At 38.2% G+C, this 288,358-nt stretch overlaps 7 protein-coding genes across 17 annotated transcripts; 4 read left to right on the top strand and 3 right to left on the bottom strand.

Annotated features, from left to right (window-relative positions):
• Positions 1-2,660: 2,660 nt before the first annotated feature.
• Positions 2,661-16,264, bottom strand: LOC135472851 (AF4/FMR2 family member 4-like). The gene is made up of 10 exons (XM_064752557.1): positions 15,642-16,264; positions 11,231-11,390; positions 9,527-9,657; positions 9,002-9,065; positions 7,813-7,952; positions 6,049-6,129; positions 5,647-5,740; positions 4,591-4,722; positions 3,780-3,975; positions 2,661-3,208 (listed from the first exon to the last, which is right to left on the bottom strand). Exons 1-10 carry the CDS (start codon positions 16,118-16,120, stop codon positions 3,099-3,101), a joined length of 1,587 nt encoding a protein of 528 aa, XP_064608627.1. The 5' UTR covers positions 16,121-16,264; the 3' UTR covers positions 2,661-3,098.
• Positions 16,110-81,645, bottom strand: LOC135472850 (dentin sialophosphoprotein-like). Of its 3 annotated transcripts, none has more exons than XM_064752554.1 (11): positions 81,318-81,645; positions 65,886-66,000; positions 61,994-62,844; positions 60,939-60,986; positions 59,577-59,660; positions 57,515-57,545; positions 53,258-53,306; positions 41,133-41,181; positions 37,914-37,972; positions 19,044-19,251; positions 16,110-17,300 (listed from the first exon to the last, which is right to left on the bottom strand). In XM_064752554.1, the coding sequence occupies exons 3-11, from the start codon at positions 62,078-62,080 to the stop codon at positions 16,257-16,259; spliced, it is 1,659 nt and encodes a 552-aa protein (XP_064608624.1). In that variant the 5' UTR covers positions 62,081-62,844; positions 65,886-66,000; positions 81,318-81,645; the 3' UTR covers positions 16,110-16,256. The 3 variants fall into 3 exon arrangements, with proteins under 3 accessions (XP_064608624.1, XP_064608626.1, XP_064608625.1); XM_064752556.1 differs by having other exon boundaries at positions 16,110-17,297; XM_064752555.1 differs by lacking the exons at positions 65,886-66,000; positions 81,318-81,645 and having other exon boundaries at positions 61,994-63,737.
• Positions 81,646-98,953: 17,308 nt separating this feature from the next.
• LOC135473143 (putative methyltransferase NSUN7) lies at positions 98,954-128,191 on the top strand. Of its 2 annotated transcripts, XR_010444589.1 has the most exons (11): positions 98,954-99,126; positions 110,972-111,733; positions 115,770-115,828; positions 116,429-116,709; positions 117,111-117,294; positions 118,533-118,746; positions 121,380-121,523; positions 122,550-122,651; positions 123,399-123,649; positions 124,796-125,609; positions 125,645-128,191. XR_010444589.1 is itself a non-coding variant. In XM_064752977.1 (10 exons), exons 2-10 carry the CDS (start codon positions 111,304-111,306, stop codon positions 125,231-125,233), a joined length of 2,103 nt encoding a protein of 700 aa, XP_064609047.1. In that variant the 5' UTR covers positions 98,954-99,126; positions 110,972-111,303; the 3' UTR covers positions 125,234-128,191. The 2 variants fall into 2 exon arrangements, 1 of the variants encoding a protein (XP_064609047.1); XM_064752977.1 differs by having other exon boundaries at positions 124,796-128,191.
• A 3,134-nt stretch (positions 128,192-131,325) lies between these two features.
• On the bottom strand, positions 131,326-230,803 carry LOC135474130 (protein Fe65 homolog). 7 transcript variants are annotated; one of them, XM_064754150.1, is made up of 21 exons: positions 230,723-230,803; positions 214,357-214,538; positions 169,367-169,970; positions 167,797-167,971; positions 163,331-163,411; positions 161,892-161,972; positions 155,904-155,984; positions 155,572-155,652; positions 155,031-155,100; positions 154,442-154,566; positions 148,484-148,608; positions 146,171-146,390; positions 145,599-145,726; positions 141,108-141,355; positions 140,601-140,687; positions 140,114-140,229; positions 139,621-139,694; positions 139,072-139,180; positions 138,284-138,367; positions 137,057-137,213; positions 131,326-134,198 (listed from the first exon to the last, which is right to left on the bottom strand). In XM_064754150.1, the coding sequence occupies exons 2-20, from the start codon at positions 214,385-214,387 to the stop codon at positions 137,070-137,072; spliced, it is 2,664 nt and encodes an 887-aa protein (XP_064610220.1). In that variant the 5' UTR covers positions 214,388-214,538; positions 230,723-230,803; the 3' UTR covers positions 131,326-134,198; positions 137,057-137,069. The 7 variants fall into 7 exon arrangements, with proteins under 7 accessions (XP_064610220.1, XP_064610219.1, XP_064610221.1 ...); XM_064754149.1 differs by lacking the exon at positions 230,723-230,803 and adding an exon at positions 225,471-225,741; XM_064754151.1 differs by lacking the exon at positions 230,723-230,803 and adding an exon at positions 225,471-225,741 and having other exon boundaries at positions 138,299-138,367.
• Positions 230,804-231,398: 595 nt separating this feature from the next.
• On the top strand, positions 231,399-235,102 carry LOC135473346 (uncharacterized). Its single transcript, XM_064753196.1, has 5 exons — positions 231,399-231,432; positions 232,171-232,334; positions 232,848-232,953; positions 233,279-234,689; positions 235,027-235,102. Exons 2-5 carry the CDS (start codon positions 232,221-232,223, stop codon positions 235,100-235,102), a joined length of 1,707 nt encoding a protein of 568 aa, XP_064609266.1. The 5' UTR covers positions 231,399-231,432; positions 232,171-232,220.
• A 927-nt stretch (positions 235,103-236,029) lies between these two features.
• LOC135474003 (germ cell nuclear acidic protein-like) lies at positions 236,030-247,972 on the top strand. Its single transcript, XM_064753980.1, has 10 exons — positions 236,030-236,084; positions 236,639-236,702; positions 237,257-237,406; positions 238,443-238,591; positions 239,874-239,991; positions 240,312-240,396; positions 244,525-244,669; positions 245,061-245,157; positions 246,615-246,722; positions 247,449-247,972. The coding sequence occupies exons 3-10, from the start codon at positions 237,366-237,368 to the stop codon at positions 247,726-247,728; spliced, it is 1,023 nt and encodes a 340-aa protein (XP_064610050.1). The 5' UTR covers positions 236,030-236,084; positions 236,639-236,702; positions 237,257-237,365; the 3' UTR covers positions 247,729-247,972.
• A 5,274-nt stretch (positions 247,973-253,246) lies between these two features.
• On the top strand, positions 253,247-277,517 carry LOC135472829 (ubinuclein-2-like). 2 transcript variants are annotated; one of them, XM_064752521.1, is made up of 17 exons: positions 253,247-253,579; positions 256,238-256,348; positions 259,190-259,297; positions 260,744-260,893; positions 261,426-261,488; positions 261,819-261,928; positions 262,533-262,812; positions 263,106-263,173; positions 264,000-264,169; positions 266,305-266,374; positions 267,007-267,138; positions 268,391-268,534; positions 269,297-269,344; positions 270,189-272,050; positions 272,598-272,741; positions 274,355-274,432; positions 276,961-277,517. In XM_064752521.1, the coding sequence occupies exons 1-17, from the start codon at positions 253,415-253,417 to the stop codon at positions 276,987-276,989; spliced, it is 3,732 nt and encodes a 1,243-aa protein (XP_064608591.1). In that variant the 5' UTR covers positions 253,247-253,414; the 3' UTR covers positions 276,990-277,517. The 2 variants fall into 2 exon arrangements, with proteins under 2 accessions (XP_064608591.1, XP_064608592.1); XM_064752522.1 differs by lacking the exon at positions 274,355-274,432.
• The last annotated feature ends 10,841 nt before the right edge of the window (positions 277,518-288,358 follow it).

Genomic DNA, 288,358 nt, shown 5'->3' with positions numbered 1-288,358 from the left:
GTCTACCCACTGGAGATACAAATGAAGATTTAGAGGGAGGAGGGGGTGGGGTATATAACTAAAATGGGCTAGGCTGCCATATCGTATGGCTTTAAAAGTTTACGATAAATCCACCCAACAAATACCATCAGTCTCAGTCGTGTTTAGCCATCTTCAGCTGCACCATAGTTATGTGGATTGAAAAGAAAATTGGACTTCATGGATAACGATCTCAACTGTCTTTTTTTTACTTGAAAACTAAGTTATTCTTTCCTTAACAATACCGCTCTATCAAAGCATTTGGAATGCAAAAAGATCAAGAACAAAGAAATATACAACCCTTCTATGAAACTAATGCAGTTCTGAAGTTGGATCAGACATGTCAGATATCCCGAGTTAAATAAATTGTAACTATGATCTTGAAAGACCTGTTTAGAGTTGTGAGGCCTGGAAATATGAACACATGTATGTTGTACATCATGATGAATCAGGTTTTCATTTTCCAGCTGGTACATCTTTAGAACATACAAAGTCACACGTGCTTGGAGTGTTGTTGCTCACAAAAATAAAGATCTTCAAACCGGTAATACAATAGCAGTCTGTCAAGGTGACTGGTCAACTGTTTTAACTACATGTATAATTTCCAATAAAAATACAGTGGTGTACAGAAGTGAGGTAATGCCCAGCTTGGGAAAGCAAGAGCAACTGTCAAACTATCCACTTTCCAAAAACTTCAAAATTCCATTATCTGACAATCTTTGTTTTTTTTTTTTTTTCTCTTGCAGGAAATGGCTTCTAGATTTTAATGCCAAGAGATGATTGGTGTAAAAAGAACAAATCTGAAAAAAAAAAAATCCAAAAACCTCATGCACTTTGTTTCCTTGGGTGCAGGTTGGCAGTAAGCCATTAAGATAACTTTTTAACTACCTTAAGCCACTGATGATTAAATCATATCTTGCATTGCAAAAGCAGATATTCCAGGTTTGATCTAGGTTTTTGGAATGACAACGAATCATGACTTTAATGACTTTTGTTTTCCATATTTCAACAAAGTTTGCCAAAACTTAATGCCTTCTACATGGATCAATGGTCTTGCAATTGGAGTAATCCTTGAAAAAAACATACTACTTTGGATTCAATGGGCCTTGTTTATTCAAAATAAGAAACAAAATGGAAAAGAGGAGCAGAATAAAAAAAGCTATTCTCTAAATGAAATAGTTATCGCTGAGAATGGACCTGTTAGTCATTTTACTTAAGAACATTTAAACATATAAATTACCATCAGCGTACAGCATAGTCCAAGTCTGTAACTTAGTCACCATTTGAAGCATTTGTTTTGAACAGCTTTAAGCATCCCTCAGCAGACTGCATGAACCACTACCTTCACAACAGGTTTTTGGTTTTGTGTAAAAATTTATCCTTCTGTTATCATTGGGAGTATTAAAATGCAGAATCAACTTGTCCAAGGAATACTAAACAGCAAATTCTTAACAAATGCCAGGCACTGAATTCACACATCAGAAAAATGGTGAAGTTATAAATATACAGAGTATGCAAAAGTCTCATTTAGCAGCATCATGAGGTTTACGATCTAAAACAGACTGTTTGTTCAGTGCTACTTCTGTAAGCACAATATCAGTCCTGGAAAATTATATTACGCCTCACTAAAATGTTAGACCAGCGGTAGCACGACAAAGATTTTTGAGAAGAGTGCCAAACAGTCCTATATACCATCCACTGACTGTCGGTCTTCCACACCACCCCACCCGTCCCAATTCCCCTTTCAGCCCTCTCTTCAATACAACAAGTCAAGATACACATCATTCTTGTTCACGCAATAATTTCTCTGGTCCTTAGTTGATCAGAACACAAAGCTCTTCCTACCACCTTGAGGAAAATTTAAAAAAAAAACTACATATCACAGATGAGCACAGGATGTGCCACAAGGAGAACGTTACATTTCTGGGTACACATAAAGTAGCCATATCACAACACTGAAAATCCTGTCTGTCTACAGAGGAGGGACAGGGGCTTGTAGAATCCACATTCAGGCAGTACCACATATAAATCAGGCCAGCAGAGCAATGTCTGAATCCTAATGCAAAAACAATGCAGGCCCAATACGTAATAAAACCCAGAAGTATGCCACTGGCACCTTAAAAAAAAAATCACGTTCAAATTTTCCTAAAAGCATGGAAATAAAACCAATACGCTTGGTTTTCACTGCATGGCCCTTTTGTGGGGGAGGGGGAGAGGGAGGCACAAAATAACAAAATGTTCATACTTTGTAAAAAGACTTGTGGTTTTTTCAAGCATTAATAGCAAAACACATAAAACACACTTACCCATAGCACTTTACCCAAATTTTGAACAGAAGAAATCTATAAAAAAAGAAGGTATATTGGCGAGTTTGATGAAACACAGAGGGCAGCCAAGGCTTTGTGTATGTGTAAGGACATGAGAAATGGGCAGAGGCCACCATAAGAATAATGTACATCCTAAATAGTTCACGTCCATTTTAAGGGCCTAACATCGATAAATCTCTGGAGGGGGAAATATATATATATTTATATATATGTATATATATATATTTATATATACTTAAAAAAAATACAACAAAAAACTCAGGTGCTGTTCAAGGATTCTTTCTTTGAATCAAGCACTGTCTTGTAATTTCATTCACAAAATAATGTCCTTTTTTTTCCCTGTCTTCGCAGCACTTGGTTTGAACATTCGTCCTCTAGTAAAGATATCCGCTTGGCTACGCGCAGGATTCCATTTAAAACTGCACTGCTTACTGGTGCACCAATGGGATACAAAGTTCCCTTGTCAGGACTGCTGTCATTTTTACATTATGCCACATGTCAATGCTGAATCCACCTCAATGCTTCCTTGTAATTGGTACTATTTTTCAGCTCCTGCCACAATGACAGTTCAGTTTTTTTCATGAAGGCTTATATATAAAACAGGCAATGCCCTGGCGCAGACTGAGCGCTGCAGGCAGACTAGAGGGCCGTTCTTAGTGATGGAAGACTGATAGGCCAGAGAGCTGGTGAGTGGTGGTCTCAAGAGAAAGCCTGGTGCTGAGCATTGGTACAACTCCAGTCTGTCAACCAGTGTCATGTGTCCTTCAACCTAGCCAGTCCCCGCTGGACATAATGCACTAGCTCCCTTATACTGCTGTGGAGGCTCAGAACTTTTGTCTCCAACTCCAACCTTTCAAAGAAGTCTGAAATCAAAAGAGGGGGGAAAAAAAAGGACATTAGAGTTAACAAGACAGATTGTTCTTGTCAAAGTTACATAAAACATGAGGACTTCCGACAAGCACTGAGCAGAAGACTCACAAGTGACAATTCACGATGTGAAAAATACAAAGTATTCCTGGAAAAAGTGTGTTACTTTAAAGAGAGAAAAAAAGTTTTTCACCAAAAAATTATCCCCTGTGAATATTTACAAATTCCCTGAAGCACAACATTTAAAGGTTCTGGTTAACAATATCTCAAAATCCAATGAAAGTCCAGAAAGTATGATCATAAAATTTATTCCTTTTTTCGTAAACCTTAACCATAACACTTGAAAGGGCAAGGAACATTTTTGAAGGTATTACCACTCAGCACATTAGTTATGGCCTTTTAACATTGGCAACAGTTTGGAGTAAAAACAATGGATTGATAGTTCTGTGAAAACAAGCCTAACTTATTTGAAGTTATAGTACCGGTGATACTTGTGATCTGCGATTAGAGCCTTTATAGTCTTGAGGATTCCATTCCAGAAATGACGTGTGAGTGTGACTATCTTACCTCCACATTCTGCACTGGCGGCATCGCCCTGGTCCCACAGGTCCATAGCTTGTACCAGGTAACTGGTGTGACTTATGTACTGCGAGGTTATGGAATGTATCCTCTGTGGAACACTGACACAGCCGGGAGAGCTTAGCGTACCAGTACTCAAGTTGCCATTTGCTAGCTTGGACGGGTTCACATCACAGTTGCTGCTCTGTAAACACGGAAAAGATCTTACACTTGAACAGGGAGAGATAATATCCATGTCCATTTACGTCATCAGAAAGCGATATAACACAGATGCTTGTTAATACAGCAAATAAATGGAGATAACAAAATTGCTTCTGCACATTACATAGTGGACCATTCGTGCCGACGCTCAGGTTGCAGTGTTTGTGGCTTGGTCACTCAAATATTTGATGCCCTATTTTTTTTTTTCACTGAACCCTCCCTTAACGTTTGGCCTGACTACAAAACTTTTTGCAGAAAGTCACACATATTGTATAAATGCACAAGGTTAAAATGTCTTGCTCTTCGTTCTTTCCCTATGGCATGTCTGTGCCTAATGTACAACCCACACAATTAACCATAGCAGAAAGATAACTTGAGGTATGTTCCAGGTGGGGTATTTCCATTATGTTATCTTGCACTACAAACAATTAATCTGACGACTTAAGAAGCAATAAACAAAGTCATTTAGTAATAAACACATACCTACACATATTTACAAATAAGTACTATTTGAACCTTCAAGCTCATATGGCTGATAGATTTGGTTTTTTGATTTTTCAGCTGGAAAGATTAGCAGCTACGGTTTTGTTTTTCTTACCTGAGATCCGACAGAGCCTATACTACCAGCAGGGGAGGGTGTAGGAGACATGGGAGAGGGGGTGCCTGTCCCCCTGCTATTCCAACTAGTCTGATGGGGCGATGGTGCCGAGGCAGTGGGCTTTGAGGACATCTGAAATAAAAACAATACTTCAGTGAGAACATGGAGAACATGTGACAAACTTGGCATTATTTATTGACACGAGAGAAAGAGATGAAATGTAAATGACATGCACTGCCTTCAAATTCTGATTAACTCCATTAACACCTTCAAAGAAGAAACAACTCCTTTGTTTATTACACCTCAGAGTGAAAATGAGTACAAGAAATGGCTATAAAATCCTTTAATAACCGAAAGTAGGTGAGGAGAGTAAAAAACAGCTGTTAAAAGTGGATCAAAAGCGTTTTACATTACAATAGGCGTACAGGAAATGTGCTGTGCAAACCAGCAGTTGGTATATTCCCACCATTTTTGCAAACTGCATTCCCAAGTACATAATATAAATTATTACCAGGACAGTCAACTAAACTGTTTTTTCCTCTTTACCAACACTGAAAGTCAACAAGTAATTAAATCAGAAAGAAAAATAAGAAATAAGGTAGAGCATTATTCTGCGTTTTTTTTCTTTCCACACATCTATTTCAGCAAGGCTGAAGTATCATTATAGATGACTTCTTGTATTCCTTTTTTTTTTCAGGTTCTTTTGAAATTTCGAGAAACACATACAGTAATACATCAATGAGTACCTTACACTTGTGACATCATGGTATCAACAGCCTGTTATAGAATAAGATGGACACATGCTTCACATAGAGAAGTAATATAAGAGCAAACCAAAGCATCTAAGCCTGAATCTGAACAAGCAACCCATGAATACATTCCATCTTTAACAGCTTCCAATATCCCATATATAGAAGGGCCATTAAGTCAAGCTGACAGGCTGTTTGACAATACAGGATTTCTGAGGTTCTTGTTGAGAAATATTGATTGTGCATTTGTCAAGTTTTTAACATAACAGCATCTCCTATGGAGGGCAAGGAAAGAAAAATCAAATACCTTATTATGGTCATCAATCACTTTCTTTAACCGCAAGGTTTCAGCTTTTTTCAACTTAAACAGTTTGAGGCACAACAGGGACTGAATGCGGAGACTGCAAAAGGAGAAGAGCATGGCAATGTAACAGCTGCATTCAACAACACACAGTAGTGAGATTTCAGGAAGCAATTTGCTGTCATCTGTCAGTGAATGGTGAAGACTGGGAAATGAGATAAAATTGATAGAGTTCAATGGAGTCCAAAATGGCACTGAATGTGGAGGTTATGTGTAAATGAGCTCCATCAGATTGAAATTTTCTTGGTAAGCTTTAATGAATTTCTGGCAACGGTGAAATGGAATCTGCAAGGGGCTGTTTATAGTATGATTTGATTTACAATATACTGGTTTCTGAACCAGCCTTACCTTAATACTGTCAGCTGTTTCTCAACACCGGGTCCATCACTGTCATGGTGATTGTTGCGAAAACGGCCCATATGAGTGTACCTAAAATATCATATTCCTTCAAATTAATTTCTGAAAACAACATTAACTGTTCAAGATTACAAATCCTCATACATGTGGGTCTTATTATTTATTGTTTTGGCTAATGCATATATGCATGACTTGTAATATTACATTAGCAATGTACATGTCTTTATTTCATTGTTGTTGAACACCATCATTGTAAGTTCATACTATGGCAGTTAGTATAATGGATGGAGGAAACTGGAAAGCCTGGCATAAACCACCAGCATTTGGGAAGTTAAGGATAAGCTTTTCCACAAATGATGTACAGATATGCACACCATAATGGTGGAAAAGTGGTCTTTATAGAATGTTAAAATTCACAAATGTCCACTGAACTGATCAGCCTTTGTCAACAAGGCCTCACAAGCAGGAGCCCGAAAATGGACAAATTTCATGTCCAAACCAAGTCTGAACCTGCTCTTTGCATGTCCCAGCAATTAAAAAGGCAAGCGACCTATTCATTACACGTGAAAATATAAGGCAGCAAACAATGATGCAACCAGGGCATTAGGTCTGCCAAATGCAACAGCTGAAACTCGATCTAAGGTAATTTTTCCTTTTTTTCCTCCATACTTCCCAGTAGAGCTTTCAAAAAATACAGTGAAAAGTGGAAACCAAGCTGGAAACATGTCTAACCAATCTCTAAGCAGAAACATTAAACTGACGCATAACTGTAAGGGCGTTCAAAAATAACTGTATTGTGGATAAAAATAGGCAGGCTAATTTAAGACCGTGTAGGGTCTAACATTATGGAGGAAGTGCTGAAAGAAGTAGTAGCTGTGACTGATGTTATCTACACTTATGACACTGTCAAGGCTATACGGGTTATTCAGGGAGTGCTGGCAGATAGACAAAAGTTCACAGCTTCTGCTTGGCATGAGGAGTGAGTGGGGGTAGGACTTCTTAATTCTTTGATTAGTATTATGGAGTATTTTCATGAATATTTCAACTAAATGACATGAAAATGGAGACCTCAGCACCAAATGCCTCACACCAAATAAAACGGTTTTAAGCACAAATATAAAATTATATTTGATTTGTTCTATATAAAGTTTCATTTTACAATTAGGTAAAATTAAAAAAGATTTGTTTGTGAAAGGCTGGCAGCAGGGCATCAAAAAAAGGACTTCTCACTAAAAACTACGTTATGTGCAGTGTTCTCTGTCTCATGTACTTCCTGACACCTCTGTTACTTTGTGTCAGCTGTAACCTGTGTGAATTCTAAAATAGAAAATAACGCTAATAACCGACCTGTGGGTAGAACTTACATGAGCCATGCACGAATCTCTCTTTACTTTATTCTTGTATTACTGTACCATTTTGTCCAATATGTTGGTATCTGAGAGAAGATAACTACAATCTGCATCCTCACCGAAGGAAGAAATGTTTCAACCAATGATGAGGGGAGAGGGGTGGGAGGTGTGAGTTGAATTAAAAAGCATTTTATATTAGGGCTAAGGAACCAAAGCTCTAAGATGTCTGTGTTGTCTCCTAGAAAATTTGAGGGGATCCCACTTAATTGCATATCCAAAAGAGATAAATTAGACGTGTGGATGTATGTATACCTGGGGTTTTACATCAAACCTAAAAAAATTTTTCGGTCATACGATGATCGGTCATAACTAAATATTTTAAGCCACGATTTATAACGGAACTCACTTTAGCAGGGCCAGGGTGTCTGTGTACATCTTAAAATAACGTGTGGAGTCGCAGATCTGTTCCTGCTCCATGGCATAGCCACTGAGAATGAACGACAACACTGCCTCCAAGTAGATGAGGGAGCGGTGCTTCTTGTCACCCTGAAAGAAAATACAGGAAACAAGTCAGAAACCAGCACTCACAAACACACAAACACACAAAAAAGGTCTGTTATTATACAACTCACAAGTCAACCGGGACACATAAAAAAATCAGATTGCAAATGCCTACATCACTAAAATCTTTAAAATAAACCCCCTTCTGAAACCTAAGTTAATGTATTTTTCCGGTATATCATGAAAAGAATCAGATTTTTGATGTAGGATTCCTGAAAAGACTACAACTTTGTCATAATACAATCAGTGTGGGCACATCAACTTTTCAACCCGCATGGCTGGGCACAAGCTCCTACACAATATGTGATTATGTTCACATGAGCATGGCGAATAGCTTTCACCTCTTCTAATTTTTAAGACAGATATTGGTAGTGCTGAAAACAAAGAATTACATTCATATCCCAGTGTTTTTTTTCGAAAAGTAAAGATATGAATATGTTGCTCATTAGAAGGTCTAACCATGTGAAAGAAAAGAAACTATTATTCCTGCTACAATTACCTGTATATTGAATAAAAAGATACGACCAGGTGTCCCAAAAAATAAGAAGAATCAGGGTATACAATGTTCAAGCTGTAAAATTTTATACGGCTCTGCCTCTATCACTTAGGCCTACCTGTCTAGACCAGATAATTAATGTCAACGAAGCATATCAGACCTTATGATACGACCGTGGATCACATATCCTAATTGTTACAGCTATTTACATGACAAGATGAACATTGAGATAGCTCTTCCTGTTCCACAGACATATTGTACAAATCACCAGCACATCCCCCAAGTTCAATAGCCCATTGGTTTGGTTTTGCATGTTTAAATTATTAGACTTCAGTTTCATGTACAGCTGGGTTTTCTTTTAGGCACAAAAGTATCGATATACAAAATGGTGGATGAACCTAAATGGATATAAAGGAGTTCTGGAATATGCTAAATATCAACAAATTCACCATGAAATTGTAGATATCTTGTTTATGTATACAGGAATGCAGAAATCAGAGTGTGATATACTCTGATAATATCACAACATTGTACTTACCAAACTGTCGGCTTCGTGTTTGAGCCTCTTAGCTTCTACAAGATAATCTTCAGCAGGCAAAAGTCTGGGAATCAAACAACAAAAAAAATAAAGATACTAAAAATCTGTCTCTCTGCATATCAATGTAATGTCTTTCAACATAATAAAATGAATACTGTGTACTTTCTGTGATTAAATATAATTTTAGCCATGTAAAAGGATCAGAAATTGTGTACACAATAAACTATACCAATCTCTAAATGGTATTAGTCCAATGACATGATAAATGAGCAATGAAGAATGCTATTTATTTAAAACTGATAATGAACAATGTTAATTTAATTAACATTAGAACATAATTTTGCTTGTGATAATCTGGCCTATTTCTTAAAATGTAGAGCAAGAGTTAATCATGGCTCACTTGCACGCCGACAAGTCCGTTAACCAATGCCTATTTCCCTATGTGTAGGACATCGGGTCTATCAACTAACGTCCCATTTCACAGGTGCACTTGAAGTTGTATCTACCCGGCAAGTCATGACCTACCTGTGATTTGAGATCAAGCGACTGGCTCGCATGGTTCCTTTTGAGATGTCAAGGCATGGAGAAGCTGTCATGCGAAGTTCACTATCACCATTCTTCAGTTTACTTTCTACTACTTCCTCCTTAACTCTTTCCTGGAAACCAAATCAGTCAAGAACATCACAGCCACTTTTACTTGCAATTACACGTACATGCAGGTATCCAATAAAAACAGGTCAATTTCACACTGTACAGATGACTAGGGTACACTTTTTCGTAGAGATAATTCAATGAATAAACTATCTGTCTTGGGAAGAAATAGGGACAGAGAAAGGCATTATTTTATTACTACAGGGCACTAGTTTATGGACTGATGAAAATCGGAATGCCCAGAGGAAACCATCAGCCTTTGTGTGACTGGACAAACCTCTTGCCTGAATGCCGCAGGTGAAACAGCAAGAGCTGGATTTGAACATGCGAATGGGATTGACCCACAGATGTACAAATTACAAAGCGCAAGCACTAATCTCTACACCATTATATCTCGTGGTAAACCATTTATTGTACGTGAAATTTTCCTCAGACTACAAGTATGTAAAATAAATTTAATTGTATTAACAGTATTAACTTGATTGCAGCACTCTAGGTTATGCATTCCCTTGTCATATCTGCCTCCTCAACCAACAGCAGCACAGAATATTTCGTACACCAAATGAGGATGGTCTATCCTTCATGTATCACATTCACGACATTACAAACTGCTAGAGGACAACTACTATGTCACTGTCAATATGAAGCCTGTTGTGAACAAGTAAATCAATCTTGGCAGAAATGAGACCCAGCTGAGCCAGAGGCTGCCTAAGGTTGTGTTCATATGACTAAGGGAGTGGGGGGGGGGGGGGGGGGTGGCAAGTGGTTGGTCAGGCCTCAGAAGTGATCAGTTTATCCCTGGCCACTGAGGTCATAGACACCGTCAGGAAAAAGGGAGGGGGTCAGGTGGGGGAGGGTTAGGTGGATGTCAGTATGTCATGGCCAGGGAGTGCTAGCCTGGGGGCATTACTTAATCTCATCTGTATCTACAAACTGAGGAATCTCACTTCAGGTGTAGCTGATGCTCATGTTTCACATGCCACTGAGGGACAGATCCATTTTATAAAGCCCCCATAACCTAGACACTGTACATGTAACTGTACATGACTCTACTGCCAATCACCGTACCCACCGGACACCATGAGAGTATAATTTGAACCTCGCAATGTATGTTATTCTGGCCTTGATGAACTTAAGACCTAGAAATATTGTCACAGGCAGTTTACACATTAACTGATAGTTTCATAACATATCTCCAAAGGGGAAGCCTTATATATACATACAATTAATTCCTGGAGATGAATTCCTTCACTGTTTTTTTAATCGGTTCAGAATATCAACCACTACTAGGACTCAATAAGTATTATTTCTTCAGGCAAGGAAAAACAAGTAGGCAAGTATGCCTGAAGTGCAAGATGAACATTTTGAAGAGCCTTCCAACATTCACTATTTTCTTTTCTCAAGTACATCTCCAGCATTTATGTTTTGGAATGAATATTACACGGATCTAACTGCATTACTGACTCACATGGACTGTTCATACTGTAATACTTACAGTACCTATATAGACTGTCCAGCATAATCAACACACCTAGAAATTTGCATGCTCTGCAAGCATAAATATTCAGAAAAAATTACCACTTTGTCTTTATTCACAATGCTGTCCTTGTCACACTTTCGTCTCTTGGCCTTGTCTTTTTGACTTTGGTGACTAGAGGTAGAGCTTGTACTGCTACGACGCTTGCTTGTTTTACTTGGACTTTTCGTTTCCACTTCTGTGTCATCCCTGGATTTGCTACTGGAACCAAAACCAAATAACAAACTGAAATTTAACAGTTTTTCAGGATGGGAATTAAACTGTTTGCATATATACATGTACATGATGTATTTCTTAAACTTGCATTACAAGAACAGAAGAGACATAGCAAAGTGGATTATGTTTTCTATTTGGCCCTGAAATCTGAACTTTTCTCTGAGCTTTGTACTAGAATGTACATATGTTTATTCAAATCTGGAAAGAGGATAAGCACAAAATGCAATTTTAACTTCTCTTCCTTCACAAAGTTGGTACAATATTATTTTAGAAGAAAAGCATAATTGTTGCAAACGCACTCATTACCATCTACATTGTGAAAATGTTGAGCTTTTTACAATTATACTATACAGGAGACACTGATACATATGTATTCTGAAAAAAGTTTATATGCTCATTAAACATGTAATGAAATACATGTTAAAATAAGCAACTCAGAAAATCCAATTCTATATTAAGAATTCATTCACCACAAGTACATGTAACTGATTTTCTCTAAGTTAAAAACCAACAAAATACAGTGTGTATGTAAAGGTATCTATTTCATTGCTATTTTTTGGCTTTCAGTACCACACTCTTACTGCAAGTTTTGTTCAGAACCCACATGACAATACTACTGTTCACATGGAAATGCTGCAACTTTTCCTAATGAATAATTTGCAATTCTTTTTTCAAATCCATATGTACATCAAAGGCAACATCGAAATTTACAATGTACATGTACATATATATCTAATCATTTTATTCTGAAAACAAATAAGTACATTTCTAAATAGCTGAGACATTCACCAAAAAGATTGGATGAAAAAAAATCTGACTAACAGCCATGATGACCGATTTATAGAACTGTTTGTCACAGCTAAAACTTAACCTTCTGGTTGCAACTGGGTCCATTACAACAGATCTTCTAACAAGAATTACGTCACAGACGGTTATAAATCGCTATTACAAATTACATATTATAAGGCAATTAAACCAGCAAATATGTTATAAATAATTTTAGTTTTGAACAAAAGGAGTAACAAAGCTGAACAATTCAGGAATAACTGGAGGTACATGTACATGTAAGATGTTGACCTGTCTCTGCTGTGTGTTGTACTTAACATTATAAAATATGTTTAGGTACTTGTCTCCGGACATATCATGCATTTTTTACCAAAGCTGCCCTTATAGAAAAGCAAAATGCAATTCGTTGCATGTAACTGTAACAAGCAGTACCTACAAGTTATATACAAGTACGTTTTTGAGATGAAAGAGAATGGATGCATCGTTATACAAAACATCATCAAATATGAAATGCTCACTGTACAATAAAATAGATGTACTACATTCATGTACTAAAAAGGATGAAATGGAGCACAGCATCTTCATCACTAATTCATACATGTACATGTAGGCCACTCTGCTAGCACTTGGGGTGTTCTTTGAATAAAATATTGTGTACTTATTCTGACAAAATACTGCAATACAGGTTTAAAGTAGATGCACAATACAAGTTGGTCATTTTTCAGAAATGGGACAGCTTACATGTTTTTTAATGTACTTTAAGCTCCTGTCCAGGAATGGAAGTTCAAGAAAGCTACACATAAACATGCATATAAGCATAAGCAGATGTTCGTACATGTAATACAAAGAAACTCCATCCTGGCTTATAAATGTCTACAATTCTCTGTAAATAGAATTGTGTTACGTCAAGACTGTAAGAGTGATGAATGATGTATGTCTGCAGTTATTCTTCCTGTAAAATATGACTTATTTTTGAGGACTATTTTCACCTATGAAAGAGCGTATGTGACACCTTTTTGAGAGACACTGTTTATAATGAGTGTATTCTTCACATGTTCAGTATTGTGTCACAACTCAAATGTGTCACATTTTATACCAAAACACAAAAATTGTTTTCATAACACTAGCTTACACATACAGTTATGTGAAATTGATCTATCTTGTCTGGCTGGGCTGATATCAATGTTTCATTTCATGTAAAGTAAACATAAGCAGCCCAGGTATCCTGAACTTGTGCATATATATATATATATATATATATATATATACATACATATACATTATATATACATATCTAGGTATTCCGTGATTGTTTTCCGGGCAGACACAGACATATTAACTCCTAGATAATGAGCTAGGCATACTACAGGTGTAGTCTAGTCAGACTCCCTACTTCTGACAGGGAAGGCCAAAGCATCATATAAACTGGAACTGTTGTCAACAGAAAAACACTGAGGTATTTAAAAGATTAATAGGGAAGGCTAAAAGGAACGTGTGATAGTTTACTGCTTTTCTTGTCTCTCTCCTTCCGTATGTGTCAGGTGTTAAATTACTCTTGCAGCCCTGATGGATAAAGGCCCTTACACAGGTGTTTTTCGTGTTGAGGTTCAAACAATCCCCTAGTGTCCTGATCTAACCAGAAGTAGTCCTGGCCAATGCGGATAAATTGTAATGAATCAGGGCTACATTATAACAGCGTGTAAATGTACGCGTCATTGTTTACACATGTACTGCTGCGCTGTGCTGAATTTGTATAACCCATCTGTATAAAATCTGAACACTAAGGTACACGGGATACAAAGTGAACTGTTATGAACGATCTGCTTAGTATAAATTTTCAAATGACCTACTTTCACACTGTAGTAACAATTCTACATGACCTACTACTACGTGCACCACATGTACATGTAAATCATTTGTTGATTGCAGAACTTGGTCACGCCCCCCCCCCCTCGACAAGTGATACATCTGACTTGTAATATTAATGCAACATAACTCAATGTGTAGCCAAAATTGTTTCACATGAAAGCTGAAACTAATATTTTTTCCCCTTGTAAACACAAGTCTTCATGCATATAATTATCGGTGTTTAAAGGAAATTACTTGGGGTGTGGTTTATACATGTACATTATTCTACAATATTGAATCAGGCGTTCCTATCACACCATATGAAAGAAGGACATTACTGTGTGAAATTTCGCGCACCACCACCCCCTCAATGTTATCTTACGACAGACTTAAATTTCAACTTCCAACATCAAAACCTGAACACTGTAAAGAGTATTTAAATTTTAACGTAAGTCAGAAAATAGTTCTGTGGAATCTGCCCACGACAGTGTGTTATATTTTAGTGTAACAGAACAAATGTAATATAATTACTTGTATTTGCCGAAGTGGCCATAAACATGTGTGTACTCTTGAGTCGATCAAAATATATTATTAGCTCACATGTCCAGTAATAATTATAATATGAGAAGAAAAGTAATGACCAACTTGCTACTTGTAACTACTGAACAGTTACAGTACATGTACCCGAGTTTTCTTACATGTACCTGTACTTAACCTTTTATTAATCAGTGGAGTCTGTCCTTGTAATGTCAGATGTCTTACCTCTAGCGTCCACAAAGTATAGTAAATACACAAAACTGCATGTAAATATATACATGTGTACATGTATCACCCTGTAATTTCTTGTTTTTGCAATTCTCACAATGGCTTTCTTTTACAGGTGACTGAACACAATATAGTTTTGCAGTATATAACTGAATGCCATCGTAGTATGTGACCACTGGCTTTGCAATACTGTGTAGTATGTAACAATGACTCGTGCTGCAACTGACTTTGTTTAAACTGATGGCCATTGAACATTATATGGTGTTTTTACTATGCAACAACTGAATGGTTTTGCAATATGGGAATGAATGACTTACTGTTTAACTGAATGGCTTTAGGCTAAATGCGACATAATATCATCCTTCTGAAACACGTTTCATATCGCACTTCTTCAAATTATTTGCAAATGAAAAAAATGAAGTGACAGGCACTTGTATGAATCAATCTGATATTTTCACTCGGTCCAACATGGAAAACTTTTTTACCTCTACTGAAACAGGGCTTCAAATATAATAGAGACAGCATCTATATTTATGGCCTATGAGGTCTGACCTTGCATGACTATTTCAGAGTCTGCCAAAAACAGCCATCAATGAACTTGTCTTAAACATGTAATGGCAGTTACAGGCAGTGACATGTACAGTGATTTCTGAGCCATTAACTTCTTCTACAGAAAGAAACCCTGCATTCTCCTAACCAAAAATACATAATATAACAACCTGTGCATGATTCGCACACATGATTGAACGAAACACGAACTGACCAGTTTTCCAGAAATGTGGTCTATTTACACTAGTGCAGCTTTAAGAGTTATAATATAATAGAACTCATACTTACTCTCGCATAGGGGAGGGTTCACTTCGCTTAGTTGTCTTGGGACTTGGTTTTGGATGCTTTGACTCGCTGCCCCCATCTTTAGGGTATTTCCATTTGCGTACTGGTTGCACAGGTCTGCTGTCCCAGAGTTGGGTAATGATATCTTCACTTGGATCTGGTACACTACCTGTAGAGCCCACAGAGCCACCATTGCTCTCTTTTGTCACACAACTATTCCCTAACAAAGTGGTTGCCGTATTATCATTAGCACAGGTGTCTTTAGAACTTTCACATTTCACCTCCAATTTCACCTCACTTGACCTGCTGCTGTCATGTTTGGAGGACAGCCTAGGTGTGTCATCCTCCACAGCACTGTCATTGAAGGAATCGGTGAGCAGATCCTGGTGAGCATCGTCCTCACGGCTGTCTGTACTGTCCAGTGTGCCAGAGATTGGGTGCGACAATGCTGTGGTACACGTGTTAGAAGACATTGAGGACATGGTGGAAATACCACTTTCTGGACTTTTAAGATCTGTATCCTTTGTTATGTTTGGCGGGATTCTGTCTAGGAGTGAAAAATTGAGCCGAACGACTATGGAGGGTTTCCCGTCAAGGTAACTCACTCCTGGGATACTTTTAGGAGGGACACTTGGGATGGGGGGACTCACTCATGTCATTCATCAAAACATCAAAGTTACTCATGGTAATGTCTTTTTCTTGGTTTGAGAATTTAGAGTTTTCTTTATCAGATAAAGGACTGCTTTTTGGTTTCCGTTTGTCCTCGCTCTGTTTGTCATGTTTCTTTCTCTCTTTCTTGTCCTTTCTCTCAGAGTCTTTTCTCTTAGCCTTATCGGATGGCAAAGACGATAATGAAGTCTGTAATGGGGAAGTTTGTTTAATAGCGCTGTTTTTAGAAACCTCACTCTTTTCCGCGACATCTGCGTGATCCACAGAAATTTTCCGCGCCATTGGTGTATGCACTTTCTCCGGAGAAATAGACACAACATCAACATCCATCTCTTCCTCATCAGAGGAGTCTGATGATAACAACACAGGCGTTTTGGGTTTTGACCTTGGACGACCCCTGGGTCGACCTTCTGGTTTGGATGCCGCAGTACCTGCCTTTCTATTGGATTTGGCCAACACATTGGACAGTTTTTCATCGCATAAACCATTCTTACTCTTTGAAGATCTGTGGGTTTCACTTTTTGAAGATTTTTCTGAGGCAGTGGAATTTTTACGTGGCCCCTTTTTGGTGGCTGGTGATTTGGTAACTGTTGGAGTCTCCTGGAGAGCTGGGGCAGGGGATTTGGCTTGGGCCCTGCCCGGTGAGCGTGTCTCGCTGGCTCTCTTGTGTGAGCTAATAGCCTGTGATTCAGTACTGGAAGATGAGCGATCCTTGTGTTTTGTAGTTTTGTGATCTTTCTTGGTCTGGCGCACCTTAGTATGTGTCTCAAAGTCACTGTCATGACCAGGCAAGTCAATGTCAGCCCTTAGATCTGGTATTAACTCGTTTGATTTTCCTGTAGACTTGAGCAAACTATCGGTCAGATCACCCAGACCACTATCTGTAGTGTCCTTCAATGTGTCACACAGGCCTATATCACTGCCTATAATGCTAGTATTAGTCTTGGGCATTAAAAACGTGCTCAAACTCCATCTCAGTTTTGTATTTTGCTGCTGAAACATAAAAATAATATAGTGTTACTCCGCTTCAGGAATATTACCACACATGTACTTTAACACAATGAAATAAATTACACATCTATGTAAGCATTCAGAAAAATGGAACATCTACTTTCACAATTTCTTTGATTGGCATTCTGCCCCATACTCAACCATATTTGGTGGGTAGTTGGGAAACCAGGAAAACCCTCAACCATCCATGTCCTTCCACAATTACATATACTGCAATGAACACTGAAACTAAACGAGTATATTATTTGATACTCATACATGACAAATCTTATTTGATATTAAGAATAAACCTATGGTTTCTAGGAATGTTACAAACTCTCTAACACTGCTGATCCAAGAAAAGCTTGATTTCAACTGGATACTTGTAGATACCATTTGCTGATCCACTATGATCAACGACACCTGTATTTACACATCCCTTTGATAGGTGTTCTCAGACTCCAGAATCTTTCACATATAGACACACAAGAACATAAGACAAAAAATTGCTGGGAAACAAGCATGATTGGTTGGCACAATTTTAAAATGAAGATCCATCAAGTCAATGGTCTGAAATAAGGCAATATTGGTAGTCCTGACTAGTGAGAGCCTTAGGTGTAAGAGTGAGGGGGATGACGGATAATGATGCAAAACACAGTTTCAACAATAATTCACTTGTATTTTGGTGATTAAGTCAGCTTCAAATCTATTGGTATGGATTTATGGAACTCTAATCCCATTTTATTATTCAGCCCTTGTAATAATTTTGATTAGGCAGATATTATTGTGTAGACCTAACATGAATATACTTAGACTGCATACAAATTACAAATGAACTTATGGCATGGCAACCTGCTTAGGATTTCTAGTACCCTAATTCCTCAACTTCTCGTACATCACGCAGAAAGTTATGATATTGGAGAAGAATTACATTCGCTGGGTTACACAAGTATAACTTTACCAATTTACACACAAAAAATGCCCTAAGAATATGCTTGAGAAAACATTTTTCAAACAGTTACAGTACAACATGCGATATTCTTACAGGTTGTTTGAACACATGATACACATCATCATCATTACCTCCATCTGCAAACTGGTAGATAGCTTAATGGACCATTGATGGCATAATAGTCACACTGCAGCCCCAGCCACAAATACCAACACCAGTCCCGGGGAAAAGCGTTGAACAGATCCATCCTATGGCCATCACTCTGGATTGGCCAATTTTATCCTGTCTTTCAATCATGCCTAATCATCGACTTCCTAGACAGGTCTAGTAACGGTGTGCTTTACAAGTAGTTTTAGGCTAATCAAATGACACTATAATTCACAATAATTCTTTATGATATTCTCACTCAGTACCAAAAGTTACCAGAATAGCATGTTTTGAAATTATTTATGCAATCTGAAGCCAAGTGAACCGTTTGTTTGTTTATTTATATCCTGTGTATGGCTGCAGACTTCAGTTTTTAACTATGGTGTCAAAAGATGATGTAACCGTAATGTGCTTACAGCAGCACTGCATGTAAAGCCTTTGATACAGCTGACCCACACTCAGTCAGGATGAATGGTCTCTCTGAAATGTGCTACCAAATTATCCACTCAGTCACGGGAACGAATGGAATGTCTAACTTAGTTAAAGAGAACATGCAGGAAAGACTAAGAATGCCAAACATTTTATCCCTGGTATGAAGGAAATCAGCCTCTTGAGCTATCCAGATCATCATTCATCCAGCCACCTACCTCTGAGGTTTGTTCCACGGAAGGGTTAGAAGTTTCCACTGGCGAGACTTTTTCCTTGGGCTCCTCCTTGGGAGGAGCAGTCACAGATTCCTCCTCCCCATCTGAGGCGCTACTCTCGCTGTCTGAGCCACTGTCCGAGCTAGTCCCAGAGCTTTCCTCACTCTCGCTGTCACTGCTTGAGGACATCCTCACCTCGGGCTCTGGACTTCTGCAAGCAACAAAATATAATATTTCATTTATCTAATCCGCCTTACTTATGTGATATTACTCAAGAATTTTTCGCTTGTTCTTCTTTTCGATGGTCAGGTTTCACCAAGAATACTTCACTTACATGACACCCCCCGTTCATTACACGTATAGATGATGACCCTGAAGGAGGGTTATATGTACAATAATTCAGGGGCCACAGGGGCCATGGTTGATAGCACACCAGCTTAGCACAATGACCCAGGAGCCTCTCACCAATGCCCTCGTGGGAAGGTCTGTCCGCAACCTGCGGATGGTCGTGGGTTCCCCCCGGATTCTGCCTTGTTTCCTCCCACCATAATGCTGGCCTCCGTCGTATAAGTGAAATATTCTTAAGTACGACGTAAAACACCAATCAAATAAATGAATGAATACCATAATTCAAGACAATCTTAGCCCATGTGCACGTACATAACTGTGTACCTCCATGTACATCTACATCCCTCATATTATCTACAAACACAGCTATACTTTATGTGGGAGTCATGTTATATGGCGGGGACTAAAAGCTGGTCACAACAGATGTGTGCATAAGCCAAAAAAGTAGATCATCTTACCACGGAGACCAAAAGTAGCTCTCAAGTCACCATACAGAGATATATTATAGTAACATTTTATCACATATACATTTTAGCATATTTCTGCTTTATTGAGAAGTATTTTCACGGAATTATTCTGTTTATGATAGTCTTTAACTACTGAACAGCCCAAACGATTTTTTTTCGCAATGGAAAGTGTGGGTGCAAATAATAGTGGATTACAAATTTGGCAGGACTGACTTGCAAAAACTTAAAATTTAATTTGTCTGCTGAAAGTTACAGAACTTACACCACAAACACATGCAGAAAAATCAAACAAGGTGATATTACATGCAAACTATAAATAAGACACTTATTTAATACATGTACTTTTATTTGTAAATTTCCATTTTTAGGACATCAAAATGAAAATGTAACATTATGTATTGACGTGAATAGGCTAAGTGTACATGTAGCTAAAGGTTGTTCAAATATTCAACAGTTCTCACAAAATAATGGAATAGTCCGCTGCCAAAAAAGCTGTTATGCGAAGATTACAACCATAAAATCTCACCAAAAGCTGTGGAGAATAATTGTTGGAAAAGATATCGGAAAATTTTTTTTAAGAAGCATGTGCAACAGCCACTGTAAAAAAAAACCCCTAGTGTTCCGACAGTAAAGTGTCAGGGCCACCACTGGACAAATGGATAATAAGGTAGGTTAATCAGGAAACCTCTGGGGGTTCCTAGCTGATCCCAAAGGTCCTATATCATGTTCAGGAGTGGGGGTGCAAATCCTCCTGTCAGCAGGTCCCTTCTCTGCAACTGACACTCTGGCATTTGTAATCTTAAATCAACTCTAATAGATATGCCCACAGAGGTCTCTTTTACAGAGTGCCTGAAGCCCCTCAAAAATACAACATAGATATTTTTAAGTTGGTTGATAATATTATGGAGGCTCAGTTTCAAGCCTGCTTCAGGCAGTGGGACCAAACTGTTATTTACTCTACCAAAGCATAATAGGGTGAATTTTGAACTGTATGTGGACAGATGAAAGTTGATGGGGGTAGCTCTGGGGAGATCTGGGGCAAAGGGCTGTATGTTTCATTCTGCTGGCTATAACTAGTTGATGGCCAGGCCTATGCAGAGCCAGGACAATTCGCACCTATTCCACTCATGTCCAGGTTACACTGAAACCTAATTTCCTGACCAAATAATGACATTAGTACTTATAATAGGGGGGAAGATGAAGTGGTTTCCCTGTCCAGTGACCACCTCGGCCTCTGCAATACTACAGAACAGCATGCTTGGCTTGGCAAGCTTCAGGAAATGGCAGCCTACATCATTAAATCAATACAAGCAGTCAACAAAGCATAAAAAAACTGGCCTCATATTGCAACCAATAGCCAAAACAGAGAGGCAAGCCAGATGAAAGGGCAATAACAAATAGCACATGGCGCCGTACACTGCGCTCCCCCCCCCCCTCCCCGCAAGGTCAGGTAGTCTGTAGACAGCATACCGGATTGCACAACATCCCCATTCCACACTCAGCCAGACACGACTGCTAGTACAGTTTCCTCTTCCTTCCAATCTGATAGCAGCAATTCCACAAGCACCTAGCATGCATTTAGGCCTTACCGGATTGGGTTATTGTACATCATCAAACTGCAGAATTCATATCTTACTGATTTCTAGGTACTGGAGGCCTGACCAATGTACCGGTAACAAATGCAATGAGAGACCTGTCACCATTATTGACCATCATGTTGATTGTCTAGACGGCATGTTCTCTTGTCAATACAGCCCACTTACCATGCCCTTCCTTCCCAACTCCCCATCAATGGCAGTTAAGCCGTCTTTCAGTAGATGCCATTTGATGAGCCCTTTCTCCGATATTGCTAGTCCTTAGACAGTATCAAGCCGCCATGGGGCTGAACTAATGGCAATTTAGTGTAGTGAGACCACCCAGAGTTGGTCATGATAAACAGGTAGATCCATAGTTATCAAGCTCTCACACTCTCCAAGATCAGCCTGCCCAGACACAAGTTTCTGGGCCAGTATAAAACACAGCGCAGATCCCTCCAGAGTGGCTAAAAATAACCCGCTCACAACCCTTCTAGTGGCTGAGAGTAAATAGCAAGTGGACCTATGATTTGCTCTTTCAATGTGTGTTTAGTGTTTCTAGTTCAATCTGTGTAACCTGTCAAATACATGATCACTTTTCTCCAATTTCTGGACACCATGGACATTACCTGTACACAACCTATGTACCAGACATTCCTGAGGTCACCCAGTGCTGCACTTTAGTACAAAACTCCAATACCTTTCACCAGGAAAGTCAGTCAATTGTACAGACTGAAGATCAGGCTATTAGTTATGCAGAACTGTCAACATCACTAGCACAACCATGCTTCTCTTTTATAGTGACCCACTTACACATACAGTTAACGGCTCATCCAAAATCACTATCTTATAAAATGCTAGTGTTGCTTCTTGATGTACATTTATATTTTCATGGCCACGGTTTAGGAAATTTGTTGAAATGCAACAAAATCGAAAAGAATAAAACCATACAGCAATGTTTATTTTACTCACTTTATCATTGGAAAATTATATTTACAAAAATCTCAGTGTTTCTGGAGTTATTATTCCTTTTATCCTACTCATTAATGATAGCTACATCGGTGACCTGAGTACCAAATCCACATTAATCAACTGTTTGACAATAAAGTTAAGCAAAAACACCAAAGAATTAATTTAAGTGAAAGGTTTAAAACATTCAATAATCCAAGGATCCTTCACTTTTCAGACCGTAGCTAGAGTTCAAACAGCTTACTGCAATTTATAATTCCAGTAAATCGCTAGTTTTGAGCTGTTGTCATAAATAAGTTAATACAATCATATTTACACATATCAAAGTATATTTATGTGGTCCAACATATAGACAGTGAAGGTACTTAAAATGGCAGAGCAATCCGTAAAACATGATTAATATAATCCTCTAAAAAAACTTCAAATCCTCTGTACACAAGTATCAGCATCGTGTAATAAATTATCTAGAAACTATTGAAGGCCTTGTTCGTTTGATCATAATAAATATATCTTCATAAGTAAGACTTTGGATAGTGACTAGAATTTATTTTATTGTATTGCCCACTGTATGCTTTACCCTTCTCCAAAATTACAGTTCCTCTTTCATATACAGAGTGAAAAGTCATGGTGCTCTCCTTTCTTTGTCAAACTACACAAGAATACCTCACAGACTGCATCTATAGCTAGATGATATGAAGGTTAGCTTGGGGTTGAAAGGTCAGAAGAGTTGGGTCTGTAGCAGAAGGATTATCTCATTTACAAGCTGTAACTGCAGGTGATTTAGCATGCCAGAGACAAGCAATCTCTTAATGAGCGCAGGGTTTACATCTCTGTTTGAACACACTTCCCACACATAATCAAATTCATTTATGTAGCCGGCTCTTTAAACAACCCCAAGACAATGTCAACTGGCTACGCTGAAACAATTTGCCGGGTTAACCTCAAGACCTTAGCCTAAGCCAGGTCAGTTAAAAGTCCAACTGACACGAACTGTCCACACAAGCAAGTCCTTTATACCAACCTCAGTTCATCATCCAATCAATTAAGCCAGACAACGCATTCGCATAACTGTATGCAAGCCTGTCTATAGACACGTAGAAGCAGATGCTCTTTATAATATCACGTCACATAAGTATAATGCTGTACGCTACAACAATAACTGCCACACAAAAAAAAAAAAAAAGAAAAACACACATATCAAATTACTTCCAGACACTCACACCACTTAAAGCATATATACTCATCCATAAAGATGAGAGTAGGCTTAAATATTAATTTCTGACAACAAAATCCGAGGAGACTTCCCATTGCACAACGTTAGGAAATACAAGACTACAAATCTTTGAATTTTGTAACGAGTTAAAATAAGGTACAAAAACAGGCCTGAAATTCTCTCACTGCGATCCTGTGATCCTCATGACCTAAATACCATAGCTGAGATACTGAAGTGATTCAGTCTATGTACACACAGCACAGAAACTCTTCCTGACTTTTTTGGGGCCCCTGGGAAATACAATTCACGTTATAAACCCTCCAGCTATATGAACGCCTTTCCTTTTCACTTGATGACTTGCATAAGCAAATTAACCTGTGTCAAATCCCCTACCTAGGAAAACACTGCCAATGAAATGACACTGAGCAACTCGGTCATTCACAGTCACTATTTCATCACTCCCCTAAGCTTTCTCAAGCTTTACAAAGGTGTGAGAGCTTCGGGTAATTAATACCTTTCAAACCAAACTGGCAATGGATTTATATTAGTCCACTTTGCCACTCTAATAATATCACTAATATTATGCATGGACCGAACAAAGCAAACTCATTAACATATATCACATATAACATACATGTAATATTATGTATTTCTCCATTTATTTCCCACCCCATGTTTTGTGTTTTATGCCTCGTACAACTTGTGCAACGTCAATAATAAATATCAACATTATAAGGCATTAACTTTGATTTCATCAGACAAAAAAATTAAAAGCAAATATCTTAAAACAGATAACATTTAGAAAATGTGCCTAGAACAAAATGCTTAACTTTCAGGCCTCCTATAAACAATAACATGCAGAGTAAGGCTTAGTACAGCTGCCAGTTGACAGATGATTGCTTGCACAGCAAAGCAGTGCAAGACAGGAATGATCTATATTGCTAATGATCCTAGACAACAATCCTCAGGAACATTCATATCCATTTTGGGTGTACTTCATAGCCTATATACCTGTATCATAGGTGTAGGCATATTTGAAATACTGGGGCTAACACTATAATACTGCATGTGCCATCTACCAGGATATACACAACTTGTAGCATTGGTACCTTGTATAGTTAGGAGTGACTTATGTAGACTGTAGCTATGGCAGAACATTGATGGATGGAGTGTACGCAATGTTTCAAACTAATTCAAGATAAAAAAAACATTGGTTCTCATTACCCCTGCTTAATCCCCAGAGATAGTTACTCTGTGAGGAGATGTGATGAGCACAGACAGGCAGACATCATCACAGGCTTCATGGACGTATGCAGGAACAATGCCGTGATGAATGGTTGACCAGTGAGATACTTGATCCCGGAGATAGCTAATCTGTGAATGCTTGGATAAAAACAGACAGAAACCATCACAAGGTCCATTCACACAGACACAAACAATACACTGGCGGATGGATGACCAGCGAGCTACTAAGATGCATTTTGAAATAATTAACTTGGAACACTCTTTGTGGTTTACAAGTGGTATATGAATGTCAGACTTCAGGCTTAGACTTAATCCCGTAGATAGTTAATTTGTGATATGAGCGGATAAAGACAGACAGACACCATCACAGACATACATGTACATAGAGAAACAATACCCTGATGGAAGATGACCAGCAAGTTACATGTATGTAGACATTGGTACATGTCTTATCTAGGTGGCTTACTACACATGGTGATGAGCTCCCACTTCTCTTTAATTATTCAAAACTATACTGAGGACTGCTGGCAAGAATTTCTTTGGGGTTCGTAGCATGAATTATTTCTTACGTTTGATATGAGGAGCAGTGCATAAACCTAATTCCTCCACCTATTAGCAAATGAAAGAGCTACTTTCACCGCAATTCATGCACATTTGTAATTAGATATTGGAGAAAAAAACTACATTGGTTGGATTGACCAATGTCAGGCTTTCACAAAAGGTAAAATTTTATCAGTCTAAACACAATAATACCTTCACAATGTGCTTCAATAAACACCTTGCCAACATGCCAATAGGTTGAAGAATGGACATAAGTATCCAAATCAACCTTGCAAAAGAGAAAAGCTGTCTTTAATTTTTCAATTTAAAGTGGATCAATTTAACAATTTTGTTTCATTGCTATTTTCCATCACTTTCAAGAATATGTATGTACATGTATGTATGCAGTGAGAATCAGTTTTAAGGGTGGAGCAAATTCGACTAAATCCACAACAGCTCAGCAGGTCTCCAGCAAATCTGATGTTAAATCACAAACGAATCATGGGAAGTTGGAATCGGACATGACAGCTCATTGTTCAAAAAAGTTGAAAGTGAATTACACTGAAGGCTGCATTTCCAAGGAACGGTAAATGTACATCAATAACTGGTGCTAAAAAAAAGCTTGTGCATGATTTATTGACCTGTTTATTTCACTTACAAAGATATACATGTATATGAGCGAGAGCTTTGGGTTTAACATCGTACTTAACAATTTTTCAGTCATATGACGACACAAAAGTCCTCAGAGTGCATGTAATGTGCCTCCTTGTTGCAGAGCGGATTTCCAAAGTTTTTTTATCTACTGCTGCTTAACTGAGACGACATACTGAAGGCAAGTAAGCCACCCTGCCAGAGCCATTATACTGATATGGGTCAACCAGTCGTTGTACTATCCGCTTAATCTCGAACGCCAAGCGAGGAAGTTGTAAGGTTTTAGGTGTGACCCAACACATGATTGAACCTGGATCCACACCCTCCCAAAGTGGACGCTCTACCAAGTGTGCTATCGGGGCTAGTGTATATACATCTACAAATCCGGTAGTACATGTAGAGTTTTCAAACAGAGATAACTTAGGGCACCGTGATAGTTAGAATACACTAGATAAAAATAAAATTCAACTTTTTCATGCCTCCCAGGTTTATGTCATTATATTTGCATGAGATCATGCTTTTTTTTAAACCACGAAGCTAAGATAAATTACAAAAAAAAAAAATCATATGGTTTTCAACACACAGAATAACTGCATCAAATACTCAGTCAATACCACAATAGTTGTAAGACTAAATAATTAATGATCAGGTCTACCCGTTTTTATGTGAAATTTAAAAAACCAAGTTAAAAATAGAAGGCACAGTGACCAAACCTCTATGTCACATAAACACCTCAAAGTATACTTTTAATAGATTACCCTGTGTTAAATGACAAGTAATAAAGATGGGGTTGATTTAGTGGACTTGATAAAAATACCACTATTATAAACGTAACCCAACACTCCTCCTTAATGCACATAATGTCTTAGTTTGGTTACCATTATTCTGGTTGAGTATTGTATTTAATTTATTTATCTGATTTGTGTTTTACGCCGTACTCAAGAATATTTCACTTATACAACGGCGACCAGCATTATGGTGGGTGGAAACCGGGCACAGCCCGGGGGAAACCCAAGACCATCCGCATGTTGCTGCCAGACCTTCCCACTTGTTGCCGGAGAGGAAGCCAGCATGAGCTGGACTTGAACTCACAGGGACCGCATTGGTGAGAGGCTCCTGGGTCATTATGCTGCGCTAGCGCACTAACCAACTGAGCCACAGAGGCCCCCTGGTGGAGTATTGATCAGGGCTTATTTAATAATGGCTAATAATGACAGATCTACCCTAGATATACACTAAACGTGAAAGAACTAATACATCCATTATGATCAAATGTACTTCAAAGCCTAATGGTTCTTAAGCTATTATATAAGTTTCAAACTAAAATCACCTGCTACTGACCTGAGAAGTACAACCATGTAGTGCATATACAAGAATTCCTTGATAGATCCAAGCACTTGTCTAGAAAAAAATATGTTTAATTCAACTCTGGAAGATGGCCTTGTGTTTTAAGACCACGTGTAAGTTGATGTGTGTGCCCCATGCAACCATAAAAATGCACGTGCTTGTATATTTTCTCAAAAGGGTTTACTTTTGTGATTGTAGAAAACACTGAATGGCATAAAAAGACACTTTGGAAATAAATCTCCTTCTGATAATGGGAACATTTCAACAACAACCCAAACTGAAATACATGCATCTGGCATGTCATTATTTACCTGTGTTTACTTCAATTTCGTTATTAATAGATCCGAAAAAAAGCTAATGCACGACAAACTAAAAGGCTGCGTGATCGATACAATTAAAATACACAGAACTAAAACAGTTTTTGAGCCTACACTGCTTCAGAACTGACTATCACTATTATGCTTTTTGGCTGAAACACTGAGAAAACAGTGCAAGCTATGGGCCATGCACTAGATGCATAAGCTGTATTAAAATGACACCTTATGCAATGCCCCAATGAAGAATCCTGGTCCATGATTCATTACTATGGGCATGTTGCGACATTATACACCTATGTTTTTCATATTATAAGGTCCTAAATCAAACTGAATATATGGCCTAAAGGCTAATTAGTGAAATTTGGGCAAAACTTCTTCATAGACATACAGGATTTCACCTGACTTTTGTGTATACTCGATATTTTACAGTGGTACCATCTCACACATGTTAGTGTCAACATAATGTCAGCAGTATGTTATCAATATGTGATGTTGGAAATCCAGAGCTGTTTTTCCAGCAACAGTTAACACCATGATACAGCTCACGGTGGTGTCCTGTTCAGGTGGGATATAACCATGAATGTTGTTTTAACTGATCAGCCTATTTCCAGTTGGAAATCTAATCGGGCTATTGCCACAACTCTATCTCATTACAACCTGTGGGATGGGCTGAGAGGGTTCTTTAATAGGTTATTTGTAAACGCTGTGTCACTACTGGCTGGGGGTAATGATTTTGTACATGATATAACCAGGCAGATCTGAGCAGGGGCAGGAAGTGCTGGCGGTATTCAGTAAGATGACCATACGGCAGTGTGTGTATGCATGGTCACACTTGCCCAAGACCAGCATTTATAATGGCCGGGCTAGTTGCTCACAGCTCAATACACCAAAAACAATTAGATTACATTCCTCCAAACAGCTACAGCTATGGAGAAGCTACTCTGCGATTCACAAGTGAAGCTCCAAACACAGTGATTAATATCTACACACACATAAATGTATAAGCTAGGCGCCAACTGACACACATATGCCACAGCCAGCTTATATATATATATATATCCATTTTTTTTCCAAATACGGCTTGAGACAACGTCAGATTACACAGAAATGGCAGGCTGTGATTTCACCAGTAAACAAATAAACCAGCCTTAGATTCATGTAGGTCAAATCATCATTAAGAGAATCACACATGAAAATTACAGGAAAGGGCTCTGTGTTACTTGGGGTAGGTGTAATGGAAAATGTGACAATGTGGGAGGGAACAACCCACATGTGCACTTTAGGCCTGCTGGCCATACGAATCAGGGCAGGTCTGATAGAAAGAGAAAGAGAGAGAGAGAAGGGACAACAAAAAGGAGGTATTGAATGTTCTCACCTTAAAGCAGAGAACAGCTGGGGCGCTGGTGCGTAATTCCACAACAAGCTGTCCATCAAACAGAGCATTAGCCCTCAGTGAAGATGAGCTAAGGTGTGAATGGGTCCATGGCTAAACTGCTGCTTGTCTATGGTTGAGGCTAAGCACTTCACCATTCTGTATTCTACAGCCACTGTGTGACCTCACTAAACTGCAGCCAGTGTACAGGCAGGGAGTAGGGGAGCAGTGTTTTGGTTGCTATAGTAACTGTATCTCATTTCATCCCCCACTAGAAGCGGGCGGCCAGTGTCAGACATTTACTCTGATGTCTCCTGATATTATTACTCCATAACCCACACCCAAACAGCCAGGCCTATGCCCCCATTCCTCTCACCCTGTGCCCCTATAATCTCATCTATTCCTCTCAACCCAAACGAAACGCCAAATCACAGTCTATATCAAATATGCCCCTTGCTGATAATTGCAAGTTCATTGTTACACAATGAATATCTTTCATATTGATTAAGCCACCTTTTCTGGTAATCAATAACAGTGGCAACACCTCTTTCTTTTAACCATGGAAATCTCGACCACGCTGCACCCACTAAAAGCTTTCTTAATCCCAAGTGTTCTCTAATTCCTAAAAAACATTCCTCATAGCTGTTTTTTCCTATTCCATCTAATATCATCTCATTTCCTGGTATTTGTTTTCATGCGGTGCTGCCCATCAAGAGGCCTCACCCTATTGATGATTCAAGAGGAGGGGCCCTCTAGGGAAGAAGTTAAAAAAGCTTGTTTTCATTAAATAACTTGGTTTCTACAAATAATATCAATCACATATTTGATGTATTTATTTTTATTTGAATAAAAGTGATATGACAGACATACATGTACTTGAGTGGAAAAATGATCGAATACACACTTCTGCCTTATGTATGTATATGTGTAAATGCTTTAAATGAACAATCAAATTCAAAAATTACTATGTACATGTCTAAAGGTTTCCTAGTTGTGTGCACTTAAAATTTCTGAGAAAAATCTAGGTCAATGGGCCCTGGAGACATTTCCTCCCTAATTCAGAAAGCCACACTACAGCGCATTTAGAACCAACACATATACACCACACCTACAGTACCACTCACAACTGAAAAATTTCCCTGTCACAAGAAAGCATAATATTTAAATTCATCAGAAATTTTCATGACCTAAACAGCCACTTCAGTACACAGTTTAATTTTTCCTTTTTCACAAAGAACTTGAATTATTATTTATTTCATTGGTGTTTAAATATCTGTTTCGCTTATATGCCTTTGATCAGATTTATGGATGGCAAAAAACAAAAAGTGCTGGAGTAAACCACTGACCTTTGACTGGTACCTAACAATTCTCCTGAATTATGCTGTACATACATAAATGCATACACATGCATCTAATAAAAAAGACAAAGTCTAATCTTCTATAAGACAATATTGAAGTAATGTACAACCTATATGCAGAAGGTTGTCATTTCAGCTGAAATTTAAATAATCACATAACATGGTAATTTAACAAGCAATAAACTATCGCCGTGATCTCACATATAAAATTGAAGCCCAGAGCACTCTGATTTACTCTGGGCACTAATCAGTGTTGTTTACGCTTAACTTGGCCTTTTCCTTTATTCCAGGAAAATACAGTGACATTTATAGTCAAAGGAAAACCACATCTCATCATCAAACTTCCTGATAGAAATACACATGTCCTATGTCAAAATTGTGCAAAATATGTATTTCTCTACTATAATCTATATTTGAAACAAACTGTGGAAATGCATGAATTATGAGTACATAATCTAACTCTATTTTAATAAATGAAAATGCCTGTTTAAACAATATATCGGTAAAATACAAAACATCTTTATTCTACATGTATCCATTATCATTTCTACCCCAATTCTTCACCTAAAAAAACATATTATCTAAAAACTTCATGTCCATCCCTACAAGCTAACTCACTTGTTAACATATTTAAAATCTTATTTATTTGATTAATATTGATAATTTCATCAATGATAATCACAACATGTTCTTCTCTTACTCAGCAATCTATCCACAGTCAGCTACAAAACCAATTTTAATACACAACGGCTTTACTCTAAGGTAATGTAATTCGCACTAAACTAAATCTTGAACAATTCATCAATTTTTATCAATAAAAAAAAAAGAAAATGACTTCTGCAAAATGTCTTCCCATATGAAGTGGAAAAGCTCTTCCTACTATCTCAGCGTCAGATCAGGAGGCTCGAGATATCATGCCATTGCCTACAGCATCTAGTGAATGTCCAAGTAAGAACGAGGACTGCTGTCCAGGGGAGAGAACTGTATCTCCCAAGACTCAGTTGATGACCACACAGGAATGAGTTAAGGTCTGATTTAAATACCCTAAGGCAAAACAATGAAATTGAAGACAATAAATGCAAATCACTTCCTCTTTAAGTCAAATATTTTCAGAGTTATTCAGCAAATGTTTAACAAGGACAGTCATTTACTTTATCTCATTACTTGCAGAGAACCGTTTGTCATTATATTCATTCATACTTTGACAGATGTACAAGGTAGAATTAATTGCTGAATTAACAAGAGTGTCTGTAGTGGTGCAAATATACAAAACTAATCCCATTTTTCACAGTGGTTATAACTAGCCACAAATAACCCACACCACTTACATGTACAAACACAATTCAGATATTTCGCCCATATAAAGAAAATTTTCAGTGATCATTAGACAAAAAACTAATTCCGGTAACCCGATCTTTTTTATTCAATGTTTTGTCATGATGACACTACCTCTTGAAAAAAAAAAAAAATTGTTCAAAGCTAATTGTAGTTTGCTAGCATAAATTATTATTACTTTAGTGTGCTCAATGTGCCTTTAACAGATCCACATAATCTAGGTAAGAGTTAAGCAGTGAGAAACGTAATGTAATAACTGCATATTCAGAGAGAATTAAACAGTTTAATAAAGGTCGTAAAAAAATTCAAGTTATTCGCTGAAAAGTAATATACCTCATGGAGCCATTCTTGCAATCCACCGGTCAATACGCCATCATGTGATATTCCGAAAACATAATACACAACGATAATGTGCACAAAAAAATGATTTAATATCTCACGGTCATGGAAACCGGGCTCTCCACAGCATCAGCATTACCGGACAAACATTCAGATTTTAAATGCTAAGAAAGCTTGAGAGATAGATTCAAAATTGTGGCATACATGGTCATGGGCTAGTTGACTTTCACAAGCTGCCTGAACAGCTTTTGTTGATAACCCTCATTCTTCTAATTTTTAAGACAGATATGAAATGTGCTGAAAGCAAAAAATTATATTTTTCTCCTAAGTTTTGTTTAATAATGATATGAATATGTGGACTCACAATGTGAAAAAAATATAAAAAAGCCCCAAAAACTAAATATTCCTGTTACAATTTGATGTATATTGACTAAAAAAAGTAGACCAATTGTCCCAAAAATTAGAAGAATTAGGGTAGGCTATTTATAAATTACTGTCCTGTATTAATGACAACCGATCAAATTACCTTTTTAATTCGGAAAATATGTTCCTTTTTTGTAAAATATTCTGTTGCCCATGTTCTTAGATATGCACTAAATGTAGTGAATGTGATGGCAAAACTAGAGCACTTCCCAATGCATGTGCTGCTTTGAAAGGAGTACAACAACTTCAGAGATTTTTCTCTGATCACGATTACCGTAATGGACCTAAAACTTAGTCTATTACTGTTGTACATTTACCATGATTCTGAGAGTTCGACGTATATTAGAAAGGTTAGTAGGGTTTGAGGTTTGTTTCAAAGGTAAGCTTTCCGAAGAAATCCTCCTGAAGAAATACGTTTCAGCATCAAAAGCAATTGTTTACGACATATATTTGCCTCTATTAATATACCAGCAGAATTTTACATTATTTGCCTAACAGGTAGTTCACTTTTGCATGGATAGACTTATTGACGTCTGGAAAGGTGGACCTACACCTCATAAAAATGTCATAAATCTAGGAAGATTCACACTGCAGAATAACTTACTTCTAAGAAAATGTTATTTAATCCAAATGATACAAAAATTGTTATGTGCACACATCTCCTAATATCAATGACGGAAATTAATCAAAAAGAAAAAGAAAACCATTAACGATTTTATGTGTCACAATACTGCCAAATATTTGTTATCCTTTGAGCTACCAAACAGGGTCAAGCATCAATATTTAACCTGAGGTCAAACAAATGAAGGGGGCTCAGCGAGATGGATTTTCACACAGACCTAATAATTCTACAGAGACAAGAGCTACACATAAGTTTGGCTTCCAGATACATGGATTATTCCATAACATCAAGGCCAACAATGGCAGCTTAGGCCTTTGAGGGCTGTTTGGAAGAACAGGGGTATGCCAGTCCTCAAGCAAAACCCAGTACAAAAACCTCTTGGCTACATATATATCACACACACACATGTCCATTTAGCAGAAGTTATTCCATATACATGTATCAAATTCCAACGTTCACAGCACTACAATTCTAGGACTATGCATTAGTGTTAATTGACACACTGAACTGGATAATGCTTCTCTCCATGCTCAGTCCTGTCCATAAACCAGACCTGGCCCTAGCAGGAGTAAAGCTACACACATGTTTATGATGTAAGGTAGCAGTAACAGGCCTTGACGTAAAAGGAGCGCTCCAAGGGTGAATGATCTCACTCCTGGTTATGAAATCAAGTGTTCAGGAAACCTTGCACTACGATTATTCTACATGTATGTAAAGTCCATAATGTATCGATAACTGGGGCAGATTCTACAAAGCCAGTTCTGAATTTAGTCAAAATTTAAAAATTTGTCATATTGCCTTTATCTTTGGTAGGGAAAGTTTAAATTTTGACACATTTAATTTGAAATAGCATTTAGAAGTTTTAGCCTGGTTTCCTCCCATCATAATTAAAGCAAACAAATTGTTTATTTCTAAAAGTCTCAAATAAGGTTGTATTTCAAATTTTGACTCAAGTCAAAGATGCCCTGTAATTGTGAAACCGACCCATGTATATTAGCATGGTTAAATTGTTACATAAGAGAAGAAAATCTTATGGGCACCAAACTACTTCTTTCCAGCAATTCATGTTTGTCTCAGCTATTCAACAAGACTATTTCCTTTGCTAGCACACAGCTTGCTGGAGTGGTAGGGTTTGTTTACGGTTCATAGCTAACATCAACAAAATATTCTGCCAGCATGAGCCAAGCAAAATACTTCATATCCACAACATTCCTAATCAGCCTGTGGGGTGAGTTCCCAAGGCATGCAAACCACACAGGTGCTTGCAGTCTACCCTCAACAACAGTCAGCACCAAATCTTCCTAATACACCCACCACCCCTTGCCAAGAATTCTTTTCAACCACAAATAAACAGTTTTCCTTGCTGTAGATGACCAGCCAATTTCTAACCGTGCACTTCTCTTTCCGGTTAAAATACATATTTTGTGTTTACAATCCTTGCTTGAAACACACATAAATGTTTTTTTAACCAGATACTTCAAATAACTATTTTTATAGAGCAAATTTTCAAGAGAAAGGTCAGATTTTCTACAACATCAACTGCTAGTACTTTTTAGCCAATATCAAAATATCTGAAATTGACTCACTGCTGCATGTACATTGATTTGCTAAGCTATGAGATGTACAATCATTCCTGCACAAAATTCAATTCAACGAATTCTCTTGATACAAGTAAGCCAGCAGAATTCAGCCAAGCATATGATGGATCATTTTGTACATCTCCGGAAGACTGCGACACTACGCTAAACCAGCAGCCTTCACTTATCCACCGCAACTTTTTAAGCCCGACCCGACAGCAGGCAATCGAGCCAGTGAGGCGAGTCAAGAGAAATTGATAGGCGTCACGTCCCTGCTAAATAGGCTTCCAGATCAAAGATCTTGTCAGAATGGTTCTAGTCAGCACAGCATCTGGGTTATCCACCTTCCAAACATCTGACCAATGGCCATGAACTCGGCTCTACATGACAACAAAATCATCTCTTAATTGCTGACAAAGGTCATTAATTCACTGTTCTGAAGGATAATGTCACACAAGCACAGCAGCTAACGGTACTACGTAGATTACCTAATTGTGCCAATAATAAGCTCACGTACAAGCAGTTCAACACCCACATGTAACTACAAGGATTATTAAGTAACACAGTTACTTCAGTGGTGCAAACGTCATAAAAGAGGTTAATAAAGTACCAAAGTGCTGTGATATGTCTTTCTGCTCATGAATCACCAGAAAAGGTCAGAGCTGACAACAACAGTGCTGTATCAAATCTCTCTTGCTATTTTGCAAGTAACAACTGCTATAAATTTACAAGCAGCAGACACATTACTTGTAACACATTAGTATGCAATAATGTATATGTGTAATCATAGCATCAGTAAATGAATGAATGGTTGGCATTTACCCACACTGGTACATGAGGTATTCCAGCCATACATTGGCAAGACTGAGTTAGAAGAAAGCTCAAAGGGAACTGATAAAAAGCAAAAAATGATCTTACGAAGTGAACAAAAAAAGTATATGTTTCTGTGAAACAGTAATAAATACATTACATGAGCAGCCAAGGCAACCAATCTAATTTTTAATCACCAATAAACACATTTTTCTAACCTATGTTTGACATAAGTTTACTCACTATAAGACCGAATAAAATTTTAACGGATTCTTCAACATTTCTTACTTATTTAATAGCATAATCCATTTGTTCTTAAAATTTAAGACGTTTCCAGGAAGGCAATGTACAGGTAAGACAACTTGCCCAATTTGTATGTTCAAAACTGCAATGGGCAAACTTTTGAGTATGACCAACTGGATAATGACAAGCCTATACATATGAAGACCTAACTCAGGATGTTCTAATCCATGATCAAAGCCACAACATGGACCGCACTTTGTCTGCTACCTCAGCACCACATACCCATTACACCGAAAAATCAATCTAGCTTTCTTGGAAAAACGGGCTGCAGAAATAGGCAAACTACAGAGAATACCCAGAGGATGGAAGAGAATTGTCAAAACAATTTGTAGATCACGTCACTGCAAGCAATTCACTGGAAGTAACTGCCAAAGTCTAACCAAAGCCATACATATTAAAGTGACACAGACTGAAGACAATATTCAAATTTGCTTTAACTCATGGACATTTCTTGTTTGTGGTCGTAACCAGTAAGAAAGGATTCTTCCACGGTCAAAGAAAAAAACAAACTTACTGCATGCTCAATACTAAAATAGCCTCTACTCTGTTCTACACAGTAATTCTACATGTACTCGACATGAAGAAATTTATCAGCTGATACAATTGTAATATCTTTGCACACATACAATTTTTACAAACCCAGCAATGCTGATAAATTTAGCTAGTAGTTCACATGGTTGATTACAATTTAATTTAGAGGCAGTTCTATTTCTGGATTTCTAAAAATTTAATTTTTATCATCAATAAGCTGGTCTATGACCCTTTTACTCTTTATTATTGCTAACAGTCAACCTTTTACCAAAATACATCCTGTATGTTTCGTGTTTCAACCTTTTCAATACAGCTGTATAAACACAAGAAGCAGTGATTCAACCTATTCAATACAGCTGTATTACCACGAGAAGCAGTGATGCAACCTTTTCAATACAGCTGTATCACCACAAGAAGCAGTGATTCAACCTTTTCAATACAGCTGTATTACCACAAGAAGCAGTGATGCAACCTTTTCAATACAGCTGTATCACCACAAGAAGCAGTGATTCAACCTTTTCAATACAGCTGTATTACCACAAAAAGTTGTGATGCAACCTTTTCAATACAGCTGTATTACCACAAGAAGCAGTAATTCAACCTTTTCAATACAGCTGTATCACCACAAGAACCAGTGATTCAACCTTTTCAATACAGCTGTATTATCACAAGAAGCATGTGAATTCACAGGAAATTCATTTTTGTACATGTACATCTGGCAAGTTAATATTAGAGCCAACATTTATTGCTAATGTACTAATAATAGTCTTATGGAAAATGTTGACACTTAATATTGATGAATATGGAATTATTTACAACTAAACTTCAACAGATCCTGAAAATATGGAAGTCAAAAAAACGCAAAAGTATGGTGTTGAAAATTAACAAAACATAAATAAACATAAATAAACACAGAAAAAGTTAAAACCACAAGAAACCTTTTTCTGTAACACAGAACATACTTTTCTATCATACTAAATTACCCCACCAACTGATGGTAACACGTTTGCTTCATCCAAAGCTGCAGAGTAACTTGATGAGTACTGGCAAACATGTAAACACATGCCAGATGTGAGAAACTACACATTAGAGGGACTAGTGCCTAAATTTTTCACCCACAGCTACTCGATTTTCAGTATTTTATCTTGTATCTCTGTTCTTTTGTCTGGGAATAGTAAAGATTTATTTTTATTTATTTGATTGGTGTTTCACACCATGTGCAAGAATATTTCACTTAAGGTGGCCAGCATTATGGTGGGTGGAAACCTGGCAGAGCCTGGGTGAAACCCACGACCATCCGAGGGTTGCTGAAGACCTTCCCACGTACGGCATGAGAGGAAGCCAGCATGAGCTGGACTTGAATTCACAGTGCAGCGTTGGTGAGAGGCTCCTGGGTCATTACGCTGCATCAACCAACTGAGCCATGGAGGCCCCCAATAGAAAAGAAGATGGTAAAGAAGATATACATGTTCACCCAGTTGATTGACTTACTTTAGGATAACAATATGCACAAACAGTTCAGACTGACTCACCTATTTCCTTGGGTTTCGGCAACAGGTTTGTTAATGCTCTCATCACACTTAGTGCCATCCTGTAAGATGAAACAGAATTTATTTAATACATGAAAATATCTGCCAGTCATAAACAACTGTCGTTGATAAAATACTCTATAATGACCCAGGGGATAAAGACTGGGATAGGGAGGGGGAGGGGTGTAGGAGGGAGGTGTGAGGGTTAGCAGGAAGAACAGAGAGACAAATAGATTTGATCTTGTCATCATATTAATAGTGGTCTCGAGGAACACACTAATCAAGACTTGTCCTCCTGGGAGGGGACGGTAATGAAAACAATCAGATCATAATGAGGCTACATGGGTTTTGTTTGGGTGTCTGTCAAAATGTGAACAAACATGATGGACATTCATTCCCTATTTTCATTCATGATAAAGAAATTTATCAAATATGACTTATTTTTTGCTCATAAAAATGTTCAAAGACAGCAGGTGAAGAGGTAACCCACTAAATTTACCAGCAAAAACTTAAATATTAAAGAACATTAATAAGCTATTTTAAAAAGCGATTCAAAACAGTACGAACTAATAGAAACGATAAACAGGACAAGATTCTACATTATGAACAACTATGGAGAGAAATTAAATGCACTGAGCTGTTCACCAAAACCTTGTCCCCAAAGGACAAAATTCCACTCCATAATTCAATAAGTGCAGCCGCCTGTCTGACAATAGGACAGAGAACCCTGTAAATGAACATGGCCACCATCTAATTCCGTCCTCCCCCTAGGGGGTGATTCCTGCCAAACTAAAGCCTATGGCTGTCCCTGCACTCCCATGTCCAGCTGCACTCATCCCTTGTTCTGGCCACAGTTCTGTCTGACCCTAACTGCCATCTAAACCAATGTCACTACTCCATCAAATCTTGGGAGCGATGAAGAGGAACATCAAGTTATTAATTTTTTGACAGCAACTAACCCTATACAATACTAACATAAAAAGGATTATCAGTGTCTCAACGCACCACAAACACAATTTTGTTTTGAACACTGATCTCACCAGAAAACAATACTGAGGTAATGCAAAAAAGCTCTGGAGCATCATTCACGAAATATCAAAACTTGGACGGAAAAGGTGTCTGCATCAGTGTGACTATACAGGTGAAGAATCTTAGTACAAACTTAAGTTTCTAAAAATTCACATACATGAGTTTAAATAAAGAAATGTGTAGGCAAGGCAACAGTAAAACACACGTGCTCCAGCCATTTGCTTGACTGATAGTTTGTTATTACTAGTTGACAGCAAAACTCCTTTCACAATACAGGTGTTCCTGTCAAGGTGAAGTCGATGCTTGAGTAAAAGAACAGAGTTACACAATAGTTTCATACTTATGGCAAGGTTTGTTTTCTTTTCAGTTTGTATATAAGGGAGTCATGTAGTAGGGCAAGACTGCTACAGATGTGCATAATTAATCATAACAGAGCAGAACTAGATTTCACCACTCTCTTATATTGTCATTTAATTCAATGCTTTATAAAATTCACTAATGTTAAAGGCGTGTCTCTAGTTGGACACAGTTACAGTTCATTAAGGAGTCCTGTTAGCAATCAGCGAGGAATTAAATTACAGAAGATACGGAACCACACATGCAAGTATGTCATTACCTCCAACCAATTATTCCGAAGTCAATATATATTCTATAATGAGGAGAAAGCCTTTGATGCAAGAACTCTACATTTCATAATGGACAACTCTACATGTAACAACAGCTATCAAGCAGCTCTTTCCTCAATTGTGACTGAATGCCCTTTACGTGGATACAAATGGATCTGTACAGGGTATTCACGCAATGAAAGCCTTGTTGTTCATGTGGCCGAGCGGGATAGTCAGGATTGGGTCAGGGATATTCATATGTACTGATTACATGGAGACATAGCATCAGGGTGTTATATAGGGCAAGACTGTTACAGTTGTGCAGAGTAGACACTGAGGCCAAGAGGAGAGGCAATAAGAAATTCATGACATCGGCAAGTGCATCATGCTGATAATATCCCTCAGCCACTCCGACCTACAGGCAGTCAATGACAAGGCCCCAGTTTTGATTACAGTCAAGCTGTACCCCAGAAAACAACTCCTCTCCACCCAAACCTGGCCAAAAATGTTAACCACTACTGACCAAGACATATACAGAGATCATGTGAATGACTTGCTGTTCACGCTAACAGAACCTTTCAACACAACCTTTTAAACTAATGAAATCCCTAAAAAGTTGTGAATTTATTGTGGCTTGCTGAGCCCAGAGGCATGCTACATGAGACAGAATATCTGCTGTTTTGACTGGTGTTTGCTGAGACACCCTCCACAACTGCGGCAATTCGCCCAGTCAGAGGGAGGGCATAGAGGTCAGAGAAAGATCACGGAAAATCAATCACAACAGCTCTCCTGACCCCTGTAAGTTGAACTTCAGTTAACCCAATCACCTCTGTGCCTACTAATCAAAATGCTTCAACAACCCTGTAACACAATATCTACTTTGCAATATAAAACAGTTGAAAATACAGTAAATCACATATAGCTTTACGCCCAACTAAAAATTCCCCTGCTGTATGAACTGCACTAGAAAAAGGTGATTACTTGATTAAAAAAAAATCAGGTAATTTGTGAAATTTACCGTGAACCACATACAGTTTCATCTAACTTTTTCACCAACTTTGAACACGAGAGTGATTAGTTTCATGACATTATAAATGAGGAAGGAAGTCTGCAATGATTACCATCCACATTTGCAAAACAACACAGAGCAGCTACATGTACATTTATCTAACACATGCATACATCATTTTCAGGCCAGGATATTTTTGTCAACTAAAAAATTTCAAGAATACCACATGGAAATGTACTGAATGACATGTAATTATACTAATTCCACACTTTTGGGTACAAATATATTGATTTCATGTGAAATGTGCTGCAGGCCACACACATCATAACGGTATTGATTGGTCTATTAACTGAGGGTTTACAACCAATTTCGTCTCTGTTCCGTCACAAACAAGTAAAATCAACATCTCGAAATTATCCTGAGCAGTGACATGCATAATAGATTGGGTAGTATACTGATTACATTTGAAAGCAACATTTCACTGATAGACATGCAACAGACTGAGTCTGTATGCATCAATGGCACTACATTATATATATTGATGACTGTAATTTTCCTCTACCAGGCATGAACACTTACCTCCCCTTCATTTTCCGATTCACTAACTTCTAGCTCATTGGAAAGGTCTCTGGAAAAACACAAACAGAAAGAAGACATATTAAACTGACACATACACAAACTGACACCTCACTTGCACAGATGTAAGACATGTTACATAAAACGATATACATATCAGTCAGTCATGTCAGAGGAAAATTTTTTCTCTCTGAATTACATGCAGTCAAATTACATAGAATTCTCTGGTCTTCCCGAGGAGACACATCTGGTATCAATGAGATCAGTCTCCCACCCATCCCAACCCAGATTAGAGCCCCTTACTACAGACGGCAAAAAATTGTGTTGTTATTTTAGACATCATCTACATACAGTTGAGACTTCCAGACGTCTACTAACATGAATTTTGACTTTAAGTGAATAGTCAAATGTTCACTATTATCCAGGGTTTTCCTTCACCATCAACTCACTCACTCTGTTATATTTGAGACAGAGCTGAGCCCTGACTTCCTTGATTAGGTTACCTCCCCTTGTTTACACACATCCAGCCTACATGCAGTATTGTGTTGTAATTATGTGACCTGTCATGTAACTTCAGTTCAGCCATACGCACTTTTGGGAATTATGATTACTTTATAATATCTTAAGAATAAGAATGGAAAATGGTATTTATCTAATAGACTTATAATTTGCTTTCAATCTGTCATATTGTTTATATTCGGATCCAGAAGCGAACGTTGCAATGTGGGAATCTTTGCTCTTCCTCATTTGCAGGTTCTCTCATTGGGCTGACAGTTTACACCAGCGATGGATTTACCCTTACAATTCTCTTAAAGGAGAAGAAAACTTTAAAAAATGACACTACAGGCTAAAAAAGAGCACATTTTTTTTCTATCTGGTGGTGCCCGCTGCATAGTTCTGCGATTTTTCCTCTCCATACACGTAAAGCCTGAATACGGCAAAGATGGCATAAATCGCTGAGTCCATCATGTCCTCCATCTTTACCACCCTGTAATTTGCTGGGGGCGTGATGCCTCTCAGCCAATGAAAGAGTCATTAAAACTGCCGGATTGTTGGTGTAAACTTGGAACCTACTTCCTACATACCAGTTTCCCTATCGTCAAGTGGAAAACGAACTGTACTGTTCGCTACCTTCTGGGAAAAAGAGTTCTACCGGAAATGTATGAACTGCACTTCGGCAGTTTCCGATGGCAATTCTCCTCCTAACACAGAAGACTTCAGGACTACTTCTTTATCAACTTGAGGTACATATTAGAATTTTTTATGGTATGCACCTGCGAGGAAATGCATACTCTTTTCAATGGTATTTGATTGATATTTAAATTTTCTTCTCCTTTAATTAATATTTTTTGGAAAATACAAGCCCACAATGTTTAGTTTAGAGTCAGATACAACTCATTTAAGTATTTGGCTGAACCAACTAAAAAATTCTGAATTTCTTTTGGCGGAGTGGCCCTTTTCCAGAAGATCTATTCTGTGCACGAGTACACACTACAGCAGTATACAACACATATATTAATTCTGTGAAATAAATTCTTAAAAATATGTAAATGTAGGCCGATCTTCACTGATGCTGTTTCCTTTCTGTAAGCATGTGAACCAACATACTGGATGTGACGCAACCTCCAGGTTAAGATCAAAACATCTACTATGATTGTAGGAGACTTGTTTTACCTTCAAACAAGCAGTTCTGATATTTATATAGGAGTCAAAGCCTGTCAGACAAGGTTGAGTGCACTACAAAAAGGAATGGAGTAAAAGTGAAAGATCTGTCAAACACTGTTCATTACTCTACTGAACCATAAGTTAATGCCAACATCTGGCGCAAAATTGTATTCCACCCACTAAATATTGACCTAGTTAGGAAAAAAAAACATTACCATGACCCTCATTAAAATTTCTCCTTCAGCAACTTTGCAATATACTTGGCTATACAGAATTGCCACTTTGCAGTATCCTTAACTATACTGTATCCACGACTTTATACAGTATATACAACTTTACAGTACACTTGGCTATACAGAATCTACCACTTTGCAGTATCCTTAACTATACTGTATCCACGACTTCATACAGTATCCACAACTTTACAGTACACTTGGCTATACAGAATCTACCACTTTGCAGTATCCTTAACTATACTGTATCCACGACTTTATACAGCATCCACAACTTTACAGTACACTTGGCTATACAGAATCTACCACTTTGCAGTATCCTTAACTATACTGTATCCACCACTTTACAAAGGATCCACATCTTTGTAAAATATTCACGACTTAATACAGTGCACATGACTTTTTCTGGTATCAATGACTATATACAGTATCACGACTATTCATGAATATGGACGATTTCATACAATATCCAGAACTTTATACACTGTCCACAATATACATGACTTTTACCGTATCCTTGACTTTATTCAGCATCCTTGACTTTGCACAGTATCCACGACCTTATAATGTCCATTTTATTTACCAGACGCGTGAGAAAGTTCATCAATAATTTCTCAAAGTTCAGTGGTTTAACCCGAGCAAACGGTTTCTGCTACTATAACATTGACTGTTATCTTGATATGGCCTAAAGCAACTATCAATAAATCAATCAACCAACCAACCAATCAAACGAACAACTGTATATGTATTTGATAGTTGCTGTAAGGCTACAATCCAATTTTTACCAGTATATTGATGGTCGGTTATATATAGTGTAGATGTAACTTTTACAAAGTTCTTAACAAGCACAACTTTGCAATTGCTTTAAAATCCTGGAAAATTCAATGTCCTTGGATTCAGGCTCCTTGTTATGATAGATAGGATACCAAAACGTTCACCAACTGTTGACAGACAGACAGATTTGTCTTTTTATTTCATTAGTGTCTTATGCTGTAATCATGATTATTTCACTTATATAACCTGGCAGAAGAACATCACCTTACACAGTTTGCAGACAGACAGGAAAGGAAGTTAGCATAAGACACACAGACAGAGCAACATATACGTGTAAAGCTACTTGTCATGGCAAAAAGTTTGAACTTCATTCAAGAAGAAAAAAGAAAGTACACATGTTCATGTATATGTAGAATAAGGGAACTGGCCACTGTCTGTCCTTGCCCTGCTAGGCCACTTAATTTTTATTCAATAGCTGAGGAATATCAGCTGATAGCTTTAACCCGCTGACAGCATGCAGTGGAATATGAATGCTGAAAATTGCATGGCGAATCACCAACAAACACTTGATGAAGTGCCAGAGGCCTGATAAATGGTGAGATATGACCAGCCATCTTCCACAGCAGGCTGACCCACATAACAAGTGGCTGGATGAATGGTCACCATTTCACCTTTCTTCGACTTGCAGCAGCCCAGTCTCGCAGGAACTAGCCCAATATTTCTGATGACAGTAAATGCCCTCGAGGCACACATTATCTCCACCACAGCAGACTTCCTTCCTAATCATGCTGATTACATGGTAGCTACATGTACATATTGCAAATATTTGAACAATACATGCTGAAGTACTCACTTCAATACAACCACCCACCTATAGTAGTCATCACTCTGTTTGTCTTTGTCTACTTATTTGACTGGAGTTTTAATTCACACAGGACAAACACAATTCACATATGGCTGTGGTTCATTTGCCAGGTACTGGACTAAGCTCTTCAGTCATAGCTATACCTGAATTAGTGATACCGGTAGTTAGATTTGAGCTGATGACCTCACTGGTGATCGGATAATCAACTAGCCATGGAGTGAGCACTGCCATTATATCATAAATAAACAGCAAAGATATAATTCCCATGGGCACGTCTTGGTTTTGTCATTAATCCAAAACTGCACAGCACATGTATTTACACCGTTCACTGCATTCGGTGTGTTGTGTTTATGAGCATCAGAAAACAATGAGAAAGGTATCAATGCAGCAAAAAGAGAAAATAATGTGTCCAAAATATTGAGGGAAGAAACTTACCATCGAAAGCCCACTATGGCCACAAATCAGATCAATCATCTGGTTATGGTTGTTATTTTGCAATGATGCTATTAACTACAAGGATGCATCTCATTCACACAGTGCTGTACATGCAGATGCCAACTTCACCAAATACTAAACATTTTAACAAGACTGTTCAAAGTACACAAGTTTACACCAATTCATTCTTCAATAAACTCTTTATACTAACAGCTTAATGCATGTTTCATATTTACAACTCGTATGAATGATACACAAAGCTATTAAATACACAGGAAAGAGGGCAACAACATGTTAATCATTTATAATGCCAATATCTTTTTTTTTTCTGGCTCTTGTGGTTTGTAAATTATCTGATTAACAGCTCTCAGATATATATATTTAGAACTTGTTTATTATGGGTAGCTATAAAATATTTGAAGCTATCTAAATTACTAGTTATATTTATCAACAGACTGGTATAAAAAAATATATACTGTTGAGTGGATGTTTCTCACGGAAAGGGTGAATTTAACATAAAACCAGAAAATTATTACATCTGCCGTAAGTGCAATATCTATTGTGGTGATGTTTATTGCTTTCATGATAAGTTTACAGTAACCTTGAGGTTTTTAACCCCCCCCCCCCCCCTCTCCCCACTGTTTTTTTTTTTTTAATTATTATGTTTATTCATTTCCAGGTTAAATTTTTTTTCGGGGAAATTGAAGAACTTTCCAGAAGAACTTAAGTGTGTGCACACGTATGAAATAAACAAGAGCATACGTCATACGTCTTGTCACATTTAACCTGATCAATCTGATCATCTCGCTCAACCAAGTACTAATGTTATCATCTAGTGTCTCTATAAGTGTGTTGGTAGTGAGATGAAGTAATGCGATGAATCAAAATCCCTAGGTCCAGATGACGGAAGACTCGACCATTTGCAAACTGCTCCAATTCCCCCTTCCTAGCCTTCCCATTAGCAGTCTTGACAAGCCCTTGAGTGTCTAGCTAGGTACAAAGTGAAGGAAAACATAGCAGTGATCTCCCCAGCTTTCTGAGACAGCCGATACAATCACGTCAGATAAACAATCGATTTCATCTGTTTTCTGTTTGTAGCCGGCTATCAGCCAAATCCATAACGAATTCAGCCAGCCTACAATGTCAGTTATGAGAGCAGTCCAGACTGTGTCAATTTGTCTCCCATCAATACACCTGCCTTAGCACCAACAATCCTCTGCGCGACAGCTTCCTTCTTCAGCTCTTTTCTCAGCTAACCTCGACAACAACAAGCCAAAGCAGACAAGCGAAACCAAGAAAGGAATCCTGCAAAATCTACAACAATCCATACAAACCTGAGAGAAAAAAAAAATGAAATTAAATAAGTGCTCAGCACAAAGTAATGACTGAAAAGCAAAAAAAAATAAAACTTGTTAGATGAATATCTAACTGACACAAATTATTTTACTACTTCTATGAAGTTTATATGTTCTGCTACCTGCGCAATACATTTTAGTCTTTAAAATGTTATGAACTGATTCCTCATTTCAACTGAAGAGAAAAAAAAATCCTTTAGTCTGGCAAGACCTTTCTGTAAGTTGTTTAATAGTCAAAATGTGAAACTGAATCTGTCACACATTAATTTAATGTTTTCAACACTACTGTGGGTACTGTAGTGTCAGTCGATTGGTCCCTTGCTAGCACATGTAGATTTGTTCGCTCTGATCATATCTTGCAGCATACTATTGTTACGTGCTAATCTCCACAAATGACCTTCTTCCTTTATATTCAGTACTGCTTTCCAATCAATTTCATTTGAGTCTTCTCTGCCAAGATGTAATTCAGTAGTTCAGGTCAAAAAATATGAAGCAGATGTTCAGCCAGCCATTTCATTTGTGTTCTGAATGGTTAGGGAGAGTCCAAGATGTCTGTGTTTTTGCTTCTCCACCTGAAATCAGCATCTGCATTGAACCGCTGTTGACAGGTATTGATCAGATACCCGAGTGTCCTAATTCATATCTGCTGGAAGATCTGAGCCGGAATGTATAATGGAGAAAAGCTTAAGAGAATAAAAGAGCTTTCTACACAGCCCAGACATCATCTTATTGAGGACATATTAACAGGAAAAAGAAGGGGATTGCTGGATAAGCAGACAGATGAAATACTACCAGTGTACTGTACACTTACATAAGTGGGCTAATACAAAGGGTTAACACGCTTGATGTTGCTGACACAGAGAGAGACACATACTGAAAGCGCTGGTGCAGGCTGAAGAGGGCTCTGACATCAAGGACAGATTTCAGACTAATTCTGTTGCACTTTGCCACATCAGAGATTTTTTTTTTTTTTGGGGGTGAAGCAGTTTAGATTAACTTCATCTTCATCGATATCTTTTAATTTGTCATCAATACATTTGATCTCATCAATATCTCATCTGTGCATGCATCTTTGTGTCTTGTCTGTGTATTCATTCTACACATACACTGGTCCATAACACTACCTCCAAGCGCTTGTACTTCAATATTTAAACATCCACATATATTAATTATTCTCCAATGATAATGTAATTTTCCCCAACCTTTGTCTTAATGTGAACTGTAAATTCCTTTAGGGTGCAATGATAACAATTTCATGAGTCTGAAAGCTTGACAGACACGCTTGAGATATTCTTGGACACCCAACCACAACAAAAATGCTCAAATCAAATCAGGCAGCGAGATAAACTGAAGATATTTCTGAGGGATAAGTCTCACGTGAGCGTGCCTTTTTGTACACAGAACAGCACTGAACTAATGGTATCTACATGCACAAGTAGAAGATATGCCGTGCATATTGCACACGAGGCAGACCTGTCCAATACTTCAGATATCACGATATCCAGTGATTATTAATCAATAATGATGTTCAATCAGCCACAGATGCCAAGATCATTTTTCATTTCAGTCTTTGATGTAGTAACCAGACATCAAAGAGAATCCCTAGGAATCGTCCTGGAAACAAAACTAGATTGAAGTGGAGCCTACAGCTGTAACAAGCTCCGATACCAGGAATCAGTGAAACAAAACAAAACCTTAAAGGGCAGTGGTGTACATGTAATACAGTCTAGCTGACGGCGCGTAAAATCGACAGTGATAGGTACGCTATCATTACTGATCGATTGCCTAATGCTAAATGACTGCACTTTATAGCCATCCAGGCCAGCATGCTGGGCATCGCCACACAGGAAGCTGGCATGATGTACAATAGAGTACTACAAGCAGTCACACCATATTACCCAAACTCTCTTCTTCCGCAAATCACAAAACGCGCATGTATATAATATAGTTTGAAATACTTTCATAAATCTAATCACTGTTGTCAAGTACAAATTATTTGTATCGTTAACATTAGTAGACAACTGTCTTCAACAAAGTGCAGGATTGTCAGGCAAAATAAAATATAATACTGACAACACAACCAAAATATGTGTATTTTATTTATTTTACTTTAGGTTTCAGGCGTTGGCTTACAGGAATCTATTCACACATTTTTTCTTATAAGATTTCCTACTTTTATACAATACTGTATTTACAAGGTTTATATTTATTTGTACATGTCATTTAGCATTTTGACATCTTGCAATCAATATAGTATTTTTTTAAACAACTTGGAAATAACAACTCAAACTAACTTGGAAGCATTTTGTAACCAATGAAAGCCTTTCCTCACGGTCATGGACATGAAACCTGGTATTGGATTACGCATGTCGTTTATATGCACTTTTTAATTACCACTGAATTTTTCTTAACATTCATTTTATAGCTGTAAGAAAAATGGCAAAACACGTAAAGGTACAGACAGACAGACAGACATACATATACGCTAAATGACAGTTTCGCCCGATGTCTTGGAAACTGTATCCCATGATTCACTGCGTTGACTGTGGTTCTTACTAACTGGGTGCCGCAGGGGAGCATCAGGGGTGGTCAGGGGATTATATGGGCAGCTCAAAAATGTAATACACAAGCTCACGATTCACTGGGGAGTCTGTCCACGCTCCTACTATCAACAGTTGAAGTTTTCCTCAGTCTTAATCATCATGAATTTAGAACAAAAACAGGAGCACCACTGGGCAGAAAACTCTCTGGAGACTGAGTGCCACTACGTAATACCTTTGCAGATGTGGAGTGACATGTCAAATATCCCTGAAAATGCAGAGCTCTACTACACTCCGCAAATCCTTACTTGCAAATTACCAGCAGATCATGTCAAACTGCTATTAAAGCAACAACTTACAATCACAGGGCTAGAAATTTAAACTTGTCTATCATACCTGTTGATGATTTTTGCTGACCAAAGGCCAAAAAAATAATCTTACTTGTCACTGGTGACACATAACTCCCAACTGGGCAACTTTGCATAGTGATAATCATCAAAACACACACTTAATTTTGATATACAGCCAGCATATCTCCCTCTGTCAGTGTTGTGCGAACACCTTATGTGTCGGAGCCCATCCAACTCCCGATATGCCAGACTCTCACACTGTGTTACTGAAAATGGGTCAAAGTTAATCGAAGTACAAGTGGTTTTCGGAACCTTACTCGGAGTATGTTTTCTGTGTTTCATGGGAGGTTTGTGATTTCAGAACGAGGGAAGGTAACTTTTCTGCAATAGGAGGGCATTTCGAAATGTGCGGGAAGAGTGACAAACTTCATTCAAATTATACATGAGGTTATTGACAGATATTTCTCAGTGAAATCCATTTTTCCAGCAGCTCAAGGCCGGTGTCTAGGCCATTTCACAAAATGGTCTTTAATTTGCATAAAATTTGCCCAATAACTTTGTAGTCATGATATGAGATAAACCTGATCAACATGGTTTGCTCACATTTGTGGTTGCCATGGTAACCAAGGCTATCTTGCATTTTTCTGGACTTTTAACAATTGTACACAAGATGGTGCAAAATAGCCCATCAGAAATATATCAATTGGGAAGACGACTTCAATAAGAATCTTGTTGAATGTGTTGAAAGAAAAGTTAATCCTATTTGCATTTTTAAAAATTTTATTAAATGAGAGATTTTAGAAAATTTATAAAATGTGGTTTTGAAATGTCCAAAATTATTATCTCCTTGATTATTCTCATTATGGACTGATAATTTCAAAATGTTTAAACATTTCCCTAACAGTATGCAAAAGTTGAGGGCATAATCATTTGGATTCTGCTCGGCAAAATTGAAAGAAAAAAGATGCATATTTCCGTTCACTGTGACCATTAAATACAGAAGTTACTCCCCATTAAATGACTGTTGATAAGTAATGTACATGTAACGTGTGCCCTACTTACTTGTATGCTTGATGTATAAAATCACTATATTCCACCCACTAAAAATAATTAGCAAAACTCATTTAATCCGATATTTTACATGTGTGTAGCCTAAATATGCACTGTCGCAGCCCTTGGTTGTTGTTGTTTCAGTGAAATGACGATCATCACGAACGAGTGACAAACGCTCACATATTATTCCTTGTACTGTTTGTGGCAAACTGACTGCAAGGTAGGCTAAGCGGGAAGTGCGATCATTACAGAATGAAGATTTACTTACAATTTAACAAAGTAAAGCTTTTTCTTTTGACGTATTGACTCTGTTTTAAGGCTTGGGCTTGACCTTGCAGTGTCATGGCAACAGTGAGGATTCCCCAAAGCTATAGACATGGGTGACACCTGGTGGTCAAGTCAGGCTCCGCCTGCCTTGAGCTGCTGGAGTTGTAGTTGAAATACGTGTGTACACATATTTGGTACATAAAGTGGGCCCTGTATAGACAACAGGTCACAAGATGATGCTGAGACATGACTTCCACACTACTTGAATAATCGTTCGCTGCTTATATAGCTTGTTCATCATGGCCATGTATCAAGACAGTGACTGGAATTTTAATACAGGTTTGTAATAGACAAAGTAGTCCTAGTAAAAGCCTGACTTGATATTTTCCACAGTTCAATTCATCGGTATAATTAGGGAAGCACTGGGGCCAGTCTGGAGATCTACGCACCCCACTGTTAATAAGTTGACCCCAAATGGTGCAGATTGGAGACCATAGCTGCCATGCAGGGTAATGAAGCGGGCGGGGGGCTAATCACCATCTTCTGTTATCTTGGCGCCAACTCAGCCCGTGCGAAAGTAAAGGACAGTAACTGAACGGCGAAACTTTACGTCATTTCCCATACTCAAATACGTTGTCCAGAACTAGCCCTTGAGGTTATACGGTTACGCTCTAAAGCAACTTTACCCAAGATCAAATTCACTGCTCAGACAATATACATGTCCAGAAGGGTGCAAGTTCAAGGACAATGGGTAGGAGAGGAGCATTCTAAGCCTGTGAGCTACATTTTACATATATGAAACGACAAAATCAGGAAATGCAGAATAGAAATGGGTCTGATCAAAGTACTAAACACATTCTAGTCATTCACACTAAACAATGCCATTCTAAAAACAAAATTGGTTTTTACTTTAAATATCCAAGAGTAAAAGCTGTAGATTAATCAAATCAATTTTAGTCACAACAGTATTACAGTACACTCAACGCCTAATTTCACTGGCTGTTCGGCTGCAGTGAATCTGTGCATGGGCTGTGATCAAATTCACAGATTGTATGCCGACAAACAGTTACCATCTGTGATTTGCCCTGTACAATGTTTTGATACACAGATCGGCTGTGAGTCTCTGGCTTTACAACATCCCTGGAGTGTAATGAGATGTTTCTTCAATAACTGCCGCAGCTTTAGTAGCCATTAGAAAGGAATGGGCCACGCAGAGGTGAGTGTATTTCCCTAAACATGGTAACATGTTGTGGATCCATGAAAAATAATTGAAAAGTTTGAAAAAGGACTGAAAAGTTTACAACAGCCAGCAAACACACTTTCAGTCGAATCTTTCTGTTCGTTGCAGATTGTCAAAACAAAGCCAAACTGGCCAGTCAATCTGCTTCGGCTAATCTCAAATCAAAGTCTGAACAATTTAAGAACATTGCAACTAGGTGCATATCCACATCAAATACAAGTCGTGAACAAATTGCTGATCAGTTGCGGTTCCAGCATGACTTTGGTGTGGTCAATGTGTCCTTGATCGCAATCGATGTGTTGACTGACAAAGGAAGTTAGGTGTTAGGCGTACTGTAAATACAGCCAGGAAAAAAATATGTATAAAAGCTTGGGATTTAACATCATACTTAACAATTTTGGGGTCATATGATGACAAGGAGTCATTAGGTGTGTGTACAAATACTTCCTCTCAGGCACCACCAAAGTGCTCCAACCACTGAAGTATCATGCCCATGACACCAGGAGTGACACCCCACAAAGTCACATTATACCGATAACAGGTCAACCAGTCCTGTTTCCTTGCTATAACCTCTCAGTGCTGAACGCCAAGCGAAGCAGCAAACAAGTGCCATTTCTTTGAAGTCTTTGACATCACAAATTTAACTGTTGTCCTTGAACAATGAAACTATTTCATTGCTAATATAGTCAACAACATCATTTTTCATACAGCTGCATAACTAAAGTGTGAAGCCCTGTATTTCTTAAAAGCAAGGTTAAATGATCAGGATGAAGACAGTTTGAATTGCTCTCCTAAATTGTACAAGTATTATAATCACTGTCGTTAGTTTCCAGATTTCTGTTGTTTCTAATTCTGGCTGGTGTGACATCATGTAAGAACACTTGGCGTCACCAATCTCTGATGTATAGCAACAAATGATGTACTTTCAAACGAGATGACGTCATTCCTGCCGTACTCAACATAACACAAGGAATATTATCACGTCACATCAGGAATATTTTGGAGTATTTAGGAGTATTTTGTTGTTTAGGAGTCTTATTGGGATTAAACACTGTTATTTGTTGTAAATCTTTATGAACCGTGGTGTTAGATCTGTTCCATTTGAGTATTTCCACCTAGCTCCTCTCTGGATCAAAGCAGCGCTTTAAGACCATTTGTCAGGGTTTACAATTTCCACTGATTGTCTGATCTATAACACTGGAAAGTCTCCTCCATACTTCCTGGAACGTCACCCACTGCAGATTTATAATAAATCTTGTATCATATTTAAACAATTCAGTCTGTATTGAAAATGCTTACATGGAAAGAATTGTGGTGGTGCCTTGTCTAAAGGGAGATAAGAGGTACTTACCCGTGTGCTTTGTCATTCCCACTTCTGTGGACAGTGCTATCCATCAGTTCTGTAACAGCAAAAGGTCACATTACTCAGTGATCAGCCTGCTGAATCCTTGTTCGGCTAGCTTTCTCAGAGTCAACCAGATGACACTACTTATCAACAAACTCAAGTAACATTCTACACACACCTTCAGGTAAATCATCTGGATACCCCTCCTGCAGGCTCCACTAGGCTATTGCGCATTATTTGCACTATTCCTTGAAACAATTCTGCAGCAAATCAACAGAAGGTGGTTGGGAGCAAAAATTGGGGGTAGGTTCACCTCACATGACAAACATGGTTTGGGTGCAGACTGTAGCACTGCGAGCTATGCCTCTATATCATTCCACAAGAACACTGTATCAACATCACTTGTCTCTTTTGTGTTTGGCTTGCTAGAGACAGAGAGTTCACGAGCTTACTCCATGCCAGGCTGGTCAGGAAAACACAAGGCCACCGAGCGGCCCACTTACAGCTTCCCACATGCCATAATAAAGCCCTGGTCTTCAGACCAAGAGAGCCTCACACACACACACAGAAGTACAAACAGTTGTTTACAAATCATTGGCCACAGATTATAATAGTGGCCATGCTTCAATGGGAAAGACAATAGGAGCACAGGATAAGACTATGCACAGTGCAGTATTACAGGGTTTGTGAGGAAGAATCTGCAGGTTCATATCCCACAAATCACACACTATCCAGCCATCCATGGCCACTGGAAAGAAAAATCAATAAGTGGGCTTGCTGCATTCCAATCTCCCAACAACATTGGCCCACATTTTTTTCTTCCGGTCTTTCCTCTCTAACTTTACCATGTAACACTTATGGCATAAAGTGACTGTTACCCAACTGTTTGTCTTCTTTAATTCTGACAATTCAGCACCTAAATTTTTTCAAAACTGTATGATTCAGTCGACATTATGTTCTAAAATCCTCAGCTCTGCTTTCTGAAGCCTACACGTTAACTCTAAGTGCCGATGATCTACAGAGCATTTGATAGGTTTTGTCATTGTCAGAGTGGTCTGCAGATAATCCCGACAAACACACGGCGATATGTGTGGGGAGGTAAGCCCAGGTTTGAGCTGGAAACACAAGCTCTAATCCTCCCTGCAAACTTGAGTGGGTCTGTCTCTAACCTCACACACCCTCTGATATAACATTGATGTTGCTACACTCACTGCAGCCCCATGAACTGCAGGCCAGTCAAAACACAGAGGCCTATCGTCTCAAGAATCTCGCTCATTTTAACAATGTCCACGAGCAACCAGATAAAATAATCGGTAGCAGTTCTTAACAGACCCCTAAACTGTCCCATCAAGTCCTAAAGCAGATATCAACCCGAAAAGAACAGCACTGAAGTGTACAATTTACCTTGTAATTGCGCAACGCTTAAACTGTTCCATCAAATCCTGAAGCAACATGTTAATAAAGACATCAAACTGAAAAACAACTACACTACTTCTTAGTCTCAGTTTGGGAAACACTGAAAATCAAGACACCCAGAGGCAAAATGGCAAGCACGATATCAAACTAAGAAGAATTACACTGTATTCACTAAAATTTATCTTCCACACTGACACAGTTCTAATAGTTCTTCAGACATCCAAAGGCAAGACAAATATCAAATGAAATAGAAATAAACTGTCATCTCTGCAATTCATCTTCATCGTGTGAAATATGAAGTCCGCTTGGTACGAGAAGTCTGGGCAGTTCACTTAAAATCAAAGACTGCATATGTTGCATGTATACTACACCCACAGGCAAGAGAAAGAAGAAAGCTGCTAGAAAGTTCATCACAGAGGAGACTTAGACTGTTACATTATTCTAAACATGTTTTTAGGATTTGAAGTTCACCATCGGGACACTGTGTACATGGCTGGCTGAGGAGCAGCCGTCAGCAGCGGCTTCCCCCCCCCCCCCCATTTTCTTTTACTTTTGGACATAAATTCACTCTTACCTCATTACCTATGTCAACACAATCCTTAAACAGCAAGGAACACTCTAAATATTACATAAATCAACAATATATATATATTTATATTTATGCTATTTTGGAAACATTTGAGGCTATTTACAGTACGACAGCAGGTCAAACAATGACTCCGACATACCTACATGTTTCATGCTTTGTCTACTACATCTAAAAGGAACGAGACACTTTTGGCCACACACCAACAAAAACAAAATTAGCCTGACAAAATATGATAATCTCTTTAATTGTATAAATCTAACAAAGGGACAATACACAGCAGATATTAAAACAAAGCCATGAATACGAATGATAAGCTTGAACAAACACCAGCACACAGAGGCATGTACTTTGTTGTTTTCAATTCCACTCATGTCAGGTCAAATCAGTGTCACTGGCTAGGAAGAGATTATATTTACCTGCAGGGTGCATGAATACATGTACTTTCTACAAACTGGCAGTTCCTTTAATGAAAACCTAACGAGCTTGGCACTGAAACCCTTTCATACGTGTACATCCTGCATTTGACCTAATGTTTGGTATAGAACTTACTACATCATTTGTAGTCCCTACAGAAAATAAGCAGGGCAAACATGTTTTGGGATAAAGCCACACACTGACAGAAAACAATTTAAAAAACACCAAAATAAAACCAAAATTAATTTTTTGACCTATTCACTTTTTAAATTTGCAAGAGTAGTTCCAATAGCGAGAATGAATAAAACAGAATCAAGCAAAAGTCACTTGAAAAATGCTAAGTTTTAGGTGTAAGTTTTAGTAAACACTTTCTTACTGAAACCAGAACAGACTTTAGAAAGGTAACTATATATTCACTTATGTGATTAAATTACATGTACCTTGTTGGAAGAATCTGACATGTTAATGTGTGAATTCAATACAACAGCTGCAAAATATAATTAAATCTCTGGTTTATATTTTTGATTGGTCTTTTTAACCCAAACTAAGAGGTAATTCACTCATCTGATGATAGATTATTTTGTCAATAGATGAAACTGCAACAGTTTGCAAGAAACCTAAAGAACCTCTTACTGTGATCAAAAAAAAAAAGCCACCTTACCAGGCCAAAATGATCACTTGCATCAGGCTTCATGGAGTGTACAAAGCAATCAAAATATTTTCAAACAAATTAATTCTAGAACTGGATGACTGAGTTGTGACTTATGTTTATTCACTGAACACGCTGGTCAAGCCTATTTCACTTCTGTGACAACAGTCATGCTTGTACATGTAGGTGGAGAAAGCCAGGAGGAGATTATGGGAAAATTGTACACCTCATCAAGTTCTTGCCAAAGTTTGAGAGTCACTGTCAGTGGAAACTCATTGGTCAATGGTAAGTCCTTTTTCATGAGGGCTCATTGTACCCAACGTCTTAGCAAGCGACTCATGCCGGCTCCAACCCACCCACCAAAAGGCCCAAAAAGAAACAGGACAGAACCCAATAGCTTTTAGATGCCACCTCTACATATACTTATTCATCTGCATCAGTAACTGGTAAATGTAGTTATCTCTACTTCAGTTCAAGGGACATAACTCAGCCTTTCCAGTGTTGATCTGTATTGTAAACCACTTCGTCGTCAGCACTAAACAGGTCAACAACAGGTGAGAAGACCTTTTAAGATAACCCAGTTTACACTTCACCCAGAACAACATAGATACAACTGGTTACAACTCATATGAGATGTCCATTCTTCATGCACAGAAACTCTTCTTGAAAGGGTTACAGATCATGTAAAAATACCTGACAAATCATTTTCCTACCTAATAAATCAACATCAAACTACAAACCCTATTCAAGTTTGCAATGCTAATGCCACTGAATAAATAGCACCCACATTAAATGCGGACAAGAGCCTAGATATGTGTATAAACAAAAATTTTCACTGAAATGAACATCGACTGAGTTTTCCTCCATCTCTGGGAATACAAGGTTTTGTTTCATCACAACCAACTAAATATACATGTATCCATGTTATGTAAATTAGAAAAGTTGGCATAAATCAGGATTCAAAGACACACTATGTTCTGCAAAATGAATGAGGTAGTAAAATTTGTCGGATGCATAAAGTGCAAACTCTATACTTTAACTGAACTATCTCTTCCAAAAAGATAAAAAATATCATTCTAGGAAGAGGACATCACAACCCCTTAAAATGTAGAAATACTGCATTATTACTCTTATTAAATTACATTTCAATTGAATTACAAAAATGTACAAGAAAACATGAAAAACAAGTACTTACGTTTTGTAACCTGCAGACGTGAATGTGGATCCTAAAGAGAAATGGAAAACATGAATTGTGTTAAAACCAAAAAAAGTGAACATTCTAGGATGAGGTTTATCTTGCTATAACATCTAGAAAATAGAAACTACTAGAAATGAAAGATACAGTAATGAAATAGAACACAATTGATACTGGTACTCTTAAAACTTGATTTTCTCACAGAAGTCCCGTCAGGTGGCATAAAAGCTTGAATTAGTAAGAATATATTTGTATTAGTATTATGAAACATTTCAATGTGATTTTGACATTTCCTGCACAAAGCCGTTAGTTAAGCAGATACAGGATACAGAAAGGTACAAACATTCCACTGAAAACTATTTTCTGCCGACAATGTTTCATGTTTGGCACAGAACGAGGAGTATGGGTTGTAGGATACAACTGTCATTCTGGTAATGACTATAGTTTCCTCAGTCAATGAACATGTAGAGTGTTGGATCCAGGAATTTTTGTCCTTACTTGAATTTTTAGAAAAATTTTTGCCCACCACAGAGAAGTAAAATGAACCAAAATAGCTGGGGGCCACAGATTTTGTTCATGCTTGGAAATGCATTCTCAGCCATCTTATCCTATTTCTGTGCATATCATAAAATGTATATCAGAGACATCTAACAGGGTTAGTCCTACAATGAATTTAATAATACAAAGACACCAATTTTTAGAATAAAAAAAAAAAACATTTGATCATTTCAAATTTCTGCCCATCTGATTCGTTTAAAAGAGTACTCCTGACGGACACAAGAAGACCCTGTACCCATCCATGATGTACCACATACTAACTTAGGATTAAATAACTTCTATTATGCAATGTGTGGACTTGAAGTGGAATTGTAGCTTGTGTATCATGTCTTTTTATTCACTGCATTCAACATCTTTCTCAAACAGTTATTTATTTATTTACTTACTTGATTAGTATTTTACGCTGTACTCAAGAATATTTCACTCGTACGACGGCGACCAGCATTATAGTGGGAGGAAACCGGGCAGAGCCCGGGGGAAACCCAGGACCATCCGCAGGTTGCTGGTAGACCTTCCCACGTATGGCCAGAGAGGAAGATGAGCTGGACTTGAAATCACAGCGACCACATTGGTGAGATTATGGTGGGTTATTACGCTGCGCTAGCACGCTAACCAACTGAGCCACGAAGGCCCTCCCCCCCCAACTTCTCAAACAGAATTTGTTCACACCAACTTCTGGTGCATTTTACGTTGTATTCCATACCTACTAACATGCATACTATCGTCATTAAACAATTACAAAGAATCAGGGTAATCTAAATACCAGTAGGAACATGGAACACAGTTAATGTAATGCAAAATACAACCTGTCCTATGAATTTCTACATATAAATATTACCACAAGACTGAAATCTGTGACGTAAAGATTTTCATTTTAAATCCACTGACTTTATCACAGCCTAGAAATGTAAGTAGCAAAATTGAAGATCTTGTATGATGCTGTATTTCACCTTCAATTTTTGGTATGTAAAACACACACTTTCAGAAGCACATGAAGGCCTCAAAATGATTTGATTTTAATTTGTATGAAAAGAGATAAATCTTCACAAAAAACTTTTAAGTGGCCCTGTATGGTGGATGAATCAAGCAATATGTGTCACCTGAAATATACTAAACTTTAGGTGAAGTGCAGTAAATTGAAAGCCTACACATTCAGGGAATTATAACACGTTTCCGTCCTAATATATTTCATACATGACTATCTTTTCCTGAACTGAGAGTTATATTACAAAGATAAGATCATGTCTTACTAGACAAATGTGTCAGCACCAAAAGTAAAATTTTATGATCTTTACTTGCCTCTAAAATACCCCTAACTGGGCAATTTTAAGGGCAAATACATTCAGCTGAATCAGCACTTCCGAGAACCTTAACATCTCGTGAATAACTTTACACGTTTATCTTCTCTATAATACTGTGGAAAGATCAGCTCAATGATGTTGTCCATCATCATTCGCAGTTTGCACACACAGGTCATCTAGGCCTGGCAAATGTGATTACTTACTGGATGGCCTGAGGGGAAGGGGAAGTTTTTCTCTTTGTGAGGGGTACTGATGCCTGTCAGAGGGGGGTCTATTCGGGTCATCTCCTGAAGAAACAACAAATAAGGATACAGGTTATCACAGTGAAGTCTACCTTTACAACACCATAAAATACAGTTAAAAGTAGTTCTTGACAACTTGTACAACAAGCCAATGAAAGGGACATACATATTTTTTTTATATATTTATTAAGTATACAACAGTATCACTATCAATATCTTCACATGTCTGCAAGATGTTCATTCAAGTTGACTCTGAGGGCCTTACTCTGTCTCGCCGATAAAACTATACTTTTTTGTAAAGCCATCAAAATGGAATATGCAACCATAGCAGATGGTATAAATCACACTGAAGGTTGCCCTTTCATATGTATTATGGTTGAGGAATTAGTTATTTATTTATTTGATTGTTGTTTTACGCCGTACTCAAGAATATTTCACTTATATGACAGTGGCCAGCATTATGGTGGGTGGAAACCGGGCACAACCCGTGGGAAACCCATGACCATCTGCAGGTTGCTGCCAGACCTTCCCACTTACAGCCTGAGAGGAAGCCAGCATGAGCTGGACTTGAACTCACAGCGACTGCATTGGTGAGAGATTTGTGGGTCATTACGCTGGTTGAGGAATTAGGGTAAAAGACATCCAAACATTGTTAACAATGATGAACTCAATTTTATACATAATTGGTGGTTTAGTTATTGGGGCACTAAAAGTTTCAATTAATTTACATGCACGGTTCTAAATAATGTGTGCATACAAGCGCCACTGCCGAAAGAAAAAGTAGGCCAAACATGTGACTTGTCTCTTTTCCAATATAATCAGTCACCTGTTGACAGCATCAAAAGGAATGCTGCTTTTCTACTGGTCAATATTCCAGAGCTTATATATGTAAGATTATATTATGCTGTCTTAATTTACAACTGGAGTGCCATCAACAGCGACGTGCATGGTTGGCAACTCATCTTTCTAGCATCTCTCGATTAATCAGTAGGGTGATTGAACTGGACATTAAGTGTAATTCTTAACTCTCAAAATTGGTACACCATACAGCACAGTAGAATCCAATCGTTCATTCAAGTGAGCTGTAGATTTTACGTCAGGAAATTATCATCAAATTTGATATTTTCATGTTAATTGAGAGTTTTCACAGGAAATTGTTAGTTTGGAGCAGTGCTCTTCATAGGGGATTGTTAGTTCGGAACAGTGTTCCTGTTCTTTACTGTGGTGTGCATTTTGAAATGCATGCATCATCTTAACAACCATTCTAATCTAAATTCAAGATTTCATGAATTCATTGTCAAGTTTGAAAGTCGGTGTACCCACCTTGATTATATCATCAACACTGCTTGATGGATCACTGGGAGGTTTGCCCTTAAAGTAGAACCCGTATGAAAAGATGAACACAATGTACACAACATGAAATGATGTCGTACCACTACACGTAAAACGATCTTGTACTCCGTGTAAATTTACATATTCAGTACTGGTAAGCAATGTTACGACGACATCTTTAAAATTCTTTGTTGGGGGTAACTCAAACCTATAAAAAAAAAAAAAAAAGGGTACGGGCCTGAGGAAACTGTTATTCAGGCTAATGAAAGAGACGAGGGTTTTAAAGAAATAAACATGAAGAGAAAAAACAAAAACAAAAAAGAACTCCATCTGAAGCGCAAAAAAAAAAAAAAAAAAAAAAAAAAAAAGAGAGAAAAAAACCACAGCAGGCCCCCAACAAACTTAATTTTAACGATGATCTAATTTTCAACACTTTCCTATAAAACACCAATTTCCAGACAAACTCTAAATTCTCAAAAAAATTGACCAACATGTAGAGCATGTTTTACCACATTAGGATTGAGGATTGTTATCTGAGCTGGACTGGTTGCATGTATTTCATATACATGTATGTCAACAGCCCCCACTTTAATAATGATTTTTAGTATTCAAATTTTTAGGAACTATGATCTTAAATTGTATGGAATTTGTTTAAATTTGTTCAGGGTATAGTGTACATAAAACATTCTCAGCAGCTTTTAACAGCCTAACAATTAGCAAGTACGACTAATGAAAACCAGTGCCATGATTCAACAATTTCATGAAATCATATTTCAAATTCATTACTGACATGAAATGCATCCAGCTGTCTGAAAAATAATTAGAACATGCATAATCTTTTAAAAGTCATACATCTTTATTCTAATCAAGCACTGCACACTGAAGACTGAAACCACCACACATCACCTGGCACAGTTACCTCCTCCAGCCAAATTAGTCAAGAGCTGGATTTGAATCTCTCAGTCTGCTCGACAATCCGTCAGTAAACCGGGCAAAAAAGTGTGTATCTTACATGACACCAAAGCTTATAACCCAGGATCACTTACCTCCATATGAATATGGATCTTTGGAAGATTATGTCTGTGTTTTTTGGTTAAGCCATTCACAGGGATTGTACCATTTGGGGGTGCCATCTTGGGTTCTTCTACTTTCACTTTGCTGGGTGACTTAATAATGCTGGAAGAGATCTGGCAATCTTTGGCACCATGATCCTCATTCTCTGGGGAAGAGTGGATGGGTGACAAATGGGGAGAGAGGTGCTTCACCAATTCAGGGGGATCGTGTTGGAAAGTGTCCTTGACATGTTTGCTGTCATGTGCATGTAGACTTTTGTTGCCTGTATGCCGAGAACTAGCACTCGAAGGAGACTTGTGCGAGCTGGTTCGCCCATGACTTGACTTGGCTGTCGTTGCACCAGTGTGCCGAGAAGCATCGACTCTCTCCACTGATTTTTCTCTCACTTTCACAGTTCTATCTGGTGAACTTTCAGATTTGATAGGCCTACCAGAATTGTACTTAGTTCTATGTCTGTCAGTTCTTTTGTCTGTCGTTTCACTTTTCTGACACTAGTACAGGAAGGCCACTTTGTAGAGGTTTCACTTTGCCAACCAGAACTGCTAGCTGCTGCAGAGCTCCCAGCCTTCTGTGCATTATTTCCAAATCCAGTAGCATGTGCACGTAAACCAACTTTGTGACTCGCATCTTTGTGTGTCCCATTTGGGGAAGGTTTGACAAAAAAGGAAGGTGGAGCTGTGCCACTCTTAGATGGCTGTGGGGTGCCGGGCCCTCGGGCAACACCTAGAAGGGATGACTTGTGTAGATTTGGCTGAACTTGCTCGTAGTCTCCAAGTATATGTTTTATCCGTTCCGCTGTAAAATCATGGTTATTAGGATGGACCTGGAAAAACAAAATCAGTCAAGTAAAGATAATGCCAAGTCTTTATTGAAGTCCACCTTTAATTTACTTTTCATCGAGTCAGACTGCCCTTACATTAAAAGTATACAATGCCAATGCCAATAGCTGTAACATTCTGTCCAAAGTCCATCATGTACAGTTTGATTTCAGGATGTCTTGAAATCAGGGCCTTCATAAAGTGAATGGTGCGAGTTAAAAGATAGAATGTCAATAACAAAGTGACTCGATGCAGTGGTTGAGGTGAAGCCAGCATGTAATTTACTCCAGTGCTCACAAATGCTGAAGTTTCATTGAACATACATGAATATACTGGTGTGATAACAGAGCAACTGTTTGAGTACACTCTAACCCAATCCAACAGTAGGCCCGAGATATCCATCAACCACATGCTGAGACATTCTCATAGATAAACACCACAGTGTAAGTGTATGTCAGAATGTGAACAAATCATTACTACACACAGTTTGTGCCCTTGGCAGAAACATGACCTGCCATATCAAACATGGTTAGGGTGACAGTGAAAATGTGTGATGCTCTTAGCTGAGGTAGAGGCAACTGAGAGTCAACAGGCAGTGGGTCCCACCCAGGGCATGCAGAGTGTCAGACCTACTCTTTTGCTAACTCTTACTATAAATAGGATATGAAATGTCATGCTTTAATGACTCTGGTTTTGTGTAAGCAGATTTACAGGCCATAAACGATACATGTACATGTATAGCTGAATTTTAATACATGGTTGTAGCACACATATATGTATGCATGCATAAGTCTCCTAGGTTAACCAGGAGCCAGGTATGAAAGTAGTTCTGCAAAAACATAGGTTAAATGCAGGTGTACCTACCATCAAAAGCTAAACTAAGACAACCTTCTGCAACTATAAGTCATGCAAACCTTCATGTTTATAATTGTCACAAATCCTGTTCTGTGAATATGCCAGTCTACTCTTTCAAAACATATACAGGGCACAATGACATTTAAAGCTGCGCTTAAAAGAAAAAGAAAAAAAAAAAAAGAAAAGCAATGGGGTTACATTTTAGGTGCAATCTGCAATGCAGCAGAAACTCAATTCTCAGCAAGGGGGATGTAAAGTACAAGAGTGGCATTCTCTCTGGTGCATCCTCAGTGAAGGGTACTGTGCGGGCCTGGTGCCAAAGTGACTCCTATCCTGTGTCTCATAGAGCAAAATAATCTCAGAGTAAATAGCCAAGATTATAGGCTGAATATTTGCTATGATAGCCCCCGGAGAAAACTGACACACATATATCCAGCAAATACGAGAGAATTAAAACTGCAGGCGTATTATTTACTCTACGCTAGGCATTCTCTCTAGGATGAGGGAGATTGAGGATTTGACAGAATCATTTCCAGCTGGTGTTGCTTAGCTCAAGTTATGCAGTGGTTATCACAGTCTCTGTGAATCTCACAACACAATGTGGCTAGACATCAGGTCAGTCTGAAATATCAGGAAGCGAGGAACTTGAATGGTGCTTGATTGGCTCCCTACAGCCAAGGGAGGTTAAAAAAAAAAAAAAAAAATGTTGGTGCGTACAAACCCACTAGCCAATCAGACAACAGCCAAATGAAGCAAGTGTGTTTACTGCTGACACCTAAGGTGATGCCTAATAAACACAGCTAAGTTGGAGTCTCACCACACATGGAGGTCTCACCTGTCAATTTCATACCTAACTGAACACTGTTAAATGCTTATACATTGCATTTATGTGAAGGGAACATACTGCCTGAACATTATCATATACATGTCCAAAAAGGTGAATTTTGGACATAATTTAATTTCGTGGAAAAGATTTAGACATGAAATTCCTCTGGCTGTGGTGGCTCTCATCAGATCCTCACAACATTTTTGTGAAGAACAGTGGATTAACGGTAACTAGCTGATTTTTCAAAACTGATTGATGTCTGAAGCTGTGCTCCACTTCTCACTTTTAAAACACCAATAAAATGTTTGAGACCAGAGGAAACCACTGTAATTTTTCTAATCTATAGAAAACAGAGTAGTAGTGCTAAAACTTTTCTCAGTTTTCTTTAGAAAAGTAAAGATATGTGAGAGAAGAGAAACTGTGTATTCCTGTACCCACTACATGGGCATGTACCTTGTGTATAAAAGCAGATCAGATGTCCCCAAAATTAGAGATGTAGATACACACTTTGTATGTGGCCAGCTTTGTAAAATAAGACATTCCTAATAGGAGTAAACCCCTTTGTGGCATGTCAACACTTTCTGAATCATTTACACTAATAACAGCATTACATTTTATATCTTGTAGCCATAAAAATTCTGCCAGGGATTGAATCTCCCAATTATTAGTCTACCAGTGCCTTAAATGACATGCAAGTAGATACTCCAGGCCATGGAGTGGCACTGTCAGGCACATTATCATAATGCCTCATAAGTCAGCTGATCTAATGTTACAACGGGAGAATTGCATATTAAGGTTATTCCATCATGTGATATCATGCAAATCCTGGAAATCTGAAGGCAGCATGATTGAGAGTTGAGGTCTTAGACTTTGCATGTGTGCATCAGTCATATACCTGTACTAGTCTAATAAACTTTCATGAAAATCAGTGATGGTCACCCAAGTCACTAAATCCATGTGTCTTGAGAGAACTTAATATAAGTGTACCAAAACATTTGACTTTAGATAAGTACATATGCACTGTGCACATCATCGGATATGGAATCTTTACTAATGTACAGTACACACTTTACAATATTTACTTTGCACTCTGGCATTGGAATTTTTGTGCGTTAATTGAACTACAAAAGATGATCATATTTAGGGGGAGTGAATCAGACTGGGAAATGTTACACAATACATATATTACTACACTTAACTATACATCATATATGGTGAATCACACGATAATTATAACTATACTACAACATTTCAATTTCTGAAAAATTTGTGAGTAAGCCTTTCAGCAACAATCAAGTAAATTAATAAAATTTTAATTAATGTAAGACATGAACATATAAGAATAACAACTGTTTCAAAGCTTACCCTGATTGGCTGCGCAAATAGCTCTGGTGCAGCAGCATTCACCTCTGCCCTTTCCTGAGCCTGCGCCGCCCGCCGCTGCTGAGCTTGCACCCGCAATGCCTGCTTGTTGTCATGTCTGTGAAGTAGAGGAAATACACTGCTGTCACCACCGGATCCAGATATCAAAATCATGTCAGTTCTGAATGAATATACATCCAAAAAGCCAATGAATAGATTTCCTCAACCAAAAATGTCTGCTTAAAACATGTGACTGTAGCTGAAGCCAGTGCCGTCTCTATGGCCTTCGGGATTTGACAGCATAAAAGCATCAGGTGGAGCGTACAGACTTTCAGTTGTATTACTGCCAGTCTGTGATGAGCACAGAGAGTCACGTGGATGAACGTACTCTAGTGAAACATGTTCACCTCACCCCTTAAAAACCCCTGCTAATAACATCCCATAAAGAAACACTCAGAGTAATTCAACCTCCTGTTCTCTTGCTCATGTAGACATGAACTTCTTATCCTTAACTCAGAACTGGAACGTAACTAGATGATGAAATGATAATTCATGCAGCATAAATGTCTACCAATAATAGTTGTCTACACAATTTGGATTCAAAATAAAGCCTGTGCACACATGTACAAATATCATAGGTATGATCAGACTTTAAAAGCACATCTATCAATAACCCTCACAGCTGCACCTCTGTGCTTAGCTTCCAGGTACATGTATGTTAATGTTCACAGGATAGACAGATTCTCATGAGCAACATCCAACGCTGTAATAGATCAGTATTCCATAGATGGAGGCCTCTGGGTTAACAGGCTCTCTGCACAAAAGAAGGCCAATAAATCACAGTGCTAATCATCAATACGACAAGCAAATGAAACATCTGTCAGGCAACCTGAAGACATGTCTCCATGTGCAAGCCTCAGCAAGAGCCTTCTCACTCATCCCCATGTCTTTCTGAAGAATGTAACCAGGAAATTTTAACATGGAATCTGTAGCAAACAGGCAATGGGTACTCAACCCTTCAAAACATCACTATCTACATGTGTACATGGAATGCTCAGGACTGAAACACAGGTTATACATAACAAGCTACCTGTACTTTGTATGTTTGAGCACTGAAGAAACAACTATGGCTTAATGCCACTTCAGCAGCATTCCAGCCATAACAAGGGTTAACATAGGTGAAGATCTCCTTATAATGCCACAGAAGAGTGAAAACTGGAACAAGGTATTGGTAAATGAAAAAAAGATCACGTCTCTAAATTGGGTGTACATGTATGTGTGGTGGGACTTATTAAACATGTAGAAGGCCTTGCTTGAATGGAGTGGTCAATCTCGCTTCCTATGACTCTTAAATTACCTTATGAAATTCAGATCAATCCATGTATACATACATATATATGCATAAAATCTGCTTCAAACCTATTAACTACAGTATGAAAGTTTTGAAATACATGTACATCAAGTGAAAGCAGAAAACAAGCAATTAAGCTCAAGTAGCTCTCTTTATTCAACAGGCACTTCTGCAAATATCATGAGAATTATGCAATGCTGTGCTATGCCTGTATAAATATTTTTTAAACATAAAACATGAAGTCTGCTTTAGATCACGGCTAACAACTATTCTGTAATTATTTTTTTCATGATATAACACTTGATATGATATACCACTTAATATAACTAATTTGTATTTGATGTAGGCAGGCGAGAGAAAATGTTTTGATACATCTTGTGTTTACAAACATGAACAGCTGAGGCCTTCCCACCCTCCCCCCCCCGCCCCCCTTTGGTTAGTGATATGGTCTTTTGTGATACTTTACAGAACTAAATAAGAACCTATAAAAAGACTGAGTTCTGAGTGACTGATTGGGAGCTTTCAAACTGCTACTGTTGTGTTATGTATTACATTTACAGATGGGTGGCCATAACAAGAACAATGACACTAAATTAACATGTATGATGTTATCACTCTACATGTAGAGTACTTGCACATAGATTCATGTAGAGTCCACACAGATGCTCAGAGAATATTATTTTGATTGATATTAAAAAATCAGTACGGCAAAGGAAATGATTCCTGGAAAACTCCACAGTTTAACATTCTGACTGTCGCATCAGTTATCAACTGCACAATAAGCAGAATTCAAATGCAAAATGCAGTGTGAGAGCAACGATCAAATAAATAGGGGTTCAATATATCTGTATATTATCAATGAATGCTTAGGATCTTTACATGCCCCAAACAGCAGAACCCTCTAATGGGAGACTTTAGGGCGAGTTACACACAAGTTTCAAATGACAGTAGAACGCATTGTTTTCTTCTGTGAATGCTGCAATGTGCGTGTACTTCATATGTTTTTATGAGCACACATACACCGATAACTGTGATGCAATAAAGGAAAGAACAGGGGTTCACAGCTTGGACTGTCTTGATACAGATGGGAAGGAGTCTCAGAAACAAATGAAAACTGGTCTTGCAATGCATTCGTATACATTTTATAAACTTGTATGTGTGACACACTATACAACAATAACATGTAATGTTAAAGTGAACACAGTTTGATATTTTTATGAACCCTTTTGAAGTCATGAACAGTACAGTTACACAATCAAGCATTATTTAACCACTCCTGCTTCAATCACATTGCCTTTAACAACCTCTTTATCTTATTCACCAAAATAGAACTGTACAAGCAATATATATGACACAAATACCAAGCAAAAAGTTGATATTTCTGATGTGGAGAACAGGTCTAATAATACATATACACACATACACATCTGTTACATGTAGTTTTCATGTCAGCTTTAAGATATTGGAATAAAAAAAAAGCAACGCAAAAGAACATCCACATTTTATAACTTAAATATTATATACTGCTGATCATATTCTGAATGAATGATTATGGCTTAATCATTTATGTCACTTCCTGCAGAGCTGATTGTATATAAAAGCATGCATATTTATTTATTTATTTGATTGGTGTTGAATGCCATACCCAAAAATATTTCACTGATACGACAGTGGCCAACATTATGTCGAGAGGAAACCAGGCAGGGCCCTGGAGAAACGTACGAACCAAAACCATGAACATGTATCTGTATGTATGTACATACAGTACGTGCATATGTACCAGCAGTGTGGGTTTTTTTTTCCTGCTTTGTACGTTATTCAACACAGCATTGGGAGGGCAGCCCACTGCCTGGATGTAGATGATCTGCTGACCCCACCTATCAGCTTGTATGTTGGCGATGACATTTAAGACAGGGAACTTCTCATGACCCACATAAACATTAGCACACACACAGTGATAGCACAGACCTCTCTGTGTAAAACTCCAGATTGCATAGATAACCTAAATTACGTCTTTCACACATGGGATTCTTTCTTAAGCCATAGGCTGAGGGCTTGCAACAGTGCAAGCCCATCCTACAACATTATGTGTGGTGATTAGAAAACTGTTGATATGGCAACCCAAGAAGCTTCTCCTATTACAGGATGGCAGTATACATTTTATTGCTGCATCTGTGCCGATGAAATTATGAAGTGCCCTTCATAAAATTGAGAAGTACGATGGCAACTGCATGCCTGGTTTTTCCAAGAAAATGCCAGTTATTCATCATCGTATCATATGATAGGGCTTTATCTCTACACAGCAGAGTAATGAGCATTTTAAGAGTGATGTGGCTGTTGTCAAATGACATAAAATGGTTAAAAAATCGTCCATTCAGCCTTTGCAAATTCCTTTAATGGATCACTATCAGACAAACCATTTTTCACAGTAAATTGTACACATTTTTTTCTCTCAATAAAAACTTGGTTTCTCTGGTCATAACTATACTGATAAAAATATTACAACCACCCCCATCAGCTAATGGACCTGGAATGTATTATAATTAAAAAAACAAACAAAACAGCCAGAATTGGTCACAAAATATAAGTTAGAATTCCAGAATACCCCCCAACAGTGTTCTACATGAATTAATGATGGTTATTTGAGATCATGCATGTGCTTTTTGATGAGAGGAGCTCCAGGAAGACTATGATCCTATCTTGAATGGTCATGGGACAAATTAATCATGTGGAATTCTATTAGAATACCACATGTACTCCCCGGTTGTGGATACTGTTTGCATCTAATGATCTCATATTTACATGTACATATTTTATATTTTTCCATCCCATGGAAACTAATGGTCAAAGGCTGTTACTTATATGTAAGTTGTCTTGAACTTGACAATCGGCAATTTCAAAAAGAGGTAGAAAAACTATTATTCTCAAAATAAATGTATCCTCACTGGCACCACTCATACGCAGTTTTCATTACAGATGTATTTTGATTTCGAATCAATGAATATAAACTGTTCACGAGTATGTTCCACAGTTCATGTATACTCTATATACTTCTTCAGTATCCATTTAAGGTCTCATTTTTGTTAAATTTTACCAGAATAAAAACTCCCATAATATGTGGTTATCCAATTTTAGATTCCTGTATATTCGACTGTTCTGAAATCCCTGTCCCTAAATGTAAGTAACAAATATAAGCTATATCGAAGATAAATACTAATTCTTCAGGCATATATAGAAATTACTTATCAGAAAAATAATTGTCATGTTTTTTTTTACTGTTTCTTTAATCCACATTCCTGTAACTTTGATTTTAAGGAATATTTTCTGGACTGGGATTCTCAGATATCCAAAGAAAGATGGACTGATTAATACCACATTCATAGCATCTTAAGAAAACATCAAATTACTTCAAGACGTTGCTTCGTTGGAAAATCTAGTTGTTGGATTCAAAATGAAAAATATCGATAGCCCAAAATGACCGGCCTACTGATATTTGGATTTACCAAACAATCGACTAATGCATCCGTAACTGACCCAAGCAATGAAGCTAATCGAACGTCAGCTACGTGATGGTATTTCAAGGAAGATTGGAAGCCACGCACTGCACACATGAAAATTACGATGACCACAAATAACCCAGCTAGTCAGTTATCAAAACAGTTACATGTCAACACTATAAGCACATGTACACATTGCATTTAATCATATATGGGCCAACAGATCAGTGTGGAGAAATTTTGTCCGGTGAGTTGCAAAAATGTCTGGTAACTTTTAGAGATCAACAGGACCATTGTCCTGCTGGCTTTACTTAATTTCTATCCCTTTACCTATCTGAGACCCTTAAACAATATGTATGTCAAGTGTATGTCGACAGCCTTACATGCTATTATATTTATTTATTTATTTGATTGGTGGTTTACGCCATACTCAAGAATACTTCACGTATACTGTGGCGGCCAGCATTATGGTGGAAGGAAACCGAGAAGAGCCCACAGGAAACCCACGATTGTCCATAGGTTGCTGGATGACCTTCTCACAAATGACAACAGAGGAAGCCAGCAAGAGCTGCATATGTACTATCATATAAAAGCACATGTACACACACCACCCTTATACATGTATTCTGTCATATAACGGTATGCAAAAGTGAGATTCAGTAACAATGGATGAAAAGGCTAGCAAAGTAAGCTAATTGTGCATGTATTTATAGCTCCATGACCTTTATTATCTAACCTGGATTTGAAACAGGATTTGGGCTGTTTTGTAAATGTAATCTTACAACTCATCTTTCATAGCTTACCCTCTGGCTACTGATTGACTCAATATGCATACAGCGCATATATATATATATATATATATATATATATATATATATATATATATATATATATATATATATATATGTATACACACACGCACTACACTATTTAAACCTCTCAGAAAAGTTTACCATATGTTATTATTACACAAACTGCAAGATTGTCACTCGTTATAAGTTACGTGTAAGTACCAAGAGAGAAAGGCAATTCAATTTTAATAATCTCACTAAAATAGTGAACAATGAGACTTTCTCATTAAGCATGATATACAAGTACAGGTGTATACCAGTTCATGTACAACCATAAAAATCACATATACCAAAACAATGACATATCCATAGTCAAATTTTATGCAGGCAACATAAAGTGGATAGTGCCATTTGTGTCTTTAGCTATGAAATATTGACCTCAACACCTGTTTAAATATATCTAATTCACACATACATTACTGATGTATTCAGTAACAAATATTTTACAGAGCTGAAATAATCAAAGGAAAACAATATTCACAGAATTGTGTTCATGCTTTTTCTCATATGTCATCAAGTTATACACAAACACGTTTGTTTCCAAAACATTTTTTTGATGAAATTCACATGATTTTTCCAAGACCTACAGGCCTGGAATTTCGGAATTGCTTGCAAGAATCCAGTAGGATTTCCAAGGTCATAAACTGCGAGAGTCCAAAGCTCCATGTAGAAATGAATACAATTATTTACTTGCACAAATGGAATCTGTACCCAAATCATTAATCCTCAGCCTTTTTCATACCTGAAAGAGTAACTTAAATTTACATGCAACTTAAATGAAATTTATTAATTGAAATAATTTGACTGTGAACATGGGGTTGTCAAACTTTCAGGTTTGGCTTCAGGAGATGCCGCCAGCCTTCTGAATGTCACGTCGATGACAATTTTGTCTTTGTATGATTTTTTGATTTTTTCGCAATATTTCTGACGTATCTGGCAGACTGCCAAGCCTTATCTCCCAAATCATAAAACATGAACTTATAACTGTTTCCGAGGTTTCAGGACTTCACAGAACTACAATTTTATCAGTCTACACAGAATATTTCCTTCAGAAAAAGCTTGACTAACCCTGCAAACATGTGAGAAGGCTGAAGAATTATAGTAGATCAGGACTACAACATTTTCACATAAAACAACCCACATCCGTCTAGTAGGCACTACAATGAAGTTAGTGAACGTTAAGAGCAGTACAGGGGCCTCCGTGGCTCAGTCGGTTAGCATGCTAGCGCAGCGTAATGACCCAGAAGCCTCTCACCAATGCGGTCGCTGTGAGTTCAAGACCAGCTCATGCTGCCTTCCTCTCCGGCCGTACGTGGGAAGGTCTGCCAGCAACCTGCGGATGGTCGTGGGTTTCCCCCGGGCTCTGCCCGGTTTCCACCCACCATAATGCTGGCCACCGTCGTATAAGTGAAATATTCTTGAGTACGGCGTAAAACACCAATCAAAAAAAAAAAAAAAAAAAAAGAGCAGTACATCCACAAGACGTACATGTACAAAAGGGAATATACTACAACTGTAGCTGAGAAAAATGTCTGTTTTTATTGCTATTTTTCAAGGAAGTAAAACAAGTTAAAGGTGTTTTTAACTACATATAGGTATGCAGGCTATCAATTTCAAATATTTTGGATTGCCCTCTCAGATCAATTTATACTAAAAGGCCCATTTACATGTACAGTAGTAAGTATATTCATGTATACAATATTTGTCTCCAAATGTTACAACAGAGACCTGAAGAACCTGTAACTTCAAACTAGAATAGATAAACTAAGGCCTCTAATGTTATAAACCCTAGGTCTTTAGGTCTACATGTTATAAACAATCAGGTTCCATATATACACATGTAAAGGTGTCACTCAGTGTGGGAGCCAGAAATTTGTCCCAGACACCAGATGTTCCATGTACACAGCTACCAACTGCCTACAGCAAGAACTGGAGCACTCCATGATGGAAAGCTTGAGGCTACCCATAAGGGTGTTTATGGAGAAAAAAGATACGTCCAAATATATATATGTACATGTACATATATGTAGGAATCCAGTGTTACGAAGAAAGATTTCAATGTTGCCTATCTTGGATGTGATTAAATTTGTACATCTTCTGTAAATCTTCAACCTTTTCAACCACTAAAGCACTTTTTTCAGTGAAACTTATGCATACAATCATTACGAAAATGATATTAAAAAATGTTTGTGTCATTAAAGATGCAAGGTTCAGAAAACTATGCTAATTATTTCTTTAAACTCCACAGTTCTTTGAGTATTTCAAATATGGGTTGAAGAGATGGTTGAAAAGGTTGAAGAATTAGGGCAGCTCCTAATTTAATAGGACAGAGTAACTGCTTGCATGTAAGACAATGCATTTAACTGCAAATGCTACACAGCACAGTTTGAATAAAAAGTACTGTGCCCTTTCACCACCATGCACTACTACTGTATGTAATAATGGGCTGCAGAAATATATGCACAGGTTTTTCCACTTCCTTTCCAGCAGTATACTGACATGCAGTTCAGCATTTTAAACAAGCAATGCTGAAATAAATCGAAGTACATGTACAGACCAATTAGCACTTCCCTTTTATCTTAAGGGAGTCTTCCCATTTGTTGAATGTAAACGTGCTCTTTTGTGGTGACTCATAGTAAATGAAACCTGGCATGTTAGGAATTTGGTGTAAAGATCAGAAATCAATGCTGAACTCCTTTTTGTTTTAGAGTAAAGTTTACAGCATGCACATGTACACAGGGCCCTGTCAACATGTTGCCGTCGGTGAACAGTTTCTGCTTGAAACTCAACTGAGCTCTGAATGCACCCCAAACACACAGCATTTACAAGATTAGGGCATTGACACTCGATCTTCTGACTGTTCCACCTAATCTACTCCAATCAATTGCTCTCACATGAGCTCAATGTTCGATCATAAAAAATCATCTTCTATCACTAAATAAACAGGAACAAAGAAAAGGGGCAACTCAACTAGGTTTCTCACTGAGACCAACATACCTAATATCATACAAGCCAACACTGTTTAATACTAAATAAATATCATCATCAAACTAAAACTTTTAACATAACTTTTCAAACATTCTGTTTGACAACTATGCATGGCTTAAAAATGAAAACAAGCAGACAAATAATACATGAAAATATGATCATTTATCATCAACGATCATTTCTTAATCATATGCTACGTATTAAGAAATACAGACCAAGCCTTTCAAGCATCCTTTAAGTCTTCCGTCGAATACATTTGACAGCATTTTTTAAATTATGACACTTTTAATGCTTAGATGTATTTTACCTCAAAGAAATCTGATTTTAGTCACAGGATGGAGCAGTGATTCAGAGTTGAGTGTAACATTCACAAGATTAAACCAATAACTGTAAAATGGTTGTGTTGGCTACCATACTAATTCTTTCTTCCTGCTTTTCATGCTACAAATGCATATCTGTCATAGAAATTAGGTGCGTCAGTAATCATTACATGACAAAAATCCCAATGTTTAATTCTGACAACTGATGAACTAAGAGATATCCTTAAAATAACCCAGAGGAACCTGCTAACTATTTGGCCAAAAAATTTTCTTGCCATTGACCAAGGAGATTGCAGGCTCAAAACTAGTTTTCACAGCATTGGCTGGCTTGTAGTCCGGACATTTATAGCACTCAAGGTAAATATTCCCAGTTATGTTCTTTCCGTCCATAGAGCTGATCAACTTTGTATACCTGAACTGATCCCCAACCCACACCCACATAAACACACAAAAAAACTCTTCCTTGGTTGGGTTTTTAAAAAACATGACAACCAGATACCTCATCTTCACAACATCAATCCTCAGATCTGGTCAGTCTGACATCAGTGCTTAATTATTTCCACAAGACAGTAGTTCAAGTGAAGATTAGGTTACAATTCATTTGCAGTTCCTTTGTTAAGGCGACATCCTAGGAAGCAATGCAAGGAGGAACTGACCACACCCTTTTAATTTCAGTGAAGAATTGATCCAAGACATCCTTTGTTATTAGTATCCTTTACAGCCATTTTCCTCTTCCTACTCTGCTGTCACCAACCTCTTACCCAACCAGGTACAGCCAGCTACAAGAACATATCCAGGCCATATCTGACAACCTTAACTGGCAGGAGACATGGATGCTTCCAAACAAGTGATTTGGTCTTTCATTTTGTGGACTTATCTGTTGTTTTGAAGCCCCAAAACAAAAAACAATCCTTATCTGAAGGCAAGCAAAAACGAAAATATTTATCACAATCCTTGTTCCTTGAATAGCCCTGATCTACATGGAGTGAAGCGCTAAATCTACCATACCTATAGACCTGAAAGTCTTGCATTCACATTATCTGATTCCCTACAATGATGGTTGGTAGAAATGTCTGCCACTTAAAAATTTTTGTTCTTTTTAGTATATTTTAACACAGTTCCTAAACACCTACTGAATCAGCATGACAACAGAAACATGAGAATGAATGCTTGGTTATAAAGAAGGTTACTGTAATTCATCAACCTTTTCACATGTTTGCAAAGTGTAAATTCAAACATATCCAAAAGGCATTATTTTGTGCTAATAAAATTATACTTTAAGTCAAGACCTGAAACTGACCAATCCAACCAAAGTAATTTTGTCTCCAAAATCAAATTTAAAATGTGCATACATTTACACTGAAAGTTGCGCTTGCATATGCGAAAAGGTTGAGGAATCAGGGTAGCCATTTCACCCTTGAGACTAGGACAGATTTCAATTTTTTTCGAGACGTCTAAATATATGTAATACAATTTCATAATTCTGAGTTTTGTGTGTTGTGCCACAGTCACAAGACATCTATGCAGTAGTCCTGCATTACACTTGTCCCCCCATGAGGCCAGAAAGCAGTGTTTTGTCTTTTCTAATTCAGATGTGTATTCTACATGATATATACTGATACATGCAAACAGATTACTTTTTAAACATTTCATACATAATACATATATATACAGACTTTTGATTTAATGAACCATGAAAAAACTCATTTTCAGTCACTGTGATGAGCCAAACAGTTCTAAACATTGCTTCTGTGTAGCACCAGTCCCTCTTTATACTGTAATTCTGAAACACCTTAAATTTGGTTGTTGTTTACTTGATAAATGCAATGTAACTATTTTTAGAAAGTAAGAAGACTTCACATAAATTGGAAGTGAGCCCGCTGTTGTTGTCCATATATTCAGTCAAACAAGTGAATGATGCAGAAGTAATGCTTTCAGTCACGCCTAAATTACATGCAGTCCCTGTTTAATATCCACTTGAGTTCTTAACAGATAAATGTATCAGGTTTAGTGGTTGATTTATTTATTTATTTGATTGGTGTTTTACTCCATACTCAAGAATATTTCACTTATATGACAGCGGCCAGCATTATGGTGAGAGGAAACCGGGCAGAGCCTGGGAGAAACACACGACCATCCGCAGGTTGCGGCAAACCTTCCCACTTACGGCCTGAGAGGAAAGTTTAGTGGCTGAGGAAAGGCATCCATACATGTAGAGAGCTTTACTTTGTTTGTGAGAAGATATTATGTAAGCTTCCATCACTTCCATAATCCAATTAATTACAAGATATTAAACATGTATAAAGAGATTAACACCTGTCCCGACTTTCGATGACAAACCTACAATCATGAATGGTACATGTATTCAATCCTATAAATTACACAGCTTCCACAAACGTAATGACAATTATAGCTTCAGAATAGTCAACTCAGCTGGTACAGTGTACATACACAAGGCCACCTAGTCGGTTTCTGGTAAATATACTAAGGGCAAAGATAACTGGCATTAGCAATCTCAACCAGCAATATCACCAGCAGGTCTGGCCTACATATGTAGTAAACAATTATTTCCGTTCATCCACACACAGTACTGAATGTCGGTACTGTAAATGACTTTCTTTATTACATGTGTGTTATCGATACCATATACATGTACACCCAAAATACATTTTATTACATTGGAGACTAATTTGGAACTAATTTGCAATTCCGATAAGTGGGCTGGAAATTATTGGTTCATCAGTTCATGGAAAGAGTTGCACTGCTTTAAGAGGCCAGGAACTCTTTGAGCTGGCTATTTCCATATGCTTAGACCACCTAAATACCATCTCCCTGATTTCCGCTATTTAAAACCAAATTCAAAATTTAGCAAATTATGTGTACTACTGCACTGAATGTTGCAGGAAACTAGGGCAAATGTTTTCATTTACATTTTACATGATGACGCGTTTGGCACAGCGCAATTTCACTCCTAAAGTTTTAGGACTTGAACGGCAAATTATAGAGGTTGTAATAGGTTTGTAATGCATGCAAGATCACAGAACGTAACGGACAAATTTTCATAGAAAGCTATCTGTACACCTATCAATGTCAATGACTCAAAGTCAAGACAACAAGAAAAGCCAATCAGCTGATTGATCAGAAACATTGGAAGGCTTTACCACTGTTACAGTGTTCCCACTAGTCAGCCTTATCAAATATACAAGAGCATAAACTTAATGTCACCTGTCTCGCGCCATAATGGAGTTGGAATTTTACAGTAACACACCATCTAGATGACCATGGCAATGACTTTTATGGGTAGAGAAAACCAGAGAGGCTGGTGTAAACCACAGATCTTTGGCAAGGGTTTGACAAACTTTCTCATTTGTGATGTGTAAGCATACACACAACACTGGTGGCAGACAAGTGATCTTCAAGTATTGCTAGACTGCACAAATGCCCATATATGTTACTGTACCAGTCTCGTTAACTGATTATTATCACCTACAAGAATGAGAGAGTTCACAAATTCCCTGTCCAAGATTGGGGTTCACAGAAAGATTAAACTTAAGCTGAAGACAAGTCTGTTGTTGTTGTTGTCCTTGCAGTTGGTGAATGAGCCCAGTAGAATACATGGCTCTACGTTTCACTGGGCTCTTGTCTATCTGTACAACACAGACAATTTCGCTGTTTTTTCCAACGAGAGCCTGGCCTTAGATTTGGTAAGTTTAGATTCCCTAAGTCATCTAAAGTCATCATCGAAACTATCTTTGGACAGTAATGTAGACATTTAAACTTTTGAATCAAACAAGTCAAACCAAGATTTCACATGTTTTGGAGATCACCCATCTGCAAAGTTCCGGCACGGTATGTGCTGGCTGTTCAAAAAATTTCTTGCCACAAAACTTTTTCGTTCAGAATTCATTTGGTTTTTCCTTTTTTTTTTTGCCTTCAGAAATAAAGGAACTTAAGTCCTTGGATTTCATTGTCAACAGTTTGTTTTTCAAGCAGCCAGCACGTACCTTCTCTTAGGTTCGAGCATGAAAAATGGCAGATATCAGCTGGACTTCTTGATTCAAAAGTCTCAAAGACTGAACTGCAGTTAAAAAAGAGTTTACCAGTGCATCTTTTGACATCTTTTAAACATGGCTAACTTGGGGATTCAAAGTTTACCAAACATTAGCATTAACTCATGTTTGTGAAATTGTTCTGCTGGGCGAGGTACAGCCACAAGATGGGTTAAACAAGTTAAGTTAGTATAGCATGGCTTGATATCCAAATTCTAGAAAGACTCAATTTAAAATTCTCAACAGCTTCACTGTTGTTAAAAGAGAGTTTACTGGTGAACGTTTTGACATCTTTTAAACATGAATAACTTTGCAGATTAGAATTTTCCTGCTGGGCGAGATATGGCCACGAGACGGGACGTACTTAGTTTGTATGTCTTAATCCTTGCCTATCAAAGACTGAAAGAAAATGACCCGAGTTAACTCTCACTTCTTCTGACATAGCCGCACGTGCGTAGCTCATACACATGCAGGTAACCCAACGACCCAGACTATAAATACACTCAAGTGGAAAGGATTTTGTGGATAACTCAGACAATTTTGAAGAACAGAGTGAACATGATAATTTGTAGATACTAGAAGAAGCAACTTGGTTAAAACTGTCAAGAGTACATTACAAGCTTGATCATTTGCAAACATCTTCGTTCCCATGAGTTCTGTATGCAAAACTAGGCTTCCTTCTGTGGGAAAACCTGCGAGCGTGTGACATTACAGGGGGACTGATGAATTGAATTGCGCGGTTAAGATGAACTGAATAAAGACTTTCATTCGTGGAGATCCTGGCAGTGAAAATACATGGAATTATTATATATATATATATATATATATATATATATATATATATATATATATATACAGACCGGAACCTACAAAATGAAGACGCACAAATGCTCACATATGTTTGATCTTGTCATTGACATACAAATATACCAGACCAGTGCATGTTATAATGCATTACCAAAGTTTTCTGGCAAGAAGCAAGTTTTTCTGCTTCCAACATCTTTGATTTCATCTAGCTGACCTGCTCGGACGGTGAAGCTGACCTGCTCGGACGGTACGTTAGTACCTTGTTAAATCAGGTGTTAGAAATAACTGTACTTCTGACGGAGCTCTTGAATTCTGAAGAAGACTCAGAAAACATGTACAAGCCTATGTAAACATAGGATCAGTATGAATTTTGTCTTGTTACAGAAAATGTCACTAATAAGTTTGCAAAAGTTATTATATCACATTTCCTTGTGACTTGACCTGGCAGAATTCTAATGACCATGTGAGGCCGAATCCTGCAGAAATCAACATATACTTTCTTTGCAGAAAACTACACACAGACTGGATTTACAGCACAATGTCTTGGACAGCATACAGTACAGGGAAAAAAAGTGTCAAAATTGGCAGCAAAATCCTCTATTTTGAGCCAGTCAGTGAACACTAGGTGGCAACAGGCTGTTTTAAAAGACAGTCACAGAGTATGACATGGCACAAACACATTTGATCTACTAGTTTGATAGAAGGGCCCCCAGCAACAACACAGAACTACTAAAATAAGATTCATGGCATCCTTCATATGGTATATTATCCCCTCGGCCCTATGACTAAATAGTGAATGTTCATGGCATGAATATTTACTAACTCACAACATAAACCTTCACTTGACAACAAAATGGCAGACGGCATAACTTTACAGTGAAAGCTACTGTGCAAGGAAGACCTCTTTTATACGATACCTGAGCGACACACTTCGAACAGCTGTTCAGCTGAATATTGACCCTACTGACATGCACTAATCCCATAAATGCTGACTTGCGGATTACTCCCGATATGGTTGTACGCTACTCGTTGTATACTTCTACTGATCTAAGGGAAATAACCATGTTATGCACTAAAGAGTTCCTTTTTTTTTTTCAAATGTAAGTTACAACAACAAGTTGATCCCATATGTACACCTAAGGCAATAAAATAATGAACGTATTAACTGTGTTAAAATTGCACCTCGGAACAACTGAGACGTTAAAAACTAACGGAATGAAAATGAAATTGTTAAATATGTGCAACAACTATTGGAGATGAAGACCGACTTGTGACCCTGACCTGGGATTACCTGGTAGTGGTCCAATCTATTAGATCACGTCGACACTAAATTCAGGATACATTTTTAGCTAGATATAATACGTTGATTTACTCGCTAAACCATACCACCACACACCCCATCCTGTATAAGGACAAAACATATTCAGAGAAAAAAAAAAACAGGAGTGAAACTTCACATCTAAGATCGTATTTCCCAGGGCAAATATGGGACTTCGTTATGGAAGATGTCCGATCAGTCGAATTTGATGTGTTCTTTTCGTACTCCACAGGAAGACAAAAGATTTCTCTTACCTGTGTCTGCTAGACATTTTGACGTAGATTAACCAGACGGTGATTTACACACCGAACATCTCGTTAACAAGAAGAGAACGAGGAGAGTTTGTGGCCTTTTAGAATCACAGGGCTCGGCCGAGACATCTGAACGGCAAACGGCCTACATGTTGGGTAGTCCGCCGTCAACTGTACACCGCGTAGAACAGTTCTTGTGTCCCCAATCAGTTTGTTTTCACACAAAACCAACGCGTCGGTGCCATATGTCCTCAAAACAAGTGTCCACAATCCACAAGTTACTTGAAATTCTTCTTAATTTGTCGCTGTAACGAGCCTAACCTTTCGTCCATAAAACACTTATTTACAGACGTCTACTACATGAGCAGATTCATACGCCGGACCATAGATGGAAAGCTTGACAGGTTTCAAAACGATTAGGCTCAGTAAAACAAAACGCTAGAAATTGCTGTTTAAAAATTGAGGTGTTACTTGGCGTCAAAGAATTTGAGTATCCAGGTAAATGGAATCTGATACATCCAGTACTTTCTTGTATTTTCTGAAACTCGGATGGATCTGTAGAGCAGCGTGAAGCGGTTATGTGATATTTGGTCTCTAGCTCAACTCTATATGCCAACAAGGTGAAGGCTGATATCCACTGGGAGAGAGTCTAGACCAGTAATTGTCACGTGACGAGTAGACATCCACTCAAATGAAAGAGCGCGAGTTAAACTGTAAACATCGGTTTTCATTTACGTTGTAATGCAGGAAATGTACATGAAGTAAGGTTTCGGTATGACATCATGGAAACATAGTTAGACCGAGAAGCTGCCATTATTATTTTGATGCTGTTGTACATACCCACGATGACAGATGTGTAACCCTTGGTTGGTGGGGGGTGGGGGGGGGGGATCTTGGTGGGGTAGAGCTAATTAATATGTTAACATACATAGGCCTACTGGTAAAATCGATTTGAAATAAAGTTTCTTGAATATGATACCATGCTATTAATTTCCTCTGCATTTTAAAATAATAGCAAGGATATTCATGTGTGCAGGAAAATTGTGTTTTTGCTAAGCGATTGATTCTTGATTGGAAGTAAACGACCGTAAAGAGAGAGCCGTGTTGTTCAATAACAGAACAAGGTATTTCCAGTTGCCTATAAAATAGTTAAATTAAATACATATCTTTATTAGGCATATATGTAAATGAAGGCACCCCAAGTTACCTGGTATAATGAGATGTCTAGACGCTGATCCAGTCGATGCTCCACGCACAGTGAGTGGCTGGTTGTCGACCCCTGCAGTGAATGCATAATGGAAGACATGGCGTGTTGACATTATCAAACAATCAAACAATCAATCAACCAGTCAATTATTAGGAAAATAAAGATCACCAATGACCGGTTAATACTCCACTGGGTTGATTAATGTCATTGTTTTTAATCTCCGCTCCGGATGACTTCTTGCAAACCTGATTGTAATTTAGTATCTGTGTGTGTAAACGGATTTCGAAAGTCATCCTCTCTGTCGATGGAAATCTTGATAAAATTAACAGCGGCTGCAGATAAGATAAAAATGTGTTGTACTGTCGATGTATGTAAAATAATAACATTTAGTAATAGTATTATAGTATTCAATATACCCTATATAGCCCCATATGTAACAAAACAGAAAACACACACACACACACACAAAAACAAAACAAAAAAAAAAACAACAACAAAACAACAACAAAAAAGGACTAAAAATTCTAACCGCTAACAGCTAGACCTTGACCTTCATGTAGTTTAAACTGGTTATACTGAAGAAATTCATGTTCGCTCTTCAAATCAAATTTTTTATATTTTACCAAGAATAACAGCGGCAACATTATTGCCGCTTTCAGAAAATAGCAGAATCATACCTGTGCGTACTGTTTGTAGTGTTAAAATTATTTTAAAGTTTGAAAAATTTATACAATGCGACCAGCTAAAGTTATACGTTTTAGGAACTTCGTTAATTAAAAATTTTGAACGGTAACACTTGCAAGGATGAGACATGTATTCTGCGAAAGGTAATTATTTGGGATATTATAAAATAAAATATTCTAAAAAAATTCGATTGAATTTACGCTGACCGATTTTTTGCCAAAAAAAAAAATTAATTCTACCAACTTCATTTAGGAGGAGCGAACTGTATAAATACATTCTAAGCTTCAAATGTATGTCCAGTGGGTGGTATCTCATCTGTACAAACTAAGAATATTACCAGGATATCCTTGATTATGGTAACAGCAGCAGATCACTGAATGATATGCACGTATTCTAGCACTCCACGGCGCAGGAAATCATACAACCACCACAAAAGCTATATTTAAGGAGAGTTATGTCCCCTTGAATACAGCCTTCCGCTACAATCAAGGCGTAACTGTTAATACACAGAAATAAGAACCGTTTGGCACCTTTTATCAACAGCCAGTACATTTTAATTCGTCTGTAGGTTTTCATTTCTTCTGTATGTTTTTTTAAGGTCGGAAACGCCATAACAGAGCAATCGACGTAACATAAATAAAAAATATCCAATCTGTATAAATAAATAAATGCATGAATGCTTCATGCATGTAATGTGCATGGTTATTATATGCATCTAACGTGAGCACAGCATTAAACATCAACCAGATAAATTTATCATTATTATGCACCCCTCTGCGTATACAAAGTGTATCTATATCTGCCGTGAATATACACTCTCTGCGAAGAATATACAGCCCTCTCATATATATCTGCCATAAATATATATCCACACCACTGTATATAGAGTATACTTTGTCTGTCGTGAAAATGCACCCCTCTATAGAGTATACTATGTCTGCCGTGAACGTACATCCCTCTGCGTATAGAGTATACTATGTCTGCCGTGAACATGCACCCCTGTGCGTATAGAGTATATATTATGTCTGCCGTGAACATACATCTCTCTGCATGCACTCACAAAAATAATCTGTTAAATTTAATGGAAAGCCTGTTTGTCTTAATGATGCTACAATTTATTCTGCTATTGCCAGCAGATTATTCTGTTAAATGTAACGCACATATTCTTCTAATTCTATCAGAGTAACAAGAATTTATGTTGAATATGACACAATATGTGGTATATTAACAGAATACATACTGGCTTCACTCAGACTTTCTCTTAAAATTAACAGATTACTTTTTTGAGTGTAGAGTATACTATGTAAGCCGTGAATATATATCAAGTTTACAATCCATATTTCTGTCGATGGTAAGACATATCCTTCATATAGTATATAGTGAGTTAACGAAATCGCTGTATAGGTAATAGGTAGCTCGTCAATAGACAGAGTTTAAATGTTACATATATAATGGCTGTGTTGTTTTTATTGAACATACTTTTGCGTGTGTATAAAGATATAGGCCTACGTGCATTTAATAAACACTAGTACAAATTAGAATCGATAATTATTAAAGTGTAGGCCTACTTATGTATATACGTATTATGACGCAGAGTACGGCTTAATTAAGGCACCAATCAAATAAATAACAATAATGCAACCGAAACCATTCGTGAATCCTGCTTGAGATCACGTGGTCGTCTCTCATTATAACTTGTTATACAAAATATATGTAACATGTAGCAGGATTATCAGGCTGAAATTTACGCTTGTGGTACACTGGTTTTACCTATATTCTACCCAGTGTTTTATAGACAAAAGATGTTTCAGTGCGATTAGAATACCCTTTTGTTCCATTTTATTTCTATTTTACAGAAATAACACGGATATATAAACTGGAATCATTGCCTGTCTGGAGCTTTAAGTGATATAACAGGAAAAACGGAATAAAGCAGCACTGAAAAAGATGTGGCCTTACGAGGATGTCCACACCTGTTAATCAAAGATATATATATATATGCCTGTTTTAAGCCTTTGAGCAGACCAAGGTCATATATAGTTTGGGCCGCGTGTATACTATAATGATTTGCTCAGCATTTCTATATAACATGTAACTGAAAAAAATGGGCATCAAAAGGCGCCTTTGGACAGCAATGGTTAGATACATATACAACACACGTTGTTTGAAAACGTGTCACACGCAGGCAAAGCATCGACCACGCATACATGTCAGCATTATACGATATAGGCTATATACATGTTATGCAGTAGTAAACAGGTAAGTCAGGTCTAGATAACGGAGGAAATCATGTCCCCCATACTATACGTGTCATCATGTTATATCGCCAAATCAGTATATATAACCGCCAGGTAAATGTTCCAGTCAGTGGTAGCAATTATTTAAAACTGAATACACACAACCCAGTAAATCACAAAGTTGTCAGCAAATGAGTGACATGGAGCCCGTTACCACTTTAGTTTCCAAATTACAAATTTATTTATTTATTTATTTATATGACCGGGGTTTTACACCGTATACTCGAAAGTATTTCACTTATACGACGGCGGCCAGCATAATGATGGGAGGAAACCGGGAAGAGCCCAGAGAAAACCCACGACCGTCCGCATGGAGGTTGATGCAAGACCTTCGCATGCACATACGACTGGAGAGGAAGCCAGCATGATTTGCACTTTCACTGAAATTTTTATATGTACAGAGTCTGCTGCATAGTCATACTTATACAGCGTATGTGCCACTCGCTCTACGTTCGCTTGACATCACTGGCACCACTATAGTACTAAATTTTGTACAGAAATCTTGTATATATATATATATATATATATATATATATATATATATATATATATATATATATATATATATATATATATATATATATATGGGTCATGATGATGAGGAAGGAAGTGATACCAGAAAACATTCTATCTCAAGCGTTGTTTCTGATAATACTTAATACTCGTCCATTCTCTTTACCTAAAGCAGGCATTTTATTCTAATCAACACTTGATACAATTTTATTGTTGAATGCTGATTAAATAGTTCTGCGCGAGGACACCAGTGCCTTTACAACCATACACGCAGGAGTCTCCCCATGCAATCACACTTAAATGTAAACCAACTATATCTAATAATCAGAACCAAAGAAAGCATTAAATCTGCAAAACTTATATGCACAAATCAAGCTGGATTTTGAAGATGGTCTGAGGTTAAAATGCATACTACTCTTATATTGTCTCTAAGATATAATCAGCACGAATCTGTGAACCACCGTGCGCGGACACATGGACTGAAAAAACAATTGGCGCTAGGCCCATACACATGTACCTACAATCTTTTCAAGACAGGGCGTAAAAATGAGAGACAAAGGGAGAAAAGGGAGGAGAGAGGGAACAGGAGGGAGGACTCTACACATATAGAAATTTGTGAAAATTGATTTAATAGTACACAAAACATTAACTGATTTTGATGCTGAATAGAGCTGTTTTGTACACTAATACAATGTGCTCCATACGTTGGAAAGTTCGTCATAAACTTGTCCCGGGTCAGTGGTTTATACTACGCACTCCTTCTCTCATATAAAACTGACAACCATGGTATAGCCTTTATAGTGACATGTAATATAAAATTCTTGGTTTACACGGCGTCAAACAACATATATAGTGTACGTTGTGAATGCCAATCAATGTATTAATTCTATATTATATTCTAATAGTTTTCATCTAACTGGTGTAAGTTACTGCAATCGTCCCGCTTTATAATGCAACTAAACATAAATTAAGTTTAACAAAAAACAAAACAAAAAAAAAAACACTCGCCTATGGCTACAGGGTATACGTTTTTGTTCTTTTTGTTGCCTCAAAGTACAGGATTCAGTGGTGCTCCAAAAACCACATGTCAGCATTTTCATGCGTTTCACTGGGTTTTTATGCATGGTATATAGTCGACACATCCTTTCAAAAGTAGGCCTACAGCTGACGCCCACATATATGTATATACATATGACGTATGGCTTAGGCCTATTACGTCATCATCGATGTGTCCAGTTATATTTGTTTGTTTCATTTATTCTTTAAATTAATGAGAAAAATTATCTATTTGTGCATGCAACAGCTTCCAGCGTATAGTTTTTTCTTGTCATGCTCTAGATAAAGTTAGATTTTTATTTTAATAAAGGTTCAAATTTGTGTAAGTCAAAATATATAGGCCTATATGTTTCACCCTTCAACTTGCGAAAACACACGACCAGGCAGACCTTCCCACATACGACCGGAAAGGGAATCGAGCCAGCATGAGCTGAGCTTGAACTCACAACGGCCGCATTGGCGAGACATGATATAATGTTGCATTATAACATAATCTATTCTTGCCTTTCTCACGAAGATTAATCCTTTTCACGAATCAATTACGAATCAATTACGAATCTTGCCAAAACGTTTCGCAACTTGTTTGTAACTGTCGTAAGCCTGTCGTGAAATTTTCGCCAATTTACTTCTTCCTACATGATTCAATACGAATCTTATGTCATAATGAAAAGACGCAACATTCGACTAGATGGGATCGGGGCTTACGATTGAGACCGTTTCGATGGCCTATAATGGTTAGAGCGCCCGCCTCGAAGCCGGGATCGAGTCACTGGTCGAGTCATACCAAAGATTTGAAAATGGTACTTGTTGCTGCCTCGCTTGGCACTCAGCACCGAGAGGTTAGAGCAAGGAAGCCTGATTGGTTGGCCTGGTGTCAGTATAATGTCTGGTATCTTCGGCATGAAACCTCTGTCGGCAGCATTTTGGCGGCCTAGGCTCACCATGTCACAAGAAGACACATGCAGTATATGTACACACATGCACCTAACGACTCCTCGTTGTCATTTGACTGAAAAATTAAGCATGGCATAAAACCCCAAACATGCCTGCATACATACTACAATTGAATACGAAATAATTACGTCAAGTTACCACTAATTATGAAATGTTATACAATGTCAGAAAGAAGATGCCATAAGTGAAGGTTAGACAAAAGTTAGACAAGAAATTGGTGTCAAGACACCAGTACGATCTATCAAGAGATCAGTTCCATGTGTCAAGACACCAGTAAGATTCATTGCTATTTATGAGAATTTGTTACTATGTATGGCAAATGTATTCCGATATATCTACGATATACACGACATGGCTAGACTCTCCAAAGATCATGACGTGAATTTAAAAAATTATGGCTTGAAATTTTAGCACAAATACAGGACAAGTTCTTCTAATGGGTATGAAATCACTAAAGTTAAGTATTAATCACATAGTCTGATTTACTTCTTTAGAAGTTTTAAATTTATATATTTATCTGTTTGATTGATTACTGTTTTACGCCGTGCTCAAGGACATTTCACATACGTGTATATGGCGGTGGCGAGCATTATTGGGAAGCCGGCGAACATCTTCAGGTTGCTGACAGACCATCCGGCATGAGCCCTCAGCGATTGGTGAGAGGCTCCTGGGTTATTGTGAAATTTTTACAACCTGCGGTGGTTGGCTGGGCACAACAGCCATATTTTTGAATGACGGAATCTAGCCGTCTGTGAGTGTCAAATGCCAAAGAACTGATGTGACGTCACTGGTCTCAATATGGTCAGAAAAGACCACCGCAGAACACAAAGTTTCAAATGTATTTTAATAGGACGAAAAGTATTGTAAATAACAAATAGAACTATTTTCCAAAGGCAGCATTTAATGGTCTATTCTCTGTATACTTCACGCTAGTGTTTTCTTTGTCTCTAATACACGATGGTCATGCCCACAGAAAGGACATTCTTGTTAAATGCGGTGGAAGGGAAGAAAGACCCTGCTTTTGGATGCACATGTCATGTTGCGTCAAGGTCAACGGCCCAGCACAGCATGGATGGCTTGCGAATGTCTACATATGGTTATTATATATGAAGAATAGCTGGCCAAGTTTGTTGGGAAAACATTCATTCTTTTCAGAAAGGCGTTAGAAGCTGACCTCTGGCTGAAGCTACCTGGCCACACGGAACTGAAATATCATCAAAGTTCCTTATTGCTCAAGACACCATCATGCAGTTGTCTTGTTCCACAGCCATGTGAGGCCATCATTGTATACGAGCATAAGGCAGGATTTTACTGAGCGTCCCCAAAGCCTGGTCTCTCTGAATGGTTTTCACGTTTATTACATGTGAATCACAGCATGTGATTAATTGCATCAGAGACGGCTACGAAATTTCAATTAACATGAATACATTTTTTTACCTATAGCTGCATAAGCTTTATATATTGTGATAGAGGGCATGTTTTTAAGTTGAACCAAACCATAACTGAGATAAACTGACGACAGGCCGGCTTTCACCCAGTTTTACCATTTGTCACTTTGGTTTTGCTCTCCATGTTGGAGTCTATTATGTTGTTGTAGATTACCCGGAAGAAGCCATGCATGTCCTGCCTAATTCAGTGGAACTTCCACAGTATAGAATTTATTACTTTATTTATTTATTTGATTGGTGTTTTACGCCGTGCTCAAGAATATTTCACTTATACGACGGCGGCCAGCATTATGGTGGGTGGAAATCGGGCAGAGCCCGGGGGAAGCCCACGATCATCCGCAGGTTGCTGGCAGACCTTCCCACTTACGGCCCGAGAGGAAGCCAGCATGAGCTGGACTTGAACTCACAGCGACCGCATTGGTGAGAGGCTCCTGGGTCATTAGGCTGCGCTAGCGCGCTAACCCACTGAACCACAGAGGCCCCACTCCACAGTATAGAAAACTACATTGACCTAAATGGAAACACATAGCGAGTTAACAAGACTCCGTAAGGAATGAAGACAAAACTACGACGTTGCTAAAACATGGTACGACTTTCAACACCTTGGCGGATTGTTTTTTTTTTTTTTTTTTTTTTTAATATTGTTGTTGTGCATTTGTAACTTCAGAAATCTAAATGTTTGATTACAGCAATGTTTACTGATTTCTATCGGCTAAGCGAGGTTTGGCGTGTAGGTCTGTTAATCACTTCAGAGAATGTTCCAAATGTTTCGGCTTTTACAGTATGTATAAGCATCGCCTGACAACCGGATAGCCTGGTGCAGTTAACGAAGTTAACTCGCGAGAGAACATGGTGTGTTTTCTCCTCGACTCAAAAGATTTACTAGTGATGCTAGTGGAGCTACAAGAGGATATTTTGCCTGTGTGATATAGGGACGTTAGTTATTTCAGTGGTGGTCGGCGGTTGATCGTTCTGCTATATGGGCTCTACAGATTTCAGGGAGAATGAAACTTAAAACTGAATGCAAAGCTGCAGAACTTTATCTGATTTGTAATTTGTCGTTTGATTTTTTGGAAGGGTCTTTCTGAAGGACACAACGAGATGCTGTCAGCTTGATAAGCCTATTTATGTAGTCACTTGCAGGCATTAAACTGTTTTAAGGTAGACCTCTCCTTCAGCATAATATATTCTTCGGCAGCCTATGGACTGACTGGATATGTTTTATAAAACATCAAATATAACTATTCGTTATATTATAATGTCTGTGAGAATGTTGAAAAGCCCCGACCAGCAACTTCATCTCACCCATATACTGGACGTCAGTCTTTATTACGTTGATGTGAAGAACTCGAGACAAAGCTTTTTCTGAACACGTCACAATTATGTGACGTAGCTAACAATTGGTGACGTCGGACGTTGACAAGCAGAGTGAGGGTGCCGTTGGGAATGGAGAGATGCACGTAAAGTTGAAAGTCACGTATTGACCCACAATCCCTGCCATGGCATGATGAGGTAAGTGAAATGTACAGCTGCATGTCGGGACAAGCAGCACATAATAATGATGAATCAGTAGATAATAATCATGAAAAGTTTAAAGTCGTACTGGGTCAGATTTTTGTTGTAGGCCTATGTGTACTGCACATGCAGGGCGACATACATAGAGCTGCTGGTCTGGTAGTTTAAAAACCCTTAACAGATTTTATGTGTAATCAGTGGGGTCGGACGGAAAATAAAATATTCCCCGAAGAAGGAGGGGGCAAGGAGGTTGGCAACTATCACATCACATTAGGTGAGGGTCCAGGTATCACCTAGGCCCCGGAAGCTCAGGGACTCTAAATTGCCGTACATGAGATCTCAGCCATTTTGGCGGGTATCGCAAGAGATGGGGCCTGATGAGTAAATAGCTTTAAAAATGACAAGCTGAAAATGAAAGAGGCTTAAAAGCTTACCCCAGCACAACAGGTGAGGGCCCATTGACCACTTAGGCCTCGGAGGCTGAGTGTCCCTACACTGCCCTAAAGAGTTGAGCAGACATTCAAAGTTGAGATACCGAGACATGTGGTTTAAAATATTGTATTAAAAGTATGTTGTAGGGGGGGAGGGGGCAGTTTTAAAATCTATCCGAGCACTTGAATCGAGAGTCCAGGGGCCGACTAGTTTTCGAAAGTACTGCAAGCCCAGATTGTCGTACAGACAAGTTTTCGGCCATTCAAAGTTAAGTGGTGCCCCGAGACATGAGTCTAAAGACTATCGAGCAGAAACCTGGCAAAAAGCTTTTAAGGCGAGAAGTCAGTGCGCTGAGTTTAGGAGTCGTGGATGCAAGTTCAACGTTGGAACCCCGGCTTTTATTACGACAGCCACCGATGAGCATCTTTGGCGAAATTTCTTTACTATATGTAAAAGGCACCGTATATAAGAGCCTAATCCGATGGACAGAAAATGTTAGCATTTAATCCTTTTGATAAAGAAATAATGAATTTATCTAATTTTTATTGATCATTTTAGTACAGTAAAAACTGAATTTTTTGAACGAGGCGATACAATGTATATATATATGGTAATCCTGACAGATCAAATTCTCCCTCGCACGTAAAAAGTATGAGTGGTAGGGGGAGGAGGGGTGGAGCAGGCAGGGGTGGGGGCACTGGTAATGGTTTGTAGCGTTTTTAAAAATTTATTATTTACATTAATAGTAGAAAAGCTGAAACTATATAACAATTCTAATAGTATCATATAATTAGTCGAGGTTTGCGTGCATTACAAAAAGTTGAAAGTCAAAATTTCCAAATGTAAAAGTTGAAATTATTATTCTATTTCTATTCTAATTTTTATTTTACTGTGGTACCAGTAGGCCGCGAAACACACCCATTTAGGTTACCGCCGAAGTTTTCTTATTTGTTTAATACTTTAATTGGTGTTTAACGCCGTATTCAAGAATTTTTCAGTTATAAATTACGGCTGTTAGGATTATGGGTGGAGGCAGTCGGGTTGCCCGGAGTTAACAATCGACTTTCGCCAAGTAACTGACAGACCTGTTGATTTACAGTCGCAGCCCAAACAGGGAGTGCTTTGGTAGTATGCGCGACTTCATTGATGAAAGGTCTGATATTTTCCTCAGCCACTTACGGAATATTTAGATTTATAAACGCTATATGAATTCTGATATAGAGCTACTGAAAATGTATTTTTTTGCTGAACAGGATCAATCAGTACACTTTGGCATCCACCACATATTAACCCTGGAACATATTTACAGGTGAAACAATCGTATGTTTCTGGCTGGGCGCACTAACAAACACTCTTCCCTGATTTAGTGGTTATTTCCCCTTAATACAACATGGCATATGCGCATACAAGCTATTGGCTATGCCATTTAGTTAGATACATGGAATAAATAAATAAATAAATAAATAAATAAATAAAAAAATAAATAAATAAATAAATTATAGTACATAAAATGGAATTGGCCGTCACATTCCGGCTCTCTAACTGAGAGCAGACGAGCAATTATGAAACAGATTCTATCAATGCATGAAATGACGCACAGCACAAAACAGGTCAGAAACAGAGCACGAAAACACAGGCTTCCGAAAACTAACTATGTAAATAATCAGTTGTCATGTTCGAGAATGGAACATAACTTCGCCACTGGGCGAATTAACGTAGATGACTTGCGTTTCAGTTTTGCTGCTACGACAAGCTATTTGTTGTCCCTGATGACCTCAATTACTATCCCGAGTGCCATGAATTTCTTGGAGTAGAATTCACGATGAGACCAATATCTCCGTTGCTAATGTTGTTCCTGGACCTGTTCCACTTCTGTCTTCCCTGCAGAAGAGGCATATACTCTCGTCTCCATCTTTTGCAAAAGATACTGAATTTGCTTCTTTGCTCTGCACAGCTCAAGTCCTGATGGCAATCTGTCCCCCGATCTGAGAAGTAGCAGGTGGTTAGGTGTGAGAACATCTAGAGCGTGTACACTGTTGGGACGTTCACTGATATGACGACCATTTAATATGGCTCCCACTTCACAGAGCAAAATTTGCAGAGACTCGTCGTTGAGGTTGGACATTCTGTTGACATTCTGTTGACATTCTGTTGACATTCTGTTTTCAAACTCCGCCGAATGGCAACGCTTTTGGAGCGTTGAAATTCAGTTCAATCCCTTTAAGAAGCATATCACCGTGAATTTTCTGCTTGTTCCAGGTTCGCAGTGGTTCTCTCATTTCTTGCTTTGCACCTACCAGCTTTGTCCCGTTGTGAATTATGAATTTCATCTGCGAGCAATCAGCCTCTGTATGGCGTTAATACAGGAATCTGTTTCGAGTGTGTTATCCCGTTCGAGATAAACAGCTCTACTTGTCAAACACGTGATCTTGACGCCATATCTCTTGATGATACCCCGCCCTCTCTTCACTTCAAACGGACCGAAAAAGTCCATTCCAACATACGTAAAATGGGGTTGTGTCCTACGGCATGTCTGCCATCATCTGTTGCAAGGCAAGAGGCTGGTGTCTTTTACAAGTTACACATTTGGAGACTAAACTCCTATGATCCAGTAACTGGCGAAGTCTTGCGAGGACGGCAATTTTGCCAAGATATCCAACTGCCTTGTGTGTTTCGAAAATGATAAACTTCGAGACTGGAGTGTCGGACTTGACGCTTATATTTATACAGGCCATCAAGGAGTTCGATTTGGCGACGTATACTTCTGGCGGCTGTAACTGTGATTGTGAATCCTCAGTTTTAACCTACGACAAATGTAAACATGTCCTGACTGGTGACCTTAATATTATTAAGAATCATGATCTAAGGAATCTCTTTGTGAGGGGCCCTAAGTATAGAGAAAAGAGAAATGTCAACATTCGATCAAACAAAAAAAGTATCATCTCGGCACTTGAGGAGTATGTTAAAAAATGGTCAAAACGGGAGAAAGTGGATTCTTCGGTACTTAACGATTGGCTTGAGATTGTCAAAAAGAAAGTTAGTTTAACTATACACCGTCTAGACACTGATGCTCTACCTAAAGTTAAACAGGTTCTGAAGGATCCCACTGTGCAAGAAACACTCGCTGACCTTCATAGTAAATTTGTCATCACTGTAGCAGACAAGGCTCCTAATAATGTCATCTTTATTTTCAAGAATTATTATTATCAAATTCTTGTTCAAGAGCTATGTGCATCTACAACGACATCCACGCATTCAGCTACTACATGTACTTTGGAGGAACTATTTAACAAACACAAAACCTTTCTTGAAGAAAGGCGCATAAATATACCTACCCGTCACACAGAAATACCACAGCTTTACTGGATTCCTAAAATGCATAAATCCCCTACAAGGCTCGATTTATTGCAGGTTCAAGAAGCTGTACCACCAAACTCTTTTCAGCCCTACTTACGAGAGCGTTACAAGAAGTAAAGTCATTTTGGAATAAGTATTGTTGTGCCATAACAAAAAATTCAGGTGTCAACTGCATGTGGATTCTTAACAACTCCAAACGTCTTACAGAAGAACTCGATGCTCATATGCATATACCGTACAAAGACGTATTTCTCTACTCTCTATACTACGATTCCTCACAAAGATCTTATTGAAAGAATATCGTCGTTAATTATCTCGGTATTTACTAAAACAATCATCGTTACATTAACGTCAGAAGCAATAAGGCTTTCTTTAGTTCTACTCTTTATAAAGGTTACCACTCATGCGATGTTACACTATTTATTGAATTACTTGAATTTCTCATTAATAACATCTATGTGAAATTCGGAGATACCATTTACCAACAGTGCATAGGTATTCCAATGGGTACCAATTGTGCGCCTCTTGGCAGACCTATACATGTTTTCATATGAATACGACTATATGCAGAAATTACTTAAAAGTAATATCTTTAAAGCTCGATCCTTTTCATTTACCAAGCGGTATATTGATGATCTACTGGCGTTAAATAATCCCCATATTGCTGAAGCGCTGAAGGAAATCTATCCGCCTTCATTGGATTAAAAGGAGACAACAGATAGTCCTGATGGTACATCTTATTTGGATCTATATCTGTACAAAGACGAACAAGGTCTCCTTTCACGCCGCCTCTACGACAAAAGGGATAATTTCAATTTTGATGTTGTAAATTATCCTTATTTAGATAGCAATATACCAAACGGTCCTGCATATGGCGTACACATATCTCGCCTTGTAGCATTTGTCAGATCATGCGTTAATTGTGGTGACTTTAATCTGTGTCACAAGTTGCTAGTTCAAAAACTAGTTTGTCAAGGATACTCCATCAAACGCTTTCATTCTAAGTTTCTCAAATTTTACAATGAGTATAACACTCTTGTTGGCAGGTATGGACAGAGCGTTAAGAATCTCTGGCGATCTGCATTGTGATCAACCACACAGACGGCCCTTTTATCCCTATGTACATATCTATCACGTACATGGTATTTAACAACATAGATGGCACCAGTGTAACCGTCTATTGTATGTCACGTGTAGTATCATAGATGACGCCTCTTGTAGCATGAGATCTTTACATATTAACGGGAAAGACGTAATCGTCCGTTACTTTTGAATCACAGTCTGATCGGTTTGGGTCTGTAACGCTCATCATTTTCAAACTGTATCTAATACCGCTTAACCTGGGGCTACGAATTTGAACTTTGATATGGAATTCATGCCTGGAATATTCATTGTCTGCCCGGCATCATTGAAAACTGATGACCGCTTCTCTCTTGTCTGTTACCGGCTTTATTTCTTATTTGTATAATTTCTTACATATCTTTGTCTTTGAGAGTTAGTGCTAAACGTTGTTTTGGAAATGGATCTTGCGATTATCGACTTGGAACGCCCTTTACAGACTACGAATGGTATATGAATGTCGGACATAACGCTTATATTATGCAACAAAATCTGATGCTTTGGCATTATAGTCGATGTCTGTTCTCCGAAGGCTCTCTCCAACGCGGATAAGACCATCAACCAAGAACGGGTCAAGCTTTCGCAGGACTTCTTTATTGTAGTTGAGGTGCTTTGAGGCCCTTTAACTTTGGTGAGCGCTTCGGTGTCTTCGTAGAAGTGGTTCTGCTGGACATACTTAACCAGTGCCTTTTCTGTTCGCTCCAGTATATCTACGGTAATTTCTGTTTTTGTTGTGTCTCTCGCACGAGCAAAAAGCGTTTCATTTATTCTGTTTGTTAGTTTTGGGTAAAGTTCCAGCTGTCCTAAATCATGATGAATCTTCTTCCGAACCGTAACACGTCTTTTGTGGTTTTCTTTTGCTAGATGTATCCAGGTAGCTACCTTGTTCAACTGTAGTTATAGTAGTTTCTGAGGCGCGGTCAGCAGGGTTGGACTTCGTATCAACATATCTCAGTTGGTGTAGTTCAGAGGAATCGCGAACGATGGCAAGGCGATATGCGACAAAGGTTTGAAACCTTGATACTTGGTTGGCCATGTACTTTAACCTCGACATGCTGCCTGTCTACAGTGTTAATGTTGGAGCCCATTTCTGTTTTTAGGAATTTTTTTCTAAAGTTTTACCGCAACGGTCGCCGCAGTTAACTCCATCCGTAGAGCTGTCACCTTCTTGAGCGGGTCTACCTTTGCTTTTCCAACGACGAATATTGTGCTGGCTCCATTATTCTCGTCGACAATACGTAGGCAGGCAACAGCAAGCCGTACCCCACGCCACTGGCGTCTCAGAAACACCGAAGCCACTGACGCCAGGCGCTAAGGTCCTTCGTCAGCTGTTCGTCCCATCCAATGTTCTGTCTACATACACTTTAGAGGAGGATCTTTGCTTCCGATACAAAAGGAGCAGCCGTTCCCAAGGGGTACACTGAGCTGGTGAAAGAAAGCATTCCTTTCTTCTTGCGAATGTCTTCTTGCGAATGCTCTCTTTTGTCCCCAGAAAGCCTCAGCGGGAAATCAAGATCAACTGGGTTTCTTACTAGTCTGTTCACTCTCTCGAGTTGTTCCACCTCTTCCACTGCTGTAATTTCCGCCTTATTCACAGTGAAAGTGGAACCTTTGTCCATTCCTTTGACGTCCCGGATTAAATTCTATATAAGCCATCCAAGCATTGTTTGGACCTGTCTTTATCTCGTACGGCATATAGGCACCGGCTACGTTGTTTCCAAGAAGTAAATCGATCAGCATCAATCTCTGGCAAGTCAATGCCCCTCAAATGGTCCCAGTACGAAAGATATTTGTTTCTTGGTATGTGGCGTTTTCAGTTTCACTTGTACTGGTATAATGGTCATCGTGCATTGTCCAACACTGGCCCTCGCATTTCTCTACAATATTCTTAGCAAAGTTATATCAGTCTCCACCCTCTTTTTCGGTTGGCTCTCTGGACGTTCCCTGGTTTTGTTATGGAGGACAGTAGGATGTCGAAGTTTGCAAATGTCACAAGTAGACAATTTTTGCTCTGGTGCCCAGGCTTGGTAGTTTGCTTACCCATCTCCTTAAGTTCTCTGGATACTATAGAACCTTCACAGCGTGGATACCTTTAACTGCATTTTCGCACTCAATTAGCAAGTAGTCATCCAGAACCTTAACATTGTGTGCACGAACCACAGGTCAATCCAGTGCCTTTTTGATGAATGACTGGGGCGTCAGCTGTATTTTACCATACCTACTTTCCAGTCCACTTGGTAAGGACACACGAATTTAACTCACAGTTTTCGCTAAAGCAGCAGAGACTCTGCCTTCGCCACAGTTATGGGTCTTGCAAAAGTTATCGTTCCTAGATGGCTCATGCGCGTTAAACATGAAAAGACGAACCTAATGGCTGCCTTGTGTAGAAATGGTCTGCAGTATCGTGAATACGGGGCGGGTGTGCCATTACCGAATGGAATATACCTGGGCTGTTGCGTGTGCGGGCGAGCTGAGAGGTAAGAGCCAAAGTTGACATCACTTTTGGACTGCAGCCATTGTTTGGAAAGGACTTATCGGACATGGTGTGAATCGGTGTATGGTTTACCATTGGTTCTCCCCTGTGGCTACGATACTATGCCAGCCCAGTATAAAGAGAGGAACCGAAGTAGCCACTTGGGGCTAACGTTAATGATGAATCCACCACAGAGCTAACACATCATTGCTGTGCATATTCAGATAATTTAGTTTTTGCTGAACAGGATCAACCAGTACACTTTTTCATCCACAACAGATTAACGTTTAGTAAACCGTGGTACATATTTAAGGGGAAACAGCCTTATGGTTCTGGATGGGCGCACTCACAAACACTCTTCACTGGTACACTGATACACTGGAAAACTTGACGTAATTGCAACGAAGGCAGCAGGTACATCTTTACTTTCAAAAGCCTATTAAGTAATATTTCTTAATATTAATTATTATTAATTAGTTAATAGTCTTCTATTTTCGAAAATAGATACGTTCTTGTAAGGGAGATAATTGTGCTCTGCGCGGGGGACGACGGGAGACAACTCGAGACAACTCTCGATGATGACAGTGACGTAAAATTTTCTAATGGTGGGCCATTTGACTGTCTAAAGTTGAAGAAGATTTGAAACAAAATACTGGAGCCACGAAGAAGTGCCAATTTTTCCAACTCAACCAATTTTATTAAGTACAAAAATGACGCCCATTTTTATCAAAAGCAGGCAACTCTTGCGCCTGCATTGGTAAGTCTACAGACGCTGTTGTTCTAACGCACGTTTCGCGCTGAATCTTTGAAAATGATGAACGTCTAACTTCGTGGCAAACTACTGGATATTTCATTTTACTTTGGTTTAAATTCTAAGTAAGATTTTCATGCAAACATTTTGCATCCTGAAGATTTCTCCTTTAAAGTTAGACAGTATGTTGGAAAGAAATGGGTCTATAAATGGAAAATTCATGTACAACAACAACAATCAAATATTGTGAGTACTGTGTATCAATACGGGTACCCCCAACTCAGTGAAAACAATGCAGCATATCATAAATGTATACTCAAGTAGGGCCTATCTTCTGAGGGCAATATACAAAATTTTAAATTTGAACAAGCCAAAAAATATACACTAACCTCCAGTGTCCAACCTGAGACAAATGTATCTTATAATTAAATATATTACTCCTAGGTCTAATATCTGACACAGGTTGTAATCTGTCACTTTGATGACTCATTTCAAAATGAGTCATCAAAGTGACCCATTTCAAAATATGAGCAAATTACAGAAAACCTGACTTGAAAGAGCTATAGTCTGTGAATCAAGTTAGGCTTAAACCTTGACCTTAGGGCATACAAAATGAACCTACACACAAATTTTGTTGAAAAATGACAACATTTATTGCACATAAACCAAGAAATCAGAACCATAGAAAGTGATAAATATACAAAACTTACGGATCCAGCTTGTTTTTTGCTCTTGATCTGATGTTACATAAAATATAGTTGCACACAAAACTTTATCAAACTAGGAAAATATTTGGAACAGTTAAGCCAGCATGGCAAGCAACGACCAATCAGAAGAAAAGAAATCTGTAAATATGAAAACTTGGCACAAATTGGGATGGCTTTCAAACTTGATTAGGGATTTCACAGAGTAAAACCACACACATAGTTTTATCAAAATCAGACAGTATGCAAAGCAGTTATATGTACATTTAGCAAGAAAAGCAACCACCAGTCAGGATCAGGGAAATCATTTAGATTCGCAAAACTTATGCACGGAGTAATGTGGGTGGAGGAACCAATGACCAATATCAGAATACAGATGATCATTAAATATTTAAATCTTAGGCACAGATCTGGTTGGTTCCTAATCTGGCATTAAACAAGATGAACCTACATCCAAAATGTTATAAGGAAAACAAACAATATTTACAGCAGTTATTGCACAGAAACCAATGACCAATTTAATAGTAAAATACCATTCCAGTGAACAAGTAAATAAACTACTGGGCAAAAGAAACGTATAACTTTTAAATGCAGTTTTTTCTATGGAAAAATAAGTTGAATAAGTTTGAACGTTGTGCGAATACGTTTGCACATAATCACCCTGTGTACACGTCACTTTTTAACGAGATTCGTTGAAATTGGTGTTAGATCATGAAAAATCGTAAAAAAAAAAGAGTTTCGGGCCCTGTTGAAAATTCTTGATAATGACCGCCGTATAAATACCGATGTAGCACATGGTAAGGGTGCAATACCATAAAAAACATCTAAGAGATGCCAAGACTCACACAAGCAGAACGTGATAGAGCCACTGGTATGGCCGACATGGGGGCCAGCCAACACCACATTGCCAGAACATTCAATTGCAGTCAAGCCACCATCAGCAGACTGTTGGGTCGTTACCGCCTAACAGGCAGGACACAAGATCGTCCAAGATCGGGCAGGCCAAGTGTTACAACGCCTGGCGAAGACCGGTACATCCGCACAATCCACCTGCGTAACCGGTTTGTGACGGCGACGTCAACGGTGGAAACGGCACTGGGACACCCCATCAGCAGACGCACAGTCTTACGACGACTCCGCGTGAGTGGTATCAGAGCCTTTCGCCCCTTCCGTGGAATGGCATTGACTCCTCTACACCGTCAAAACAGGCTGCGTTGGGCAAGAGTTGTACGTCGATGGCAGCGACGAGACTGGGAAAGGGTGCTGTTCACTGATGAAAGCCGATATAACCTCTTCACAAATGATGGTCGAATTCGTGTGTATCGATGCATGGGAGAGCGATTGGCACAAAACTGCATTTTTGGTGCTGAAGGGGTGCTTGTATGAGGCGGAGTTTGTGGACAGGTGAGAATGAGATTGGTCATCATCCAGGGAAATCTAACTGGCCAAAGATACCGAGATGAAATATTGGAACCTGTTGTAGTGCCATTCGTGCATCAACAGCAAAGGGGTATCCTTTTGCAGCAGGACAATGCACGACCTCATGCCGCCAGAGTTGTACTAAATTATCTGGACACCGTTGATGTCAACGTACTGCCTTGGCCAGCACGATCGCCAGACTTGAATCCCTTGGAGCATCTGTGGGATCATCTTGATCGACATCTGAGACAACGCGTCCCTCCCCCACAAAACAGGCAACAGCTTGAACAGGCTTTATTTGAGGAGTGGAACAGAATTCCTGATGACGTCATCCGGCGGCTGACGACTTCCATGAGAGACGTATTTTGGCTTTAATTGACGCAGTGGGTGCTCACACCATCTCATGCATGTCTGTGCCAAAGAGTGTTATATTTTGACGCATGATTGAATCCCCGAAACTCTAGATACATAAAGGTTAACTCTACTAACTGTGTCAATACTTAGTTACCATTTCGCTCATGCCAAGGGCACGGATGTAAACTCTTGATAATTTTTTGATGTTTGATGACTTGCCAAAATCATGGTCAGGTGACAAAAGAACATCAGTTTACATAAGCATAGTAGGTAAAAATCATTGTGTAGTCGACAGCACAACTTGTTTAGGGTGTCTCTGTTTGCCTGTGTTACAATGTGTCAAAGCTCTTCTTTTATGCAGTAGTAAGTGGATTTTTACACGGTGACACAATAGAGGCACATGTTTAGTGAGTGTCAGCAAGGTAAAGTGATGTGACCTGTGTACATGTATGTTCTGACAAGTGCCTGTACTGAGTGACAAGTACTGAGGCCTTGTTTGTAGAGGGCCACTCAGTACAATTTACCTATGCACTCCTGGCTTCTGAATAATGTTAAATTTGGTTTCACAATATATAAATTCCTCCCCTGTGCTGACCGAGATAGTTTGTAAATAGGGGTTCAAACCTAGGATGGAGTATTTTTTTTATTGCATAAATGTAGATTATTATGCATTATTAAGGAATTTTGTTCATTGTTATTTTGTTAATGAATTTTTAATTAACAATTTTAACCAAGAAATAATGACTTACATGTGTAGTAAAACAAGGCAAAATATAAATTGATTAATGAATAATTATAAATAAAAAGTGTTTAGTTAATAATATTTAATTATGTGTTTTATGTGCTGCTCCTAACTTACAATCAGACTCCTGATTTCCTAAATTGTGTTTATTTTGAATAGCGCTGTTAATCACAACTTTAAGTGGAGTGTGCTCAAAAACAAAATCTTTGGTTGTTTTTCTGTGATAATTTGAAGTAATTTTAACCTTGATCCAACATTGAAGAGAGGCATTTATGGTGACTAGTAACGCAAATCTTCTGGAGGGATGTCAGAAAAATTTAAATAAACCATCATTTGTTGCTGTATATCAGCAATGGGTGATTTGTGATATATGATATGTGACACCAGACAAAAGTTGAAACAGCATGAACTTTTGATGCGAGTTTGTGCAGTCACAAGCTGGGGATACATGGATGATGTGCAGTCACAAGCTGGGGATACATGGATGAGGTGCAGTCACAGGTTGGGGATACATGGATGAGGTGCAGTCACAAGCTGGGGATACATGGATGATGTGCAGTCATAAGCTGGGGATATATAGATGATGTGCAGTCACAAGCTGGGGATACATGGATGATGTGCAGTCATAAGCTGGGGATATATAGATGATGTGCAGTCACAAGCTGGGAATACATGGATGATTTGCATTTCCAAGAATCTGATATGAGTCGTTCAGTTGAAATAGTTCATTTTCATACTATAATCAAACCATTTATTATGTACAGGCTACTCAGAAGTTACATTACATATACTCATTTTATTTCTGTTAATTTAGTTACAGTTGCTCAGATTGTGTTGTACGATAACATGTATGCGAGTGATTATACACACATACTTGCTCAGTAAAGTTTGTTGTATGAATCTAGTCCAGTCATGATACATGTAGTTGGGTGTGGCAGCCGCAGTCAGATCAGACATAACACTTTAAAATCTGATCAAGATTTCCATGGTTTTGATCTGCTTAGGGCTAATGTCCAGATGTTATTCTTTGTTTAACATTAAAAAAATAGGGATCAATGTTAACGTAACCTAATTGTCTGAAAAAATAGGGTAAGGCAATAGTGGATTCTTTTTTTTTATCCTGGCTATTGAAAAAGATAAGGATTTGAATACTATAGAATCAGCATTGAGATAAAACTATACAAATACATTTTTTAGGAAAAAAGAAAGAAAAAAAATTTTTGAGTAGGTTTTTTTTTTTTGGGATGGTCAATCAGGTTGCTCCTGAAGAGCATCGATTCAGTGACGACCCAATTGGTAGAGAAGTGCTTAGCGTGTGGATAAATAGGCTTCCAGCAATTGTCGTACAGTGATTGGGGAGACCCACAGTAATACTGTGCTGGGATTTCTACCTTGTGTTTTCTTGTTCAGGCTAGTAACTAGCAGGAACTCAAAAGTGGCTTATCACTATTGATTGCCTCCCCCTTCCCACAGGATGGAGAGCAAATAAGGTGTGTGCTTGTTAGAGAACCAGTCAAACAAACCTGTGCGTAGAGGCTGTCACTATTGTCCATTTCTGGATGTTTATAAAGGCTGGTAACAATGGTCTGTGGTCAGCATTATTCTAGGAAGGCCATTACAGTGGCCTGTTTCCCTGTGGACAGGAAACGTGACTCATTTATGTCAATATGTCTACATGTAATGATCAATAAATGTATTGTAGGTGCTTGCTGTATTTTGACCTCACATTTTAGAATAGGACTAAGATACACATTTTTCCTGATTCTATGAGTTTTAATTAACTCAAAAAGACTTTTTAGTTTTAATTACCAAGGTACATGTGGGATAATTTTCTTTTGATTAAAAAAAAAAAAATAATAAAAAAATTCAACTTTCTAGTGCCAAAAGTGATATTTTATGACGTGCTTGCCCAAAAATATATTTTTTTTCATGCAAAATCTGCAAATATACATGTATACCCCCTCCTGCCCCTCCCCCCAAAAACCCAACAAAGATAATTGATTATTATTTAATGCCGTACTCAAAAGAAGTTTTCATTTACACAGTGGCAGTCAGTTTTATTGGGGGAAGGAAATCAGATAATCGTTTCCAAATATGACACTCACTGATAGGCTGCATGTAACATCATCACCCTTACATAACAATGGCTCGTCAGCCATGTTGAAGTCCTGTTAACATTGGCTGGTAGACATAGTACTCCAATATGGCTACCAGAAGTAGGTCAATCAACCAGTCTATTAAAACAAGTGGTCTTCAGTGAATGTTAAACTGCTCAGACAACCGCATGAGCGTCACTGACCGTTAGTTATCATCTAGGCCCCACAATCTGAATCAGTTGAAGAGAATTGCAAAATAGTTTCTGTACTGAACAGGTCTAGTTTCCTCCCCCCTACAGTGCTGGCCACCGTCGAATATTAAGTGAAGTATTTTTGAGTGGCGTAAAGCTCCAATCAAACCCTCTATTATGTACATACATCGGTATATAAAGTTCACTTTATCCTGAAAGGAAATATAAGAGAGAGAGAGAGAGAGCTTCTGTCTTGATTTGATCAGCCTGTAGACTACCTAGATTAGTAAATGACTGATATATGTAAGAGCTAGTGTAATATACTATTGTGAGACTATCCTGATAGATTGTGACTGCAGTATGTAATTAACAAACAGGGTGGGCCTTGACTAGATTCCAGCAAACCAGACTCTGAAAGATTAACATCAAGGTGATTAAACTGTCAATAATTACTGAGATCTGGGTGTGTACATACATATACATGGAAGTGTATAAATGACTGTATAAGCATGTCCCCGGGGATGCTGGTATATGTGCGCCAGCCACCACTAATTTAGATCTATCTCACCATGGGTTGTTATGACCTGGAATTAATAGTGTAGCCCTGGATAGGCTACTACTTCATGCTGGGTGGGCTGACCTGACCCTATAGATTGTACATATTTAATATAATGGTCTTATACTGGGAATTTACTGAGACCATTAGAGATGTCTGTTGTGCTTGATCTGAACCCATTAAGCTTCAAAAATATAAATAAGATAGAAGGGTAGGCGATAAATTTAACCGTCTTGGGAAGAAAGGAAATACAAAGGAACATGTCCATTCTATGATTTCCATGAGAATAGAGCTATTGTTAGGTGGCAATATCAATGATTTACAAAGGTGGAATGGATTGGAGTCTGATTTTCCATTAATTGATTTTCATTCACATGTATAAAGTTAATAAATATCCAGCTATTTTCCATAGCTCTAAGCGCAGTGTGATTGCATGCATTTAAACAGTTTCTTCTTAATGCTTTAATTCCCATGAAATGTGTGTGGGTATATATATATATATATATATAGATATATATATATATATATATATATATATATATATATATATATATATACACTGCTTTGGGTTTTACATTGTACTTAACTTTCACCTTTCACATACTAAAGGCATATGCCAATGTAAAAACCTAAGAGACAGCAAAAGTCATTTATATTAAAACGCTGAAAAAAGAAATAAAAACTAAGGTCTGAAATTGATAAATAAATATCTGGTTCACTGTATTCAGACCAGATTCTGTTTTGTTTAATCTACTTGGATCAGAGTATTCATTCCTACACTGAAAATACAGTTTTATTTTGCAGATGTATAGCTTGTATGTCAGTCTTGTAAGGCGCAGTCACGCTTCAGAGCAAGATTTGCAGGTTATTGAATAGACATGCATTCGTGTGTCATTCCCTCTATTTTGAATTAAATTCACGTTCTGTTGAGAAGTGGGATTTTCACATGACAAGAATAATATTCCAGATTGATGTTATAACTGTGCCATCTGTAAATATGTTACCTCAGTTTTAAAATGGTGTAGGAAATGCATAATGTAAAAATAGTACAAACCAGTGCCTCGTGCGTCATACAGGTATGTGTGTGCGTTATAGAACTGATAGCAGTGTAGGCAACGCACGTAATATGACGGATAGCCTGCAGACTTGTCAAAAAGACTTTTGATATTCAATAAGTTGTACAATGAAGTCAGAGATATATCAGTGGTCCCTCACAAGGTTTTGTTTGTTATGTTCCTAGGGGTGACAGGGAAATCACAAGTTAACTGGTATTTGATGAGGGTAGTAGAAAATTATAGTCGGTCTTTATGTTTCAGCCTCGTGTATACTAATACGTTGAACTTCAGACGGACATGCTCGTGTGAAGGTGCCCCTGTGTATTTACATGCTCTTCTTAACCCCTGATCGGGCTGTATTATAAGTCAGGCTGTTTATGACCCAATATATAACTGTAAATGTCAGATGCTCTACCTGAAAATATGTAGATATATATGCTCCTGATAACTTCACCTTGATAGTCCTTCTTAACTTCCTCCATAGTGTCAATGCATCAAAATTAATCCATCGCAAACTTAATTCTTCTTTTAATACTGGTACACTTTGTATTTCTTTTTTTAACATTTCACCATTTTCACACCTACTGTTCCAGATGGCCACAATTAGTATTGTTGATTTTTTGGTTTTTGAAGACAACATGTATTTTGTGTATATTGTACATACAAATTTTGGTCATGTTTTCGTTTGGGGGAAGTAGATATGGCGGTGGTGAAAATATTTTTTCTTACTTGTATATATATTACAGGCCCAACTGGCTAAGCAAACTTATTCCACAGAAGTTTACATACTTTGTTGGAATACATTTTGTTTGGCCGGATTAACAGCGGGTGAGATACATGTAAGTGTGGCTTAATTCAGCTTGATGTTCTTGTCAGAAAGTCATGTGGGGAGCATACATGTGCATGTTATGACTGGGTTATCATCCATAGGCCAGAATCCTCCAATACCTGAAGTACGGGTAATTAGGGTAATAAAATCATGTTCAGGATTCATTTGACCAGATCAGCTGTGGGAAAGATGGTGCTGAATAGGTCTCAAAAAGTGTAAAATATGATATCAGCTATTGAATAACACATGGTTGCAATGGGCTTTAATTGTTGATTTTTTAGGAATTTCCAAACAGAAAAATACTTGTGGCTTATCAAGACCTTTGTGACCACAAATAATACTAAAATAGGGAAAAACTACTTTTTGATTTATTCAGTGTGTAAAAAACAATGAAGAATTTTCCTTGCCTTCAGTCATGTTTTTGAAAGTTGATGACTTTTAGCCATTTTTGGATTTTTCAACAGTGATTGTTTCAAGTTGTTTGTTTGTTAATGCAAAGTTTAGAAATGTAGCTTTCAATATTATTTTGATCACTTTACAAGGGTTTCCTTTTAGTAGACCAGTCAATACGGTGAGCAGTTTGTAGTGCTGCCTCACTGAAATACCATGCATAGATAATACACAATACATGTACGTGATTCCCCTCCCAATCAGTGTACATGTGGTGCAGATACTGGGCTGATCAGCACTGACCTCATCTAGCATATTTGTGGCTCATGAAGCTAGGGAATTACCAAGCTTGTCAACTTTAAGGTTTTAGGTACAAATGTATTGCTCAGTTCGGAATTAAACCTCGGACCTTCTGCTTATGGGGTTGACACTCCAATCATTTCAGTGTGGCTATGTTAATAAATTACATGTAGGGCGCATCATTCAATAAATGTTAAGATACTCTTAACTAATCATTGGTCTGCCTAGAAGTGAAGTGTGAGATTTCAAAATTTAGGGCACTAGCTGCTTATGCAGAGGTGTTTTTAAAGCACAGGTGAAATTGTATATGTTGTACATGTTGGTCAAATGTCCAGTCAGCGAGCTTAACATAGTAGATACACATTAATTTGAACATGATGCATCTGGTCAAATGGTAATCTGTCCTAAAAATTTATGCAAATAAATTTTAATCCTGTTATAGGGTTAACAAGACCTTTTGAAGTCAGACTAGGCTGGTCAGTGTAAGGTCTTCCAGTTGGAGGGCAGGGGCTTATTTAAGTTGACCTAAATTTGATTGTACTAGTATGCCTACTTTACATAATATATATTGTACATGAATACTAAACAGCGGAAGATAAACTGAAGGGTGACGTTTAAAGGAATTTAACGAGTGCACTAGCCCTGCTTGGTTCTATAAGAACCCTTCAGAAAAGACTGCGACACCCCCACATGTGCAGTTGTGAGCTGGAGTGGAACATGTTAGAGAAAGGCTGGACTTTTCACTCTAAGCCAATTCAGGTCGCTTTCTCATTGCCAGATCTAGATGTAAATGTTTTATTGTGATGTCTCACCTGTCTGAGATAGGCTTGATTGACAGCCAATTGATTTCACGGTGAATTAGGCTGCCTGCCGGGCTAAGCCATCGAATAGATACCAGGTACCCTGACAACAGCTACACTGTTTGTGAGCCTATCCGTTCACCAATCTCGTCAGGCTTATTACTCGGTGATGTCAGACATGTCTAATGCTTTAACAGGTAAGTAGAGATACATGTACATTTATCTATGAAGTTAATTGGGAATCTGTGTTAAGATTATGTTTACTTAGAAAGATGAAGATCTTTATTTTGTAAAGAAATTATGGATTCCACAGATACAAAATTCTTGCATGTACGCTTACACTTTACATGTATGTGGCTCTTAATGCCTGTGCCAGGTCTTAAATTTGGTATTTGCTGATAAGAATGTATCATTTGATGAGGCTCATCTCATGGTTTTATGAACATACATAGACATGACTGTGTATACATTGATGAGTTTTATGTCACCTGAACATGTCAATACAGTATATCAAGTAGTCGGATAAAAAATTACCCATTTTCAGAAAACTTTGTAAATCATTTTTTTTTTCTTTTTGCTGCCAGTAACAGTAGCAAGTTATCAGAAAGTTGATTTACATCTCTGAAGTTTTGTGACTATGACTATAAGTCGATTTGTACCACACATATGGTTTCTTAAAACGATTTATACACCAAAGTCATGGTTGGTCTATGTCTCTAAAATGACACATGTTATACTCATCTAAATACTGAAACTTGGACAGCACATAAACCGAGCACTTTCTTCTGTCTTTGTACAGTGTGTAATGGCATAGTTATCTGCTATATAATTTTTATGCTGGGAAAAGGCACTACTATCTGATCAACAATGGACCCGTCTAAACAAATATGATTTTGGATTTTTTGAGAACTGCCTGCATCCATAAAAAAATGTTTCATTTTATGCTCCATTAGTGAAATGGTGAAAGGTGTGGACATGAAATGTGTGGTACTTGGTGGAGGAAACCAGAGTGTCTGAAGTAAACCACTGATCTTTGATATATACATGTACTTACAAAGTAGTTTTCATTGAAATCAGGTAATAAAATTTCAGTATTGTCGGTATGTGATACAAAGTATTCACTGATGTTAATTGAGGTGGTTTGTCACTGTTCGTTTGGTTTATTGGAATTTGCATAGTATTTATTTATTTATTTGATTGATGTTTTACGCCGTACTCAAGAATATTTCACTTATACATTATGGTGGAAGGAAAGCGAGCATATCCTAAGGGGATGTTTGCATAGTGTATTTATTTCTTTATTTAGTTGATTGATGTTTTACGCCGTACTCAAGAATATTTCACTTATACGACAGCGGCCAGCATTATGGTGGGACAAAACTTGGCAGAGCCCAGGGGAAACCCACGACCATCCGCAGGTTGCTGGCAGACCTTCCCACGTACGGCCGGAGGGGAAACCAGCATGAGCTGGACTTGAACTCACAGCAACCGCATTGTTGAGAGACTCCTGGGTCATTACGCTGTGCTAGCACGCTAACTGACTGAACCACGGAGGCCCAATGTTTGCATAGTGATCATTAATGTATGACTTCACAACTGAATGCTAGTGTACACATTTATACACATGGTATTGCAAATATACGTGCATGATACTTGTGAAGGTGTCATGTTTGCTTAAATTTCTCCTCCACAGATTAAGTACCAATAAATACATGTATACCTGTGGTCCCAGGCTTTATGTTGTCTAGTAAGGGGAGCAACCGGGCTGCCCTAAACAACATTCCCTTATCTTGAAATAAACCTTTCATGTTGTTATCGGTGTAAATTTGATATATTACACTTGTGAATGACCTTTTGATGTATGTGGTTCTTGGTTAAGTGTAGTGTTTAGGATCTGCAGGGTATGGCAACTTGGATTAACCAAATTTTATACTCTTCCCAGCTAGATGTGCTCATTATGAGTTAAGTGATTGCTCATGACAAACAGTAAAACTGTATAAAAGTGACATACATAGTACTTTTACTGACTAATGTCTGGTTTTAATACAAGATCTTACAAGCACATACACTGTACCTGTACTGTAAGATAACCATACCTGGATTGTACAGGTACTGGTTCAAAGAATGTGCTCAGGTGAGTGTGTATGGACAGGTACAATGTACATGTGACAATATCGCAAACTCTCAGGCAGCATTGTCTGCGGTTTATTGTGAGGTGATCACAGACTTGTATTGATGGATTACCGCTGTCTTGGGCTGGACTTCTGACTGTGTTTTATTGGTTTAATGGTGTTTAAGTTACCAAGCTGAGCAGCTCATTGTCCTTCAGAAGTGCTGGTCTACCGTCGGGGCGTGTACAGTCAATAGCAGAGCTCTCGGATATTGACTCTATACCTTTTTCTTTTCTGTTCCCAGGTGAGCTTGGCAGGGTGAGAGAGTAACAGTTCCACTCAAGAGCAGGCAGTGTGAGAGACTATAGAGGATATATCCAGTATTCCATAGTCCCTGAAACGCCACCCGTTACTGGTCAGCCTGCTTGTCATTTCTGACTCCAGCAGAAGTAGCATACTGTTGGCTGGGGAAAAAAAGATAATGGTATTAGGCTGCAGATTGCCTGCATGTGTGCTGGATGTTAACAGATGTTTCCTGGACTGCTCGAGAGTTGTTTAAGTATTGTTCAAACTGAATGCTAGTTGGCGACCATTGTTACACTATTGCCCAAGCTTGTGAGTGAAGGCTTCTGTGTTATGGCGCCCACAGTTGAGACGATGAATTACCATTCCAGGACCCCACAGAGTACAGAGAGCGGTCAGAATTCCTACCTGACTAATAGAGACATGGATGACGCCGCAAGTCTTAAGTCAACCGGTCACTTAGGAAGGCCAACTGGTCGCCCGCTCAAGATGAGCACCTCTTTAAAGAACCTAAAAGAAAATGAAGCCAAATTCAGGATGGAGTTTTTCAAAAAAGAGCCATGTCTGTATTCGCACAAAATCTTCAAGCATGCTGCTGTCATTTTCAACGCTTTGAAACATGAGAAAGAAGACGATAACCCTTACCTGAAGCGAAAACGAGAAGAACAAAAGAACGACAAGCCTCCAGAAATACCTCATATTGACTTTGAGAATGCAAAAGAAAAAAGACTAGCATTCGAGTTGGCTTTTAGTGCCTTGAAATGTGAGTAAATATACTGTACAAGTTTATTGTGTGGCTAGGGAGTAGACCGTAGTATATGGTGATTACGGGTGGTTGATTTTTAATTGCCACGACACGGGGTGCGGGGTAAATTGGGAAATTCCTGCTTTTAGCACTCAGTGTATGCTGACATTAAGCGGTCAATTGGCTGATTGCACAATGTTACACAGTGTGCGGTTTGTTGAAGACCACTTGTCTTTCACCAAGGTGATATACGTATTTACGTCACATATGGGAAAGTTTGTCAGTTACTTGCCAAAGTGCAGTGGTTTATCCAGGGTGTTCTGGTTTTTCCCATACATTTAAATGACCATCATCATAAACATGTAAGTGAAAAATTCTTAAGTTTTTCATTAAAGAAACAAAAATTCCCAATTTATGGTAGTCTTGACCTTGAGTGTTAAAATATCAGATTTGTGATTCTTTAGCTTGTACATCTATCTGGTATTAAAATAGATGTTAATCGCAGCATTTACATATATCTCTTCCACATAATGTACATTTACATGTGTTTCCTGACCTAGATATGCACATGTATACAATATGTGCATACATGTATATCTCACCTTGTAGCATTTTTACTCCAGAAATGTTTTTTTTTTTCTTACTGATTGTCCACCGTATGCGACCAGCAGACGTGGCATCATTTTGCTTACATGTATACAGAAATTAAATATTCACTACAAGTACATGTAGGCTTCATACATGTACAGGTAAGTCATTAAATCCAGACATGTCCAGTTGCCCTTTACATAGGGTGAATAAATAACGCCTGCAGCTAGGAGTTCATATACATGTATTTTAGTATCTCACAGAGATGATACCAAGCGATCGTTACATATTAACCTAACTCTTCTAAAATTTGGGACAGATATTAGTAGAAAGTAGAATATTACAGCCCTTTACCAGCCTTGTGGAAAAGTAAAGATATGAGTATGTTGTTCATTAGATGGTCTAACCATGTGAGAAAAAAAGGAACTCAATATTCCTGCTAGAATTACATACATATTGGCTAAAATGAGCAGATCAGGCGTCCTAAATTTTGGAAGAAATAGGGTACCCTAATTCCTCAACCTTTTTGCGTATAAAAGAACAACTTTCAGTGCAATTTATACACATTTTAAAGTTGATTTTGGAGACAAAAATTACATGTATATCGGTTGGATTGGCCAGTTTCAGGGCTTCACAAAAAGCGTAATTTTACCAATGAACCTCAGAATAATGCCTTCAGAATAAGCTTGAAGAAACACCTTGCAAATATGCGAGACGGTTGAAGAATTACAGTACATGTGTGATGGAGAACTTTATATTCATGGGTCAGTAAATACATGTATATATCTTGTATCCAGACTATTTGTTTGGTGTCTCAAGGTACACAGTTATCAGCCCAAATGAATAATATTTTATTTTAAGTATACATGTATAAATACTGTACTGTAGCTTATTGAAATACTGTAAATGCCTTTTTATTCGCGGGCATAAACTTTCGCAGATTTGGTAAGAAGACACATTTGCGGGAATCAACTTTCGCGGATTTTTACAGAATTTTTGGACAACTGATAAACAAAATCAAACTTCAACACAGAAACATCAAATAATAAAACAACTCAAGCATTCAAGTAACAGTATTATCATTTAAACTTGTTTGTACCTGTGAGATGTGACAAAAATTCTATACAATACAGTAACTTGATCAGACAAAGGAAGTTAATCCTCCTAAGCTTTTAATCTTTTGAAGACTGTTAATCTATATAAAAGCAAATATTCGTGTCACTCACTCCGGGAGACGACGAAGAATTAAATTTGATATAAATAAATCACACTGTTTAATTCTCATGCATCAGCAGTATGAGTGAAACTTTTAGTGAGCTGTGACAGATTTGAGTAAATTTCTCAGAAATCATCATATTGAAAAGGAAGTTTGAAGTGTGGAAAACCCCAAGCGATGTACACACGCCCAGTACAAATTATCGATTTGTATGTCTCTAACCGCGGCAATAAATCAACAACGTCTCAATGTGGCGATACTTAGATGGAGCTAAGCCTCCTTGAAAGAAAGCAAGCTTAACTGACGATCAGTTAAGCTGGATTTGTGAAAGCCGGAATACATTCTAATTAGGTATTTCTAATTAACGTGTTTGAAAAAGTATTAGAACTGTAGTGCTTGTTAGCGAATTTATAACTGTAACGCATTCTACATTAAGAAATTATTTACATGGGTTTTGTATTCGATGGTACTTATTTTCGCAGAAATGTGTTTGCAGCGAAATCTGCGAATGTTAGTACCACGCCAATAAAAAGGCATTTACAGTAGTCGCATGTGTAGATTCTGAAATTTCAGAATTGCATCACGATCTATCATTCACTCACTGCACTTGAAAACTGAACATATTATTATCAGAATTCACATTGGCTGTCATGTACATGTATATTTCTGTTTTTAAGAAAGAATTTACTCCCACTTAACCCAGCACATGTTGACTAAGAGAAGGTCCATAAATCCATATCTGAAATGCCCTCACTAGTTGGCTTGTGTAATGGTTAAAAGCGCTGGCTCGGTTTGGCTCTCAAGTCCTTGATTGATGAGGTTCAAATCCATCTCTTGCTGCTTTGGTTGCCGCTGTGTCTTTAATCTGGGCGCTTTAGTCTCATCTGGGTTCATCTAATCATTAGCTTCTATAGAAAACTCTGAAAATTTGTGAGTATGGCATTAAATACCAATCAAATAAATTGCATGTACATGCAGATGATGAAAATCCTTTACTCCATGAGCAAAGTTACATGTACATACATGTACTTTTACTAGGTGTGGCATCCATGTTATAGAGTCACCTTCAACCTGAAAGAAAAGAATGTAAGCAGCTGATGTTTGACTTGATAATGCTAACTAATAATAATAATAATAATAACTTTTTTGCAGGTTTTATACTTCAGAGTATTTTTCTCTGTTTAGCCAGACCATATGCATGGAACATTACAGCTCATGTATTTATTTATTTATCTGATTAGTGTTTTATGCCATACTCAAGAATATTTCACTTATACGACAACTGCCAGCATTATGGTGGGAAGAAACCAGGCAGAGCCTGGACAAACCCACGACCCTCCACAGGTTGCTGGCAGACCTTCCCACGTAAGGGCGGAGAGGAAGCCAGCATGAGCTGGACTTGAACTCACAGCAACCGCATTGGTGAGAGACTCCTGGGTCATTACGCTGCGCTAGTGTGCTAACCAACTGAACCACAGAGGCCTCTGCAGTCTATGTACATGTATGAGATGCATTGTAAATTGGTGTTATAAGTACGTTCTATAATTGTTAACCTCATTTTTAGTTGACATCCATACAAATAATGGAAGAAAGGGATCACAGTTGGCTGCGTTTATCTTTCTCTCAACACTCGACAGTTTTGCTGACATTTGATGGGTTGAATTCATAGAGACATTACAAACAAAATAGTAGTTGATAATCAATCTATTGAGAAACACATTTACTTTTCTTTATTAAATTTTAAAAATTTTTCGAAAGCACATACAAGTCCTTGTTGTACTGTTTGAAACCAGTTTGGCTTTGTCAGTATCATATTCTCAACACTTGTAAACCCTGAGGTTAGTTGATTACAGATTTGTCATATAAAATAGGTGGGGCTGAGGAGGTTAGTGTGCCAGCGCAGCGCAAGGACCAGGGAGCCTTTCTTCAATGTGGACGCATTGAGTTCAAGTCCAGCTCATGCTGGCTTCCTCTGTGGCCGTATGTAGGAAGGTCTGTCAGCCACCTGAGGATGGTTGTGGGTTCCCCCGGACTCTGCCCGGTTCTCTCCCACCATAATCTGTCATATAAGTCAAATATTCTTGAGTATAAATAAACAAATATAAAATAGGCCTTGTGTGGATCTTCAGAATGATTAGAGTTACTTATTACACACATTTTATTTTGGACTGTGTAAACCTTTACAGATATGTGTATTACAAGCCAGTAGACCCTCTTAACCCTCCTTAATTTCTTTTTTTCTCTTTTCAGATCAAAATCTTTTGGATCAAATGTTATCCGATGTCTCATTTTTTGCTCATTTCCCTGAGGTGAGAATTTCAAAGTTGCATTTACTTTAGACAGTTCTATTTTTCGGCACAAAAGTTTTAAAATAAATGTCATCTTTGTACAACAGTGTAAAGAGCGTGTGCTTTTGTTCTATAGTAAAGAAACACAATATCAATGTATGATACAAATGTTCTTCCTGTACAATCAGGTGTGCTGCCAATGCAGACAGGTGCACTACCTGTGCAATCAGGTATATTGCCAATACAGACAGGTGCACTACCTGTATAATCACGTTTACTGCCAATACAGACAAGTGCACTACCTGTACAATCAGATATACTACCAATACAGACAAGTGCACTACCTGTACAATCAGGTGTGCCATCATTATAATCAGGTGTGCCATCTGTATAATCAGGTATGCTATGTATCAAGGGAACAATAGGGTTTGAGTGTGCCCTTAAATACATGTGTAGCTTAACATAATGTACTGTGCATATAGTTGTGTAATATGTATAGTCACAGTGGTTGTCCACGTACCTTTATGATGATCTTAGGTGATTTGTACTGGTAAGAATTGGGTAGAAATGGCTCTTGTTGATGAATCCATGAGCCAAAGTCTTCTTGCATTTATATTGTAGCATCGAGACGAGGAGTCGGACGTGATGGTGGTACTTCATGACTTTCAGACACGAAAGTTTCAGCCTCGCACACCGTTACCCGGTGAGAAGTTAGAGCCAGACATTCAGGCAATTGAGGAGGCCATCTTATCCTGTGCTGTCAAACTGAATGCGTCGATGGCGAGAAACCGTATCAAGCACAAGGTGATCTCCATTGACCATCTGTTGCCTGCTGCTGTGAGGGAGACCGAGACTAAGTCTAACATACCTGCATACTTATGGGTGAACCAGGCCAAATCCAGGTAAGGACAATTCCACAAATGTTTTGTTGAGGCAATCATCAAAAATATATTCATAGTGCATACGGCGACTGACCCTCCAAAACATGGCCTTACTCTATAGCTCTATAATAATTTTCATGCACATTTTTTTTTCCAATGTTAATTTCTTTAACTTCATTTTCATTAGCTAGAGTAAAAAAAATAAATCTCTACTGACCTACCATTTTTTTCTGATAGGATTGGGAATTTTTGAAGAAAATTTTTTATAGGGAATTTTAATAACCTTTATTATCTTATAATTATTCAGTGAGAGCCACTGATTTAGCAATTGGCAGGTTTGTTCCTCAACATAAAGCATCAATAAAAAAGAGAGGAGTAACAATGGTCATATCTTCCTAATACTTACCTGTTTGTACTTACAGTGTGGAGTCTGTAGTTGAGGAGCTTTGTCGGGACGGCTTCATTAAAGTTGCCCCTAACCAAGAGTTGACAGGACAGATGTTTTGTGTAGACCCCCACTGCAATGATGTCCTCACCTTCTCCCATGAGGCCAGAGAGGACATCTTCACCCACAACCTCACCAAAGAGGGCTGTCTTGTGCTCCAGGTAAGGACCCCTACTGTGATGATGTCCTCACCTTCTCCCATGAGGCCAGGGAGGACATCTTCACCCACAACCTCACCAAAGGCTGTCTTGTGCTCCAGGTAAGGACCCCTACTGTGATGATGTCCTCACCTTCTCCCATGAGGCCAGGGAGGACATCTTCACCCACAACCTCACCAAAGAGGGCTGTCTTGTGCTCCAGGTAAGGACCCCTACTGTGATGATGTCCTCACCTTCTCCCATGAGGCCAGGGAGGACATCTTCACCCACAACCTCACCAAAGGCTGTCTTGTGCTCCAGGTAAGGACCCCTACTGTGATGATGTCCTCACCTTCTCCCATGAGGCCAGGGAGGACATCTTCACCCACAACCTCACCAAAGAGGGCTGTCTTGTGCTCCAGGTAAGGACCCCAGGTAAGGACTCCCACTGTGATGACGTCCTCACTCTCTCCTTCGCGGCCGGGCGGGGGGGGGGGGGACATCTTCACCCACAACCTCACCAAAGATGGCTGTCTTGTGCTCCAGGTAAGGACCCCTACTGTGATGATGTCCTCACCTTCTCCCATGAGGCCAGGGAGGACATCTTCACCCACAACCTCACCAAATTGAGCTCTCTTGTGCTCCAGGTAAGAACCCCCACTGTGATGATGTCCTCATTTTCTCCCATGAGGCCAGGGAGGACATCTTCACCCACAACCTCACCAAAACCTCACAGATCCAAGAACCTCACATTATTTGAATTCTATTTACCTGGTATATAGTGCCTGCAAAATTGCCAAGTAACATTTAATTATAACCCCAATAAAATGTGTTTGATGGAGAAAATACACAACACAGACACTACAACTTTTTCATTTACATACCGCCTTGACTGTCAAATGCCAAGTAAAAAAGTACAGAAATCCACTTGATGAAACTGGCCAATTGTACATTGTGTTTACATTACTGTTTTATTGGGTTTTTTTCTCAAAATTTGTGGACATATATTACTATTGATTACATCAATAGCATACATGTATAGTAGTATACTACATCAGATGACAAGCATGTCCTTTACATGGTCATTATCTTGAAAGCTCGTAGAATACTAAAAATATTCTACGATTTGAAGACTAAATCGTAGAATATGTACATGTGCATTTATGAGTGAATCAGGGCAAATTAATCTGGTAATTAGGTTTTCAAAATTTCATTGTTGTCACATTCTATTTCCAGTGCTATTATTATTACTTAAATTGCAGGATAAATCTAGCTGCTATGGCCCGCACACTGTGAGGTATCTACTTAACGACACAGACGATGTGATCCATGTTAACATAGGGTCAGGGGCAACCACAGCTCACCTGTCCAGTCTCCTAGGCCGACGCTCCAACCACATCTGGGCATTTGCCCAGTCTCAGACCGAACAGGAAATAGAGCACATCAAAAATCTGTTTGACAACCTCAAAGTGAAAAGTATCCTTTATATTGATTCTCTATAATACCTGTATTTCCTATGACTGTATATGTAAACTAAATTATCTTAAAGGAGAAGAAAACTTAAAACCATGACACTAAGGGCTGAAAAGAGCACATTTTTTTCTATCTGGTGGTGTCTGCTGCAAAATTTTGTGATTTTTCCACACCATACGCGTAAAGTCTGAAAACGGCAAAGCTGGCATAAATCGCTGAGTCCATCTTGTCCTCCATCTTTTAACACCCTGTAATGTATGCTGGGGGCCGTGTCGTTAAAAAATGAGAGTCATTAAAACTGCCGGCATGTTCATTTGTAAACTCGGAACCTACGTCCAACATTCTGGTTTCCCGACTGTCAAGCGGAAAACGAACTGTACTGTTCGCTACCATCTGGGAAGAAGAGTTCTCCCGGAAATGTACGAACTGCACTTCGAAGGTTTCTGATGAAAATTCTCCTCCTAACACAGAAGACTTCAGGACTAGTCCTTAGGCAAAATGGAGTCCCCCACAGCGGATTTTGGCGCTGACTTTATTTATAATTTATCATCTTGAGGTACATATTAGAATTTTGTTAACGACATGCACCTGCAAGGAAATGCATACTCTTTTAAATGGTATTTGTTTGTAATTTAAGTTTTCTTCTCCTTAATTCTTTTAAAAGCTCGTGCAACTAGTATTTTGAAACATTCTTAGAGAACTATAGTGTGTAGAGAAATAATTTGCACAGAGTTATACAGCTTGTATTTTTAATTACATGCAATTTGTGGCTTGATTTCAACAATAATTTTGTTTCACTGAAAACAGTGCTTTGGTGGTGGAAAAGGTTGAAAATTTACAGTACTCATTTTACCTTATTCTGACAGTTTTTTGGGTCTCAGAAAGGTGAGGATATCTTACTGGAAAAATGTATCAGCATAAAAAGTAATATAATATGATATTACTTGCCACTTAATTAAAGTGCGCTTTAATTTTAGGCCAAATTTAGCTTACATATTAGCATTGGGTATTGTCATAGTCTATTTTTTTTCTCAAATTTTAGGGGCCTCCGTGGCCGAGAGGGTTAGCACGCCAGTGCGGTGAAATGACCCAGAAGCCTCCCACCAATGCAAGCACTGTCAGTTCAAGTCCAACTTGATCGTGCTGGCTTCCTCTCTGGCCATATGTGGGAAGGTCTGCAAGCAACCTGTGATCGTGGGTTCCTCCCACTATAATGCTGGCCGTTATCATATGAGTGAAATATTCTTTTATGCCATAAAACACCAATCAAATAAATAAATAAATCTCAAATTTTACAAAATTGGCGTGTACATAAGTCTGTCGCTTAATCATACCCCTGTGTTCTGTTGTGAGCTGTACCTGTTAAATCAGCCTGTTTTGACAGATAACTTACACAGTGTCATGGTACACAGTGTCATTTCATGCTACTCGGGAATGGTTCGACTTCCTGAGAATTGGTACGTATGTTCAATGATGTACTATCAAAAAGGATGTACTATCACATATACTTATAGGGGGGTATAGGGGGCTTCACTCATCACTTTATGCTTGAAAATTGTATAATTTACTGTTACGTAAACCTGTTATGGAAATCTGCCACAGTATAATTTTCCTTCCTCTCTGCCTTCGTCTGCGTGCAGACAGCTATTAATCCAGGCAGCTTTTTTTTTATCGGCATTAAAACGCTTGAACCGTCTGGACTGGGATAAATGAGCTGAAATAAACCAGCGCAATTCTCATATTGTATGGCTTGTTTACCTATCTCATGGTTTATACATGTGTTGGACAGATTAATTTACACCTGCTTCAAACTCGTTATGGCTACCTCATTGATTTACCTGGGCCTTATTGATCTACCTTGTCAGTTGTTACACTCAGAATGATTGATGTGTGTAAGCGGCAGGTGGTCTATAAAGACCTTTCATTTTTATTATTTCAGGTGCTAAAACTGCTGTGACTTAACACACAGTTGGATTAATTTACCACGCTCAACAATTATAAATGAAAGAAAGTATGAATTATGAATTAGGTGACGAGTCGTTAAGGTTAAGATGCTCATCTTTGAATCATTTGAATATAACAGGTGTTGGTTCATTCCAAGCCTTGGATAGGGAATTTTTTTTCAATTTTTTTTAAAATTCCCATGGTTTCATTGTTCTTTGAGCCTGAGTGGCCATAAACTATCCACAGTGGCTGTATATATTGTTCCACGTGTAGTTTATTGGAAATTATTTGCCCTCCACAAATATACACACAGCAAACACATGGAACCCACTCAGCAGGTGAGAATCTAGATGTCACATGGGCGAACATTTGTCAGATTTTGGTTTTCAGGTTTTCAAACAGTGTTAACAACATTGTCATTTTTCATAATTATACATGTATATACATTTTGACATTGAAATCATAGAATGTTGTTGTTCGCATGTTATATATAGCTTATCCTGAATCAGCTGTGGCTTTAAGTTCGGCTTTTAATGTACCTGGCAAAAGGGCGATGGTTTTCTTAAGACAGTCCACTTTCCACCACAAACAAACCTGACCACTATCATAAAAGCAAAAAATTCTTGTGTACCCAATCAAAGGGCCAACCAAATCAATCAGTGGATGGTGTTAATTTCCTTAAGGGGTCTCAGATGTTAAGATCATACCTGATCGATTCCTGGACACCTCCCCTGATGATATCCGCCTGAGGAACGCCAAGGTGGTGCTGTTATCGGCAGAGTGTAGCAAGTCTGGGGTCAGTAATCCGGTGGACTTTGTCGTCAGTGAGGGAGAAGGTGAGAGACATTCAATGTGGAATAATTGATGGGGGAGCATGCTGTGACCAAGTGGTTAAGGTGTACATAAAGACAAAAAGAATGTGTGCCTCAAATGAAAAGTGAACTATGTCTAGAAGTATTTCAGATTATTTTTAACATTTTTTTACATCTAGAAAAATAAATTATTTTCCTAGGTGAGTTTTGGAGACTATGTTTTCCAAAGGTTTTTCATATTATTTTGTAACCACTATCCCATAACCAAACAAGGGATATTCTTATGACTACTGTGATGTACAGTCACTTGGATGTGGTTTGAAAAGGTCACATTCTTTTAGCCTACTTTAAATCCTTTTTATAGCGCATAAGAAACACAAAAAAAGTAAATGAAAACAGTGTTGGGTACAGCTTTGCACGGAACTTTGAATGGCCCATGACTTTATCACATTGTTTATGTGCTCTTTAAGGTGCTTGTATTTCAGTTTCAAGGACTCAAGGTGTGGGTTCAATCCCGGCTTTGGACTGGAAATTTTTGTATTCCCCTGCCTTCAATATTTGTAGATGACAGTCTTAAGCAGTCCACAATACTAGTCTAGCCATGTGTGTTAACTTTCGTGATATTTAAGTTGTTTATACTACTAATTCTTGTCACCTGTGTTAAATATCTGCTTGCTGTGGCTAGCACGCTAGCCCGGCAGAATGACCCAGGAGCCTCTCGCCAGTGTCCCTCCTCATTGTCAATTAAAGTCCAGCACATGCTGACTTCCTCTCCAGTCGTACGCGGAAAGGTGTGCCAGCAACCTGCAGGGTCTGCTCTGTTTCCTCCAACCATAATGGTGGCTGTCGTCATAAGAGGAGAAAATTCTTGAGGATGGCGTAAAACATCAATCAGACAAATACATATGTATGAATTCTAGTGCCCTAATTATAATTTGCCAGATATGCAGTGTGGTTTTGATTGTTGATTGATCATTGATCTAAACAAGACATTGGTGATAAGTAACCAGACTGTGCCAGGTTCCATTGTCCTCTACTTTTACTTTACAGATATGACTATACTGAAGGACCTGTCTATAGGAGAAGCTGACCATAGTAAACTGGCAAAGTTAATAGCCACTCAGGGAGCTCTCCTCAAACATGCCATGAGAAGTGAGTCTGTATGCTTTATGTTAAAAATAAATTGATACTTACATGAGGGAAACAGGATATCGATTTGTTCGTACTTTAATAAAGGAAGGGAAAGTTGAAAATAAAGTAAGCATTATTGGAAAGACCATTAAATTTAAAACTGTATCTGTAAATACCTTCGGTAATGTTTTTTTATATTTAGTTTATTGAATTGTGTGCAATCAAATGTTTATATTTTATAAATCAGGCTTTATGGACAAAATGGATAATGTATAGAGTAATTTGCCCATGACATTGGCCCTAAAACAGATTTTTTAATCAAATGCCAGATTTGTTTTTTTGTGCTACGTCACACACTACATTTTATTCAGATCTGGACATAAATTTGTAGAAAAACTGTATATTTGTAAAAACTCTTATGATGCACAGTTTTGACAGCATTTGATGCCATGAAAAGAATCCTAAAAGAATTAGGAAAGGTATTTCATGCAGATATAGTTTTTTTTGTTATGTTTTTCTTGTGATTTTTATCAGAATTTTATGTTTTATTTTTTTGAACAAATTGATATATGTCTTGGTAGAGTGAGTAATCCTGTAGCTAACCAGATTAGGGCAATATTATACGAAACTATGGATCGAAGCATGATGTGAAGTTCCTCTAGAATTATTTATGGTCCATGGTTGTCTGTTCTGAAGTTCAGTACTAATATCTTTTTTATATTTCAATTTTATCATGGACTAATTTCTGGGAGTTTCTTTTGGTGATAGTGTCGAAAGTGCAAGCCATTGTTTACTGCACCCGCTCTGTCAACGCCGTGGAGAACGAGGCCGCTGTAGAGAAAGCCATTGAGTATGCAAACACAGCTCTTCTGCGTAAAGTTCCTTACAGAGTTGCGCCCCCTGTGTTGCCTTTAAGCGGAGAGGACATTGACAGTGGGAAGCTTCTTAATGGTAAATTCATTAAGGTGGCCCCATCCGACAAATCCAACGGCTGCTTTGTGGCCCTCATAACAAGAGAGGTAAGACTAATACAGGGATGTAACTCATCTTTACAACAGGAAGGTGTTTTTACAACTCTGCTAAGATTGGTCTAGAGGTATTGTTGTTGCACTTGGTGTCAGTCTGTATATCAGTATATCTATTTGTATGTAAACCCTCTATCTTGTAGCCAGACTTACCAGACTTACATTACATGTATACCTAGTCGCATATTGTTTATTATTCTTCTTCTTAGTCAACTCGTAAAATTGCAATATCTCGAAAACTGGTAAAGGTAGAAAAACCAAACTTTGGAGTTTTAATGAGGAACATATAAAGCAACTTTTTGACATCTTGTGTTGTTTTACCAGTCACATGATTTTTAGCGGCCATTTTGAATTTATCGATAAGCTAAGAAAATCTTCTTCTCCAAAATGGCTAAAACTATTGAGATGAACTTTTCATTTACAGTTTTTAGATGAATCACCCTTCCCATATTGTAAAAAAACTTTTAATTTGGTATGCAAATAAGGCCTACACTGACTAATGAACTTGGCTCAAAAGTATGTCAGTGTTTAAAACTGCTTAAAATCATTAAACAAACACACTATCTGGTGCCCCTTGATGTCACAATTACAAATTTGCAAGAATTATTTTTGTACTTTGTGTTGTTTTCATGGTATGACCAAAAAAACAATAAAAATTTGAAAAAAAACAGTCCTATGTAAATAACATGGGAACTTCGTCCTACACTGCATGAAACCATTCACATCAGTTTACCTTGGGAATGTATTCTTTCTGCCTTTTTCTCTCAGGTATCAATTTTGCAACAATGTAATCTTTCTGTCTTTTCTGTTAGCAGAAGATCAAAGCGGCCTATTCTCTATGCTAGTCTTCAGTGCTTAGTCAATTGCAAATAATGCCTGGCCGTCTAGAGCTCAAATCCAGTATATTCTTGTCCATTTCTTTTTTGTGTTTTTTCCTATTGTCAAGACATTTGTCGATTTGTCAGGCTATCAGAAGTGGTAGAAGACTCCGGCAACACTGTTGGATAACAACTTTAATTAATAAGTTATTGTTTTTCAGTGACCTTGGCCTATTTTTTCAAGGTTGTTAGGCCTCCACATCTTTTTCACGTGATCCTGCTCACATACATACATCTACACACATGTGTTGCTATGTTACAGCCTGAAGAGTACCAGGAATCTGCTAAAGATGTTTTAGAACGAGCTGCTGCCAAAGGTTTGCTGGGACCAAAACCTAAGGTTCAAACCAAAGCGAAGGAAGACAACGAAAATGGTGATGCCGATAAGAACAAGGAGACGGAGAAAAGCGATAAACTGTTACATCGACGGGTAAGGAAGCCACAGAGCAGGCTGAGTCCCTCCAGGAAGTCTGCTCCCATTACGGCCACTGCTAAAGTACAAACGCACAACCTTAACTATAAGGGCTCAGTTGGCACTGTCCTCACTGCACACCGCCCCCCACACCGTCACGTCACCCCACAGTCTGTCGTCTCGCGTCTGTACAGCGGCAAACCCAAAGCACAGCCATCCAGCGCCAAACAGAAAAATCACATCCAGGAGTACCGCAAAGTGGTCAAACACCCAGCACCGTTCCGCTGATTTATCATCTTGTGTGTGGATTCACGTTCCGAGGCATGCACACTTATGTTTAATCTTCACTTAAGATTAAAAAGAACCGTACTAAACGAGAGACACTTTATCGGTTTAAACTGTATGGTGGTGAATCAGTATAATTTCATTGGGATGTTCACCGACACTTTGTCATGAGTTAGACTTTTTACACAATGCAATTTAATTGATATAAATACCTTTGTTAAATGTACTATGTTTTATCACATATTAGTTGCCATACGTATACCTATATATTCACTTTAGGAACACTTTGTTGTGTGTACTTTATGCTAAGCACACTTTGTTGTATGTTCATGTACTTTGTGAAGGCACACTTTGTTGTATGTTCATGTACTTTGTGAAGGCACACTTTGTTGTATGTTCATGTACTTTGTGAAGGCACACTTTGTTGGATGTACTTTGCGCTAGGCACACTTTGTTGGATATACTTCGGGTTCGGCACACTTTGCTGGATGTACTTTGTGCTGGGCACACTTTCTTAGGTATACTTTGGGTTAAGCACACTTTGTTGGATGTACTTTGTGTAAGCTCACTTTGTTGGATGTACACAAACTTTGTGTATTCACAATTTACTGGATGTATTTTGTTTTAGACTCTGTTTCCTGGATCTCCTTTGTGTCAAGTATACTTATTGGATGTATTTTGTTAAGCACACTTTGTCAGATGTACTGTGTCAGGCCCATTTGTTGAAGGTACTGTGTGTGAGCACACTTGTTGGATGTACTTTGTGTTAAGTAGACTTTGTTGAAGGTACACTGTGTGAAGCGTACTTTGTTGACGGAGACTTTGCTGAATCACTTCATGACATGTTTCGTTTTTCCATAGCAAAAAATATATGATAGAAATACATATGTCGAAGTCAGAATAGTGCATAATATGTAGTTACAGGTGCTAGGTGTAGACACCAGTATTGTTTTAGAGAACCCAATATGAATGTAATTTTATTGTTTGAGACTGTATTTTTGAAATTCTCCGTCCATTTGTTTTAATTTACTCAATAGCAATTATGTTTGCAACGATGGTACAAATGTTATTACTCTCATTTTTCATCCTATTTGCTCTACAGTTCTTCAGGTAACTTACATCATATTGTAATATACCATAGTTTAACTTAAATCCATATAATGGATTGTTTAGGTGAGGCTTATTTTAAAGACTTTGTACAAAGTGACCTATTCAAGAATGTTTCTCTCTTTACAAACAGCCAGGTTTGCGGTCAGCTAGTGTGCCGGAGATCAAAAAAAGTTCACACAGGTAACATTTCACATAAAACACAAAGGTGTTTTCTGCACATTTCACATGGCTTGCACTGAAATTAACAGTAACCCTATTTTACCCATTGGCTACATTTAACACAGAACCCTTGAAATTTGATGACCCCATTTTGGCTGGAGTTGCTCCCCTTGAGTGTGCTCACATGTTATGAAGTGCTGTTTATATTTGATACCCATTTGTCCACAGGAAGAAATGTGGCAGTGCTAAGAAAAAGAAGTAATTGATATTTGGAGATTGGCGAAAAGTGTGTTGGGTATGCTACATGTTGGTTATGTTACTCACAATTACGATGTAATTAAGCACAAATTCACAGTAATTTCAAAACTGATGTTTGGGTCGTGTATTGAACACTGGCTTAAGGACACCTTTAAAGTGCTACTTGCTTCACCTTTTGTTGCAATGCTTACTTTACCAGAAGCATATACACTGTTATTTACTCTTGATCTGATCATTTAAGTGCGTTTTTCAGCATGCTTTCATTCTGATTACTTTACCTTGTGAAGTCATTAAACCTCATATTTAATTTACACACCAAATACATGTTCCTCATCAAAATATTTATTTTAGATGCATCATTTGATTTTTTGTGATTTCATTGTATCACTTTATTATCAACCTGTATATATACTGTTTTCAGCCACAGAAATCCTGATGTATACATACATATTGAAACCTATAAGATGGAGACTGTGTACCGCATGTACTTGTTGATTCCACCTTCAGATCTCTCTGTCTTTAGTGATTACAAATTACTGAACGGTTTTAGTTTTCTTCAGTGTATTAAGTTCAACTTAATACTGGTGCCTGTGATCTTTGCTGGAGTATGTTAACTGCTGATGAATTTTACCAGTATTTTCATATTTTCTTTTATTAAAACATGTAACTGTGATATTGATACTTATGTATATACCCTATTCCTTCTAAAAACTGGGACGCCTGATCTGCTCATTTTAGAAAAAATATATATGTAATTCTAGCAGGAATATTGAGTTTCTTTTTTCTTACATGGTTAGACTATCTATGAACAATATACTAGTATCTTTACTTTTCCAAAAGGCTGGTAAAGAAATGTAATATTCTACTTTCAACACTACTACTATCTGTCCCAAATTTGAGAGGAATTAGTGTATATAGACAAACAAAACTGTCTTATTTCCAGTGTTGCTATGGATACAGAGGCCTCTTGTGGGAGAGACAATCAGTCTATTTACACTGTTGTTGTTTTATGTGGAATGAGGCGAAGACAAAAAAAAAAGGTTGTTGTTGGAATCCATTGGCCGTGTTCCACATTTTGCTCATACAGTAAATTTAAGTTTTCATGTTACCATTAAAAGCTAAGCCTTTGTTCCTTTTCTCGTTATCAGACTGCAGTACTGTGACAGTTTCATGTGAACGTCTCAGTCAAATTGGCCAGTTTCAGGGCTTCACGAAAAGTATAATATTATCAGTCTACACAGAGTAAGGCCTTGAGAATATGCTTGAATAAACACCTTACAAACATACGAAAAGGTTGAAGAATTACAGTACTTAAATGTTCTTTGTGAAGATCAGTTAATTTCTGATCACAGAAACCTTACATGCGTTGGCATGAAAAGTGTCATTTTGAGTCCTGTATTTATTTCTGAAAGTGCATATTCACACACAAAAGTATAGGTGAAATACAGTATTTGTTACTCAATTTCTGATTTATGTTTTTCACTTGAATAACTTTGGCCAGGTTAATGGGTTGAGGGAACTGCACTGAGCCTGGAAAACCACATCACCCCAGGGCATTCGCTAAATCTGCTGCCTACAAAAAGATTCAGCCAATCAAGGATCCTACCAGTGGTTAACATTTCACTGTTTGTTTTCATCCTAACTTCACTGGAATTATTAAATTCCTTTTTGAAAGATAAACACGAATATATTAAAACGAATAAACAATCTGCAGCCTTCATTTAGTGTTAAGATCAGAGATATAAGACAGAGGTTCGACATGGCCTTGAGGTTAGTGGGTTTGTTCTGTACTGTGTATGCCACAGGGAGACACATGTTGTGGTACAGTGACGTAGATTGTACATACATCCATTACACCTGGCTGAAGGCAATGTTTACAAAAACTGCTTTAATACTGTTTGTGCTGTATGGATGGTAGAGGATGTGGCACAGCATTATGAGAGTCTTGAATTTGAACTCTTTGCTAAAGGTAAAAAAAAAAGTCGTACTGTACCATGCGACCTGTCAGAAATGTTAGGCAGCTATTTTGTTTGAACACATTCTGTATGCACAACATGCCTTTGGGCATCTGAAAAAAGTTTCTCAAAATGTTAGAACACAACATATGCCCCAACAAATGCATTTGTTTGAAATGTATAAAAGAATACCAGAAAATTGTGGTGAGTATAACATCTGAGGGGAGTCTTGATGGGTGTTGATGGTAGGTATGTGTTTACCTTGACAACCACGCAAGTGGACAGATGTGTCCACAACAATTGAAAATTTTATGCAGAACACAGATGGAGTTGTAACCTGGAACATGAAATCATATCTGTTTATATAGTATGTGTCAGGAAAACAGCTACCCGGTAATCATGACAACCGCACAAGTGGACAAACGTGTCTACAACAATTGAAAATTTTATGCAGAACACAGATGGAGTTGTAGCCTGGACATGAAATCATATCTGTTTATATAGTATAGATAAGGAAAAAGGCTAACTGGTTACCATGACAATCGCGAACATGGACAAATGTGAGTCACGACACATCGTCATCTGTGTATCCATGTATCCACCAAACCAAATGTTGAAAACTTGGAGTTATAGCCCGGACAGCAATACGGATGGACGTATAGACGGACAGACAGACAAAATCGCTATATTGGCAGAGGCAGATGAAAAGTGAACAAGCACTTTGGACAAACGACATGATACAGTAGGATTTTTCCTACCTTTTGAGACAAAAGATTTCGATCTCAACCTCCTTCACTCTTCTGACAAATACTTACACTGTACACCATATCCATACATATTCGTCTGATGAATGCTAAACTTTTATCCTTGTCACATTTCATAAGCATTAATTAAACCCACATCCTTGTACATACACGTGTAAATATACTATTTTTTTTTCCTAAAATTTCAACACTAAATTACTCCCTTTTCCTAAATCTGAGAGTTCAATTCATCTTTGATGATTAAAGGTTTGTTTGGAAGGTAACATGATGTCCCACTGGAAAAATCTGAGTTTCCCGAAAAAAAAATACTACTAAATGACATTTTCCCTCTAAAAGTGTATTCTTTCAGGCAAATTTTTAGAGAAAATACATTAAACAATACACTCAATAAATTCTGCTGTGTTTGACCAAAACATAACAAACAAGACTGCGACAAATTGATATAGAGCATCAGAATATCTACTGATGAAATGTTGCTATATATATATATATATATTTGTTGGTATATATTTTATATACCAACAATAAATTTAAATAATACTTGCTGTTTTGACCATATTTATTTTTGTCCATTAGGTCAAAATCAGTAACTGACCTTGGGGTCTTGTATACAAAACAGGAACACAAGTCTCTACATGTGGATTCATGGAAGACAAAGGCCTGGGGTGGATTTTTACTAATTGTTTATTTCCGTTAGCGCTGGCATTACTGCATGTGATTCTGTTTTTAGATTTTTGCCCTGACACTTGAAGCTATAACAGGCAATGCGCGTACAATACATGTCTTATATCGTGTTATGGCTGCTATGGCATATGCTGAAAAACACATCATGTTAACTGGGATAGCAGAATGACATGAAAATATTATGCAACATCAAGTGTAGAAGACTTACAAATTGTGACTTACAACGCAAGTAACATAACACAAAATCTCCTTTAACGTTTTTATGCATACGATCATGACAAAAAAAATACAGATTTATACGTTTTCTATAAATCTCATTTTTCCTTCAAAAAAAGTTACGAATAACTTGTAGGTTACAACTGAGATAACCATTACCAACAGAGCACCCTTGAAGTCTACATTTACTTCCATGTTCAAGTACTAGCTCTCATGAAATGATCTTACATTAGTGCTGCACAGAAGTTGATGTCTTCTTACATACAGGACTTACTTCTCACAACGTAGATACATGGGTAGTCTGGTGAATACCATGAAAGTAAGCTGGACTCTGAAACTGTTCATTAGTGATATATTTAACCCATTGAACTATTTAAAAAAAATTACATTTATTACATAAACTAAAACAAAACTAAACAATATGAAGTAGAGAATAGTGCATGTTCAATGCTACGAAAGCATATGGTGAATAATGCACTATCTGCTGATCTATTCTAGCACGTTGGCAAGACTAACATCTATACGTGTTCATGTGGCTTAATTTTACACTGTACAATATGCTGTCAATGGCATATATATTGTTTGGGGGGCTGTCTAAAAAATAACTGTTAGTTCACAGTTGTACACAGGCTGATTTCTTTGTCATCTCTATGAATAAACCAAACAACGTGCCAAATTTAGTAAACTTTACATAATTTCCCAGGAAATTTAACTTATTTAGCAAAAAAAAAAAAAAAACTTATCTACTTCAGTTAAATTTTGAAGACTTTTATCTTTAAAAATAACATCTATGTAAAAGATGTCTACTAATTGGATTGATTTGTATGAATTCAGAGATTCAGCATACATATTTACGAAGAAAATCTGAGGAGGAATGTTGGAGATAGGCGATAGGCATTTCCCACCAAAAACAAGGGGAAAAAAAAAAAAAAAGAAAAAAAAAAAAAAGATTTTAGATTAGTTGTAGACATTCCAGATTAGATCTACATTTACCTTTCCCCGGACATCCACAACTATGTTAAATGTATATCAGTTTAATGAACACTAAAAATAATTAGAATCTCTGCCACTAACAATTTTCAGGAGAGGTAAACATTTATGCAGCTGCTATCAATTTTATATGCGTACTTTAATATGCACCATACGTGTGTGACAAACCTTTTACTTTCAGGAGAAGAAAAAAAAAAGAACTTGTTTATGAACTTACACAAATGTATTCATCAATTCTCACATTTCAAATTATCATAATTAATCTCATACATATAAACTATGATCTACATTTGGAGATCGTAATGAATTTCAACAAATAATAAACATCCTTATAATGCCTTCTCGCAAATAACAACACAATATAATGCAAAAAACCAGCAGCTAATAGTGTTGGCGTTACACTTCTTTGTACAGATTGCATTATACGGGCCTTACACTCATTTATTTTACAACAATTCTTTGATTAATAGCAAGCGCTTATTGTGTGGTATGTTTTGTAATATGTCATCAACACTATTAAAGGCAAGAATAAACAAAAGTTGTGTTTAAGAAAAATAAAAAATATAAACAGGTTAATGATAACTTCCAAGAAAGCAAAAAAAGAGTGTATCCAAAGATAATACATAAATGAACCATAAAGGTTTTTGGTACATAATATTGGTTATCAGATGAGGGAAAAAAATACAAATAATATCACAGATGCCTTGAAAGCATGTCTATAAGTTTATACAAAAAAGAAAAAAAAAACTACAAAACTAACTAAATATTAATACCTTATTTTCAAGGGAATATGCAAAATGGATGTCTACATGACGTGAAATTCTTTTGGCTTGCGTACTTTATGAGGTACAAAGATAATCTGCTAAAATGAGACAAAATGAAAATAAACAGATCAAAATGATTATAATATAGAATACAACTGGATTTGGATAAATATTTGGTTAATGGAAATGCTAGAGTAAAGCATGTATGGATATGGTAGGCTTATCTGTATACATCGTCACAAATGTCAACTGCAACACTTCCTGAAGTGAATACAACAGGGTTCTTGAGACTATTCGTTCAAAGCAATGCCAAGTTAAATATATCTCGGTGAATACAAATTGGTTGCTGTTCACAAACTTACTAACTATTCAAAAAGACTTTTTATTATTACCCCGATAATTAAAATCCAGTTTTACAACTTAAAAGTATTACCACTTATTCAAACGAATGCACATTCATTAACTGTAAGTTAGATAAAAACCAGGGTGATGCATGGGACTATAGATTAGAATACACTGAGAAGAGGTAAAACAGTTAAACACTGAGAAGAGTAGTAAAAGCGTACACACTGACAAAAAAGATAAATGGGCAAACACCGAGAAGATGGGGAAAAGGAGCAAACATTCAGAAGAGGGAAAATGGCTTAACAAGGATTAAATCAATGGTATACAGAAATATGGAGCAACTTGGCTGAGCATAGTGTCTGACTAATCAAGGACAGATGTAACAACAAAAACAGAGACTGATTTTTTGATTGATTGATTGATTAATTGGTTGGTGCTTGACGCCATACTTGGGAATAAAAGGATATGACGTTGCATAGATACCGGAGCTTGGTTACACACATCCAAATGTCAGAGCTGTGAACGGGTACAAGTGAGCAGATCTGCATTTGCAACATCTTTACTATGCAACATAGACTTATGCAAGTCGCAATATAAAGCAAAGTCTACAAAACCCGATCTACAGTTAAAGCCTTTATCTAAAGAACATAATGCTTTTTACTAACATCAGTTTTATCATATACCAAGAAAAGCTCCACTGAATTTGATTTGCAAAGCAGTTTAGTTCTGTAAATAGGATTATTAGTTTCAAATCTACTTTCTCTCCCCATCAATATCAAACACATAAATTCAACTACGGTTCAACATATGGCAGGACACAGTAAATGTTTTTTTTATGCAGTAATACTATAAATAACAAATATGTAGTGAACTCTACTACATTTTCGACGGCTTCAATAAAATGACATCTCTAAAACATCAGTAACAAGCATAAAAACTTTCTGATCTTAAAACATTCACCAAGACAAGAAATGTATATCCTTCTTACCGTACATAAGTAAACATGTCTCTTGATGATGGAATAATAAATGATAAAGACTTACAAATGCCATGATTTTCAAATACACTACAAGAGACTGGTTTTAATTATCTCTAGGGCATGTCAATTTAGGCCAAAAAAATTCCAGGCAGCCTGGACCAAGTCTACATAATATTGTTATTTACTGTTCAATAATTTATAAAAATTGACATTTAAAGACACACAGTGTACACCTTCTTTGTAAATTAAACCGCATTCACAAGTTTGCCAGCATTTTTTCTGTGTTCACAACAACAGCTCACAATGGAATAGTCATAGTAACAATACAAAAACCCACTGGAATGCAACGATATGTTCACAGATTAATCCTGTACCCTCTTGACCTTGTTAAACATCTCCTGAATCTGTGAGAACATTGGGAAACTTTAAAGAACAATAAAGCGAGAACAAAGTCTTGATAGGCTGTGTATGTGCGGTTAACAACTGTAGCCGACTACATCACATGTGTAGCACAGGTCCACATCAAAGCATTACAACAACAGCAGAGGCTCCACCGAGCTTGCAAACTGATTGGCTAGTACATAACTTATGCTGCAGATGTCTGATTGGCTAGGACTAGCCTGCTTGATGCTGATAGGCTGTGGCTGTTGAGGGGGCGTGGCCTCTCTATGTGCACTTGGGCTGGGCTTTAGTGATGGTTCCTAGCACTGTCTGTACGCCCTGTTTGATGCTCGCTCCAAGTCCCTACAACAACGGCAATAACACAGACAAAATCAGATATCACATCTGAAGCTCAAAGCATCACTCTGGATAAACCATTCAAACGTGTAATTAACTGATGGCTGGTATAACTTTATAACCCTACAATATTAATTTTAAGAAGTCTACAGTGGGTGGGGAAAAAGGCGAATTACTCTGTAATAACAAGTTCTCTTTATACAATTCACCGCCTGGCCTACCTAGCATGTTATTGTCAATTTACAGGTGGTCTTGGGTCATATACGTGAAATATTTTTGAGTACGGCGTAAAACCCAAGTCAAATGAATAAATCACACAAAAAAAAAACAGTTAATGAGACAGTTCTGCATCACAGAATCAGTGAATGTGGGCCTTTTCTGATGATGTTCCTAAAATACACAATTAAAAACATGTATTTTCTTTAAACTGTCTTTGAACTAATACTGAATGTCTGAATGTTTCTTCAGCCACCAACCACTCCCTTATTTGTGACAAATCGCTTCTGAAAAATTAGTGCTTAAGCAACAAAGGTTGAGGTTTCTTATTTACTGTGTTGAGAAATACAAGATACTATCAAACAATATTGTTATGCTATAACACTTCTTAGATAACTCTTTTGCTATGTTAGTCACATAAAAAAAACAGCCTCTGAGAAGTTCAGAATTGTTTTTTTCCTGGCAAAAATTTGGATTTGTATACATGAAAGCGAACAAGTTCTTAAGATATCAGGATACATAATTGATTCTGACTGGCTGAAAGTGGAGTTGTCCTTGGTTTTAACACTCCAGCTTTGGTCATGCTTGGATTAATCTGCCATACTCAAAATTTACCTTAGGCTGTACACAGCCTGGAATTGCCTATTTCTCACATCAGCCATTCACAATCGATTCTCTATCTATGTACAGTACATATAAAACCTTCATGCAGAGTTCATTTATTTTTTTCACTGGTGTTTTTAGTGAGAGGAAGGTAAAACCTATGTCCATGTGCAGGTTGCTGGAGTTATCATTATATCAGTTATCAGTGCGCAGTTATGATGGGAGAGGAAGTCCTCATGAGCTGGACTTGAACTCACAACTAATCCATGCCAATTGTACACATCACGATTACATGCATACAAAACAAGCATTAACTGAAGAGAGGACAGATGAGTTGATTAAAACAGTACATAAAGTAGAAGCAAACATTTTGTGCAAACCAAACGCATACATTTACATGTGCTGTTTAGTTCAAAAGATTGCTGTATTACCCAAATGTAATCCCCACATTCTGTTGGTGGAAGGAACATCCATATATATATGTATTGCAAAATGATCAGTTTATATTATAGTGTTTCAGCTTACGTTTTTTAAAAAAATTTATGTAATGATACTGAAATCAAACAAGGCATTCAGAGAATCCCACCAGCTCGCCTGCTGTAGCTGTCAACTAGACAATGGAATCATTGTGCTGTGGTGGTAAAGACATCATTGTGGGGAGTTCGTGCTTAAAATGTTATGGCCAAGTGGGGTGTTAGAATACCAACTAGCTGGTGTGGTCTTTGATATGCAAATTGCTTCCCATGATTGGCTGTTCCTTTGATTGGCTGAGCAAATACTCAGCTAACAAGAGTCGCTGTCTGCGTGGATGGTCTGTCACAGTTTAGGAAGGCACATGTATTGGCCAGTGTCATATGCTCCTAGTACTAAAACAGATGTGGAAAGCTTTCAAATCTGGTCTAGTATCTAGAGAGACAAAAAGCTTATCAGGTTTTTGCATAATAAACTGTAGCCCTACAAGAAAGGCTTGTAGAAATCCATATTTAGAGGAGAACAGAATGAAGTCAATCTGAATGTGTGTCCAGAAAACAGAAAACTGTAAAAGTACCAGAGGAACCCAATACCCTTCTTATTCTCAGACATGTGGGTAGGCATAAAAGTTGTAGCCTTACATGAAAATTTTCTTGATTACAGAAATGGTAGGTCTGAGGTCCATAAATCTCATAAGCAATAAAGTCACAGAAAGCCTGTATACAAGAAATTGTTGCCCTGCATGGAGGTTTAATTTCTAGAGAACGTGTTTACTACAGAAAACAAATTGAAGATAATATAACTGGTAAATTTTTTATTGAAAGGCTATCAATTAAAATGATTGAAAAACATTCACAAAGCCTATAATACTAAAATCAATAAAACTGTTCAACCTTCCATCAGTAGGTCCTTTGTAAATGTAACACAAAACACAAACAAAACATAACTTTCTATTGCTGTATGTTGGAAATCCATGTATGATTGCCATTATACATGAGCTAAAAAAAAGTTTAACCTACAATCTGGGAATAAGCACTTACACCTTAGACTAGGGAGAAAAAAAAGCCTAACCATCAATCCATGTATGATAGCCCAATATACAAGAACTAAAAAAAGCTTAACATTCCATCCGAGTATGTGCATTTACACACCATACCTTAGACTAGAGAGCTAGACAAAAAAGCTTAACCTTCAATCAATAAACCCATTATACAGGAACAGGAGCAAAAAGAAAAAGCTTAACCTTCCATGGATGTATGAGAGCTCATTATACAGGAGCTAACAAAAAAAAAAAAGCTTACCTGGACACTGACCCCAACATGTATAAAGTTTCATCATGCCTGGATTGGGTCAATTTAAATATTCTTAAAATGAAGTGTTAATTGTTGGTGCTAACTGATAGTATTGTGTGCTAGTATAGTACTCAGTACTATGTGAAGTGTTAAACTATCAGTACAGTGTGTTATTTGTTAGTTGTGAGTGTTAAAGGTTAAACAAAGGTTACTGTTAGATAACTGTTCATTAGTACATCAATGGTCCTGTTAGCTGGGATTCAGGAATCAGGACAAGTTTACCTATGGTTTTACATCAGCTGAGATCTTCTCGACTCTCGGAGTTAGATTGCTCCGTTGTGTCCGTCTGTTTGTTCTTGTGTCCGCCTCCTCTCAGTAAACTAACCACATTCTGCATCTTGGCTTTCACCTCAGCCTTCAGGGTGGCTCCTAACCCAGGCTGATATCGAACAACAACAATACTACTGTGATACAAGACAGCACTACAGGAAAGGCACGGCCAAAAATCTAAATGAGATACCATTCTTGTGGTTTTAAGCATTACACAAGCTTTAACAACAGAATTACAGGAAAAGAAAATGGATTCAACAAGTGTACAGAAAGAATGAGTTCTAAAGAACATAAAGCAACCAAATACACATGTGGCGTGTTTTAAATGACGACCACAGAACAAAGGAAATAGCTGTGGTTCATGCTTAATAAAGGTCAACAGAACTTTTTGTCTTGACATACAAGGCAACAAAGCGAACACATTACGTTCAGAATGATTCAAACTGACATAGGAAACCCATCTACATTCCATTAATGTGTTTTTTAAATGCATCTTATCCCTTGTCTAACAACAGCAACATATTGCATAGACAAAATTTGGTGGCAAAATACAGCTGCTTATGGCAACCACCTTGGATTATGCTAATTTACATATTTCTGGTATTACTAAATAGCACTGACTGACATTTGGATACGGACAAAGTGATTTGCATACTGATCCTCTTGCCAGCCATATATCACTTGTCAATATGCTTAAAAACACTGCATTTAGGTGCCTCTGACTGATGCAAACACTATGCAAATCCATGATGGCTTCCACACAGAAATTCTGAATGGTCCACTATCCATATGGTTTTTATTATGTAAAGAGGTCTCAATTTTCCTTTGCTATGATCATTCTGCCTTTATATATAATGATATATATATCTATTTTGAGTATGTCCCTTGCTACACCTGTGTTTTAGCCCTACTACCCTAATTCCTAAACCTTTTTGCATATGAAAACAACAACTTTCAGTGTGATTCATGCACATTCTTAATTTGATTTTGGAGACAAAACCACATTGGTTGGGTTGCCCAGTTTCAGGGCTTCACAACAATTTTAGCAGGCTATAAAGAATAATTCTTTCAGAATATGCTTGAATAAACACCTTGCAAACATGCAAAAAGCTTGAAGAATTTACAGTACCATGCCCCTGCCCCCTATACAGCCCCCATATCTACTCCCTCAGTGCTCACCTGTTCCTGGCTTACCTTGCCTTGTTGTTTCTTGATATGGTCAGGTGTCTGAGGATGAGCATCTAGACACTTCTGGTACCTCAGCTGTAACAGGTAACACAAATCACCCTCAATACATCATATACACCTTCAACACTGATTTCAGGTCACTATAAAGCATGTAGACACAATGCTATTGTCAGCCTATCAGTTCATATTCAGTAAAAATGGTCCAAACATTTCAATGATTCGTCTGCCCAAAATACCCAGGCTGTCGTTACATGTACATAAAGAAATAAAAAACAGTGAACGCCCTGTGAGTGATTCATTTATTGATTAATTTGAATTATATACTTTTTATAATTGATGCTTAGTTTCACAATCTGCTATATCACACAGACACAGCACTCAACCTGAATACCCATAATGCTGGCTTGACAAGATCGTCCACAGGGTTATCTCCCATTGAACATGGACGAAAATTGTTGATTATAAATTGTTATTAAAGAATTGTTATTATAAATGGTGGTTGATTGACGTGTCATCCTGCAGTCTGCACTCTTTAATACTTCAATTAATGTATGACAGTAGTCAAGTTTATGGGTAGAGGAAACTGACTATAGCTCAGGAGAAACCACAGCAATTCAGGAGAAACTACAGTGATTCAGGAGAAACTGGAAAGCTCTCCTCACTTAGGCTAGGAGAGGAGACATAGTTAGGGGAACACTGGTGAGTCCAATGTTAACCACTGCCCTTAACCTGGTATTGATGACACATACATAGTACCTTACAGTCGTTTTGATCCTTACCTTACATGCAGCCTCTATAGTCTTGCACAGGGGGCCAGCTGAGGGCTCGCAGTGAAACACATGGGCAAAGAACTGGTCCTGGGCCGTATGCATGATGAATGCACACAGTCTGGTAACACGCAAACACAAGACCACTTCAGTATCATGCAATGTCTCCAAATTTACATCACATTTAAGATGACCTAAAATCTATTACTTTCCTACAATCTGTTGTGTTAAAGGTGAAAAGTTATTCAATGCACAATTCACACATTTTATTTTCAAAGAAAAGAGGAAAAAAGTGATATATAAAGGACAAGACATATAGACAGAGCCCTACATGAACATAATATTTATTCATTTAGCTGTTTGGAGTTTCATGCCACCCTCAAGAATATTATGGACAACAATAGCGTATATCTCTATCACTATGGTTACTTTTAAAGATCCTTTACTTTGTATGCACTACTAGATGTGAATAATACAGACAATGTATTCAAGAAGATGCTGGTTTTTTTACATCAAAATTTCTTCTGCCTAAAAGTAAAATGCCACTGCCAGAAAACTCACTTGACGTTCTTCATGGCAATCCCCATAAAGGACAGAAAGCGGACTCGACACTCATCAACTTTATTGTCTGGATTCTGTCAACACAAATGAAAAATGTCTTAAACACTGCAATCAAATGTTTTTTAAGCCATGCAAAAAATACAGCTGCCCTAGATAAAGGTTTATGACTCAGGTTTACAGGTATAAGCTGGATTTGAACTCACAACCTCATTGCTTAATATTTATTTATTTATTTGATTGGTGTTTTACGCCGTATTCAAGAATACTTCACTTATACGACGGCGGCCAGCATTATGGTGGAAAAAAACAGGGCACAGCCCGGGGGAAAACCATGACCATCCGCAGGTTGCTGACAGACCCACTGCTTAATAGTTGACCACCTCCCAATATGACAGTTTGGTTTGTGATGACCATTAAAAAATAAACTTGGTTCGAGCCATATAGGCAAAACCTAATATCAATGTTGGCCAGTGAAAATGTCAAAGTATGTTACCGAGTGTTCGCTGATTGTTATGGTAGATGGTGCCACTGCCACACTGGCAAACAACCACTTTTCCGGGGGCACTCTGTTATAGAGGTTTTCAATAGCATTGTTTAGTGTATCCATGCCTATAACATCAAAAATAGTACATCAAGGTTAAATCTAGCATAAAGTTTATGGTGCAATATAGCATTGATTTGTTTAAACAACATCGAAGTTGAAAGGGAGATATGAAAAAGACTTGTGTATTACCCATATAAGAGAATCAACACATGTCAGATTTAAAGGTAAATATTCTAAAAATAGATTAGGTAATAGTGTTTACACATTGACAATTCATTACATAAAATTTCTTTACTAACTTCACTATTTAACATTTAATGCCATATAAATAACTGAAGATTCAATGTTCAATAAAAACACTTATTTCTGTGTAAACAACATTGTTAATGTTGGTTGATTTTTAAAAAACTTGTGTGTTCCAGAAGAAAAAGCTCACCTGTGGCCTTGTCTACCTGATGCATGCCCAGGTAATGACACCGGATCACTTTCTTAGGCTCTTCCATCGGGGTGGGGAACTGAGCATCTAGGAAGAGGGTGAAGGGAAAAAAGCTGTTAGCAAACTATGCAACATAACAGTAGCTTATCTATGTATTTATCTGATACAAATTCAATGTCTTAGTGAAAGATTTTCACTTAAAGTGAACATAAACAATGAGACTAGATTGGTGCCAATCCAAAATGTAGGCATTTCTTAATGGTTAAGTTATACAGGCGTTACAATATAGTGCACCCTCCCTTACATTCCATGCTGATATTTACTGTAAGATACATGGTGTGAAATCAGCTAAGACAGCTTAAAACAGCATTATTTTTGGGCCAAATTATTTCTTAACATGGCATTCCAAACTGTAGTTGTGACTCACAATACCGATGAAATGACCAAATACAGTTGAAAAACTTTTAATGTAACAGTTATTTACAAAATTATTAAAAAGCCACTTACTGTTGTAAAGGTTTTGGAAGGTCAGCTTCTGTCCATTGGGTTGTCCATTCTTCTCCAGGTTAGGCAGGTCTGTGGGACGAGTCATGCGCTGGAGTGACCTCCCTTGTTCCAGCAGGCTGCGCTCCATCATTATCTTCTTACAGATGTCCCGTAACGTGTTCGCGATCTGACGAGCTGGAGTATCACACCGGAAGACATGGCACATATGCTTTCTTGTGGACTTGTCTCGTGCAACATAAGCAAAATCCCTAAAAATACAAAGCATGCAAATTAAAAAATTTCAGTGAAAGATTTCAAGCATAGACTTAGTAAATAATACTAATATAGGGTATCAAAGATTTTAAAAATTCAAACAACTAAAGAATGGCTTTTATGTCATAACAGACAGGTAAATATTCCGACATGTGATAGCATGCGAAGTAAGCTCCCCATGACTAATACAGAGCAAAAGTCTCAAAGTTTAACATAAACAGTGGGGTCAATGTTTTGATTTAATATAATTTGAACGGATGTTGGATACCATTTAATCTAGACACAAAATAAACAGCAATATTCACACTAAGTCCACATCTCAGTCAAAATTTTCTAATAAAGACAAGATAAATACATGTAATGGCTTTTTTTTTGGTAATGAAACTAATGTCACAGACATGAAAAGGCATCAAGACAAAGAGTACGAGAAGAAGCACAGACAAGTAGTCTTAAACAAGACAGAAAGTAGAGAAATCTGAAACAAACACTTCCACAGAGTAAATCTAAACACAGCATTTTGATTACCATCACAAAATTTATATTATTAATAATTTGGAGATAAGATACACTTTCACTGGTATGTCAAATTATTAATTAATTAATTAATCTATGAATATTGAACTACTTCTTTATACTTGACATTACATTTGAGCCTATATGCACATAACTTAAGTCAAGAAGCCCATTGTACAGAGAGTGCGCAACAATAAAGTGTAGATGTACCTCATAGGTGCAGCACACAATTATTCTTGGGAAGAAATCCTAGTATCAGATACACTATTTTAACAAGTTTTCAGTGAAAATTTTCCAGTGGTATACCTGTGATGGAATCAAGAAGTGCAAGATACAAAGCAAGATCTATTTCAGAGTACAACAAAGTTACACAGATATCTGTTGTGAGATAAGACACACAAAAAAACAAAAAACAAATCAACCTAAAACAATGCAAATAAGAGGGAAAAAATATGCAGGTGTCATGCAAAATTCTGCAGCACCTGAAGCTAAAAATACACAAATGTGTGAAATAAATAAATAAATAAACATGACAGATGAAAACAGCAGGGACAATATTACAGATACATCAAACCAGAATAGTGTTTACCTCTCTCTGACAGAATGGACAGGAAGAGCAGGGAAAGATAGGGAAGAGAAGTATACATGTAAATAAAGTTAGCAACAAATTTTACAAATCTACTCTTGACACTTGAAAATGCCCATTTATTTTCTTTTATCAAGTGTTGTTGGTTCTTCTTGGATAAAGCAGATCACATAAAAATTCAACATTTTAGAATGCAAGATTTGCAACATATGCATTACAGTAAATGATCTCAAACCTCGCCCATGACAAACTTGGCACACAAGGGAACTCCTGAACCAGTGAGGGCCACAGTAGGGTACTCCTGAGCCCAGGAGGGCCCTAGAAGGGAACTCCCAGGCCAGTGAGGGCCAGAGCAAGGAACTCCTGAGCCCGGGAGGGCCACAGAAGGCAACTCCCGAGCCAGTGAGAGCCACAGCAGGGAACTCCTGAGCCAGGGAAGGCCACAGAAGGGAACTCCTTGTCTAGGGAGGGCCACAGAAGCCTCTCAAGCCAGGAAGGGTCACAGAACGGAACTCCTTATCCAGGGAGGGCCACAGAAGGGAACTCTCATGCCAGGGAGGGCCACAGAACCGAACTCTCAAGCCAGGGAGGGTCACAGAAGTGAAATGCTGAGCCAGAGAGGGCAACAGAATAACAAACATGAACATAATTGCCAACTGACAGATAACTTAGCAATCAGTTCACTTACAACAACATTATAGAAGGCACTAATTATTTACTTGAATCAGATTTGCAGTACGATAAAACCATGAATTATTACCAATTCAACCATTCACTGAATATAATGCCTGCGATTCCCCGTGCTATCAGTCCACCTCTGGGACTAGATAGCTTAGACATCACCAGCGGTGAGTAGGATCGGATGAAATTAATGTGTACTGTTGCGTGTTGTGACTTCACCAGAATAAAGGACAATATATGGTGATGATAAAACACACATACATGTATAGTTATAGTTTGGGGCATCTGCAGTAGATACACAGTTCTTTTTGTACACTTAAATGACACACATAGCAGTATCAGCTAGAATCACTTCCTAGAGGGGATATATGCCGTAATAACCTGAGGGAAAGAGAGCCCTGGTTAGCATCACCAATGCCACTAACTGATCTTCATTTAATATATTTACATGCATACAGTCTGTCTCATGCCTCCTAAACACAAAGAACTTAATATCGCATAAAATGAACAATCAATACTGTAACTATATCATAAACAGTCAAGAACGAAGAATTTCTGTTTTAGCACCTGTTCTACACTTGGTCTACGGGAGTGTATTTTTAACACAGACTGACGCAAAGTGAGAATTACATAGGAATTTACAAGGATGTAATGTCCGTGCCATTTAGCCTTTTAGGTACTGGGACGAGTGAGTAAGTGCTTGGGGTTTATGTGGAACTTAACAATTTTTCAGTCAGTTGACGACGAATGAGTCCTTAGAGTCATGTACATGTAATGTACCTCCTTGTTGCAGGACGGATTTCCACAGCTCTTTTTATCTCGTGCTGATTCACTGAGATGATTTACCAAAGACAAGTAAGCCGCCCCACCTGAGCAATCATACTGATATGGGTCAACCAGTCACTCCTCTACTCCCTTAATGCTGAACGCCATGCAAGGAAGCGGCAACTCTTGGGTGGGACCTGACCCGGGATTGATATTGGATCTACCGTCCTCAAAGCGGCCACTCTCTCAAATGAGCCATCGTGACCGGTCAACGGCATGAGAAAATCTGTGCAAAGTTACACTTCTTGATATTTCTGACTCTAAAATGATCAGATGCTGCATTCAAACCTCGTCCATCATCGAAACCCTCATCTTGTTTAATTTGATGTATTTATTTATTTCTGCTTGACCATTTCATTCTGGCTATACCTGATAAACAAAATATCAACATGTCAACTACTGTTAGCGTATAACAAACATGAAGAACTTGTACAAAAAAAAAAAAATCCATAACTTAAATATATCAAAAAGTCCAAAAAATGGGAAAAACTTTTGAACTTGGCAGGTCTAAATGTGAAGGGCAAAAGAAATGAAAAGAGTTGAATGGTTATGATATATCATCCTCTCATGCAAAAGACTGTTGATCAAATTAACAACAAAGAACCAGCTTTATAGCTGTCAAGGTAGAGAAAGGCCAGTCGCCTGGTTCAACTCAGGCTAGCAATAACACCAAACATTTATCACAGGTTCTCTATTTCACCAGCCACGACAGAACGAGCTTAACCCTCATATTCCATCAGACAAAAAACCACCTCAGACGTCTTTTCAACTATGAAAAGATAAACCCAATATCTCGCATAATCATTGGCGAACATGATTTATAAGCCGCTTTTCTGTACAGAGAAGCCACGACTGCGAGTAGCAAAAGCTGTGTCATGATTATCATTATAACAGATCATCCCAGCACTCGTAAATTTCCAGACAGCAATATTTGCCGGTCATGATCAGTGAATGAGTAATGATTTTAGACAAGTGATCTGGCGCAAAATGGCGTAATATGGAGACGCCTTATCAAAGGTCAGGCACACAAGCAATCTTGGCACAGCTACTAAGACATACACACATCCAGGCATACAATGCTGCAATTTGAGTTACACATATCTTTTTTATTCTCTCAGAGCGAAAATGGATACATTTAGTTTGTCTGCTGTTATGTAATTCTGCAGTAATGGATAAATCACAGATGTGAGCTCATAACAGCTTTACAAAACTTTTTCTAGACTAGATCATAAATAAGCCAGCCAGTCCCTTTTCCAAAAAAAAAAAAAAGCTGAAAACTAGTAAATCACTTTCAGTTCAAAGTAGGATGTATTTTGATTGAACCAACCCAAGATTTTGTTCAAAACTGCAATATTCCCCTCTAACTTACAGCGTAATATAGAAAAACAAACAGGTGCTGTACTTAAAGCCAATTACTGTAAACATACAGCAGTTAAGTTAAAATATTAAATTGTCTTTTATTAAGTTTAAACTCCATGTGTTCATAAGTCTGCTTGAAAAAAACCCTAAGGATTTGCTCCTGCACTTACATTCAGGTGGTTACGTATGAAAAAGTTTTTTTCTAAAATGTAATCTCTTGTTCATTTGAACAATTTGATTGTTTTCAATGATAAAATAAGGTGGGTGTGAATTACCTGCCGTTGTCTCTGCCCACCCCCCAGACACGAATAGAGTGGATAGGCTGCGAATTGAGAAGGGTGCAATCCTGGGGATCCACCAGACGCAGACTGCTGGTGTCCAGGTCCATGAAGAGATCCTTACCCTACAGAAACACCACAGTTCATTGTACCAGACATGTCAATATGACAATAAACAGCTATTTCATCTCAAGGGCTAAACTATAAAAACATATATTCATGAACAGGTACCAATGACTGCACTTTCAGAAAGGTAAACCATCTCTGAATCAAGGAAAGATTTCAAACAAATACTGGGCTTGGGGTATTTTTTATAAATGTTTAAATTATGACAAAACATAAGACTTCAGAAATTTTTTTTTAACTGCAGGATGAATGGTTGGTGAAAAATCATGAAAAGTTATCAGTGATTTTTCTGTAAATCGCATAAAATGTCACCTTGATTTTTCATCACCTTAATACGGCTAAAATGTGATACATTTGTGAAAAAATTCATGAAATTATATCTGACTGTATATGCTATACATGTATAGCTGAATCATGTCTAAGCGTGATACCCCCATACTTACATCACCCCACCTTCCCACGACGTCGTTGATGTCATTCCTGCCTAGTGACAGGTCCACAATGCACTTGTTAACGGCCTTGCTGCTCCTCTCTGGGGTCAGGTCATCCTCATCAATCCGCACCCAGCCCAGAGAGCGCACCGCAAACCGGATGGGCTTCTCCCCGGGAGCCTCTTCTACCTTCTCTGTGGGCTCAGGAGCTGAATTGGTGTTGGAGGACGTTCTGGTGGCAGAAATGTAAAAACAATTCAAAAATGCAATCTGAACAGGAATAGAGAAGAGAATTTATCATTAAGTGTAGGAATTTGAACTGATGGAGAATGATATTCAAACAGTAGATCTAAATTCAGTCCCAAGCTAATAGATCTACCCAATTCCTCAACCTACTCGCATAATAAAAAGCCATTTTCAGTACAATTTATGCACATTTCAAATTTGAGTTTGAAAACCACATTGATTAGATTGGCCAATTTCAGAGCTTAACAAAAAGTATAATTTTTTTGGAGTCTACACAGAATAATGCCCTCAGAATAGGCTTCACTAAACATCTTGCAAGCATGCAAAAAGGTTGAAGAATTACAGTATTCAGTGACAAATACAGCCAAATTTATCATACCAAACTCTGGAAAACTGCTGACACCCTCCAAAATCTAGCCTCGGTGTGTACTAAACGTTGGTAAATCTCATGTTTTCATTTACTTGACTGGTAGTCTCAACACTCTTAGTGAGACGTGGTTTATTTTTGTGTATTCTAACAGTGCCATGGTGCCTTATTCAAATTATATCCTAAATTTCAAGTACCGACTCTGGTATCCAAATTTTAGAGCTGCATTTGTCCCTACCATTATTACCGTGGGATACTCATTTGTGCATTAGAGGGTTGTCATTCATGTAACATGGCACAAATACAGCAATCCTAATACAACAGTCCACATCATGAAGGCTCTTCACTTGAGGAACTCCCCTACTTGCACAAAACCTAACTGGCTCATGACTATGGGGCTAGGTTTACACGATCAACTCATCAAATTCAAAAAGCGGAATGAAAATAAAAGTCTATTTCTTAAGCAGCGTTTAAACGGTGCGATTTGTCAAATTACGCCACTGGAATAGCGGGAGTCATTATGTTCATTTGGCTAGTAGAACTCGTCAATCCCATTGTGTGAACAGGGCTCCAATGGGTTTTCAGACTCAATTCCAGGTCTGGCTGGGCTGTCAGGCACATTGGTATTGGTGTACAAAAGGCAACAGTTTACTCCAACTGCTCCTCCTATAAACCTTACTGCTGTTGTATAAGCTAGAAATTCTTGAGCAAATCATTAAACAACAATCAAATAAATAAATAGACAAACTGAAATGTCTTACATCTGTGCCACATAAACCGAACAAACAATACATTTCTGAGCTACATGTACCTTTTCACGACAGTAAAGACTTAACATTGAGTACAGGGTAAAACACCAATCAATTAAATAAGTAAATAAAAAGATGTAAGACGTACAGAACAGTTACTATTTTTAGGAGTATGATTAGTCTTGACTTGTGTCTCCCCTAAGCCTGGAATGATATTTACCCTGTCTGGTACCAGCTGGTTATGGGGTACAGGGCAGAGCCTACAGAGATTGATGTCTACGCTAATGCAGATGTTTGGGAGAAAAAGGCGAGGGAGACAGAGGGTGAGGTGTTGGACTAGGCGAGGAAGATTGAGAACCATGACATTAAGGCATCTGAACTGTGTGTTGGAGTAAATTGAAAGTTCATGGCAGATTAAATCTAGGGATCTGTGGGAAGATAATGGACCGGGGACTGGTCATCTGGAGCGAGGAGACTGCCATACTTCACTCGGCTACATGGTTTATCTGTCCATAGTTTTTGTTATTCTGCGGGTATTGGGATGAAGTAACTGACTGCCAACATGTACATGGACTATGCCCTTTAAAAGAGATTGTCATTCAAATAACAAACATTCTGTGAACAACTAAACCCAAACCTCCATAAGAAAGAAACACTTCAGCAATAATGTGACTTTGGTAAAGAATAGTTGATTTTTTGCTTTCTTCTGGATACATACAATATGCAGCATCAATTGGTTAATAAAATGACTCAGAGATCCCATAATAAATCACACACAGATGACGCTTATTGTGTGATGCATCAGATTTCTTCAGGAATTTGCCAGATGAATGTTAGTTCACAGATTTGTATTGAGTATGTGACAAATTTTAGAACCGGCTATCTGAATGTTCTTTAATGAATTCAAAGACATGAGGAAAGCTAATTTAGCACAGGAAGTGTAATATGTATGTATTTACTTACAGGTTTTTCAGAGAACTGGCTACATATTTCAGGGCGTGGCCCTCAAACTGTGTCAGGTGCTCCTCTGTGGCAGACAAGACGCTTGTTGGGGAAGAGGGCGGTGAACTGGTCACAGACAATGTACTCTGTAAAAATAAACAATAGCTGTCTGACAACACCAAATAATGAATTTTTAAGAATTGTCTTACACAAACAGTCTGAGAACACCAAATTTCAGTTTCTGAGAGGAGTGAACTGGTGGAAGTCAGAGACACCATACTCTGGAAAAAGCAAATAATAATGTCTGACAAAACCTCTATATCGTGAAAGGACATGTAGTTGAGACCAAGTGTTCAAAGATAAACTTTTAATATTCCCAGTAACTAATAATAATGGCAGTCTGATAAAAAACAAAATCTGAGTTTCTGGGAGGAGGGCAGTGAACTAGTGGAAGTGACAAACACCATACTCTGGAAAAACAGATAATAACGTCTGACAAAACCTCTATATCGTGAAAGGACATGTAGCTGAGCCTAAGTGTTCAAAGATAAACTTTTAATATTCCCAGTAACTAATAATAATGGCAGTCTGATAAAAAACAAAATCTGAGTTTCTGGGAGGAGGGCAGTGAACTAGTGGAAGTGACAAAACACCATACTCTGGAAAAACAGATAATAACGTCTGACAAAACCTCTATATCGTGAAAGGACATGTAGCTGAGCCTAAGTGTTCAAAGATAAACTTTTAATATTCCCAGTAACTAATAATAATGGCAGTCTGATAAAAAACAAAATCTGAGTTTCTGGGAGGAGGGCAGTGAACTAGTGGAAGTGACAAAACACCATACTCTGGAAAAACAGATAATAACGTCTGACAAAACCTCTATATCGTGAAAGGACATGTAGTTGAGACCAAGTGTTCAAAGATAAACTTTTAATATTCCCAGTAACTAATAATAATGGCAGTCTGATAAAAAACAAAATCTGAGTTTCTGGGAGAAGGGCAGTGAACTAGTGGAAGTGACAAACACCATACTCTGGAAAAACAGATAATAACGTCTGACAAAACCTCTATATCGTGAAAGGGCATGTAGCTGAGCCTAAGTGTTCAAAGATAAACTTTTAATATTCCCAGTAACTAATAATAATGGCAGTCTGATAAAAAACAAAATCTGAGTTTCTGGGAGGAGGGCAGTGAACTAGTGGAAGTGACAAAACACCATACTCTGGAAAAACAGATAATAACGTCTGACAAAACCTCTATATCGTGAAAGGGCATGTAGCTGAGCCTAAGTGTTCAAAGATACACTTTTAATGTTCCCAGTAACTAATAATAATGGCAGTCTGATAAAAAAACAAAATCTGAGTTTCTGGGAGGAGGGCAGTGAACGAGTGGAAGTGACAAACACCGTACTCTGGAAAAACAAATAATATTGTGTGATAAAACGTCTGATCTATATCTTGAAAGGACAGGTAACTGGGACCAAATGTTCAAGAACACAGTTCTAAATGTTTCTGTGTACAGATGTTAATGTACACCCTCACATGTACATATCCACATGTGTTCAAAAACACATCCACATATGGTCGCGTGCAAATCCACCTATGTTCATGTTCACATCCACCTATGGTCACGTGCACATCCACCTATGGTCACGTTCACGTTCACCAATGGTCATGTTCACATCCACCTATGGTCATGTTCACATCCACCTATGGTCATGTGCACATCCACCTATGGTCATGTGCACATCCACATATGGTCATGTGCACATCCACCTATGGTCATGTGCACATCCACCTATGGTCATGTGCACATCCACCTATGGTCACGTTCACGTTCACCAATGGTCATGTTCACATCCACCTATGGTCATGTTCACATCCACCATTGGTCATGTGCACATCCACCTATGGTCATGTGCACATCCACCGATGGTCATGTGCACATCCACCAATGGTCATGTGCACATCCACCTATGGTCATGTGCACATCCACCAATGGTCATGTGCACATCCACCTATGGTCATGTGCACATCCACCTATGGTCATGTGCACATCCACCTATGGTCATGCGCACATCCCCCTATGGTCATGTGCACATCCACCTATGGTCATGTGCACATCCACCTATGGTCATGTACACATCTACCTACATGTATGTTCATGCACATGATAACATGTCCAAGTGAAGATGTCTCTACATACATGTACAGATGTACACGCAAAAAAGATACATGTACTTACATGTACTAGTAAATACAACAAAGAATTTTCATACAGTTAATTATATCCACACTGACAGCTAATCACTACAGATAAATTTTCAAATGATCGTAAGCGAACATTATTCATATTTGACATTATTAATAATATTAATATACTTAGGAATGAAGTTTTGGGTTCAGGATATGAAAATCTACACAAAAATAGGTTGGACTGCACTATAAAGACAAGATGGTTAACATCAAGTTTCTTGAAAAACGTATGAAGATAACAAATGACACAATTATGATAATTAGATGGATGTTTAAAATCAAATTTCCGGAAAAAAAAATAAGAAAAAATCCCCACTTTAAACTGTAGTTGCCACATTATCCTCCTGAAGTGTCAAAAGTGTAGGAAAGTTTCATATTATTTTTCTTTGATTATGTAAATTAATCAAAGAACAAATATTGCCTTTAATGAAGTTTCAAGAACATAAACTGGAGATTTAGAATTTGATTATTTCTAAAAGTCCATCTGAAGCATTATTGTTTTTTTTTTTTACGTCATCTCTAAAGTTCATTTTTCTACTTTATTAAATATGTTTTCCCGAAAATTAATCAGGAAAAGTTCCGATCAAGATGCTGCGCACACACAGAGTTTTTAGTCTGGGTAGATCAGGATTACAAGTGGCTCGTTGAATATTCGAGGTGCGGAACAGCACTTCATCCTCCCAAATATGTACATCTGCCGATGCGATCAGGGCAAACTGCGCTAAGCGATATTGGTTAGCCAATTGTTGGCGTGTGCAGTGAAGCAGTAAACCAGCGAGTCAGCTTATGGCTATACTGAGCTCTCAATGAGGTCCAGTGTAGCCAATCTAATCAAACTTTCCACACAGTCTCCCGTCACCAGATTCAATGGTGGGAAGATAAATCGGGCAGACGGGAAGCCTGTCCCCCTGGTACCCCACAGTACCTCTGTCCCCACTTACTTATTGTCTAGACATGTCCCAGACCATATCTGGTCATACTTCATTACCCAACCATACTGTACCCTGAGCGGGGCTGATTATACTGGCTCAAACCAGACAAATTTACACAGCTACATGTTCAAGAAATGGAATTCAATTGAAATAATGCAGTTTCCTGTAACGGGAAAAACGCCCTAAATCATGGACTGGACATATACACAGATGTAAAAATGGCCTTAACCGAGTTTAGCTATGAAGAGAACAGGCTTCCTGCCATCATAAACATTCCTTTATCTGCAGACGGCTAAATAAACTGATTTCGCCCCATTTTTCGTGGAAAATTTCCCTCAGCACAACTGCTGTTCATAAACATTTTCCAACCCGATCCCATCTGTCACTGAGCGAAAAGCTGGCCCAAGTTTCCCCATGACTTGTTTGAATATCATCAGCGTCGTCCTACAAGCTTGGTGGAGAATGAGACGATGGCCACGAAGGAATAGGCAATAAAGCAGCGCTGAAGCCTCAAGAAGTCTGCACTGCGACTTAATCTTTAGAATGAACAGACAACACTTATTGAGATTCACTCCTTATACAGGCTACAGAACGTCGCTTATTGTGAAGAGACAGGGCTTGAGTCATAACTTGTGTCTACAGGATAGGAAGTGTCTGCTTTCCACTATCTCGATGGCCTATCTAGTATGTTTATGTAAACTATGGCAGGCATAGTGGTGGGTCTTCTTACATACAAGAAACAGGTTAACTTAATTGAGCTCCCGCCAAGCTATTCAGGAAACCCGGGTTCTGTGGATTTTATTTTACGCCTTGTGTATTGTACGCAAAGCTTTCTGTGGGGTACAGCAGTTTTGCATACTGTTTGTCACGTATCTATTCGATGTATTCCAAGATGATAACTGCAATTCCACCATGCATCTGCAGGTGCAATGGTTATTCACCTTGTGGATTGGGAATGCCAAAATATACGTATCACCAGAGTCCGACGTTTCACATTTTTATACTTTAAAGACGATTTTCCTCCATTTCAAAGATTCGATTGTGGCTGCAGCGTTGTGGATGAGTGATTTATGTCTCAGACCGGCTGCCCAATTTCCTCATGGCTTAACACACGGCACGTTAAGGTGTTACAGCTTGATTGAGATATAGTCCTGCACAGCTTTCACAAAACTTCTTCATGAAAAGCAATGGACCCAATCAATAAATTCTTCACTACTTCTTTAGTTCAACTTCAAAAGAAATTCAGATTGAATGTTTCTACTTTGTTTTACGACTCTGTTTTGGACTGCAATAAGCTGATGTTTGCCATGTAAAATGTTCCACCAACGATGCTGACTTTATCCTGTGTGCAATCAATCTGCCGTACAGTGTATAAAATGCAGAAGTTTAAGACTTAGTTGACACAGATAGCTTGTAAGGGTATGAAGACAGATCAAACAGCTTCAGGGGAAAATAATTCCACGTCACATTTTAAAGATAGCCATTAGTGCATGAAAAGAGAATTAGTTCCAAAAAGCAAAAAATTGTGTCACACATATTCTGTTAGACCTGGGACTGGTTTATACTGAGATGTCATAAAATTTTCTTTGATGGTAATTTTATTTGATGGTAAAAAACTATTAAACGTAAACTGAGAATTATAGCAGAACATAAACTGTACTAATACCAGTGTCCATACGAAGCACTGCTTCCTTGTCATCCTGGTCAGTAACAGTTCATGGTATTTTATACATTTAAGGTTCTCTGCAGCATTTGATTTGATTCCATTGGTATTTAAAGCCGCCACCATGTCTGGAAACTGGTGTCTGTTTATTTTTAGGCCCTAGTTTTATGCTGTAACAAGCTATTTTAGACTTGCGTAGTTCTTTGGTGATGAAAAACATAGCATAGCCTGTGTATTTTCAGAGCGTCAAGACTGCTTAACCGAGCAAATTTAATTTGCAAAACTTATCAATATTATATCAACACTCTGTCCACACCACAGAATTTCAAATTCTTTATTTTTTTACAAAGCCATTTAAAAAGGTGACGATTGTGTTCTACCTTTTTCGTCTTCTATATAAAACGGAAAATTCCAAAAGGATGATTTTAACTTCACTACAGCCCTGTCTCTCAAATACAAACATGACAGTGACAGTTGCCTGGAAAAACCTAACAATATACAGGTATGTATTGACAAATTTTAGAAATAAAAACTTTTTGAATATATTTTCCTACAAATTTTGTTCAATATGTCTTTGAAATTTCTTTGAATAATTTATTTCTGGAGTTTTTCTCAAGGTAATAATACCTTTATATAACCACAAACATGTGAGGGGTCCACACACATTGTCATTGTGGAGCAGGGACTTACTTCATGATGTCAGTACGGTCTTCACAAGGAGGATTTCATCCCCAGTGTTAAAGCTGCATGCTCTTGCAGAAATGGGGAAACTGCCCATGTGGCGTTAAGCCATAATCATTCATTCTTGCAGAAATGCATGTCTTTAAAATTATGATTAGTGTTTGCTACGCAAAGATATACTGATAATATCTAGAATCTCTTCACACTCATTTAATACAGCCTCGAGTAGTAATGAGAAATGTAAAGAATATTTTTTCTGTTTTTAACCTGAACTACACTGCAATCATGAGAAAGAATGGTGTATGTAACAAGGCCCTTCAGAAAAGTAGTGTCACTTCACCAAACAGACATTCCCTGCATGATAACCCGATCAAATAATTAAATAAGAATCTTCTACAAAGTTATACTGCAACTGACCATTCCCACTCTTATTCAGCTTTCTTACCTCGTCACTGTTGGAGGAGATAGACCTCTTGGTGTCCTTAGGATGCGAGGCTCCGCTGGTAGGCTGTGGTGGCTCTCTCTGGATTGTCCCGCTCTTGATGTGCCAGAAATATGCACCTTGCTCATCTGTACATAAATCCGCACAACAGAGAAAATGTATATAATTTTAATTTATTTATTTGATTGTTGTTTAACACCATACTTAAATTTTTTTTTTACCTCAAATATGATGGTGGTCAGTTTCATTGGTGGAGTGCCTGAGTAAACCAATGATCTTTGGCAAGTTACAAATTCTGTATCGAAGGAAGGGCTTGAACATGCGCCTTATATGTCTGATTTATTTACACAGATATTTATCATTATATACTCTGCTGTACAGAAGCTTTTGATCCATGAAAGCACTGAGGTAGTCTTGTTTTTGAGCAGTACAAATTTACTTGGAATTGTCTTTCACCCAACATGGGGAATATAGAAGCAAAACAGGAATGTAGGACTAACATTTGACTATGAACGCAGCCAAATACACTTATTACAGTGCATGTTTCAGGCATTCATAAGGTTGTTTCATGCCTTTAGACAGACTGTTTTACCTTGATGTTTCTCCCATCCTGGGGGTAGAGCCTCAGCTTCTTCATGAGGGGCACTGTCCTGGCATGGGGTCTATTACACAAGACAGAATCAAGCCAGATACAAATACAGGAAAAGTATGAAGTATCACAACGGTCATACAAACAAACAGTCATGTTGCACAAAATCATCATGGGCTATAAGTGTGACAGCTGTCAGCTGGATGGGTGGAGGGAAATGTGCAACATCTAAATTAAGGAAACCCTACATATTCCTGAGTAACTGGGAAACCTCGAGAGCTGGATTTGAACACCTCCCTCTGCCAATGGCAGCATCCACTGATTGCATTTTATTTATTGAGGTATTATGTCACACTCGAGAACGCTGCACTTGTCCAATGTCAATCAACTATAAGGGTTGAAGTTACCTGAAAGAGTCTGGAATATGGAGGTTCCTACTTCAGGGTTGTGACATATAAACCACAAGTACCGATGTAAAACCCTGAAGAGAGGGAGTTCTACTTTTAAATATACACACGTAATCAAAAAGACGTAGGAAGTATACCTCTGTATGTGTGTTTGTTTCTCCATTTTGTTTCTTTGGCTTGCTGACCACAGCGTACACATCATCTATGGATGAGTAGATCTGAGTGGATGACGAAATCAAAAAACAAAACAAAAAATGTGTGTGGATCAGAAAAACTCAATCAACAAAATTCTGTCGCTGTTCTCCATAAAAAACAATTATACACAGGTGTGAAACTAAGTACTGGAGAGCAGATAATGTGAGCAAAATATGAAAACTGAAAAAAATGAACAATTTTATTGTGTATGTACCCATAATAAGAAACAAATCCAAATATGAGATGAGCAGAAAAATCAAAGCAAAAAATATACCTCTTCGGCAAAAGGGTCTGGTTGTGTTTTTTTCTTTGGTTTGTTGACCACAGAGTATAAGTCATCAGTGCATGTGAAGTCCTAGATGGGTACATAAAAAGAGAAAAAACAAAACGCACACATCACAGAGAGAACAAATGGCATGCTTAAAAGTAAACAAAATATACACATCATAAAGAGAACAAATGGCAGGCATACAAGCAAACAAAATATACACATCATAGAGAGAACAAATGGCATGCATAAAAGCAAACAAAATATACGCATCACAAAGAGAACAAATGGCAGGCATACAAGCAAACAAAACACACACAACAAAGAAAACAAGCACAATGCATGTACATGTACCTGTGTGGTGAGTAGAAAGTGACAAAAAAAACATGTAAATGTGTAGATCTGTTAGACCACTTTTAAATACTTTGGCTAATAAGGAATTTGAAAGTTTCTTGATGCACACAAAATTCCGCAGAGCATGTGTTTTCATGAACAGGAGACAAAATGAACCCATGTGTGGTGAGAAATTACCTTGGGTGACGGATGAGACAGTTTAACTTTCAGCAAATAAACAATTTGACAACTGGCTGACCTTGAGTGTTAGGTGAGTCTGATGGTGCTCACAAGGTGATCCTAAACTTGCCCAATACTATAGGAAGAACAGACAAAATGGCCCATTTGTTTCACAGCCAAGTTGGTTAAGTGGCAGGTCACATAAGAATCCATTTGTGCCCTATGGAAGACACCTAGTTCCACACATGGAATTCTTAACATTTGGCAGGACTAAGATGGTTATCTTAAGTACTTCATCAGCTTAACACAGATGTGGCTTTTCTTCATCAATTCAGTACATGTATAAAGGACTTAACATGTTTTAAATCAAAATATATAAAAATTTTGGTCAACAGAACACAGACAGGGAAACAAAGCATATCCTGCATGTGTGTAAATACAGACAAGGCAAAAATTTGGAACTAAAAAAAATATTGTCAGTAAAGGTCTGAGAAATGAAATAGTGAAAGACATGTTTGATGAAATGTTTAGTGTGCGACTGCACAGAATATAACAGGTTCCATAATAGGGGGATTTCGAGTTCATGCTCTCCTATCCCTGAAGGTAAAAAAAATGTCCTACTGTACCATTTGATCTGTCAGAAATGTTAGGCAATTATATTTGTTTACGTGTACTATAACATGGGTGCCTGAAAAGAAGTTTCACAAAGTTATTTAGAGCAGACAATCGATGTAGAAAACTAAGGAGCAGATGTGGAGCAAACAAAAAATGTAAGTGGATCAGAAAAACTCAATCAACAAAATTCTGTCGCTGTTCTTCATAAAAAAAAATTACACACAGGTGTGAAACTAAGTACTGGAGAGCAGATAATGTGAGCAAAATATGAAAACTGAAAAAAATGAACAATTTCATTGTGCATGTACCCATAATAAGAAACAAATCCAAATATGAGATGAGCAGTAAAATCAATGCAAAAAATATACCTCTTCGGCAGAAGGGTCTGGTTGTGTTTTTTTCTTTGGTTTGTTGACCACAGAGTATAAGTCATCAGTGCATGTGAAGTCCTAGATGGGTACATAAAAAGAGAAAAAACAAAACGCACACATCACAGACAGAACAAATGGCATGCTTAAAAGTAAACAAAATATACACATCATAAAGAGAACAAATGGCAGGCATACAAGCAAACAAAATATACACATCACAGAGAGAACAAATGGCATGCATAAAAGCAAACAAAATATACGCATCACAAAGAGAACAAATGGCAGGCCTTCAAGCAAACAAAACACACACAACAAAGAAAACAAGCACAATGCATGTACATGTACCTGTGTGGTGAGTAGAAAGTGACAAAAAAAAAACATGTAAATGTGTAGATCTGTTAGACCACTTTTAAATACTTTGGCTAATGAGGGATTTGAAAGTTTCTTGATGCACACAAAATTCCGCAGAGCATGTATTTTCATGAACAGGAGACAAAATGAACTGATGTGTGGTGAGAAATTACCTTGGGTGATGGATGAGACAGTTTAACTTTCAGCAAATAAACAATTTGACAACTGGCTGACCTTGAGTGTTAGGTGAGTCTGATGGTGCTCACAAGGTGATCCTAAACTTGCTCAATACTATGGGAGGAACAGACAAAATGGCCCGTTTGTTTCACAGCCAAGTTGGTTAAGTGGTAGGTCACATAAGAATGATGGGCTCCATTTGTGCCCTATGGAAGACACCTAGTTCCACACATGGAATTCTTAACATTTGGCAGGACTAAGATGGTTATCTTAAGTACTTCATCAGCTTAATACAAATGTGGCTTTTCTTCATCAATTCAGTACATGCATAAAGCACTTAGCATGTTTTAAATCAAAATATATAAAAATTTTGGTTAACAGAACACAGACAGGGAAACAAAGCATACCCTGCATGTGTGTAAATACAGACAAGGCAAAAATTTGGAACTACAAAAAATATTGTCAGTAAACGTCTGAAAAATGAAATAGTGAAAGACATGTTTGATGAAATGTTTAGTGTGCGACTGCACAGAATATAACAGGTTCCATAATAGGGGGATTTCGAGTTCATGCTCTCCTATCCCTGAAGGTAAAAAAAATGTCCTACTGTACCATTTGATCTGCCAGAAATGATAGGCAATTATATTTGTTTACATGTACTATAACATGGGTGCATGAAAAGAAGTTTCACAAAGTTATTTAGAGCAGACAATCGATGTAGAAAACTAAGGAGCAGATGTGGAGCAAACAAAAAATGTAAGTGGATCAGAAAAACTCAATCAACAAAATTCTGTCGCTGTTCTTCATAAAAAAAAATTACACACAGGTGTGAAATTAAGTACTGGAGAGCAGATAATGTGAGCAAAATATGAAAACTGAAAAAAATGAACAATTTCAATGTGCATGTACCCATAATAAGAAACAAATCCACATGTGAGATGAGCAGTAAAATCAATGCAAAAAATATACCTCTTCTGCAGAAGGGTCTGGTTGTGTTTTTTTCTTTGGTTTGTTGACCACAGAGTATAAGTCATCAGTGCATGTGAAGTCCTAGATGGGTACATAAAAAGAGAAAAAACAAAACGCACACATCACAGACAGAACAAATGGCATGCTTAAAAGTAAACAAAATATACACATCATAAAGAGAACAAATGGCAGGCATACAAGCAAACAAAATATACACATCATAGAGAGAACAAATGGCATGCATAAAAGCAAACAAAATATACACAACACAGAGAGAACAAATGGCAAGCACACAAGCAAACAAAACACACACAACAAAGAAAACAAGCACAATGCATGTACATGTACCTGTGTGGTGAGTAGAAAGTGACAAACAAAAACATGTAAATGTGTAGATCTGTTAGACCACTTTTGAATACTTTGGCTAATGAGGGATTTGGGAGTTTCTTGATGCACACAAAATTCCGCAGAGCATGTGTTTTCATGAACAGGAGACAAAATGAACTGATGTGTGGTGAGAAATTACCTTGGGTGATGGATGAGACAGTTTAACTTTCAGCAAATAAACAATTTGACAACTGGCTGACCTTGAGTGTTAGGTGAGTCTGATGGTGCTCACAAGGTGATCCTAAACTTGCCCAATACTATAGGAAGAACAGACAAAATGGCCCGTTTGTTTCACAGCCAAGTTGGTTAAGTGGCAGGTCACATAAGAATGATGGGCTCCATTTGTGCCCTATGGAAGACACCTAGTTCCACACATGGAATTCTTAACATTTGGCAGGACTAAGATGGTTATCTTAAGTACTTCATCAGCTTAATACAAATGTGGCTTTTCTTCATCAATTCAGTACATGCATAAAGGACTTAGCATGTTTTAAATCAAAATATATAAAAATTTTGGTCAACAGAACACAGACAGGGAAACAAAGCATACCCTGCATGTGTGTAAATACAGACAAGGCAAAAATTTGGAACTACAAAAAATATTGTCAGTAAAGGTCTGAAAAATGAAATAGTGAAAGACATGTTTGATGAAATGTTTAGTGTGCGACTGCACAGAATATAACAGGTTCCATAATAGGGGGATTTCGAGTTCATGCTCTCCTATCCCTGAAGGTAAAAAAAATGTCCTACTGTACCATTTGATCTGCCAGAAATGTTAGGCAATTATATTTGTTTACATGTACTATAACATGGGTGCATGAAAAGAAGTTTCACAAAGTTATTTAGAGCAGACAATCGATGTAGAAAACTAAGGAGCAGATGTGGAGCAAACAAAAAATGTGTGTGGATCAGAAAAACTCAATCAACAAAATTCTGTCGCTGTTCTTCATAAAAAAAAATTACACACAGGTGTGAAACTAAGTACTGGAGAGCAGATAATGTGAGCAAAATATGAAAACTGAAAAAAATGAACAATTTCAATGTGCATGTACCCATAATAAGAAACAAATCCACATGTGAGATGAGCAGTAAAATCAATGCAAAAAATATACCTCTTCGGCAGAAGGGTCTGGTTGTGTTTTTTTCTTTGGTTTGTTGACCACAGAGTATAAGTCATCAGTGCATGTGAAGTCCTAGATGGGTACATAAAAAGAGAAAAAACAAAACGCACACATCACAGACAGAACAAATGGCATGCTTAAAAGTAAACAAAATATACACATCATAAAGAGAACAAATGGCAGGCATACAAGCAAACAAAATATACACATCACAGAGAGAACAAATGGCATGCATAAAAGCAAACAAAATATACACAACACAGAGAGAACAAATGGCAAGCACACAAGCAAACAAAATATACACAACAAAGAAAACAAGCACAATGCATGTACATGTACCTGTGTGGTGAGTAGAAAGTGACAAACAAAAACATGTAAATGTGTAGATCTGTTAGACCACTTTTGAATACTTTGGCTAATGAGGGATTTGGGAGTTTCTTGATGCACACAAAATTCCGCAGAGCATGTGTTTTCATGAACAGGAGACAAAATGAACTGATGTGTGGTGAGAAATTACCTTGGGTGATGGATGAGACAGTTTAACTTTCAGCAAATAAACAATTTGACAACTGGCTGACCTTGAGTGTTAGGTGAGTCTGATGGTGCTCACAAGGTGATCCTAAACTTGCCCAATACTATAGGAAGAACAGACAAAATGGCCCGTTTGTTTCACAGCCAAGTTGGTTAAGTGGCAGGTCACATAAGAATGATGGGCTTCATTTGTGCCCTATGGAAGACACCTAGTTCCACACATGGAATTCTTAACATTTGGCAGGACTAAGATGGTTATCTTAAGTACTTCATCAGCTTAATACAAATGTGGCTTTTCTTCATCAATTCGGTACATGTATAAAGGACTTAACATGTTTTAAATCAAAATATATAAAAATTTTGGTCAACAGAACACAGGCAGGGAAACAAAGCATATCCTGCATGTGTGTAAATACAGACAAGGCAAAAATTTGGAACTAAAAAAAAATATTGTCAGTAAAGGTCTGAGAAATGAAATAGTGAAAGACATGTTTGATGAAATGTTTAGTGCGCGGCTGCACAGAATATAACAGGTTCCATAATAGGGGGATTTCGAGTTCATGCTCTCCTATCCCTGAAGGTAAAAAAAATGTCCTACTGTACCATTTGATCTGTCAGAAATGTTAGGCAATTATATCTGTTTACGTTTACTATAACATGGGTGCCTGAAAAGAAGTTTCACAAAGTTATTTAGACCAGACAATTGATGTAGAAAACTAAGGAGCAGATGTGGAGCAAACAAAAAATGTGTGTGGATCAGAAAAACTCAATCAACAAAATTCTGTCGCTGTTCTTCATAAAAAAAATTACACACAGGTGTGAAACTAAGTACTGGAGAACAGATAATGTGAGCAAAATATGAAAACTGAAAAAAATGAACAACTTCATTGTGCATGTACCCATAATAAGAAACAAATCCACATGTGAGATGAGCAGTAAAATCAATGCAAAAAATATACCTCTTCGGCAGAAGGGTCTGGATGTGTTTTTTTCTTTGGTTTGTTGACCACAGAGTATAAGTCATCAGTGCATGTGAAGTCCTAGATGGGTACATAAAAAGAGACGCACACATCACAGAGAGAACAAATGGCATGCTTAAAAGTAAACAAAATATACACATCACAAAGAGAACAAATGGCATGCATACAAGCAAACAAAATATACACATCACAAAGAGAACAAATGGCATGCATACAAGCAAACAAAATATACACAACAAAGAAAACAAGCACAATGCATGTACATGTACCTGTGTGGTGAGTAGAAAGTGACAAATAAAAACAAGTAAATGTGTAGATCTGTTAGACCACTTTTGAATGCTTTGGCTAATAAGGAATTTGAAAGTTTCTTGATGCACACAAAATTCCGCAGAGCATGTATTTTCATGAACAGGAGACAAAATGAACTGATGTGTGGTGGGAAATTACCTTGGTGATGGATGAGACAGGTTAACTTTCAGCAAATAAACAATTTGACAACTGGCTGACCTTGAGTGTTAGGTGAGTCTGATGGTGCTCACAAGGTGATCCTAAACTTGCCCAATACTAAAGGAGGAACAGACAAAATGGCCCATTTGTTTCACAGCCAAGTTGGTTAAGTGGTAGGTCACATAAGAATGATGGGCTCCATCTGTGCCCTATGGAAGACACCTAATTCCACACATGGAATTCTTAACATTTGGCAGGACTAAGATGGTTATCTTAAGTACTTCATCAGCTTAATACAGATGGGGCTTTTCTTCATCAATTCAGTACATGTATAAAGGACTTAACATGTTTTAAATCAAAATATATAAAAATTTTGGTTAACAGAACAAAGACAGGGAAACAAAGCATATCCTGCATGTGTGTAAATATAGACAAGGCAAAAATTTGGAACTAAAAAAAATATTGTCAGTAAAGGTCTGAGAAATGAAATAGTGAAAGACATGTTTGATGAAATGTTTAGTGCCCGACTGCACAGAATATAACAGGTTCCATAATAGGGGGATTTCGAGTTCATGCTCTCCTATCCCTGAAGGTAAAAAAAATGTCCTACTGTACCATTTGATCTGTCAGAAATGTTAGGCAATTATATTTGTTTACGTGTACTATAACATGGGTGCCTAAAAAGATGTTTCACAAAGTTATTTAGACCAGACAATCGATGTAGAAAACTAAGGAGCAGATGTGGAGCAAACAAAAAATGTGTGTGGATCAGAAAAACTCAATCAACAAAATTCTGTCGCTGTTCTTCATAAAAAAAATTACACACAGGTGTGAAATTAAGTACTGGACAGCAGATAATGTGAGCAAAATATGAAAACAGAAAAAAATGAACAATTTCATTGTGCATGTACCCATAATAAGAAACAAATCCAAATATGAGATGAGCAGTAAAATCAAAGCAAAACATATACCTCTTCTGCAGAAGGGTCTGGTTGTGTTTTTTTCTTTGGTTTGTTGACCACAGAGTATAAGTCATCAGTGCATGTGAAGTCCTAGATGGGTACATAAAAAGAGAAAAAACAAAACACACACATCACAGAGAGAACAAATGGCATGCATAAAAGCAAACAAAATATACACATCACAAAGAGAACAAATCGCAGGCATTCAAGCAAACAAAATATACACATCACAGAGAGAACAAATGGCAGGCATTCAAGCAAATAAAACACACACAACAAAGAAAACAAGCACAATGCATGTACATGTACCTGTGTGGTGAGTAGAAAGTGACAAACAAAAACAAGTAAATGTGTAGATCTGTTAGACCACTTTTGAATGCTTTGGCTAATAAGGAATTTGAAAGTTTCTTGATGCACACAAAATTCCGCAGAGCATGTATTTTCATGAACAGGAGACAAAATGAACCGATGTGTGGTGGGAAATTACCTTGGGTGATAGATGAGACAGGTTAACTTTCAGCAAATAAACAATTTGACAACTGGCTGACCTTGAGTGTTAGGTGAGTCTGATGGTGCTCACAAGGTGATCCTAAACTTGCCCAATACTATAGGAGGAACAGACAAAATGGCCCATTTGTTTCACAGCCAAGTTGGTTAAGTGGTAGGTCACATAAGAATGATGGGCTCCATCTGTGCCCTATGGACGACACCTAGTTGCACACATGGAATTCTTAACATTTGGCAGGACTAAGATGGTTATCTTAAGTACTTCATCAGCTTAATACAAATGTGGCTTTTCTTCATCAATTCAGTACATGTATAAAGGACTTAACATGTTTTAAATCAAAATATATAAAAATTTTGGTTAACAGAACACAGACAGGGAAACAAAGCATATCCTGCATGTGTGTAAATACAGACAAGGCAAAAATTTGGAACTAAAAAAAAATATTGTCAGTAAAGGTCTGAGAAATGAAATAGTGAAAGACATGTTTGATGAAATGTTTAGTGCGTGACTGCACAGAATATAACAGGTTCCATAATAGGGGGATTTCGAGTTCATGCTCTCCTATCCCTGAAGGTAAAAAAAAATGTCCTACTGCACCATTTGATCTGTCAGAAATGTTAGGCAATTGTATTTGTTTACGTGTACTATAACATGGGTGCCTGAAAAGAAGTTTCACAAAGTTATTTAGAGCAGACAATCGATGTAGAAAACTAAGGAGCAGATGTGGAGCAAACAAAAAATGTGTGTGGAGCAGAAAAACTCAATCAACAAAATTCTGTCGCTGTTCTTCATAAAAAAAAATTACACACAGGTGTGAAACTAAGTACTGGAGAGCAGATAATGTGAGCAAAATATGAAAACTGAAAAAAATGAACAATTTCATTGTGCATGTACCCATAATAAGAAACAAATCCAAATATGAGATGAGCAGTAAAATCAAAGCAAAACATATACCTCTTCTGCAAAAGGGTCTGGTTGTGTTTTTTTCTTTGGTTTGTTGACCACAGAGTATAAGTCATCAGTGCATGTGAAGTCCTAGATGGGTACATAAAAAGAGAAAAAACAAAACACACACATCACAGAGAGAACAAATGGCATGCATAAAAGCAAACAAAATATACACATCACAAAGAGAACAAATCGCAGGCATTCAAGCAAACAAAATATACGCATCACAAAGAGAACAAATGGCAGGCATTCAAGCAAATAAAACACACACAACAAAGAAAACAAGCACAATGCATGTACATGTACCTGTGTGGTGAGTAGAAAGTGACAAACAAAAACAAGTAAATGTGTAGATCTGTTAGACCACTTTTGAATGTTTTGGCTAATAAGGAATTTGAAAGTTTCTTGATGCACACAAAATTCCGCAGAGCATGTATTTTCATGAACAGGAGACAAAATGAACTGATGTGTGGTGGGAAATTACCTTGGGTGATAGATGAGACAGGTTAACTTTCAGCAAATAAACAATTTGACAACTGGCTGACCTTGAGTGTTAGGTGAGTCTGATGGTGCTCACAAGGTGATCCTAAACTTGCTTAAGTGGCATTTAGAAGTCGGTGAGGAGATACACTGGACAAGGCATTCTTATGGATGTACAACTTCTTGGTTTATTTAACACAACGTTTCGATGCAGATACTAGCATCGTTATCAAGTGAATGACATCAAAATTACTACTGCGCTTATATATAGCAAGAGGAGCAAATGTCAACAGATAAAACAAAAGAGGGTAAACAGTCCTCAGGGGGTTAAGGTGTCCTGGGGTGGGTGTTGGTGTACTGACTAGGCTCGGTGGGGTTCCTGAGCGGTTTGGAGGATTAGCAGATCATAAGCTGAGGGGAGGTAGATGCCGTGATCTCTGTTCAGGCTGGGCTTTAATCTCTTAATCTGGATGGCTTCCTGTAGTTTTCGTTTCTTCCAATGGGGCTGATTCATGTTCAGTGTCCTGACTGTATTCCAGTTGATGTTGTGGGATGGGTTTTCATGTATGTGGTCAGATATGGCAGATTTGGAGTCAAGTTTCTGTACTGATGATTGGTGTTCTTTAATTCTGGTTTGAAGCGGTCTGCCTGTTTCACCTATGTAGGAGTTGTTGCAACTGCATTTTAATTGGTAGACAACTCCTTTGGGTGGTTGGGGTTTGGTTGGTGTCTTCTTTCCTGTGGCATGTAGGTGGGTCTTTAGTGTGGTCAGGCTTCTGAAGACTGTTTCTATTCCAGTTGACTGTTTTATTAGGCGGGCTATTTTGTGGCTGGTTGGACCAATGTAGGGGAGGTTGATTCGTATACCGGGGCCTTCCACGTGGACTCTAGGCTGTTGATTGAGTTCACGTTGCGAGTACTTCTGGATGGTTTTATTTACTTGGTCTGCTGGGTATCCATTCAGGTGAGTGAAAACTGTACGCAGGTGTTGGATCTCTTCGTCTAAGTTGCTGTTACAGATGAGTTTAGCTCTCTTTGTGAGGGTGGAGATGATGCCGGTTTTGGTTTTGGGCGGGTGGTTGGACTTGTAGTGGATGTACTGGTCGGAGTGGGTCGGTTTGCGGTACACTGTGGTTTGGAGCGCGTCTGCTGTTCTCTTCACGTGGACATCTAGGAATGGTATTTGTTGATCTTTCTCAGTTTCCATGGTGAATTTGATGCGTTGGTGTTGTGAATTTAGGTGGTCAAGTAAGGCAGATGGATCTTGGTGGTGTTGAAGTGCGACGAAGGTATCGTCCACTTTTCGCATCCAACAGATGGGCTGGATGGGTGACGTGGCTAAGGCTTTGTTCTCTAGTTCAGTCAGGTAGATCTCGGAGACAATCGGGGATAGTGGGGATCCCATGGGGAGGCCATGGATCTGCTCATAAATTGTGTCACCCCAAGTGAAGTAAGTGGATGACAGGCAACAGTCCAGTAGGCGGATGATATTATCTGGGGATAGGGATGTCGTCGGTGGTGTGGTTGTTATCTTATCTCTTAAAACCGCTCAGGAACCCCACCGAGCCTAGTCAGTACCCCAACACCCACCCCAGGACACCTTAACCCCCTGAGGACTGTTTACCCTCTTTTGTTTTATCTGTTGACATTTGCTCCTCTTGCTATATATAAGCGCAGTAGTAATTTTGATGTCATTCACTTGATAACGATGCTAGTATCTGCATCGAAACGTTGTGTTAAATAAACCAAGAAGTTGTACATCCATAAGAATGCCTTGTCCAGTGGATCCTAAACTTGCCCAGGAACAGACAAAATGGCCCATTTGTTTCACAGCCAAGTTGGTTAAGTGGTAGGTCACATAAGAATGATGGGCTCCATTTGTGCCCTATGGAAGACACCTAGTTCCACACATGGAATTCTTAACATTTGGCAGGACTAAGATGGTTATCTTAAGTACTTCATCAGCTTAATACAAATGTGGCTTTTCTTCATCAATTCAGTACATGTATAAAGGACTTAACATGTTTTAAATCAAAATATATAAAAATTTTGGTCAACAGAACAGACATGGAAACAAAGCATATCCTGCATGTGTGTAAATACAGACAAGGCAAAAATTTGGAACTAAAAAAAATATTGTCAGTAAAGGTCTGAGAAATGAAATAGTGAAAGACATGTTTGATGAAATGTTTAGTGCGTGACTGCACAGAATATAACAGGTTCCATAATAGGGGGATTTCGAGTTCATGCTCTCCTATCCCTGAATGTAAAAAAATAAATGTCCTACTGAACCATTTGATCTGTCAGAAATGTTAGGCAAAATGTTAGAATGTTTTAGAGTTTTTTTTTTCCTCTAAGAAAAGTTTCTTAAAGAAAATGGTGTCATTTGTGTATACAGAACAGCACAACATGTGATGGTAAATTAATATTAACAAAAGCTCCTGTACATTTTTCACAAGTCACATGATACAGAAGGAAGCCCTTTTAGGGACAAACTCCCCTATTCTCTCCTATAATGTGGTGAAGTTTCTGCACATACCTCTGTAGGAGTCCTGTCCTCTTCTGGTTTCTTCTTTGGCTTGCTGACTACAGCGTACAGATCATCACTGGATGGGGCTCGGATGTGGGCGGGCCCGCTGTCATCTGAACGGGCATCCGATTGGATACCACTGTCATTAGAGTCAGGTGAATTTATCTCTGTGTTGTCATCAAACCTGCAAGAATAGACATTGGATTTATTCAATATTTCACTGCAGACCACCGCCATATGCCAGACAAACCTCCCAGCATAAAGCTGAAACTCACACAGCAAGAGCTTTATTTGACTGAATAAATGAATGAATGAATGTTTGAGGTTTAATTTCGCACTTAACAATTTTTCAGTCATATGACAATGAAGTTTTATTTGAACATAAGACCTCAATGATTAGAGATTGGACAAGATTAATACTGAGTAAATGTGCTAAATATATAAACCACAAAAATAAAAGAAGGAAAAATTGATGCTGTACATCCATTTTTGAGTTTGTTTCTTTATTTGTTCAAGATTTAATGCTGTTTGAAAACATTATTTCAGTCATATCACAATGGCGTGTTCTTGTTGCAGTTCCAATCCAACGTCGAAAAACAATTTGGTGGTGCCTCACTAAAACATCATCCAAAAGACAACAGACATAACGTCCCACCAATACAATGCAATCAGATGGATTCAAAATGGACTATCCCATTCACTGTGAGCCATATCAGAAAGTGTTAAAATTCCAAGCTTTAGACTCTCAAGCATTACCCAGGATTGAAGTTGTACATTCTGCTTAGATTTGCACTACCCATTCAGTTCACTGACCCTAATTCTTCTAAAATTAGGTACAGATATTAGTGGTGTTGAAAGCAGAATATTACATTTTTTTACCAGCCTTTTGGGAAAGTACAGATATGAGTATGTTGTTCATTTTAGATGGTCTAACCATGTGAAACTGCTAGAATTACATATATATTAGATAAAATGAGCAGGCCATGTGTAACAAAAATTTTAGAAGAAATAAGGTATCCTACACAAACATTTCATGTAGCTAGCATATCTCGAAAACATTCAATCCTATATCCTGATGAAACTGAAATTCTGAGATCTTTGCAAACTTTGAAGAACAACAGCATATAATGTTCAGTCATAATCCAATTTGAAAACATAATGTTTCTCATAATGTCTTACATGTAGTTCTTTGTGTTTAGCTGGAAAGATAACTTTGACAAGGCTATAACAACTTTTTTGTTTTAATGGTCTTAGGTAATGCTTGATGCTTGGTAGACATTTAATGTTTGATAACAGTGTACCTCACTGATATGAAGCCTAAGAAGGAGCAAAAAAGTTGTTATCCATATAACCTTATGTTAAAACAGAAAAGCACTTTAAAATTCGAACAAATCTTAATCTACAATTCTTCGTGGTCCTACACCACACAAACCTAAGTGTCTGTTCTACCAACTCTTCAACATTTTGCTCTGGCACACATGTAACTCTTCAAAGCCTTTGGAAAGGTTACTGTCCCGACAGACCTGACTACCACTCTGATCAGTCTTCACTGCCACCATTTCATGGCTGATTACCTTACCTTTCAGGTTTGGATGACGCTGTACTTGAGGGAGTTGTTTCTCCATGATCAGCCTCTACATACTCCTCATCCGGCGACTTCAGATCACTCGACATTTCACGCGCCTTGGCCTCCAGCATCGAGTAGTAGCCCAGAAACCCTCGCGACTTTGTGGCCGCATCCTCAGAATTTGGGGCGACATCTGAAGCAGCAGTATTGTTTGAGACATCATCACTTGGAAAACCAAAGTTGCTGACTGTGGCGTATGTGCCATCGAACTCCAGATACTGCGCTGAGTTGCCTTGGTTATTCTGGGGTGGACCTGGCAGAAGATTTTCGCCTTCATCTGGCGAGTGTATAGTGGAGGTACCACTACTGCTACCACTGTCAGGGCTGGATGTCAAACCCATGGAAGACAGATCTAGCTCTGCATATTTTTTCCGTTGGGTTTTCGCAGACCCTTTAATGTCTACATTGTCGAGATTGTCCGTGTGAATCAACAGTGGAGATTTCAAGTCCTCATACACGTTACTGTCACAGTATTGCTGGCTGGAGTAATTCGAGTTGAGTCTGTCCTCAAGACCGTAGTTAGGGTTGGAAAAGCTTGTGAAGGTTGTATCACCATCTGAAAATACATAAGAAAGAAGGAAACCATTGAGAACATACCACAATTTCTTGAAACTTTCACATTTTCACCACTTGTGAATCTCCAAATGTAGAACTGCACAGGTTAAACAACAGCTGCCTTGAAAACTTACTAGAAACCGAACAAGACGAAAAATTGCTAATAAATTTTTGAACTGAAAATACTGGTACAGGTAGACAGACCACTTTCATCTAAAAAGACATTCTGTAGTTGCCTCCTCTCATACAAGGAGACCGTACCTCTGTATCACAACGATGACCATAACCCAAGTCATTTAATCCCCATCTGAAGAATTTGGACACAGAGAGGTTACCAGGGTGTACATGTAAACTTATAACAGAAATCTCGATGAGAGTCAATCAGGTTTCTCTGATGAAAGTATTTACAAAATTCTGACTGCAAAGTTCGTATACATGTGTGAGTTTGCAGATTTACTTTTTTCACTTTCCACATATGATGGCATTATTATAATCATAATCACATTTATAAACTTTTATGTTCATATTCACAAACATCATATTTATCTCTACTTGAACTACGTTAACTAATGCTGTTTCTTCGAGTTTATCGCCATGGTATGGCTGAAATATTGCCAGGGTTGTGTTAAGCCATAATCATTCATTCATTCCATCGAGCTTGGTCTATAGAAAAGGTAGTACAGTCTAGGACTCTAATCTAGCATATACTCCTTAAAAACCATTGTCCACACATGCAAAAAACCATGTGTTACCAACTGACCTTTATAAATGTCATCATGGCACGAGCCTAAACACATCCTGAACTCCATGCTAAATGAGCCAATTACCTGGACACAAATCGTCATTGGTGCTTGTCTCATGCTCACTTGCCGCTTGTCAGACCACTTACCTGGCCATAAAGTAGGGGCACACTGATCGTTCAGCTATGACCACTAAATCATTTAACTGTTACACAAATCTAGGTCAAAGAATCAATGCCCCATATGTGTCAAAACAAACAAATCTCTGATGATGGATAGAACATCGCTTGCTCTAAAGGTCAAACTTACCTCACAGATACAAATGATCCATGAGACCAAATGATATAACAAAACTTTGCAAATCAATTTATTTAGAATGTTTTTTTTCTTCAGAAATCTTAATCTTTGGAAGACTGATTTAAGGAAATTAACAGAATTTTGCCCTTGCTATGATGATTAACATCAAAGTATGGGTCTAACTGAAGTGTCACATACATGACAGCCTAAATGTATATTCAAGGACATGTATTTTCTATGTGAAAGAGAACATTCAAAAAGATGCAAAAACTTCATAATAAGCATTATAAGATGGTGCACATATGGAAATATTAACTGTCTTGTAACAAAGCACAACTGTTTCACTCTGAATCATTCCATTTAACTGGCAATGCCATCCAGTAACTGTTTATCCACACACAGCAGCAAAATGATTAAAATCGACCTTCTTCTGATTCTTGTATACTTTGGGTTATAATTGTGCAGAGATATTTCCGGTGACAAATACCAGAATTAAATAGACAATTACTCTGAGAAAATGTTTTATAAACCTCTCATGCACATACATCATAATCTATAATATTTTGTTGGCAGCAATGTGGGCATATAATTTGATCACATGTCCTAAATTATGGTATGTACGCCTTCCATTATCAAAGGCCAGGCACCAAAATGACACTGAGAAAATGTTTAGTACAACATTATTATGTGTCAATTTGAAGAGTGTAACTAGAGTCCAATATAAGATCAATCAATTTTTGAACATCAATGATATTTAATTTTGAACACAGACCTACTAACTTCACTGCTGATAAAACCTGTCAGTGTCAATTAATATCACTCTTAACTGAATTTGACATCCGCGGAGAACCAATTTAACCATTACTGTTGAGGGGCGGATGGCTGTTCTTTGGGGACACACTGGCAATCGTGTCAAGAAAACAAAACGATCAAGCTGACTAAAAACGACCGAGTTCACACCCTGAATGACTGTGTCAATTTGACATGTCCCCAATGGCTTGATCACTTGGAGGTTTGAAAACAGTCTCGAGCTTGTTGTCACGTGGCGCCTCGGCTTTATCTAACATCCCCTTGACACGCAGGTATGTAATGACCCAAACCAATGGGGAGAGAACGGCGAAGAGATTCACAAAGGTAATAAGCCATCGAGGACACGTGTAGTCAAGGGTACACACATTAAGACAATTAAATGTCTAATTACAGGGCACACGTGACCTCAGGATTAACACGGAAGACACATTATACACCTGACACCTGTCAATAAATTGTACACCAATGGTGTTGCATGGTAAAATATGTGTGCATGTTTATGCCAGACACTGCCACAATCTAATGGGAGAATAAGCTGGCAGAACCGGTTCTAGCACTTAAATATGCATCGGCATGAAGATGACATTTATTTCCCAAGAGAGGCTGGAATCTTGACGAAGTTTTATCGCCTGCCATTATGAGCAGAAGTCCCAGCATGCACGGCTCCCAGGCACTGCTACCGGAAGTGGTTAACCAGCTTTACAATCGCATAGCATGCAATGATAAAAAGCTCCAAGGCCCAACGGTAAAACAGTAACACTTAACATATTTTCTCTCTTGCCCCTCAGATGCTATTAAACACTTCAATGACGAGTGATGATCTGCAAATGCAATAATCCTTTCATTCCTGATCATCTACTCAAATTCAAAAGGTCACTTTATTATAACAAAGTCTGAAGTGGTTTTAAAGAAATGTTACACTGGCTGAAGATGCTTAAGTTCTTCCTCCTTTGTAGGAAACAAAATTAACTACATAAATATTAAATATTTTAAGATGCCAACTAATGTTTCAGCTGTTCAAGATAATATTCTTGAAATCTAATTGAGTCAGAAGGTGTATCGTGTTAATCTTTGAATAAATCTGAAAACATTGCTATATAATGAAGTCAATTCAACTTTCCCACCCCGACCCATGTTATCACAAGCATCCAATTCTAATCAGAAACTTGATAATGCAATTTTAGTGGCGCAGCATATAGAGCCATATATTCATTAAATACCAAGTGTAGTAACCCAATTGAGTTCTGTAACACATATACCTGAATTCAAATGATTTTTCAGCTATTTACAGCCTTTTTTTTCGGACAAGAACCTCTGATTTGCACTGACTACCCTTGCTGGCACAATTCCCTTGCCATTTTTTCCCCCCTCAAGAACTCGCTAAGCTCTATCCACCATCGAATGTTCGCACAGACAGGTGTTTAGCTCTTCTGGTGATACCGGCTTCAGGCACTGGCGATCCAGAGCAAAAAGGCTGTAACATTCGAAAGTGCCCATTAAAACACCAATCTAAGAGAGGAATGAAGGGGGTGAGTTTGTCGCCCCAAAATGATGGTTATTTGAATTTCACGGGCAGAAAACCATTAAGTGTTAAATTTACTTGTCAATCCATAAAGTAGAGTCATTGGCCTGTAGTCATTAAATCCTATTAACACTCCAACACACGGTAGCCAATATATAGCCTCAAGCAGGTGATTGGCAGGATGTAATTTCTTCAGCCAAGAAGTGCGCAATGGGCCTGGTGTGTTCATTTAGCAGCCATCATTTCAGGAGCGAAATCTGTTTGTCTCTGGTCTGCATCATGCTCAGACTGCTTTATCCCCCATCTTTTCTCCCTTCCCTTCTAACTTTATTTGATTATGGTCAGCACCGAGAAATTCATTTCTCTCTCAAGTGGAAGCGAGCGAGTACCGTAGGTGGACACCTGGGTTCCCTATCTCTTCATCACAGTGTCTTTGTAAAGTGGTCAAAATTGGAAAATTGGATTCCATCCTGTAAGATGCTGCAAAGATTGCTTCAATTGAAGAAACTTATCAGCAGCTGATTGTGGGCCATAAAGCCAGCACAAGGCTGGGACAGTTTATACAGCTATGCTACACTGCACATACTGCAGGGGAGGCCCCCTAGTAATCTTATTACGTCTTTCATTCACCTTCATCACCATCACTCAACGTAGGGGCTAATACAAACGGACAATGTTTGGGCTGCGTAACGACGCCACAACATCCCTCGTAACTTTGAGTAATGCCAATTCACCCAGACTGTAGATCAGCCTGCTCAAAAATGTGACGATGGCCGAGCAAGCACCTGCTAAAGTGCTGTGTGTGGTGTTGGAGTTAAGGCCTAGTGCCTGGGGGTGCCTTCGGGCATGCCCTCCCAGGGAATCAGAAGATAACTAACAAAATTACTTCCTGGTCTCCTTAGTGCTGGCTTGGAGTCAGAAATTCTGAAAAAGCCCAATGGCCAGCTTTCTCTCTCATACACAGACTTTCCTGTTTCGGTATTAAAATCAGGATAGTTGGAATTATCCAACTTGGCGGATTTCATTTCAAATCTTGACGGCACTCCGGACAACCATCAATAAAAGTCCCTGCGTACAATACCACAGCCGCGTGAAGTTTTTCTGACTCCCACATCATGTCTGCTCACTGTGAATTGGTAACAGTAGACACAGAGGCTATGTGTGGGTTGATTGCTTAGAGAGACTGTAATGCCACAGTTGGCAAGAGTTCAACCATGATGTTCTGGTGTTGGGACAGATAAACAGAAACAGAATGGCTACCAGATACCACCACTCATATGAGATAGTTTTCGGGTAATCATGTACACACAGAAACACTCACAGATAGAGTTTAACCAAACCTTCGAAGACAGAGATACTTGGCAGTTTACAACCATTTGTTATAATCTTAACTTATTATTTATTTATTTGATTGGTGTTTTACGTTGTAGTCAAGAATATTTCATTTACGATGGCAGCCGGCATAATGGTGGGAGGAAATCAGGCAGACTGAACTTTGTAGTAACGAACTTAACAAAACCTGGTAAATGTACAGTAAATGGTGTTGAAATGCCAGGTAAATGAACAGCAAATATTCATTTACACGTATAGAAAATGTCCCACGCATGTACAGTTAATGTCCTAGTGCATATATACATGTACAAGTCTTTATAGAGATTCATGCATATTATTTAAATGTCCAGGAAATGTCAGGGGTAAGTGAATTTACATGAAACATCCCAGCACATGTATTCCAAGTACATGTAGAGCAAATGTCCCAGCACATGTATAGTAAACACCCCAGTAAATGTACTGCAAATGTCCAACTATGAGTATAAAAAATGTCCCAGTGTGAATACAGCAAACATCCCAGTAAATGTACTGCAAATGTCCCAGTACATGGGTCCTGTTTTACGAAGCAGTCGCAACTTGCACCACGGTAATTGCCCTTGGCGTAGTGTTGTGACAGCTTTGTAAAACGGGCCCTTGATGAGGTACACGTACGGCAAATATAATATATACTGCTTGTATAATACAATTACCTACATGTCAACATTTGTCTACATTCAATGCTAGATATACGTGCAGGCAAACTTACTAAGCCAAAATCCTTCTGCAACAATAAGACTTTTATAATGACCCAAGCAATCACTTAGATTCAACACAATGACAGGCTGAAATGGAAAGGTACATGGTTCATGATGGTGCCAATAAACAAGTTCTATTAGCTTCGACCAGATGCTTGAACCATTCATCACTGTATGCTAAACTCTTGCTGTCTTCCCAAAGTCATAAAGAGAAGAACCCCAGGGCAATTGGGTGCTTATCGGATACTCTATGATACAACAATCTTCTGCTGCATGCACTTCCAACTGTATTACCACAAACGAGATACCAATTAAAGAAAGTTCTAAGATTTAATAGTGGCTTTTACCTAAAGGCCTTGTACTTGGCTGTGGCTGCTCATTTGTCCACCATTGTAACATGCAGCTTTAATGAATCGCGCCCAAGCAGTTTGATGTTTGTGTCACGGATGAGCGTGCACTAGATTAAAGGAATGCCAAGCCATCAAGGGAAGCTACAAGCACCGCAGATTGGGATCAATCTCTTCTCTGCTCCGAGAGGAAAATGAAACAGCTTACGAAATGGGTTTGGGCCAGCTTCAAAGGCACGGCTGGAGGTCTAGCCACACATCTCATCAGCCCGTGCCATCAAGTCATTTTGACATTCCAACCAAGTTACCTGTTCCATTCACACGCATGCTACTCTGAACACCTCAAGTGCAATCCCCCCTAGACTTCTGTGTTTCTGTAACCATTCTGTAAGAACCTGCACACTGTGTGGGTTAGTAAACTGTGTTTAGGCTGTCTCAAGGGCCAATCAAAATTATGGGAATCTTTCTATTTTTTTGGTACAATACCATACTTTACCAGGTCATATTCTAATGGTTACACCAAGTAAAGTTTGGAAAGATCTGACACACATACTGTATCTCAGTTCAAGAGCAAAATAACAGTGGTGAGATGACTGAACTAGTATCTTACATGGAAAGGTAATTATGTAAACAGGTGAAGCTTCAATCTGGTTATAAAGGCTGGCTGTCATTGAATTCCTGAAGACAGATCTAGGTCATTTATATTTATTTTATTTATCTGATCGGTGTTTTACGCCGTACTTAAAAGAATATTTCACTTATACGACGGCAGCCAGTATTATGGTAGGAGGAAACCAAGCAGAGCGTGGGGCAAACCCACGACCATCCGCAGGTTGCTGACAGACCTTTCCACTTACGTCCGAGGAGGAAGCCAGCATGAGCTGGACTTGAACTCACAGTGAGGGCACAGCAGGGCAGTATTGAAGTCCAATATAAGCCTTAATGAATACTCATAAGAATAATGGGGGGGGGGGGGGGTCATCCTACTTGAATGCGAAAAGTCGTCTCAGTGAAGTAGCTCTAGATAAAAGAGCGGTGGAAATTTGTCCTGCAACATGGAGGCACATTACATGCATTCTAAGAACTCCTTCGTCGTCAGATGACTGAAAAATTGTTCAGCATGACGTTAACCTCCAAGCACTCACTCACTCTAAACCTGACACATGCTCCAACATCACTTGCATGTGGAAGGATAAACATTATCATAAACAGAATCAGGGATACCAGTAGTAATTCTTAATTTGACAACTGCACTAAAATGACATACAGGTGTTTGTTGACAATTAGGTGAAGGTTACAACTTTATAACCTTTATTTTCCTATGAATAGGATTGGCATGATATAATTAGCTATAGATATGTAAACATTTTCAGACACCTGCAAACCACTTTTACCAATAACATGGAATAGATTTCAAATTTGTGGCAAACTCTCCTCAGCAGTCAGTCTTTATACATCAGTTTGAGCAAGTTGGCCAGCTTTTACATAAGAACGAAAAACACATGAAGTCTTCAAACGAGGTAATAACAGTCTCAACTGTTACATTACGCCATAAATTCTTGCAGATGCTTTGCACGAGCAATAGATCTGTTTTTATCCATGGCGCAATCAAACAACTGTCTACTCAATCGCAATTATGAACAAACAAATTTTATTTGAACTAGAAAACAAAACACCTGTGGTTCTTTACACAAGGGAACATACACGTACAAGATGTTTTCTACAATTTTCTAATTCCTCACCATTAATATATTTTGGTTCAATCACATACTGTGAAACTTGGCTTTTCCAGAGCCACATGCACATGTAACCTACATGTACATGTATATGCACTACCACCAAAAATCAACATCAACGTTAACAAATGCCAGTGAAAGCAGCCACATCAACATGTTCCCATTTACATCAAACTGTGATCAGACAAGTTTAACTACAGATACACTTTCATCTTTAAGCTGAAATTATCAAGATATAAAGGCCGAGTATTAATAATTTGGGTGGTTATTCCCACACAGGTGAATATCCTTGAACACATGTAACATGGGAATAAACACAGATAATATCCCAGCATTTCCAGAAAACTTCCCCAGGCGTTTCAATTACATCCCACATAAGTGACAGGTAAAAAAATAATGCTACGATTTAGCAGACAGATGCTTGGTAAGATCTGTTACAAGCAGCCAAAAATCTGAGAACAAAAACGAGCCATTGCAAATTTACACAATTCAGATTTTAGAACCAGATTTTCTTGATCTTTTTCTTGTGGGCAAGTCACTGAATTGTGACCCAGAGGGCAACGAATACCATCATTCAAGCCTAAGGGTTCATGGCCAGGAAGATACTGGTCTAGGTTTATTGTCTTGTCTTGCCTGCTGTGCTCTTAAGCACACCTCATGCATAATTCAGGCGGGCTCTAATGTACACAAAAACAATAGAGTCATTTGGAAAACATGTGAAAATCAATTTTCTGAAAATGACAGCCAGTCAACTGGCTCCTCGAAATTGTAACTCTGAAATTATTCCCATAAAAAAAAAACAAAAAAAATGTCCTCACCCTCACTGGCAATTATTAAACTCATCATGTGGTGGAAAACGTAGTGGTTGGTTAAGGATTTATTTAGGGTGCAAACTGGATATTGTGTAGTTAGTGCCTTCAAGTATAATTATGACCTAATGAAAAACCAGGCAGCAAAGAGACATGCGTGCATACGAGACACCTCATAAAGTTCCACTAACACACAAGGCTGGGAGGGGCAAGCCCAGAGTCCCTAAGACAAAGCAATGGCTGTATAGCCATCAAATGATTGATTTCTTTATTGGATTTTTTGTGTGGCAAATAGCTCATTAAAGAGAATAGGCGAAGACACAAGCAAACAATTCCCAGGACAGCCCAGAGGTAATTCTAAAGGTATCAAAGGGTGATAGAGTCTGGCTGCTTCTAGAGTCCTTGGTCAGGGCAAAGCATGGGAACGGGGCAGGCACAAACGCTATCAATCTCCCCCAAACCTGGCTTTAGTATGGACCAGCTATCACGAAAATAATTGATACCGTTTCTATTAGCACAAAAGGTAGTACTCCTCATCCAAACAGAGAGTGGGGACTAATTCTTCAGGAAAGTACGCGGCAGAAGTGTGCCTCCCTCGACTCGGCCATCTTTGATCAGGACCCCCTTTTGACCCAGTTCTGATAACAGACGCAGTACAAATTCCTCCACAATGCCACTTGTCAAATTCTCTCACCCTTTCCTGATAACAAGTCTCAGCGAACATACATATACCGATACTTATCCAATTATCTTCTCAAAGTAGTATACAGAGTTGGGAACTTGAGGTCGGCCTTAAAACCACAGGCCACAAAACCCTGCACTTCAGGGCTTAATCTCTATTGATCTTCACAGAAAACCATCATCAGTTAGCCAGGATTCCCATCAATGTGGATCAGGAGGCTTCAATCACCTTCTTCACACCTCAAACTGCGGATAAAACTCCCGCTAATCCTGCAGAATTAGTTTAGTATGTGACAGATGTAAAACAAAGGGTGGGGAAGTATTAAACCATTGCATACTGACTATCTTAACATTCAGTGATTGCAAAAGAAAGATAACCGAAAGACAACCATTAAGTCTCTACATAGGTGTAAAAAGTTGGTTCATCAATAAATAATTATTTCATTCCATGAATGTATAAATGTCAAGAATCTTTCATGCAGATGACTCCACAGTCTCCAAACAACGACTCATATCAAGTGTTTAACATTTGCAAATAGCAAGAGTAAGCTGAAATTTTTAACTTACGTGATTTGACATTTTCTATATTCAAGGTATAAAAAGAGTTTTGCAGTTATTGAATTACTTTCACAAATGTCAAGACTGATTTAAAAAGATGAGAAAATTGAAAAGCACATGCAGTTCCACACCATGAACACCCAATTGAGTGCTTCAGCACCAAGCACTGAAACTCTCACGAGATGTATGATTATGGTAATTTTATTAATATAAATTCAGCAGGAAACCAAACTACATAATATTTTGGAAATACATATTTTTTTGGCATCAGAAACAATTTTCTTTGGAATGTTGGATTTGTAAATTCAGTTAAGCCTTTTACCTGACTTTTGCGTCCATTTTTTTTTGGTTTGTTCTTTTGCACCGAGAAATTTCGCCCGAGCAATAAATCCATGCAAAGGCCATAATCTAACTCATCTCCTGCCCTGCAAAAAACCTCGCAAATTCTGAAATTTGTTCTCAGGACAAGTGGTCAAAAGTAGGAGAAAGGCCATAGGGGCAAGCAGCAATCATGGCTGTGACTGCAGACATGGGATAATGAGGCTATATTCATTCCCGTCATGGAGTGGGCCCGCGGCGTGTGTACACACCACTAAAGGACAACACTGGGATAACACAGTCCCTCAGGTTCCTCAACAGCAAAACATCGTGCAGCCGCCTTAGAATATCAACATGCACACATCTCTGCCATTCAGCAGGTGGACACAAGTCCCTCTCCTAAAAAGGACACAGACATGATATAGACATTTTTTCAGAAATATATTTCACACCACTGAGTATACATGTACTTTATGAATTAAGTGAAATCCAAGTGTACTGTAATTCTTCAACATTTTCACATGTTTATTAAAGCTTGTTCTGACTACATTAATCTGTGAAGCCCTTAAATTGGCCTATCAAACCAATATAGCTCCAAAACCACTTAGAAAACGTGTATAAATTGCACTGAAAGTAGCTCTTTCATATGTGCCAAAAAGGCTCAGAAATAAATGGTATACAATGTCATAAACTTCAGGTTAAAGTTTTTTTCCTCTGAAGTATGAACAATCAACTTTTAACCATAGATTAAATGTACAAATATTTTAATTAAGCTTTGATATAGTCATGCAAGAAAAACAATAGGAATTCTAAGGAAGAGGCTTTTACATCTTGTCAATGTAAATGTCAAGCTTGTTAATTTTAAGCTCATTTGGAAAACACGGGAAACAGAAACCACTACATGTGCTTCTTTCAAGGAGGAACTGTTTTTCACATTTGCCTTAATCTTCTCCAAGTCTTTTTGGACAGGCTGTGCTAAGTGAAATAGTTTGACAATCACTGTTATTTGACATGAACTGTTAAATAGCCTTCAAGAATTCGCCTTTTCCAGCAACACTGATGAACATTCACACAAAGCTTCAAGAAAGTGGAAAAATTACAAGTAGCTTGTTATTTGATATGCATTGCTGATTAGCCTACAAGGGTCTGCCTTTTCCAGATCAGTTCCTGATCGCTTCAAAGTCCAACGGGGAGTAGGTGGAAGAACAGTTAGATACTACTGCTTCAGAGATCAAACAAAGAGGACATGTGCACAATGAAGCTGAAGATCTCCATGACATAGTCCTCAGAAAGACTCCCACTTGTCATCTGCAAGTATGCAAGGTTGAGTGAAGCCATATGAAGATGACAGGCACTGACTCAATAAGACATCAGCCTGTCATGACCAAAATAAGACTGTCCTCAGGGCTCAAACAAGTCAGCAGGAAAAAAATGTGTAGCTTTGGTGCACCTTTACTAATTCCTCTCTACATAATGGAGCTGATGTTTGAAGGTATAATCAATTCCATTCCAATACACACTGATCCGACAATCCTGGCTGATCTCATCATCATACATGTATATGTACATTTAATTCACCTTAGCTGATTATTGTACTTTTGTATCCATATCTACACTGTACATGTATAACAATAAACCTGCACCTTGATGATGAGGATTCTTAGTTTTTCTTGCTTAACATATCTTGGCGAAAAATGGATTTTCATGTGTCAACTCTCTTGGTGTCAAGAATTATTGTCCATTTTGGAAAATTCAAGGAGTGAAAGATGGACACATGATATGTTCAAGGTCATGTGACCCCAAAAAAGTTTTGTCACAGCTTCCATTTTGTATGTAGTCACAGAACATTTCCATGGAGGCTGATTGGTTGACTTAGATCACAACAATCACACAAGATTAAGATCATTTGTTTCTGGATTTTTTGTTGCCCAAAATTAAACAAGCTGAATCAACAAAAAGCACACAAAATTAATCCAGATTAAGCAATTCTAGTTGTGGTTACCCGCACACAAATAAATTTTGAGGATTTTTCTGTTGTGTGGATCAAGGAACCTTGTTTTTGACAAAAAAATGTCGTCCTTGTGCACTGGGCTTAACACCTGAGGCAAAACCAGATTTACAACACAGAGTGAAATTTAGTAAAATAGGCCTGGAAATAAGCAGTAGGGCATGGACAATGACCTGCACCAAGTAGTATCCTGACAGGGGCCAATTATTTGCTACCGGACAAAACTGCCATGTTAATACTTGTAACACTGCAACTTAGTGAGTAGCTTGGAGACTTGCCATTATCGCCTGCACCAACTAGAAAATTATTCCCTGCAGGCTTGTAAAAGTACTTGAAGAAGGGTAAGGCTTGGTAACTTTCTTCTTTTTCTGTATGCCAAATAACATAACCATACTGTAACTTCATCATTTAACTGTATTCCCAGAAATCCCTGACCTGTTTTTATCAAGTAGTGCCTTTTATTTATTTATTTATTTATTTGACTGGTGTTTAACGCCGTACTCAAGAATATTTCACTTATACGATGGCGGCCAGCATTATGGTGGGTGGAAACCGGGCACAGCCCAAGGGAACAGTGCCTTTTAAAGTAGATCCCCAGTGCTGAGCCTTTCAAACTGCAGACAGATGGTTTGATGTCCCCGGAACTGATTCTGATTAGTTAAAACATCGAAAATGGAAGAAAAACGGCCGAAATTGGTGATCAAATACAAGAAAATCTACTCCACTATGATCGAGCCACCGTTGACCTTGTGAGGTCACAGCAGTACATTCGCTGCTGGCATCTTAGGCTTCTTGTATGTGTAACAAAACAGAGAACAGGAGACAATCGCTATACTTTTACAGCTAATTGAAAGATTATTCCATGTCCCAATGTGGCTTGCAACTCCAATAACACAAGGCCGGATTTTGTGAAGTTACATACAGTGTACATGGCCTAAAAATGTCACAGATTGAGAAAACATGGACCAGATCTCATTAAAAACATCTTTTGATTTACCTGAAACTCGATCATGCTCGTATGAGCCATACCCTCTGAAAGAAATGGCCTTATATTCCCCCCCTCCCCAAAAAATCGAAACAGAAAAGAAGTCCAAATTTTCACTCTCGGAATGTGAAAGTTGTTTAGCTACTTGCTTGTTTGAAACAGCAGGCTGTGACATGAACTGCCGGTAGCCTACAAGACTACAGGGTGGCCCTCCAGCTCAGTTCACACCTCACCCACAGGCCGCTGTGTGTGCCGTATCTTGAAGCCCGTAACGCGAACATAGGCAAAATTTAAATTGGCATTTCTATGCATTATCAATCACAGTTCCCATCCAACAGAATTCAAACCTTATCTATTTTGCGGATTTTACTTTTTTTGAAACATAAAAGACTAGCTCCATTGTTATTTTCATTGGTGTTTGTCTTTCACTCACAATCTGCTGGTTGGACTGTATAGATCCTCATGTCGCAGCCAGCATCGCTTGACTTGGCTATAAAAATTTATAGTGGACTACAAAACCGTGCCAAATTCTCCACAGATACTACCATAACTCCATTAATGTCCAATTCGTGTCCAGCAAACCAAACGAGAGCGTGTTTTTGTCATCTACGTGGCCGGCATGTGAGCGAAAATCGGTCATCCTATCGCCCAGTTACTTTGCTGTACACGCTGTTCCAAGATTTAGTACAACTCCGGTGGCCTATCTTTCAAAATATTTGGTGTAAAACTGTTTTACTTATGTGATTTCCAGGGTGCTAATTAAGAGGTGTACACATAGGGGGTAATTACAGATTAAGTCATACAATGGCTTCTGCAAAAGCACACATTGGGTAGACCTAATGCATGGATTCAGCAACGCTTAGCAGGGCTTGTCAATATATAATCCCAGCAGGTTTTACCGGCATGATGTCATACGGTCAGGGCTCCCTGCTCCCCGCTGTCATTGGGGTTCTCGTTTAATTATAATCTGAACACCAAAACTGTTTCTTGCTACTCTATGAACCTCTTATGTCTATATACTTAAAAACTTTCCACTTTCAGGGTGAAGTCTGGAAGAAAGACTGATAATGGTTGACCGTCCTAATCACTTGACCGCAATGCCCTTTCCCTCTCATCAACTCATACGCACATGTTCAAACTTGGAAAATTATACAAGTGGGCAATGTAATATAAAAATGCTTTGCTAAAAATATAAATTTTCAGCCCTACAAATGATTTATACGGTACAAAGACTGATAACTGAGTGCAATGACCATTGACCTGAACAGTCATTGAACCTGAGGTAACCTACTGCCATCAGATAATGAGAAAGTGAGTGACTCAAGTCTGGCAGAGATTCTCTGAATCATTCTCTATATGAAGTCATTTATTACCATGCCTTGACAGCTCCAGGACTGATGCATGCGGACACTGCGGACATCCATGAGTTGGTCACACGGACCACCATCATTTTTCAACATTCTATGCATAAATATACCAAAACTTTGATAAGCAAGACAAGCATCTAGCTATTCCTGCCACACTTATGTCGCTCTCTTTCATCAACCCTGTAAATTTCTATCTCTTAATGATTTGGCAAATACTGGCACAATTTATTGAAGACAATGAAAACAATTACTGCAATTTAAAGTGAACATAAAATCACTTTATAAAGCTGAATTAATTAATAAAGTAGTACTCCAGATAGGTTCTAAAAATATTAAAAAAAATTTTACACTGCTTATCAACAAAATAAATAGCAAATAATCGTCAGTACCTTAACCACTCATTTGCTGACTCCATTTTGCAATGTTATAGCTATCTAGAGTGACGTCACAAAACCTAGGAGCTCTCTTGCACCATCAGCATTAAACAATGTGAGAATGAGGAAATACAAACAAAAACGCCTGATTCCCAACCAAAGAGTATCAGCTCTGTTCCATGTTCAAAGGGCCGATGTTTCTTTTAGTTTGACGCTCGGTCAGGACCATGTCCGTGGACACAAGTGTTGTGTTTAGTGTTCCTGTCATGATATGACAACCAATTATCATGTGATGCTTTCAGCGCTAGTGATTGGCCAAGTTCATAAACGTTTCTACAACTTTGCTACACTGAGTGAATTGTCCGTCAGTGCCATATCCCCAGTACTGAAAATCATATTGTCGGCTTTCAAAACTTCATAGAATTTTTTGCATATTTTTCTGCGATAACTGTGTCCTATATCATCTTTTCTAAGTATATATAGTGGTAGAATGTGTTCACTTTAAAACTGCCCTGCATGTTTGCCCATGTTTCACGGTCATTTGGCATAAAATGCAACAACAAATACAGTTACAGTACATACATGTTTCAATAAAGTCATATGCTCATGAGGCCACTGCATGTATATATATATCTTATAGCACTTAGATATTACTTTTAGGTAAGTGTGCACATGTCCTATGACTTTTAGGTCAATGTGCATGTCCTATGACTTTTAGGTCAATGTGCATGTCCTATGACTTTTAGGTCAATGTGAATGTCCTATGACTTTTAGGTCAATGTGCATGTCCTATGACTTTTAGGTCAATGTGAATGTCATACGACTTTTATTAAGGAGTGAGTGCTTGGGGTTTAATGTCATACTTAACAAGTTTTCACTCATATGACGACAAAAGTATCCTCAGAGTGCATGTAATGTACCTCCTTGTTGCAGGACAGATTTCCACCACTCTTTTATCTAGTGCTGCTTCACTGAGGCGACTTACCGAAGGCAAGTAAGCCGGCATGCCCGAGCCATTATACTGATACGGGTCAACAAGTTGTTGGACTATCCCCTTCATACTGAACGCCAAGCGAGGAAGTTACAACTTCCTCTTTTAAAGTGTTAGGTGTGACTCGACCCAGGATTGACACTGGATCTACCACTCCCTAAGCGGACTTTTATTAAGGACAATGTGTGCATACAATATGTTTCTAGAACATAGCATGCAATATGGTTTTAATATGTACATGTAGGTCAGTGTATGCATGTACCTGTATTATCAAAGTCACTATGCTCACGGCCATTGGCAACAGTCACATATGGCCATATGTATGCTTCCATAAAAGTCAATTTGGACACAGACAAGCATGGCATTCAAGTGCCTCTCAGAACAGTCTGTTGGGTACACTTTCCTTAAAACGAGATTCAAACATGAGCAAGACATACATCAGGATTGAGACATTTGGCTGCGCAAATAGAGTTCATTCTTCGCGTTGATTTGACGCTTTTCTCCCCTCTTGGCCCTTGGTCATGTTCAGAGATGGAAACCAAACAGAGGGTAAATTGTGCGATATGATGAACAAGTAGGATGGGATTATTTTTCCATACGAAGAAAATTATTCTTTTGGTAGATGATCTAATATTGCTGGCATTACCAGAGCATGGAGGAAGGCCAAACAAAGCATCTTTCTACAGCTCATCAAACATTGACTTTGAAGACAGGAAAACTGGATGAGACATTATACCAGTACACTCCATGTTCCTCCATATTAATGAAGTTACTTAGCAGTCGAATCTTTTACCCAGATTGTTTGCATATGCCTAGGCCGCAGTGCCCGAATCAGTTCTTTAAGTCCTTAATAAGCTTTCTCTAATCGCAAGTCGGCACTGTTTGCTGCTGTCCGCGCTGATATTTAGACAAGTGATAAAACGCGTCCAAGCTGTGCCATCTGTGGATTACTGGCCATTTGCAGCCAGTCTGGTCTGATCAACTCTACCAGCTCAATGCAATGCACTTTTTTTTGGGCTGTCTTTTTCAACAAATCACAATTCATGAAAACATAGGGTCATGTATAGCCTCATCAAACCCTTACATTAGTTTGACAACGACGACAGTTTTTGTCCCCACCATTTCCCTTGTGACGTAATCCCATAAAACAGTTGGCAGCACAGGGATAAACCGGATTTATACTCTTCATGTTTTAATGAAAGGCGACAGTTTTATACAGCTCTGTGAAATATTAGATCTCAGCGGAGCCACCGTAACAAAACTAAAGCTAAGAGCTCCAACGGCGCACTGGAACCCAATGATGGGTCAAAGACAGGAATATAGAATGAAACAGTCCTTTGTGGCTTTGTTGGTGCCTGTAAACAAACCAACAGCTTCAATCTAATTAACATGTAACTAAATACAAATGCATGAGGAAGACAAAACCTGGAAACTTTAGAAAAAACGTGTAATTTTCCACCAGGACACCAGCAATCAATAAACCATAAAATACAGTTAGTATGTAATTACACATACCACTCCCTAACTCTCTGACCTTTGCATACAGGACTGGATTGCTTAATTTTATACCCTTTGGCAGCAATATCTGATCTAGATGGGCTTCAATTCCTTTACAGCTAAAAGCTCATGGTGCTGATATTCGATACCATAACTTAAAATAACCTTACAATTCTTTAAATGCCAATTGTTTCAAAACAATTATGCAGCATTCAACTATCAAATAAAAACCGTTATTACCTGTTATTGCTTGAAATTCAAAGAAAGCCAAATTAAAGTGATAAAAAAAAAAAATAGGTTAAACTAAGTGTTAAATGTGAATACTATATTGATTTATTAGTTCTGTGAATGTCGATCTTTCTGAAAACATTCAAAAGCAGCAGAATGGAAACACTCCATGCTGACTTGTACATTTGCATTTGTAACCCCCCGCACTCAATTCGACTCAGGTCGAGGTGTGGCTATAGGCTTGTGCCATATTGGAGGCCAGACTAGGGAGATTTTCCAACATGTTTTGGTGGCAGGAACTTTCAAGCTCATAAACTTCTCCAGGTAGAAGCGTTTTGATCTGTAGGACACAAATTCACAAGAACTTTGTTATTACATGTTGTACATGTATGTAGACATAAATCAATAGTAACAGAAAACAAAATGATTCCATGGTATAGAAGTTAATGTCCTTGTCTTGCCATCTGACCAATCAAACACACGATTATGCTATTCAAATTTTAAATTTTTCAGCATATAATGAATAACCCTCACATGCGTGTTGGAAAATGGTTATGTAAAATATAGGGAAGCCATCCTGATAGAAGACAGACTTCTATAGCGACAACTACTGTACCCCAGAAGCTTTCATATTTTTCTGCAATGATCACTAGTCATCCTTTGACAGAGGGCTATTGAAAACTAAGCCAATAGGTGATCAAACACCAACATTTTTTTTTTTATAAAAGCCGTTTTCTTTATTCAATTACCAAGATTTTATCGTCTAATATTGTTTTAATTTCCTTGACAAATATTTACTGCAGTAACTAATATGAAGAAATGATGAGGATAATAACTACTTCAAAAGATTTTACTAAAAACCCAAGAGTTGAAATCTCCACTTAAGTACATGATACACACTTTCAAGGTAAACACAAAAGTCAAGGCAAACAGCAAGAATATAAATCCTACTGTTTTAGGAAGAATATGCTAGGAAACCAAGCCAAGTTTTAACACTTTATTTGTATGAACAAATGTGTATGTTTGTTGAAACACTGTGTTCCACGGCTAAGTGATATTTTATGCTTCTCGCCAGCCAGATTCAGAAAACCTTTGATCTTCACAAATTCATGTTAGCCTGGACTCCATTAACCAATAAGGAAGCTTGAAACACTTTAGACTGGCACTTTGTTCTTTGCAAATATTTGGCAATACACAATAGTCTCACATTTGTACACTTGTGCTAATCTCAACAGGATTACAAAACACGACAATTATATTATTTGCATCCATTAAATAGCTTATCTTTACCTTTGCTCTCAGAAAATACGGAAATAATTTGCAATACCACACATATTCAGTTATCCGAGTCGAGCAAAAACTCATCTATTCTCTTAAACTTTACATATGAGAATATAAAAATTTGATCAGGGACAATTCTAGGGCCCTTTTCATAAAACTTTGTAAATCAATTTTTCGTAACTTTTCTCATAAATGATGTCGCCTTATGGCACTACTACCTTTTATGAAAAAAAAAGCCACTGAAAATGTGATATGCAAAGTTTTGTGAAAGTGACACCTGGGGCCCAAACTGCACTAAGTATCTACAAAGAGCATAATTTGGGGTCTATAAAATCTGGTTAATATGAAACAAAAAGAAGGCACTTGCCAAATTAATCATGACAATAGTGGTAGGAAAGTGTGCACCAAATTTGAACAGGCCTCTTTATTTAGTTTTTGAGTTACCCAGAAAATAACAATGCGTCTTTCAAACATTATAACTGTTTCTTTTTTTTTTTTTTTTAAAACACAATGTAACAAAATTCTGATTAAAATTTAAAAACATAAGTTTCCAAATCCATCCACATGGAATGCATGTTTGATGCCGACATAAATAAAGTTACAATCTTGCAGTTTCTTGGTTAATAGGGTAAAGGGCCATCATTGACTCCCAATGGTCAAGCCTTAGGTTGTTCGAAACACACGTACTTAATTCAGCCAGCATATTTTATTATAATCAATGGGAGCGGGCGCTCTAACATTCCAGAGAGATACTGCATTTGCTGTAAATATTGGCCTAAGTTAGGGTATTTTAAGAGGTAGATAAAATACCACTTTTGGTTCTGAAACTTACATCATCAACCTTCCAAAACAAACACCAAAGCATCATTCTATTAAAGACGGATAGGATTCTCTGAATCAGGCATAATAAGTACACGGCTGAAATTTCCAACTCTGGAATAAAGTGACCTCTATCAAGGCTGGTGAGTGTCCCCTACACCATGATGGCTGTGACAGAAACAGAAAAAGCCAATACAGCAACACCTAATGGTGCATCTACACAAATTGTTAGATGTCAGACCTGACCTCTGGAAATCAATGGTAATGTAGCTTTCAGAGAATGCAATAACCCACCACCTTATTTTGCTAATCCTGAAATCTGGGACAGGGTTGCACGTTAAAACTAAGGTAGGGTGCACTGTTACCTTGACAAGGCAGCATTAGCATCTGATGCCATTCTGCGTGCGAGTCTCACTGTCTGCCTTGGTGAATAAAAACGAAATGAATCTGGCGTAAGCTGAGGCTGCTGTCCATGTCAGACCGATTCATTATATACCTGAACCAGCATTAGAAATGTCTCCATAAAGCTTCATGGCCATCAAATGCCAGCTCAAAAACACCAACCCTTGCAACAGCAATGTGCATAAGTCAGACAAGCTGACGCATGATAAAATGCATTCTTGGAAAATGTGAACGCTGTCCCTAGAATGATACACACACTCTTGTTGTTTACACCAAACAGCAATACAAAGCGAATCTAAACCATGTCTGTATACAACACCATCAATCTTCCAATAAACTTTTTGCCCTCTAGATCCCTCTTACATTTTATATGCGAAAGTATAATGTTTTCTGCCATGTATTTCTCGTTAACATTGAGTGATGATCAATAACCTGCAGGTATGATGTAACAATAGGTTTGTACCTGGGAAAGGACGACATTATTTATTGAAGGACGAGAACTTGTTTAAATATTAAAGACCATATTTAGCAAGAGATTTAAGATATCTGAGCACTAACTGAACTACACGGTGAATAAAACAATACTTGCCTGTACCACTAACCCATGTCATTTCAGGAAACATAACTGCACTTTACAGGAACCTCCTCTATTTTGCTCTACCATTTAACATATTAAAGAACACTTGAAATATCTTCTATGAATCATAAACAGTATTTTATATTATGTATAAACAGCTTATCTTAAATCACATTTGAAAACTATTAAATATGATTCCAAACTTAGGATTATCTTCTCAAAATCTGTCTAAGCACAGGACGGATTCACTGAACACCCCAGCTAAGGTGGCACTGCCCAGAAGGTATCAGCAAGCATACGTTCCTGTCTGATGAGGCTTGACCCCTGTAACCCCTGGTAAATTGGGACTTACAGAGGGATCTAAGAGTGACATTAGCTTTCACCGTCACATCCCTGACCACAGCATGTCCTCAGTGTCTGTCTTATTAATTGGCACCTTGGGAATCGATACCAGGCAAATTAAGCCTTCGTCAACGAGTAGGTGGTACAGGTTACACTTTCAGGTTGGAGTTGTTTTATTTGACTGAAACTAGGAAGATATACAGGCTGCACAAATTTATAGAAAGATTGTTTTGTCTTTAAAAAAATTGGGTCCTATATTTACAACAATATTTTTGTTGAATCCTGATGCCATGAACATAAATGTATACATGACAAGATTATAAATATATACTTGATACAATATATACCATTTTTATTTTCGGAGTTATGAAGTGTTTTCTAATAAATGGATTTATTTGATCTGCTGTTCTACGCCGTACACAAAAATATTTCACTTATATGACAGCAGCCAGTATTATGGTGGGAGGAAACTGGGCAGAGCCTTGGGAAAACCCACAACCATCTGTAGGTCTGCCAGAGTTCTTGTAAATAAAAGAAATATTGTAGTCCAGGAAAGACGCATGTGTTATGTAATCATAAACTTCACTGAAACCACTCTTACCAGCCTGTGTATATTTTATTCAAGTAAAAGGCCAATCATCAAAAGTGAATTCTTCAACCTTTTTGCATGTGTGCAAGGTGTTCATTCAAGCATATTGTGAAGGCATTATTTTGTGTACATTGATAAAATTACACTTTTTGTGAAGCCCTGAAACTGACCAATCTAACCAATGTAGTTTTGTCTCCAAAATCAACTTTAAAATGTGCGTAAATTGCACAGAAAGTTGCCCTTAACATGCGAAAAGGTTGAGGAATTAGGGTGGATGTATTTCCACACATTACCTGCACTGGGATATTGCAAAAACTACAAGTATGTAGCTGTCATTAATATAGGGAAATCAAGAAAATCATGCTGCCTCCTTATCAACATAAATTATTTTCGAAGAAATGAGAACTATTTTCCCATTTCACTCACGTGTCACATGTACTTTGTCATTTCTGCTAATTTAGAATACATCAATTGGATGTGCCAATTAGTGAGAATTAATGCATAATTGATTAATTTAAAATCGATAGACCCAAACTGCATGCAATTGATTTAAACTTGTTATCTTGCTTCTATGGATTTGTTTCCTTAGTTTAACTCAATATTCATTACTAATTATTTGAGTAACACTACAACACCATCCTTTAAAAGGTGAAATGCGAGAGCAGTCCTTTTCAAAGTTTCCACTAATGAAATAAGCCAAAACACTGAAGCACACTGGTAAGTTTAAGGCCCAGTAAGATTAGTCCCTGTCTCATTTGTCCAGAAATATATATGTACATGTATGTATGTATGCTTGGGGTTTAATGTCATACTTGACAATTTTTTCAGTCACATGAAGACAAGAAGTCATTAGGTGAGTGTACATATACATGTATTGTGTCTTCTTGTGGCAGTGTGAATCCATACTGCCAAAGTGCTGCCACCACCGAAGCATCAAGCCCAAGACACTAGACATGACACCCCACTCAGTCACATTATACTGACATCTGCAGATTGCTGGCAGACCTTTCCATGGCCAGAGAGGAAGCCAGCATGAGATGGACGAACTCACAGCGACTGCATTGGTGGAATGCTCCTGGGTCATTGCACCGTGCTTGCGTGCTAACCCCCTCAGCTCTGGAGGCCCGTCATTTGTCCAGAGGCCATGTGACTGCAGCTAACCAATCACTGTACCTCAACTTCTCATGGAGGAGGATTTGATTATATGTTTAAAATAATCATCTTTGAATTACTGAGACATACAAGTGATGGTTCAATCCCAGAGTTAAACAGGGAATTTTCCATGTCTTCATGGAGCCATGATGGCAATAAACCAGACCTCCATATTCCATTGAAGTGGTCTTACATGGAAGTTTGTTTGAGATCATTTTCATTCGCTAATGAAGACAATATATGGCAGTTACATGCCGAATGCTATTAGATTATTTTAGGCACTTCCTCAACTCTACCAACTGACATCAGTAGTACATGTAGAAGTAAAACAGTCTTGAGAATCATTCAATCTGTCAGTCAGTCAGTCAGTCCCTAAACCTTTTTCCAATTTAAAAGACACTTAAGCAACCTTTTCACACTAGTTTGATGTCTTTATCATTTAGAGATGAAACAACATTATCTTAGGCAGGCTTTTAGGCTCTAATGAAGTTATTTTCAGCGGTACAGATGTAAAAGTGTAGGAATGTACAATGTTACATTTACTTTTAACGGGTCAATAATAACAGTTCAATAACAGCAGCACTGAATATGCATTACATCACTACATGTCAGAGCTTAGTTTATCAACGGAAAGTCTCTTGCTGCTAAAGAGCCTGTAAAAACACATGTGCTGGTTGTTCCCTACATGAGGTGCTGTGATTTAACAGGATGTCGGGGGAAACAGGTAAAGCCATCTGGCTGCATGACTAGGCTGACGTGAAATTCATTACCGTTTGACAGGAAGACTTATTGATGCATCTCAGTGTGACTGTGAATGCTGCCCTGTCTATTAGCCAAACCCCGAAAGAAACTGTCCGAGGCTTGATGCTTTTGTACAGCTCATGCTGAGATTTGCTCTGCTCTCAACCAAACATCTTAAAGGCTTTCCAAACTATTGTGTAACACACAGATCAATTATAAGACATCATCTAGCCTTATTCGTGGCATAAATTTTGCATCTCACAGAAGGATTAGCCAGACAATACAGTGCAATTCAGAATATTGCTTGTTTCTAATTCTCCCCCCAAAACAATGGTGCCATGTGTATGCCTTCTGAATGGAAATGTTTCCATATGTTCTTGAAATGATGTGCAGGTGCACATGTACAATTAATGTACCAGAGCATCCACAGTATACTGACATATGAATGGCAATAGTACAATACATTTCGAAAGAGGGCATGTGCAAGTAACAATTGTAACCAGAATGATGGTTACACAATGCGGCCATATATACCATTTGGATGGCAACATTACCGCATATACGTCAAGTGATGTAAGGTCCCAATGTGTCTTCTTGCGGATGGCTTCCTTGCTGCAAAGTGATGATCCGGAAAACATGGGGGATATTTGGGTACATGTACCTCTTTTGACTTATTCGTATATGGTGCGTGCACACACACACACACACACACACACACACAGATTTGTCACTACTTATTCACGCATATGAAGCCATACTTACATGTATACACAGTATTTTACAGGACATATACATATACTGGTAATGGTTGGCAAAGAATCCTAGAGAATGTTTACAACACTGTGCTCCATAGATGACTGCTGTTGTTGTAACCTAGCTGCCTATACATGTATTTACTGACTACCCACAAAATGATATTAATCCTATAGTTTAGCTTTCTACAACCTGCAATGTTTCGTGTAGTGGTGAGCAGATTTTTCTGGCAAAGCAATCTATGCCCAAGGGATGAAAGACTTTCACCATTCAACACATATACTATAATTTTTCATATGCAAAAACCTTCTTGCATATGAAAGGGCAACTTTCACTGCAATTTATGCATCGTTTTAATTTAATGACTTCAGAGACAGAAATACAATGCTTGGGCTTAAATTTCGCCAATTTCAGAGCTTAACACAGTGTATAATTTTTATCTGTCTACACAGAATAATACCCTTGGAATAGACCTGAAACTACAACTTGCAAACATGTGAAAAGGTTGAAGAATTACCACATGTCTGCATGTACAGGAATGTAAATTTACATGTGTATCTCTACCAAACTTTTACACCATTTATATAGCAAGTAAGTTTTCAGGGCAATCATGCAACAATTCCACCTTAATTATGCTCAGATGCTTATCTGTGTGGTGGATTAGCTGGATTAGTGCAAGTGATATTAAAGTATTCAAATATGCATTTGAAAATGGTAAGGTATGGTATGAGGGTAAAGTCAATACACCATCAGGACAAAAACCTTTCCCAGAACCATGCGTTTGGCTGGAGCATTGTAACACCTTGGGGGTAAAACCATTAGGGCACTGTCAACTCGCACAAGCTCCGTTCACGAATCACTGGTGATTTAGGTCAGGGTTAGAGCGATCTCGGGGCCCTGTGGACCAAGAGCTGATTGTACTAATGCTAGTTCCGCTGGGCCCAGCCCACAGGATTCTCACACGCTGTCATGGTCAGAGAAAGTAACTCTCAACAAGAGGGAATACATGAGACACCGTGATGATCTTCATTACAGAGGTGGTCGATCGTTGTGCATGATGTGCCATTCAGTGATAAAGTACAGTTAAACATTCACATCTTCATTTTCCCCACGTAAAAAACAGGATCTTTTCCCAGGTGTATAAAACCTGGACTACAGCAGGTAAAATACAACATATTTTCATAAGGCTATTGTTCATGAATCCTGGCATTCATTTTTGCAACAAATCTTGCCAAGCTCTCCACTTGACATTAACCTCCATCCATGACTAAATTACCCACTTTGCCTGATCCCATGAGTTCCACTGATCCTAACATGGTGTTTTGAGGTTTCTTTACAATGATATCATAAAGGAATAATTCAAGCTTATAACAAAAAGTAATGTAATTACAACCTTTATTTGCTTTTAAAAATGTACTTCTCTCAGCAAATTTCAGCATAAATACAATACATGCTGTCTTATACACTGCACTGCCTTTTACATATGCAGAGAGAGAAGTATCAGTGTTGGTACATGCACAAAGGCCAGTTTCTTAAAATTTTGAGCAGAAAGGAATCATCAACAATTGTGGAACACTAAAGAATACATCATATAGATCTATACTTCAGAGGAAAGGAAATTCCAGTAGCAATAAATATCGGACTTAAGCACTAGCAGGACTAATACATAAGTTTACACCTGACAGAACAATCTCAGAACTTCTTATAGCATTTGTTAAATCATCTTTTAAAGAACCCTTACATATTTCATCTTTCCATCAAAACTAATAAACCATGCTTAATTTTTTTGCCCACAAATAAATATGAAAAGTTTTCTCCAACGATGAGAAAGATTTGGAGCCTTAGTACAGATCTGCACACTAACACACGTGTGAGCTGAACAGTTAACAAACCACTCCTTACTTTGTCATCAATGAAGGTGTAAAAATACTTTGAAGCGCACTAAATTATGCATGTATGTTTGCTTGATCTCTTGGATTTTCATTTGAAATCCTGATAAATGAGTTATATATACATGTATATTTTTAGCCAACAGATAATCATCAGTATTCTGTACTGAACGACCTTTAAGGCTGACAAGCATGGTTGGTGTAGATTTCATCTTGTACAGGTCACTCCCCCACAATCCTCCCTCCCTTCACAAACGACGAGGAAGTTATTACAAACATCAAATCCAAGAACAAACAAGTTTCATCCAATTAACCCACACCCAATAACCTATTCTGAGCTTAGCATCAACAACAAAGTGAAAACCCATAAAACTAAAGAGCCCTTTTTTCAGACACATATGTTGAACTCTAATGGCCTGTTCAACAGAAATATAGTTTTCTCTTTGAAGTACAGGAACAACTAGTTTACCAGCGAATGAACAATACAATGTGATTGCATTTCAAAACACTTAATTTTAGGACATGCTATTTCCTTGCCATTTTAAAGGCAAAGAAAACACTAATGAAGTATAAATCAAATGTCTAAGAAAATAGTTTGAGATATTTTTTACAATTTTTCCAAGCAAAAAAAATGGTTTTAGAACAACATGTTTTATGGTGGTCTGTAATGACCTGAGGGTATCAGTGGAGTCACACCCACGTTTCTTACTCTGTAGTTCATTTCAAGGTCCATGCAGGGAATGCATTCATAGATCTATATGTAAATGCATTTTGAATGATGAAGTCTGTGAGTGGTTTCAAAAACCTATTGTGATGTCATTAGTTCCAATGTGGTCAGAAAAGGCCACTGTAGAATTCAAACTTTCAAAATTAATACATTTTACTAGGTCCACATTATTCTAAAAGAATAAATCAAACTATTTTTATGGACAGTGCTTAAAGGTCTTTCATCTGAAATATACTTCACACTAGTGTTTTCTTTGTCCCAAAAGAAATTTCAGTCCACCATATATACTCACCAACATCAATTCAATAAATTTCAGATTAAAACTTCACACACTTGCATCTCTTAAACCCCCCTTGCACTGTATCATGGTCTAACAGATAGACTGCTCAACTCAAAAACTTTTCTGACCTAGCATTCATTTTAATTAATGTAACTGTATGTGACTTCTCCAAATAATGAAATGAGGACAGGTGCCAAATAGCAACTTTTGCAGTTTCACGACAAGCACTTCTTTCACGATAATGCAAGACATTATCATATGGATTTCCTTAAAGAGTCAAATACATGTACATGTGTGATAGATTATATATCTATGTACATATTCTTAAAGTCTTTCCACAAGCAAAGTTAAGCACAAAAGAATTACTCTGGACATCTCTGAATATTTCAAAACCAATCATGACCCTGATGACTCAACTGGAAAGTGGATAACTCATTCCAGCTTACCAATACGAATTATTACAGCCATAACAATACCAGACATTAAAGAAAGAAACACTTTTTCAGAGTGCTTACTGATGTACCAACTTTAGTCTCAGGATGTAAGAATGGAGAAAATTGGTTACCTTCCTCAAGTGGATTATGGTATATACTCCAGCTCTTCTCCCAGCGATTCAGCCGTCGGTATAGACTGGCATACCAAAAGTTGTTCAAGTTGAATTTGCGTGTTCGTTTCCGTTGGCCTTGGTAGGCGGCCAGACGAAACTTGTTGCTGATGTTAATACAAGAGGAACTGGATCTCTTGGACGCAGGTAAGTGCCCCACAGAACTGCCATCAATTCGTCCACCACTGCTGTTGTACAGCTTTGGATAGTAGTTGTATGGGTAGGTGTAGCGCTTTATCGCCAAAGCGCTTGGAAGACTCATGTCGTGAATCATTTGGTGAAAGACAGGTATTAAACACTGGGTTTATATACAGCTCGAATAAGATCAGGAGCTACATTATGGAAAACACCAAAGTGCCACAGTGGCAACTAATCCCGCAGCCCTGTTCCCACGCACAAGGTTTGAATATACATCTACAAAAAAAATATCTCCAACAAACACAACACCTCTTGCCAAAGTATAGGTACTGGACTATTATCCTTATACGCCCGTTCCCAGTGATACACTCTATTTCATCCTACACCTAGTAGTCAGATAGCGGTGAAAATGTAAATTGATAAATCAATACGCAGCCCTTTGAACAACTATAAGCTTGGAATATCGATAAATTGATGCTGAAGAAGCGAGTAAAATTGCATGTACATTCATAGTTATCCAATTTCCATGGAAGAGCACTGCTGGAAAATGAACATGGACAATTTCAAAAATTTAACCCTGGCTAACTTTTGTCCTCCTATTTTGAGAAGTAAAGACATGAGTTTAGTGCTATCCTCTTGTCTTCTGTATGGGGATTGAATTGCAAACCCTTTCTCTGGCACAGATCACGTCCATCACCAAACACTGAAGGAATATCACTCTTGTCCTTGGGAGGAACGACAAAATATTCCCAAAGCTTACAACCTAGTAATCCAAAATTTCCACTAAAATCCTGCCCATGACGTTTTCTTGGCTTAAAGACCGATCAATCTTTTACATGGTTTGGTGAAGGTGTCCTCAATGATCAACACAGTTCCATGGTTTCTACTAACTGAGATGAAAACAAACTACGCCAGCACGGGGCTGTGTACGGGTAGTCGCAAACCATCAGAATAATTCATTGATTTCCCAATAAACTTACTGAAGACAAAACCAAAACAGAAAGTGAATGACCACCCCATTTAACCTTTTATGCACATTGGAGGGCTGTCTTTAGTGGGTACATTCCCAGATGAAAGGTTTTCATGTTTGATAGACAGGCAATAGCCAACGATGGTTGGTAGAGAGTAATGTAAGACATACATCAATACTGACAAGGCCACACCAAGGGGATGAGCTTTCATAGATTACCGGGAAATAGAATTCCCACAGAGCTAAGCCAGGGTAGAGGACGAGCCAGAATGGTAACTCTCTTTCAGAGAGAGAGAGGTTACCCAGGTAACATGGTCAGTAGTAAAGGAGTTTGTTCCCTCCCATCGCGATCAATACTGCATCTTCCACCCTGCGAGGGCAAGAGACATTCCGATACAGCCGAGCAAATCCCTTCTCTATGGCAGTGACTCTGTGGTTATAACCACTTGCTGACCGTCATTCCTTCACACTGGGACAGGGTCTGTGCTCTACTTAGACACTGGGTCAGGCATTGTTCAGAGCCAAGTCCAGCTTGGCATCCTCAAATGTCTTCAGTCATAGAGCCGAAAAGCAACTGAAGGTACATGTAAATTGTGACAGGATCACCTGACAATCAGGGAAATCGCTACTATTAAAAGGAGAATCTTTAAGTTTTAACGTTACTGATCAACACGATTATTAAAACACTAATATAGACATGATAACAGTGATGTGCAGTTTCTTCTTTCTGCCCAAATCAACCATCACAGAGACTATATTATTCTAAAAAACATAACCCTTTAGAAAATATGTATGAACGTTTAATAAGATAAAAGCACCTTTCATGAATGTGATGGTAACAATCAATCATGAGTTTCCTTACATCAGGCCAGTCCCAATGCTGACAAACATGTATATGTAAAATTCTGTCTCATTGAGAAGGCATTATAAGCACATCACATCTGACACGTTTTCACAGTATATTAGCCCACTTTAGCCCACAATTACAGGAACCCTTTCAGCCTAGTTATTCTGGTCCAAGCTGTTCTAATGTTCATTCCTGCTCTGTCTATGATGACTTAATTATGGACAAACTGGTAACACAGCACTCATGCAAAAACAAACGAACAATGCTTAATTCGGCTCTCACCGGAGTTACCATTGGCAGGTAAAGGTGCCATATTGGTCTATCTCTTTATGTTTAGTGACAAGCTAGGGATGTTCACCATGACTGTTTATTGTAAAATCTTGGGCCTGACCTTCCTCAGGATTGATCATGGTTCTTCTGCTTGCAACATGCAAGGCAGATACTGCATGTCTTTTTAGTTAAGATGCTTGTGTCCAATGTATTATTAACTACGACAAACAGACCTTCTATAGAGGAGGAAATTGAGTGAGCTGAAGAATTCACCAAGGAACAAACACAGTCTGTGATAGCCAGACACTTCCAGACAGCAAAGAGTTTTATTGCACTTATCCATTTGTAAGCCATAGTTCTTCATATCTTGAGTCACACCATCAGTGGAGTGATTGTCCACCTGGATTTAGTACAAGATAAGAAATCTCCCACACAGTCATAGTAAACTCCTCACAAGACACTACCCACTAGCCAGTATACAACCTGACCCTTTGCCAAGGTTGTCTGAGCAAACCAAGCCTTGGGGGAAGACATATAGCATAGATGTCCAGGATCAACAAGTCTTTGATACATACACCCAGACGATGTCATGTGTTATTACAATCTGCGAGAGACATATGACAATATACATCATCTCAAAATGACCGATACACACGTACATACATAAGTAATTGAAAGGCAGGATGGTTTTCAGGATTGTTCAAGAACATATACGATACTGGTTTATCTCTGTTCAAAATATAAAAAACTTTCAGAGTCAAACCAGATTAGCGACGACATTGTGACGGTTGGCAAATGGTCACAGTGACATGTAACCCCCTTGTTACTTTACGTCAGTTAAGGTTTTATTCTAAACCAGCAGGAGCAGCAGCAGACGATTGCAGCAAACAGTTTATTCCAATAATGAATCCAAGGCCAATTTCAAATCAGCACATCATGTTGCAATTATGGTCTCCTAACTTTACATAACATGTTCTCACCGTAACATGGCATTAAATCATTACCCGTATTATTCAATTTATCACTGATTTCTTAATACATCTAGCAAAACCATAACGTGTAATTCAGACCTTGTGAAAACAACTTTTAACTTGATATTTTGATATGTAGGAGTATATCAAATATATATGTTCAGCCTCCCATGGTGACAGGTGACATTTGCTACTTGTGTAACTCTGAATGTCAGTTTATGATCTTTGGATTCTCCAAGGACTAAAACCTACGGGAATATGCTATATTTATCTTGTACATGCATATTCCAACTATAAATATTAAATTTACTGAAACAATCAGCCTCAGGGAACACTATGGAAGGCGTCATTCCACCTGCTAACCCGCTAATGGTTTTGAATCACTTCGGAACTGTTGCTGGCAACACAGGAAAAGTCGATCAATGAATGCATGACGTAATCGTCCTACACCCGTCGCTACTGTTTACCCACGACACAACACTGCTTTGTAAGCCTATAACCCACTGGTGCAATTCACCATGAGGAAGGGAATTGCCCCTATCAAGAAATATTTACTTTAACCCTGAAATCGAACAGTTGCTCTGAGAGAGTGTTAGTCAATATGTAAATGATTCCCTAATATCTAAGGCAATGCTTTTGAATGGCTTACACTTGTAAGGTTGGGCAAACATCTGTTGGGTATAGCCTTACAACTTTTTTGAATCTCAACAGGGAAAAAAATCCTTAATGATAGCATACATTTACACTATACCTCTAACTCAGTCTGCTACATGCAAACACCATTCAGTCACCATGTCTACAGCCTCTTTCTCTATGAAGATATCAACATACTTAAGCAGTGGAAAATGTTAAATCACTTAAATTATTGTTTAGTCTTGCACTCTTCAGATCCCAAGGCTAGGGTCAGCCACAATTCATATAATGAAGTGAGCTTTTCAAAGTGATGGCCATGAGAACTTTAAGCTGCCACAGAAGAGTGAGTGAGTGAGTGCTTGGGGTTTAATGTCGTGCTCAACAATTTTTCAGTCATATGACGACGAAGGAATCCCTAGGGCATATGTAATGTACCTCCTTGTTGCAGGACGGATTTCCACCACTCTTTTATCTAGTGCTGCTTCACTGAGGTGACGTACTGAAGGCAAGTAAGTTGCCACCCCCGATGTAGAGGCGATGTAGTTCAGCCATTTACTGAATTAATTACTGCTTCACAGCATACTAAAGAACTTTAAAATTACATACATGTGATGGCAGTCAGTTTCAATGGTGGTGGGAAGCATAAGGAAGTGCCTGGCACAAACCATCAACCATTGGCAAGTCACTGATGAACTACTGATGAAATTGACAGAAGTGATGCATAGACAAGCTAGTGGCTTATTTTATCTGATTGTTGTTGACACTGATACTCAAGAAGTCTCACACAGATGTATGATGTGGTCATTTTCTTTTGCTGTCTATATATAACCATGACTGTATAGTTACTTAGCAAAGTTGCTATTTGCAGGTTTAATATGTTAACAGTCTAGACATTATCACCTGTAATTTGTTGGAGGTCACAGTTCTGTTTGTCAGCACGATGGCCGGCTGACCAATAAAGCAGATAGGTGAAAGAAATGGGACTGATCATGAGTTCAAAGTGGCAGTCCCATCCCCCCTTTATGAGTGTGGAACAGCATCAGCCAACTGTGAAATGAAACATGCAGGCTCAACAATGGCGTGAATACAACCTGCTGAAGTGTAATAATTGTATTGAATTCCGACAGAGACTATTACATCATCTCCTTCACGCAGTTGATCTTGCTGCATTGCCACTAATACAGCATGCATTCAACACAACAGTATCACTGATGTTTTTTTCACAGCGCACAAAAACAAGTCTTCAAGTCTTCAACAGATATCTCTTCCAATAGTGTCACACCATATCTCATTCAGAGTGGCAGAAATAATGAAAGAGCATTTCATTAACAACAAAACTTCACAAACAAACAAAAAAAAAAAAAAAAAATGGACGCATCATTGAGCCTTGAGGAGAATTTGCAGACGGTGAAATCCGATGTCACAAGAGGTATCAGATTCTCAAATATTTTGCTCCAGAAACACTTGAAATTAATGGAAACAGCTTAAAGAAGCGCGATTACCGATTCATTTATAGCTCAGTGGAGGAACCCAATACGTAAAGTGCGCCACTGCTGGCATTAGAGTTGACCCAGCCGGCTTACAGCTCACACCTGATTACGTCTTCATACAAAATCCCGCTATCCTGTAGAATGGGTGATTTTACAGACGGATACCCTCAACTCCTACAAACAGAATGCTTCGGAATTACTCCCTTCTGTCGCAGAGATATAATCTACAATCAAATTCCTCATTCATGTGAAAAAACATGTCCAAAAATCCATTATGTTGTGTAAGTTGATTAACTCACACAATGAGTTGATGAACATGTTTTTTTCCACGTAGAATGTGAAACTTGATCACTACATCTATGACACATTATACTATATAGGCTTTGGCAGGAAATGATCTGTTATTATAAATGAGTATGGATAAGACGTTATGGTTAACTAAAAGACAGATATTTTATACAAAACTTTATGTAAGTTGACACGATGTTGAGTGCCTGTCTGCCTGGATGTAAGATGTATCTTTAACATGTACACCAAGTTTAACTCTGTTGTTTATGAAAGTCAAATTAAAGAGTGAGTGAATCTTTCACATGCATAAAAACTTTTGGGAAGTTCTGCCTTTATTTCAATCAACGTCATAATGCTTAAAAAAACAAAAGGACACTATATTGTGCACGAACAAATACACTGTTGCATAACACTTTCAAAAAGTCTGAATGCTTTTGGAGTTTTAAGTAGCCAAGGGAATGAAAGCTAAAAGGGGAGGTGGAAAAAGGGGTTGTTTGACAATGAAGAGCTGTGCCTAAGGGAGACGACCAGTGATTTTAGGGAGTTAGGTTGATTCATAGAGCTTGGGACTTGCCAAGAATTAATCTTTAGCCTCTGAATGAGACGACGTCGGGTTCTTGATTTCATCATTGCACGTCCTGTGCTTCACTGATAAATCACCACAATGTACATCCGGGGTTTGGGACATGCCAGGCGTTTTTCCCAGGAACACAGCAGTGGGACAGGGTCTCTTAAACAAGACGAGAGATTCCAGCAGACTCCCTTCAGGTTTATGGTAAATCTCCACCTCCTGTAAGGTAGCCTGTATGTGCTGCAATCCCAGGCACTGCATGTCCGATTGTATCAGCAATTTCCCTGGATGGGGAAGACTGATAGGATGTCTAGTCCACGAAATTGCTGATTTCATGTCTTTGATAGTTTCGTGGCAACAATCAAAATCTCAGTGAAAAAAGTCATCGGGGCTTCGCTACACTGCGGTTATGAATCAATGTTTTGCCGGGTTATTGTAACCCCCACAGGTCTGCTCAGCCGTCACAGATATGACATTGATTTATTATAAGAGCACCTAATGTCACATTACATCTTTTATTTAAATATCACAACCTGATCAGGAAATTACGAATCAATGATTCACATAACAGTCCCTTATTTTCCAAAATTAAGGAGGGAGGAAAAAATGTTCCTCAGCCAACAAGATCTTCTTGGATTACAAGAAGCAACGTGGCAATGACAACAATCTTTATGCGTCTCTATGATTAAAATATTATTTTATCGTGTTTAATATTACATTGTCAGCATCTCATCCACCAGACTTGACCATAGCTTGGCATGTGGCATCTTGTGGCTCTGAACAACTTATTAACCTATGAAACACCAGCATCCATATAAACCATTGGTGTATGTCAAAGATTAATTCATACAAGCATCTATGCAACAGAATAGTCCTATTATTCACAAGCCATGCGATAATAAGTAATAAATGTTTTAATAATAATAAAGGTTTCAGTCAGCTCTCCTGAATGATAGATTGGAAATATCAGATGCAGAAATAAATCCTAAACGCACAGAGTCAAAATCGTTATCTGTGGAGCTAATCTCTACCAGCATTACACAACTTTCTTGATGCTACTTTAAAAAAAAAAAAAAAAAAAATCCCAACAAATATGAAACCTGTAAAAAGACTTTCGACGAGCCGAGATCCCTCAGTAATGACAAGCTTAGATAACTCAGTCACATGTAAATACTTAAGAAAAAGAAATAAAATGATGTGGAGAAAGAAAATCTGTTATGAGATCCCACCTAAACTTTAGCAATATTCAACGAAGGTTGATAACTGAGTCATTAAATCACTAACAAATTTCAAAATTATGAATGAATTTGAATTTATTAAGTTTCACCAGAAACTTAATAATTCCATCTATTTTTTCAGCATGAGTTAAAAATCTGAAGGATATTGAATACATGCCTACACAAAGTTTTGCATCTGCAATTATCATCATAAACTATACAAGCAGAAGAATAAAATTACACCATAATTTCAGAAGTTTTGTGGTGTAATTGACCTAAAGTTAGGTGGGTAATTGCACTTTCAGACTTGTCAGAAGCACACAAACAAAAAGACTTAAAATGATACTTTTGATGTCTACATTGAATCTTTTCTGATAAGAAATTAATAACATACTACACAAAAATCTCATCTGACTGTAAAAGGTGTATGAGTCAATCAGAACCAAGCAAAATGTGTCACCTGAGAAATGATAGCCTTTAGATGAAATACAGTGTATAGAAAGTTCACCAATCACAGTCATCAGCTCTAAGTGACATGCTTGTGATAACATATCCTTTTTTTTTTAAATTCAAAGGCTGAAAGGTTGCAACATCCACCATACATGTATGTTTATACAGCCAAAAGATTTCCCAATCAAAACATGTTAACAAAACCAATACAGCATATTTACAGATCACTCTTACCTTCCAAACTACATGATATACACATTCATCATTACGTGTGATTTTTAACTGAAAAAAAAAAAATCAATGAATTTAAACAACATACATGTATTTATGTTATTTAGCTCAGGAATAACTGAGCTACTATAGCTCAGGAATAACTGAGCTACTATAAATGTAGCCAATCTATTTTTGTTTACATTTACTGTTTTTTTTTTGCATGCTGAAATTGATTTCAACTTTAAGAACTGGCATGCAGGTACGAATTGTGCAGTGTTCCCCATTCAAAATCACTGCAATGCTTTCCATGGAATCTACTTTTTGTCTACTGTCTTATATGATTCCCCTGCACCCCCCCCCCCCCAAAAAAAAAGAATTTTGGGATTTAACAGGTTATGACTTAACACATAGATCAGTACCGTATAGCTGGTTAACAGACCAACCAAATCTTAAAGAGCGCAAAAACACTACAAGATACCTCATATCCCCACCCCCCACCCCCAAATATTCATAATTTTGTGGGACGACCAAAATGATTAATAACAAGTCATATAGCCATCTGCTGGTGTTCTGCTCAAACAGGAGCTCAGCATTCTGTTCTGGGGTCTTTCAGGAGACGTATATTCCACAAACAGGGGATCACTTGTACATTAGGTTTACTAATGAAGCTATGCCTTCATTGGCAAAGTTCCAGAAGCTTTGGAATGGTCTTGCATGGTCTTATCAATCTTAGTGACAGATCTAGTGACATTTCCTCTTCTTAAAATGAAAACAGTTCAATTGATGGATTTGTTTACTTCACCAATCTTAATTCAAATCTCCACCAGATAAATACTTGGGATAACTTGTTCTCTCTCAGATTGCTTGTAATAGTGAAAAATGTTAATGTAATAGTCTTTTACATAAATGTTGGGCTGCAATGCAATTATCACAATGTTCACATACATTTTTCAAGAAACCAAAGCTTGAAACATACAGACATACATACATACATACATACATACATATATACACCCACACGGACACATATACATACACATGTATGTACATATTCAAACAAAAAGTTTGATAGCACTCTGTGGACATGTGTGATATATCTGCACTGCTCTTAGATTCTAAAAATGGCATCCACAAGTTCCATTCAGCAGAAACTTGTCTGTTTTCTACAACTGATGTTAACGCAATCTGTAATATAAATTCATACTTATACATCACATTTACATCAACCTGTCTGCCCCCACTTGTTTGTTTGTTTTTCAAGACATAAAGCTTTTTCTATAAATGCTTGCTTGTTTGTTTATTCACCAACAGTCAGAATACAGATGTATACAAAGATATAAGACAGAAAATATTTATGATTATTAAGAAATGTCTGAATGACAGCAAGGCTGTAATAACATTGTGGTGGACTTGTTCTATCCCATTATAGTTGAATGTATATACAGTATGTATAATTAGAGAAGAAGAAAAAAACTGACATGCATATATGTATCGATATGACAAGACACAAGGCTGGCTGATGGTTGTATGATGTAAGTTAGTTTATTGCTAGATATCTGATTCCATAGTATTCATGATTACATGTATCTTTGCTATTTTTTCCTTCCAGCTGACCTAGTACTGTGTCCTGGCTGATCACGGTTTTTCTATCAGTACATGTATGTTCAAGTCAGAAAACTTTTCGCTTCAGAATATTCTGACCAGCTGTATTTTATACTTTATATCAAGTCACCTACTGTATAAAAACTAAAAGTTTCCTTGTGACCAATCAAGTTACTCATTTTGACTGATTCTGAGAGTTTTATTCACTTGATAGAAAGGTGTTTTGAGGGCAACTTCAGAAATTAAAAAACGTTTCAGCAACAAAAGTAATCTTTTACAACTTCTAAAACTGCCTTTTTTCAGGTGAATATTTAGGGCAAAAAGAGTCATGTTTATCTGCTTGTATTCAAACAAGTTTGTGTGTCCTGGTTTCAACACCATCCGGAAATCCTGCCGTGCCCAGCCTCTATATGGAAGTAGACCACCTTCAGTCTGGTTTGGTCTTGACTGTCTGTACTGGCTTGTCTTCGATGATCAGGCTGAGGTTATCGTGACAGAGGTCAGTCATTTGTAATTCTAACTTTCACTCCTGCGTCCCAGCTTCATTTCCTGCCTGATGCTGGCCTAACAAGTGGAACAATATTCCTGTGACGAGCTGTACAATTGAATCAGCTGATGAGGCTTGGTCATTTCTTGGTGCTTCGCAGTCACCTTGCCTTCAGCAGATTACCGTTATAGCGTGCAGCATCATTCTCACAGCTTTAACCTTGAAGATTTCCATAGATAAGGTAACATTCAGAAATGTTCGGCCGAAAAATATTGAAAATCAGATTTACTGGAAAAGGAACAAGGTGTGAACTTTTTCTATCATAATTTCAAAAAAAAAAAAAAAAGCCATGTATATTTGATATTTCAATCACAAGTGAAATAAGGGGATCTTGCGTTTTAAATAAAGCTAATATGCCTTCTTGAAAGAATACCCCTATGGACTCTTCATACAAATATAAAACAGACACATTTTGAGAGGCAGTACAAACATTAAATCATCCACAAATAACACTTTTTTGAATGGATGTATAAGAAACCATAATTGAAGATTTTATATAATATAGAATATTTATAGAATATAAATTACAGCCATGGAATGCACAATAAACTGATGATATAAGAAAATATAAAGCAATATGAAGATGGGCATGTGAATTTAGCGTAAAATGTACATGTTGATCACATCTTGATGGACAAGTAAGGCAATCACAACTGGGGTAAAAGTCGCATTCTCAAGGATGTACCAGCATTTTGACACGTTTGTAAGCATTCATCCCTGAATATCCCTCAGGAAATTACATCCAAGGATCAGGGGATCAACCCTGTAGATCAAACATACTGCAGAACCTGGTGAAATGGCACAAGGAAATTCCTCAATATGTAGGCCAGAAGAAACCATAGGAGAGTTGCGACAGCTGAGCATCATCTGATCAGATGTGTAACAAGACACTGGAAATTCTGGATAGTTTAACCCGCTTGGAAAACTTGCAAACTGTAGCCTTGGTGATGATTGTATTGACAAAGTTTTGTGTTTGAGGAATGGAGGGCAGTAGTGTGGACACTGTCCACTGACCTGGTTCCATTGCCCACTCACCATGCCCACTCTGAATCTACAGAGACAACCAATAACAGGCTCGGTAAATACAGAACTGTGCTGGCTACTCCAAACTGGTATCATCAGATCATGTCTTATGGTAACAAGAGCTGCTCCAATACATACCTGTACATCAACCTTATAATGTTAATGAAGGTAAAATGAAAACTGTTATCTAGTTTCAAGGGTCGATATGCATAAAAACTGACAAGTGATCACTTAAAAGCCCTTGTCATCAGGTGTGTTTCACTGTACAGTGTTGGAAATCTACCACAGATAGAAGAAAACAAAACAAGAAACAATTGACTGGAAGTCACGAATATACAAGTGACAGCATCCGGGTGAATTCCTATACTCAAGAATTTTTCACTTCGATCTGATTTATGGATGGAACAAAAATAATCGCAAAGCCGCAAAAACTTTGACATCTGAAAACAGTGATGTCATCTTGCATCAAGGCCCCTTGTTAAATGATTATAGCCCACTTTATAAAATATTTCCAAAAATTGACTGACTGACAAACACGCCAAGTAACTGCTCAGAGAAAACCACGATCCTTTTACCATGTGTTTGATAAAACCCAACTTAAAACTGCAGCCAAACCAGCAAGAACTGGATTTTTAGTCAATGATCTCACTGGCAATTGGTCAACTGCAGCAATACCACATTTTTACTCTAGACAGTCAGCCAAGGTCCCCTTGTTTTATTAATTAAGAAATAGACAACTACGGACATTGTCCTGTGCTAGTATATTCTGACCATACATGTATAAAATACATGGAATGATGGTGACAATGGAAAACATGCTTGCCAATAAGAAAATTAGATGTATACAACACAATCCTCCCACTAAATGACTTCATCAGTGAGAACAGCTGCATTGTACATGTGCATGAAGATAATGTGTACTAATACAATGTACTTTCTTGGATTGCATGCTCAATTAATGCTATACTCAAGAATAACCATATTAATTATGTCAAAAAGGGAAGCGGTTGACATACTGTTAAAGCATATTTTCAAACTGTTTATCAAATTTTAATAGTAACATTGTTCTAGGTTTCATTTTGTTAGCACTTCTTTCCAAAGACATCTGTATACACTTTTTTTTAGCAACTCTCCAGAGATTATGCAAGACTACGCTTATACCTTTACACTTGCATCTGGATAAGAGTGGTATGCAATACGCAATGATTTTAGACACTTCTAATGTCTGCTTGTTCTAGTTTGGTGGCAACATTGTGCCAAAAAGAGAACAGCTTCTGAACAGAGAATCCAATATAGGCGATAATTTGGGAGGAGATCCACCGCTGCATTTAAAGGGACATGAAAGTGTTGGGGCAAATCACCTGCTATTGTTGGCAAGAATTAAGATGGAGCAGGAGGAGACGTAATCAACAGCATGGCCAGATGAAAGTTGAGCTCATTTAGTGTGCTGACAAGGTCAGATTCAACGCCATTCGATTGTCTCAGATAATACCATCAAGGTTTTCGGGGTCTGGCGCTAAAGTCGATGGCTCGCCCATTACAGATGGGTAGTCTCAAATTTCTCTTAGTGTCAAACAGTGTTTAGGGCCAGCAATACCGCATAGATTGATCCCCGCGTCCCACGTAAACCACCTCATCAAAGTAATCTCTCTATTGATTGGCTAAGTCCCCACTTTCCACGCAGCTTTCCACGGAACAACCGAATCTTACCCCTGTTGAAAGATCACTCGGTCTGTCTGCTGGACAAGTTCAAGAGCGTAGCTAGAATAGGCTTAAGTCGGAAACATCCAAGAGATTAGAAATGGCCAAGCGAGGCCATTTTTTTTTCTTCTCGCGGAAACTGTAGAATTGGCCAGAAAAGAAATGTGGATAAAGAGTGGTATGCAGCATCAATTTAAACAGGCATTTTAGAGATGTGCACTAGAGGGAAAAATAACCCATGCCAACAAATGGGTGAAGAAACTTTAGACCAGAAAAAAGGCCAAAGCAAACAAAAATAATTGATTTAAGTGCTCAAGTGTTGGAGTGGCAAACAGAAGTCACCTAGAGACAGTGACTAGGGAGAGAGATTCTGACAGAAACTTTATTAATCTAGATCTATCAAGTGGGCCTTGCAATCAATATCTGCAAAATTCACAAAAACAGCTCTCTTAAACAATCACATTCAATGATTACTAGCTGGCTTGAAAGATATGCAGCAGTAACCAGTTTTCTTAATGTAAACAAATCGTGTGTATGTAATTTTTGTTAATGACCAAGTAAAGAAAATGTAAGTCAATTAGAACTGACAAATCATACCATAAACCAATTAAGACATTTTTATATTAACATAGAGGTATGTATGTCATAAAAATATAGCTAATGTCATGGACCAAATGCTTTTGTTTTTCTTTCTTCAGCCTTTGCTGAAAACAGTTAACTTTTTAAAACCAGAATCTGTATCAAACTTTGGAAAATAAAACATCCAAATAGATGCATACATGAATACAGTAGAAAAATTTGTTCGTTCAAGTATCAAGAAAGTTTACAGACTGAATGTTGCTGAAGTTGACAGATACTTCGGAGTACCTTTCTGTCCCATTAACTATACACGGGTTGGTGAGCCCAATTCTTGAAGGATTACATAACAAGACCTTTTTCTGTAAGGCAAGTCAACCATTTCACATATTTGCAAGATGTTTAGTTTACTAGCTGCTTGTTGCAAATATCAATAAGTAACCAATAATAAAGTCATAACCATGTTTTGTCATTACTTTATGTTAAAACGAAAGCCATGAGCAAATGATCCATCACACTGCCTTAATTTCTGATGTTGACTCACTCCAGTTTGGAACATTTGGGCCCTACACATCTGGTGAAGCTGCTCACTTCGATGGCTGCTTTCATAACCTTCCAATACCTGGATTCAAATTGTCTTTCTTCCATTCTGACTTTCTTTTAATATATGGGATTGTTAAAAAACATTCTTATTAATATTTTCAGAGTAAGTTTTTTTATTGAGGCGTATTTGCATAACCATCATTTTCTTTTCCATTAAAAGTTTTGGTAAGTTTGTCTACAAACCCAAAATATAATACTTTTCTTTTTCTGTTTTGGTTTAACAAACGCTTCATGTTATTTATAAATGTCTCTTAAGCTTGTGTTATGCACCCAAAGCCCGTCCCCCTGCACGACCTGAAGCCGTGACTACGCAACATAATGTCTTCCAGGCCACACAGATTTGGCAGTCTATTACAGGTGGCTTAGCTTCTCATCTCCCAAACTCCCCATGTATATTACCTGCTCCTAGGCTAGCCAGGGTCCCCCTGGACGCTGCCCTCTCTGCTTTATTAGCTGTGACTGACCACTAGCCACCAAACAGCGAAGCCGTTCATCTTGGATCCATTGTCTCTCTTTCATTGACAGTGATTAATTAAGAACAAAGAGATTAGCTCAGAAGCCAGACGAATAAAAGTGGAGATTGAATCCAGGGTTGGAGTCTCTGCGGAATCCAACACACTGAAGAGGGTCATTACCTGCCATCAGCACTAACGGTACAAGCTTGTATTCACCCGACCAAATCACCGTCATCAAAACCCTTCTAATGCTCAACAAACCCAAGAGTCGAAATTGTAATCCATGACGGTTATACCCAGAGATTTAACACTCAAGAAGTTTGATCGAACTAAAAAAACTGTAGAACAACAGCTTAACTTCACATTATCCAATCCTTGCAGACCTTCTGCTAATGTTTACAACCCAGAAGAGAGCAATATCTACTACTGCTTTCTTGAAATCGAAAACCACTAAAAACTTCGAAAAACTATAGAAAAAGGTGTGTTCACTAAGTTTCAAGCCAATAATAAAGGAGATGGTGGATTTCAATAAAACACAGGTGAATTTCAGGTATAAATATGGTAACAACACATCTAAGCTTCAGAAATTCTTGAAAATTAATCTGTTACGAAGCTTAACTGAAACTTGTCATCTTTGCCATTTGGATAAAAAATCTTGCAAGGTTTCAGCAACTTCGGCTCACAGAAGTTTGACAACATAGATGATTTCAAACGTAATCCCCCTGACATTCTGCTTGTAAATTAATATCTTGGTTCAAGCCTGGAAATAATTTTTAACATGGTGTGTGACATAACTGACAAATTTCCCTGCTAGCTGCATTAATAAAAAATTTACAATGCTTTTTCACATAGCTGTTTTGTACTTTACATGGAAGTTTTGTTCTATGTCAAACAGCTGTCTCCTATCAAAATACTATTGGGTGCCAGACACCGCCCATGTCCTCAGCCTATTTCTAGGCTTGTGCTGACATTATGGCAGAGATACATGAACATCCCCAACGAAAGAATTTTAGTTCAGTATGTAATAGCCAGTTAGGACAGGATCATCAGGACATCTTTTTTTTTCTTCTTCAGACATGTATTTACAGGTAACTTCAAAATGTTGCTAAAATTACCATTATTGCATATAATTCTCCAGAATTTCTCTAGAACAGCACACAAGTACCTGTGAGGAACAACCATGTGGAGGTTCTCATTATCAGATATATGTACATAAAATAAGCAATAATAAATATATAATTACACATTTCTCCTATATAAACAGGTTCACTTGGAACAAAAATTAAAAGGTCAAATTTTATACCCTAGCCTTTCCATCTTAGAAAAAAGGAAACCAAAAATTTAGTCATAAAATAAACATCCAATTAAGTAAATACCAAATATGGAATCTTCAGCCATTCATACCTGTCTTCAATAAATTAAATTGCTTAAATTCACTGAATCAACATTGGTTATCCTAAAATACTCTCACACCACTGTTCTACCAAGGACAGAGGTCTTGTTGTTGTTGCTGTACACGGGACACAACCCCAACACGATGAAATCAAAAGCTCCACTCACATGACTTACCTCCCTTAATCTTCATTTCTGTCTGACCACATCAAAGTATTGTAAACTACGACATACCTGTACCTTTATTTTCTCTGCACTCTTGATTAAATAATATACATATAAATAGCACCGATACATCCTTGAAATGGGAATCAAACATCAACAATGAAGATTACATATTGTCCCAAAACATTTTGAAATTTAGTGAACAATTGTAATTGTAAGCTGATGAAGTTATCATCACTTCCCACATTGCCTTGTAGCTTGTTTGTAGAATCAATGTTAATAAATCAGTTGTTGGGTGTTGTGCTTATTACAGTTGCATTCAATGCTTATGAATGGGTATTGGATTTTACAATAAGCTACTGTACTGTAGCTGGAGAATTCTAACATGTACTACAACACAGGATACAGAATATCTTTGTACAGGTCTCAAAATACTGCCTTAGGTAACCATGCTTTGATAATCTGAACAAAATGTCACCACAACGAATGTTCAACCACTCAGTGAGGATCAGGTGATTAATGAGGACAGTTTATCAGCTGAAGATGCAGTTACAGCCAAAACTTTAAAAACACTGCTATTTAACCTTTTTTGTTAAAAAAAAAAAAATCGTAGCTATACTTTATTTAACATGTACATGTATGTGTTGAATGTCTGTTGCAGGCTGAAGCAACATTACAGAACAATACATGAATGATGTATACATGCACTTCATGTTCAGAGGTGTCAGTTATCGACAACGTACAGTGTCTCAAGAACAGAGGAAGCTGTACTTACTGTCAACAGGTGACTGGGCCATATTGGACATGTGTACAGGTGTGAGGCTAGAAGGTCTGGGTTAATCACTGAGTGGTCCTTGCTCAGGAGCACTTGGGGTTACACAGGTCACAGGCGGGAACGTTGGAATTCCTGATCGTCAAGTGCTTGGTTAAGGTCTTCTCTGGTTTAGGCACATCACACTGCAAACAACAAAATATCCGTGTTCATCATTCATACATTTTATGTGACACACGAATCCGATTAAAATGGACATTCAAAGGGAAGGTTAAAGTGAAAGACAGCACCTGACTAATGTTTATGTGCACTGAAAGACTACCATTCAAACCATCTTAACCAGGCATTAAATATTTTTTTAGATTTGTTTCAACCCAGTAAAAGTTCAGTGAAACTTCGTCTTGTCACAGCTTCAGCGTGTCTCCATTATTGAGAGAAAGGTGATGTCATGTTTGTTCTAGCTCTCTAAGGTCTATGGAAGTTGTGGACTTTGACGATGAAGGACCAAGTGATAAATAGCTTTCTCAAAAAGTGGACATACTAGAAGGATATTTCTTCCACTGCTCGAACTGTTTCTACAGTAATCCTATTAGGCCTATATCATTTATATAGTTTAGAAGTAGCCTGCAGATGCATGGCTGGGGTATTCCTGGTTCAGGTCGTAGCCTCCAGAGGGGTTGTCCAGCTATCAGTAATTCTGAGCTACATTAAATGTTTACAAAATTACAACAGGACTGTTGTACATCTGGACTCGTGCTCAATTCTGAAACAAATGGAAATAAATCTACGCACCACTCAGGCTGATCGATGCATTTGACTTTCGCTGGATTTTATGCATCAATGCTGTAGTGGTTGCTTCTAAGATGAGAGCAGTGCTGACCTAGTTATTGCGGCCATCAGTGAAAGCACCTCAGTTTAAACATGGCGTTTCTATAATTTTACTGTATTTTGTAAAAGAAAACAGAAAAAACATCCCTTCTTGGTTGATAAAAACAAATTTCAATCCTTCAGTTCTAACAAATTCAGAGAAAAAAAAATTATATCATAAGATTTAATTAATGTTAAGCACTGTTCAATGAGATGCCGTGTCTTCATTCTCATAAACCTTCGGCATTCCTAATGAATTTTTCACCGACTCCACATTTACACTGAGACTCTGTTATTTAGCAACTGCATACTGACTAAATGCTAACATGAAAAAAAAATGTATTTGTATAATTTGAAGAGTGTGTCTAAGTAGGCCTATGGTCAACTAAGGAGATAAATGTGGTTTGGGTCGAGACGGTATGCTGCTGGTTGATATAATTTGTGATAGGCCTACTGTCTTAGAATATTACATGCTTTGTAAATCAACAGATTTTACGTCTGTGGTGGTGCATAAAAGATACAGACCTGTCCACAGCACTGTGTGAAATGGCTTTTCAGCTACTTGGAACTAAATCATTGTAAACGATCTCAAAATGATGCCTTGTGCAGTAGTTTTGTGTTATCAGATGTCACTTCAGGGAGAAAAAAACTCCATGTCTTGATTCACATCAGCCATTTGTGCGGCATTGTCATTTTGTTCTACAGGTTTTTCGGTGAAACCTGATTAAAATAATAAAGTATGATACTTTTTAGAAAGCTGTTTTACCCAGGTGCTGTCTTGTCCTCTAAATCAATGGCAACTCAAGAAATTTGCTTTGGTTGAAAAATAACATCTTGTCTACTGAATGTAACAATGAGAAATTCCAATCACTGAAGGTGGATAATTCAAAAGGAAATTTAAAGTCAAATACAGCATAAGAAATTTGCTGAATTTTTTTTTTTTCGAAAAACTAACATTTTCTCTACTGTATGTCAACAACAAGGCTTGTCGACAACAATATGACCAATAACAAAGTCCAAATGATCTTTTGAAGCACAAGAGCTGTATCGTATACTGTAGACCGGTATGTCCTAGTTTTGGCCAATCATCGAGCGAACTGCCCAAATTTGCAATCTTGCAGATATTAAATGAAGAAAACTGAATCACGATTGGAATAAATTATATTTCTGAAGTTCTAAATGTGAGACATATTTAATACGTGTGACATATAAATTACAGTGAGACGTTCCAGTTAATGACATGGCTACTATAAACCATATTTGATTTATTTTGATTAGTGTTTTAGGTCGTACTTCAGAATATTTCACTTATTTGACGGCAGCCAGCATTATGGTGGCAGGAAACCAGGCAGAACCCGTAGGAAACCCATGACGACCCGCTGGTTGCTGGCCAACCTTCCCACTTAAGACCAGAGAGGAAACCAGCATGATAAACCATATTTTAGTTACATGGTTAGTATCTACTCAGGTGATTGAAATACGTGTATATGATTTACTTGCATAGTATTCATGACCTTTCAGATCCAAATGCTTCTATATAATTATCTATTGCTGCAGACAACACGCAGGTTTCTTCAACCTGAATAAACTGAACTATTGTTGGAATTATTTAATTATATCTATAACTCAGTACAGCATACACAGATCTGTTATATTAGTCCCAGATAAAACACAAACATAAGACAACAATATGTACTGTTAAAAATATGATGCATATATACATGTAGCTTCATGTTTTAAAAAAAAAAAAGTTTTCAATTCAACAACCACCACCAACAAGAACTGAGTTTATCACATGTATATGTATTTTCAAAGTCTATTTTATACTGCCCAGGAATAACATCCTAACATGACATCAACCATTCAAAATTTTGTCAGGATGCCAATGGGAGACAACCCATTAATCAATCCTACAATGGAGAGCGCCTCATAGTTACTTCCCCTGCATCTAACATCTGCACAACAGATCTGCCTGCATAACAGGTCGATAGCAAGCACCTGTACTCCAGGACTCACAAAGGCAGTCAGCAGTAGGTCTGTAATCTAAGCTAATGGATACAGCTGTTGGAAAATTCACAGCTTAGACATACCAATCTGTCAACATTGTATTAAAGCACATTACATATGCACAGTCAGTATAGCTTACTGTAGGAAGAGCGAGATGTACAATATGCAAATACCTTAGATCAGAGAAATGAACATATGTAATATGCAGAGAATTCCACAGTACACAGTTTTTGCTTCAGTTAACAAACCTGAAATACATATGAAGCAGGCAATACTCCTCAGATACGTGTAAATGTAGGGCCTACCATATGACATACATGTACTTAGAGATTAACATTTCAATTATACTTCTTTTTCACACAATTTCTCACCTTTTCCCCCATTTGATCCTGTATTAATTACCAGACATTTAGTGAGTTAAAACCAGCCATTATGGCTGGACTAAGACTGATCTAGGTCATAAGTAGGTATGTACATGTAATAATACGAATCTGTGTTCAAAATATTGGTTGGCTGGATGTGTATGGACACAAAAGTACACATAGTTCACCGCAAAGCATGTGGAAACATATGTACATGTACAAGTATCATGTGTAATTTAAATTAAAATGTGACAAAATACATAATAGCCAATTTTTAATGAAATGTAAATATTTTTTTTTTGTTTTCTTTTTCAATTTCTAAACATTTAGCATTATTTATTATAATCAATTAACATCATACATATGATTTTAACTTAGTAGGTTAATCCGTGTATGCACATAGAAAAACCTGGGGAAAAAACAAAGGTTCACATGTATGCATACATGTATCTCAAATATTTTGCATTCAATGTAAACTACATGCCAACAACTTAACATACCGGTATCGAGTACACCATATATTAATACATTTAAATCTATGTATAAATACTACCAGCATATAAAGATCCCTAAACACATGTGTGGACCAGACATGAATGATGTCATCAAGAAACCATGTGAATGTTCATATCTTTATGTTCACACATGCAAGACACAAAACATATTCGTACATTGTACCTGAGACAACAGTCCTGTATATTCCCAGACTGTACATACAGTTACACACATGTATACATTCCCCTGATTTCAGGTCTTCTTAATGTTAGCTACAAATTTAATACATTACAATCTGTATCAAATTACAGGTGTATGCCTGTATCTACTGATTAATATTACTCCAACTTGGCTGTGAACTAATAACTACTTACCTGCAACCAACAAGTTTTGTCAGATTCACATGTGACACTACCATATCCTGTCATCATCATCTAAATATCGCAGACAAGGGAGTATCTTATAGCATGAAGCTGGTTGATGTGTAAGTGACATATACTGCCAAAAGTAGTACATGTATGTGAACTTTTCACATGTAATGCAAGAACGCTAGCCCCTGTCATATACACCTTTACATGTACCGAAAAGACTGAAAATACTACTACAAACCAGTATGACAAGTATAGGCTTAGTTTTTCATCATAATTTTCTCAATGGTATTTAGAAACTAGCTCAACCTGTATATAATTTACATCTGTAAAAGAACATGTACATTCACCTCCCAATGAAACATAAATGTGTACATGTGTACACCACAACATTTTTCTTCCAGAAGTGTTGAATGTTTCATAAAATAGTGGTCATTATACTGCACAAAGCTAAATGTACATTGTTCTTGTAAACAACACAAATTTTAAACATGCTGTCACTATTCAAGCTCTACAGAGTAGACAGTGGAAGGCATGGTGGATGACAAATTAAATTAATCTTTCTTGCTGGCAGCAAAGGGTGCCTTGGTGTGGAATGAGCTGATGTATCAAGTAATGTTGCCAGACGACTCTCCAGGCTCGTACAACTTTGCCATATTCCCCAGTATATGTGTACATGTACAGTATCTGTCTTAAATTTTTGAAGTATACTGCAGAATTTGGACTCTCTGATGGTTTTGTTTGTGTCCAGAGCCAGGCCAGAGCTCATAGGTTCAGTTCATAATAACTACAGGAGTGTCATTAAAATGTTCACGTATACATTCACACTGAGTGTCTTTCATTTCCACATTTTCAGTTATTTAAACATATATGTACATGTATTGTTTGTAACATTTGCAACAAAGCATCAAGTAGATACCATTTTCAAGCAAAGCAGACAGTTATACATAACTAGACCTACCTCTACATCATACCTAGCTAGCTGATTATATAAACCAAAGAAAGTAAATGTTGAGGACCTTCATTCTTCTAACATTTGGGACAGACAATACTAGTGTTGAATGCAGAATATTACATTTGTTTACCAGCCTTTTAGAAACGTAAAGATATGAGTATGTTGTTTATTAGATGGTCTAACCATGTTAGAAAAAAGAAAATCAATATTCCTGGCACAATTCCATATATAGTGGCTAAAATGAGCAGACCAGGTGTCCCCAAAATTAGAAAAAATAGCGTAGCTGCAGAAAGGGCAGCTACAGCATGTCTGCCTGTAAATCACACCCAAGTATAAATCTTCTGGACCGCACGTGTAATTAGTGCACAGCTCTTCCAGAAAAATTCCCCCCTATGACGCACAACTCAGCAGGCATCCAACTCTTTTTCAATATTATCATTAGAGTTTTTCAACCATATTCTTCCTTATGGATCACACGTTACAGCTGCACACAAAGCTGTGTACATGTATATGTCCACCTTTTACTGGACTGAGTGACATAAGTAATAGCACACGAATAGCACAGTATTAAACCCAGGAAGAGTGTCACTTTCACAGACAAACCAAAGGCCTATTGGGTAAAAAATCTAGAATAAAGCAATGTAGATTTCAGAGCTATACAATCACTTAAACGTTAAAAAACATGACTTCCTGGATTTTCTTTTTGCTCTCATATCTTTTATTATTAATCAGCATAGCTGAGGCATTGCACACACAAGTACATTGTACATGTAATATTAATAGTTACTTTAAAGAGATTATATTCGCTAAATACATCAAACTTTGTGAATTTACCATGAATGGCTCAAATTATTGCCTTTCAGAAATTAGCAGAATGAATCATTCCTGTGCTATTTACAGTGTTAATGAGGATTCTGAAGTATGATTCATTCATTTCTTTGATAGGAGTTTTGCACCGTATTCAAGGATATATAACTTATATGATGACAGTCGGAAATATGGTGGGAGGAAATTGGGCAGAGTCTGGATGACGCCCACTGGCATCTGCAGGATGCTGGAAGATCTTCCCACAATTACATACTACTGGAGAGGAAGCCAGCATGAGGTACTAAGAAACTGCTTTATGAATTTTATGAACGATTTTGAATGGCAACGCTCTTCATATCTTCCACAGACACAGATGTTTATTCGGGGCTATTTTAAGAATGGTTAATTACTTTGTGGTACAAATAAAATTTCACATCAACTCAAATAAATAAATACACAATTAGAAGGCTTCCTTGTAGATCTATCCTATTTGCAATTCTCCTTTTATTGCACCCGATCAGAATAATCATTGCACTGAACACAGGGGTATAGACCCTCATTAGGCCGTGCTCCCAGTTGGGCGGAATAAGTCTGTTGCCATGACAATGTAATGCAAAAATCACAGTCCTTCACCCATTTAAGTACAAAGGGTACTTACATGAACAAACTGTTGAAGCAGCTCAATCACAGTAACAGTTGTCAGTAATTGCATGGAGTGTCAGGGAAAATTCAAGCCATGAAAAAAATGGTGTTCCCGCTGGCATCTAATAAGCAGCCTGGCAAAATCCATATTCAGGCGAAAGAATCATGGAAGGGATCTACACATGGATTCTGGCATACTGTACTTATACAATTACATGTTATTGGATTTCTGAGGTGATGTGTCAAATCGGGGACTTGATGGCCGTATCACTCCGATAGGGAACTGACAGCTGAGGCATTTGGACAGCTGATCTAGCCACTTCAAAATGTGCCTCCGTCTTGCTGCCGTAATTGCGGCCAAGCAGCTGTAATTTAAACGTTTGGCTTGTCCTACTGATACGCAATAACATCTTGAAGAATCCAATAAACCGCAAAAAGTAATCAAAAGTAATCATGAAACTAAACGAGAATTAAGTCCATATTGTACTCATGCAGATGTACTCTGTAAACATGTACATCCAATAAATATCATGCAAATATACATGAAACTTGAGCGCTTCCAAATCATGCGCATGTATAGTTGCACCGTACTCCTGATTTTAATACGAGGGAAGTTGAAACTTCCAATGCACTTTCCAAAAGAACAACCTTCAAGAAAAAGCAGTGAGTGAGTGATAGGGGTTTAACGTCGTACTAAACGATATTTCAGTCATATGACGACGAAGGAATCCTTAGAGTGTATGTAATGTGCCTCCTTGTTGCAGGATAGATTTCCACTACTCTTTTATCTAGTGCTGCTTCACTGAGACGACTTACCGAAGGCAAGTAAGCCGCCCCGCCCGAGCCATTATACTGATACAGGTCAACCAGTCCTTGCGCTATTCCCTTCATGCTGAACACCAAGTGAGGAAGTTACAACTTCCTCTTTTAAGGTCTTAGGTGTGACTTGACCCAGGATTGACCTTGGATCTACCGCTCCCGAAGCGGACACTCTATCAACAAAAAGGACATCAATTCTAAGATCTGAGAAGCTATTATTTGATACACCTATGATGATGACATTTTCTGGACAGGTGTCTAAAATCCATTAGATGATCAGTATGAAATACATGAATATTTTAATTAATAAATCAAATCAGATACGATAATGACTTTACCACTGGTGTACATGTTTCAACTTTTTTCTACATTTGAAACATTTTGAATTCTTCTGAACTTATGAAGGTTATTTTTTTTTTTGGCTCTCAACACTTGCAATCGTTATTTACTGAAAGTTCCACTCCTGACCCTTGTATGGATCTCTTACCATAATGCATGCTAATATTTACAGTTAATGAGTTTACTGATTGGTCATGCCTCATGGTATAATGATGCGGTCCCAGTTTAACTTGGCTTCCTAAACAACAAGTTTCCTAAGGAACCTAGTATGCTAAACTAATTAAACAAGTTAAACTAATGAGACACTGCTGAATTCAGGTGACGTGATACAATGTAAATTAAACTTGTTTTCGAGCGTAATGACCCAGGAGTCTCTCAACAATGCGGTCGCTGGGAGTTCAAATAAGTGGAAATGTCCTTCAGCAACCTGCGGATGGTCATGGGTTTCCCCCGGCTCTGCCTGGTTTCCTCCCAACATAATGCTGGCCGCCGTTGTATAAGTGAAATATTCTTGAGTACGGTGTAAAACACCAATCAAATAAATAAATAAATGTTTCCAATCCTAAGGCTAATGGCTAATCCTTTGGTCCTTTGAAAAATATATAGCTGCCTGTAGTTTCAAGGCTTCAAAGCAGTCTGCATGAATAGTTTTCCACTTCTGCATACGACACAGTTTGTATATATCTATGCCTTGGGCTTTACATCACTTTTACTAACAATTTTTTTGTCATATGACAGGAGCCATTAAGTATGTGTACATTTACTGTGTCTGCTTGTGGAGTCCATGCCACCAAACCTGCCAGCATAGCCACCACCAAAGGACACCAGATGCGACAAGACATCCAGTAAAATAATACTGACAAAAAAAAAACAAAGGCCAGTAAAGCCTGTTTCCTTGTTTTCACGGCTCAGTTCTGAGCACCAAGTGAGGTAGCAGCAAGTGCCATTTTCACAGTCTCTGGTATAACCCAACCCAGATTCGATCCAGGTTTGCGCTCTGACCATTAGGTTACCGTACCGAAATGGTCAACTAAGTTTGTAATTTAGCATCAAACTAATATTGGTATATTAAGACACACAGTCCGCTTTGGGAAATCATGGGCCGCAGCTTAACTAGGCAGTTTAAGTTACTTTAAATACATGGGATTAATACTTTTGAAAAAGGGTAATGTGATTTAATCACTTTTATCGAGGAAAACATTAACCACGCATGGATTTTGAGAACGTGTTCAGATACTATGCTAAGTGCATACCTTGGCTATAATTTGGTGCAAATTACAAGTTTTTCACCCTCACAATTATCGATTTACAGACCACTGAAATTACTTTCAACAGGAGTAACTTCAAACTACATAGATACAATTAGTTTTTTGATTACATCTCTTATACCCACCTGACAGATAATATCCATGCAATTTTGCAGCCGAGTTAATATTCAAGAACAATATAGGCTTTCATCATAAATACACGTACGTATGTGTGTGACACACTTCATGCTTAATTAGCCACTTACCAGAATACATACAAGTACATGTGTGACACACTTCATGCTTAATTAGCCACAGTCCCGAACATGTGCATGTACATGTGTGACACGCTTCATACTTAATTAGCCACAGGCCCGAACATGTACACGTACATGTATGACACACTTCATGATTAATTAGCCACAGGCCCGAACATGTACACATACGTGTGTGACACACTTCATGCTTAACTCATTGACTCCTACAGCCTGCTACAGTCGCCAGTACAGTGGCGGGCTGTAGCCGTGCCTGCCTTCCGCCCGAGCAGGTGACAGAGATCAGCCTCGACGGCTGTACTTGCCTCTGTGTGAGCTTATACTGTAACGCAGAGCAGTTTTCTATTTTAGCATTCCAAAGCTGGCTGGATTTTGTCATTTATGTGTATTCAACGTAATCTTGCAACATATTAGTGTAGTTGTGGATGTACATTCAAAAAGACATCTATAAAATAGGATTATCGAACTGAACATTCACAGAAAATGCCAAACCAGCGAAAAGTATCGTAATTTTGGAGGTGATGATACACAAATTCCTGTACATAACCCCCGCTTTTCTGAATAAAACTATGTGTTTCTAAGTCATCAAACTTTGAGGAAATACAGAAAAAACAATTATTTATCGTGGGTTTGTTGATGTGTTGAATAGAACCATACTATAGTCAGTCGTTTTCTCACTTCAGCTATGGAAAATTACCAAATCATTTTTTTTCGTCGAAGGCATTCGTCGTTCATTGGTCAGTTGCCCTTGATTCTGTCAGGTGACACAGCGGGACAGAATCATTGGTCAGTGATATTCAGGTCACATCTACACGCTCCTTTCAGAATAAATGATAAACACAAAACAAAATAATGTCTTCATCATCAGATTCACTTTCTGATACACTAATATCTGATTCACTGTCACATTCTCTGTCAGCAGACGGTCTATCATCGGTTGTGAACCCTAAACAATCCTCTTCTTCGCTGGACTCGGCCAACAAAGACATGTTGACACTCAAGTATGTGCGACTCGAAAAATAGGTTCTAACTTTGTTGTGGTTAGGCATTCAAACCAATAAAAACTGCCAAAATACTAGTAAATACAAGCTTAGGACATCAAGACAGGTGTGTTTTGATTGATTTATACTTGAACAAAACATTTGAAAGCAAAATACGCACCCAGTGAGAAGTGGTGTCATATGCGGGTTTAGCCGCTCCTCAGAAAATGAGGTCCTATCGGTCGTACAGATATACCAGCACCTCGGGTTGAGACAGAGCGCTCTGCATGCGGCCTGAGCCGCGGGTCGGAGTGAATGAGTTAATGAGCCATAGACCAGAACACATACATGTACATGTGTGACACACTTCATGCTTAATTAGCCACAGACCAGAACACATACACATACGTGTGTGAAACACTTCATCATTAATGAGCAATAAGCCAGAACACATACAAGCACATGTGTGACACACTTCATGCTTAATTAGCCACAGGTCGGAAAACATACATGTTTAAATTGGTAATTAAATAAATGTGATTACATGTACATGCCTGATCAGTGTTGATAGAGAATAACATACATGTTACATGTGTACATGTAGCAAGAAATTCAGGTAAAATACAATGTGCATGTACATGCATGCAGTAACTCTCCTTCCAGGTATGGTACAGAGAACTACAGTACGTGTAAAGGTTTCTTTGTCTTAGTACCTCTATGGTACCTATCAGCCATGCCTAGCATTTTCAGCATTTTCGATTAACAAATACTAATGCCAAACACTGTCCATCTACAATCTACAGGATACTGCAAAGTGAATCTCAGACCAGTACTAAATGTCGAATAAATGTCTAAGGAGACTGGCATTATAAAGACAAAGGATGACTCATTAAGACAGGAGGTATTAAAGTAAAAATGTCGAATTCCTTCCACTACATCCACCCACATTCTTACCTGAACCTAATGACAAATGTGCAAATCTTCCTCTGAGTTGGTTAGCATGGTTAGAGACCAGGAAGCTCCATTAAGCTAGACATTAACCTATCTCCTAACAGGCATGCATAATACAGGTAAAATCAGGCCATCTGTTCAGAGTTTGATGGCGTTCAATGACCTACCTTGTATCACGACATAAAAGCATTGGGCAATACACTTCACCTGAACTATCCAATTCACATTAAGTGTATAGATGTAGATCTAAAGTCAGAATAGTTCTATACCTTAAACCGAAGACCTACATGTATACACTATGCACACACTGAACGGCCCAAGTCAAGTGTGAATTGTGACAATCTTGCTATGCATATATCTTGCGTAGCATATAACCTGATTTTTCCGCTATCCTGAAACTTCAGTATGCAACCAAAACAAATACATGGATACTATGTCATCTGACACTCACCTACATGTACATGTATCTAACTGGAATGACTATGGCTTAGCCACTGCATAATTTCAGCAATATTGCAGCCATTTCGTAGTGGCTAACCAATGAAGGAATCACTGTATATACATATATGTATGTGGTTTGTGTTCATCAATTTTCACCATATCCATTCATTCCATCAGTTTTACACATGCTGGGAGTATTGCTGAACAAGGACACAGTGAAGTGCTTTGTCAAGTATTCAAAAAATTGAAATACTTTGTGAAAGGTTGATAATAGAGCTATCATAACTTGGATTTGGTAGCAAGGCTACCAAAGAGCTCGCCTGTAGGAGACACAGAATGCAAAACTTCAGCTCAATACATAATACTGAAATCATGAACTTTTTAATTAAGTAATTTACTGCAATTAATATGCACACAGATCATCAACGATGGAACATTCCTCTTGTGTCATTGTACTTTATATGCATGTAAAACTTGAGGTCAATTCATGATGTACTTTTTGAATGAATGATTATGGCTTAACGCCACATCGACAATATTTCAGCCATATCGTGGCGAGTGTACTTTTTGAGATACCACCCATAACACTTTGTTTAACTTTGATTCTAATAGACAATACACTACATCTAAGTCAGAAATTTGATAATTTACAGAAATTAATGTGCCCACACCATATCAGTGATGGACTATACCTCTCACATTATTGTGCACTATATCTGAGCACACCCTCAGCTCAATACATGTAGTATTTTTTTGAGATACATGTACCACCCCTAACATTTTGGTTAATACTTATCCTAATACACAATCCACCAAGCCAGGAATTCAGTAATTTACGCTATTTAATATGTACACACCAAATCAATGATGGAATATCCCCCTCATGTTACTGTGCTCTACATGTATGCAAATTTTGATCTCAATACCAACAGTACTTTTAAACATACCACCCCTACCATATTGTTTAACATTGCTTTCTCTGTTAATGGGACCGGCCCGGATAGCACAGTTGGTAGAGCGTCCGCTTTGGGACCGGTAGATCCAGGATCAATCCTTGATCGAGTCACACCTAAGACTTTAAAAGAGGAAGTTGTAACTTCCTCGCTTGGCGTTCAGCATGAAGGGGATAGTGCAACGACTGGTTGACCCGTATCAGTATAATGGCTCGGGCGGGGTGGCTTACTTGCCTTCGGTAAGTTGTCTCAGTGAAGCAGCACTAAATAAAAGAGCGGTGGAAATCCGTCCTGCAACAAGGAGGCACATTATACGTACAGGCACCCTAATGATTCCTTCGTCGTCATATGACTGAAAAATTGTTGAGTACGACGTTAAACCCCAAGCACTCACTCACTCTCTGTTAATGGACGCCAATGCTCAGGGTACAACATAAGCTACATGTACCCCTGTACTTTGTAAAGGCGAGCTAATAAAAAGCTAAGCAAAGCTTTGCACTAATAAACATTTTTTCCCAAAAATCTTCTTTAAACGATGACATTGTCCATTTACATGTAGTTAGAGTTAACAACAAGCTGTCCATGGAATTTAAGTACAACTCTGCAAAATAACATGTGCATGTTGTGCTATTATGAATAACCAGAAGGATCTGGCTATTGTAAATCTTATGTGGCATATACACTGTATTAATATGGACTGAGCAGAGGATCTGTGACCGATTCCACAAGCACATTTCTACCTGAAGTCAACATTTAAAATGCTTGGTTTTTGGTTATAAAAGTTGAAATTTTGGCACATTGGCATAACACTAAGGAAGTGGTAAAAATTTTAATTTAAAGTCTCAAAAATAAGGTCTAAAATCATATTTTAAACTCTGATTCAAGTTAAAACTAGTTTTGTAGAATCCAGCCTTGCTTCATAACAAAAACAAAGTCCTATTAAGGACCTAGCAATGTCTAACATCTACCGAAGTCAAGCCTTGTGGTGAAAACATACCCTCAGCTTCTGCTCAGCTGATGTCTGAATCACATGTCAACATCTATTGATCGCTACCGTCCAAAGATCAATGATCTTCGCACCACAAAGATTTCTTACTGGGATGCATACTAATCATACATGAAGGCAGCTAACTTATACATGTACAAATTCATTTAAAGCAAACAAAACTATCTGATACATGCATACATGCACAGTAAATTTCACCAATTCATTAAGAGGAAAGTGCTGGGATGGTGGTAGTCTTAAAGATTTAAACTCGTCAGCTAATAACTTTGCAAATCCAATTATGCTATTTAGACTAACACCCTGGCAATTCATTATCTTTCACTTCTCTTGAACTTCCTTGTGCTATTTACTTCCCTGTCTTTTCAATATCCAATGATAATTTCAGCATAACAAGGCATTTTCAGAGAGCTTTTACTCCGAAACATGGTATCTTAGCAATTTTGCTTCAGTGCCTCAACAGGTACTGTGCCTATCTGAAGGAAACTGGAGCTTATGGTTTAACACCACTTTATAGGAGAACAGCTATACACTGTACATGATCACAGAAATCAATTTCATTTCATAAGTTACAACCAACAAAAGCATATACCTGTCTTCTGACTTGAAAGGTCTAAGTGTCAGTGGGTAAATGGTACGCTCTGTAAGTTCTGATAAATTTGATCACACGAACACTTAAATTACCTGGCAACAAAGCCATAACACAACCACTGTTCATATGTTTACAACAGTCTTCAACCATGTGAAGCATATTTCATCTATCACAGGTTTCATTTTAATATTGACAAGAGAAGCACCCATTCATAACCACTGATGGTGTGTTGGATCACGTGTACAAGGGACCTTTACACTGAGATGTGCACATAAAATATTAACAGAGATCCAGATCCTATGTATCCTACTGCCATTGGGTTTGAAGGGGTCTACACAAACTTCCATTATATTTATACCCTTCCTCTGACACCAGGCTTTCCATTCCGCTAGTACTACAAACACACATATAAATAAAAGTTTGTAGTTCATAACACACCATAAAGTAATTTTCATTCAAATTTATATTTATTTTATACATTATACTCAAGAATATTTCACTTATACAACAGCGCCTAGCATTATGTTGGTCTAAAGGTTGCTGCAGACCTTCCCACATGTAACATGAGAGAAAACCAGCATGAGCTGGACTAGAACTCACTATGACTGCTTTGGTGAGTCATTCTAATTGCACTGCGCTAACGCACTTAACTCAGCCACACAGGCTCAATATTCAAATTAATATTCCCCAAATTCTTGGTCTTCCTTTATATATCTTGGTCAAATGTCACTCTGAGCATCAAAAGTTTGTAAACTAAGTATTTTCAATCCAGAGTTTACTTTAACATAAAGCAAGGCTAATTTTTCATTAAATTTTGCCATAAATCATTCCTAATAGATTCCTGTAACTTTGTGTCCCTAAAAATTTCTGGGAATCAAATCACTTAACAGAAGTAAGTGATAAAATGAAAATAGAGTCTGCATCAACACAAAATTCTTCATATCCATATCTGATCTATTTCACACTATAAATTAACTGGCAAATAGTGCGCTAAACTTATCTTATGTCACAAAATAGGGGTTGGGTGGGAGTATGGGGGTAGATGAGGTGGATGGATTGTAATACACACGGTATACAGTACACAGCAGTCAAAAATGTTTGGTCATTTAACTAGTTTTCAAGAGCTCAACAATGATGACCTCAAATTAAGCCCAGGTCATCACAAAAATGACTGAATCATGCAATTATTTATATTTTCAGACACAAAAATTATTGCTTCGTGTAATTTACTTGTATATCTTTCCATGTTGGCTTCCAACGCTTCTTAAAGTAGAAGTACACACATTTCACACTTTTTAATCATATTGGATGATCATGACCTCAATTTACGTCGAGGTCATCCCTCTGAAGAGTTCAAAATATCAATCATTTTGAACCCTAATACATGGATATACACTCAACATTCATCCCCTCATTAATGTGAGGTTTTTAATGAACTTAATGACCAAGATAGAGGAATGTTTTTTTTTTAAAATAACCTGTTCTGAATTCCACATATGCTTACAGTTGTCATAAGCACTGAACGACTCACATCTCCTTTCATTATACAGGCCTACCCTAGCATTAGTGTAGTCTCCTCTCTTACACTGTTACATTCATACTCAACAAAGATTGAAGTCCTTTTTTTTTTTTGGACTGGACTCTGAAGTACATGTTTCCCATACATTGTTTTCTGTGTGAAGGCCTTGGGGAAGAACAGTTTCATTGTAAACTGACTGAGCCACCTTCAATAAATAAAGATATATTATTATTATTATACTGTGTTATCCCTCTGTTCCCTATTACTATCCCTATGTTTACATTTAAGGCCTGAGGCAATATGTTTTCGAAGGTACCGGAATAACCACAGGTAACTGCCACAACAACGGAATGAGCAATGTATTATTTAGTAAAATAATATTCAAAATGATTCAAAGTTGTAGATATGTTTCGGTATAAACAGTCAGTGAAGACCCAAGAGAACGGCTTGAGTTAATTGCATGGAACTAAAACATCAGCTGAGCTAACAGCACCTTTGTAGGCTAGCGTAACACTAACAGTTTGTATTCTAATGAATGAATGAATCAGATGGGATGGTCGAGCCGACTGGATAAATTATCTAACCTCCACGCTTACTGTGCTACACATCATACATTTTGCAAAGCAGACACAAATGAATGAATATATTGAATTTTAAGGACTCAGTTATCACAGTCAGAGCTGAAGCCTGTGTGTCGTCTGCTAAACGTCAAATATTTAAAATAAGGACAAGAAAACCACCACTCACCACCTTCTGCTTGACACTTCCGTTCGATGGCGATAGTGAACACGGTCAAGGTCGTTTTCGCTGAAAAATCTTCGGTTTTTTCCGTGAATCAGTAAGGTCGATGAAGCTTAAACATATTCCATCCTGTATATTTGTATTAATTTTTACGACAGAAATGTATCAGAGGCGTTTTTTCTTAAAATTTCTATTATTTGTACAAAGATAAATGTAGTAGCCTGTGCTACAGCCCTTCATATAGTCTGGCACTGCACTACAGCAGCAGGGCTGCTGGGAATGATAAGAGCCTTTTTATAAGTATGGCATTCTATAAATATATATATTAAGCTTGAGAAAATTGTGAAAATCCAATATGAAGCAAAATTGAACATTTGTACAACCTGAATGAAATCAAGCACATGTAGGCCTGTGCCTTGTGCAAAGATTTTAATCTTTCTTTTTATGTCAAATTAAATTTCTTTTTATAACATGCATTTAAGCCGTGATGCATTGTGATCATTAAATGTCATATCAGTTGCAATAATAAAAAACAGAAGAGGGAACAGTTGTTGGAAAATGTGTTACACATGCAGAACTTAAAGTCAAGTTTTAATTTTTAAGTATGCCAGACCCTTTGAATGGAGAGGATTGGATTAAGACACTCTGCTTTGTAGTCTAATATAGGCGGAAAATACAAAGCAAACATCGACGGCACTGGATAAGCGTAAACACAGGTGCGTGAAAAACTGGAAGGCTTCATGGCATGTTTGACTTGTTAACTGGATTAGAAAGATGAGGACGGTTAGATCAAGATATGATGATTTTCACTGTTACACGTCTGACGTTGTCAATGAAACATGAAACCCCATATTTTAGTTGTTCACACAAAGCAAAGATGAGTTGCAAACGTTGTTGTTGTTGTTGTAAAAGCCCCTGACCCAAGATGCAAAATAGAACATCATAGAGCTGTCATACGATTCTGGCCTATATCTCATTTTTTCCCTGCAAAATGATTCAAAAGAAATGACCTTACAAACTGTACAAATACCCTGAGACGGTCGTTTTGAGTTCAAGTTCAGCTCATGCTGGCTTCCTCTCCAGTCATGCATGGGCATATCAGCAATCTGCGGATGGTCGTGTGTATCCCCAGGGCTCTGCACGGTTTTATGACGGTGGACCACCATAAAGGGGTCCACCGTCACATAAGTGAAATATTCTTGAGTACAACGTAAAACACCAATCAATAAATAACAATTTGCACAGCTTACATAAGTAGTGAACATCAACCATAGGATGTTGAGTTTTGTATTAGTTACCGCTTTCTTTAGGCAGTGTTTTCACCTCATATCATGGTAGCAAAGCCTTTAGGTGCAAGTAAAGCAGCAAAGGCCTTCAATTGCTTCACTCCTGAATGATGTTTTCATTACATTCCCATCATTGCTTCAGCGACTGACATCTCTATCTCATTGCAGGTGCATCTCACAGAGTGGGAGGATCTGTGACTGTGTCTGTTCCATGCGGCATGGCAGAGACAAACCACACACCCGCCAAACCTGATATTGACGCCTTATTCCAATCTGTCGGATCTAAACTTGGCTGGTTTCAATTTAAAGATGTAGATTCCGCCATTAAAAGTGTATGTTTTTTTTATGTTTTCTACATGTTTTGTATGATTTCAGTCTGAATATTAGTTGTGAACTTATGACTGAAGGCTGAATTTGTCTACAATTTGTGTGAATTGAAGGTCTTATTGTCTCATAATCAACCAGCTCATGATAATTAGATTTAGATTTAGTGTGTTGTGGTCCACAGTCCTCTGCATGGAATGACATGATATGATGGAACGATCAGATGGGGATATAATCCTCCATGGTAAAGATAATCACAATCTGCTTTCATGGCTACCCTTTTACCAGTGAATTGTAGAATAAATGTTAAGGGCTGATAAGAAGATATTGAGAGAATGTTTTCGTTTTTGTTTTACCAAACTGGTTTTGCTTTCATTTTTGGTAAGGTTAATTGTTACTGCCTTGGCTTGAGTTATTCCTGATTACCTTTCAGTGCCTAAACCCACCTTAGTTAAACTATGTGTCAAGCAACAAAAAAAAAAATAAGAAAACTTTGATCAGATATTAATTTTTATCTGCAGCTGTCTCAAAGTGGAAAAAAGAAATCCTCAAGAAGTCGTGTATTTGAAACAAGTGCACAGAAGAAGACTCCTTCTAAAAATTTTAGAAAACCTTCAAAAGATAAAGGTGAGTATATTGTTGTTCTTTTAATTTTTGTTCTTCCCCAGATTGGAACTTAGGCTATATTAAAAAAATTTTGGCTGAATTTAATCAAGATGATAGCGATTTTCAAGAAATTAGCATTGAGATAAAAAAAAAATTAAATTGTACTGTTAAAATCCAGCGAAAACTTCAGAATTGGGACTTATTGTTGGAAGCTAAGCCTAGACTTGACAGAAGTAAAACACACTTTATATTTAAATTATTTTTTTGAGACAACATTCTTTCAGTTCAATTAATGTTTCGCTTGAGTCTGTAATGATTTTCCTCTGCATAATAATTTCTTTTGAAGATGTCACCAAAAAGAAGTCTTCACGAAAAAAGCCAAAAAGTACTATAGAAAACCATGCAAACCAGTCAAGCAAAATTGTCACAAGCTGGACAGATGATAAATCTCTCAGTGTAGATCATTCCATGAAATCATCTCCAGAGGTTCCTCATGGGGTGTCCATCGCAAGCAGCCCTGAAAATATTCCTGTGGAATCAACGCGCATAGGAAGCTCTGTATTTAGGACGGACAGCAACAGTTTTGTCAATCTCACCCTGTCACCCGTCAACGCTTGCGATTCAGTCAGCAATATTGAGGAGCTGTCCGACTCTTACAAAGCTCTGAAAATAAATGCTCAGAGAAGAAAGTCACGTCAGTCTAGAGGTGGTGAGTTGGATTTGACGGAACAGAAATACACCACTTGTTTTCCTGAGGATGATGAGATATTTTACAGTGTTCTGGACCCCAAGGGAAGTAACTCTTCTACCAGCAGTCAGCAGAAATCAGGGAGCCAGAGTTCACAGGGCTCTGAGCAGTCTGAATATGTGGAAGTAGAAGATAAAGCTGTGAGCACTGGAAGTCTAGAGCTAGCACTCTGCGACAACGAAGATTTGGACTATGAGCAAGATAGGACTTTTTTTACCTCCTGGGCTGTTCCGCAACAGGAAAGGCACAAAAAGAATAATGTTAATACCAGTGACAAAAATTCTGAGGACCAGATAAATGATCAGTTATTGCGTTCAGACAAAAAATTGGATTCTGACAGTTTGGAGGAAATGGCTAGTAGCAGCATATCAAAGAAATGTGGAAGTGTAGAAGAAAGCAGCAGCATGTCTGGCAGTTCCAGTGCGAGTGGATATTGTGAAGTGGAGGATAAGTGTGTGGGGCCTTCCCCCTCAGGTTCCCTGAATGACAGTCAAATGTCTGCTCATAGCGAGAATTCTTTGGGTCGTTCATCTCCTATGAATGCCTCAAAGCAAATTCTTCAAAATGATTGTCTTTCAAAGAATACTTCCCCGAGTGACTCTCCTTCTGTAAACTCTTCACTGAGCGACATCCTTGCAGATGGCTCACCTGAAAACGACTCTCCCCAAAATCACTCTCCCCATCATGACCCATCCTCAGGTAATTCTTCTCCTCATGAGTTGATACCCAATCCTCTTAACACCACAAAGTATTTTGACTCGATAGACAGGCGTATCTCCAGCCTGCATTTTTCCACGGATGTATCTCGCCGGTCGAGTGTCTACCATGATGCCACTGAGGAGCTGAAGTTACCTTCGATTGATTCTGGCGTGGAACCTAAAGGTTACCTTGTTACCTCTGGGGTGGAGTCTCTGGTAGACCTTAGTGTGACTGACAGTGGCTCAGCGACCAGTCAGAGAGCATGTGAGAATGGTAACAAAACCAAGGGAAGACCAGCCATGGAACAGAGGTAAGAAGTTGAAAGAACTTGACAGTATCTTGTAAAAAAAAAACATTTTTTTTTTCTGCTTCATATAGTATTCATGCGTTAACTGAGAAGAGCATGCATATAAAAGCAAAAGATTTATGAAGTCATGATTTCCTAATTCGCATATGTAGCATGCAGTTGTTTAAGTATTTAACATTAAATACTACACTTTGGGTACTCGGCAAATGAGAAATCTCTCAGATGAATCGTCGTGGAGGGAATTATGCTTACAGAAAGAGATGCTGTTACAGACAGAGAGAGACTGAAATCAATATCAGGTTCTATTGTCATTTTGAAAATGCAATACCATTGTTTTTAGCTTGCCTTTTGAAGTAAGTAGAGGTATTGTGAGAGGGCGATCAGATGTTGTTGGTGGTGGTGTTCAGTTTGGTTAAAGTTTTTGACCAATTATCGAGTTGCATTGGCCACCCATAATACACGGATATCCAATCATCAGTAGCATATATCATCAATTTTATCATCATATCAAAGACCAAAGAAGTCTTTTACCTCATGGCTCAAAATTTTGCTCAGCTACTCAGGGCTATTCCCATAGTACACGGATTGCCAAATGCAGTTCCCATTTTGCATATGTTTGATGTGTTCCACTTCCGGTGAAATTGTGACGATTAATTTGAGTTACATATGTGTCATGAACCAGGGTTATGTGAGGCTTTGTGACTTTTCGGTGTTTTAATCTCTCCGTTAAACAGTATTCGCCTGTATGTGATTCTCTACATGCCGTCCAGCGTGTGTCCACCCTCTCTCTCTCTCTCTCTCTCTCTCTCTCTCTCTCTCTCTCTCAACTCCGCACGGATTGTCACAATGCTCCCTTTGCCATGCTAACGGCTTGTTTCCACACAAGAAACTTCCACGCCACACCTTCCACATCACAATATTCTTAGTTCACCGTTTTCCACACCTTATCCTTAATTTAAAACCAACACCTCTATGGTAAATTTGTGCACTCCCATAAGTGTCTTTTTACCACCACAATGATTTACATTTCCATAACATATGAAGTCACTGCTTTGCAATCCTCATGCATGTGATAAAGTCATAGCAGGCACAGTATAGTAATTTTGGTGTTTTTTGTTGATTTAATGGCAAGGTCTTAGCACTATATAATTAGAGAATAATCTAGGCATGACATTGTCAATTATTCTACTTTTTGGGTGTTTAGAGGTCAATATTTAAATGTGTCACATGACTTGAACATTATGCAGTTTTACAACCTGCTCAATCAGGCAAGCTACCAGTATTCTCTGAATGCTTTGTTTAAACTGTTATTGTTAAACTGTTATTGTGATTTTTTCAGCTCCTCAGGACACACAGTCATATATTCGTCAGACTCAAGTGATGATGACTTGGAGTCATGTAAGTGTTGGCTGAGGAATTGTTAAGTGGTGAAGGGCTATGACTTTATTACAAAATACCAGCTTTCTGATGATAACGAGTTATTAGGGTTAGAGTTTCCTCACAAAATACTACGTGATTAAAGGTTAAGAGTTTCCTCACACAATGCTAGGTGATTAAAGGTCAGAGTTTCCTCACACAATACTAAGTAATAAAGAGTTAGTTTCATCACAAAATGGGGGCCTCCATGGCTCTGTTGGTTAGCGCGCTAGCACAGTGTAGTGACCCAGGAGCGGTTGCTGTGAGTTCAAGTCCAGCTCATACTGACTAACTCTCCTGCCGTATGTGGGAAGGTGTGCCAGCTACCAGCGCATGGTCCTGGGTTTCCGCCGGGCTCTGCCTGGTTTGCTCCCACCATAATGCTGGCCACAGTCATATAACTGAAATATTCTTGAGTGCCGTGTAAAAACCAGTCAAATAAATAAATAAATGAGTATGGGGCTACACAACAATGAGATAAATAAATAAATGTAAAATTGACGACATATTACATGTACATACATATTTGTTTACAGTTTTGAGCAAAGTTAAAACTCCCCTTCGTGAAAGAATACAAGTTAACAACAATGCCCAGGTTAGGTGAGTTCAGTTGTTCTTCTGTCATCTTTCCTCCATATCAGACCATATGAAAATTCCAAACGTATCAAACTACCCTAGTTCCTAAACCCTTTTGCATATGAAGGAGCAACTTTCAGTGTGATTTATGCATGTTTTTAATTTGATTTAGGAGGCAAAACTACATTGGTTGAAGTGGGAAGTTTCTGGGCTTCACAAAAAGTATAATGTTATTAGTCAACACAGTATAATGTCTTCCGAAATATGCTTGAATAAACACCTTGGAAATATGCGAAAAGGTTGAAGAATTACGGTATTCAAATTTAGTGCACACGATACTGGCAAGAGCTGTGTTTGGCTTGGTTCATTTTACACATAACTTCACCGCTATGGGGAAAGTGAATTTATTCTTCAGAAAAACAAGTAGTGAGAGATCACCTGGAGTTTTATACCTTGAGCCAAACTTTGATGTCATTTACAAGTTTCAGTTGAGGTTATACAGCGGATGTTGTATAAGTGAAATATTTAGGTACGGCATAATACAGCATGCAAATAAATGAATAAATTAATGTCCACAGTTTGGATGATTTTGTGGTGGATGATGATGATGATGATATCCTGAGCAATGAAGATGACGAGGAGGAAGAAGGAAACAGCGGATTCTTCCATGTGAATGTGGACAGGAAAATGGACGCACCAAAACACAGCCGCAGAAAAATGCACAACAGGTTTACTTACAAAAACATTTTTTTTTTTTTTGTTTTTCACCACAGTAAGGGATGAATTAACATAATTTGGATTCTGAATTTAACCTTTTTCAGGGTTATTGAAAAACTTTAAGCTAAGGTTAGAGGAAGAGTCATTGCACGCAGAAAAAGATTCTTGTCTTTCAAACACTGCGACACATGAGGTGTAAAATTTTGAGATTCCTCTGCCTCCACCATTCTCTGAGCTTTGATGCCAAAAAACTGTTAACAGTGTGATATATAGAACGTTAAACTTGCAAAATTGGTTGGAAAATCCTTGAAATTTAGACTATTATGCAGAACCAACCTTTGATACTGTGCATGGTATGGTGACATTCTCTCGGATTGGGGATATTTGCTTTCGAACATTTCTGAAATTGCTTAGTGCACGTCTTTGTATAAGTGAGGGTTTAATTAAGGTCGTGTTACATTGCTCTGAGCATGCAAAATGGTAAGTTTGAATTTTGGGCCTGGAAGTCTTTAAAAAGCCTGAAATTTTTAAATCTTTCATGAACCTTGGTGAAACTGTACATTAGATCTGCATGGCATTATCCAAAAGCTTCCGTACATCCTAATTTTTATTTACTACCCATGAGTATTGATTTATAATTTCTTTACTGTCTCGAGGGGTCCATGTTACTGCAAGGCTTCAGTTGTTATATTCGCTTAGGGAGCAGTAGATCCAGGGTCAGTCTTGGGTTGAGTCAAACCCAAGACTTTAAACGAGGAAGTTGCAGCTTCCTCGCTTGGCGTTCAGCATGAAGGGGCATCAGTATAATGGCTCGGGCGGGGCATCTTACTTGCGTCTCAGTGAAGCAGCACTAGATAAAAGAGTGGTGGAAATCCGTCCAGCAACAAGGAGGCACATTACATGCACTCTGCTGATTCCTTCGTCGTCACATGACTGAAAAATTGTTAAGCACGACGTTAAGCACTCACTGACTCACTCTTTACTGTCTCTGAAAAGAAAATGCCATTAATGCTGTTGAAACTATATTCATACCATTTCGTGTTTCAGCTCGGCTGTTCGCTCATATCGCCATGTTATTGAGATAGACAGTGACAGTGATGAAGAAAATTTTGCCCTACCAAAGCCAAAGAACAAGGCCAAGCCAGCATCCAAAGAGACTTTTAAAACCCCAAAACCTTTACTCCCAAAACACAAAGGTACAGCATATAGTGGAGGAGTAAGCTCTGTGTTAAATGGTTTTGTCATTTTTTTTTTTTAATTTTTATTTTTTACTGAGAATGCTCTCATGTTGTCTTTATTTTTGTTCATTGAGGATACACCAGTCGTGGCGGAATTTGTGAAAGGCGCTTATCTTTCCATCTCTAGGACGCGTGAGATGGGGGTTCAATCCCAGCCTTGGACAGAGAATTTGTAGATCCCCTGGCTTTCATTGTTTGTGGGGTCTTGGTAGCAACACGTGGTAGATAATGCTTGATCGTGTGGCCATTGGCATCTTACATTCGCTCAAGATCACTTGTCTCTCCAGTAGTATGGCGTGAATATTGTCTGTCACACACGTGAAAGTTTGTTGCAATTTGCCAAGGGTCGTTTTCCTCTGCAGTGATGTTATCTCTGCCCATAGCACTGTCTGCCTGCCATCATAAAGGTGAAAACTTTCAGTTGGGTGTAAAACAAGAATCAAATAGATACACAAATAATTCGGAATCCAGTTAAAGGAGAAAAAACTTTAAAAAATAAGACTATAGGTTGAAAAGAGCACATTTTTTTCTATCTGGTGGTGCCTGCTGCATAATTTTGCCATATTTCCTTGCCATACACGTAAGGCCTGAAAACGGCAAAGCTGGGATAAATCGCTGAGTCCATGGCGTCCTCCATCTTTAACAGCCTGTAATTTATGCTGGGGCTGTGTTGCCTCTCAGCCAATGAGGGTCATTAAAACTGCCGACTTGTTGGTGTAAATTCGGAACCTATGTCCAACATTTCGGTTTCCCGTTCGTCAAGCGGAAAACGGACTGTGCTGTTGGCTACCTTCTGAAACGAAGAGTTCTCCGGGAAATGTAAGAATTGCACTTTGGCTGTTTCCGACAGCTATTCTCCTTCAAACACAGAAGATTTCAGGACTAGTTTTTAGGCAAAATGGAGTCGCCCACAGCGGATTTTGGCGCTGACTATTTATAATTTATCAGCTTGAGGTAGATGTTAGAATTTTTTTTATGGCATGCACCTGCGAGGAAATACATACTCTTTTCAGTGGTATTTGTTTGATATTTAAATTTTCTTCTCCTTTAAGATACACTCACTACAACTTGGTGTTAAGTCATCGGTAGGCCTGGGAGTATCATCCGAGTAAGGTTTAGGTGTCAATGTGCATTTAGATTTTGACTGCTGTCGTGTATTTAACCGTTTAACTTTGAAATATGAAATCATTTATCCGGTAATAAAGCAAATCTTTCATTCTTCTCATTGTTGTGTTTTCAGACACCAAACCTTTGTCTTCTGTTACACCCCGGATGTCTGATCATGTGACCATGATGTCCTTCCTGAAATCTCTTTCACCAACTGTCCCGGACTACAAAAAGGACTTGGAGGCAGGGCGGTAAGGCTCAGTAGCCTATTCTTCTGAACCTCCATATTTATTTCCATCAGTCATGTATTAAACTGCACTTATTAAAATGACAGTGATACTGATTATATATGAATGGTATCAGCATCATTTTGTAAATTTAATGATAATATGATTTAATTAACTGGTATATGGGCAAAGTGTACTTTGAATTATTTTGTCAGTATTGAGGCTATTCAGATGATAGTATATATTACAGTTGTATATATCAACATATACTTTGTGATCATCATCAGCTTTCTCAACTGTGAAACATATGTGCACAGCTTAAATAAACAGTTTTTATTTTCCAGGTACGTTCGCCAGTTTAGCAAACTGAGGGAAGAGTTGACTCAGAAACTTTTTGTCCTGTATAACAACACTGTGTTTGATAACAAGGTAGCTGGTTGTAGCTCTTTTCTACATTCATATTTGTTCTGTATATGTATATATATATATATTTTTTATTTTTTTGTAAAATTTTTTGTCAATTACACTTTACAATGACTTATGGCACATGTCTGACAAGAAGGACTTTAGCTGTCTCCATCAGTGCAAGGGCTGCTCTTGACCCAGTTGGTTGACAATAGGCTAATGAAGGTGCTCTCTTGAATCGAGCTATCAGTATTCAGGTTCCTCATATACCTGCCAGTGGTTTTCTGTGCAAAAGCTTGTGGTATCCTCTACCTCGTCTGCTCCATCCTCTATTTGGTCTCCATCCTCTACTTGATCTCCTCCATCCTCTGCTTGTTCTCCTCCATCCTCTACTTGATCTCCTCCATCCTCTACTTGGTCTCCTCCATCCTCTACTTGGTCTCCTCCATCCTCTAATTGGTCTCCTCCATCCACTACTTGGTCTCCTCCATCCTCTAATTGGTCTCCTCCATCCACTACTTGGTCACCTCCATCCTCTACTTGATCTCCTCCATCCTCTACTTGGTCTCCTTCATCTCTACTTGGTTTCCTCCATCCTCTACTTGATCTCCTCCATCCTCTACTTGATCTCCTCCATCCTCTACTTGGTCTCCTCCATCCTCTACTTGGTCTCCTCCATCCACTACTTTGTCTCCTCCATCCTCTACTTTGTCTCCTCCATCCTCTACTTGGTCTCCTCCATCCTCTACTTGGTCTCCTCCATCCTCTACTTGGTCTCCTCCATCCTCTACTTGGTCTCCTCCATCTCTACTTGGTCTCCTCCATCCTCTACTTGGTCTCCTCCATCTCTACTTGGTTTCCTCCATCCTCTACTTGATCTCCTCCATCCTCTACTTGATCTCCTCCATCCTCTACTTGGTCTCCTCCATCCTCTACTTGGTCTCCTCCATCCACTACTTTGTCTCCTCCATCCTCTACTTTGTCTCCTCCATCCTCTACTTGGTCTCCTCCATCCTCTACTTGGTCTCCTCCATCCTCTACTTGATCTCCTCCATCCACTACTTGGTCTCCTCCATCCTCTACTTGGTCTCCTCCATCCTCTACTTCGTCTCCTCCATCCTCTAATTGGTCTCCTCCATCCACTACTTGATCTCCTCCATCCTCTAATTGGTCTCCTCCATCCACTACTTGGTCACCTCCATCCTCTGCTTGGTTTCCTCCATCCTCTAATTGGTCTCCTCCATCCTCTACTTGGTCTCCTCCATCCTCTACTTGATCTCCTCCATCCTCTACTTGATCTCCTCCATCCTCTACTTGGTTTCCTCCATCCTCTACTTCGTCTCCTCCATCCTCTACTTGGTTTCCTCCATCCTCTACTTCGTCTCCTCCATCCTCTACTTGGTTTCCTTCATCCTCTACTTGGTCTCCTCCATCCAATCCATGATAATCCTGACCCACATCATATAATTGAGAAACCTGAGAACTCCTATTCTGATATTGAAATAAATGAACTCAGCGAAAGGAAAAGAAAAATTGATCAATAGAACTCACAAATGTAAAGTTCATGACAGAGGCCCTAATTTCCCAACCTTAAGTTTATCAAAATGTTTTCACTTTTGGGAAAAATTTGCATGAATGGGGCTGGTGAACTTAATGGATTTACACGAAGTATAATGTTATGTTCAAGGATAGAATAATGATCCAGAACCTTGATTTGTAAGCTTATGCAAGTGCTGTATCCTCGGAAAAAGGGTTTTCAAGGTAACAGATGAATTCTTTTATGCATGGCCTTGACCTTTCGGCATCACACTGCATATTCTGTCATGCGGTCAGGGCACAGATGATGTGTAAAGACCTAAAAAGTAGTTCGTCTCAGGCCGTATATACTATCGACTCACTCCATCAGTGTCGTTTTCTATCATGCGTTGAGTGAGTGCACAAGGCCTTGTTTAACATAATGTCCATATGAACAGTGATGCCATTAATGAGCGGGAGGAAACATGCACGGGTCAGTGCAGTGAACTGGCAGATATGTTCGGGTCGGACTCGGAGGACTGTGACACTGGGCCTCATTTGGAAGGCTTCAGCAAAGATGGAGTCTCAATAATTGCTCTTTTGGAATCCGCTAAAAAGTAAACAAGTTGTACCGAAGACATCGATCCTGAAGCCACTAAGGCTAAAAGCGATACCTCTACAACAAAGGCCGCTAAAAAGCTGCGGGGAATACCATTTCCATGTGCGAGAATCTGGCTAAAAAACCACGTGGCAAAGTTAAGACAAGCGTGGTAGCCTTGGGTGATGATGACTTGCTTGCACTGCGTGGGAAGTTAGGGATTGCTGAACTCATGTTGAAGTTCAAGAAAATTGTTGCTCAGTTCGCCGACGACGGCGAATTTGATATTAATTCCAGTGAAGTGGTGGCATAGCACATGTGCCAAAGATGGTGTTGAAAACAGTGAGGCACTCCTGATGTCTTCATATCATCTCAGGTGATCAGGCCCTTCCTAAGCTGGTCAACTTCAAAAATAAGGCATGTTCTCAACAAACTGATATAACTGAGTACACAAAACATTCTGACATACCTCAAGATTGTGAGAGTTTACTGCCTCCATGCCTCAATGCTGAAATTTGGAGTTCACTTCACAAATGATTTTAATGCTAATAAAAATCCAAGGCCTTCTCGAACTTGCCATTTCACCAGTGGCTAGAATGGCAAGAAATTTAACTTTGCCCTTGAGGAAAAATTTAGACAACAAAGTCGAGCTTGCAATCATAGTGGTTTCATTTTGGCCAACACAATGTTAGTTACCACAGTTTCTTCAGGCTCTGGCCGACTTCCCTGTGAAACACCCCAGAGGACCACACTGCCTCATTTTACCTGGGAATCAGATACATCCCATGGGCAGACAACTCCAGCTAGTGGCTTGTTCCATACCTGGTCTTCCTTGCGTTCTTCAGGCATTTCAGGCACTGTATTGCTAAGTCTTGGCGGGAGTCAACGAGTCGCATGGAGATGATGGTGTGTTTGGTGGGTACGCAAGGGGTGTGCATTCCCTTCAGCCGAATCAGTCAGACATTTTGAACTGTGTATCATAATTAACAGTCGGAGGCTCATCGTTCAGCCTAGTTAACATGCACAGGTCAGTGGTGATACAGACTCTTCAGGGCATGGCGTGTCGGATGACTTAGTTCGCAGATTCATGAAAGGTTTCTATGAACGTAGAATACCAAAACCAAGATAGACACATACATGGGATGTGTCCATGCTTTTGGTTTATCGTGTTCCTTTAGAAGAACTATCTCTTAAGATTTTGACAGTTATGTTGGTTGCATTATTGGCACTGGTAACAGTATTGAATATTTTCTAATATGAGCCGTATTGATTCAGTGTTCAGTGTATACCAGGTTTTGAAAACTATAAAGAAAAATAATCTTCCAAAGCCTGTAGAATTATGGAAATACTCAGATTCGCAACTTTGTGTTGTGAGAACTCTGTTAGAATGTTTACGGAGAACAAGAGTGAGGAGGACTTCTGACAACTTACTAATTTCAAACAAAATTTTTCAACCAGTTACCACTTCAACATTACCTCAGTGGCTTGTGGTTGCTTTGTCACAGTCACAGGACATTTCAGAGGCCATTCTTTTCATAGTGCTTTCAACTTCTGCAGCTTGTAGAAGAGGATCGTCTGTAAGTGCTATCGTCTTGTTGTCAGTTCATTCAGTGTGACCCGAAAGGCCAAGGCCATGCGAACATATACATTGAGGGGTCACTCCCACCCATACATCGTTGTAAAATTCTTTACGCTTGGGTTACCTTCCGTGGTTTTACTGCCAACAGACAGGCTCTGACCACCAAAAGGCCTTGTTACACTCAAAGAATCCCTCTCATCCTGCACAGCTCTCCAAGATGCCGGGATGAGAGGAGAAATTTTGTAACATTTATTTTAACTAAACCAAAGCAGATTTTCAGGGTTTTATAGAGAAGTCATTTATGGCACTAGAAGTTTCTGGGGCAAAGAAATTTCCAAATCATGTCATTGTTCCATGGAATAAAAATAATTCAGTCTTTTCAGGCCTTTTCCCTGTGTACATATTTGTGGCTTTTTTCTTAGTTTTAATCATAGACCTACTGGTTTTGTTGTTTTTGCAGTTGCCCAAAGATCTGCCCATCAAATGGAATGCACGTTTGCTGAAGACTGCAGGATACTGCCGGTATAAGCGTCACCGTAATTCCAGTGCCACAGTATGGCAGTCCGTGGAGATAGAACTATCTACTAAAGTCTGCGACTCTGCTGGTAGGACCATGCCTAGTAAACTTTCAAACTGTACTTATTCCTTGTTCCTAATGTAAAATTTAATAAAAAATCTATTCAAACAGTACACGCACATTTTAGAAATGAACCCCATGACCAAGAAGAAATCTATTCTCAACAACACCATGCTCGTCGCAGAGTATCAAATAAGAATGAAAGTTTGACATTCTGAAACAGTTTTGAAATGGTTTTGAAGTTTTATAATCAACTTCATCTCTTTTTTTATAAATATTGTACATACACAATCTGATTAATAAATAAGAATGAAATTTTCTAGACATTCTGAAACGGATTAGAAGTTTTATGATCAACATTATCTCTTTATTTATAAATATTGTATGCATAGAAGCTTGTTTCGTTGTTTTTCCCCCAGAGCGTGTCAGGGACACCCTTATACATGAGCTGTGTCATGCTGCAGTCTGGATTATCAATGGTACAAGGGACGGACATGGACCCTACTGGAAATACTGGTAAACATCATCATCATCATCAGATCTGATACATCATTGTCGTCAATACCTGTATTCAAAGTGGGCTCATATCAGCTCATTTATAGTATTCATTCATTTATTTATCATTGTCGTCAATACCTGTATTCAAAGTGGGCTCATATCAGCTCATTTATAGTATTCATTCATTTATTTATCATTGTCGTCAATACCTGTATTCAAAGTGGGCTCATTTTAGCTTATTTCAAGTATTCATTCATTTATTTATCATTGTCGTCAATACCTGTATTCAAAGTGGGCTCATTTTAGCTTATTTCAAGTATTCATTCATTTATTTATCATTGTCGTCAATACCTGTATTCAAAGTGGGCTCATATCAGCTCATTTCTAGTATTCATTCATTTATTTATCATTGTCGTCAATACCTGTATTCAAAGTGGGCTCATACCAGCTCATTTCTAGTATTCATTCATTTATTTATCATTGTCGTCAATACCTGTATTCAAAGTGGGCTCATACCAGCTCATTTCTAGTATTCATTCATTTATTTATCATTGTTGTCAATACCTGTATTCAAAATGGGCTCATATCAGCTCATTTACAGTATTCGTTTATTGATTGATTTGATAAGTGTTCAGTCCTTGCTGAGGATTTTGCTTTATGTGACAATGGACAGGTTTATGGCTGGAAGATACAGGATTGACCAGAGTAAACCACTGCCCTTTATCTCACAGTCACAGCTGAATATGTCAGAGCTAAATTCAGGCTAATGAATTATACATTGTGTACTAAGATAAGAGGTCCATTCCCCAAAAAGTTGTTAGAGGATGCCAAGCTCTTCATGTTTGTTTCTTTGTCAAGGCCCAGCAATATAAATATGCTGACATTAAAACTTAGACATAGGTAGACTTCATGCATGTTTCTGCATGTTGTTATAATGAATATGACCGCTTTGGTGGCCTAGTGGTTAGAGTGTCCGCCTTGAAGTCAGGAGACCTGGGATCAAACCAGGGTCGGGTCTTACCAAAGGCTTTAAAAATGGTACTTGCTGCTGCCTTGCTTGTCACTCAGTACTGAGAGGTTAGAGCAAGGAAAGTTGGTTATTTGGCTCGGTGTCAGTATAATGTGACTGGGTTGGGTGTCATGTCTGGTGTCATCGGCATGATACTTCAGTGGCAGTAGCACTATGTATATCTATGTACACACACTTAATGACTCCTCGTCGTCATATGACTTAATATGCCAGTGTGCCACAGCAAAATATATGTGGTTCTTATCTGATGCCTGGGAGCTATGTTCCACAATCAATCCAGAAGAATAGAACGACCATTATGAAATGCGTAATTGGCCTGTTCGGGGACTATTGCTTTCAATTTCTTCCTGAACAGATGAGAATTATTTGAATTTATGCATATAACTGATGATGATTGCAATCCTTCACAAAGCAGCCTCTGTGCATTTCTGTTCTATGTCCACAGGGCCAGGAAATCCAACTTTGTCCATCCCGAGTTACCTGTGATTAACAGGTGCCATAATTACAGCATTACCACCAAATACACTTACAAGTGTGTACAGTGTGGTTATGAGTAAGTGTACTTATCTTGACCTCCTACAGGTATAACATAACATATGGTATGTACCCCTCTCCTAAGCTGGGCTGGATTGTTCCAAATTGTATTAGCTGAAACCGATATTAGGTCATGTTATGTATATTAATAATTTTAACAAAACCTAGTAACCAGTGCAGCTCTGCCCAGACCAAATGGAGCAGCAGTAGATTTAGTTTGTATGTAATATACTATTACAGTTATTTTTGTCGTAAGTACAAAACTGTAGACTTAAAGTTAAATCTGGTATTATTACTGTCTTGAGACATTTTTGAACCACTGATCCCACAGACTCCTATATATATATATAGATATATATATGTGTTAAATCATTTGCTTTCGCTATAGTGATGTTATTTTGAATTGCAGAAATTGAATTTTTTAATAATTTAATTCTTCTTGAAATGCCTGGTTCCAGGTTTAATTCCAGTGTCTGGTATACACACCACTTTCTCCCCAGCCTAACAAGTGTCATTCAGGGGCACTTTCACTAAACTTTATAAGTCATATTTCTCGTAAATGACGTTGGATGTAGGTTATAGCGTCATTTCTGAGAAAAAGTTTTATGAAAGTGGCTCCAGAATTCAGTATTGCAACAGTGTACAGTTTCTTCTGAAAACTAATGTGTTATCTCCAAATAATATAACATTATGAAAATCAGGAAACGCTGCAAACTATTAGTTCTACTTTTGTTTTCATCTGCAGAATTGGGCGCCATTCAAAGTCACTTGACACAGTGAAGAAAGTTTGTGGTTTATGTCGTGGCAGATTTGAACTCCTTGTATCTGGAAAATCTAGCACGTCCTCCTCTAAGGAAGCCAGTGGAGGCACACCGTACACCCCAAGGGCACCCAGCAAGTTTGCTTTGTTCGTCAAGGAGAATTATAAAACCATCAAACAAAGCAACAGTGACTTTAAACACAGCGATGTGATGAAGGCATTGAGCAAACAGTTTGCTGAAAAAAACAGAATCAAAGATGACTAATTTTTTTTAAACGTTTATCCAATACTTTTCTTAGTGTCAGTTTAGTTATGTAGTTCAAGACATACATTCACATCATATGCTCAGGATAATGTATATGTTTTTTTTTTATTTGAATTTTTCATTGTGTTTCTCATCAAATAGTATTACATTTATTCATTAAAAGAATTAGGTATTGTAGATCATTGAAATGATTTCTGTAATGTATATAAATAACAGCACCATAAATTTATTCTTAAACCAGCAACAATGGCAAAAAATTGTATTTTGACAAATATTTAATGGTTGTAATTTATTTCTAGATGTATTAACAACAAGAATGGTATATCAGACTGAGCATCTTTATGTTCAGGTCTACCAGCAACCTGCAGATGGTCGTGGGTTTCCCCTGGGCTCTGCCTGGTTTCCTCCCACCATAATCCTGGCCGCCGCCCTATAAGTGAAATATTCTTGAGTACGGCTTAAAACACCAATCAGATAAATAAATCAAATGAATAACCTTCATGTTCAGAAAGAGCACCTGTTGAGCAACTTCTCTTAAGTCATGTCAGAAAAACAGATGTTGGTTTAACAGCTGAAGATTTTTATTAAAAAAATTGTATCACTCAAAGTTAAAATCTCTGTTTTCTCTTATACATGCGCATGAATGTTATTATGTGTGGTTAATCAATTTCCCGATTCAGTAATGCGTCAGGCAAAGAATTTAGTCTCTCTCATTCTGTGCTGGTGTTCTTCTGAAGTGGTTAAGCTCAAGGCAACAGAAGAACACAGGGATTTACACAGTCCACCCAGTGTAACAGAACCCAGTGGACAGCCCGTCCAATGTGACAAAACCCAATGAACACCCCACCCAGTGTCGCAGAACACAATGAACAGCACATCCAGTGTCACAGAACAGCCCACCCAATATGACAGAACCTAATGGGCAGCACACCTAGTGTAACATAACATAATGTACAGCCAACCCAGTGGGCAGTCCACCCACTATAACGGAATCCAGTGGACAGCACATCCAGTGTGATAGAATCCAATGGGCTGCCCTTCCTGTTTCACAGGACCCAATGGTCAGCACACCCAGTGTCACGGAACGCAGTGGACATCTCACTCAGCGTGGCAAAACCCAGTGGACAGAATCCATTGGATAGCCCACCCAGGTACTGAACCCAATAGATAGCCCACCAAGTGTAACAGACCCAATGGACAGCCCACCCAGTATGACAGAACCTAATGGACAGCACAACCAGTGTAACAACATAATGTACAGCCAACCCAGTGGGCAGTCCACCCACTATAATGAAATCCAGTGGACAGCACATCCAGTGTCATAGAACCCAATGGACATCTCACTCTGTATGGCAAAACCCAGTGGACATCCCACCCAGTGGAACAGAACCTAATGGACAGAGCACCCAGTGTGACGAAACTTGATGGACAGCCCACCCAGTGTGACAAACCCAATGGACAACCCACCCAGTGTGACAGAAAAAAATTTCAGGAAGATCTGCTAAGCATCAGTAGTTTACTTTGGCCACTCATGTTTGCACCATCCACAGATTTGTGTATCTTCCCGCTCTCATGGTTTCTGGGGCCTTCATTGGTCCAGTTGTTAAAAACCATTTGTCTTCTATCAATGTGGTGCGCACGTCTGTATGTCACACGTTTTCAAGCCTGTCAGTATGTCACATGTTTTAAAGTCTTTCAGTAACTTGCCATAGGTGGGCCCATTGCCCGTGTGCTCCAGATTCCTCCACCCATGAAAATGACAAAGACATGAGCGAACAATTCTTCAGTATGGCATTATTATAAAGCAACAATCAATTGAATCCGTGGCCGAGGGGGTTAGAATGCCAGCGCAGTGCAATGACCCAGAAGCCTCTCACCAATGCGGTTGCTGTGAGGTCAAGAGCTGGTTTCCTGGGAAGGTCTTGCAGCAACCTCTAGACGGTCGTGGGTTTCCCCTGGGCTCTGCCAAATTTCCTCCCACCACAATGCTGGCTGCTGTCGTATAATTGAAATATTCTTGAGTAGGGCATAAAACACCATTCAAATAAATAAAGAAATCAACTGAAGTCAATGCTCAAACTTAACACTGGTCTGCTGGTCTAGCACGTGTAGTAAAGTTTAACAAGGACAAGTTTTGTCTGACTGGCCTGTGGTATATCAATATTTATTCCAGTCACAGTACCTAAATTCACAAACCAAAAAATCATCTAAATCTCATGGGGATTATAGTACGGACTATACATTTTGATGATAAATCAAAAAACAGATGGATCATGTTTTTGTTTACGGACCAGATGATATCGATGAGGGCCAACCGATTGTGAAGGACAACTGGTCCAAGTGGTCAGTGACATTTTGTACATGTAGTAAAGTTTGACCTTTGCCAACACTGACAGAAGACAACAAAGTTCTGGTTTAATGTCCAGAATACTGTTAATCTACATGGCTGATGTCTTCAGCATGATATTACAGTGATGCAGCACTTCTGATAAGGGGCACTGAATCTACCTGTATCTGCTGTCACATCACTGAAATAATCTTGATGGCAAGATTCCAAACATTAACAGGGCCCTTGAAACCCCTCTGGTTAACATGCTAGTGCAGCACAATGACCCAGGAACCTCTCACCAATGTGAGTTCATGTTCATGGCTTCGTCAGTGTTCATGCACGGGAAAATCTTTCAGCTACATAGGGGATGGTCATGGGTTTCCCACAGGTTGGTTTTCTCCCACCTCGATGCTGGACGCCACTGTTTAAGTGAAATATTCTTGAGTACAGCGTTAAACTCAAATCAAATAAATATATCCAAACATTAACAAGCATTTTAGGTGCCTCCATGGCTCAGTTGGTTAGCGCGCTAAGCGCAGCGTAATGACCCAGGAGTCTCTCACCAATGCGGTCGCTGTGAGTTCATGTCCAGCTCATGCTGGCTTCCTCTCCGGCCGTACGTGGGAAGGTCTGCCAGCAACCTGCAGATGGTCGTGGGTTTCCCCCGGGCTGTGCCCGGTTTCCACCCACCATAATGCTGGCCGTCGTCGTATAAGTGAAATATTCTTGAGTACAGCATTAAACTCCAATCAAATAAATATATCCAAACATTAACAAGCATTTTAGGCGTCACACTTTTAGCTATGCAAGCCCAAGTCCTACACAGAACCGAAACAGACATAATTTCGTTGAATAGGGACAAACTTAATCTTGAACTTGGTCTGTATCTTTTCATGGTGAAACCAAGTTTCAATTCAATATGATGAATTGTTCTGAACAAAAGGTCCGTAAAACTCCAGGACAGAAAATGGTAATAATTTTGTAGAAACGAGACAAACCATCCTGAAACTTGATTTTGACCCACAAGTCACCGTGGTGAAGTTTCATTTTAATACAATGGACATTTCTGAGTAAAATTCTGGTGCAACTGATTCCGGACGGACTAACAGATGAGCTGTAAACCTAATCCCTTTTGGTACCAGACTAATAATATCGATCACATATGTCAGACTTGGATGTCATGAACTACAACTGTCATTACATGCACATAATTATCTAATCAGCTAAATACCCAGATTTTAACTTTATAAAATCCTTACAAGGAAATGACGACTAAGGAAATATGCATGTGTAACATCAAAACTAAACAATGTGTTTGATGCATGTAGAAAAATCAGGGCTTTCTAGTGAACAAATCGGTAATAAAGTCACATCATTATTCTCCTTTAAGTGACAAATCCATAAGTATGAAATAGCAGGTGATGTCTTATTTCAAGGCCAGTCACACTACCCAACTTTCAATCTTCTATAGAATAGATCAGCGTTTCGGATTTCAGTATTTTGGCGACACCAATTTGACTTTCCCACAGGATTTGAGTATCTGCCCAATCAAGTCTTACACTGGCTGCAACCACAAGTGTGTAACTATTCTGACATATTTTTTTATTATTCTGTAATTCATATATAGTTGCATGTATTTGGGATTGTCAACACCATCCTTTAACCTATTAAATGATTAACATTTCTAATACCAGTATTGTTGTGAAACTATAAGGATATCCTGTAGAAAAGGGCTTCCCTTCTACACCCCCAGAGACCTGATTCAGACTTAGATGTGCACAGCTTACGGATGTGACATGCTTTCACAAACCATTATTCCACCGCAGTAATTTAAACAAACATGCCACTTCCTGAAATGTAGCTACAATAAAAAAAATTTAAATAAAACACACTGACTGTTTCATCTGAGTAACAGTGTAAATAGAATGGTCCTACAACCTACACCCTAAGCTTAGAATAAAGCTGTTTTCTTGTATAACCTTTCTGGCTCATTACCCTCAAGAGGACAGTGCCTGACCTTGCGTTTGGGTTGCAGCTTTATGTATTTATTTCATCGTTGTTGAATGCCACAACTGCTCAAAATTTTTCACTTGTATGAAGTCACCCAAGATAATGGGTGGAGAAAACCAGATTGTATATAGTAAACAGCCAAGCCTCCCAGGTACCTGACAAATCTCCTGAAATGCCAAACAGCGAGACCACGATTCAAACACATTATCTCAGTGGTCAAGGGTTTCAGTCATATTGCAGCCAGTCATTGCTTTAATCTTCTTATCCAGCTGAGACTGAGGGCACTGACTGTATCTTTCAGTCAGAAGGTTTTGTCTGGTGCCTAGTGAACAACAGCGAATTCTCCTTTGCTCAGCCTGTATTTATCCAATTTTAAACCTGACTGTCATTCTCTGAGTGACCCATTGTGAAGTTTTGTGTTAAATCCCTATCCAATATGAATAAACAAAAATATAAATGTAAGAAATAAACTGACTAAAAATTTCAGCAATTGGGATATGATTTATTGGTAACAAGTTAAAAAAATGAATTATTCTGTCCGCTCTTCTGAACATCAATTCATTGCAAAACAGGTTACTTGTGTCTGTGACCAATAAACTATCAATATTTGTGCAACATACATCTCAGATTTAAGGCATACTAAGTTTCATCTTGCTATTTGACATGTGAGAAACATCAACAAATTCACATAAAGCCAAAATTATCAACCCGATAATTATATTACACATAACGGATTGTTTCAAAAGCTACGACCTCAGCTGGTAGTTCTAGCCATTGGGTAAGTCTCCTGATTTTTCTTTCATTGTGATAATATGTAAAATTACAGAATGACAACATGCATCGGAATGTAATATGAAATGGTTCGGGTGTGTTTTGATTACGCTTAACGCTCAGCAGTCTCCAAAGCAATGCCAAACCGGGAAATAATTCAGACTAAAAGTTAATACGTACTTTCTCTCGGTTTCATTCATGTTGAATGAAGGCCATCACAGCGTAACCCAGTGGCCACGCCCCTTTTCATACATCTACAGGGGTATCTCTACCATTGCAGTCCGTTTTATGCCTTGTCGTGCAATGTTGGGCCACATAAATGCCCATTTCCGAGCTAAGAAACATTGTCACACTTTCTCAAGTTACAACATTAACCCTGAATCGACCAAAAACAAGTTTTTTCCTGGGAAAACCACATGCAAACTCGCGTCTATTGACGTCCCATAATGCACCTACATGAGCCTGTGACGTCACTTTGTAACAAAATGGCGGTAGATTTGCCACGGTTGTGAATAGTAGAATTTGTTATTTTACGAGGGAAAACAGTGATGTCGATGGATTTACAGGGTGATCAAAATGGAGGAGCCTAGGAGGTTACAATTCACGACGATCGGCCCCTCAAACCGAGAGAAAAAGAAGCAGGCTCCGTGTCAGACCATACGTATCAACCTTGATCTCACCGAGGCCAACGACGATTCTTGTCCTGAGTTTTCCTATGTGGAATTATTGAAAAACGCCGTCGTAAGTTGACCAAAGTCTATAAATTTATTCCACTTTCACTCAACTAACGAATTTTGTCAATGCGACCAGTTTGACTGGCGATTCTGTACGTTTCCAAAGCTTTGTGCGAAGTGACCCCTAAACCCACGTGTGTGTAGAAATCAGTGGAAAAGTCGGTGTCGTCTGATCTTTTGTACACAGATTTTACTCTGCCCTACGAAAATGGCTGCTCTACAACGAGATAATGTTCTCAAATTGCATAGAAAATAGCCTGGGCTTGCTATTCGCCATTTTGAACTGTGTTCACATGGTTGAGGTTGCCAGCAGTTTACGTCTGTTTTCATTCCTTCCGCCTGTTGTACAGCTGTAGCTTTAGGTTGTGTTAAGAACCTCTGTAAATGGGGAAATGCGGGTGATTGTAGGTTGTGAGATGGTAGAAGCATATACGTGGGAATTTCGCCGAAAATTGTGTGTTGTCGGTTTTCGATGTCAGTTTCGTGTATACATAAATCCTGGTCGACAAAGAAGCCATCTTGCTGAGCGTCTATATGTTTGACGAAGAGCTGGGTCTGGCTGCCTACGTGCCACTCTTTATCCGGCAGGGGGTTTCTGCTTGCTGCACCGTAATCAGTTCGTCCTAGCCGAAGTTACAGAGATTGTGCGTTTACATAGAAAATGCAAATTATGTGACTGGGTTTATTTTCATTAGCTCTGCCAAGGCTTTCTGCTTGAGATGACCATTGTTGTAGGTCAATCTATGTGACGTATGCGTGATGTTACTTGTAAGCAGCCGATGTATAGCGTTCATTTGCATAACAGGCATACCTATCTCTCGGTCGAAAGTGCAACATAGCAGAGACGAACAAGCTGCTCTTTGCATCGCGTCAATTCATTTTTATGGTTTGAAAGAAAAAATCGTATATATATGTAAAAGCAAGTGTACAATAGTGGAAAATACGATTTCTTGTTTTTAGGTGAAGGAAAATCTGTAGTCTATTTTTAGCAACTGTAGCATAGGCCAACAGAATGCATACTGACACAGGGAAGCAGCGGGCCGTGGGCGGCAGTCAATAGATAGGTACAGCGGCGGCTGGGTGCGTCGCTCATTAGGCAACAGTGCACAGCCGAATCATGACCCACATAGCATCGCTTGATTAGTTTGATGGATTTATTGACTATATTGATCACATATCGGCTCGCGCGTACGCCTGCGCTTCGGTGAAGTAGGTCGTCTCGCAGTGTAAGGGGCTGCTCTTTGTTGGCGTTAAGCCGGGCTGGCTGGCGGCTCGTCTGACTGCTCTGGCCTGCTGGCGACCTCAACTCTCGCCGGGCAAACAGTCGGTAGGTTTATCGTAGAGTACTGTGGTTGCGCCAAACGAACGGTAGCAACTGTTCCGTCTCTCAGACGAACACTAATTTTGACAGGTATAATTTTATTTCACATTTTGCTCATGACTTTCTTGATTTTGTTTCTGAGTTTTACTTTCTAGATTTTGTTTCTGAATTTTACTTTCTTAGAAAAGTCAATTTTCTTTTCGTTGTATTTGAAACCTGTCGAGATTTGGAATGTAATAGATTTTATACAAACCATCCATTTCCTCACACCATCAACGCATTTTTGTGGATGTTGACTTTTGACTGATATCCTCTTGTGAATTATAGGAAAGAGATTTTTTGCAGATTTCTTGAATATTTTTGTAGATTTCGTAAATATTTTTTAAAATGGAAAGAAACAAAACATTTACTTGTCTCAATCTTTCATTGATGCTATTTATTTTTTATTTTCCTTTCCTCCAAACTATGTACCTTTATTTATTTATTTTGTTGTTGTTATTATAATAGGGCTTTTTTTTCCTACCCACTTGTTTTGATAAAGGATATGTCTCCAACAAGAGACACCAAGATAAGATAAAGACCGACAACAGATATCGTAAATTGCACATTTGTAGACAGTTTACTGTACAGTTTACATGTTTATGTATGTAAAACAAACAGTGAATGTTCCAAATTAACTATTGCAAATAGTTGTGTGAATCTCACCATTGCACTGGCTTTGAGTTCAAGTCGAGCTCATGCTGGCTATCTCTCTGGTCTTGGTGGCAAGGTCTGGCATCAGCCTGCAGATAGCCTTGTATTTCCCGTGTTCTGCATGGGTTTCTCCCTCTATAGTTCTGTCCATTGTTGTATAAGTGAAATGTCCTTGAGAATGGTGTAAATATATCTAACAAATATATTCTGATTTATTATTGTCCAAGAATATCTGATGCTGATCAACTTAAAATTCATTCACTTCTTGTGTGAGATCAGCCAGAATCTCACGCCAAGAAAAACAGGGATTTTCACACAGAATTAGTTTGCAACAATGCCTGTCAAGGGACCTGGGGCTTTATTTGTGGTATGTTGCAGCTATTACAAATTTGAGCTTATTGTTTTTTTTTGTTTTCAATGGTCATTAATTATTTTAATTTCATATTAAAAAAAGCACTTCTCTTTAAGAACCATAACTAGACATGATATCAGTGTCTGTATTTTAATTGAACTTGTTGGTGCAGGTGGTGCAGGTGAGAAACTGATTTTCACATATTTAGTTCATTAATTTTCTGGGACCTTTTGTACCATGTGCTGTTATTTACATGTTTATTTTTGGCATACTTATTTGTGTTTTGTGTTTCTTGACAGGGTGAACCAAAGGATGGTGAAAATCTTCCAGAAACAGAGCCGGATCCATTCGGAGACTTCAAGGAGGATGATAAACTGGCAGAAATTGCCAAAAAATTTGAAGCAAAATATGTAAGTAAATGGGTGACACTATTTAGCCTTTTCAACGTGAGAAGCCCAAAAGTCATTTTTGTTGACATGACACTAGCCTTTTCAACGTGAGAAGCCCAAAAGTCATTTTTGTTGACATGACACTAGCCTTTTCAACTTGAGAAGCCCAAAAGTCATTTTTGTTGACATGACACTAGTCTTTTCAACTTCGGAAGCCCAAAATTCATTTTTGTTGCCATGACACTGTTTAGGCTTTACAACTTCAAAAGCCCATAAGTCATTTTTGTTGACATGACACTGTTTAGCCTTTTCAACTTCAGAAGCCCAAAATTCATTTTTGTTGATTTGCTTGTAAGCTTTTGGATACATGGTATCATTATTTTCTGTGTTTGGTTACCATAAATTACAATAAGACAGGTTGATTTTATAGAAATAGAAAGAAGATTTTTGAATTGAGCTTTGTACATGTACATACCTCTCACTGCCTTTTCTAAATTCATTTGAAAGCCACTAAACTTGAGGCTAGGTAATACATGATGACTGTAGGTCAGACATATGGGATTCTTTGTCTACTCTGTTACTCTAAGTCAAACCATGTGCCTGCTATGAAGTTGATAAAGGTCTCTGCTGACCATCAAAGAAGCCCTCCACATCTGTCACACATGTGGCTAAAGTTGAAGAAACTTGCCCCCCCCCCCATAGAATCAGAGGTTTCTATTTAGCATAGTGTTCACACAAGACTTTACCTTTTCCTGCAATTTTCCACTCTACATGTAATTCAGATTCGAATCATTCAAAGATTACTTGTATTTTTCACCTAAAGTTTGCCTTGTTTGTATGCACATCCAGAAACCACAAAATTGTACTCAAGATGCCAACACTTAACCTTTTCCTGTAAAAAAGTTTGTAAAGCTTCATAAAAAACTTTTACGTTGCACTAAAAGGTTGACGAATCAGTCGAAATCAAACAAAATTTGTGACTTGAAAACTGCTAAACTTAGGGACGTCTTTTTAACCATCACCGTGACCAGTGTTTCAAAACATTCTGAGAAAATTATGAGGTGTAGAGAAATAATCTGCACAGTTTGATGATGCTTGCATCTTTATTGACACTAGCAAGTTAGTTTTGATGTCATTTTCATAATAATTGTATGCATAAATTTCACTGAAAAAGTACATTAAACTCAAGCGGTCTGGATTAAATCTGCCAGTAATAAAACCTTTCAGAAGATCAAGATCTGTCTGTCTGTATCATGTTGCACATCACACCCAACAGTTTAGAATTGTGGTGAATGTCGTAAAATTTCACCTATTACTGTAAAGTTGCATATTTTTCTTGATTCTTAGAGTTTCGTAATGTTTACTGATCTTAGAAACATTTTTAGCTCGGAGGGTAGATTAATATCCCATTGGAGAAATGTATGTGTCAGCACCAAAAGCAATATTTTTGGGGGGCCTCCGTGGCTCAGTCGGTTAGCGCGCTAGCGCAGCGTAGTGACCCAGAAGCCTCTCACCAATGCGGTCACTGTGAGTTCAAGACCAGGCTATGCTGGCTTCCCTCTCCGGCCGTACGTGGGAAGGTCTGTCAGCAGCCTGCAGATGGTCGTGGGTTTCCCCCGGGTTCTGCTCAGTTCCGCCCACCATAATGCTGATCGCCATCCTATAAGTGAAATATTCTTGAGTAGGGTGTAAAACAACACTTAAAAAAAAAAAAAAAAAATCAATATTTTTGGACATTTGTTTGCCTCTAAAAGTGCACTTTTTGGGACAAATTTGAAAGTTTCAGTCATTTTACAGTCATCTGAAAAACATTACATGCATCTCTCTTATCTTTGTCTTATTTTAGAGAACCTATGTACACGCACTTCAATGTTTTGTTACCAGTGTTACAGTGTATCATTTCTTGTATAGTGCTCTGTATTAGGTATATATAATTAGTTACATGTCAATTGTTTGTTGTCAGCTGTTGCATTTACAACAATTGTATCAATTGTGTTGTTACTTATTTAATACATTGTGATGAAAAAAGTAGAGCTTCTGTGATATTTGTTACCCTTGTAGCTATTTATACATATCCTGTGTAATTTGACCTACATTGAAGTGAAAATCACACCTCATCGATCATGTTGAACATTACTTGTGTTTTTGCCTGTGTCAGCAAACACACAACTTATCTTACCGAACAGGTTATATGAGAGTCAGAAATGGTGATTATGTAACCTTGCACTTCTGATTTAGTCTAGATACCACATGTACTTTACTGATTCTTTTGGTTTGTAAATAAACAAGTTTATAATAGGGTGAATTCATTGATGTGTCATGCATATGTAAAAAGGTCACAGGTTTATGCTAAATATAGTACTAACTCCTCTTGTGTACAGTTTTAAAGTTCACCAAGATTTTGTCATTTCATAAAGTTTCAATGGATCCAGACCTTGGTACTTGTATTTGCTAACACTAGACAAACTCTTGCTCAAGGTTGAACCTTTTGGTATATAGTATAATAAACATAAGTGGACATAATGGATATAAAATGCAATGGTTATACATGTGCATTTAGAATGCAACACTACCATTGAAAATGTTCATTGGGCACAACCCGACTGACCCTCTGAAAAGGGCCCTTTTTAATGGCATTTTGAAAGGCATTTTTATTCTCTTGTTAATGGTAATTTTTTGAAACGCCTGCTTTTTTTTTAAAAAAAAAAGAATTTTTTGATTGATGGCCTGATAAAATGTTAGGCTAGCAGGTGTTTTCATTCAAAGTTAAAAAGTTGTTTGGTTTGGAAGAACTATTTTCTGAGCTCTTTATATACTATGTGTTCTTTACCGGTTCTGTGTTATCTTTTTGTGTGTTGCTAGGGTCCAAAACCAGGCAAGGGGAAGAGGAAACACGAGAGAATCCAGGACCTGGTGGATTTGGGGGAGGGATACGATGAGACGGATAACTTCATCGACAACTCTGAAGCTGTAAGTTGGCACCTCTGTCAGTTCTACTGAGTCTGCACGCACAAAAAGACCGTAGCTACAGTTGATTCTTAATCGGACAGTTGAGTTTTCAGTTGACAGTATAAATAAGTTTCAAGGGTGACAATCGCAATTGGGTGCCAGATTTTTCTCCCAGATAATGGTGGTCTTAATAAATGGATAATGTACTGGTCAATTACTTATTCTTGCCATCATGTTTAAAACAGTTCTACATCATGATGATTCAGCAGCTTACCACAACATCATGTAGAAAATTCGTGTAAAATGCTTTGGAGACAATTGTTTTGTACGTCTTTGCAAACCGAGCAGAAAATTGCTGACAGTCTATCCAAGGCCAGTATTTGTGTCTTAATTTTGAGGTAATTGTAAATATTTACAACAGAGTTGACCTGATTGTAATTTTCGTTGCAAGTCACCATTGTCATAGCTCACAATCCCTTTGTGCAAGAGGGTGCCAATTGTCAGTTGTGGCTATGAGTTTGGTCAACTGACATCAATTTACAAGCAACTTAGACTTACGATCCCTTTGTGCAAATGACCCCCACCCCATTCCTCCCCTCCCCTCCCTCCCCCGGATAGTGAATATGAACATTTTTCTGATTTATGTCCCAAGATGGTTTTTAAAAAAAAAAATAGATAATGAGAAAAAGTTAACATACACCTGTAACCACTATGACCCTAAAGTCTACAAATTCGACTAGTAGAGTATAACTTTGGATACAGTTTGAAAACAAAATTCTTTTGATTTTGACGAGCAAACTACATTGTGCATGAAGGTGCACATATGAATGTAATATAAATTATGAAATAACCTGTCCACATCAGGTAACAATGCTCTAATACTTTAAGAAAACAAAATGCACTATTTGTGTGTTTCAGTTTGTCGGGGAATACTGTTATTGCATGCTTCTTGTTACATTATCCATCTTGTTTCAACGAGAATCTGGTGAAAGATGTTCAAGAAAAAAAAAAAAGATTTTCATGGCATGTAAATAAATTACAGGTAGTGTTGTACATTTTAGGGGGCAAAGGATGTAGCTCTTTGGGTAAAGTCTGTGACTACTAAGCACAAGGCTAAAAGATGCAGGGTCAGTTTCGAACTTGGACAGGGAATTTAAAAATGCCTGTACTGTTGATGATGCCTTGGCGGCAATAAACAGTCATAGATCTCTCTACTGTCACTGTTTGCAGAGGCCTTGGTGACCAGGTGACTAGGCAGTCGTAGCTTTGTTCATGACTGTTTGTCTTGCATCAGTATGGTGTGCATATCTCTATGTCACACGTGAGAAAATTCGACAGTAACTTGTTAAATGTCGATGGTTTACCCAGGTCACTCTGGTTTCCTCTATCATTGATAAAATGAAAAACTTTTGAGTATTTTGTAAAACAGCAATTAGACAAACAGATCACTATTTTTTTATAACTCAGTATGATGAAATCGTACCTGCCTGCTTGACGACAAAACTGGGCGGGTTTTATATCAACTCTGGGGTGCTGGACTTCAGGGAAGTCTCTGACGATTCTGAAGATGCCTTCACAACTGTCAATGGCTCGGCTAAGAAAAAGAGAAAAGCACAGGTATGACAAAACTTCTAAATTTATTAACGGAGTACTTATACTTACCCGTCATGCAGATGTGGGTGGAATATATTCAAGACTGTCCTCCTTCCATTATTCTCTGGACCTCCGTGGCAGTATGTGGTTAACAGCGTTGTCTTGTGTAGTCTTGCATGAACTTTCCAGGAGACAACTTGCTTTCCACAAATATGATGTGTGTCATTTGTGGAAAGTCAGTATACCTTTGCCTAAGGGTGATGGTTTACTCCTGCCACTGTGGTTTCTTCCTCAGATGATAAGCTGTCTGTCATCGTGTAAATAAAAAATCATACAAGTAGGAAATGTTAAGTCTCGCTTTCTTCACAGCTGTTTTAAGTTATATTGTTTTATTTGTTTTTTGTGTGCAAAGAGCTGTTGTTTTATGTACATGCATGCCCGAAAATGTTGAGAAATCAGTAAGATAAGAGATATTATTATGCTTTCACATGGCTTTGTAATAAGTTATTTTGTTTGTCATATTTTTATGTTCATCAATTTGACTTTTGTTTCTCAGAGAATAACATCAGAATCTGAATCAGATGGAGAAGTAGTCTTGAAGAAAAAACGTGGCCCAAAGGTGATTTTGATAGCAGTAAATTTGTAGATCCACGTATAAAAGACAAAGTCAAATTAACTCCTTATACATGAGACTGCAATTATTCTTTTGCTTAATAGGTTGTTTCACCCCGTTCACACAAACGTTCCGTTGATACAGACTGTTCAAAACTTAATCTGTGATAGACACACACAAACACATAAAAAAACGTAATGTTGACAGTTATTTTGAGAGCCAAACCTGTCTTGCAGGCTGTCTTCCAAAGTGAATGACATTGAGAAAGAAACAAAGTCCTCAGTTATCTATTAAAGCTCTTCAGGATAAGATATAAAATTTGAAATCTTTTTTCAGCCAAAGAAAAAATTCCAGGATGGATTTGCAGGGAAAAAACGAAAGCGGCTCAGTGCTGAGGGAGAAAAGATGTTTAAACGACCAAAAAAACCTATTGATAAGTGGAAGAGGTAAACAATTAAGACAGTCATATTTCATGCATCTTTTATGGAATATAAGTTTTAAATTCTTTGCAGCCACAAGCATCTGTACAAGTATGTCAGCATGTCAAGTCAAGTATTTGACATGCTACCACTTAAGATGGTTCACCTCTTCAGTGAGAGTGTGACCGTCGTGGCTCAGTTGTTAGTGTGCTAGGACACTGTAATGAGTCAGGAAACTCTCACCAATATGGTTGTAGTGAGTTCAAGTCCAGCTCTTGCTGACTTTCTTTCCGATCATTCTTGGGAATGTCTGCAAACGGCCTGTGGACTGTCATGTTTTTCTCAGGTTTTCTTCCATCACTAAATATTTTTGATTTCGGCGTAAAACACCAATGAAAAAACGAATAAATCATTCAGTGATTTACCTGAGTGCAAGACTTATTTTGAAGGACACTGCTGTTTTTTGAATATGCACGTAACTAGATGAAGATTTTATTCTTGTGTTAAGAAATTTTATAATTGACATTGGAATCAAGCCTTTAACCCTGTATTGTGTATGAAAATAAAAATGTTGAAAATACCCAAAAAAAAGCTTATAAATTGTCATGAAATGAATCCTTCGTACCTCCAGGAAGAAAAGATCACCAACTGTGTCTGAACTCCTCAAACAACATGCAGCATCCACATCGTCATCTGTTAATGGTACTGAGGGATCATCAGGGATTACCAATGCTTCAGGTGACCTCCACAATGGGACAAACATAGACTCTGCCATCGAGTCAGTCGTAAGCCGTGTCCTGGAAGACAGCCAATCAGATGAGCGATCCTCCCCAGAGAACCCAGAGACCGTGCCTAAACTGCCAGCAGGGTTATCAGCTCGTTTGGAGGAGACCATCACCAAACTCAAAAAGGTACTACACACCTGCCTGTCAAACTTGTTTCCTTCACATTTTTGCACCCTAAAAGCTGGAAATCTTCTTACATTTTATAAAATAAAATAATTATATTTAGAACATAAAAATATTCTGCTTTGTCGAATTGCAGTACGTTATTGAAGTATACAGGGTGATTTTCGCTGAGAAGAAAACGTGATATGTAGTCAGTAGAACTTGTAGAATCTAAACTGGCCTATGTAGCCTTTCCTAACTTCATTCTGGCTGGTCTCAACTATCAGTTAAGTGATATTTCATTGATTATTTTTCAGGCTGCCAAAGATTCCAGGGAGGGGAAATGCAGATTTTTTACCCACGACGTCAACAGAATGCTGTTGCTGTAAGTTTTGCAGTTTTTAGTTTGACACCTGGTGAAATATTGTGATTTGCCTTTTATAGAGGGACTGACTTGTAGTAGAGACCTGAAAAATTCTCCGTACAGTTTGTGTGTGCTTGTGTATTGATTGGCAGATCATTGCCCAAGTAGTTTATAGATGCTATACCGAAGATTTTTGACTAAAAAAATCCATATCCATTGAAGTAAATCAAATTTTCTGTATTTACCAAGAATAGCTCAACTTACTCATAGTTAGCCTTTTATTAAATATCAGACAAGTACTTATGCTATGTATGGTAATTCTAATGATTCCAATGTGCTAGGTTGTCCTTTAAGATTATCTTTTGAACAAATCCAGCTTTTCTGACCCAATTCACATTCCTTCAACGACAGAAAATCCCCTCAATTCTTCAAGGACACAGGGACAAAACCCTGCATTTTCTGGGCTATCTGTTAAGCCCAGATCTCATGCACCCGGCCGATTATCTTGGCAGTTAAAGCTAGTGGCTAGCAGTAGAGTGTGGCTGGACCGGCAATTCAAGTCTTCTGGTGACATTGATTCACCGCTGTTGACCAGCAGTTAAAGCAGGTGGTCGTGTTGTCATACAGCTGGCGGAGGCCATCGGTTCAGTGAAAACCAGGCTTTAATAGTGAGAAATCTGGATCCCAATCCTTAACACCAGCAAAATGTAATAGATTGCTCCTCAGCCCAAGGTCATATTTTATTTCAATCTGTGCATAAGTTGACAGACAAACGCCAGTAGAATTATGACCATCTTTGGAAGACAATCTCACCTGGCATCTCACCTGTTGATTTTCTTTTATTCAGTGTTGAACAGGAGTCCCAGAAAGTCAGCTGTGGAACGAGGCAGATCATCTACATACACCTGGCAGCTTATCTCCCCTGCAGCAAAGAGACGCTCCTCAAGAGGGCCAAGAAACTCCGCCTGAACGAGAATGATGATAAACTCAAGGAGCCAATTCAGCGACTTCGAGATGGTGAGTGTTGGCTATGCTGTTTGTTTTTTTTTTATTTTAATACAGGTCGATTTTTAGTATCTGATCCACTATTCTACGGTGTTTACTATTGTGCCGAAATACTGGTGTCGCCAGCTTGTGGTGACCAATCACGTAACAACAGTGAGAAATAAGGTCACACAATTGGCTATGCTAGGCTGGCGACACCGGCGTTTCTGTATAATCATAAGCACCCTTAGTGTTATCATTGAAGGGAAGACTGCAGGAAACCCCCAACTTGCAAATTAATATGGCTTAAATGCACCACATCAAGGGTTTCCAAAGGGTGACCTGTTTATTCCATCTTATCGTGTCAACCTTTGTCATTGAGTGCACTTTTCCTGACAAAATGGCGGCTAGCGGTAATACGACCGAGGAAAGCAGATGTAAAGGAAGAGAAAATCACTTACGTTCAGAAATTCTTGAACAAATACCCCTTAATTCTCAGAATTACAGCTGGACTCATCATCTTATGATCAGTACAGGACTCTGGAAAGTTTTTTGTCAGCCTTGAACTCAATCGGCTGTCAGTGAGCCGAATGGGCCGAGTGAGCCACATGATCAGTACTGGGCTCTGGAAAGTTTTTTGTCAGCCTTGAACTCAATCAGCTGTCAGTGAGCCGAATGGGCTGAGTGAGCCACATGATCAGTACAGGACTGGAAAGTTTTTTGTCAGCCTTGAACTCAATCAGCTGTCAGTGAGCCGAATGGGCCGAGTGAGCCACATGATCAGTACAGGACTGGAAAGTTTTTTGTCAGCCTTGAACTCAATCAGCTGTCAGTGAGCCGAATGGGCCGAGTGAGCCACATGATCAGTACAGGGCTCTGGAAAGTTTTTGTCAGCCTTGAACACTGTCGAGTTACTTCAACTCAGTCATGATTCAGTGAGCTGAATATTCATCCTTTACATCATAGAAAGCAACCTGTCAAAATAAGCCTCAGTAAATATACAGAACTCAACGAAAATTATACACCAGCTAAACATTTTAAAGAAGTGCTAATTCTGTCTCATTATCTTGAAATACAATACCATAGACTAGAACATGCAGAATTTTCCTTTCAGTGACCCAAACTAAAACACCAAATATGTCTTTTGTTTCCCTCTAGGGCACCTTACTCTCATTTTTGGAAATTTGGACATCTCAGTTTTAGTATAGACGGTTAATTAAAACTTTATTTTGTGTCGGTGTTTCTATTTGAAGTCATTTTAAAGAAGGGTTGGAAATATATGTGCCGCATTGGTTGGTGCAATTTTGTACACCTAAAATTCAATATGTACATGAAAACATGAGTGTTTGTACACATTACATTCTGTGTAAAATATTACGTAATACGCTAGTGTTTAATCTTTTGTGCGAGGTGGACAGAATCCTATCTAGACTTAAGCACATGTTGCCTGCCTGACAAGTTCATTGTATTGAAAGGTGAATGTGAATGAAATAGGGTGCCTCGTTGGCTGAGTGGCTAATATGCTAGCACAATGACACCTGTCATCAATGAGGTCGCTGTGAGTCTAACTAATTCTAGCATCCAGGTTCAAATCCAACCCATTGCTGCCTTCCTCTCCGGCCTTACTTGGGAAGGGCTGGCAGCAACTTGCAGATGGCCATGTGTTTTCCCCTGGGCTCGGCCCGGTTTCCTCCCACCATAATGCCGTCTCCCTTAGTATAAGTGAAATATTCTTGAGTATGGTGTGAAAACACTAATCACATAAATAAATTCTGGCATCCTCAATGATCATGCATTGGAAGGCCTGCAAGCAACCTACATGTGGTTGTGGGTTTCCTTTGGGCTCTGTCCGGTTTCCTCTCACCTCCCTAATTTTGGCTGTCATTGTAAAAGTGAAATATTCTTGAGGACGACTTAAAACACCAATCAAATAAATGAATTAATTAAAGCTAGAACATTTGTACCTGATCCAGTTGTATATTTACGTGTTCTGTTACGATAGCAACATGCACCAGCACACAAGAAACAGACCTGATGGTCAGAGCACAGAGTGCATGTGGATGCCACAAGCATGTACAGTATTCAGTTACACATAATCTGATGAATGAGGCTAAGTGTCTTATTTTATGGTGTTGGTTTATCATAGTGTGGCGTGGTGTTGATTTCAGCAATAAACTCCATCATGCCAGCTCAGTTGGAGCGCCATGCTCAGGAGTGTCGCCTCGCTGCACAAGTCAGGTAGGAATCCTTGTTTTGTCCAACTTCATAACTCAAAAAAATTCAAGGCATAAGTCTAGAATATAACAAAGTACACCTTTAATTCATTATAACACGCTCCATTAGACACACCTCTGTCCTTCTGAGTTATCACAGAGTTGTTGTTGTACACATCTGTACACACTTCAAAAGTTTTAATGAAGAAAAATTGAAAATTCTTTCTTTCTAATGAGGCATTGTAATGAAGAAGTGGTAATACCCCTGTAGTGCATGGGATCCTCCTGTAGGACTCCCTGAAGTGTTTATTAAATCAAATCCGTTCTTGTGAAGGGTTAAAAGTTATGTCTAAACACATGGATGGACCAATTGGAGAAAACATCTTTCTTTTGACTTGATCACCATAGCATGTTCTGTTTACATTTTGTAACAGCTGAAACAATGTCTCTGTTACCCATTTTTGGCCAAACATTCTGTTACAAACTCTAAGGATCAACCCGTATGTTTGTATGTCTGACTGGAATAATCCAGAGTGGATTATAATTTGGTACCAATGCTGGGCTAGGGATATTGTCTGTATCATGGAGGGTTACCTCCCTTGCTGTCATATGTCATCCCACCCCAGAGTGTAAATATGATATTTGTTTGTCACTCAGGCTGTTGGAGGGTAAAGAGCTGACCCGTGAGGACGCCTCGACGGAGAGTGATGACGAGAAAAGTGCATCTGAGGGGGAGAAGAAGAGACACATGTCACCGAGGAGAAAGTTTGAGTGGAGTGCAGAGACAAGGTAAACTGCCCTGTGATTTATTTATTTGATTGCTGTACTCAAGAATTGCACTCTAGGGAATTTGGACATAGCCTCTCTACATTTGAACACTTTTTTTGTTTTTTTTAAATATAAACGACTTTATGTGTAAAAAAATTACTATTAACTGATTTTTCTTTTGTACAATAATATATTTAAACCCTTTTCAGGATAACATTTCCTGAAAACTTTTACTGGCTCTCTTGGAACACTTAAAGCCTAGTGTACATGTTTGACATGGCCTTTATTGTTCTTGATGGGAACTTTGGCTGTACATACCCAAATCTGTCTGAAAATACCCAAATGTCCTAAGTTCCCTGACTTTGCCGTACGTCATTTTGGATCGTTATCTCACTGAATCGTTTAGTTCATCAGTATTTTCCCACCAAATCATTTGGTGTATCAGTGTTTTCCCACCGAATTATTTGGTGTATCATTGTTTTCTCGCCGAATCATTTGGTCTGTCATTGTTTTCTCACTGCATCATTTTGTGTATCATTGTTTTCTGACTGCATCATTTAGTGTATCAGTGTTTTCCCACCAAATCATTTGGTGTATCAGTGTTTTCCCACCAAATCATTTGGTCTATCATTGTTTTCTCACTGCATCATTTTGTGTATCAGTGTTTTTTCACTGCATCATTTGGTGTATCATTGTTTTCTCACTGCATCATTTAGTGTATCAGTGTTTTCCCACCAAATCATTTGGTGTATCAGTGTTTTCTCACCAAATCATTTGGTGTATCAGTGTTTTCTCACCAAATCATTTGGTGCACCAGTGTTTTCTCACCAAATCATTTGGTGTATCAGTGTTTTCTCACCAAATTATTTGGTGCACCAGTGTTTTCTCACCAATCATTTGGTGTATCAGTGTTTTCTCAACAAATCATTTAGTGTATCAGTGTTTTCTCACCGAATCATTTGGTGTATCAGTGTTTTCTCACCAAATCATTTGGTGCACCAGTGTTTTCTCACCAAATCATTTGGTGTATCAGTGTTTTCTCACCAAATTATTTGGTGCACCAGTGTTTTCTCACCAATCATTTGGTGTATCAGTGTTTTCTCAACAAATCATTTAGTGTATCAGTGTTTTCTCACCGAATCACTTTGTGTATCAGTGTTTTCTCACCAAATCATTTGGTGTATCATTGTTTTCTCACTGCATCATTTTGTGTATCAGTGTTTTCTCACCGAATTATTTGGTGTTTCAGTGATTGCTTTCTGAATCATTTCAGGGTTCTCTTATGTGAAATCGTTAGTATTAAGATGAAGACATATGACCTCTCTAAGCTCAGGACACAGTCGGCGGAGGAGTATCTGAAATCTTTCCTGGATGCTGAAATAAAACCCATATGGCCAAAAGGATGGATGCAGACAAGGTACAGTTGACTCGAGTCTGGTTTGGAATCTGTATTTTGTACAAATATATTAGTTCAAAATTTATGCAAAACTTGAATGTTGTATCTTTCTGGTATAATATATGTATAAGTGAAATATTCTTGAGTATGGCACAAAACACCAGTCAAAAAAGTAAATAATAAATCAAAATAGACCTTATTATACATCAAATGCACATTTTTTAAGAATTATACTTTTTCGAGGGTTTACCCAAAGGCACAACTCTCTCCACAATGCTGTGTGTGTAAGTGTACCGGCCCCGATAGCACAGTTGGTAGAGCGTCCACTTTGGGAGCCGTAGATCCAGGGTCAATCCTGGGTCAAGTCACGCCTAAGACTTTAAAAGCTCAGCATGAAGGGGATAGTGCAACGACTGGTTGACCCGTATCAGTATAATGGCTTGGGCGGGGCGGCTTACTTACCTGCGGTAAGGCGTCTCAGTGAAGCAGAACTAGATTAGAGTTGTGGAAATCCGTCCTGCAACAAGGTAAAAGAGCTGTGGAAACCCATCCTGCAACAAGGAGGCACAGTACATGCACTCTAAGGATTCCTTCATTGTCAGTACAATGTTAAACCCAGAGTACTCACTCACTCACTCCACAATGGTGTGAGGAATCATTGAAATATATCCCTGTTTTTCTACTTATAATTTATTTTATTTATATGGGTTTTCATAAGCAGATTGTTGTTTGTAAGCGTGTTATAGAAAGTTTTTTCTGTCATGGTTTTCTGTCTGTTTTCAGAATGCTGTACAAGGAAAGTCGAACAGCACACGATCCATGGACAAACCCGTCAGTAACACTTTCCCATTTTGTGCTAAATTTGATTTGTCTTTCTCTGTCCTCTTCTTTTTTAGTCATTGTAGCCATCATACGAAATTAGGGCCTCTGTGGCCAAGGAGGGTAGCACGGCCAGTAGCATCCCAGCAATGCGATCGCTGTGAGTTCAAGTCCAACTCATATTTGCTCCTCTCCAACTGTATGTGGGAAGGTCTGGCAGCAACCTACGAATGGTTGTTGGTTTCCAAACCATACTGCTGGCTGCAATCACATAAGTGAAATATTCTTGAGTACGGCATAAAACACCAATCAGATAAAGAAATTATACAAAATAGTCTGGATTTTGCAGGAACTTTAGGCCTTATTGTTTTATGATTGAAAGATCATCAAATGTTTGGACAACATGAACTGTCCCTTCATTTTTCCTGTTGAGGATGTAGTTTCATGATCAGAAAGCTTTGGAAAAGCAGGAAATTCATAGAAAAAAAAAGATAGGGACAAAATAATAAGGTAGATTTTAGTATTGTGTCATTTTTGGATTTTTTGTGTTGTTGGCTCACTTGAAATAAGGTTGGTTTCCCCTTACAGCAGTGCTGTTTTGTCTCTTGATGGCATGCTGATGTCTGCAAGTTCAGAGAAATGTACCTCAAACAGTCTTTATATATGAATTGAGTGTGCTTTCATCCTGTTATAGGGGGATAGATCAAGATTCATTTGGTGAAAAAAGAATCATTGAATTTTACCTTTGCAGTCTTAATGTTCATGGATAATGAATGAATGAATATGAATACCATTTTTTGATATTCTTGAGAAATTAAATGCCATTAATTATGTAATGTCTGTTATCTCACTGTAGAGCTCGGCCAAAGAAATCTGTGATTATAACCAAGGCAGCTGATTCAGGGACAAGGAGTGCTGGGAACTCCCAGGATGGAGCCCTTCAGAGGCCCACAGAAGTAGCCAGTAAGCTAGAGACGGGTCATGCAGGGCCGATAGCGTTGGTGAGTTCCACCGACGACAAAATACAGCGCGAGTTAAAACCAGGACATGTCGGGGCATTAATGTCTGATCCGCCCAAATGCCAGGTGTCCTCCACAAACAAAGGCAGCGCATCCTTGGACATTCCGACACTGTTAGACTATGCTGGGGTGAGCATTGGGTCCTCACAGCCCAAGGTTGCGGTGGACAGTACTGTGTCCTCTTCAAGGTTGGCTGTGGATTTGGCTGTGAAGCCGGTCCGCAAACCCTCTGTGGTGGATCTTACATCACCCCCCAGCGCGTGGACAAAGCCTGAGGAGACAGACACGCATAACATAGCCATGGAGATCCTGAAATCCATGAGACAATTACCTCAGGTGTCTCGTCCTCATGACACCAATCAGCCGGGTCCCAAGGCCAGTACCTCCAACAAACCAACCTCCACAGAGTCCTCCAACTCCAGCTTTCTGGCTCAGTTTAAAAAATATGCAATTTCAGCCTTATCAGAGCAGGACAAGAACAGCATGTTAAAACCAGCAGTTAGTGTGTTACAGGATTCTAAAGTAGCCACAAGCCCTCAAACTCCCAGCCCTAGCAGTAGTACTAAAACTGAACAGTCACAGATGTGGACAAAAGGAAAGGCAGGGGAGATAACTCCCGGGGCTGTGAGTTCTTCCGCACACTCAGTGCCACCCAAGCAGGTGTCTCCGAACCAGAGGGTGTCTCCACAGCAGGAAAAGGCACATTCCAGCGAACGTAAACCATCACCGTTCACGCTCCTGCACCAACAGCTCGAGCAGCAGCAGCAACAACAACAACAGCAAAAACAAAAGCCGCGCCAGCCAGACACCGTTGTGCGATCCAAGGACCCTATTCCCAGCAAGTCACAGCAGTCCAAATCTCCTCAAGTGTCCCCTGTTGGTGGAGCCGACAAGGCAGCTTACCTGAGCAAGGAAGGGAAGCCGTCTCCTCACCCACATCTGCTGAGTCAGCAAATACATCAGCAGATACAGCAGAACTACCTCAGTATGCTGCACAAATCACACGGAGTGGGCCAGAGTAAGCCCCCACAACCTCCGAACTCTGCACAGGGAGCCAAGCACCAGTCCTTACTGGCTGCAGCCATTTCAAACACTGGTGTTGTCAGTGAGGGCAGCCATTCTCAGGGCAGCGTGCCTCGTAAGGCCAGTGCTCCTCCAGCCAGTCGTTACTCCCCTGGTGCAGCAACATCGATGGCCAGTAGCTCTCAGGACAGATCTGTTAACAAAGCCCCTCCTCGCACCAGTCATTCCAGCTCTCACCCTAACCAGACAATGCACAAAACATCTCTTCTGTCCCTCAAGAAAAAGCTGATCTCAGATACCCACACCAGCCATGCTGCAACTGCTGCTGCTACCTCCAGCTCTCAGATAAAAAGACCCGCAAAATCTGCTGCCATGGCTCACACTCTCACGGCAGCACAGAGTCAGGCATCCATGTTGGCAAGTCACTCAGCTGCCTGGAGTCTGCTGTCATTCGCCAACTCCTCCACAACGCCGCCGACAGCACACTCCAGCAGTGCCCTGACGAACGCGGCTCTTACCTCTGCATTCTCACCCCCTCTGGCCCATGCACAGATCCAGGGGAGTAGTCGCTCTTCCCCGAACTACCCTGTCTCAGTCCTGCCTGGTGGGAAGAAGACCCCCTCCCCCACCTCCAGTCTACATCATCAGAGCAGGTCACCGGATAATGGCAGGGCTGGTGAGTACACTCAACAAGGATTAATTTTAACAGGGTGATCAACAGGAAGTGTCTTTCACAAGTTTGCTACCTTTATTCTGTAATCTTTAATCCTTAAAATGTTGAAAAAGAAAGATTAATTGACCCAATTAATCCTATTGGAGTTGCGTATTCAGAATGTTACCATCCCCACCACCAGGCCTGAACCACCCCTGCAATCTGAAAACATTTTTCATGAGATTTTGAAGAATGGAATGTTTTGCTCAAGTGGGTACACATGTGAAGTTAATAACCTGTCCAGATGAGATCATATTCCTCTGATATGCCAAAACGTGTTATATGTGTTCAGATTTATTGAGAATTTAAATCACTTATAAAATTGAATTTTTGGATGACTATCTGTGGTGTGATTCACTAATTCAAGAATGTATATTACCCTATTTCAATCTGACAGGTTGGCCAAAAGAAATACCCCCCCCCCCTCCCACACACACACACACACACATACACCCCCAAGTACCCAACCCACCAAACTGAAATGCTTAATACCATGCTTATGTATTTTCAGTGGTGTCCAGCACAGTTCCCTACAGCCAGGCCCAGTTGAGCCCCCGGAACACCCTCAGTCCCCGTGGGAGCCCCCTGGGTAGTCTGTTTGCTGGGCACAGTCTGCATAGTCCAAACAGCCCCCACACAGCAGCCTCCCCGCACAGTAAGTGGTCCAATCACTGTTTTATTACCAGATATGAATAGGAATGAATGTATACTGTTACGGCAGAATCGTGAAAGGGGCAGAAAAGGATATAGGTTTTGCTGAATGATTTACCATTTTTTTGTCTCATGACTCACCATTTTTTGTCTTATCACTCATGAAAGCAGGCTCTGGAAATATCTCTTTTGCACATTTTTGAAATTCAGAATGGCTCTGTGGTTAAAAATTTGTGCTACTTGGCACATTTTAAAATTTAACCAGAAACCATGAAAGGTCGAATCAGATACATCTCCATATATGTGCAATGGCTTACTAGTGTAGGTGCTCTAAATACTCTTCAGAGTCATAGCCAGCAAAAGTTGCAACACATTTTTGTTCTTCGTAAGCCTTGATTGTGGGCTGTACGAAATACAGGAGCGTGCCAGTTTATAAATGTGTAAATACAGAACACATGAAAATTAATGGCCTTGAGGAATAAGTATCTTATTTATTTACTATCTCATCAGCAGAGTAATTACTTTTCTCTGAAATATATGTACTTTCATTTTTGTTGTGTATGAAATTGAGGTGCACACGTTTCCAGAACCTGCATTATTAAGTGATGACACCATCACATTTAGTTCAAGCACCGAAGATCGCTGCTTTCCTGCGGAAGATGGTAGGATGTGAAGATCTCTGTGCTTGTAGGAATATTCAGATTTCTAACTTGAAAAAATTTTTGAATGAGTGGAAAACATTTTCAGCAAAGCCAGCCTTTGATGAACTTTTCATGCTGAGAAATGTATCTGACTAACTAATAAGGCAGCTTTTGGGGGTGGAACAGGGTGGGGTAAGCAGTGGGCTTTGACAGCAGTGTTTGTAAACATGAAAAGCTTGATGTGAAACTGTGCACTGCCTTTTTTCTGCAGCTTTTCAAATATTTGTCTGTATGATCTATGTGACTACACAAACACATGTTTCAATAAGATCAAGTCAGTGGGGAATTACGTTTATGTTCAAAAATTGATCATGATGATGTACATGTATGCATATGGTTTAACATGAAAAGCGCTTCCATACTAACAACTGCTTATGCTGTGATTGGTATGAGGGATTACTTGTTGTAGTTTTCTTTCTGCTGTGTTGCAGTAAGATATCTGTTACAGTTTCATACACCAAAGATGATGTTTAAAGTATGAATACGATTTTAGATACGCACTTGTTTCGATCAAAATACGAAATCTGTGAATCAAAACTTTCACGGACATGTGATAAGCAGGATGGTGCGAGAAATTGACGTCTTCAGCAAGTAGGGTCTTCAGCAGTACACAGAATAACAGAAGGAACTCCTGTTCAGATTTTAGTCCAATGTAAAAACAGCAGGAAAAAAAGAGCTGTTGACACACATGCTAAAAGAGAGAACTAGGTCACCTTTGGGAATGGTTATATTGCTGCTTAAAAGATTTATCTCAGTTTATGCCACTTATATGTGTGGCAGATAACCAGAAGTGTCCAATTTGTCACCAATTGTAAATTTGAAAGAAGTTCCTGCCAATAGTTGTAGTAAATTTGGTGCAGTGTTACATGAATTTCCTGTAGAGAAGAAACACATGTTTTGGCTGGTGCACTTTCAGGTATATATCCACCTTTGCATGGCAGTCCCTTACAGCACCCTTTTACCTTCAGCGATATGACCCATTACAGATTTCAAGGTACCTTGTTTCCCATCAGATCTCTCGCACATGATCTTGTGGTCAACTTTGATTTTGATTGTCACATAGCTGTTGTTGTTGTTGTTGTCGGCGTGTAGCACTGTTTGTTCCCCTTCAGCATGTGTGTGATGTACACTTGGTGTTACCTGCATGCTTTAAATCTCACTACTTTCAGCCTTTAAAGTACTTATACTTACATCTGACCTATGAACTTTACTCTACATGATCACTGACAGCGTGCAAATTGATAGTGACATTGATGATATTGTGGTGCATGTGATGTGGAAGGCTTGTCGGGCTTTCAAATAAGGTTCGGCTATGGTAACCCATGTACAGGTTACCACATTCTGGTAGTTGGTAAACCCATGTACAAAAATACATGTAGGTTACCACGCGTTGTTGTCCATGCAGCCAAACAGGAAAACAAAAGTTCATTGCCAGTAGCGGATCACATTCAAAAACCTGTACATCCTATTTTGTATTCTGTATTATAATTCACCACTGTTGTTTACATTCAAACCTGTGCTCCCTGTCCGGATGTGAAATCCCAAAAAAATTTTGAAACAACTCTCCCTTTGTGTAATGTTTCTTTTGTTAACATACATGACTTGATTTTTTTTTACTTCAACTCTCATTGACAATGCATAAAATTTAATTTACTATCCTCACCTATGAAACTAATGAACTTGTTGTGGTAGTCACACTGACAGCTCAAACTACAAAAGATTTGGTAGTACTATTATATTTTATAATAGTAGAACTATTATATTTTGATTGATGTCTGCAACTTCAACCTTCTTAATCCAATCCATAGCGAGAACTATTATATTTTGATTGATGTCTGCAACTTCAACCTTCTTAATCCAATCCAAAAAGGCTTAAAAAAGAAGTTGTATTTTTACTGCAGGGACCTTTCATGCCGCCAGCGTGAACTTCGCTGAAATGGGTCTCCTATCGAGTTAAAGTTTGCAGATTTGTGCGAGGACTGTATCACAAAATATGATTAATGTTAGAATTTTATATTAGCACACTGAGCCCATCTGGATGGACTAGTAGTGACCCTGCCTCGATCTGTTTCAATATTTTACTTTTGTGAATATAATTCACATCATCCAGATAATTTATCAGTGCTTGTAGGGAGGGACTGTCCCGAGATTCTTTCTCGCTTCTCCACAGATGTCAGCGATGTCTTCTGAGCATATTCTGCACCAAAGAGTTGTTAATTGATTCTTCTCTTTCAAATCGTAAATAACGTCACCGTGGAAATTCCATGATTTAAATGTTTTCATTGTGACCGTTTCGTCATGTGCTGACATCATTGGTATTATCTGTTAGTGACGTATTCCGGTCATTAAGCAGTCTATGTCACGCTGAATTTCGCCATCTCGACAAGTAAAATGTGAATATTGCCCTGGTAACACAAGAAACTCTTCTGTCTTTGGAGGTCGTTTCAATAAGTGCCAGTGATACAAGAATGCGCGAAGTTCATGGTGCTTTCTTTTAACAGATTTTTTAAATGTATTTATTTATTTTTATGAAGAACTGGGAATCGTCCTTGACATTTAGCATGTCAGTGACCGATGCGTAACAGACGAGTGTTCGCCACTTATTTTAAGGCCTGCCCGTTATTCTCAGGGCCATCAAGATACGAACATAGAAATTTCATAATGGCTTGACAAGTTTGAAATGAACTTTTTGCCAAAATCTAGAGTATAAATTTTGTGCTATGATGTATGTTTCCCCCTGTAGATATTAGTACTTGCCTGCATTTTTCCTCAACCTTTTGACGTAGTTAAGCTATGTAAACCTAAAATACAGTTGTTGGTGTGTCTTTTAACCATGCACATATGTCTTTGAATGCAAATTGATCACTGATGCCGATGTCTATTGGTTTGATTGAACTAATATATGGTAATAATATTTGTTCTGCATTTTGATTGGTAGTATATGTTATGCATTCATATTTTTTTACCAAGAGAAAGATATTTATGAAAAATATGTTGTGGTTTGAAAAATGCTTGGGTGTGATTACATGTAATTAGGAATAAATTGCACAGTGACCCAGAAGCTACAAATTTATTGTAAACCATTTAAATAAAATTTAAGAATTTTTCTATAAATGTATGTGCTTATATGTAATATAAACATGCAACATTTTGAGGCTTGAGCATTGAGGTGTCTAGAACCTTTACAGGCATAACCTATATATATATATATATATATATATATATATATATATATATGTATGTATGTATGTATGTATATATATATTTATCAGTAAATTAGTTGTGCTGCTTCAATAAATATAAGATTCTGTTCTCAGAGTGCTCTGTTCGCATTTAAATAAAGATCACTTTATGCTGGTTAATGTGGTTAAAACACAGGAAATTCAGTGTTCGCTGTGCTTTATTTTTAGACATTACAGAATTGTTTTGTAATTGAAAGTTTTGTGTATTGAACTTTATAACATAGTTCAATGTAAAGCACTGTGAGCAGATGGAATTAAAGAATGTGCTCTTTTGTTGCAGATTCCAATAGGTCTCCTCATGGCTATTGAACGTTTCATTGCGATTGCTGCTGCGGGCTGTCTGGAATCATCGGTTTGTTGAGCACAGGAAGCCTGTGTGCCTAGATACAAATAGAGAGTACAAACACTGTGAGCCTTGATGGAGATATTTATTACTTGTTATTGTTGTATCTTTGTTTACCACCTCTCATCTGTATGATACAGGACTTGTTCACGGTTGTCCTACATGTATATTTAACCCTAAACAATCAGGAGGTCAGCCTTTCTTTGTTGATTTGACCAGGGCTTTTTGACTAAAAGCTTTCACTGGAGAGATAAGAACTTACAGCAGCTTAAAAGCCCTGGTAGGATTTTTGGTTTTCTGATGATAGAGTAGATTTTATCAACGATAATGTTTGAGTAACTGGTGCGTGACTGGAACGCTGTATACGTATCAGCATATACCTCAGTATGTACAGAGAACGCTGGAGTTGACTCTAAGCAATTATCTGATTAGGTCGTTCATCTGTGGGTATTCAGGATCACCAGAAAACCTGTTGTGATTGTGCTAAAGACATCCAGTCAGACCAATGAGAATCTATCTTCCCTAAATCCTTATTCCTTCCGCGTAAGAAATACCAAATTAAAATGCACTTGATCCCTGAACAAGATTGAATGTACAGATGAAACAGCTATGACTTTACTGGCAACTTCACAGTTTCAAAGGAAGTATTGTTTTGTTTATGTAGACAGAATGATACTCTCAAAATTAGAGGAAATAAACACTTTATGTACTTGTGAAAAGGTAGAAGATTTAGTTCATCAGCCATGCCTCAAGCAAGTCGCATGCATCATACAACGCTTGACATAATCAGTGACATGTTCAGGTTTGGCCTATTTGGAAGGCCACTTGTTTTTGTATTCATTATGCTGTGTTGGTAGATGACTTGGGCCTTCTGATTTTTGTTTTCTGTTGGGTTTTTTTTACGTGTCATCTGGGCTCGAAGCAATCTGGATTTACAAGTATTAATGAACTACTGGCGATGAGTGATGAAAAGATTGCTTTTGTCTGACAGTATGCATGTACATGAAGAATATAGCTAGCTTATGTACAATAATCAGTTTGAGTTCCGCAGTAGCCAGCTTGTTCATATGCACTCACAAGCCCTGAAATCATTGTTGATGAACATTTTCGTCTTTCGAACTGTTCAGTTTTCCAAAGCAGCACATTACATACGGTAGGGGAGGGAGGGAATTGATATGTTTTTTATTTTATTTTTGTGTGTTGTTCTCTGCATTGAGTTAAACAATGCTCTTCAGCCATTATTTAGTTTGTCAAATTTAGTATGAAAATAGACCAACTTTCGAACACTGATTAATAATCTAAAACCTTTGGATTGTGCTTCAGTAGATACAGTTACATGTACCTTTACTGGACTGGACTGGTGTTTACTGTAATTTTAAACTCTGGATGATTGATATAACTGTGTGATATCATTGATTAAGCATTCTGTCACATCAGATTGTTATGTGATCACATGTGATTAATAACTCCTTTTGAATACCAGTGCTGTAGTTACAGGGAAACAGGTACACAGTAGCATTCTTTGTGTTAAAGCCAAACATGGCTGTTTGTCCACACTTTCTGAACCCCCTCAAATTGCTACACATTCACTATCAGTTTTGCCAGTTGCACCCTCAAATTGCTCCACTCACATTGCTGCACATTTTATCTCACTTTTGCCAGTTGCACTCTCAAATTGCTACAAACTCAGTATCAGTTTTGCCATTTGCACCCTCAAATTGCTTCCCTCATTTGCTGCACAGTCCGTATCAGTTTTGCCAGATTTACCCTCAAATTGCTTCACTCAGTTGCTGCACAATCGGTATCAGTTTTGCCAGTTGCACCCTCAAATTTGCTTCCCTCAAATTGCTGCACATTCGGTATCATTTTTGCCACTTGCACTCTCAAATTGCTCCACTCAGATTGCTACACATTCAGTGTCAGTTTTGCCAGTAGCACTCTCAAATTGCTCCACTCAGATTGCTACACATTCAATGTCAGTTTTGCCAGTAGCACTCTCAAATTGCTTCACTCAGATTGCTGCACATTCAGTATCAGTTTTGCCAGTTGCACTCTCAAATTGCTCCACTCAGATTGCCACACATTCAGTGTCTGTTTTGTCAGTTGCACCCTCAGATTTTTTCCATATGAAGAGAGTATTATTCAGCTTCATAGCGCACGTTTTTGACCTTGGTTTTTTATTCCTGATGTTAGATGAAGAGCTGTTCTATTTTTTTTTTTGTCACAGTGATTGTCGCCATGTGAATAGAATGGCCTTGTGCCACTTTTGCCTCTTCTATGTGTAGCACAGATTGCACATTTGAACACAAAAGTAGGAGACGGGTAACCTGTATCACATACAGCATAAAATCACCTTTAAGTTCACCTTGGTACAGCAAGATAAGTTGATGAAAACTTGCTTAAAAGGTGTTATACAGTACCCCTACCTGTTATTTATCATGTTATTTATGCCTGTTATTTGGCTTGAGACCGTTGGCCATTGATATAATTTACTATTTAACAAGTAAAATCTTATGCTGGTCATCTTGAGGGGATGAACACTAGTGCAAGCAGAATTTGAATTGTACCACTTCAAGTTTGAGCTGTTTTAGACTTTAGACTGCACGAACAGGGTATTAATGAAGCAAAAGTTTGATACCTCCTATGCAAAGTAACTGTATTTTATAACTTGTCTGCCCATTGGGAAATAGTGTGTGAAACACATAACCCCTTGAACAGGAACAAATTATATAATTTCTCATGAGCGGGATAATAGGGAATTATAAAGTGAGAAACCCATTGTATTACTGGTGTTAAATATTTAAAACCATGTTCCTATACACAAAATATTTCCCATTGTGGAAGTTGACTTTAATTTCTAATATTTTGATATTCTCCTTTATCAAAACAAAATCATTTAGAAAATTGTCTTGTGCATTGAGTCTACTATGTAGACTTCCTCTCAGATATATTAATAAATATGTTAAAAGATTAATTAAAATGATATCCAATAAAACTTGTGCTGCGAAGAGTGCTCCCAAATATGAAACCTGTTTGTAAAAAAAAAAAAATAATAAAAGCCATTTTTTGTTATGTCAAACATATTTCCTTTCATGTAACCACACATGAATTTGCTGAATGCAAGGATTTGATGCAAAGTTTTCTTCCCTGTCACCCTTAGCAATAAGTTTTTTTTTTTTTTCAAATGTACAACACTTTCATGATTGGCTTTACTTATGTGGTTTGTTATTAGTTAATTATAGTGCTATGAATTTTATTATTTTTTTATTTTTGTTCTGTCTGTTTGGTTGCTAATGAAGAAATCTGATATTTTTTCTGTCATTAAGCCCATTGTTTGTATGTATACATGAAAGTAAGTTTTTCAGCCATTCGGCTGAAATGTATTAGCCTTGGATAGTACATGTACATTTTGTGTTATTCAGCTGAAAATCTTAGTTCTTTGTAGTATATTTTCCCCAGAGGTAAAGTTTCTGTACCACTTACAACATTTTATCAGCCATTGACCTGAAGGTTTCATTTTGGGTAACATGTTTTTGTTACAAGAGCTGAAAATGCCTACCTGGAAGTATATTTTCAACCATTGACAATCATATTTTTCTCAGCACATTTGATAAAAGTTTCAATGTTTTTTTTCTACACGTATTCAGGTATGTTTCTGTTCAAAAGCAGACAATGTCTGTACCTGTCACTAGACTTTCATCCCAAGATCCCAGGTAATAAGTATCTCCCAGAATTGAGACTTTTTTTTAAACTTCATACATGTAATAGATGTTCAGCCATGGGCCTTAAGGTTTCTAAAAGTACGTTTGTCCCAAGAACTGAAGGTTTTCAGGTATTATAAGGCTGAAAATGTTTTCATATAGTTTCAGAATATGTTTTTTGCATCTTTACAGAAATTTGTCATAATAACCATTTAACAATTTGGCATGCTTAACTCTTTTTTTTTTTCCATAAAGCCATTTTTTCACTTTTGGCAAAATTTACAGCTTATTTTTTGGTTTTGCAAGTTAATTTTGGACCACCTCATCAATCTTACCTTAAAACACATGTGTCTAAATTTCACTCTTCATTACCAACAATTATTACAGTCAGAAACGGCATCGTGAACTCTAACCCAAAAGTACAAACGTTTGTTGCAGACTACAGTCGTTGGCCTCCATACCCACCAAGATAGACATAATGATCCTGGACAATATTTATATTATCGAAATAATGCATGACTCTCACACCAGCTATTCCATTTTGTATTTATTTTTTTATAGATGTACATTTGAAAGTATGTAATTAAATGCGACCCCCCCGCTACAGTTATGCCATTAACTCATTTTAGACTGCCACGATCACGGTGATTTCTGTGCATCGACCGTTACCTGTAGTAGACTCTTTCTGCACCATACCCGTATACAATAATGGTTCAGCCAGTTGCCATGGTAACCTAGGTCATATCAGGTCAGCTAAAAAAATTGTTTTCAAGTACAGGTACATGTATGTATATATATATTTTTTGCACTTGAACTATATAGTGCATGCAAGAAGCACATCGTCTGTATTTATTCGATACCTATCCCACAGAGCATGTTGGCATTTGAATTTGTCAGGTTAATGTTGGTAATATTATGATGTGTGTTCACTTATTTTGATAAGTGTTCACCGTAGCCAAAGGTTACTAAAAAAGCACAGGTCATTGACAGGTTCTGTATATTCGTCTGATAGGTCTGATATATTTGATCAATTAGGCGCATGCGTAGTCACTGTAAGATAACTCGCAGATTCTTGGGAACTGCTTTCGCCAACTCATTTCCATCGTCACATTAACAAGGCTCACGACATATGCTCCGTTTGGTATTTGCACGAGGACGACTCTGACGCTGACGCTGAAAATATGTTAACAAGTGAAGGAATTATGTATTTATTAGGCGTTTATTTAAACCTGTATGCGTCTGTTTTTTTGCTTCCCGGTGTTTCCGTCTTTACGTGTAGATTTGTGACCTTGTCTAACCTTTGACACATCCCCGTACAACATAATAATGATTTGCCGGAGTTCTTACAAGCCTCAAATACATAATAATTAATTTTTTTTTTAAGTAATGGTTTTAAAAACTAGACATAACATTTGGTTCATTGCCTCTGTTGTAAAAAAAAAAAAGGCACCGGTTCTTAGAAATTAGCAGCATAGTATGTGAAAACTTACCTTTATTTTATCATGCATTATAGAAGAACAGAGAGGTATGTCTTGGTGTGGCAGATTTAATCATTTAAAAATGGCCTCTCTTTATTATAAATGTGTACTTTAGTGCCACCAGTGAAGCCTAGCTTTAAGTTTGATAGGTGAATAATCCTTCGCACCTCTCACATCCTGACGGATTCAATGATATTATACTGTACATATATAACGTGGAGATTCCGTTCATACGGTTGTGTGAGCGTCTCTTAAAGAATAAAAAAAAATGAAATGAATTCACCTGTACAGATGTAGAATAAAAAGGTATTCTTTTTTTGCAGTCAGTTTTGTTTCTTGTTTTTCTGTGTATTGTATATCTATTTTACGGTGGTAGAATGATTTGAGCTTCTGCATTGTATCCGAAAGACCTGAGCTCATTCCCAGCCTGGTCATTCATACTAACAACGCAACAGATTTTGTTATATAACCATAGTTATTTCAAAATAAGGATACAAACAGACGGAAACAGCCATGGCGGGGGCTGGGTTAGCGCGCTAGCGCAGCGTAATGACCCAAGAGCCTCTCGCCAATGCGGTCGCTGTGAGTCCAGCTCATGCTGGCTTCCTCTCCGGCCCTACGTGGGAAGGTCTGGCAGCAACCTGCGGATGGTCGTGGGTTTCTTCTGCCTGGTTTCCTCCCACCATAATGCTGGCCGCCGTGGTATAAGTGAAATATTCTTGAGTAGGGCTTAAAGAAATTATATATATATATATATGTCTTTTACATCTTTTACGTTATGTCCTGTCTTTTACGGGAAGAAACAATGGTTATATGGCCAAAATAATTTTTGAAACAAATAAAATCAAACATATTGTAAGTCTCAAATGAGGTGACGGTCAGTCTCTACGATTGATTAATAATAACATTAAATTCATAATTGCTTACTTTGCAACGCGTGCGATATTGGTTGCATCCCGGGGATAGTCCTGCTCAAAGCATGTGTAATAGCCAGATTTCTTCCCTGGAGGCGTTACACAACTTTGCACTTAAAAAGGGTATTTAAGTGACGACAGTTACAGTGAAATACAATAAAATACTTACATGCCGATTGCACAAAGTCTCCTTCGGCCAATCAGCGTCAATTCTGTATACCTTTAACGGGCAACCATGCTTATGTGTTCCATTTGTGCAATATTACATTTGTTGCCCCTTGCGTACCATCTTCCACCAGTGTAACGGTGTTATACCAGTATACATTTCTATGTCAATGCCACACACACGTGGGAATGTTCGTGAGGAACGGGCCAAAGGTCGCTGGTTTCACCTCGCCAAAGTAAAGCTAACATCGGCGAAGGGCTATATTCATCCAAACTGAGGCACAACGGACAGATAGGTCAGCGATGTCATCCACGCCTCAAAAGACTTCACATGACATTAAATAACTTGTGACACTGTGTCTGAATTCGGGTTGAGTAATTATTTTAGCATGAGAATTGGACTGGATTTGTGCTAATCGATTTTTTGCTAAAAATCTCTTAATAAACAAGAAACAAAAGATGTTATTAAACGATCAATGCAAACAAGTCATCTCCACGTTTACTTGTGTTGATACCGACGGTCACAACGGCAACGTGACTTCTTTGCATGACGTAATTAACCCGGTGTGACGTCATGCCGAGATGGGGTGAGTAATAGGTTGTCGGATTAGTGTGTTATGTTTACCACTTCTGACGAATCACTAAGCCCCCACGATAACAAGGTCACGGTACTAGTTGATTAACCCAACTTCTTTGGGACAAAACCCACAAAAACAGGAGACATGGACGTAGGTGTAATACCCCGAAAGAAATTTAACTTAAGCCTTTCAATGACCAGGACCAAACAAGGCTTTAATCACCTTAATCCGTTAATCTGGATATACGTTTTCTGACCACTTTTGACCACTCCTGACGTACACTGTACCGCTCATTGTGATACGGCTTATGGGGGTATTTAAACGTGAGAGAGAGTAGGGTCTATCCAAAAACTAAACACTGCTGACTTGACGACCGAAAGCATTGTTCTTTCACCTCCAGCTCTTGGTTACGGACTAGCACGGACGTAGACTTTACTGTACTGGATACCAAGATTCCCTGCAGTGCGCATCATAGCAATTATTTCGGGGCTAAATGTACAATGTGACTGAACCATGTACGATTAAGTGGATGTATGGCACTTTAAAATAGCATAGTGTTTCTTCGTTTGAAGGTAAGTAGCCTGTGTTGTTCTAGGCTAATACATAGAGTCACAGGCCATAGAAATTTGTTTCATTCTATTCACGCGACTAGAAACGAAAAGGGAGTAAACCCATGTGAAATGACACGAGATTTATAGGAGTTGAAGATTTGATGATGCCGACTCTACAAAAGTTTAGCTAAAATCAAAATTTGGAATTTCATTTTGCAGTTTTTCTAACCTAGAAATTAGAATTTGGAATACATCATTAGTGCTTTGCTAAGACACAACAGTGTTTGAGTTAAAGTTTTTTTTGACCATGAACTATATGAAATGTGTTGGATTTTTAAATTTGAACATATGATAAGGCAATATATCTTTTCTAAAAATCTACGATAAAATGCAGATTGAGACTAATAACTGAAATAAAAATTGTTATGGGAAACTTTTAAACGGAAGTCTGTACACTTTTAAAAGGTCCGTTTTTTATTTGATTTGATTTGATTTGTGTTTTACGCCGTACTCAAGAATATTTCACTTATACGACGGCGGCCAGCATGATAGTGGGAGGAAACCGGGCAAAGCCCGGGGGAAACCCACGACCATCCGCCAGGTGGCTGGAAAACTTTCCCACGTACTAAAAAGGTCCGAATGTCATAGAACAGACAGACCGTCAGAATAGGAGACAAGCGTGGAAGCCACAATACTGAACCAAAGCTGGGCGCCGTCATATAAGTAAAGCGTTAATTTCTTATGCACTGTTGTATGAAAGCTCATTTTTGTGTGCACAGAGTGTCCAGCATATTGGCAGCATTATTTACTGTTTATTATTTCGTGAGTGAGTTGGATATAGGGAACAATTTATCATGTACAGTTGTACAGATATTTTATCTACGATAGCTCACTGAGCACTGACCGCGTGACTTAATATCCACCTCTACGGTATTCATATCAGTATGTCACACTGTCAGTAACTTGTCAAAGGTCGGTGGTTTAACCCAGGTACTCTGGTTTCCTCCACTCATAAAACTAGCCGACACCATTTAAGAAAAATTTCTCAAGTATGGAGTTAAATATTAAATAAATAGATAAATAAATAGATTATTAAACCAATTGTGACCTGCACAGGTTGGCCTTACCGACCAACTTATATGCATTTTGCTCAATGTGGCATGGAAAATCAACTACCACCGGGCAATTTTAAATCTCCTTATGTGTTTTGACAGAGTTTTCATAACGCCAAAGTCTAACAACACAGGGACCATGTCGTGGATTAGCTGCTTCCTGAGTTTGGTTCTAATGTATGGTGTGCCGAAGACACTTGCTGCCGGTAAGTTAAACGCCACAGTTGGCTTGCCTAGATATTAGAGTGTCCCTCTTGTATATGCGGTTAACCCGGGTTCGATCCCGAGTCCGGTCATGCTGAAGATTTTTATTCCCCTGGTTTGACGTTAAACAAAACGGGTGTCAGTCTTCAGCCAATCTTTGGTCACCCTAATGTCAGCATGCTATGACGAAGTAGGACGCTAGATGTTTGGTGTCTTTAGGATGGCGTTCTATATAGTGAAGAAATGCTATTCTTTTTATCGGCCTAACGTAATTAGACACCGTCGAGATATTGACGAAACAACCTTGTAAGTGTTCAGTTCTAAGCAAAGTAACCCAATATGGTGGGTGAGAAGTGCATAAACTCGAACGTTCGAACAGGATATCTACTTAGTGTTTTGGTGGCCCTTTTGGGACCCGACCGTTTACATTTGTTAGTTGCCTAATGAATCACTTCCTCGGGCATCCACTGATCCGTAACAAGGTGTAGAACCCTTATCAAGGTCAGCTAAATGGCATTGTGAAATGGCAGCATAGAGGATAAAACTCGAGCAGTGACAACAGTGTGTCAAATAGTCACATGTATTACCGGTAAAATCTGAACTCATGATTGTCTATACAACGTAGACCTTCCCTACGTAAAAAAATGCATTGATGTTAGTTGCAATTCATTACACTTCACTGGTCTAGAACCTACAGTTGGGTCGTTGTCGGGTAATGATACTGAATGGCAAAGGTTCCCAAAAATTTTCGTGATTTTTTGGAAGGTTAACTATTTTATTGAATGTGGAAGTATTGCATTATTGGAGAAAGGTTATAAGATGTCAGAGGGATAAGAACTTAGAGTGATGACCCTCTGAGGCTCCTAGATAGGCTAACCATCACAGTACTAGCATAGGAAAGTCCGGATTTTGAAGGTCAACCTATGTTCATAGCTTTATGGCTACTTTCTTAGAGTTTGAACAACGTCGATACCCATGCTTATTACCCATCAATCTTTAGATGCTGAGTTACAGCGTTAACACTTATGGAAACCTCTGTCTAATGCATTTTAGCTGTGGTAACAGAGAGGTACACGTTTCTATATTTGTGGTCTTCTGACCATACCAAACATCTGTTGATTTCGTTTCCAGAGACATGCTATGACGGCATTGTGACAGACCTGACTGCCTATCAGGCTTCCACCACATACCTCAGGACACCAAGTTACCCCAATGGTTTATCCAGTGTAAGTGGATCTATATTACGTCTGGCAGCGAAGGTCACTTTCACTGCTGCCGCCTTGTTCGATCGAGAAGCACGTGACATAAAATACCAGTACTGTTCTTTCCAGCTCCAATACGTACCAAATTACTCCAATTCGGAATAAAAGGCCATGTTTTCTAATGAAGATTTGTCATATTAGCATAACGATTACATAATTTTTTCATTTTTTCTTTCGGGTTTACATCTCTAAAAGTTAACTTGTTAACATCGATAGTTACATGCACATTACTTTTTGTGAGTACGTACAACTTTGGTTTTTACACATTAATACTCTTGTGTTCCAGAAATTTTAAGTGCGGAGTTCGAATTACGGCGGAGAACGTTACCATTCCTATCAAGATCCGGGTACTTAACTCTAGCCTTGACAAAGTAGATGATTCGTCCACGTGCACTCGGGACTTCGTGGAGATTTATGATGGTAAGTTCGCCTCGGATGGTAAGCACTACATTCCGTTGGACTGTAGTCTGGTAAATGCAATGCCCCCCTGTTCGAATACAAGTCCAACTTCATCCTGTCCTTAGTAACCCAACACCTTACAGAAGAATCACCAGTAAGTAAGCCAGTGTAAAATATGACAGTGATTTATGCATGTCCTATTTTTAAAAAAAATACTGCTATGCAACCCTTGTTAAATTGCAAGAAAAGCGAAAAGTAATTGAGCTTCTGCGGAAATACAAATGGGAATAATATTTATTTGTTTTTGCTGATTGTTTGACTGATTAAAATACAGTTAAATGATTTAATTCTATTATTTTGATAATATTCAGTGAGCAAAAATCTAAGAAAATATTAAGTAATTCTGATTGGACTGCAGTTTTATGTTATGTTTCCTTTCACTTTTATATCACTTAAGTCTGACAGGCTATTGTTCTGATAGGTTGATAATATTACCTGCAAACCTTCTAGGTGCGTTTTTAACAATAAAAGTCTTTTAACAAAAATTGCAATCAACGCAACTGTTGAAGAAATTTGATTCCCCCAAGCTGACTTAAAAAAAAAAGAAAATAAAAACACTGGTTTTTAATCATATAATTTTTTTATATTAATTTCTTCTAATTCCACAAACAGGGCACGATCCCTCCTACACCAGTCTAGTGAAATGGTGTGGAGATTCCACCCCGTCCGTCACCACAACAGGGCAGTTTGCTTTCTTCTACTTCCAGACGGACTCAATAATATCGGACGACGAGGGGCTGGAGCTGGAATTCACCCAAGGAACCTTAGGTATGCCAAAGTCTGGTGTGGAATTCGTGTAACGCAACAGATTTATATTCTTTGTTTATTCATTTAAAGCTTTAATTTGACTATTATTTAAAGCGTTGATTTACAGATTTAAAGCAACGCTCAAGAATTTTTCATTTATTTGT

This window comes from Liolophura sinensis, chromosome 8 (assembly GCF_032854445.1).
Source record: "Liolophura sinensis isolate JHLJ2023 chromosome 8, CUHK_Ljap_v2, whole genome shotgun sequence".
NCBI lineage: Eukaryota > Metazoa > Mollusca > Polyplacophora > Chitonida > Chitonidae > Liolophura > Liolophura sinensis.
Note: the sequence above shows the minus strand (reverse complement) of the source record. Positions and strands in the feature narration are given on the sequence as shown.

Excerpts from the sequence above, each read along its gene's own strand:
- LOC135472851 (XM_064752557.1), bottom strand. The coding sequence starts at position 16,120 with ATGTCCTCAATGTCTTCTAACACGTGTACCACAGCATTGTCGCACCCA. Across the intron at positions 9,658-11,230 it reads TTGTGAATAAAGACAAAGTG|GAAAGAGTTAAGGAGGAAGT; the intron begins GTAATTTTTTCT and ends TTTGGTTTCCAG. Across the intron at positions 6,130-7,812 it reads GACACCCTGGCCCTGCTAAA|GTACACTCATATGGGCCGTT; the intron begins GTGAGTTCCGTT and ends ATGATATTTTAG.
- LOC135472850 (XM_064752554.1), bottom strand. The coding sequence starts at position 62,080 with ATGGCACCCCCAAATGGTACAATCCCTGTGAATGGCTTAACCAAAAAA. Across the intron at positions 60,987-61,993 it reads AGATCCATATTCATATGGAG|GGCAAACCTCCCAGTGATCC; the intron begins GTAAGTGATCCT and ends TTCTACTTTAAG. Across the intron at positions 41,182-53,257 it reads GGGAATGACAAAGCACACGG|AGACCTTTCCAATGAGCTAG; the intron begins GTAAGTACCTCT and ends GTGTTTTTCCAG.
- LOC135473143 (XM_064752977.1), top strand. The coding sequence starts at position 111,304 with ATGGCGCCCACAGTTGAGACGATGAATTACCATTCCAGGACCCCACAG. Across the intron at positions 122,652-123,398 it reads CCTCAAACATGCCATGAGAA|TGTCGAAAGTGCAAGCCATT; the intron begins GTGAGTCTGTAT and ends TTTTGGTGATAG. Across the intron at positions 123,650-124,795 it reads TGGCCCTCATAACAAGAGAG|CCTGAAGAGTACCAGGAATC; the intron begins GTAAGACTAATA and ends GCTATGTTACAG.
- LOC135474130 (XM_064754150.1), bottom strand. The coding sequence starts at position 214,387 with ATGTCCAATATGGCCCAGTCACCTGTTGACA. Across the intron at positions 145,727-146,170 it reads TCGTGGGAAGGTGGGGTGAT|GGTAAGGATCTCTTCATGGA; the intron begins GTAAGTATGGGG and ends GTGTTTCTGTAG. Across the intron at positions 140,230-140,600 it reads TCAGGTAGACAAGGCCACAG|GCATGGATACACTAAACAAT; the intron begins GTGAGCTTTTTC and ends TTGATGTTATAG.
- LOC135473346 (XM_064753196.1), top strand. The coding sequence starts at position 232,221 with ATGGCAGAGACAAACCACACACCCGCCAAACCTGATATTGACGCCTTA. Across the intron at positions 232,335-232,847 it reads TAGATTCCGCCATTAAAAGT|CTGTCTCAAAGTGGAAAAAA; the intron begins GTATGTTTTTTT and ends TTTTATCTGCAG. Across the intron at positions 232,954-233,278 it reads AAAACCTTCAAAAGATAAAG|ATGTCACCAAAAAGAAGTCT; the intron begins GTGAGTATATTG and ends TTTCTTTTGAAG.
- LOC135474003 (XM_064753980.1), top strand. The coding sequence starts at position 237,366 with ATGGACGCACCAAAACACAGCCGCAGAAAAATGCACAACAG. Across the intron at positions 245,158-246,614 it reads GGACCCTACTGGAAATACTG|GGCCAGGAAATCCAACTTTG; the intron begins GTAAACATCATC and ends CTATGTCCACAG. Across the intron at positions 246,723-247,448 it reads TGTGTACAGTGTGGTTATGA|AATTGGGCGCCATTCAAAGT; the intron begins GTAAGTGTACTT and ends TTTCATCTGCAG.
- LOC135472829 (XM_064752521.1), top strand. The coding sequence starts at position 253,415 with ATGGAGGAGCCTAGGAGGTTACAATTCACGACGATCGGCCCCTCAAAC. Across the intron at positions 267,139-268,390 it reads GAGTGGAGTGCAGAGACAAG|GGTTCTCTTATGTGAAATCG; the intron begins GTAAACTGCCCT and ends GAATCATTTCAG. Across the intron at positions 269,345-270,188 it reads CACGATCCATGGACAAACCC|AGCTCGGCCAAAGAAATCTG; the intron begins GTCAGTAACACT and ends ATCTCACTGTAG.